Source organism: Antechinus flavipes, chromosome 2 (genome assembly GCF_016432865.1).
Source record: "Antechinus flavipes isolate AdamAnt ecotype Samford, QLD, Australia chromosome 2, AdamAnt_v2, whole genome shotgun sequence".
NCBI lineage: Eukaryota > Metazoa > Chordata > Mammalia > Dasyuromorphia > Dasyuridae > Antechinus > Antechinus flavipes.
Window position 1 is genome coordinate 587,779,744 of NC_067399.1, and position 288,358 is coordinate 588,068,101.

General features: G+C 35.1%; 1 protein-coding gene across 6 annotated transcripts; it reads left to right on the forward strand.

The window, feature by feature from the left end:
- The first annotated feature begins 57,997 nt into the window (after positions 1-57,997).
- ADD3 (adducin 3) lies at positions 57,998-219,226 on the forward strand. Of its 6 annotated transcripts, none has more exons than XM_051981373.1 (16): positions 57,998-58,123; positions 121,601-121,674; positions 188,234-188,457; positions 201,357-201,495; positions 204,018-204,169; positions 205,121-205,201; positions 206,863-207,012; positions 207,543-207,686; positions 207,795-207,893; positions 209,583-209,765; positions 210,444-210,701; positions 211,802-211,921; positions 212,499-212,585; positions 214,386-214,509; positions 216,194-216,289; positions 216,933-219,226. In XM_051981373.1, the coding sequence occupies exons 3-16, from the start codon at positions 188,263-188,265 to the stop codon at positions 217,223-217,225; spliced, it is 2,121 nt and encodes a 706-aa protein (XP_051837333.1). In that variant the 5' UTR covers positions 57,998-58,123; positions 121,601-121,674; positions 188,234-188,262; the 3' UTR covers positions 217,226-219,226. The 6 variants fall into 6 exon arrangements, with proteins under 6 accessions (XP_051837333.1, XP_051837332.1, XP_051837337.1 ...); XM_051981372.1 differs by lacking the exon at positions 57,998-58,123 and adding an exon at positions 59,836-60,271; XM_051981374.1 differs by lacking the exon at positions 57,998-58,123 and adding an exon at positions 60,455-60,475.
- Positions 219,227-288,358: the final 69,132 nt, after the last annotated feature.

Genomic DNA, 288,358 nt, shown 5'->3' on the forward strand with positions numbered 1-288,358 from the left:
AGTTATAAAAATAAATGATTCTCAGATCTCTATAGTAAGACCTAGTCATCATTTGAAGATTTGATCTTGCATCATCAGCTGCCTGTTCCCCACATATATCACTAAGTTGTTCTGTAAGATGACTCCCTACTACATTAAGATTTAAAAAAATAAGATTTTAATATCAAGAACTGTTTTCTACTTCTTTCTCTCTCACCATGCTCACTTTTTGTTATTTTTGTCATGTTCAGTCATGTCTAACTCTTTATGACTCCTTTTGGGGTTTTCTTGGTAAAGATACTAAGAGTTGTTCGCTATTTTCTTCTCTAGTTCTTTTACAGATAAGGAAACTGAGGCAAACAGGTTTAAGTGTCTTGCCCGATATTACATAGTTAGTAAGTGTCTGAGGCCAGATTTGAACTCAGTTTTTCCTGATTCTGAGCCCAGTGCTCTATCCACTGTGCTAGCTAACTGCCCATTGTGCTTAATTAGTACAGAATTAAGCTCAGACTAGATACTCAATAAAAGATTCTATAGTCCTTAGTATAGTGAATGAAACACTAGTCAGAATAGAAACATGGGTTTTTAACAATAGCTTTTTATTTTCAAAACACATGTAAAAATAATTTTCAATATTCACCCAAATCTTGTATTCCAAATTCTTCTTCTGCCTTTCCCTCATCCCCTCCCCTAAACAGCAAACAATCCAATATATGTTAAACATGTGCAATTCTTCTATGCATAGTTCCACAATTATCATGCTGCATAAGAAAAATCAGATCAAAAAGGAAAAATGAGAAAAAAAAATCAAGAAAACAACAACAAAAAGGTGAAAATACTAGTTGTGATCCATAGTCAATCTCCATAATCCTCTTTCTTTTATTTTTTTATGAAATTTATTTTCAAAACACATGCATAGATAGTTTTCAACCTTTACCCTTACAAACCTTGTGAAACCTGAGTTTTAATCTTTCTGAGGTCCTTTAGTTGTATGATACTATGACCTTATAAGCAAAATACACAAAATGATCAGTGTTGAAAGGTTCACTGTCAAGTCTTTATAGCTGAGAAGATATTGCTGAGGGCTGAGCAGAAAATATGTAGTTCAATGAATAAAATAATCCCTATTAGATCTATAATCTATCTCTTTAGGACCCACAAGGTCAACAACTTTAAATCCTTCTCCAGCAAATGTTTCAGCTCTCCAAGGCATTTCAGATTCTAGGGTTGTTTTCTCAACTTGAAATAGTATTATGATTATAAAAAGCACTCAACATGTAAGGAAAGGAAAGGGAACAATTTTCAATGCTACAGATCAGCAGATAATTTCAAATACTGAATCAGAACCTCAGCTGCAGTTTTCCAGACTGCTGATTCTTCTATCCCCCTTCTCCAGGCTCTCCATGACTCATGATGAAACCTTCGGCAGGCACATGGGCCCAGATTCCATTTCAGCAAACTCCCATCCTGGGGAATTGCTATGCACCTAAGGGCTCATTTGATTCTTGCAATATACAATCTGTTATAGGTCATAATTGCATTCTAACAGGCAGTCCAGTATTTTTTTCGATGGTTCTTTGTCTTTGATCTTGAGAGCGAAAGGACCTGAGTGCAAAAAAATACATATAGTACAATCTCTCTCTGTTAGTCTAACCTTCTGTGTGATAGTGAAAGAGAAACAGTGTTTGGAGGAGAGGGGAAGGGACAAGGATAGGAAGTTAGGATAAATTATGATAAGAAAGAAGACCACTGAATTAGGAATCAGTCACAGCCCTACCACTGAGTCACTTCATGACTTTGAATTAAGCACTTAATCTTTGTGGGCCTCAGTTTCCACAACTGTAAAATACACTAAGTGGATTAAATTAGCTGATCAATAAAGTCTATTTCAATTCTGCAATATACATTCCTGTTTTGAATAACATGCCTGTTAGGATAAAATAGTTTGAAAATAATTAAGGCTATAAATACAAAGTTTATATTTTTATTTTTTTTGTCACAAACATAATAACCATAAGCTAAAAGCAAGTATAATTTTACTTTGTGATGACATTATGATAATCTTCAAAAATAGAAATATTAAATACCTGGTCTGTTTATATACCTATCTGCTTTATCTAGTACCAAAGGGAAAAAAAAAACTCTTGGACTTTTCTCCAAGTCCAATAGGACTGATTTTACCATTTTACCCTGCTCTAAAGATAATTTTGCCTAAGAGAATTAGGTCAGTACTCAGCAGGAGGAGAAGAAAAAAGCATGGCATTCCATCCATTCAGCTCAGACAGTGTGTACAACCCGAGTGGGCCCATATGTCATAGGTTAACAATGTTATTGTCAGAATTCATGGTTGACAGACCATGGACAAGTGTGACAATTTGTTGGAGAAAGCATATTGTTATGTATAAGATAATATAGCATCAAATAAAATACCCAGACAACATTGCAGACTAGGGTCAGAGAGGCAGAGAAACAGGAGTCTGTTATTTTGAAAGCACAGTGTTATGACATTTTAAATATACTGATGTGTGTGTTCAGCAGATGTGAAGGAGAATTTGCTGCTGAAATGAGTACCAATCAGTATTCTAGAGCATCATCCATTTTGCATTGTAAAATACATTCTTCAACTTCCTTTCCCATAACACGATGCTGTATGTAACAGCTGTTCATTCTAAATATGTTCAATGAATGGAATAATCTCATGGTGGGAGGGAAAATCTCAGAACTAGTTTTCTAAATAAGTGCTGGAATTCTTAAAATACTAAAAATGGGGGAAACAATATTATTTCTTCTTGACAATTGTTAAGAATGTCTTCTCTTCACTAAAATGGTCCCTCAAAAAATTAAAAAGAGATAAAATCCAATGTTGGTGGGGTTGTGAAGAAACAGGTATTCTAATCCCTATAGACCAATTTTAGAGAGTAATGAGTCAGGATACTTTTTGCTCTAATAGTTTCATTCTTAAGATTCTATCCTAAAAATATCATAAAAAGGAAAAACTATCTAGCTGCTCTATTTGTCCATTAGTCAGCAAATATTTATTTAACACCTTCTATGTGTCAGACCCTAAGCTAAGTTCTAGGGAAACAAGGAAAGAGGAAAAATATGGTATCTGTTCTGAAGGAAAGCAGATTTTAATGGAAGAAACAATATGTAAAAAATAGTATAGAACAATATAATATGCAATGTAAATGTATATTTTCCTCAGAGGGAAGGAACCAGAAATAGGGGGATAGGGATTTAGATGGGAGGGGAAAACCTAGAAATGACTCCTGAAGAAGATTGGATTTGAACTAAGTTTTGTTTTTTTTTTTTTCCCCCTGAGGCAATTGGAGTTAAATGACTTGCCCAGGGTCACACAGTTAGGAAGTATTAAGTGTCTAAGATCACATTTGAACTCAGGTCCTTCTGACTTCAGGGCTGGTGCTCTATCCATTGTGCCACCTAGCTATCCCTGAACTAAGTTCTTTTAAAGGAAGCCGGAAAATAATAAAGTGGAGGTAAGAAGGAAGAGCATTTCACATATGGCAGCCAGCCAGTGAAAAGACACAAAGACATGAGATGTTGGGTCAAGTGTATAAAGAACAACAGGAAAGCTAGATTCACTGAGGCATATGGAGAGGAGTAAAGTATAACAAGATTATAAAGGTAGGAAAGGCTGGTTTGTAAAAAGGCTTAGATGTCTAAAGATTTTGTTTGATCTTAGAGGTAAGAGGAAGCTACTAGACTTTACCAAGTAGGAGTAGGAAAATCATGGTCAGACTTATCTGTGCTTTAAAAATATCATGTTAGCTGCTGGAGGATGGATTAGACAGGAAGAGACCTGTGGCAAGGAGAGAAATTAGAAAACTGCTGCATTAGTTAAGGCAAGAGATAAAGAGAGACAACAATAGAATGTTAGCTGTATGTTGTTAAGGTAGAAATGACAAGACGGCAATAGCTTGAATATGTAGGGTGTGAATGAGATATCAGTCATTAAGGTTGTAAGATTTGGCCTCTGAGAGGATATTGGTCCCTTCCATAGTATGAGGGAAGCTACAAAGAGCGAAGAGATTAAAAGGCAAAGATAATGAGTTCTATTTTGGACATGTTGGAGATGTCTATAGGACATCAGGTTGGAAATTCCAAAAGTAACTGTTAATGCAAGACTAGATCTCAGGAGTGAGTTAAAGAATGTATATATGGATTTGTCTACATAGAAATGACCATTGAAAAAACTATGACAGCAGTTCAATGATCCAAGGCAATTCCAAGAAATTTTCAATGGAAAATGCCATCTACATTCAGAGAAAGATTTAGGGAAACTGAATGTAAATCAACACAAAGCTAAATAGGCTTTTTCCTATTTCTTCTGGTTTTTTTTTTTTTTCCTCTCTTGATTCTTCCCTTTTGTTCTGATTTTTCTTTCCCAACATGATTCATAAGGAAATCTTTTTTTTTTTAATGAATAGACATAGATAATAATAAATGTTTTTTGTATAACTGGAAAAAATAAAAATAAAATAAATTATCTTTGAATCCAATGGGACTGATAAGATCACAAGTTGTATAATATTTTGTTGCATTCATACATTATAATTTGGACACATCTTGTTTCCAGTTCTTTGATACTTAAAAAAAAGGGGTGTTGTTATGAATATAAAGAGCATGTACATAGAATGTACATAGGATCCTTTCCATTTGTCTTTCACCTCTTTTGCATGGAGATCCAGTAATGTATAATTTAGTGTCTATGAGAATGTAGTTCTGAATTGCTTTCCCCAATGGATGGACTAATTCACAGATTACAGATCCACTAACAGGGCATTAGTGTTTTTTTCCTTCCCATAGCTCCTTAAAAAAAAAAAGAAGCCATTTCCCCCCTTTTGTCTTCTTTGCCAATTTGATCAATATGATGTAGAAAGAATGTATTAATTTGCATTTCTCAAATTATTAGTAATTTAAAGCATCTTTCCTGATTGTTGATAGCTTGTATCTCTTCATTTGAAAACTGTCAAAAAGTGTGCCCTCTCCATCTCTAGCTGCTACCATCATTAATTATACCAGGCAAGAATTTGCTTTCATTTATGGAAAGAGAGTGAGGGGACTGATTCATTCAGCAATTAATTGGGAGGCAAATCATCCTTAAGGGAATAGTTGCATAAACTGCCTGTAATTATGAACAATATCAGTTTCTCTCTGAAAATTCTGTCCTTTTCCCTAAGGGGGAAAGAATTAGAAGAAATTCTAGAACAGTTTGTGGGATATGAGCTGGGGGTTAAGCCCCCTTTAATAATCTGTAAGGGATAGAGCAAATGAAACTTCCTATTTGTCATGCAACAGTCTTACCAAGCATACTTCATAAATATCTATATCTGGGTTATTCCTCAGTTTCCTAACAGCATTATCTGCCACCCAACTCCCTATCCTCCTGGAGGAAAGAGAAGGGATGGCAGGGGAATCAGATGAACCAAGCTGATTGCTCACTAACCTTTTTCCACACAATACACCAAGATGAATGTTCTTCCTCTTTCATCTTTCTCCCACAATTCTCTCTAAGAACAAGTTCCACATTACTGAAACTGATAAATTCATAGAAAGAATCTGTTTAGCTTGGCTATCACAATTTCTGGCAATGTTTACAAGGAAATCCCAGCAGGTGTTTAGATATATACACTCTCTGATGTCTCTCGCCTGGGACTTCTCTACTTCTCATACAGAAAGAGGAATGTCTCCTGTCTTTTCAAAGGCAAAATTCCTTCTAAATTTATTCTGATCACTTTTGGGATTTCTAGGCACCAACTTTTGCTCATTAAATCATACACGGTAATTTAAAGGATTATGGTCAAAGTAACAAGTGTGAGCACTGGTACTTTTAGCTGGTATCTGAGGAGGGGAAAATTGACTTCTCTGCCTTAATTCCTCCCTATGCTATAATGGAGAAGATATACCATCTGGATAGGTTGGACTTTTAACAGAGGATTACTCCTCTGCCAGTGATGTAGAAGGGGAAAAGAAAAGTGTCTGGGACAGGTGTATTCAAGGCAAGGCTCAAAAACAATATCTGTAACTCTTGAGAACTGTATCTGTCACTGGGGAAGACAGAGGAGAGCATCACATGGACAAATGGATTCCGATGTGATGACATCAAAGAAAAAGATGTTAAAGAATGGAAAAAGGTCTGTACTGGAAAAAGAGGAAAGGGGAGGTATAATGAGACAATTAGTTCACATGAAGAGATGCAATAGACCTATTACAACCGAGGGAAAGAAGGAAGGGATCCGGATGAGCATTGTCTGAAGCTTGATCTCATCAATTTAGGCTCTAAGAGGGAATAATTTAATTATATATATATATAAAAGGCAAGGTTCACCAGCCTGTTCTTTGATTGGTTGCTTCAGATGACACTTCTCAAAATTCCTATCAGCTCTTGTAAAGGAGTTGATCCTTAGATTCATGTGCCAGGAGCAAGATGGGAGAAGGGTACCCCGAGGCAGATATGTCCATCTAACATCTCACATGATACTTTCATGAAGGTGAATTCTATTTGTCAGTATTCTCTTCTAATACCAGTTTCAAACACTGCAGTCCATGTGAACTCTGGGTAAAAATTTCTGTTCAGCAACAAAGAAACTTTCTTAAATCTTACACTTCCATAGCAAGGTCTTCATCAAGCAAAGAGATACATTTTTATATATTTTATCAATTCTTATATGTCTTGAACATCCAACTTTTATTAGTAATATTTGCTATAAATATTCCCAACACAAAACACACACACACACACACTGAGCTCCTTCACTTCTAATTCTAGTTGTATTGATTTTTCTTTCTTATTCAAAAGCCCTTCTATCCATGGATCTTTTGATTAAATCATTCTGCAACCTTTTCTTTTCTTTTCTTTCTTCCTCCCTTCCTTGCTTTCTTTTTTCTTCCTTCCTTCCTTTCTTTTTAGTAGGAAGAGTATCACAATTACTGCTGAAAGAAGAAACACTTCCTAGGCAATGGTTAAAAAAAAAATTAATACCCCCTCCAAAAAAAGAGGCAATGTTAGCATTTTAATTGATATAAAGAGGAATCTCTTAGCAATTGAAGCAATCCAAAGATGCAATAGATTGTCTCTGAATATTGTCTTCAAACTGAAGTTAAATGACCATCTGAAGGATGATGAAGAAATTGCTGCATAGGTTAGGGGGCTAGCTAAATGACATTTAAGGTTTGTTCCTAATACTCTGTTATTTGCTAACTATGAGAGATACTGCTCAAACCTTGCCAGATATGATTTTGTTAATTCCCTGTTCTCCACCCTACAGGAACCACAAGAAACTTATAAAACTATTTCACTGGTTAAATCTCATTGACTTTGGCTTGTATTCCTCCCTATGTGCCAATTACCTTCTATTCCTATTGACTTCCCAATCTCTGAGCTCTCTTGTCTTTTTCCCTAGGTCATGGATAGTCTTTGTATCTGACCCAGTGCAGTGTGCTCAGACCTTTTCTGGTTTCTTATAACAGATATGTATGGGAAAATATTTAACAACAGGCTGGAGGAGGGGAGAGAGTTACACTCAATACACTTTACATTTTTTATTTATTATATTTTTAATTGATGAAGTAAAACAAGCATTTCCATAATAGTATAATTTTTAAAAGGATGACTGCACAAGAAACTGTAAATCTATTATGTACAACTTGCTATTTCTTTTAAATATATCATCAATATAAATATAAATAAATTTCTTCCCCCCTTTCTTTCCCCACCAATACTTCTATTTAATCTGCATTAGAAACATTTTCTGCAGAACTTTATTAAGTCTAGGTAATAAAAAAATAAAACCAAGCCCTAATTTGTAGTGTTTGCCAATTTCCCAAAGGCTCAAGGTGAAAATTTAACAATGGATCTTACAATCCAGGTCCAGCAGATTCCAGAACCCTCTGGCTTATTCTGGCCTGTTCTTAATGTTGGCATTCATGCTTATCTAACTTATGGCTTGTGTTTTGGATCTCACACTGCTTTTACAACCTCCCAACCTTGTGCTATTAGTAAAGATTTAAGCAAAGGCTGGATAAATATTCATCCATAATTCAAGGAGTGGGATTGGGTAAAAGTGCTGTGGATTATTCTTCAGGAAATGGTTGACCTTTAAGGTTCCTTCAAATTCTTATATTCTCTATAAATCTTATTAAACATTGAATATGCTGTATAGACTAACAAATGGAAAGAGAGCACTATCTCTGGAGTCAGAGGTTCTAAGTTCAAATCTTGTTTCTGACACTTTTATGTGATCACAGGCAAGTTGTTTAATCTCTCAACTTCATATTACCCATTTTATAATCTTATAGCCATTATTCTTAGTTCATAAATGAGGAGTTTGAACTAGATGGCCTCTGAAGTTCCCTTCAGCAGTAAATATATGTTCATATGTCCAATTAAAAGTAAATAGGATATTAAATAAAATAAAATTTAAAAAAATAAATAAATAAATAAAATAAAAAGTATATAGGAGTGGACTGCTTGCCATCTAAGGGAGGGGGTAGAGGGAGGGAGGGGACAAATCGGAACAGAAGAGAGTGCAAGGGATAATGTTGTAAAAAAAATTATCCTGGCATGGATTCTGTCAATATAAAGTTATTATAAAATAAAATTAAATTAAAAAAAGTAAATAGGAATTATCAGTTACAAGGTTTAAAAAAAACACAACAAAAATATGAAAATAAAATATATTTTTGTCCATTGAAAACATAAAATTATTTTAAAAGAAAATGAGAATGGATGGATAAAGAATGAGATAGTAACAGGAGTTCCTTTATTTTTTTTATAATGGCTTTTTTATTTTTCCAAGTACATGCAAAGATATTTTTCAACATTAACCTTTGCAAAACCTTATGATTCAAATTTTTCTCTTCCTCTCCTCCCTATCACTTCCCTCTAGACAGCAAGCAATGCACTATAGGTTAAAAACGTGCAATTTTTCTAAGTATATTTCCATATAGGTCATGCTATATGAGAAAAATCAAATCAAAAGTGAAAGAGAAAAAACTACAAGGAAAAAAAGTAAGCAAATAAACAATACTAAGAAAAGGTGAAAAGTCTATTAAAATTGCTTTGAAACACCTCATTGATGAAAAGAGTCAAGCCCATCACAGTTGATCATCAAATAATCTTGTTGTTACTGCATGCAGTGTTCTCTTGGTTCTACTCACTTTATTTAGCAACAGGTCTTACAAGTCTTTCCAGCACAGCAGGAGTTCTTAACCTTTTTGTGTGTCATGGACCTCTTTGGCAGTCTAATGAAGTCTATGAAACCCTTCTCAGAATAATGTTTTAATTGCATAAGATAAAATAATTAGAATTACATAGGAAACCAACTACATTGAAATAGAGCACTTTAAATTTACCACAATAGTTTAAGAACTTCTGAACTAAGAATAATGGCTACAAGATTATTGTGATACTTTTTTGCATTAAAACTAATTTATTACAAAAGTCTATGTTGACTTTCAAATGAAATAGTTTAAAAATAATTCACTCTGACTTTGCCAAGAAATATCTTGGACAAGTGCTTTTGAGGTACAATCGACTTCAGGAATCTCTCCTAATTTAACCCTAAGCAGTCCCAGGACAACAATTTTTAGGAGCAGTGATGAATAGTTCATGTCCCTGTTGGAGTTGATCAAATTTCTCAAAGCAGGTGAAAGTGAAAGGCAGAGGTTCAGAGGTACAGTTGGTGAACAATTCCCCAGAACTGAAAGTCTTTGGATTAAATCTGGAGAAGGAACAAAGGAAGGAATTTTTTTCAGTTCTGTCTGTCCTGGAAAGCTTCTCTGACATCTTACACAATGGGACATAATGAGCACTCTTGCTTTTGCAGGCTGCCTTCAGAGCTCTCTGCAGGTGCATTGGCAGAGACTTGGAGAGGCTGGCAAAGGCCTGGTTGTATTGTCTTCTCCCTAACCTTATCATAGAAGTTGTTCATTATGAAGGAAGGTGGTGGTGTTATATAACACGTGTCCTAACTTGCTCTACCATCTTACAAGAAAAAGCAAAACATTAAGATGTCTTCAGCAGTATGTAGGATAAATTGCACATGAATAGGACCCTGCAGATCTTGACAGATGGGCAATGTGCTGAGATAATAATAGTACATTGGCTTTCTGTACAGCGTGGCTGTTAATGGTAGATACTTGTTATCTGATAAGCATGTCCTAGCACAGGGCCAACAGTAGCAAACTCTGGATTCTCATAATTCTTGGCATTGGCAGATTTTCTGCATAGATCTTAGAGGGTTTTGCAAATGTTTAGTGGAAAATCACTTTTTAAGATTAAAAAACCTACTTTTAATCATCCCTAAGAACTAGGAGGCAATTATGAGCACTTTTATTAACTAAAAAGCATTTACTCTTAGAACTACAAGCTCTGCTATCCTTTAAGGGACAAAAGCATGCTTTCCTCTTTAAAAATAACTTTTAAAAAGGTATTTATGTTTTCTTCTAAAAGGAAAAAAACTTAAGATCATTAAAAGAGCTTTGCAATTTTCTAAAAGCAATTCAGTCATGTCTTTTTTCTTGCTTAATTCTCAATCCATCTGGTTGTCCATTTGTGTTCTTGTCTCATAAATACATAGAATTGGGAAAACTCTATCTTGTCCATCTAACTACATATCATAATTTGGTAAATAGATACATATGGAAAATCATTATTGGAGAAACATTCCAGGATGAGCTGTGACTGAGATGGTAGGCTTTTCCAAGCTTTGGTTTTTCTTTGGGGGATATCAGACCAAACTCTTTTTGAGAAATTAGAGGTCTCTTTTACGAGATATGATGCAAAAAGTACAATGTGCTCTGCAAGCAGGTGCACTTGGAGGACCTCATTATCCACAGTCTCCCTCTTCAGCTTTGAATCTGCATTATTCTAAAGGACATCATTTGGAAAAAAAAAAAATCATCAGGAATGAGATCCAAAAGGAAGAATAAAGAACCTAGATGTTATAAGTTCTGGGTGCACAAAAAAAAAAATCCCAAATTGTCATCATAATTTTCACTGTAGCAGCCATAAACCATGAAATCAGAATGCATACCTTAAGTTTCTCAAGTGTTAAGTGTTATAATTGGAAGGGATCTTAGAAATCATCACATGTCAGTATATATTTTAGACATCAACTTCAGTTGAACAGAAAGTCAAAGACAGTATTTTATAAATGAGAAAATTGAGACTTAGGGAGGCCAACGTGACTTGCCCAAAGTCTGCCCGGCTTATTAGTAGAGGAGCCAGGACTGGGATACACATACACACACACACACACATATATTTTTCAATTGTCTTTCAATCATGGCTGACTCATTAATACTCCATTTGAAGGTTTCTTGTGAAATAAAAAATACAGGAGTAGATTGCTGTTTCCTTCTTCAGCTCATTTTACAGATGAGGAAACTCATCTGTAAGTTAAGTTAGGGTTAAGTGTTGACCACTTGACCAGGGTCACATAGCTATTAAGTGTCTTGAGGCCAGATTTTAACTCATTTGAAAATGTCTTCCTGACTCCAGGCTCAGTGCTCTATTCTCTATACCATCTATCTACTCCAAATACACACATAAGCACTAGTATTTCTTTTTTTCCTTTGATCTGATTTAAAAAAAAAAATTAACATCCAAATCCCTTTTAAGTCAGTGCCAACTAAGAAAGTCTGGCCTATATTCAAATCATTCTGCAAATACTTTTTCAATGATCCTGGGAGAAAGTTAGTGAAACCTAGCTAAGAATATGACCAAAATGTAGGGTTAAAAGGAAGGGATTGGAAACCAGATGTGGACTTTGCTCCAACTAGTGATATCAAGTGAGCTGGGGCAGATGACTGAGCCTCAAGCTTCTGGATTCACTTTAGGAATATAATCAGCAACAACTTCAGAAAAATCTTTTGTACCTGTGTTGGCCCATTTGTTAAGCAGGTTTGCAATTAGTCCTGCCTATCTTATAGGACTATTTCTAGTTCGTTTTTCCCTTAGGCATACTTTGCCCAAAATACAGAAGTTCCTGAGAGTTTATGAATGAGCTAAAAATATTTATTATGGGAAATCATACCAGCTTCACATAGACTGTACAATTTGGATTTTTTTTATCAATCACTTCCTTCTTCTGATCCCATCAAGTTAGGATGGCCTTAGGTGATATTCAGAACAATCTAAGATTTTGCAAAAATAATTCAAAAGTGCATTCTGACCACCAAAGCTCTTTCCACAATGAAACTATCACCAAACACACTAACATTTTAAATAGAAAACCAATGTGTGTATGAAGAAATTTCAAAAAAGAGGCCCAGTGAGTGGGATACAATCTTTTACTGTCAACCTACCCCCCTATTCCCAATTTAAGCTGATTTTATTTTTCCCTAGTCACCATTTATAATGTATGTGGGTGCCAACACTCCTCTCCCCTCTGCTAAAACATCACTATAGATGCCAACAGCTCAGGGCTCACGAATATCTCCTGATTCAGTTCAGCAAATGTTTTTCAGTTCATGAAAAATCCCTCCCAAAATGCTATGTATCCAGCACTCTGCTGAGCATGATAAAGATTATGCAACTATCTTAGGAGAAGGAAGCCTTAGCAACCAAAAGCAAAGAAAGAAAATGGTATTCTATTTCAACAGCGAAGTAACAAAATACATTCAGAAAATCAAGATTTCAAAGGACCACACACACACTTTACCACAACCTGAAGATGAGGACACAAAACCAGGTTTTTGCTGACTTGTTTGTAAGAGAGGAAAAAAAGCAAAAGCAACCTAAGCTACTCCTTAAGAAGGTCTGTGTTCCAAGTACTTGTTCCTTTGCAAAAATGGGAAAGAATGTTGGACCTCAAATAAGATCTAGCTTGGAATTCTGGCTTTGTCACTTACTATCTGTATAGCCTAAGACATTTAACCTTTCTAAGCCTGTTTTCTTATCTTCAAAATGAGAGTTTTGGATGGATGGATAGATAGAGGCAATTTAAGTGTTAAGTCCGTTCATTTAGTAACAGATAAGAAGAACGATATCATTTGCTGCATAATTTCTTTTAGACAAACTGATGTTAACTAAGGTCCAACTATTTAATATATCTAAACTCTTTGGTTTTTTGATTTTGGTTTTGATGTGTTTTGTTTTTGTTTTGTTTTTGATAAGAAGCAAGAGCTAGCATTTTTGCTTTTCTATGAAATGGCCCAGTGAAAAAAGTCTTATATTTATATTTACATAAAAGTCAGAGGACCTAGGTTTGAAGCTTAACTCTGTTACTTACTATGTCTATGACAGTCACATAATTTCTGTGAGCCTCAATTTCCTTATTGTCATATGAGGGGATTAGAATGCATGATTCTATGATTATTTCCCAGAACCAAAATAGTGTTATTTTTCTTTTGTAGTAACATCTACCTAACACTGAAGCCTTTTTTTAAAAAATGGATTTTGGATTTGGCTCAATGAGAGAAATTGAGAGTTTTACATATTGAATTAAAAAAAAATCCTGAAGAAAATTACTTTCTCTCTCAGGTGTTTGTTTCTTCAGTCATTAGTAGATTCCACCAATCCAGAGGATGTGTGGACATTTCTGAAAAAAAAAAAAAGTCTTGCCTCAATTAAAATATCAAGGTCATACAACACTATTCCGGACTCTTTGTTTTCCTAAGGAACAAAGACCATTGCTCTATATTCACCTGAGTATGGGGTCTGAAACATGAGCTGATATTCATTTCTAGGACTACTCTGGTTTCCTTGCTGTAAACCGTATGTTAAGTTACAACAGGGAAAATCCTATATTTACAGTTTGGGAAGGCAGAAAGGAAGGATGAGGTCACAGAGCTCTGCAGGAGGTAATCACGGGTTCTAAATAAAAGCTGCTAGAAAAAACATTTTCTGATACATTAAATAGATTGTTTTCTTAGCCCTTAAACCTAAGCAGTTTGTTCCTCATGATCAGGGGCCTTGCTATCTGTTCTGTCTCATTCTAAAGCAATTGAACAAGTCAATGTTTAGCCTGCCAGTTCTGTAACCTGCCTGGGTTTTGTCCTCTGCACCAGGAAATCACTTTTAATTAGATGAATTTTTCTTTGGTCATGTTCCTACTTTTCCTTTCTTTGATGGAGGAGTTACCTGATGGGAGGTGGCTCATTTTACCTGAGCTGTTTGTAATGAAACTCTGAGGTCATTGGGGATGTTTCTACATCTGACCCACTGTTTTTAATCCAGTCTTTTTAGACAAGTAAGGCAGGTAGGTACTAAAGGGCAACCTCAGGCTTTGCCAGGTGATCCTCTGGTAGTGAGGTCTTGAGAAAGAACTAGGAGAGCTTGCCTTCCTGGAAGTAGGGTGAGAGGCAACCAAAACATTTAGTCCAGCTAGAAAACTGCAAGGGCTGAGCTGTGAAAGGTGTCATAAGATCAAATTTAAAGATGCAAGGAACCTAGAGCTGAACTAGTCCAACATCTTAATTGTACAAAGGACATTGAGACCCAGAATCTAAATGACTTACTCAAGATCACAGTTACATTTGTCCAAGATAGTAAATAATAGAACTACTAAGTGGATACTTGAATTAAACAGAGCTCCCTCTTCCAGCCAGAAAACTCATGGTGTCCAAGAATGAAAAATGTCATTCTTGCCTCAGGAAGAAGACACTTTAGATATTTCATAGGTTCCTGTGGGTAAAGGCTATTCCTTTTCATCCCAAAATTATGACATCCAAATTTTATGGCTTCCTGATTCAATAGATCCTTGACCTAGCCTACATGGGACTGTAGGGGATCCTACTTTTAGTCCTGAGGAATTGAAGAAATCCTATTGCTACTTCCTCTTCACTTAGCCTGCAAACTTCTTTTCTCAACATATCACAATGGACTTTTTTCTCCCTGAGGGACTTAAAGGTCTAAGAAGCTGGCTGTAAATAAGGCACCACTTCTGTACATTCTATGCTCATCATCTCCCTCCCTTTGTCTAAATAAATCCCAGGAAGGTAAATGGAATTTACCTTGCATTTGGGGAGTGTAGGTATGGCTAGTTATCATAATTTAATATCTTGTGTTTCTTAAATTTTTTTTTTCTTTTACAGCTGTCCCAAAAGCCTCATTTCTGCCACCTGTAGAACTTAAAGGATACATATCCTATCACTATTTTTAGTAATTCAAGTTAAAAAGCACTTTTAATTGTCTTTTATGTGAAAAATCCTACATGCCAAGAATACTAAGGAAAAAGAAATAGTTCATGCCCTCAGGGAGGTTATATTTGCCCAAATTATCTCCTGAAAGCACTTGAAATCAAGACAATGCTAGATGTGGCTGATATTCTAACTCCTCTAAATACTTCAGAAACTCTAGTCCTTAGAGACCAATCTCTTCATTAACTGAACTCTCATTGAAGTTAATTGGATCACATATTTAGAGCTGGGCCCAGGTCCTCTAACTGTGAATCCAGTGTCATTTTTATTGCCAATGCTAATGACACCTAGTTGTCCTGAGTGATTTGGGGATATTAGTTTTATCTCCCTAGCTAAACCTTTCCTCAAACAAGAAACTCCATCCCCCAATTCTGGGTATTTTTCACTGGCTTTCCTCCATGCATGGAATGTTTTTCCTGTTCATCTCTTCTTCTGAACACCCCTGGTTTCCTTCAGGTCTTAGTTTAAAATCCCACCTTCCATAAGAAGTCTTTCCCAATCCATCTTAATTCTCATGTCTTCTCTCTGTTGATAATTTCTGATTTATCCCGTATACAATTTATTTTGTAACATAGTTATTTATATGTTGATTTCCCTATTACACTGTAAACTTCTAAGAGCAAACATTCACTCTCTTTTGCCTTTCGTTGTATTCTCAGCACTTGACACAGTGTCTGACCCATAATTGGCTCTTAATAAACTGTAAATACATATTGACTGACTGAATTATAAACAACCTGAAGACTAGAATAATATTTCCTCTTTCTTTGGAAAGTTTAAGGTTTGGTGTGTGCAAATATACCCAAATGACTTTTTTTCCAACCAATGTAATTTCAGATGAACAGCCAATACATTATTTTTTAAAAGCACCATAATGCTGATTGTCCATTTGTAACATAAATAACATTATTCTTGTGGAGCTAGATCTTTCTATAATATTGTTTCTTCCAATGCCAAGTTTGTTTTAGAATCAATAAGTGTAGGCAACTACATCTTATGGAAATTCAATAAATACATGAAAATACATATAATTGATATCATGTTACCTTTTCAATGGGTAATGGAAGAATTGGAGGGAGGGAGGGAATTGGAAACTTAAATTTTTAAAATGAATGTTTAAAGTCAATCAATAATGAATTCAAAGAATTCATTAACAGGTGAAAAAATGGGAAATGCTGGCCTTCTGAGCCATTTTTGAATTGGTTATTGCTATCTACTACAACTAAAAACAACCATCATTGTCAGTATAGTTCACAAGTATCTAGTTCTTATTCATTTCTATACCATTTTTCCTTAGAACAGATCTATGAGGGAGACTGAACAATCATTCCAAAAATGATGAAAATGAAGTAAAGAGTCAATGAGTAACTGACTCTGTCAAGCCTACTAAGGATTCTACCTGGGTCTTCTCAACCAGTAACATTTTCAACAAAACATTTGTATTAAAATTTAATTATCCCAATTAGTACTAATCAGTAGCTCGCATTTACACAGTACTATCAACTTTACAAAGCATAATCTTCATAACAACTCTGTGAGATAGATATATGGTTATTAGTATACTAATTTTATAGATGAAATTAAATCTGAAACACTGTGCCTTTCCAATGAGCATACAATGAGTAATTATCTGAGTGGACAAGTCTCCTAATATCAAATCCAACACATTTTTTACCATGCCAGTCTTCTTCTGAAATGTGGATGTGAACAAGAAAGAACCTGAATCAATTAACTGAGTATCACAAAAGTCTTGATTCATTTTACAGCACTTAATACTCTACTTAAAGTTCTGGGATACCCTGTCTTATAGTGTGATAAACATGGTTTTAAGAAGCTTAGGACTCATCTAGTCCAATCCAATCACTTTACATCCTCCAGTACTGACACTTACCTTTGGCCTTGTTCTACCCAAGCAGAGTCAGGAATGGGACTAGAGAGTTTGATAGAAGGGACACTGGATGCACATTAGCAGTACAGAAAGTCACAGATAAAAACTGACAGTGTTTGAAATTTTATTGTTGCTTTTTTTCTGGTTTACTAGATTACTAAGTCCCTCTTAAAATCTAGAAATTTGAAAATACTGATCCCATTCCTTTTCTCCCTGTATCCTGCAGCTCCCTTTTGTCTTTTTCCTTTTCTTTAGTTCCCAGTCCCTGGAGGGGATATAGTATGTGAGATTTGAAATCATAGGATCCAGGTTCCAAACTCAGCTTCATTATTTACTAGTTATATGATTTTGCTATGATATGAGGAGATTGGACTAAATTGCCTCTAGAAGGTCTTTTCCAAACTTAAAACTTGTGATTCTTGGGATTGCAAGAACTATTATTCTGAGGCTCTGAAAAACATTATGGGTCATGATGAACAATTTTTAGAGTTGATAAATCATGGCCTGGATCCAGAGCAAGAGGATATACAGAGCATAAGATTATTTGATGCCTTTAATCTTAGACTTCAAGGTGGACAACATAGGCTAAATCTGTCCCCATTTAAAGTAACAGAAAATAGAAGAGCAGAGATGCAAGGCAGGTATTACAGAATGTTGGCAACCACGAGCAATTCTCTTTATTTAATTTGATGGCACTCTGCCACATTTTGAAATTGGAGAATACACCTCCCCCATCCATTTAAAGAGCTGCAAGTATATTATTACAGGTGGCAGCATTTCATGGTTCTGGTGCTCCCCGCTATTAGATGCATAATTCTTGTGATAACACAAACTATAATAATGATAAGTGTTGAAGGATTGGTGAGGCATCTTTTAGGCTCACAGGTATACCTATAAGATTATGCTCACTAGGAATTCATAGATCCTAGGCTACCATATTAGGAAGGGAAAACCAATAGTTCAAGAAGAAAATCTGGAGGTTCAATTAGTAATGGCATCCAGAGACAGAAAGAAAGTCAAAGAGACAGGCACAAAAACAGGCAGAGACAGAGACAGAGAGAGAGGCTGAGATGGAGACAGAGGCAGAGAGACAGTCAAAGAGACAGATGGGCAGAGACAGAGACAGAATCAGAGGTAAAGAAATGATGAAAGTGTGCAGAGTATCTACAATACTTATAGCACTGATCAGAATGGGGAATGAAAACTATATAGCCTCTGTTTTCAAAGAGCTTAGAATCTAAATGTAGAGACAAAGTCACACAGATATGAAAAGACACAGTAGGAAGAGGTTTGGGCTTAAAATCAGTATATTGAGGTTTAAATCTCAATTTAGTTGTTTATTAAGTATTTGGCTTTAGATAAAATGCTTCTCTCAGGGTCAATCTTTTCGTTTATAAAATGACTGGGTGATCTCGAGTTTCCTTCTAGTTCTAAATCTATGAACTTCTAATAATCAACAGTTTAAGGCAAAATAAAATAAAAAGCAAATAATTATTCTTTTTAGTTCAAGGAAGAGAAAAATCATTGTGGATTGGGGTAGTAAGGGAATGTTTAAAAAAAAAAGAGATGAAATGAATTTTAAAAGTACAAGGAATTAAAAGTTAGATAAGCAAACTCCAAATAATCTGAGAGGTAGAAGACATCATAGGTGCATATAAAGGTAGAAGGGTGATAATTCACAAAGTACATTCAAGGAACAATGAATAGGGCAAGTCTGGCTGAAGGTCAATTATTTGTTTGGGACCTAGATAACACAATGATTCATTTAAATCTCCTTTAACTATTTTAAAATATATATATTCTGGAAAACTAAGTAAATTGTAACCTAAAACAGATGAAACTGTACCAACCCTGAATTTCCTTAGAAAGGTCTGTAAGTTTGATGGATGACAGAAGATGTTGGGTAATAACCTAGAAAAGAAGAAAGCACTAATTAAATGATTTCATTTCTGAAAATTTAAGCTCATCCACAAAGATCAGAGTTCATGCTGTGTTTCTAATGAATCTGAAAAGTTATCTCTAATAAAGAGTCCACTTAAAGACTGTCTTTGCTACACACACACCTGGGCACAAGAACTCAGGAGGCCAACTCTGGGTCTTGGAGCAGATCAACTTCCTCTGAGATTTTTCCTCATGACTAGCCTGTGGGAATGAAACCAGAGAGGGTGCCAGATGGCAGGGTGTAGGAAGTCTCTGGCTGCAAGAGGTTGGCCAAAATAAACAAACGACTAGAGATCTGAAAAAATGAATGGATAAACATTCGGACCAAAGTCAGCAGTGCTAGAGAATCAAAATCCCAGAGCCTAGGAGTTTTTGACAGAAGAGTTCAAATTCAAAACTTTGAAATAACTTTTCTACAACTGATTCACAATATCTTATTTTTATAGAGCAACACAGGAGTTGTGATTTCTCTTAAAGACTTTCTATAATGTTTCTACTTATAATTAAAATAATCATGAATTTTTTTTTTTTTTATCATGAAATACCCAGTGTCAAATATCTACCTCCTTTTTTGTTAGGGGAGAGAGAATTTAGTCAAAAGCTGGATTCCCTTGAGCCACTTCTACATTCCAGCATGTAGAATTCAAATCATTATTCCATTAGTGTATTTATTTAAGATGAATATGTGATCTTGTCGATGTGGGTGTTCCCTCCAATAGTGCATATCACAATGCATTCATGCTTGTCCATTCTGTGCAACTTCAAGTCCCTATCTCTGCCCCCTTAAGAAAACTTTCAAAGGAGTCCCACATAATAAGCTCAGGGTCTCCCTTTAAATTCATGATAATTTCCATGAATGTGTACGGAGCACATGGTCAATCTATTGGGTAACTCTTACTCTCCTTATGTGAGTGAAACAACTTTTTTTTTTTTTTTTGCTGGACATACATACATAGTCTGATATTACTCTTTATGATGATAGTTCTCTATTGACAATGTATTGCAGCCTGAGTACATTCACTATGTACTTACTCTTTGTCCTTTGAGTAACCTTCTACTTTAATATTTCTGAGGCTGTGATTGCCCACGCATAGCAAACAGACAGTATCACCAAAAAAATTATGTTATTAAAAAGATGGGTCTTTGATCCAGGGAGAATCCTGGGGTCATTAAAAGCACAGCACAATTTCCAAAAGCAATCCAGTATGTTCTCCTTACCCAATTAGATTCTGAGCACAGTTCATAGTCCATTTTCAGCGTCTGTTTAAGATATATGTCCTGATGGACTAGATGAAGACCTGAATAGCTTACATATAAATGTTCACTTACTTGTCAATTCATAGATTTATACAGTTCAAGCACATTTTACAATCTAAATTATCTAGATAGATAATTGGGTTGTATAGACCTAGCCTTAGGAGGAAATTAACTTTGAGACTCAGAATTTATGACCTAGATCTAAGAGATGCTTCAGTGTAGCATTTATTGCTGGGTTGGCTGGTTGCCTATTTGAAGTTCTATAGGGTCTTGACTCAAACCAGTGTGAGAGAGGAAATTCCTCCTCCAAAATGTTACAGGTCTAATGCTGCTGACAAACAGGCCGTTGCTGCACTTTTTCTTTCTCTAACCCATTTCCAACTTTGTGTGTGTGTGTGTGTGTGTGTGTGTGTGTGTGTGTGTGTGTGTTTACTCTTGATAAATTTGAATTATAATCATTCTGTGATGAGTGCACCAGGAAAAAAAAAACTGTTTAGAATGCTTGTTTAAATTGGAATAACTATTTCCTCTTTGAAAGTAATATGCAGTTCTCTCTTGACCAACAAATGACTCCAAATCTTGTGTGACTAGATAAGCAATATTTATGTAACTGAAATAATTCAACTGAATTTGCCACAGGGCAGGATTAGAAAGAAATTTAATTTCTTTCTTCCTTTTTTTTTTTTTTTTTTGGATAGTAATACTGATATCACCGAGCATTCTCTAATGAAAGGTGAAACAGTGTAATGGATAAAAGATAAAAAAAAATCCCACCTCGAAAACTTACTAGCTGTTATGATACAGACAAGTTACTTAATATCTCTTGGTCTAGATTTCCTTAACAATAAAATGGAAATAGGGACATAAAAATTGCTTCAGGAGTTATCCTACAGGATTGTTGTAAGTTATTACAGGTTGTTGTTGTTAATAGAAAAAATTGTAAATCACTTTACAAAACTTAAGACACAAAAGTCAGGAAAAAGTTTTTCTAGAGGCAGTATGCATAGAGACTAGAATGCTAGGGCTTGGATCCAGAAAACTCCCAATTCAGATCCCTTCTCCAGCATTCATTAATTATTCAACCTTTAATCAAGTCACTTAAATCCCTTTTAGCCCCAATTTTCTCATCTGTAAAATGGGGTAATGATATCTTTTGTACATGTCTCACAGGGTTGTTGTGAAGTTCAAATGAGATCATGTCAGTCTGATGCTTTGCAAGCACTTAAGTGCTCCATAAATGCCAGTTGTTATCATTATTTAACATTCATACCCTTATTTTATAAATGTTTTACAAATACCAGTAACCATCTTTTTTTTTTTTTTAATCTTCTATTAAATAAAAATGGAAACAAAATTTGTTGTTGACTGGCAACTAAGGCAATGGGTAGGTCTGTCTGAATGTGTTTTCCTTCTAGTCTAGATCAATTATGTCCAATTGGAGCTGTTTCTGTTCAGGTGGAACTTGAGCTGTATAAGGGAAAGGCAAAATTGCTGCTTTTGTCCAGTTCCTGCTTGCATTAGCATTCTCCATTTGAGACACATATTGCTAGACTTCTGGTCCTGTAAAGGGGGGGAATAGAGTGACAAATCTATTTCCATTCTTTGACTTTTGACTCTCCAACTATTATTGTAGGAAGATGGGAATAGTATTAAGACATATTTATCACCTTTGGGCAGTGAGGGGAATTCTTTATGTAAGAGTTGAAATGTTACTTCTTTCTTAGCTTCAGGATGATGTTCTAATGGATGTCAAACACTTCTAGGAATATCATAACACCACTCCAGTACAAGGATCCTTATGGAAATCAGAGTGAGATGACCTAAAATATGCCAATCTTTGCCATTTAGTTTCTACAGCTGGGAAAATTGTCTTGACTTTTGGACACCTGAATATAAAAAACTGTCAATCCTGCTCAGGTCTACAAGTTTGCTTTAAGATAGAATGCTAATATATTCTCAAGGGCTCATTAAGAGACATGACTTCACATTGTTCCTGAGGAATATTGATATTCAGGGCTTACACTGGGTGACAATGTGATATCAGTGAACGTTGTATCCCTATATTCCTATGTCTCCAAGTCAAATTCTTGCTCCTTCCGGGAAATGTCCACCTCTAGTTCAACCCAAGATGTTCAGTGCCCTCTTATAGCCCAATGATATAACTATTTTGACTCATATTTATCCTATCTTGATCAAATAATGCTCTAAATGTGCCCTACACACAAACACATCACCTCTGGAATTTATATAATCACTGTCCATTCTCTAAGATGGCCTTACAAAAATCTCCTAATTGATTTCTGTGCTTCACCTTTCCCTTTCTAATCTATGCTCCACAAAGCTACCAAAGTAATATTCCAGTTTATTTTTCAAAATTTATTACATTTTACTTTCCACTACAAAGTCTGTGTTCTAGTCAAATTAGCCTGCCTGCTCTACTCTATAGATAATATTCCATTTCTTATCTCTATGCCTTTTGGAATTCATTCCATCTTTAATCCCACCTCCTAGAAAAATCCCTAGCTCCCTTCAAAACTCAGCTCAAGCACAATCTCCTGCAAGAGACTTTTTCTGATTCTTCCCATCCCTGCTAGTGATCTCCCCCCAAAAAAATTTACTTTGTACATATTTTGCATTTATTTATCTGTAAACATGCTATTTCTCCTTTTAGAATGTAGCTTCCTGAGGGCCGGGACTAATATGTTTTTGAATCATCTTGCACAGTGCCTGGAGCAAAATAATTCCTAAATAAATGTTTGTTGATTACTAATGAGTTGATTTAATCTTTTGGAATTACAAAGAAATTTAATAAAGATCATATATTCAAAGCTTCAAGGGATCTTACAAGTCATCTGTTTTGCCTTTTGATGCCCAGAACTTGCAAAATGTCTGCCAAAAAAGTACATAATAGATCTTTAATGAATGGTTTTTAACTGATAGGAACCTTTTTTGGTCTCAAATAGAACCATGTAGACAATAATTTATAACAAATCTGAAGCTGGCTGGCCCTCTAAAAAATCCTAAATATAAAGAATGTAAATGAGTATTCAACAATACTTCCAAGGACACTTCCAAGATAGACTCTCTTGTGCTATTAGAATGTATAATTCATGGCCAAATCTGATACCGGAAGTACTAGATGAATACAAGGCACTGAGCTTAGCATGCTGAAGTGAGCACATGATGGCAGAAATACCAAGTAACAAGGAGAGGAGAATAGTCACAGAATTATGACACAGTCTCAAGCACTTGGCCAGCTGGTCCTTAAAGTAACAGCAATATCAATCAGTCACTGTCTTCCCCCTCCTCAAAGAATAACTTCCTCGGCAACTCATAAAAAAGTTGACTGAGTTATAATAAAACAATAGAATTGAGAGTCAAGAATGTCTTAGAAATCAACCAGTTCAAATCCTTCATTTTACAAATAAGTCAAAAATACGAGCCAGAGAGATCATAGAATCAAAAGGTCATATGTTTAGAGTTAGAAGGAATCTTAAAGATCTTTATTGTCAAATTCTCTTATTTTACAAATAAAGTAACCAAGGCCCAGAAAAACTAAATGACTTGCTCAAGATCACAAAGACAAAGTTACTGAAAGAGTTAATTCTACATACTCCTACATCCCAAACTTTTTCTATAAGTGTGTGTTTGCATGCCTGTGCATGTGTATGTGTGTATGTGCACATAGCTGTGTGTATAAATTCATTTATAGATGCCAGCTTAAATTACTAAAGAGTCTGAACTATAAGATGCTTTATTAAACTACTTTCCATGATGAAATTCAAACTAAATTAATAGATCAAAAGTTCTGGTAGAGCAGAAGTTCCATTTAACGAAAGGGTAAAGTAGCTAATAATCAACATAAAATTCATAATAAATTTGTCAGTCATCAGAATTCAAATAGAAGGGTTTAAAATATTTGGATTTCATCACACACACAGTCTCTTATCTTTAAAGATCTCGATGCTGAGCATAGGCAAGACTGTTTATAATTTATGAGAATGTTGACATTGGCTCAGTTTGTATTTGTTGTTATGTATTGTCTTGATTTATCTCCTTACTTTTGAATATGGAACCTGTTCTTATAAGACCATACATCTGGAATCTAATCTAGTAAGACTCATTGGCAGAGAATAATTCAGTTTGGATGAAAATTTCTTTTATCTTTGAACTAGTAGGGCAGAGGTAAAATGAACTGAGGTGATAGAATCAAGGAATGTATGCAATTTATACAATTACTGATCTTGATTTTAGGAGAAAAAAATATACTTTTCATTACACACACACACACACACACACACACACACACACACCCCTCACACAGAACTTTATCTCTTATATACTTAAAATATATTATTTAGTATATATCCCTTGAGGACAAGGTCTATTTTTTTTCATTGTTTTTATTTTTCTAGCAACTAGTGCTTGTCTTCTGTATAGTGGACATTTCTCTGAAGTTTTTTTTTCCTTTTTTATGTACCATTCATTAGTATTTCATGAAGAAGCATTTCACAAAATGCTGAAGTCATTTAAGTTTGTATTTCCATAATCCTTTCTGCATTCTTCCCTCTACCCTCCATTGCCTCACCCCAAATCCCAGAATCCATTTGTTCTTTCATTTCTCTAATATCACAATCTTATCTAGTAATGTTTTTATGATCAGTCATTTTATACCTAAAGTGACTTCAAGTCAATGTTCTCTGTGTATGTGTGTGTGTCTGTCTATCTATCTCTTACATTCGCACCTTAAACTTGATTTCTAAACTTAGAAGAAAGGCTCTGTCTCTCTTAAAGGAATCTAAGGCATTAGGGGAATAGAATGGAAGGCATTTTGGAGTGCTCAAATCATACTACCAATTACTGTGTACCTGTGAGGTCCTATCATTTTTTTTAAACCTTTCTAATATCCCAATTATTTTAGATGTTCCTTCTTAATTTTCCCATATATGTAATTTTTAGTTTTGGCTCATTTCATTTCCAATTTTGGCTTCCCAAACTCTCTTCATCCATGAAACTCTATGATCCTATCTATGAAATGTGAAAGCTCCTAGCTTTAATGGTATATATACCTTTCTTTTCTGTGGTAATCAATGGGACTGTCTTTCTGCTGCATGCTTTTTGAGTTTAAATATGTTGCTCGGAGTATTCTGGGAGGTTTCTCTAACATTGCCTGCCTCTTCAATTATCAGGTTAATGGTTTCATTTTGCTACCTGAATGTCTTCATGTATCTTTGTTGTAAGATCCAAGATAGCAGAGTCAGTAATCTATGTAACTCTTTGTATGGAATTTAGTGTGGGACGAAAGTTAGAGACATAGAATAAATGTCTTTTATATGTGATAATAGTTTCTTTTCTGTCCAACAATAACAAAAAAAGATAACAATGGGTTTACAAAGTGGTTCTGAGTCTGAATCTCTGGGTGACACTATGCAGAGCCTCCAAAACTCTTATATCATCCTTTAACAAATAAAATAAATACTTATTGGATACTTGGCTATGTACAAGGCATTGTGCAAGATGTTGGAGAGCAGCGGTATCAAAGTTAAATAGAAAGGGGCCCTCTAAACCATACACAAAGGATCCCTGTGGGCCACATATTGCCTTAGTCTTAAAATGTAATGTTATCTATGTTTTATTGTATTTTTATTTGTTTTGTTAAATATTTCCCAGTTACATTTTAATCTAGCTTAAATAACACTTAGGAGTGATGCAGACCACATTTCTCTTTAAAAAAAATTTTTATTTTTATTTTTAAAGCTGTTCATTTTCAAAACATAATAATTTGTCATTGAACCTTGCATAGCCTTGTGTTTCAGATTTTCTCCTCCTTCCCCCATCCCTTCCCCTAGATGGCAAGCAATCCAATCTATGTTAGATATGTTAAAATATATGTTGAATCCAATATATATAATATATATATATATATATATTTATACAATTGTCTCACTGCACAAGAAAAATCAGATCAAAAAAAGAAAGAAAATGAATAAGAAAACAAAATGCAAGTGAATAACAACAAAAAGAGAATGTTATGTTGTGATCCACATTCAGTTCCCACAGTCCTCTCTGGGTGTAGATGGCTCTCTTCATTACAAGATCAGTGGAATTGCATCAATCATCTCATTGTTGGAAAGAGTCATGTTCATCAGAATTGATCATTGTATAATATTGATGTTGCCGTGTTCAATGATCTGGTTCTGCTCATTTTACTTAGCATCAGTCCATGTAACTCTCTCCAGGCCTCTCTAAAATTATCCTGCTGATCGTTTCTTATAGAATAATAATATTCCATAACTTTCATATAACATATCTTATTCAGCTATTCTCCAACTGATGGGCATCCACTCAGTTTCCAGTTTCTAACTACTACAAAGAGGGCGGTCATAAACATATTTGCACATGTGGGTGCCTTTCCTTCCTTTAAGATCTTTTTAGGATATAGGCCCAATGGAAACACTCCTAAAGGGTATTCACAGTTTGATAATTTTTTGAACATAGTTCCAGATTGCTCTCCAGAATGCTTAGGTCTGTTCACAGTTCCAACAACAACATACTAATGTATTAGTTTTCCCATATCCCCTCCAACATTCGTCATTGTCTTTTCCTGTCATATTAGCCAATCTGAGAAGTGTACAGTGGTATTTCAGAGCTGTTTTCATTTGCATTTCTCTGATCAATAGTGCTTTAGAGCACCTTCTCATATGATTAGAAATGGTTTTAATTTCTTCACCTGAAAATTGTCTGTTCATATCCTTTGACCATTATCAATTGGAGAATGGCTTGAATTCTTATAAATCTGAGTCAATTCTCTATATATTTTAGATATGAGGCCTTTATCAGAACCCTTAAATATAAGAATGATTTCCCAATTTATTGCTTCCTTTCTGATCTTGTCCAGACCACATTTCATAACTCTACTAAGAAGGATACATTGACATATAAGGCATAATTGCTCTTTCAGGGAAGTCAATCAAGTCAGCCCTCCCTTCATGAAAATTTGCTCAGCAATTTCTCTGAAATGATAAATTCTCATTATCAGTCAGTGGGCAGAGATTTTGGGATATCTCAGAGCTGCTATTAGGGAGACTACTACTATCTGGAAAGAGCAGAGCCAGGTGGGACAGGTGGAGAGGAATTTGCTTAAGATTCTGCCATTGGCAAGAGGTAGAGAGTGAAATAAAAAAAGAGAATAACACTGAACAACTACTAGCTATATGACTCTGGACAAGTCCTTTAATCCCAGTTGCCATAGCATATTTACCTATTAGCTTCCTACTTTAATGACTTATTTTTGCTAACCAGATTTTATACTCAGTTGTTTCTAGGCTGAAGAAGGACTACAAGGACTATTGATGCCCTCTAAATTTTAGTATCTGGAGAAAAGCTTAAATCACCCTGCTCTAATTACTACTTCAATCTCTGATCACAAAGAATCTATTTCTCCTACAAAATAAACTTTTAATTTTTATGTTTTTTTAAATCTTTTCTTTGCTCATCCATTTTATGTTCTCTTTAGTTAGAAAGCTTTCTAGACTCTCATCCTACAAAGCCCTATACTAGGCTTTGAATAATGTATTTAAACTTCTTAGCTCATAGATCAAAACTACTTTGCCCTGGTTACAAGGATATTTTTACTTCAATGAATGTCTCTTTCATTTGAGGACCTCTAGTACTTACCATCTAATCTGTACAATTTAGCATTTACATATTACCTTGTATTAGTTTTCTTCAATCATTTTTTTTCTATTGTCTTCTTTATTAAACTCAGAGCTTTATAAAGGCAGAAATCAGAATTGATACTTTTCTTAACTGCCTTCACACTCCATCTCCTGCCACTGAGCAGAGTGCCTTAGGATTGTAGATACTCAATAAATATTTGATTAAATGTTTGATTTAACATCTGGTTTTGCCTCATCTATTGAATTACTTCATAAATAAGATCATGTTTTCTAAATGGATTTTAATGATCTGCTCTTGTTTCTGTAAATATAGTCATATGCAGCACCTCCCTGGAAAGAATACAAAGGATACTTCAAAATCTGCTTTTGTAGGCAGGATTTTATCTGCTCTGTGTAGGTTCTATCCATGTTTGTTTCTACCTCCCCTTACTTCTATATTCTCAAATTCTCATTTTTCTTCTAGTTTTTGACACATCACTGTCTGTTCTATTATATTATAGTGAAAGTCAAGACTTTGTCTTTTTTTGTCTGTTCAGTTACAAGCTAGCTGTGCTTTATTTGGAAACCACCCCCCTCTCTAAATCTTTTTATCTTTTTTTTCCTTTCCACTATATATTTCTTGATATATCCTTATCGCCTGAATTATTCTAATATACCCAACTCAGATCCTCCAGTCTCATTCCCTGGTTGCTAATTTAAAAAAAATTGTTTTACCATATTAAGAAATGAGAAAGACACAGAGAAAGACAGAGAGACAGGCAGAAAAAGAGAATTTGAGAGGGGTAAGAAACTTAAGTGGAACTTTAGTGATTTAGAGGGAAAAAATACTGAATGAATGAATGAATGAAAAATAATTTGTTAAGTATTTACTATGTACCAAGCACTAAGCACTAGGACACAAAATACAAAAGTGAAATGCCCCTTCTGCCAAGTAGTTTGCATTCTTATAAAGGAAGACTAACACATATAAAGAAGCAATGGCCAGCAAATGTTATTTTGGTCAGGAAAGACAGGGATAGTGAATGAAGCTCTTAGGAGAAACTACACCTTATTTTAAAAATGGTAGTCTTGATTTGATTTTTATATCCAAACTTGAAGCAAAGAAATCAAAGAAGGCCAAGCACATAATAATATACATTAAGATGGGCAGAGAGAATTTAGCTCAGGTCTGAGTCACTCTAGATATTAAAAAACTTTTACCAGTCAGAATCTCCAGGTAGGGAAAGAACGTGGAGTCAGGAGATATGGCATAAAGGTACCTGGAGAACTACATGCTGGTGTATCATATAAAGATAGTGTGATTTTTTTTTTTAATGTTCAGGTTCTATGTCAAGAGCTATCAAATAATTCTAAATATCTATTTGCAGTATATGGACACATGAATTTAAAATTCATTGTACAGCTATGTTCTTAGAAACTAGGCACATATATTACAGGGCAGGAATTGGTTTCCAGGACTTAGTTATCTTTTGCTATTATTCTAAAATTGGAGCATCCATTGTAAACTCAGCACATTTTCTTTGCTTTTCATTGAACTTTTGACCCAAATTTCATTTCTAGACCCTTGCCAGTTCTTTTGTCATCTATTTACAGGTTATTAGTCATTGTTAAAAAACACACACCCATATGCACATTCAAGTAATACATGCATTCAGGCCAATTGGATTATATACGAAACATTTTCTAAGTTATTGAATTAAAGCTAGAGAAGGGAGAGAAATGGGTTTCATTGTTAGCAGTTGGCATGACAACTTGATTTGCTAGAGAATAAAAAGAGCTGAGTTCACATTGTCAGAGACTCTGACAAGTTCAAGGCCAGTGCTTTGCCTGTAAATCTAGTTGCCAGGGTAATACAACATAAGGCCAAAGCCTCCTAAAATGCATACCACTGACAGTTCATGCTAGCAAGCCCAATCTGATTAAAAGAAATCTTTTAAAAAGAAACAGTATGATGCTGAGTGAAGTGAGCAGAACCAGGAGAACATTGTACACAGTAACAACAACATTGTGTAGTGATCAATTGTGATTTACTAACCTCTTCTCAGCGATACAATAATCCCAGACAATTCCAAGGGACTCATGATGGAAAATAATATCTACATCCAGAGAAAGAATTTGGAGATAGAAACATACTATTTTCACTTTTTTGTTTGTTTTTGTTTGTTGTGGTTTTTCCTTTTGTTCTATTTCTTCTTTTATAACATAACTAATGTGGAAATATGTTTACATGATTGCACATGTATAATCTATCTCAGATGGCTTGCCATCTTAGGCAGAGGGAGAAAAAAATTGAAACACAAAATCTTATTAAAAATGAATGTTGAACAAGGTTTTGCAAGGGTCAATGGTGAAAAACTATCCTTGCATATATTTTGAAAATAAAAAGCTTCAGTTAAAAAAATGAATGTTGAAAACTATGTAATTGGAAAAAGAAAGAAAATGCTGTTTAATGAAAAAAAAAAGGAAAACAAAAACAAAAACAACATTTAAAAGAAAGCAGGATTTTGAAATATCGGCAATAGAAAATCAGAAGGGAAATACAGAGAAAGGTGCCAGGAAGTAGCAAAAGGAAAAGGATGGTTTTGTTAGCAAGTATTTAATAGTAGCTAGAATTCTGTGAGCATAGATTTAACTTTCCTATTTCATTCTATAGGTAAAGGACTGTGTCCTACTTTTCAATACTTTCTCAGGTTCATACATATTGGTTCTTCCTCTTTTTTTTTTTTTAATTAAACATTTATATCAGTGTAGATTCTTTTGATGCTAACTTTTACTTGTCCACAACTCTGAACATGTCATTCCTCTCCTTAAAATCCTTTAATGTATTCCTATCCCATATCAAATAAAATCCAGATTTCATAGCCTGTTATGCAAGGTTCCTTCCCCTATCATTTCATGTTCTCTAGCTTCTATATCTTTCCTTGCATTATTCCCTATACCGGAAATGACATTGTTCCACCCCACTCCCACTACCTCCAACTGACATCCTGCCTATTGTTTAAGGCCCAATTTTAAATGTCTCCTTTCCTTATTTTCTTCGATTCACCTCTCCCAATCCAGTCATTAATGATCTTTCTCCATCCCACATTCTTGCCACTACCACATTTACAATTATGTATTAATGTATTAATTAATCAAATATTTTTTCTTATAATTATTTGCATCGGCATTATATCTTCCCATGAGATTATAAACCCTGTAAGGGTAGGAACCATATCTTATCCATCTTCACATCTTCTCAGGATGTAAGATTTTGACAACATGACTCAGCTTTACTTTGAATTTTTACCAAAACCTGAAGTCTCCTTACCTTGTACCATACATCTATTCCACATAGCCTTCTCACACTGGACAATCCCGCTGCCATGTCAGTTCCTTTCTCCCATTTACTAGTTCCTTATTTGGAGGAGGGGGTGTAGACTAACCAGTTCTTATTTCCCTCCAGCTCTATTTCTGACTTACTGGACTTTGACAACATACCCTTATATATACCATTCCTTCCTCTCTCCTTTCCTCCCCTTTTTTTGTAAGTTGTCTTTCTAGCAGGATTCCAGGGTACACTTCCTAGCAGGATAAATGAATCCTACAAAATCTGTTACAAATTGATGTTATTGTTTTAATGCACTTAAAAAAAAAAAAAACTTGTTGAATATATGTGCTATTGTATTGGATCACTATGACATTTTTGATTTATGATTTATAGACTAGTACCATGATGACACTAATAACTCACTTAACCCTATAAGGTAGGTGTGATGAGTATTATTATTGCCATTCTATAGGTAATGAAAATCTGGAGTTCAAAGAAATCAAACAACTTCTTTAAGATCATTGTGCCACTAATAGAATCAAATCAATTTGCATATATGTCATTTCTCTTGAATTAACTATGATCCAATAGGGATTCTGGACAGTTCTTCTACTATAAAAATAAGGAAGAAACCATTTTGAGGTTTCTTTATGCAATCATATTTTCCAGAGGATTCTGTTCTCCAGGGGCAGCAGTATTAGGACCTTTAACTGGTTATTTTAGTATTGAGTAACTCATAATTCATAGTCTGACAACATTCTGTGTTTATACCAATAGGTTTCAATATTAGTAGTTTGGTTCTTTTTTTATAATTTGCATCCTCCACTCTGTTTTCCTTGTGAACATCAGAAGTTGGTTCATTTTGACTACACCTAATATCCCCCCTGGAATCTTGCTCTATCAAAAGATAGTATATTCCAAATCAATTTCTATAATACTAACAGAATCTTTTCTCTTGTCCAACAATGTACCCCTCATTTAGACAAGTTTTTTGGAACTTTTCTTGGGGAGAGGGGGAAATCTTAGTCATAACTCTAGCACCTAGAAATGCATCTGTCAATCAATTCAAATTTATTAAGTACCTGTTATATTTCAGGCACTGTGTTTGGTTTGAGCCATTCAAAGATAAAACAATCTCTGCTTTCAAGGTACTTACATTCTGGGGTTGGAGGGTGAGGAAGGAATGAGCACAGAATACAACCACACACACACACACACACACACACACACACACACACACCACACCACATCACACCGTGCCAGACCACACACACTCTTTTATAAATAAAGACAAAATATATGTAGCCCTCTGGACTGCCTCAGTACTTACACGTTTTCAGGTTTATTACAAAAGGGAACAGGTGACTACTCTCACATGTGGGTCTGCACTTCTAAAATTTTAGCTCATGAGCCCCCATTGTTATACACAATTAACTCAGAAAAAAGGTATTAGTAAGAACAAAAGCTACATAACATCCTCCTAAAACATCTGTCTCACCCTCACCCACAAACACACAGAGCAGTGGGAGAAGTGAGCACAGTATGCCAAGGTGATGAGACACATGTAAAAAATGCATAGTTAAGACAACTCATGTCTCTAATAATTCAGGGTCCTGAAAGTCCTTTCTTTTTTTTACTGAATCCTTTCTATATCTGTCCTACCCACCCGCCTCCTTTGGTGCAATGTCTCTGCTGGGCAAGTTGCCCAGCTGGGTTCCCTGAGTCTGCTATTCTTTATAGCTCACAGAGCCAGAGCTTGTTTTCTCCCCAATACATAGTTAGCTCTCTCTCTCTCTCTCTTTTTTTTTTACTGCTAGAAGTACTGTTCCTTGAAGTTGTCTCCTGCAATGAATACAGCCTTTTTGTATCTATATCTGTTTGTCTGTATAGACAGACATGTATTAAGAAAAATGTGCATTTCTATTTCCTAGCTCAAACTACTTCACTCCCAGCACAGGACTGGTTTCTGGTATTTTCTATTTGATGGGTATTTCTATAGTGAGTAACAACTGATGGGGAGAGAAAAATCTTTCCACCATACCCCTGTTGCATTCTAGTAGACATGTAGGGGGTCACACTCCACAAAGCTGTTGTTTGCCTTTAATGCTTCAAACTATAAAATTGTTCAAATGACTAGCTTCTTTTTAAAAGACACCTTGGGTATAGTGTGTCTGCCTAGTCAATGGCCAGGCTCCCTACTCTGATTCAAAAAGAGTCTTTTCACATTTCATAAAGGAATAGCAGGATATTTTCCCCATTGTTAGCATATTAATACCTTCTTATACCTGTTATCACTTTCTGTGATTATATCAACTGAACTGTAAGGGAAACTAAATCCCCTTCATTACATACACAAAAAGTAAATATTAGGCAATTGATGGGAAAGGGAGTTGAAGCACTAGTAGCTGATGGCATCCAGAATGGATTCCTGGGAGCTGAGTTGAGATTTGAAGGAATTTTGAAATTATAAGAAGCAGAGTTGAGAATTCATAAAGGACAGCCCATGCAAAGATGTAAAGGTGGGATATGGAATGTTTGAACTAGGTCCTGGGGATACAAAAGAATCCAAAAACAAAAGAATCCCTCATAAAGAGGATCTCAACAAATTTACGTTTGACTAGAAGAAAACAGTGTGTATACAGGTAGGTAAATAAAAATTGTACAAAGTAAATACAAACTAATATGAGCTAGAACACAAATTAGGAATGGGGGGAAGAGAGAAATCAATATAATCTTCTAGTAGGAGATGAGCCTTAAAGTGAGCTAGGGATTCACCTTATTATCATCATGAACCTAATTGTTCCAGGTTTCATGTAAAGGTATGGTTTTTGTGGGATTCACTGTTAAGAACAGTATTATCAAATTGAAAGAACCAGGATTATAGGATCACAGACTCAAAGGAAGAAGCCACTAGAGCTCTAGAGTTTAGAGGATCCTCAGAAGTGATTAAATTCAATCCCTTTAGTTTATAAAAGAGGAAACCAGGAGTGGAGGTATCCTTCCTAGGGGCAGTAAGTGGCAGAGCCAGGATTGTAAACCAGATGTTCTAGCTCCACATAAAGAAACTTAGCAAAGTATATTATTCAAATGTTTTTCTGTATTGTTTAAAATATTTGAAGAAATTCAAGTCATAAAGGAAATTATATCTCAACAACTTAAAAATTATACTTTTAAAAATTCTAAGTATATCCTCATTTTCATTTACATGGACAGTATGTCATATTTTCCTGTAGATAAATTGCTTCCAAGTATTATATAAAAGACAAAATAAGCCAGAAAAAAAATTTCTTTATCATACCAAAGGTCAGATGCATTTGCTGAACATTGGACTTGAATCATGTCTAACAAACTGTTAAGCCTAACAGATTCCTTGGAGAACAGGATCTGAGGCCCTTCTCCAAAACCAATTCTAGATACTATTAGAAACAAGATATTCCAAGGGATTGAAAAGATCATGAAAGGTAAAACAGATCCTCTTGATAATATGAAATTTGTAATGGGCTGAAGCTCGAGTTGATGCTCTGAGGTCCCAAGCACGTGAGGCTAAATAGTAATTGGACCATACTTTATTAATATATATGCTTGGAGAAAGAATGGCCCCTATCCACTCTTTGTGCAAGTCCTGATGTGCTATATAGGAAATGACGATTTTGGTGGGTGGAGGCAGAGGGGCAGAGAGAGAAACGGAAAGAGACTGCTGGCTGGCGTCTTGTTGCAGCTGCTCACATTGCTAATCCCCCTTCACCTCAAAAAGAATAAAGATTGAAGATTTTCCCTTAACCTGAATTCCTGACTCGAGCTGATTTTAAAATATGCGGTCATCACAGAAATTGAAAAGCTTTTTCAGGAACAAAAATAATGCAAGTAGGATGATAAGGAAAGTGTTTGAGAAAAAAAAATGTTTTATGTCAAACATATGTCAAACAGCTATATCTGTGTGCTGTGAAATGACAAAGAGCTTGACTCTCCAAAAGAGAGATGACAAGATATTTTCCTCTTCCTTCCCAATCCCCAACTTCTTTACAGAAATGAGAGCCTGGAGGTATGGAACACTATAGATAATGTCAAATTTCAATTTTTGGCTAATTTTGCTGAATATTTTTCTCCTCTTTTTTTATTCTTTATTTAAAAGGATGTTTTTCTGGCAAGCAGAGGGAGAAGGAGACATTGGGATATAAAATCAAAAGACATCAGCAAAAATTAAATTAATTTGAAAAAGCAAGAAATTCAACAAAGTAGCTAACAGAGTGTCTGCATAGAGTGGAACCTGTGCTCAGGAATAAGATTTGTTGTGCCTGTGAATTGGTAGAACAATAAGGATGAAATTTTCTTTACGGCCTAGATGTTATCTTTCCTTTTCCTGATAGTTAAAAGAGGTTCATAACACAAATAGCATTGAGTATGAACTTTGGTTCATTTTTTATAGTTTTGTTTTTTCCCCCAGGAAATAGAGTGGGTCCTCATTCAGGGGATGATTTTTTTTTTTTTTTTTTTAGGTATAATATCATCAGATTTCATGTATAATCACTTTGGGAAGGAGTTAGAAAGGCAGGTAAAATTTCAGAAGGTACAGGGAAATAAAGCATTTATTGTAGCTAAGCAAACAAAATATTAAAGCACAACTCATAATCGAAGGTTTTAGGTGGAAGTAGTGGGGACATTATTTAATCAATACTTCCCACACTTAAAGTAACTAGCAAAAAATTCTAGCCCTGATACCTTTATCAGGTGAGAACATTTCTATGAAATCAAGAAATCAATTAAAGATATTAATTGAATTAATGTATTCTATGCTTGGTTGGACCTTTGTCAGAAGTGTTCTCAGCTTGATCCACTTCCCCCATGACAATGTATATACTGGGGAGAGGGGAGAAGAGAGACTTTTGCAAGAGTATTTTAATATTTGTTTTTACTATACATTCTTAGGGGGAAAAATGTCCCCTTCTAAGATAGAATTAAATCGGGCTAGCAAATTGACATAAATTAATCATGAAAGAAAAAAGAACACTGATGGTTTCTTGTGAGCTACAGTATTCAAACTGACCTGCCTTCTTCAATCTAGAACCTTAAGAAGGGATGTAATAACCACCTAATGGGAGGTAGAGTTGCCATTGTCAGTTGAAGTTGAGAGAAAAGCTCTAGTACATGTGCTACAATCCCTATTTCTTCAGGTTTTTGTAACTATAACATGCCATCTGCCTCTACTTAAAGATGGCAATTTCCTTTGAGAGCAAGTAGAGGAGTTATCCAACTTGAACTAATTTAAACAAAACTGGGAGGTAATATTGTCCTTTGATGGGACTTAAAAATATAATTGAATCCACATACATAACTTGAGTGCTAAAAATCTTATAAAGTCAGCTATCTTTTACCTCTTCAGAGTGGCCTCCTGCACTTCCTGACTCTTGATTGGCTTTTCAGACATCTGATCCTGTGCCCAACCTCTGATTCTGGTCTGGCCTGTGAGCTTACATACCTGGGAACTTTCTTGATCAATACTAGACTTTTGTCATGGTCATATAACTCCTCTTTGTGTGAGAAAATTTAGGACACAGCCTTTCCTGGCCCAGGAGGTTTCAGTCTACACTATGGAAGGTCCTCAACTTCATTACTGCTCAGGATGGGAGAAATAATCAATATTCCTAGCACTATGCTTAGGAGCATCTTTTGTCTTTATTGATAATCATAATAAATCATTATAATATATACATGGAGACCTTTACTTTGATGTTTTCTTCTTCATCTACACTTATACCACATTGTTTAGGCTTTCTTACTATACTTTATTATCTAACTGGAACTAATTATCTTCATAATCATGATGATGATGATAAATTTCATTTCTCTAGTTCTCAGTTTTACAAAGCTTTGCATTGTCCTGTGAGACTATAAGCCATTGAAAGGTAACAGCTTGGTCTAATTTAATTTTTTATTTTCCTCAGTATCTACTTAATAAACATTTGCTGAGTACATGAATGATCTGACTATACTATATGTATTGATTGAAGCCAATATGAAGAAAAAGGCATTCTCATCACTAATTCTGCTGATGCTGAATTTAAAAGCAATAATATGTCTTTTAAAGGGCTTAGTATGGTATTGTCATAAAGAAACATAACAAAGTACTCTAACCCTCAGCTTCTTTAACTGAAGTTCATGACCCCATATATGATCTCAAAACTGAATATGGGGGTCACAAAATTATGATTTATTATCAGTAAATGTTTGATTTTTATACCAATTTTATATATTTGTATACCTGGGATCATGTGAAAATTTCTTGGCTAAAAAAAGGTTGGGAGTGGAAAACTTTAAGAAGGCTTGCTCTGACCAACAAATAGGAAAAGAATAGCATCACCCTCCCAATTCCTCAGGTTTGCAAACTAAGAGTCATCCTTGAATCCTCCTTACTATTTCACTCCATGTCCATTCAATCATTGAAAGCTGTGGATTTCACCTTTGCAACATCTCTCTAAGACATTCCTTTCTTTTCTGTTAATGCTTCCATAATCCTGTTTCAGATCCTTATCATCTCACATCTGAACTGTTGCAATAGTTTGCTGGTGGGTCTGCCTGCCTCAAGCCTTTCCCAGTTTTAGTGTATCTTCCAGTCAGTCACCAAAGGGATTTTTCTAAAGACAACCATCACACACACACACACACACACACATAAATATACACATCCAATAAATTCCAGTGGTTCCCTTTTGCCTCCAGGATCAAATACAAAAATCCTCTTTTGACACTCAAAGCCCTTCACAACCTTCATCATCCCTCCCATCTTTCTAGTTTTCTGCACCTTACTCCCAGATACGTATTCTTTGATTCAGTGACAGTGGTCTCCTTGCTGGTCCCTGAACAAGACACCCCATTTCTTGACTGGGAATTTCCTCTCATTCCCATGCTTGAAATATTCTCCTTCCTCAACTCGGAGCATTGATTTCCCTGGCTTTCTCTAGGTCTCAATTAAAATGCTGTCATTTTCAGAACCTTTCCCAATCCTTCTTAATTCTAGTATCCTCCTTCTTGATTATTTCTTGTTTATTATATACATAACTTGTTTGTATAATGTATAAAAATTTTGCATGTTATCTCCCCAATTATATTGTGAGTCCCTCAAAGGCAGGGACTCCCATTTGTCTTTTGTATGCTTAGCACAGTTCCTGGCTCCTAGCAAGGTACTTTATAAATATTGATTGATTGACTGATTAATAGAGAAGACCTATTTTCATAGAAATAAAAGGCTTACTGTTTTGTTTTATTTTTATTTACTGTAGGCTCAAAACATTTGTGTTGAAGAGAGCAGTAGTAAAGTGTGCTTCCTGCCCAAGTTAGATACCCTTACGTGACTAATAATTTTGGTAAAATGCCTATCTTGCATCTGTCTCTGATATGGATGTCATCATCACTGGCAAGAAGCATAGAAGTTACCTCATTGTACAAGAAAGAATACTGGACTTAAGGGTCTGGAGGCCTAAGTCTGATTACCTCCCAAATCTGTCATTTACTAGTTAAGTGATCGGCCAAATTACTTCCTTCTTCATTCATTTTCTCTATTTGCAAAGTGAAGGTGATTAAATGATTTCTCAGGACCCTTTAAGTTCTAAGATTCTGTTCTATTCTAAATACCATTTGAAATGTGCAGAATTTCACAAACTATACCTTATGCTAGTGGGGAATTTTCTCTCTCCTCACCTCCAGTCTCTCTGACTCCCCTGGTTTCCTTCAAGTCACTTCTAAAATCTCACCGCAAAGAAGCTATTCCCAACTTTCCTTAATATTAGTGTCTTCCCACTAAGATTATCCCCAATTATCATCCCGTGTAGATTTTATATGTAAATTATTGTTTGCTTGTTACTTCCCCTCCCTCTTTAGATTGTGAGCTCCTTGAAGACAGAGTTGGTTTTTGCTTTTTTATCCTTTCTATTTAAGAGGTGGTTGTTGCCACAGGAGATAGAATACTAGGCTTGGAGTTAAAATTCCATTTCAAATCTGGCTTCAGACAACTACAGCTTGTGTGACTTTAGGCAAATCACTTAAGCCTTGTTTTCCTCAAGTTTCTAGCTGTAAAATGGGGATAATAGCTCCTACCCTGAAGAGTTATTGTGAGAATCAAATGATATTATATTTATAAAAACTACTCAGCATAGTGCCTGGGTCATAATAGCTACTGTGTTTAAAAAAAAAAAAAGTTTATTTCCTTTCTTTCCCTTTCCTCATCTTCAGCATTTAGCATAGTGCCTAGTACATGGTAAGTGCTTAATAAATGCTTATTGATATATTCTATAAGAAAAGTACAAAAGGGGGGTAGTAGGTCAAATAGTAAATAGAGCACCAGCCCTGAAAGCAGGAGGACCTGAGTTCAAATCCAGTATCAGAAATTTAACACTTACTAGCTGAATGACTCTGACTTAACCCCAACTGCCTGGCCAAAAAAAAAAGAAAAGAAAAGAAAAGAAAAGAAAAGAAAAGGTAGAAAATGCTATGACATTCTAAATGTGAAGTTAGAATATTTGAAAAAAAAAAAGAAGTTAGAATATTTGGGCTCAAATTCCAGCTTTCCTACTTACTACCTTTATGATTTTGGTCAAAGTAATTAACTTCATTCATTTTCAATTTCTTCATCTATAAAATGAAGGCACTGAGCTGATTATTTTGCTTGGATCTGTTCTGGCTAAAGATCCTATGATCCTCCAAGACCCTAAGATCCTCTGAGAAGATAGAGAAATGTCTATCTGGGAACAGAATGCCTGAGGGGAAGCTTGGAAAGAAGGAGGAGAATTGGGGAGGCTCCCCTCTCTCAGTCAAGAATAATTTTATAGGGACACTCTAGTGCATTCTCCAAACTAAGATCCAAGGAAAACTCTCAAAAACTCACTTTAAATTAGAGCTAGTCACAAATCACCAAGAGAACTGGGTTGTCAAGAATCTCCCTTTCCCTTCCCTCCATTATTGTTTTCTAAGGCCTGTGGAATGTAGCAAACAAGTGCTAGATAATAACTTTGCCTGGCAACTCTTTAGCAAAGGCTTACTAGCTAGTGGCCCCCTCAGCCACAGTAAGACTTCTCAAGAACAACAAACCCGGATGTCAGTCGTTCATTCTTGTCAAAAGAACTCAGATTGATTGAGTTGAAAGCTCTCTTTAAAGCAAAGCAGCTGGGAGGAGGTATGGGTTAGTGGTTTTTGGCTTCTGACTTGCTGTTTAAAAAAAAAAAAAAGGACCTCTGGATACATTTAGAATTTTAGAAAATCAATCACATAGCCAAGTGCAAAATAAAAGGTACTTCATAAAAATTGTATTATAGGACCCCGATGTAATTTTAAATGGATTTAGTGTTGGCTGGAGATGTCAGATTGATAGAATAGAAAAGGAAATATTCTCTACCTCACAAAACAGTTGGGAGAAGCAGCACACACTTTTCAAAGGACAGAAACTCTGATGATCGTTTTTCTCTTTAAAAAAGAGGGATTCTCTGCATCTTTACCTTACAGCACTCTAGACTCCATAGCTCTTTCTGGATTGAACATGACAAAACAGAGAAAACAAATTTAGAAATGACATAATTTATACAGTTATATTTATATTCCCAAGCTACCCCATTATCTACTTTGTAAAGAGGGTAGCTAACTCCTTGCCCTCAATTTGGTAAGGTAAACAAAAACATCGGTTTCTTATAATCAGAAGAAAAGACAGTAAATGTTGATAATAGCTGGTATTTCTACAGCGTTCCACATCTATCATCCCACTGATCCTCCTGAAAATCTTGTAACTTCAAGTACTATTGTTATTATCTTTTTATAGATGAGACTGAGAGTCAGCAAGACTGACTGACTTGTGACTGACTTGGCAGAGTACATGTAAGAGTTAGGTCCTTCTGTTAAGGTTCAAAAACACTCTAAGGCCAGGGGACCTCATCACTGTTATGTTTCCCCTAGAAGCTGTACCCATCACCTCCTTACTCCAATCCGGCAGTCCTTATACTTCACCATGTTAAGGATACAAGTTAGCTTGTCTTATTATGATTGCTTATTAAGAGCCTATCCACTGGCAGATGAATTCATATGGCTTGCCAAATAGCAATCACTTCAGCTAACCAGCAATCCAAGACGGTTTTGCCTTTGCCTTAAAGATGACTGACATGCTCTTGTTACAAAGGGAGCTCTTTTCAATTAATTTATGTAAAAATATAAAATAAAGTAGGACATTATTTATCAAGGAGTATCTTGTTACCAGTGAGCCACATAAAAAGAAGCTCAAAGGCCAATAGAAAGGATTTTTTGCTGTTTTGCTGCTGTGAGGAAGATTCTGTTTTATAGTCTTCTATTTATGCACAAAGCAAGCAAGAAGGCTTCTTGCAAATTGAAATTATGCTTTCAGGTTTTTCGAGAGAATATAAACTCAAAGAAAATTAAATACAAAGTAGCAAAAATCCCCTCTTATTTGGGGGTGTTTTGGGGTCAAATGTCTCTAGTGATAAAGTCCTATGAAAGAGAAATATAGAAATATTATATAAAATTTAATTGTCAGATTTTTTTTTTTTTTACATTTTTCTTGGGGGAAGAACTCCTTTGCTTTCTGCAGACAACTTATTGTCATCTGAAACAGTTACATTAAAAGAAAAATAATCAGGGAATAAGTGAATTTAGATGGGGGGAGGGAATCACATGTGTGTTTCAGCATAATTAGTTTCCTTTGTAATTCTGCATATCTTATATTGTGAATTTAGGAGCATTATTCTGAGAAGAGATACAAAAGGTTTCACTTAGTTTCCAAAAAGGCTATATCACACACAAAAAAAGATTAAGAACCTCCCTCACCCCAATTTAAGAGCAGAAGGTCTCTGGGGGGTTATGGGAGAATTCAACTGATAAATATTGGTTGGGCTTTATCAATGGATGCTAAGTAAGAAAGGTGAGAGTGATGTCAGAAATATGGGGTTTTGATTGAGGAAATTCATAATAATAATAACAGTAATCTTTTATATGTAGCACAGTTTTCAAGCTATTTTCATTTAAACCTTGGAGTATATCCAACTTTCTGTATTTCTCTAGATTAAATTCTAAAATGAGAGTCTTGAAGACATGTTGGGTCTTGATCATTACTTCCTTTTCTAAATCATCAATAACTATGCTTTTAACAATATATTCTAGAATTTCCCCAAAATATCAAAATTAAACTCACCAATCAATAGATTTTACATTACAACTCTTTTTTTCTTCTTTTTTAAAATCTGAATGATATTTGCCCTTCTGCTATGAAGTCTGCAGTTCTTTGTTGATTTTTACTACTTATGAGATCTTAGGAGAGTTACTCAAGTTCTTTGGCTTCAATATCATCATATGGGTAGAAATCAATAGAAGTAAAAATAGGAGCTTGATTGTCATGAGAGTATACTGGAGGCAATCTAGGAAATAAGTGAGGAATTAGATTATAAGCATGGCAGAGAGAATGAAGCAAGGACAAGAAACAGATGATGTATCATAGAGTGTAGTATGGTCTCATAAGAATCCTGTCAGAAACACTAAAGCTCAGAATGAGTTAACGTGTGTGTGTGTGTGTGTGTGTGTGAAACTCTATTAGAGAAAAAGGAGCTTCATTCAATAAAAGCAAAGATCTAAAAAGATCTTGATATTCTTAACAGGGTCCTCAAACTTTTTAAATAGAGGGCCAGTTCACTGTCCCTCAGATTGTTGGAGGGCTGGACTATAGTAAAAACAAAAACTTTGTTTTGTGGGTCTTTAAATAAAGAAACTTCATAGCCCTGGGTGAGGGAGATAATCGTCCTCAGCTGCCGCATTTGGCCCGCGGGCGGTAGTTTGAGGACCCCCTGTGTCTAGAACTTTGGGTTCAATCTAAGAAGATGGAATTTAACAGGAATAAATGTAAAGTTTTACAACTGGGTTAAAAAGAAAAACCACAATAACTTCACAGATTTAAATGATATCTAAATGGCAGTTTGAACAACATCTATAGGATTTAATGAACTTCAAGCTCAATAGTATGATGTAGCAACTTTAAAAGTTAGTGATATCTTAAGCTCTAACCTGAGGCACTGGGTCTAAGACCAGGGAAGTGATAGTTCTTTTGTATTCTTTTCTATTTAGACTCCAACTGATTATAGTTTCTAACTCTAAAAGCCACTTTTAGAGTTACCCAAAAGCAGAATGAATTGCCTCAGGAGGTAGTAGAGAGCTCCTCAAAGGTCTCAAGTAAAAGCTAGATAACATACAGAAAGTCTAAAACATGTTCATATGTTGATCGGGATATATGGTTTCCAATACCTGTTCTAAATCTAAGGTCATAGGTATGTATAGACTACAGGCCAGTCCATGCTCCATGCATGCCCATGTTCAAAGTTCTGGAGTCCTATGATTATGAGCTCATTTGACATCTTTTTTTATGCTCAACCTCATAGCTCTTACCACTAGAAAATTGTTTGTTTTTTCAGTCACAACTTCGAAAGACTAGATGCGATGCTTCAGACAGATTGTAATCTATGTTGGTGGCAGGAAGATTGACCCTTAGAAAATCACAGAGACTTTTAAATTTGAAGCATGAAAATGAATAAAGGAACATAGAAAACAAGTAGAAAATTTTCTCTAAGAGATAAGAAATCTGTTAAAACTCAACCTTTAAATAGGTCACTATGTGCATCACCATGGTGATTTTTCCAAAGTTTTCCTGGAAACAATAGCTGGTTTTTAAAAGGTGGATTCACCAAAATTTGAAATTCCACAAACAGATAAATATTTTCCAAAGAAAATATTTAACTCTTCAGGGAGTTTGGTCAGCAATTCATCTTCATTCTCTCTTTCATAAGAAAATAGATTTAAAATGTTCCATAATTGTTTTGGATGTTATTCAATTCTTAGTTCTCTGCCTGAATCCAACAAGGAATGTGGGTGCCTCCCTGCTTTCTGAGTGAACTTTTTATATACTGATATATCAACTGCCATCATGATTACTTTTCGGCAGAAAGAAGATATTCAATCACCCTGACTAAACCATCAGTTTTATAAGCTTGCAAGAGAGGCCCTGCTATGAAACCAGCTGACAACATCATTCCCACTGTCCTGATCATTTTGCTTTACCCACTTCTCATCTTTTCCTTTATTACAGTATTTCTTTTTTTTTTTTTAATAACCTTTTATTGATGGAACCCATGCTAGAGTAATTTTTTACAGCATTATCCCTTGCATTCACTTCTGTTCCGATTTTTTCCCCTCCCTCCCTCCACCCCCTCCCCCAGAAGGCAAGCAGTCCTTTACATGTTGAATAGGTTACAGTATATCCTAGATACAATATATGTGTGCAGAACTGAACAGTTTTCTTGTTGCACAGGGAGAATTGAATTCAGAAGGTATAAATAACCCGGGAAGAAAAACAAAAATGCAAGCAGTTTATATTCATTTCCCAGTGTTCTTTCTCTGGGTGTAGCTGCTTCTGTCCATCTTTGATCAATTAAGGTTCTCTTTATCGAAGAGATCCACTTTCAACAGAATACATCCTCAAACAGTATCGTTGTTGAGGTATATAACGATCTCCTGGTTCTGCTCATTTCACTCAGCATCAGTTCATGTAAGTCTCTCCAGTCCTCTCTGTATTCATCCTGCTGGTCATTCTTTACAGAACAACAATATTCCTTAACATTCATATACCACAATTTACTCAACCATTCTCCAATTGATGGGCATCCTTTCATTTTCCAGCTTCTAGTCACTACAAACAGGCTGCCACAAACATTTTGGCACATACAGGTCCCTTTCCCTTCTTTAGTATCTCTTTGGGGTATAAGCCCAGTAGAAACACTGCTGGATTAAAGGGTATGCACAGTTTGATAACTTTTTGAGCATAGTTTCAAATTGCTCTCCAGAATGGCTGGATGTGTTCACAATTCCACCAACAATGTATCAGTGTCCCTGTTTTCCCACATCCCCTCCAACATTCCACATTATCTTTCCCTGTCATTCTAGCCAATCTGACAGGTGTGTAGTGGTATCTTAGAGTTGTCTTAATTTGTATTTCTCTGATTAATAATGATTTGGAGCATATTTTCATATTATTACAGTTTTTCTTTGTTCTTTTCATTTCCTACCTTTTCTTCTCCCCAATTTTTACCTCCTTTTTCCATCTCTCTACTTTTTCCTATATAGTGCTATGAAAAAAAAACCTAAGAAAGGGATAACTAAAAAAATTATACCTTCTCTCACCCCAAATTTTCCCACATTTTATTTCTTCTTCCACATTCTCACTCCATCATCAAAAAGTCTCATCCCAATTTTTCACTAACATGTTCTCTTTTCTCATTTATTTCAATATTGCTTTCCTAAAAGCCTACATTTTAAACTAAAACTCCCCTATAAACCCCTCAAAAAAAAAAAAAACCACACACACAGCCTACAAATTCCATGAAGCAATGTTAGTACTCATATAAATATGTTTGAGCCAGAAGATAGGTCTTTTCATCCCATTTTATAACTTTTTTGAAGGGAGAGAGAGAGAGAGAAGGAGGAGGAGGAAGAGAAAAAGAAAGAAAAGGATGAAAAGAAAAAGAAAAGAAGAGGAGGAAATAAGAAGAGGAAGAGGAAGAATATGAGGATGAAGATAGAGAAGGAGAAAAAAGTAGGAAAAGAAAAGAGGCATGCTTGTGGACCTAGGGATATACAGCAACAAGTATGGTGGTAAAAACTACCATTTCCCAGTTATGGGATAAAAACACATGATCAAAGGGGATATTCTTGCATTAGAATATTCCTGGGGGAGGAAGAATCAGGAGCATAGAGAAAAAGACATATGCAAAGATAGAGTAATGTCTCTAATTTATGGCAACTAATAATGGGATTGGGGGTCAGTTGGACAAGGTCAACCAACTGGTGGTCAAATGATAAGAAGTACTTGAACTAGAATGCAGATGTTATAAAACTTTCAATGGCATACTGGACCCTATTTCTTGTTGTTCTTCATTTTTGAAGAGGACCAAAATCAAGTTACAGTTGTGTCCAACTATGGCTAATCAGACCAATATGAGATCAGAATGCTCTGCCACAGGTCGGATACAAATAGTCCATCTGAACATCTGGGATAGCTTTTCTAATTTTGTATATTTCTTGTTTCCTTTGGACTAATACAATTCTGCTTTGCTCATAAAGTATAGCACCTTCTCTGGGTCCCCCCGAGAGGGCACATCATGCTGAGTGGTCCTGTGCCAGTGTCTCCCATGTCATACAATCATTTCTAAAGTTCTTAAGAAATACCTTGAGAGTGTCCCTGTATCATCTTGTGAGTGCTTGCCCTGTCTGAGTTCTCCCACTTATTGGGAGTTGTCCTGAGCCAATTTTTAGCTCAATAGAAACATCAGGTTCAGATCTCCAGCTAAATGAGACCACTTAAGTTTGAGCTAAGTAGGGAGTGGTACTGGGCTAATCTTAATGAACTACTTAACTAATCTGAAGGGTGAGTCCCTGTCAGAGGAGAGTTTCATGGCTCACCCCAAAAGTCAAGAAGATCAATTTCAGGATCCCCTCTCCCCTGTCAATTCCTTGTTACTCTAAACTCATGACTCTATAACCTATCAAATCTTTATCTAGGTTATATAGAGGGCAGAAATAAGAGCATGTGAAAACATTACTGGAAGTTGTTTTTTGCATATAAAAAAGCAGTCAGAGTTAATCCATAATGGCAGTGATTGCCTTGATAAAATGGTCACTTCTCTGTCATTCTGTCCAAGAGAAGTCAAACACCAAGAATTAGATGGGATTCATCCATTGAAGAACAAGTAACTGATCAATGAATGTCCATTAATGTCTCTTCAAACTTGAAGATTGATAATTCTTTTCTGATCTTCAATTATATTGATAAGGAAGAGGAGACCTAGAGATTTTAAGGGGCTTGTTCAACATTCCATAGCAGGAAAATGGCAGAACTAAAAATTTGAAACTTGGTATCCTGAAATTTTATCCAATACTCTTTTCATTGCATGAAAAGGATTTCTCCAATACCTTCTACATCCCCTATTATGCATTTTTAAAAGTATTTGGTCCTCATTTCAAAAAGAAAACCCTCTATGGTTTCAACTTGTTTTCCAAGCAAGAACAGTGACAAAGTATAATCTAATCTAATGCATTTGCTATCACCCTAATTCACATATTTTGGCATCAGTCTCCCAACTCAGTAACAGAAAAATTAATGTGAAAAGACATTAAAAACCTCAGTATTAGCAAAACCCAGGTTATGATAATAGATTCTGTTATCACTGTGTCCTTTCTCTCTATTTAATTCTTCTTCCTCCATATACCTGTTTTAAGAAACAAACACCCATATATAGTTGCAAACCAAAAATTCAGAATTCACCAGTCCTTCTAAGGGTACACAATATTCCAACTCAGAGGTTAGTGTATATCATGTTGAAGCTTAGTTTTCAATGGGCTAATGTAGAAACTCAAAATAATATTTGGTTGTTATAAAAATATTTGGGGATAGTTTTCCTTCTGAGGGTGGCATTCTATCTTACAGACATATTCTTATAACCTTGTTGTGTGGAGAGAGAGGAGGCTGCCATATTTGACTTTAATATTCAAAACATAAACTTGATCTTTTTTTTTCTACTCTCCAAAACTTACTTGAAATTGTTTCTCAGAAAGAATAGGTTCCTCATTTAAAATAAAATACTGATCAACACTTTTTCATTAATTTTCAGAGAACAATTGTGTATTTGAAGACTCACTTTGAACTAAGTTCTTCAAACTCTCAATTTTTGAAACTGCTTATTCTGAACCATATTGTTAAATTCTTTAAGAGCTTTTTCCAAATTTGTTAACAATTAACTTCCAATTGTTCAATGGCTTGCTTTTATAAAATATGTTTAACATATTATGGGGTATCAATACCAGATAATTTTAAAGATATAGTCTTAAACAATTGATCAGGGAATCTATATAAGTACAAGATTCAGGAACGATCAAGAGACTCTAGATTAATCACAATTTACATTATTGAATTTCTTGTCCATGAGAATTACTAATACTTTTTAAAAGGTCCTAAAACATAACAATAATTCAACAAATATGACAAACATGTATTCAACATCTACCTAGTCCAAATACCTGCATAAGTAAAAACTATCAACACCATATCCCCAAATGAGATCAAGAGGATATATATATATATATTTTAACATTGTTTCCTCTTTGGTGTTATATTCCCCTTATTCGTAAAACAGAAACTGTCTTTGATCCAGATCTTTATTTATAAAATTTATTAAGCATTAGTTTCTGTTTGCCTTCTACTAAAAAAAAGTACATCATAAGTCAAAGTTATTGGTCTTCATTTTTTATTGCTTTGGTGAAAATATAACATATTCTTCTTATCTCCTCATGAGTGTGACCCACACTCTTCCTGACCAAAAGCTTTGTTCATTCAGTATGATATCTCCTAATTCTTCTCCACTATCATGGCTACAAATGAAGTTGTGAAAAACTTGTCTGATTTAGTAGATAGAAGCTTATAAAAAAGGACATGAAGTGAAGTTAGGAGATTTATTTCCAAGAAAGACATGAATAAGAATTATGGGATAGTTGGGTGTTTGGGGGAGGGAACATAAAAAGGATAACTAGTATTTTGCTCAAGTTATTGAAGGAACAGGATGTTCTTTTTTCCCCTGGGGACAGCTAAAGGAAATGAGAACTAAATTTAATGTTCTCATGTTATTAAATTGGTGCCTTGAGTTTGCTTGTTTTTGTCACCATGCCATCTACTAGGAAGACTTAGATTTTGTGTTCTGATCTATTAGCTTGATAATCACTAACATTTTGTAACACTTAATGCTTTACAAAGCAGTTTCTTCATAACAACAATGGGAGGTAAATGGTGAAAGGGTTTTTAATCTTTTTATCGATAAGGAAACTGAATCAGAGATATTAGAAGATAGATATTTTTCTTTCCATTTACACCTAAGCCCTTAACTAGTAGAGGTATGTCCTCTGTTTCTCCCCATCTTTCAAAATCTATTATAAGGATTTGGTTATTTTCAATCATTTTCAGTCATATCTGACACTTTTTGACCTCCCATTTGAAGTTTTCTTGACAAAGATATTAGGGTTGTTTTCCATTTCATTCTTCAGCTCATTTTATCACTTATTTATATCTTAGCATAAGCTTCATTAATTGTGATAATGTCCCAAAATGTTATACTAATTTAAAACCTTACCTTTAAGTATGAAATGGCAGCTCCCCCACTCCTTGTTGGAGATATTTCTGGTATCAGATATCAGATGGGACAGATACTCTTTTTTTCTAGGCTTTACTTTATAGTACTTCTAAAAGGTAGTAGTCACCTATTCCTTGTGGAATAACTAAGCATTGGTGCACTTCCAAAAGAGCTTATTCTTGTACTCCAAAGACAGTTTAAATAGTATTCAACAGGGGCAAGTCCCAGGATTTTTCTAATATAGTTTTGGGAATTAAAAATATGGTGTCTTACTTGTCTGTAACCATTTCAAAGTTCAGTGGGGTAGAGTTTCCTAAGGAAATAATTTCCAATATTTTAGGTATACTAATTTAGCTTTAAGGTAATTGAAAAAAACAAACTACTATTATTAGCTAATGCTCCCTACATGAATTTCTCAGTCTGGCTAACCTAGAATCCTGGAATCCTGGATGTTGAAGGTAATATCTCATAAAATCTGAAACATGAAATTCTTCCAGAAGAATATCATAAGATCTAGAATTAGAAGGGATCTCAAAGATCATTTAACCCAACCTTTTCAATTTTTCAGTGAGGCAAAGGGAGATGAATTGAATGGTCCAAGAAAGATACTGCCCTTCAAGGTGACCAGTGACTTTTCTGTAAACTAGTTCTTTACTAATATTTACTTTACTCTCTGTCCCTTGAACATATTTGATGCTTTCCAAGTTCCAAGCCTTTACTGATTCCATTTCTCTGGGTTAGCCTATTCTCCTTCTATTTAAATCTTATCCATTTTTTAAGACCCAGTTCAACTTCTATCTTTTCCATGAATTCTTCCAAGACTATGTCAACTTAAAGAAATAGTTTACTCCTTGGAACTGATGAGGTTAGTGGCAGCGCAGAGAGTTGTGGAAACCCCTCTTTGGTTGGCACAGGTCCAATGTGAAAGAATTCATGAACCTGAAATATTAGACTGGCAAAAGGAAATTTATTGGCACTGAGGAGTCAGCTTTTGCTAGGAGACTGACTTCTTCAGTGGCAAGGTTCGGACAGAGAGATAAAGGTCCTAGCAGAGAAATCCTGGCAGAGAGATAAAGAGGGGTTAACGTTAAGAAGAGAATGTCTTCACAACAGGCAGGGGTCCTGGCAGACATCTATGCCACAGAGAGGTCCTTTGGCATGGCATGATTCCTGCTTTTAGGCTTCTGCAAAGAAATGAGGCCCCAAACTGCCCTTTAAATAGGAAATTTGAGACTGAAGTTTCAATTGAATACAATGTTGTCACTGCCCCCAGGCCTAGATGCCCTATTGAAAAAGACCACTTAAGTTCGAGCTAGGTAGGAAGTGGTCCTGGGCCAATCTTAATGAAACCACTAAACCACCCCAAGGGTGAGTCCCTGTCTGGAGAGTTTCAGAGCTCATCCCAACAGTCAAGGACAGTTTCAGGATTCTCCCATCAGAACTTTCCCCCCACCATGCCACCCCAGTATTAATTGCTTTACCTGTCATTTGATATTAACATACTTACTTGTACATATGTACAGTGTGTATTATCTCTCTAGTTAATATATAAGCACTTTGTGGACAGGTATTACATTGCAAACTTTGTATCCTCCATAAGCTTAATATGAGATCTTACTATCCTGGAATATAAATTGACCTGAAATTGAATCTATAAAAATTCCAATTTTGAGTTTTACTTTATCATGAAAATCTCCCCATCTTACAACGATGCTTCTATAAGCCATGGGAAGGGAATGCCCCAAACCTGTTGACCTTTTTTTTTTTTTTTTTTTTTTGATCTGTGATTTCATCTTTCCAGGGAACTCTCTCAGTCAATACAGATGGAAAATTGTTCTTCAGTTTATGGTCTTAGAAAGTTGGAAGGGGTATGTCGAGGTGATGGTGGGACTGAGGAGTTAAGGGACTTGCTTTGTATCAGAATGTGTAAGAAAAGTGATTTAAAATCCAGGTAGTGCTGCCTTAAACAATACTAGCCTCATATGACTCTCATTAACTTATTAAGAGCTGCTTAAGCTGCAAACTGGGGAAATCTCTACAAGCAATCAGTAACAACAGCTAAAAACTAGTTAGGTACCATATCTTAGCAGTCAGTAGAACCAGTTTGTGTGAAGACTCCCATTTAGGGAATAATTTTGTTCAGCCTAAAAGTTTGATTTATCTGCCACATATATACAATCAGTGATAAATAAAATAGGCATTCTAAAGATAAGTGTTTAGTTATCTTTCTCTCTTAATAAGACCTTGAAGAGTTGAATAAGAGAACTGCACTTTTTTTCTTTTTTTGCCAATAAGAAAAAATGTGTTTGGACTTCCTGTCACAAAATGAAAACAAAGTCATACACCTCATATCTCTGGAGTCCCTGGAGTTCAACACCCATAAAATTGTTGCTCTGGGGGCTAAAATTCTTTTGAAGTTGCTGTGCACAGAACCATCTGACTAGAGTACTTAATACTACTGAGTGATGCTACCACTGTATTATTAACACATGTAGGAAATATTTGAGTGGATTTCCATTCATGTGGCATGTACCAAAAATGTAGATGCAATTGTATTATAAAGTTCACATCTCAAAATCATTTCTTGAATAAACTTTATCCTTCAAACACTTGGAAATTGTGCATGTAATACATAAATATATCAGAGTATCTAATATCATATCTTTCAGAGAATTTTACTATTTTTCTTTTGTAAAAAGTTATTTGCAACAGTTTCTTTTAAAGAGAGTGATTTAAAGGGGAATAAAGAATAAGAAAGAATGAATAAAGCTAAATGCTCCTGGTTAAAACATGGGAATCCAGTGGTGATGCTTTATAAGTGTAAGAAACTTAACCAACCTGATTGCTAAAAGAGTTGTGTAAAACACTCTCAAACATTTGACTGAGGTAATTCTTTTAAAAAATAAACCATGTAGGTCACATAACGCTAATAAAATATGTTGATGAATCTTGGAGTAGTGCCCTGATTATCTCTCCATGGGGAATGAAGAACTCATTAACATGAGCTTCATGTCACTCCCCCCTGCTCTGTTCCTGAAGCATTCTTAAGACTGAGTTGGTATAAAAGGGAGGAAAGAAAATTTATATAGTTGGCCAAGTTTCTAATGAATAGTTCATCTTACCGGGAAGATTACCCTCACATGATATAAAGAAGTTTCCTTTGGAATCTGATATTCAGAGAAATGAAATTAGCTACTCAAGGTCATACAATTAGAAAGTGGCAGATTTAGGAATTAAACCAAATTTCTTGATTGCAAATCCAAAACACTTTCTATCATGTCGAACTCCTACTCCCTTTCCCTCACAAATTCCATCCTTATCCCCATCTTACTCAGGAAATTGAGACTGGTTAGGAATGGGAGGATAGAGGTAAAAAAAAAAAAGTTTTCAATGAAAAAATCTTTTTGGTTACTGATGTATAATAATGTATATTCTCTAAATGCATATATTTTTATGCTCTTTTAGAGGTGTAAACTCAAAGATTGACTCCTCCTCTGAGAGTGGGATTATGGGAGGTGTGAATTTGGGTATCTCATACTGAACCCTGAAATCTCCTAAACTGTGAACTAATATATGAGCTAATGTGTGAAATCTCAAAAGTGTTAACTTAACCATTGTTTCTATCAATATTAGTGACTCACCACCTTGTAAGAATCTGCTCTAATGTGTGAACCAATAAGCATTGTATCAATTCCATTGAGTTAACACTAGTATTCTAACACTCATCATTAGACTTGGAGCATGGAAAGCGTAAAACACGTTCAGGATAGAGTAAAGAAATTAAAAATAAATAAAAATCTAATCTACATCTAGTCTGCCAACTAGCATGATGACAATGTCAGCATTTTTTAAAAGTATATATAACTACTGAAAAAATTTGTTTTGCTTAAACATGAAATTTGTTACAAAAAATTTTTTAAAAGAAAGGCCTTAATTGGTGTATTTTATTTTATATTTTCTTAAATGAACAATTTAATGAATGCATCAGAAAATATATGACATTTTCTCTTTGTAGTATCCCCTAGATTTTTTTGTTTTTGCTAAGGCAATTGGGGTTAAGTGACTTGCCCAAGGTCACACAGCTTAAGTATCTAAGGGCAGATTTGAACTCAGGTCCTCCTGACTTCAAGGCTGGTGTTCTATCCACTGTACCACCTACTTGCCCCCTCTATTTTTTTTAAGAGAGTTCTATTTTTTCTCCCTCCCATATGTGACCTATCTTAAAAAGGAAAAGAAAAAAAAAAGGATGGAGGTACCATTATGTCATCCTAGGTGCCTCCCCCCCATTAGGTTATCCCCATCTAGGTACCTCCCCCATTATGTCATTGTTCTTGTTATCCTATAAAAATCTTGCTGTCCTGATACTCAGGGCTGGAGAACCCAGCCCTGGGACCAACCATGGATCCATTTGGTCCCAGTATATCTCTCCATTTAATAAACTATTAAACTGGTCTCTAATCTCTGTCTTGCTCAGTTTCTCCGGCATTACACTATGTGGATCTTTGTTGGCAAAGTAATGTCTCTGCTTTTTAGTATGCTTTACAAATTTGCCATAGCTTTCCTTTTAAGAAGCAAGTGTCTTTTAATTTCGTGACTACAGTTGCTATCTGCAGTGATCTTTGAGCCTAAGAAGAGAAAATCTGACACTGCTTCTTCCATTTCTTCTCTTTCTATTTGCCAGAGAATAGATCTTTGCCAAGATCTTCGGTGGTTTGTTTTTGTTTTTGTTTTAATAGTAAGTTGACATTTCTACACTTTCCTCTATTACACATCAAGAGGCTTCTATAATTATTCTTCACTTTCTGCCATCAGAGTGGTATCATTTATGTGTCTGAGATTGTTGCTATTTCTCCTGCCAATTTTAATTCTAATTTTTGATTCATCTAGCCTGGCATTATGTATAATGTATTCTGCATATAACTTAAATGAGGTAACAATATGCAGCCTTGTCATACTCCTTTTCATGTCTTAAACCAATCAATTGCTTTATGTTTAGTTCTAGCTGTTGTTTTTAAGCCTGCATATAGCTTCCTTAGGACACAAGTTAAGATGAGATGGTACTTCCATCTCTTTGAGGACTTGCCACATTCTGTTTGATCCACACAGTCAAAGGCTCTGGTATAGTCAATGAAGCAGAACTAGATGTTTTTCTGAAACTTCTTTGCTTTCTCCATAATCCAGCAAATGCTGGCAATTTGGTCTCTTGTTCATCTGCCTCTTCAAAAACCAGCTTGAAGCTTAGCTCCAGCAATCTTAAACATAACATTGATAGCATGTGAAATCAGTGTAATTGTTTAGTAAATTGAACATTCAGTAATTTTTGCTCTTTAGGATTGGGATGTAAACTGATCTTTCTAATTCAATGGCCACTATTGAGTTTTCCAGATTTGTTGGCATATTGAATATAGTCCTTTAACACCACCATCTTTTAGTATTTCAAACAGCTTAAGTGGGATTCTGTTTCTTCAACTAGTCTTATTATTAGTAATGTATCCTAATGTATCCAGTTGACTTCATTCTCCGGGATATCTGGCTCTAGATCAAAAACACATCATCATGGCTATCATTGATATTAAGATCTTTCTTGCATAGTTTTTCTATATGTTTTTACTGTTCCTTTTAATCTCTTCTACTTCTGCTAATTATTTGCCATCTTTGTCTTTTTTTGTACAGGGTATAGACATGTCTATTGGCACCTTGTTAGGAGGGCAAAAGAAAACTTCTAATCTGGTTTCATTGAATAAGACTGTCCATATAGGAAAAAAATGGTTGATTTGGAGCTATCCATTGGAGCTTGGGGGAAGGGATTTTATGATTGAGGCTAACCCCAAGAAAATGTTGGGACAACAGATTCTGTTAGAAGGACCTATAAAAGTGAAATGAAGGGTGTTCAATCATCTTTTATGTTGACCTTTAAAAATGAAATGAAGGGTGTTCAGTTCCTTTTTTACTTCTTCACCCAAGAATCATCAATGACTACCTCAGGGCAGAAATACATGGAAACAGAATTCCTGAAAGTGAATTTTCCTGACTTAAGATAGCATCAGCTTGGGTAATGTTAGAATATCATAGATCTACATATAGCCCTAAAGGGGAATTCATGGGCAATATCATTTTTGAAACTGTCTTCTTGTCAGGTAAGTAGGTTAATCCTATAATTTAGCCTTTTCAATAAAGAAGGAAGATTTCTTGGACAATAATGGCTTTGAGGGTCAAAAAAGAAAAGAGCTGAGAGAGCTGCCTTAACAATATATCTCTTGAAAAGATGAAGACCACCCTCTGGGGTGGGCATTGCAGGTATAGGTCTATGAAGGGGGAAAGTCATGATATGGAAGAGCAGAAAACCTTTCCTTCCTCTTACAGTATCCAGTTACTTGGGCAGAAAATGCGTTATGAGAAAGGTCCAACAGCCTGAAAATTTAATTGCTTTGGGGGTAAGAGTCCAGACTAAAGCGTGTCACTGAAACTTGAAAAGGGACTGAGAATGATGAAATTTGTCAAAATATCAGGACATTACTTTGTCATCAAACTCCTTTTGTGTCTTTCTGAGAAGAGTCTAAATCATGGCATAGAACTGAGTAAGAACTTCCCAGCACTGGTGGGGAAAAAAAAAAAAAAAAAACTATCAAAGAATGGAGAATTTGTTTGCTTGTGGGCTATTGTGAGCCTTCTAAATGTTTCCTAAATTTATTTATGGGCTCTTATGAACTCTATGCGTCTTCTGCATTTTTTGGTGGAGTGGAATTTTCCTGTAGTTAATGTGGATATTTCTGTAAAAGTTTAGGATGCTACTAGCCACATTTATGTAAATTAAAACATACATTATATTTGGAAATTTTCCCAGAAAAAATAAAAACCATGATCAGGTCAAATGAGCCAAAGGGATGTTTAAAATTTTAGTGTAGCCCCTAGGATAAAATCCAATCAATGTTAGCTCAGAGTTTGGATATCCATAAGTTATTAAAAAATGATAGATTTTTTTTTTTTGATCTGGAAGAGAAGGTAATCTATTGCAACCACTTCTTTTTATAGAGGAGGAACCTGAAGACTCATAAAAATAAAAATGGCTTATCCAAGGCACATAGCTCATTAACAATAGGTTGAATAATATATCAATAGTAGAAGATTAATAATCTGAAGTTCTACATTTAAATTTTAATCCTCTCTTCTTATCTTGTGCCATCTTCTTTATTTATCACTTGAAAGTAATATTAGAAGTTAAATAATAAACCTGTCTCAGTAGAGTGGTAAGGACAAATATTTTAAAAATTTATTTATTTATATTAAAGTTTTTTATTTTTGAAACATTTGCATGGTTAATTTTTTAACCAATACCCCTGAAAAACCTTGTGTTCCAAATTTTCTGCCCTTCCTTCTACCCCCTCTCCAATATGTTAAAACATGTTAAAAATGTATGTTTAATCGATATATGTATACATATTTATACAATTATCTTGCTAAACAAGAAAAATCAGATCAAAAAGAGAAAAAAAAAGAGAAAACAAAATGCAAGCAAACAACAACAAAAAGAGTGAAAATGCTATGTTGTGATCTATACTCCGTTCCCACAGCCCTCTCTCTGGATGTAGATGACTCTCTTCATTACAAGATCATTGGAACTGGCCTCAATCATCTTATTGTTGAAAAGAGCCATGAAGGACAAAAAATTTAAAACATAAAATATAGATTCTAAAGGACATCCTGGAAAAAAAATACACATTAAAGTTGTGTACATCATCAAATATACATTAACTGCCTAAATAGTAGCATCACCTTCATTAAAAGCAAGTTAATATAGTTATAAGATCTGGTCTTGTTTTATTTAACTTCGAATATATTTAGAATTGCTACAAAAATATAATCCTTCAGCAGATCATAACTATTTTTCTACATTGATATATATTTCTTTCTGTTGTTATTCTACATATCATTTTATGTTCCATAGTTATAAAAACACTGAGTAGAAATTGAATTATCAATATTTCCTAATATTGTCATTCACTCAATGCCTAGAATAATATTACAAATGTGTATTGATAGGACTTATATCCATTGCTGCCAAATGCAGGAATGGGAGTTTTATGACTCCATTCATCTATTTCATCTTATATAGGTTTATTTTATGCATACATCATTATAGAGTAATGATAGGAAATTAAATATTAGCCCAGAATACACAGCAATTGCAGAGCATATGTCTTTATTATCTCACACTGCCTCCTCAGTGTTTTAAATTAGCAGGACACTTAAAAACTAATGTTTCCAGTGTTTCTTTGAGTCATACTAAATTGTAGCCTCAATCACTCTGTTAATTTTAACCTTGACCTCCTACAGCTGTACTGCTTTTCCTCACTCCAAAAAAATTTGCAAATCCACCCTTTCCACATCTTATGAGGCAACATTGGAGGGAAAAAATAGTCATAGCTTTAAGACAGAACTCTTCTTTTCTCCAGTGAGCTCCAATGGTAATTGTAGAGTCTCTGCTAAGTAGCACTCTTTACTATAGGCAGTATTGGAGGAGTTGCTGCTGCTGCTGCTGCTGCTGCTCCTGCTGCTGCTGCGACTAGTGCTGGAGCTGCAGTGTGTTTCTGTGCAGCACTGCAGGATCCACACCTAAAGAAGGAAAGACATACATCCACATGAACCTACACAGTGGGCTACCTACACAGTGGACGTTTCAGCCTTGAACGGAGATTGGGTAAGCAGATCTTTCATTCCTTCCCTGGTAATTGTGTGAAGTGTGATGTTAATGGGAAAGACTGCTAAACAGACATTTTTAAAATGGATCATGCTAATCGGTCTTCCTTTTGGGGTTTATAATGTGTCTTGTAAATGAACCCTGTATTTTGAAAATTATTACATTGTAGCTGTACTAGAAATACTTTTTATGACATTCATCTTTTTTAAAAGGCCGACCCTGTAGCATGCAAAGCTTTTCATTTTTTGCTTTTTAAAAGCAAGAAAATTTCAAGCCCCTCCCAGTATTTCTCCCTTCTAACCACTGCACATCTAAAATAAAATGTGCATGTTCCAAATCTTTGTATTTTAGAACATACAGCACTCCTAATCATTTTAAGAGTATTTAAAATAATAATGGAGGCATGGTGTATATACAGTATGTTTTAAGCAGATGGAAAATTATGGCAGAGTTAAACTCTTAAAGTCCTAATTCAGGGAAGTCAGAAAATGAGAAGGATAAAATGAATCATTTCTTGTGCCGACAAGCTTCATTTTCCACACTTCAAATGTTGGAAAGAAGGTACTACATCTTAATTAGCACATTTTTAGGGAGGAGATGAAGTTGATGAGGGGGATGGTGTGAGATATACCGGGAGAGGAAGGAGGGGCACAGTTGAAGTGAGGAGGTTTTGCCAGAGAGGAGGGAAAGTGAATTGTCACCTTCCCTATAGGAACTAAGGGAGATGAGTGGGAATGAAGTTTGCATAGTATACGTTCCGTGGAGATGACCCAAGGAGGAATAAGAACAACCAGAAAGGAGCTAGGGAGGGGCGTGCCTCTTGGTGGGCGTGGGAGACATCTATTTGTGCTTGTGGAAGACATGTGCTTGTGAGGGACGTGCAAGTCTGGGGGTGTGCGAGACATGTTGTGCATCGATGGGAATTCTGCAGCAAGGACAGGATTATGAGGAAAACGTGCCTTGTCTGAGATGGATGACCGAGTGTCACGTTCGGAGTAACACCTCTGAAATTACTGTTTGGGACCACTACGAGGTTATAAAGTTTGGCTGACCCAAGGTGTGTTTTCAAAGGTAGCACTGCTGTCTCAGTTCGCTTCCTTCTATGGGGAGCTTTTATAACTTGCCCGGGAGAGGAAAAGAGGGCATCTCCGTGGCTGACATATACCCCAGATGCTCCGTGTCAGGCAGAGAAATGGGCAGATTCGAGAATGGGGAGGTCCTCTGTCTCCGCCTCTATTGCCCATCTATCTCTCCTGCGTGTGCTGACGCCCCTATCCTCAGATCCTCGGGGAAGGACTGCAGTGACTGCCACCACTGCGTGACTCCACGCGCGTGGCCAGAACCAGGGACCGATGCCTGCTCACGTTTGGCGGGCAGCAGAGCCAGAGGGAGGAGGCGCGTGAGGGCCCGGATGGGAGGGCTTTCGGTGTCCCCGTCCCCCCGCATTCAGTTTGCCCCTGCGGTGGCCCTCCCAGAGGGGATGTGATGGCAGAGCATGCATCCCGGCTCTCTGGACGGGAGGGGGCGCCCAGGGCTGCCGCAGCCTCTCCGGCCAGGCTTGTCCCCGCCCCAGCCCCCATCCCAGAGGCCGCCTCCGCTCTAAGTACAAACAGGCGGACGCACGCCCGACGAACGGGGAGGGGAGGGAAGAGAGGGGGATAGGAAGGAAGAGAGAAGGAAGAGGAGGGGGCTCCGCCGCCGCACACCCCCCTCCCTGCCCCGAGTGCAGATGCAGAAAGGGGCGGGGCATGGGCGGGCCGAGGGAGGCGGGGCCAGGCCGAGGGGGCCGGTCCCGCCAGTGAGCTGTCCTCAACGGTCGCCTAGAAAAGGGGGTGAGAGGAGAGGAAGGAGGACTTTAAAAAAAACAAACCATCACAAGAAGAAGGAGGGGGGGAAGAGGCGGCCGCGGCGACCCAGGTGTCGCCGCTTCCTGCTGAAGAAGGCTTTGCTCTCCCCGCGCGCGCGCGCTCGTTCGCTCCTCTAACCCCTCCCCTCTTCTCCTTCCCTCCCTCCCTCTTCTCCCCTCCCCGGGGGAGGGGCGGCGGCGGCGGCGGCGGCAGCAGCAGCAGCAGATCAGGCGGCTGCAGCCTCAGCAGCCCGGACCTAAGGCGCTGGGAGGGAAGCACAAAGCCGGCTGTGCACCCCGAGGTAATGCGGTGAGGAGCGCTGGAGGAGGAGGCGCCCTAGCCCTGCTTCCCGCGCCGCGGTTGGCTAGGGTGGGAGAGTGGCGGGGAAAGGGTGAGGGTGAATCTCTGCCAGGGGGTCGGGCCGCGAGCGAGGGGAGGGGGCAGTGTAGATTGGGGTGAGCGCCCCAGCGCTGGCTTCCTATTGGTTGCCCCCTTACGGCCTCAGGTAAGTTACCCCCTCCTCGCGGGGGGATTGAGGGGAGGTGCAGATCCGGGGGAGAGGAAAAGTCTGCTGGGTCTGGCGCAAGAACCCGAGTACCTGAACTGGGGAGGGAGGAGGTCCCGGTTGGGGGGCAGCGTGGGAAGGGGATACCCGGTTGGCTCGTGCGTACTTCTGGTGCCCCCCACGGTGGGGTGATCTTCCAAAGCTGATCTGCAGCTTTGGTGACAAATACTTCTTCCTCCTCCCTCGGAGAGGCTGGGGGGGGGGGGGCGAAGCTTTCTACTTGCAGGGCCTGGAAAAGACTCGAACCCTATTAGTCCGTGTGGGAGGGGGGCGAGGTTTTAGGTGAAAGGATCAATTCCTGGCAAAAGTTGCTTTTCGAAAAGAAAACGAACCGGGGTAGGTGTGCAGGGAGAACGTTGACGTTTTTCTCCTTTTTAATTTTCTCCAGAGGCATTTAAAATGAGAAAAAGGCCTTTTTCCCTCAGACGCCCAAAGTTAGGCTGTGCTTTCTGCCCGGGATGACATGGTCTTAAGAGGTCTCAGCAGTTTTGGTTTACTTGTATTCCTGAGGGTGGGCAATCTCTTTGAAATTAAGAGGTTTATAATCGCAAGCATGGCTATGGACAACTAGGGCAAATTGGGCTTCCCTAATTAAAATGTCTGAAATGACCTCAGGTGAGATATATTGGTGCAGAGATTTGTTTTTAAGTAGGTCACCTTTGAAAAATGTGTAAGTAAAATTACTAATTTCTGGTCGAATTTTGAAGTCTTCCGGGGTTAATAATTCTCAGGATTGATGAAATTGAAAGGATTTGGCAAAATTTCGCCACCTGTGAGCTTGCGAGGTCCGTTCCAATGGGTGTAGTTGTTATGCTCTGTAATCATTTAAAATTAGCTGCATTTATTGCTAGGTTCTTTAATGTTGCCATGAGATTTTCCCTACTCAATTTCGAACTCCATTTGACTTGAGCTTCTTGTGTGGCATTCTGAATTATGGAAAAAATAAATCTTTTGAAATGTTTTCTCACTCGGAGTAGAGTACGCTTTTGAAGATTAGATGATAGCCTGAGAACCCATATCAATTTATTCTTATTTGAGATCCAGTTTACTTTCATAACTTTAGTAGAAACGTTTGGAACAAGGTTTTGAAGTGATAGAAAATTCACTTTTTTCTTTGTTAAAGCTAGCGAATGTTAAAGTGTGTAGTAATCAGAGAGATCGGTTAATTTAAAAAAAAATGTTTTCAGCTTTCCGAAGACTTGATTCTGTTAACTTCTAAGCAAAGCATCTTATAGAATAGAATGCGCTGGACTGTAGTTGAGCAAATTTGAGTTGGGGTCTCTCATTTGCTAGCTTTGTGATTAAGAGAAGTTCAATAATTTGTTAAATTGAGGATAGTGACACTTCTACTATCTCATGGTGTTGTGTGACGTATACATGGGATAATACATTTAAATTATTTTCCAAATATTAAAAATGTGTTATTTATTAAGCACAGCCCCTCATATAAAGGGCTTTCTTCATTTTGATTTTTTTTTTTCAGTTTTTATTTTGAATGGAGGGGGGAAGGATCTCTTATTTCATCTGTGTGGAAACTCCCTCTTGCACGTCAGATTGGCTGCTAACCTAACTCGGAATCTTAGAGAGTTGCCTGGGGCATTGATAGGTTAAGTAACTTTCTCTGCAGCATTACAACTTGAACTCTGGTCTTCCTGACTCTAAATCTGGCCTGTTATATTTTACATTTATATTCCTGTTGGAGAGGGCTTTTGTTATCTAATGTACTCAATTATCTAATGATGTTAAATAATTTGTTGGAGGATTTTTTAGTAAGATAATTTTGTAAAAAAAAAAAAAAAAACTGAACCAGCCAGCTTTGAAAGGTGGTTTTTATTGTGTTCTTGAATATAAATTAGGGACATATTACTAAGAAAATGTAATACATGTAAAAATATTTACTGCCATGAGTATCTTGATAGTATGTATGTTTTAAACAGAAATGATTGACTTGCTAAAGAAAATTGGGGGGGGGGGTTCCCTGTTGTCTACCTAGTTGCTAATTTTAACTACTTGTTCCTACAAAATTTAGCTCTGAAGAATATGAGGTGTGGATGAGTGCCAGTACACTGGATTATATTATCAAATAATAGTTAATCAAAACCATAGTGTCTTTTGTGACATTAATAGACTATGACATGCATTTAACAATGTCCCTGACTAAACTAAAGCTCTCTAACAAGTGACCACCCAGCTTTTGTGTTTTGCTAACTGTGGTAAGTTTCATATCTGGCACAATTGGTTTTGAGAGTCAAAAAGACAAACAAGACTGAATAGAAAAGTAGAACATAGATTTCAAAATGTAGCCAGGCTACTGTTCTCAAAGCCATTTGTTACTTGCCATTTTTCTTCTACCTTAAGAGGGACTGTTGGGCTCTGAGCACTCCCAAGGGGCAGTGAAAGGTAGTGTAAGCAGAAGAAAAGTCTTTAGATCACACTGAAATGACTTGAAGTGATAGAGAATGGGTGTGGAATTCTGGGAAACAATAGTATCAACCTATCAGTTTGATGTATAGTAATCAATGATAGCATGTCTTTTAAAGGAAAGGTGTCATGCTACCTATGAGATAAAGAGGCTATATCCCAACTATACATAGGCATCATAGAAAGTACTAAAAATCAAAGAAAAGCTTTTTTTTTTTTTTTTTTGTCATAGGCAAAAGACTCCTGTCCTCTACTCAGAGGACTTGGATTCTTAGAGTTTATGTAATCCAACCCTGAATAAAGGTAGGAATTCCCTGTACAACATATAAGTGATTTCTGTGGTCAGGCATTTTTTATATTAGGTGGAAACTAAATCTCTGATTTATGTTACTTTGATTTAGGGAAATGTTTTGATAGAGCCAACCTCTGTGTAGATAGAATAATGGAAGGGAGAGTTTAATTTTGAGCATGTTCAACATTTTAATGATGATGATATTAAAGCATCCAGAACTATGCTATATCCAGACCCAATGGATAGTGTCCTCAGGACATCTTTTTTTTTTTTTTTTTTTTTTAAGGTCAATGGTGGCATTGTCTTGCCCAGAGTCACACAGGTAGTAAGTATCTGAAACTGGACTTGAATTCAGGTCCTTCTGATTCTAGGTTCAGTGTTCCACCCACTTAATCAAGACATTTTAAAGCACATACTAATATCATGTTGTTGCTTTATTTCTTCATCGATTAGGTGTATGAAACTTCCAGTTGCTAGTGACCCATTAGCAAAAGATTTCATTTTCTTAAAATTTTTTATATCACATTACTTGCCTCCTATTCTTTTTTTAATATTTTAGCACGAAAACAAAGCAATGTACTTTAATGCTTGCTTCCTAAACCATTTAAATTCTTTGGAATAATTGATAATAGTACAAATTTCAATATGTTGCTGTCTCAACAGAATAATTTGCATATAGAACAAATTAATTGTAAACTAAATTAAGCATAGTTAGACATTTTTATTGTAAATTTAATTATCAACAAAATAAACATAAAATAATGAGTGAAATCTTGCACAAGTCCCTTAGCATCTAACAGGAGAATCAATGAATTAACAAATTCCCTCTTCCTCCCTCCCTCCCCTTTTTCCCGCCCCTCCCCCCCCAGTCTCCATCTGTGTGTGGCTGATATTCAACTACCTTTGACTTGGTTTTGATTTTTTTGGTTTTAGTTGTTGTTACCATCACTTCATATAGGTATTATAGGTTTAAATATTTTTATCAAACCATTAATATATACTGTTAAACACATAAGATGTTTCATGTTTTTTTTTTCCTATTACAAACAGAACAGCCATGCAATGAATATTTTTTGGAGATAAGTACTTGTTCTCCTTTTATAGTATTTATTATTCTTAAGTTATATCTGAATGGAATAAAGTGCTAGACTCAGGCATCAAAAAGATCTGAATTTACCTTCTGCCCCTTCCACTAACAGTGTGACTCTGAATAAGTCATATAATCTCTTACTTCTTTAGTCAAATAACTCCCTATTTTATATAAAGTCATAACCTGGTTTTGATATGAAACCAGTTAAAGGAGTTCCTATAGATTCCCCAGTTTGATTGAAAGGTTTGCTAAAGTTTTTGATCTTTGTTGCAAATTGTCATATAGTTTTCCAAAATGACTGAACTAATCCACAATCCAGACTACAATGTGTCTAGTAAGGCACTACTGATGTTGAATTATAATATCATTGAAATTAAGTAAAATGTTCAGGTTACTGTACTGCAAATATATAACACATAGCTGAGAGGATCTTTTAGTGCAATTTAGTCCTTCCAAAGTTATTCAAATAAAGAACTTTTGGTTAAAGTCTGAATCCAGAGAAAACGTAATAGTCATAGATTGTGCACATCATGCTCCATAAATACAAAATATTAACTATAGAACTTAATGTAAAAATTATACTTTTTTATTATATGCCTATCAGTCTATAATATCCACAACAATTATAACTGTTAAAAATGCAACTAAATGTCATAATGTATTTTATCTTCATGGACTTATAGAGTGCTAGAAATGGAAAGAACCTTAGAGGTCAGCTCTTCTAGCCCTACTATTTTTTTTTTAATAATAGTGTTTTTTTCAAAATATACAAAGATATACAAAAATAGTTTTTAACATTCACCCTTTCAAAACCTTATGTTCCAAATTTTTTTCTCTCCTTCCTGTCACACTCTCATCCCCTCCCCTAGATAGCAAATAATCCAATATATGCTAAATATGTGCAGTTCTTCTATGCATATTTCTACAATTATCATGCTACACAAGAAAAATAAGATCAAAAAGGAAAAAAATGAGAAAGAAAGCAAAAATCAAGCAAACAGCAATAAAAAAGGTGAAAATACTATGTTGTTATCCACATTCAGTCCCTGTAATCTTCACTCTGGGAGCAGATGGCTCTCTCCATCACAAATCTATTGGAATTGACCTTACTAATCCCTCATTGTTGAGAATAGCCATGTCCATGAGAGAACTGATCATCATATAATCTTGTTGTTGCTGTATATGATGTTCTCTTGGTTCTATTTACCTCATGAGCGTCAGTTCATGAAACTCTCTCCAGGCTTTTCTGAAATCATCCTGCAGATCATTTCTTAGAGAACAATAATATTCCACAACGTTCACATACTATAACTTATTCAGCCATTCTTCAACTGATGAGTATCTACTTATTTTCCAGTTCCTTGCTGCTACAAAAAGGTGCATGTGTGTGACACTATTATTTTGGAAAGAAAAAAATTCAGGTCCACAGAATAAGTGACTTATCCAAGGACAAACAGTGGTAATTAACTCAAAATTTGAACTCAGATTCTCTGATAGCCAATTCAAATAATATCAGTGATTTAAAGCCTTTCTATATTGTTAGGATCTGGCAGATTTTGTACTCCTGATATAATGATGGTCACCAGGAAATGAATTTTTTTTCAGGCATAAAAATTCATGAAGAGACCATTTATTTACTAAGGCATGAAAAAGCCTTGCAAGCTTCATTGTTGAAAAGAGTATTTCCACTTTAATGAAATAGTGAATGAATCCTTGAAGTTTGGCAGAAGAGGAAGATTGGCATTTAAGTATAAAAAGTTCTCTAGGAAGTAAATTCACTTAATACTTTTGAGAAATGAGGTTGAAAAAAAAAATGAGATGAATGCCAAATAGGAAAATTTCATTGAGGAATTTGATGGAGTTCAAAGCTGTTTTTGACTGGTTAAAAAGTACTTCAAATCTTGTAAACTACTTAACAGATTCTCCTAATAACTGTTCTTCCATTCTAGGAAATCAGCAAACATTTAAGTGACTATTATATGTTAGACACCATATACTAAGTGATGTGGGATTCAGGAAAGGATAAAAACAGCTCCTGCTCTCTCAGAATTCATAAACTAATGATGAATTTGTAAATTTGGAAAATTCTGAATTCTACATTAACTCTTTTTTTCCACTCTAGGTATAGTCAGAAATGGTGATAGGCACCAGTTTTTGGAACAATGAGATGTGAGGCAAAGAAGAAGAGATACTGAGTTTTTGTTTTATGGATATATATACTTTTAAATGCCAGATTTATTTTCTCTGGCAAGTGTTTATTTTGTGATAAATAAAATCATATGTAATATAGTGAAAACTTAAAGCCCATAATATACAGTAACACAGGGTACAGTTTTCAGGCCTTGCTAAGAGTACTCAAATGCTACTATGATATTTACTTTAGTGTATTGTAGTTTTTTTTTTTTTTTTTTTAGCACGTTACAAGACATGGTTTGAAATATTTGGATAAGTCTGCTGCTTACTAGTGATCATGGGCATAGAGCTGAGAAGGGAGAGTGATATTATTTCTAAATTGTCTCATTTTTTAAATGGGGATGGGTAATACAGATGTTTTTATCTGACAGGGCTGTTGTGAGATGTGTTTTATAAACCTTAAAGCATGATAAAAATGAGATTTGCATATAAATTTGATATGTCCATTGCATTCAAGCAGTAACTTACTGAAAAGAGGATTTGAAGCAGAAGAATTTAACTTCCAAAATTGTCTAACAAGTAGAATGTACTAGAAGTACCCAGCTGAACACTTTCACAGTGTTGTTTGTTTTTTGATGTTTGCTTAATAGGAAATGATTTTGTCTACTTTCTAATTGTGCTAGGATAACTTTTGTTTCATATTTAATACACATTTTTAGTAAATAGAGGAATTTGAATTGAGCCCAAACATGAAGTTAAATTTAGGGTTATTCATTTAAATTCATTTTCTCAGAATAGAATTATATGAAAGTAAGAGATATTGTTCAAATATATTGTTCCTGATGTTTGTTGGTTGCCCTACTAAAGGAGCTGGAATTTCAACAATGTTGAAGCAGTAAGTTTGTAAAATTGCTGGAGTTTTCAGTAGCATAGGGGCATGGTGTATACCTTTAAATCTCTCACTGTCTGCAGTGTTTCTATGAAGTTCCTTGACGAGAGCCATACCTATAAGTATATAATGAAAGTATTTATTTTTCCTATTTAATATAATATTATTGACATGCTTTCCACTTCTGATCTTCTAAAATGCCTAAAGCCTACAGAAAGATGGTATTGATGTAATATTCTGATCAAAAATATTCTCAAAGTTATTTGATTCAACTGAGGAAATATGTGTTAGAATCAGGATCTTCCAAGACTCCCTTTAAGAGCTTAATACTTTTAATCCTCCATAAGTCAGAGCTAGTAAGTGTTAAGTTGCAGTGCTTCTTTTGACCTCAGATGTCATATTAATGCATATAGAAGGAACATTCATAAGATTAGGGTTTTTAATATCAGAAGTTTGTGTGCATGTGGGGGTGATAGCATGAAACAGAGAAGAAACTTACATGGGCTTCCGAATGCAATACTTTAATTACTGCTCTGGAAGAACTCTTAGATTAGGAGGAAAGAAAGTCATTTAGGAAATTGTGCTTATGTTCTTCCATTAAATTATTATTCAGTTTAACTTTTCTTTTCTTTATGATTTGTGTTCTTTAGCAGTCCATCTTCTTGGGGGCCAGATTGTCTTTGAGAAGACTTAAAGAAACAAGGGAGTCATATTTAAGTAGTCTGATTGCTTGAGATTATATTAGTTGACAGATCATAGGATAGCTGTGAAAATCAAGTAAGGATGATAGAGAACTCCCCCCAAGGCAATATAAAATGCAGTTTTAAGAAACAGTAGTAACGGCTATAGCAGAAATATACTAAAAACTGATTTCGGAAACCGGGAGTATGATAATTCATTTTGTAGTCTTTGTGTAGTTGACTTTTAGATCTGGTTTTCCTCATCTATAAAATGAGAAGGTTGGATTAGATCATCTTTAATTGTCTGGGTACTTTAATTTTCTCTCCCATATTAGTAGCTAATCATATATATTATATTTTGTTAATGTAAACATTCCTTTTTGAAAATGATCTTCTAGACATGAAAATTATCCATGGGAAATTTCCTCTACTCACAAAATATTTAATAAGCACATACTTTGTACTCAGTCTATAAGAGCTTTATCTTTATTTCATAAAAGGGGCCCTTAGAGGTCATTTTGACCAATAATAGGAATTCCTTCTACAAAATCCTCTAAAAATAATTATTCAGCTTTTTATGAAGACTTCTAATGAGGCAGAAAACCACTGCCACTTTATTTGAAGAATTTCTATCTAACTGATATAAATGAAAGAGCAAAACCTCAGGGAAAAGGGTAGAAAATTTAAGAGAAAAGAGGAATAAGAAAAAGCAAAGATCTCTCAAACTCTGTGAATATTGTCCTTGCAAACTATAATTGAGTAAGCAAAACATAATATTTGAAAGAGATTCACTAAGTTTTTAAATCTTGGGAATGTGGATTAAACACCAAACAAACATTGGCTGTTAGTTACAAAACTAGACTTTCAACGTAAAAGTAGAAGAATTTGTTTGCGCTCTTTTTGGGGTTATAAGTACAATATAAAGTGGGTTCATTACTACATTTCTTGAACCTTGCTTAAAGTATGCAAGTTTTTAGACAGTAGTGAATGTTGAAGAAATAGTCTTAGTTTTCTGTAAATGAAGCCCATCAATAGTAAAAGGAGTGTTGCTCTCAAAACCAGGATACTTGGATTTGTGTATCTGCCATTAACTGTCTGTGTGCTAAGTGACTGGGCAAATCACTTAACCTTCTTGAGGGTTGATTCCTACACCCAGAGGACTTTTAGTTACTGGATAATACTTTGTCCTTTAATCCATTCTCTCTTATTCCTTTCTTTTTTCTGCTTTCATTCAGTTGGCTTTTGCAGTGAAATGTAATCCTGTACCCTTTTTCCTTATTTATATAGACTTTTCCTTAGGTATCTCAATTATTATTATTTGGTCTTATGGATTGTTAGCTTCCATTTGGGCAATTCTAATCTTCAAGGAGTTATTTTCTAGGGTAACATTTTTGCCTTCTTGTTCCAATGTGTTAATTCATTTTCTAAATTTCTTTTTCATAGCTCTCATTTGTCTTCCATTCTTTTCCTCTAGCACTCTCATTTGGATTTTAAAATCTTTTTTAAAAGCTCTTTTTAAACGCTGTTTTTATTGTATCCAATACAATTTTTTTGTTTTGATTATAGGTGTTTTGCAGATATTTGATTTTTCAGAATTTGAGTTATTTCCCTATCAACATAACTCTTTATGGTGTGATTCTTTTTTAGTTCGGTCATTCTCCCAAGTCAGCTTTCTGTCTTTGGATTTAATGTTAGCTTTGTACATTTCTAGGGAAATGGCTGAAAGGTCAGCTCTAAATTGGGTAGCACCTGAATTTTCTGGTAGAGCTGTTAGCCAAATATTGGATAGACCAGACCCTACTTCATTTTTAGGATCTAATTTAGTCATAGTGCCAAATGGAATTGTTGTCTGCTTAATTTTAATTTGTATTTACCAGCATGAGTTCTAGACATATGACTAGAACTAAGAGTACTTGTACTTGTTGAAATGTTTGGTAAAGTGAAGAGTTAAGTTGTGAATTGCACAAAAAGCAACAACTTAGCAAATATGAAATCATCATTAAAAGGGCTTGAATATTATGCATTTGTTGATGATTATTACAGCTATTTACATTTACGAAGATGGCATAAATGTAGCTCTTAAGAATTTCTGGAGAAAAAGGTGTAAAATGAAACTTTTTTTTTCTCTGTTTCACTTAAAAAAAAAATAAACTATTCTTTATTGTTTCTTTGACCGTATTGTTAAGTTGTTATCTTTTTTAAAATTCAAGGAAAGATACTTATTGAAACATTACAATGAATTGTATCTAACTGGAGCATTGTGATAAAATACTGTTTCATTATTTTTGGTTTTTGTCACTTCTCTTATTGACTTTCTGGGTTAGTAGGTATTTGCCTTCCCATTTCTCTAGTATCAACTAGATGATTTTGCAAGTCTGTTTACAGTATACTCCTATTAATAAGTTTAGTTGACGTAAAGATTTAAGGAGTCAATAAATGCCTTGAATCTTATATCTGCTTCTTTCTTTCTTGATACAAACAGATATACTATCAATCTTTAAGTACAGAGTGACTTTTTGGAATTGGCAATGGACCACCTATTATATTCTGGTAAACATTATTGGTACAGATTTCTAACTAACTGACTTGATATAGTCAGGATTCACAAACTGGATAGACTGAGAAACATTTATTACCCATATAGTACGAGGATTTTGCTCAAAAAGCACACAGTAAATTTGCTTGCTTTATTACAGGTTTTAAATAATGGGACAGAAGGGAGGGTTATGTATTTAACATTAGGAGAGCTAAACATTTCATTTTAAATGGTGCTATGAGATACTATTATTTACTTGGAGATGCCAGCAGTAGAGGAATTATATTGTTGTTTGTTTGTTTGCTTATTTGTTTTTATAGACGATTGAGTGTACTTTCTGGGCTACAGAATAGTAAAGAAATTCTGAGAAAGAATCCTGTTTAATTAAGAAGTGCTAATTTTGGTTACTGGTCCTTGCGTCTTATGAATTTCTAGTAGGTAGACCCCAGCTCATAAAAGCTAACTTATTAATGTGAGATTAAGAGATAGGGAATATAAATTCCCATTTTTAGAAAGTAATTCAATGTTCTAATTTTCTTGATTATAGGTCAATAACTTTATCGTTACATGTGAAGAATAGCATATTATTCTGAAGTTTTCAATTATTGTGAAGTGTAGTTCCTTGGCATGGGCAAGCCTTTGTGAATGGAGCACATGTATCTTTTGCAGAATAACACAAAGGAATAGTAAATTGAAAAGATATTAGAATAATTTTTCAACCTGAATTTGCCCACTCTATTTTAGGGGCTAACTTGCATTTTTATCTTTTCTATTTTTCCATATAAAAATGATGTTTGTTTAATGTCATATGCTCCTCACTAAGATTCAGATGATTAGCAAGTGGGCTTCCCTCCCCAGATATACTATGTAAATTTCATAATTGAATTGGCACAGAACTTCCTATAACATGTGCTGAGATGTTTTCAGAGTACTATATATATATAATGTATATATATATTGACCATAGCAACATTCTTCTGTAGCAAGTTGCAAATAAACATTCTTACACTGAATCATTTAGTATAGCTATTTTCTCCATTTGGTCCAAGTGCTTCTTTTCTTGTTTAGTACAGGTTGTAGTAAGTTAATGTCCTTCAGAAACAGTTCCATCTTTGGGATAATTCTTTGCAATCAAAACAACTTCAAAATTCTACTATTTTCAAGAGAATTACAATTGTGCTAGGTGGTAGTTAAACCTTATGACACAGATTTTAAGCTATCTTTGTATTTGTAGTTGTATTTACCATTGTAGCATGAGGATTTGCTCAAGATAAAAGCATAGTAAACTTGGCTATTTCTTTTAAAGATTCTAAATTTTTCCTTAGCTGTCTAGCCATCTCTCCTCTTACTTCCATCTCCCCTTCCTTAGTGAACTACACTATTCCCCTCTCTTGAAACCCTATTTCCTTATCATATATAAATTTGTACCTTGTAAGATCAGTTCCACCTCATACCCTCAAATGGGCCCTCAATCCTGTTAGTAGTAAGTAGTAAGATAGTAGTAAGACTTACTATACCTTCCTTTAACATCCCTCTCCCACTCTCCATAGTGACTCTTACAAAATTTCTCATCCGTTCTCAACTTTGTATGATTCCCTTTATTACTTTCTTGGTTGAGAATTCTGCCTCGTAGTTTACAAGAAAAAGAGTTGAGGTCATTTTCTGTAAACTCTCTTTTCTCCCCTCTTCGTTATCTGCTGTTATTCAGGTACTTTCAGCCACTTTTTCCTCCTTTACCTCTGTCTTGAATGATGAAGCCATTAATAGCTTCCTTATGCATGGCTCATTTGTTTTTCTGTTCTCAAAACAATCCCACCATTTTCTTCCTAAAATGAAGAATACTACAACTAGGATTAGGAAAATAATGACAACCTGGGATCATAGAATAGTAGCACTGGAAAAAAAACAAAACATCATTTTAGTCCAAATCCCTTATAGGTATAGAAAAGAAGGCCTTAGTGGCATAAGTTGACTTATCCAAGGTCATAGGATGTTAAATCACAAGATGACCAACTTAGCACTAGAATGGATCTCAGAATTCATCTGATCCCTAATTTAACAAATGAGAAAAATGATATCCATAGAAGTTATTTATTGATGGTCACTAGTGAATTAATGGCAGAAGCAGGATTAGAACTCAGGTTTTCTGACTCCAAATCTAGGGCTTTGTACTGAATTATGGCTATTTCTTTTTTCCTTCAGATAGATTGTGATTTTTTTCTGCTTTTCTTGTCATTCTATATTACCACCAGATTATTCATTAACTATTTGCTGGATGTGTGATAATTGTTTTAAGCAGCAAAGATATTTAACAAAATCATGACTTCAAATTGTGTAATAATAATGAAAATGATAATAACATAAAACATTTATATAGTGCTTTATGGTTTGCAGATTATTTTACATGTTCTAACTCATTTGAACCATATAACAACTATGCAAGATAAGCATATTATTGTGCCCATTACTGTGTCTCAGTTTCCTCATGAGACAAGCAGAGATCGAGTGATTTGTCTCCAGTCATTCAGGTTGTAAGCATCTGAGTCAGAATTCAAACTCTGTACTACTCTGATTCCAGGTTTTCTATGTATAGTGTCACCTGCCTTAGATTACCTCTCCCCTCTGGACATCAGTTCCTTCATTTCTAAATAGAGAGGTGAACTAAAGAATTTCTAAGGTCCTTTTCAGCTCCAAGATACTAAGAATCTATTGCAGAACAAGGCTAGTACACATTATAGTGATTTACAACTGGAACACTGCCAATGTGCCCTATGAAAATGAGGTTTTATTGTCTAAAATCCTGTGAATGGACTAATAAAAGGCAAAATCAAGAAAGTTCTTCCTCTGTGAATATACGGTAATTGAGAAGAGGGCCTCATGACTCCAGGAAGTTGTCAACTGTTGGAGTACAATGTTTTAATTCTGTTAGAAGCAATGGGCTCTTGGCAGTAGATAGAGCCTTTCCAAAAACAATGGGATGATCAACGATAGCAAAAATCTCCTTAGAGCAGTTTAAAGAAATGTTTTGGCAATTTCTCCCCCTTTTTTTCTTTGCTTCATTATATGTAGTATCAATTCACTGTAAATGTTTCTCTGAACTCTTTTTTTCCCCCTTGTCTTCTTTCCTTTATAGAACAGCAGGAGCCTGCCTTTTCTCTTCACTATTTCCAGATGTAAATTTGCTCCTAAAATGACAAGGATAAACATTACTTCAATGAGACTTGGATCTGTAACTATACATTATATGCTTCTGATAAGTGCTAAAAATCTGTCTAATATTTATTTGCATTCCTAATGCAGTCTCTTGGTCCTAAGACAAGGACCACGGTGTCTTGTCTATGAAAAGAGAAGGTGGTTTGCCTTTATATCTAAAGCATAAATATACTATCTGTTGGGACTCTTTTCAGAGCACACATTGAAACACAGAAGCAAAGAAACCTGTTAAGGTAACTTGGCTAGAATTTATTTTTAGAGTGTTACTCTTCTCCAATTTGAAAGCTGATGAAAGAATGACCACTTCATACTTGATCTTGGTCTAGTTTGGTTTTCCTGAAGAGACAGTTAAATAATTTAACTTTACCTAGGCAGAAGTGATAATGAGATTTATCTTTCTATCAATGAGAAGTCATAGAAGACCATGTATATTTATCCTGTGTGTAGATGGTTTGTATATAGTTGTTTACAGGTTGTCTTCCTTCTCATATTATGAACTCCTTGACAGCACAAATTATAGTTGTTCACCTTTCTTTTTATCCCCAGTGTTTATCATAGTGTTGGCACATATTAGGTGATTAATAAATGTTGGTTGATGCTAAACAAGTAAAAATTTTTTCCCTCTCCTTCTCTGGTTGCCTATTATTAAAAATATAAAGGATTCATTTTTACTTTCCCTCTACCATTTAACAACTTTTAGCCTTCTTCATACTTTGTCATCATTACAGAATATTCTGTGTCCAAAGACATTTTAAAAAAAGGTTATGATACTGAACCTTAACTTACTTTCCCTCAGCTGCATTATTTCAGCTATGAGAGATTTTGGTATAACAGAGCTCTCAATTGAGAATCAGAAGAGTTGAATTCAAATCCTAGTTCTATCATATGCTGTCTGTGTGACCCCCACCAAGTCACTCCAGTCTCTGTAGTTCAGTTTCCTCTTTGTACAATTACAAAGCAGTATGTAAAGGATTATAAAACTCATTGATATTACTTGTATTAATAATAAATGCTAGGTGGGGCGATTAGATGGAACAATGGATAGAGTACCAGTCCTGGAGTCAGGAGGACCTGAGTTCAAACTTGGGTTCAAACACTTGATACTTATTAACTGTGAGATCCTGGGCAAGTCATTTAACCCCCCAACTGCCCTTATTAAAAATAATAATAATACATATTGTGGTCTTACAGGAGTTCACTCATATTAAAAGATTTCAACATAATGTACTCTCAAATACCTTAGCCTCCTAATTCATCAATCTGTTATATTCCCAACACCTGTCACCCAGCCACACAGGATTGCTCAGACCATTTGATTTTGCCATCACCTAATGTTCCACCACTGCAACTCAAGAACTTCAAAATTCACTTATGTGATCATAATTTTCTATAATTCCACTGGTCTCAATGTCTACTCTTTTTCATAAAATACTCCTTTACTTGTCTATCACACAATACAAGTTCTTTTAATTTGTCTTCATGTATACATTTAGCATTGGTTTAAAAGTCACTGTTTTTGGCTAAAAAATAGATTTTTTGTTTCCAAATATAGATTTGCCCTTGGAAAAGTTAAAATCAAATGGCACAAATCCATGTAAGTTAGTTATTGGAAGAGCCAATAGAATCAAAACTTGTTTTAGTTACTTGACAAAGTAAATTTTCTAGAAAATCTAAAGTGATAATAATTTATATATATTTAGGCGAGAGAAGAACATTGTATTAGATTTGGCTTCACTAGATTCCAACAACTAGAACTTCCAGGAACTTACATATAGGTAATGGTACTATGCTTGTTTTATTTGACCAAAGTTCCTGGTTTCAAATATGCCTTACTGGGGCAGCTAAATGGAGCAGTGGATAGAGCACTGGCCTTGAAGTCAGGAGGACCTGAGTTCAAATATGACCTTAGATACTTAACATTTAACACTTATTAGCTCTGGAACCCTGTGCAAGTCTCAATCCCAAATAATAATAATATTTAAATATGGCTTATTAACAAATATGACATAAGGCTGAGTCACAATATTTTGTAACTGGTGGAATTAATGTTAGAATTCATGGTGGGAGTGATAATAGTAGTAATGATCAACTTTTATATAGTGCTTTAAGACTTGTAAAAGATAGTAGTAGTGGTAGTAAGGATACTTATATTGTGCTTTTTAAAAGATTTGCAATATGCTTTCCAAATATTGCTTCACAATAACTTTGGGAGGTTGCTGCAATAATTATTCTATTTTATAGATGAGAAAACTGAAGCAACACAGTTTAGTGACTTCCCCAGGGTCACAGAGCTATTAATTATCTAAGGTCTTTCTGGTCCAGCACCATGGCAACCAAGCTGCCTAGGAATTTTGCAATAATGTGTTTTCAGCAGACATACTGTGATACAGTATATTATTTGAGGTTTAAAATGTGCTCCTTTTTTTTTTTTTTTCCAATTGAGTTTCTGTTTTCCAAACAGAAAAGTTTCATGACTTTAGCTAGAATAATTTTGAAAAAAAAAATCCTCCAACATTCTCTTAATTCCCCCCTCCTTCCTTTGTGCATATTCCCAACAAGTTTCTCACCCCCTTTGTGGCCAGAGTTCTGTCTCCCAAGGGCAATTATAACTGAGTTATACTACCCCATGTCTGGACACTCATAGAAGAAGCTTTGCAGGTGCTATTAAGAAAATCTTATATTTTTCTTTTTATGGATGGATCAAATAATTCCTAAAACAATATTTCCAGAATTTTATTAACCTAAGATATTAGTTGATTCATCTAGAACTGTCAGAAGAGTTCTGTTGTGATAAAAGTTTGATAATGTTGAACCCAAACCTAAAAACCTTGAGTATTTTCATTTAATCTTAAAAAGCTATATATATATATGCATATCTTTCATTAGGATAAAAACAAATCTTTTTGGAGAATTTGGGGCTCTGTGTGAAGTTTAATTTATGGGTCATAAATAGACTTAAGAGAGTTTCATTTGTAAATATATTCATATGCTTTCCCCCCTTGCATCTATGATATAATTTGAATAAGAAGTAGTGATATGCATAGGACTGTGTTCTATAATTTATAATTTTACTGTTGCTCAGGTCACTAAGAGAAAGTGATCATTGCCAGATGGTGGTGTCTGGGGGAGATTAGAACCTGGATTTTCCTGACTGGCCCTCAAGCCACACTATATAGATAGGGGAATCCAGAATGGGTCCAGGATCTCTGGGTGACCATGTTTTGACTTGAAAGGGTGTGTGATCAATCCAGAGATTGGGAAGGGCAAGGGATCATATCCTACCATTCCCATGATATCTGATCTTGAACTTGTTTCCAAATAAATCATATCCATCCTATCTTCCAGCATTCTTTTTATCCCTCTCTCTCCCCCCTTCCCCCCCCCCCCTTCCTTTCTGCACATTCCCAATCAGTTCCTCAGCCTCTTTGTGGCCAGAGCTGTCTCTCAAGGACAATTATAATCCAGTTATACTACCCCCTATCTGGACACTCAGAAGCAGCTTTGCAGATGCCATTAAGAAAATCTTTCCCCAGAACTCCCTGCCTCTGCAAAAACAAAATAAAACAAAAACAACCATTTCCTTCACTTGCATTACTTCTTTTTTTCCAGTTTTTTAAAATGTCTTAATTATAACTTTTTATTGACAGAGCCCATGCCTAGGTAATCTTTTACAACATTATCCCTTGCACTCACTTCTGTTCTGACTTTTTCCCTTCCTCCCTCCACCCCTTCCCCCAGATGGCAAACAGTCCTATACATGTTAAATATGTCACAGTATATCCTAGATACAATATATGTGTGCAGAACCAAACAGTTCTCTTGTTGCACAGGAAGAATTGGATTCAGAAGGTAAAAATAACCTGGGAAGAAAAATCAAAATGCAAACAGTTTACATTCATTTCCCAGTGTTCTTTCTTTGGGTGTAGCACTTGCATTACTTCTGTTTATAGTAAGTATTCCTTGAATTTTTTTTTTTAAAGGTAGTGATCAATTAATAATAGCCATGCTTCTCCCCTTTTAATTTTAGATGAAACAAAGTGAATTTCATAGAATGGCAAGGATGGATTGCAAATCTGCACTCCAGATTTGCAGATTTCATTATATAATCTTTGTCATTAAAGCCACCTTGTGTACTTATTTCTAATTAGGGCAACATCATCTTTCTATTCTGTTTTTCTTACTTTTATGTCCATTCAGTTGCCAAACCTTATTATTTGTCTTCACAACCACTCTGTCATTATCTCTATTCACATAACCACCACTCTAGTTTATTTCCTCGTCATCTCTTACCTTGATTTTTGCTCTAGCCTTCTAATTTTTCTTCTTTTTTTGCTTCTAATCCAATTCCTATTCAATTGCTAAAGTGCTTTAAGCATAGGTCTAATTATTCAGTAAACTACAGTGATTTCTTTTGATCAAATAATTATGTTTATTTCATCCTTTTAAAAACATCTATTTTGATAACATTTAACTTTTAGAATAGTACGCATATACAACATAAGTAAATATGTACTCATTGGGGTATGTGTTCAATTTTTTTTTTTAAACTGAGAATCATTCCCATCAAAAAAAGTTTAGAGACTACTGTAATCACATGGTACTCAGGCTCTTAGTAAAGTGCTTATATTTTTTTCCCATGTGCAAAAACAGTGAGTCATCTCTATACCTATAAAGAAAATAGTGATATACAGCTTTTAAAACTTCATAATTCAGGAAAGAAACTACTAATAGCTTAAAATAAATATATAGAGTTAAGATGAAGTTAACAATGTTAAGGTTAAATTAAAATCATACCATCTTTCATTAAGTAAAAAAAAAAACAGCAAGATAAATTTTTTAACTTGTTTTTAGCTTTATTTGTTTTTGAGTCACAACTTAACTTTTTAAAAAAAGTAATAATAGCAAGTTTTTGAATCTCTGAATATTCATTTAGACAGATTTCCCCTGCTAATAGACCTACCATTCTCTTCATGTGTAACTTGAATCTGTTAGTTCAGAGTAACCTGAGAGGAAAACCAGCAAGCCTATGTTCACATCATGTCTTTTGCAACAGCCAAATTTAGCCCCCACATTTCCTGCCATATAGATTTTTCAAAATGGGTTTTGCTAAGTTTCCCCAAGTAATATCTGAATAAATTAATTGTACTTTTTACCTAGAAAAATTGTAATAATTTTTTTTTTTTTTTTTTTTTTTTTTTGCTTATTCTCTTCCCTTAGGAATCTGTAAAGTCATCAGAATCGATATTGTAACCCTTTGTTCCTCTCCATCTTTCTCAGTCTAACTTTTGGCCGTATCTTTTCATGCGTTTTTCACAAACAACTTTTTCTGGTATTTAAAATACATCTGTACAGTACCAATATTGCATTTGAGTTTCTCATTCTTGAGTGACTGGTCTTTTTCTCTAATTCTCTATGTCTAATTTAATTTACATCAAATAGACATGGTTCATTTCCGTTAGTAATCTGTCAACTTAATGGTCACTGGACAAAATTTTCCCTTGAGTACCACTGGATACATTGATGCTACAATCAAAGAAATATTTGACTCAGTACTCTCTGCCTTCTTTTTTCACCACTTCCCCACCATTACAGTAAAAATGAGATGAAATCAGGCTTGAGAACTCCTCTGTAATTTTGTCTTGGTAGGTTGCCTTCAGCAAAATCACCCCCTGATAACCATCTTTTAGTGATGAACTTCATCAGAGTTAGATTCTTTCTCAATTGGCAAATAGAAATCCATCTCTTAGGTTTGTGCTTGAAACCTTTCCATTTTGATAGAATTTGTTAAAACTTACAAATATCTGGCATAACGTTAAAAAATTCAGAATAATTTTTTTGATTCAGCTGGGTATTGAATTATATTAGGAACTTAGGAAAAATTCTGCCCTCTTTAGAACCTTCTGAGGCTTATTATTATTGTGTGTGTGGTAATTGTGGTAATGTTTAGTAATTGTGTTAACGTTTATCTTCCTTACAGAATTGAAGCTTTTATTTTTTTTTTTTAAATATTTTATTTTATTTTATTTAATAATAACTTTATATTGACAGAATCCATGCCAGGGTAATTTTTTTACAACATTATCCCTTGCGCTCGTTTCTGTTCTGGTTTTTCCCCTCCTTCCCTCCACCCCCTCCCCTAGATGGCAAGCAGTCCTATATATGTTAGATATGTTGCAGTATATCCTAGATACAATATATGTTTGCAGAACCGAACAGTTTTCTTGTTGCACAGGGAGAATTGGATTCAGAAGGTAAAAATAATCCGGGAAGAAAAACAAAAATGCAGATAGTTCACATTCGTTTCCCAGTGTTCTTTCTTTGGGTGTAGCTGCTTCTGTCCATCATTTATCAATTGAAATTCAGTTAGGTCTCTTTGTCAAAGAAATCCACTTCCATCAGAATACATCCTCATACAATATCGTTGTTGAGGTTCTGCTCATTTCACTTAGCATCAGTTCATGTAAGCCTCTCCAAGCCTCTCTGTATTCATCCTGCTGGTCATTTCTTACAGAACAATAATAGAATTGAAGCTCTTAATTTTAGTGCTTTCCCTCGATTGATTATCACCACTTTATCCTGTATGCAGATCGTTTGTACCTAGTTCTTTGCATAGTCTCCCCCATTAGACTGGGAGTCCTTGAGAGCAAGTGCTGCTTGCCTATATTTATATCTATATATCTATAGGAAGCATGAAATTACCAAGCAAGGTTGTCCAGATGAGAACAATGGAGGGCCCAGAACAGAGACTTGGATCTGTGGTCATAACCTGGAGAAAGATACAGCAAAGGAAACGTTTTTTTTTTTTTTTTAATTATAGCTTTTTATTGACATAACATATGCATGGGTAATTTTTACAACATTATCCCTGCACTCACTTCTGTTCCAACTTTTCCCTTCCCTCCCTCCACACCCTCCCTTAGATGGCAGGCAGTCTCATACATGTTAAACATATTAAAGTATATCTTAGATACAATATATGTGTGCAGATCCGTACAATTCTCTTGTTGCATAAGAAAAATTGGATTCAGAAGGTAAAAATAACCTAGGAAGAAAAACAAAAATGCAAGTAGTCCACTTACATTTCCCTGTTCTTTCTCTGGGTGTAGCTGATTTTGTCCATTATTGATCAGTTGGAACTGAATTGGATCTTCTCTTTGTCAAAGAAATCCACTTCCATCAGAATACATCCTCATACAGTCTTGTTGTTGAAGTGTATAATGATCTCCTGGTTCTGCTCATTTCTTTTCTTCTTATTTTTATTTTATTTTATTTTTTATAGCTTTTTATTTACAAGTTATATGCATGGGTAGGTTCTGCTCATTTCACTCAGCATCAGTTCATGTAAGTCTCTCCAAACCTGTCTGTATTCATCCTGCTGGTCATTTCTTACAGAACAATAATATTCCATAACATTCATATACCACAATTTACCCAACCATTTTCCACTTGATAGGCATCCATTCAATTTCCAGTTTCTAGCTACTACAAACAGGGCTGCCACAAACGTTTTTGTACATACAGGTCCCTTTCCCTTCTTTAGTATCTCTTTGGGATACAAGCCCAGTAGTAACATTGCTGGATCAAAGGTATGCACAGTTTGATAACTTTTTGAGCATAATTCCAAATTGCTCTCTAGAATGGTTGGATACGTTCACAATTCCACCAACAACAGCAAAGGAAACTTAGAAGCAATTGTAAGACAAGAGAGTCAGGAGATTGTGTTACAAAAACCTAGAGAGACGAGATTATTAAGGGGGGAGAGAGTAAATACTGAATAATTCTAATATACTAAATTGCTTGTAATTCTAAGATATGCTCTAGAGACAAAAACTTCTGCCACCTTCACTCATACTTTGAAAAGCATAAGATTGAGCCACCAGAATCATAGCCTTTGGATCTGGAAGGGATCTATAGAGCCTGTAATCATCTAGTCTCTGCACTTTAGAAGGAGGAAAATGAAGCTTGGATAATCACAGTGACTGAGTAGAGCTGAATGAGGTTCAGATGGATATCCTCAAATTGGAGTCTCACTCTGTTTCCAATATCCTACTGTGTTACAGAACTTAATGTTTGTCCCTTAATCTTCAGTGCTGTTAACTAAATTCTTTCTGTTACTTGTCTCTTGTCCATTTAGTTAACAAAGATTTTGTAAAGTCACAAAAATACATCATGAACTTGTTATCCTTATGCAGAGCCAGGATAATCTATTAAATATTATTCCAGTTTTAGTATGGCTGCTTTGAAGCAAGTCATGTACAAGGTAAATATTTTTGACATGGTTAGCAATATAATTTTGAAATTTTAAGCTGAACATATTTGGCTGATGGATTTTTTTTCAGCAAAGAACATATTTAAACAGTAAAAGAGTTCCTGTTGACAATAATCAGAAGCAGGAAGGTTATGATAACTACTTGAAAAGCTTATAGAACTCAAGACCTAATTTTCCATTTTTCTCATGTTACATTTAACTTATGCAAATTTTGCATGAGTTACAATAGAGAAGAAAAGAAAAAAATCATTGCATAATTTAGGAGTAATAGTGTCTTGCTCTGTGTGTGTGTATGTGTGTGTGTGTGTGTGTGTGTGTGTGTGTGAGAGAGAGAGAGAGAGAGAGAGAGAGATTAAATTTTACTTATCAGCATAGACAGTACAATGTATTCCATCAATCCCTTTTATTCATTTTAATTTTCAATTAAAAACCTTTGTACTGATTTGGTCTGATGCTTTAGAAGAAAATGTTCTGCTGTGATATTTTGTCTTTACAGCAATTTTAGAAGGCAATTTTCAAGATAATTTCAACAATATGGCCTTTCTGAGAAGCTGAAAAAATTCATTACTATGGTGAGAGACCAAATAAAATATAATTGCTTTTCATTTAACTATTAAATTAAGTAATGTCTTTAGAACTATTTATTACTTTAATAATTTTAAAAGAAATAGATAAAAGACCAAGATACTTCCTTTAGGACTAAGAGGACTTTGAGTCCAATTCTTATTAAAATGGCTTAACATATTTGGGAATTATCTGGGTTTCATAATAAAAGTTTTGATGTTAAATTCCTTGTAAGTTAACTTAGATGAAAGCTATATAATCACTTTTTAGCTAATTGATTTTATTCTGTTCATTATTTTTTAAAGTTTTATTCTATAGGGAATATGTAAAACTAAAATTAAGGGAAATTCTTTTTTTTTTTTATTAAAGCTTTTTATTTACAAAGCATACACATGGGTAATTTTTCCAACGTTGACCCTTGCATAAGTTTTGTTCCAAATTTTCTCCTCCTTCCCCCCACCACCTCCCTTAGCTGGCAGGTAGTCTAATACATGTTAAATATGCTGAAATATATGTTAGATCCAATATATGCATTTATATTTATACAGTTATCTTGTTGCACAAGAAAAATCCGATCAAGAAGGAAGAAAAAGAAACTGAGAAAGAAAACAAAACGCAAGCAAATAACAACAGAGAGAGTGAGAATGCTATGCTGTGTTCCACACTCTGTTCCCATGAGTGTAGATGGCTCTCTTCATCACTGAACTAGTGGAACTGGTTTAAATCATCTCAATGTTGAAGACCAGAATTGATTGTTGTATAGTCTTGTTGTTGCCATGTATTATGATCTCTTGGTTCTGCTCATTTCATTTAACATCAGTTCATGTAAGTCTCTCCAAGCCTCTCTGAAATCATCCTGCTGGTCGTTTCTTACAGAACAATAGTATTCCATAACATTCATATACCATAATTTATTCAGCCATTCTCTAATTGATGGGCATCCACTCAGTTTCCAGTTTCTTGCCACTACAAAGAGGGCTGCCACAAACATCTTTACACATGTGGGTCCCTTTCCCTCCTTTAAGATTTCTTTGGGATATAATCCCAGTAGAAACACTGCTGGATCAAAGGGTATGCAGTTTGATAACTTTTTGAGCATAGTTCTAAATTGTTCTCCAGAATGGTTGGATTCATTCACAGGTCCACCAACAATGTATCAGTGTCCCAGTTTTCCCACATCCTTAAGGGAAATTCTTAATGAAAAATTTTCTATTTTTTCAAATTTAATTCAAGTAGAATATACATATATATGTATATATATGTTTACATAGTTATTATATATAATGTATATTATACATTTATTTATTTATTTATACATATGTTTTTTTTTTTTTTTTTTTTTGGCAAAGCACTTGGGCTTAAGTAACTTGTCCAGGGTCACTCAGCTAATAAATGCCAAGTGTCTGAGGTCGGATAGAAACTCAGTTCTTCCTGACTCCAAGGATGATATTCTATTTGGAATAAATGATTTTCAAAAAGTTCTGTCAGATTTTTCTTGTGCAGCCTGATAATTGTGGAGATACGTAAAGAAGAATTGTACATGTTTAACCCATGTTGGATTTCTTGCTGTCTAGGAGAGGGAGTGGGGAAAAGGGAGGAAGAAAAAATTGAAACACAAGGTTTTTCAGAGTGAATGTTGAAAACAATCTTTGCATGTATTTTGAAAATAAAAAGTTGGGGAACTGGGTAGTGCAGTGGATAGAGCATCAGCCCTGAAATCAGGAGGACCTGAGTTCAAATCTGGAATCAGACACTTAATACTTCCTAGCTGTGTGACTCTGGGCAAGTCACTTAATCCCAATTGCCTCAGCAAAAAAAAAGAGAAAGAGAGAGAGAGAGAGAGAGAGAGAGAAGAAAAAGCTATTTTTTTAAAAAAAGAAAAATAACAAAACAAAAAATTTCTATCGGATATTCTAACAAGTAGCTTATAAATAGGATCTGAAATTTACTCAATTCAATCTTATATATACATTCAGAGAATTTAGGTCTTGAATGAATTAGAGATCATTCATTCTGATGAAGTCATTTTATAAATAAGGAAACTGAGGCCCAGAACAGTGCAATGACTTGTCTAAAGTCAGTTTGTGATTCTCTCTTCAGTGACTTTTTTTATGATGAGACTTGATCAGAAGAGAACTATCCATCCCCTGTAGCTTTCCTAACTGCAGGGAAAGATAATTAGGATAGTACTCAGATAGAACATTTTTCTATCATAGATTTATAGTGCAAGAAGTTTTCTCTTTATTTTTCCTATTCTTATATAAATAGCAACATTCGATAGCACAATGGTGTTAAACTGAAATTGAAAAGAGGGCCACTAATCTGTATATTGGGACAGCTGGATGGTGCATTGTATATAATTTAGAGTCTGGAGCCAGGAAAACCTGAGCTCAAATCCAGCCTCAGGTATTCACTAGCCATATGACCCTGGTCAAGTCAGTTAATCCTATTTGTCAGTTTCCTCTTCTGCAAAATGAGTTGAAGAAGGAAATCAAAACCATTGCCAAGAAAACCCCAAATGGAGTCAAAAAGTCATATACAACTGAGATGACTAAATAGCACTGTCCATAAGGATCCCTATGGGCTGCATATTGACTTAATTTAAAAATACACTGTTGTCTATTTTATTGCATTTTTAGTAAATGTTTCCCAATTATAGTTCAGTCTGGTTCTAACTGTGTTGAGAATGTTGTCAGTATAAGATTATGTTGTCTGGGGACAATGTACTTGACACCTCTGTTATAGAATATAATTTGAGAATTGTCAGGGGTATCCCATTCCTTTCTAGGAAGAGAGAAGGTGAAAAAGAGAGGGTGGAGGGGAAGAAAGTGTGAAAGGGGGAGAAGAAAGGGAGAAGAAGAGAGGGGGAGAAGAAAAAAAAGGAAAGAGAGGTAGGGGAAAGTGAGAATGAAAGAAGAGGGCGAAAAGAAAGAAAAGAACATATAAAGGAAGAAGAGAAAAGAAGGAGGTTCTGAGGGAGGAAATGGAAAGAAAGGATTGATGAAAGAAATAAACTTACTTCTTTACTGGTTTGTCACTTACATGTAACTCTAACAATAGTTTCTTTACTTTGGAATAAGATATTTCTTTTTCACTATTAAAATAAAAATGCCCCTGGAGAGGGGCAAGAATTTAAGCATTTATCCTAATCCATTAAAATTTGAGTGTGATGTATAGTTCTTTCTTTTGGGACATTTAGTGGAAAAGCATATCTTAGATGGAATGAAAGTTTAGGAAGGATTACAAGGAAAGTGATTATTTTAGAAGGATGGGTGAAGTAGGAATATGCCATAGAGGTAAATTTTACTTCATGATTTCACCTAGAGCCAATGATATTTTTATCAAACTAGAAAATGCTGCTAAGCCCATTATTTGGGCTTACTTAGTTAATTTAGGTTTATTGTAACACATCTATTGTGTAAGTGGTTGAAGAATTTTGGGAAACAATTCATGCAGTTCTTTGCTCAGCTACTTAATGGGATATTGTTTTTGTTATATTAATTTAATTTTCACATAGATGTCTAATTTATCAAGTAAAATAGCATTTCTAAGTATTTTTAAATGTCATAATTGCTTAATAAGTAAAAGATCAACTAGGCATCGACTGCCTATTGGACTTTTAAGACTGAATATCGTGTAATACATCCCAAATCAATCATATCCAAAACAGAAAACCCTTCCCTGTTCTGAAATTCACTGTGCTTGTCCATAGCATCACTGTTCTTCTAATCACCCAGGTTTTCAATTTCAGGATCAATATCTGCTGAACTCTTTTCTCATTCACCCAACACATGTCAATATTTGCTAAATCTTGTCATTCCTATTTCTACAACATCTCTCATATACTTTGCTTTACTCTCTTAGTTTACCTCCATAGTTTATATCTTGGATTACCTCTTACTTGGACTATTATGGCAAACTCCCCTTTGGTGTCCCTGCCTCAAGTTTCTCCCCATTCCAGTTCAACCATATGATTTTTCTAAAATGTAGGTCAAAACCTGGCAATTCTCCTCCATCTCCATTCAATAAACTCTCTATTGTCAAATGTCAACTACTCTGACTATTAAGGCTTTTCACAATCTATCCTTGCCTAGCACGCCAGTCTTCATATAAAGTACTCTATTCCGTGTACTTTGTAGTTCAGCTGTATTAGTTTATTTGATATTCCTCATACACAACACACTATTTCCTGACTTTGAGTATCCTGAAGATATCTTAGACTTAATATATCCAAATCTAGTGCTCAATCCTCCAACTTTCCAAACATCTCTGTTTCTGTCAAAGAAACCATTATCCTTCCAGGTTTATAATTTCAGAATTGGCTTCCTTTCCCCACAATCCTTTATTTCACATACCTAATAAGTTGCCAAATTTTGCTAGTTTTACCTTCATAATATCTCTTGATTCTGGCCCTTTTCCTTCACTTAAACAACCACTATCCTAGTTCAGGGACTAGATTATGTAGATTAATGCAACAGCCTACCGTAATTCTCCCCATTGTATTCCATATTATACAGTACTGTCAACATCATTTTCCTTAAACATGATCTGACCCTGGGACTCCTATTTTTTCAGCTCCCGTGTCTCCTTATTGCCTCTAGCATAAAATATAAACTCTTTTGGTCAACTCTTAAAGCCCAAGCTTACTGTTCTTCTTGGAAGTTACTCTCTCTTTTGCACTTTTCAGTCTAGTCTAATTGACCTTCTCTTTGTTCCTTACACACCATATTCTTATCTTTACTCTCTTGCCTTTGCACTAGCCATCCCATATGGCTGGTTTTTATTCCTCTTTTACTTCACCTCAGAGAGGCCCTCTCTTTGTTTAAAGATGCAATTCAAGCACCATCTTAAGGCATGAAGCCTTTCCTGCTTCTACCAAATAATAGTACTCTTCCTCTTTACCATATATTTAATTGCTTTGTTTGCATGAGTATTTATTAATTTTAAATTTTTGCTTAATATTTTATATATCCCTACCCCACCCTACTGCCAACCATTAGAAGGTAAACTCCTTTTAAGTAAGCATTGTTTCCTTGTATTTGTATTTGGTCTAAAGCTCTGTTTATACTAAGTGCTTTATATCTCAGATGAGGAATGAGTACTTGGCAAATAACAGTTTAATTATTTGTGGCTACTAAAAAATTAGAACTGCAAAAGTCAATTATTTAGAAATACAAATACAGTGTGAGAAATTACAATCGTTATGTTGACTAGGAGAAGAGAAGGGAAGAAAGCAAAGGCAATAAATGCATTTATATAGTGTTTGCTAGTACCAAGTGTACCAAGTGCTTTTACAGATATCTCATTTGAGTCTCACAACTATCCTGTAAATCAAGGGTTTTTTTTTTTTTCAGTTGTAGAAAGCAAAACAAACAAAGGCTAAGTGATTTGTCCACAGTCATACCACTAATAAGTGTCTCAGACTGCATTTGAACTCAAATCTCCCTGACTCCAAGCTAGCACTTTAACCATTGCACCACCAGCTTCCTGTTTCAGATAAGCAAGCACACTGACCACCTTTCAGTGCTGGCAAAGATTTTACATATCTAATTCCATTAGGCAAGAAGCAGTAATATTTCTCACTAAGTATTTCTACCCTGGTCTGGAATCAAATAATTGGTTTAGTAGTATGACAAGTCTATAAAATATAAGCTGGGAAATAAATATTCATGGAATCACCCCTAAAATTTCACCTCCCAAAGTTAGATTAAGTTCTGATCTATGAAGTAAGAATGTTTTAACGTGTATCTTTCTTTATAACATATATAGAAATGACACATGTTATTATGACATACATAGGAAAAAAGTATCCACAAAATACATTGAAAAGATATCGGTACTACTTTCCAAAATTAATCACTCCTTTCTTATGCTAATGGTAGTTTAAGAATAACTTGTTTAGGAAAAAACTAATAATTGCAAAACACAATAATAGGCTTAAAGCAGAATCTATTGTAATAAGCTTTTGGCTTTAGGTCTCAAATTTGAGAAATAAAAATAACCTAAAGTCACATGGGTAAGTGACAGAGGCAGAGCCAATGTTTACCTTCCTTTTTATAGTACTGAACAAAGTATGACTGAATATATAAAATTGCTGCTGTAATAAATTAAAACATACAGAATTAATCTGACAGATTATTTAATGATGCACATAATCATTATCGCATTGCATGGTAATGAGACATGACTATAATCAATCTTACATAGTTAAAGCAAGTTTATAGTTTCTCTACACCATCTACAATAAAAAATCAATATTGGCAACTTTCTTGGATACCTTGTAATGTTTCATATCTTTAATATAAACACACTCAGACACTAATTAAAAAATAAAAGCTTTTTCATCCTACTCCTCAACATCTGGGGTTCTCTTGATGTAACCACCCAGTGTTTTGTTGTAGTTGTTTATTTCAGTCATGTACTATTCTTTATGATCCCATTTGGGGTTTTCTTGGCAAAGGTACTACAATGGTTTGCCATTTCCTTTTCCAGCTGTCTTTAGAGATGAAACTAAGAGAAATAGGGATATAAACATAGTAAGTGTCTAAGGCTGAATTTGAACTCAGCTCTTCCTGATGCTAGGCCTGATCCTCTGTCCCCAGTGTAAAGTGAGGTATTGAAAGGTTGGACTAAATGATCTCTAAGATTTTATCTAATACTAAAAATCCTCCTGCTTCCTTTTAACCTCTGGGAAACACTGTCAAGCCAGAGGGATTCAAGGGTATGATCTTTGGTAAGAAAAAACTCTTCCTTCTTGATCGGCTTCTTCCACATCCCTTGATGGCCCAAAGAAGGAAACTTAAATCATTAAGTAGAAGGGCTTGGGTATAGGACCCCATTTCATCATACTACTTATATTTATATATACTTAATACTTCTGAGGTTCATAATTCTTAATATGTGGAGACTACACAATCATCTCAAGCTACCTATGTGTTGGTGACACTATGAACCTATTATTTTAAACAAAAGCAGTTATGAGAAGATTTAGTTTCATTATGAATTGCTCTACAAAATAAAAGAAACCCAAAATGTTTTATTTAAGATTTAAAGTTCTTGTTTATTTAGCATTAGAAATGCTATTTTCATTAATATGGCAAATGATTAATCAGAACCAATATTTAGATGTTCTTCAAAACAAAAGAGATTTTTAAAAAATACCTCATAATTGAGTTTGCTGGTTTATAGAAATAGAAATCTTATATATTTAAAGGTTGGATTTATATTTCAAAAATCCCCAACCTGGATCACAGTGGTTGGTTAGAAAAATAGCTTAATTTATCCACTGGCTCATATTTAGCAGTTTGTCTATATTTAGTAAGCTTTCTGTGTCACATAAACACAACTTTCAATTTTCCACCCTGGTGATGATCAGGAGCCACATTTGGCTCTGATACATGCACGCATGTGTGCACACTCTCTCTATATATGTATATTCACTTTCCCCTTAACTCAATTATAGAAAGCTAAAACAATTTTTAAAAATCATTGTTGCATATTAAGGAACACAAATGTTAGGTGATTGATATAAGTATTTTAAAATGCTTATATGTTGTAAGCATATGGTAAGCATCTTTTACAAATATTATCTCATTTGATGATAGCTGAATAGTCTTCCTCATTCCTCTATCCCCATTGGACTTTGAGTTAAAAAGATTCTATTTAAGTCCTTTCTCTAATATTTACTAACCAAATAGCATTAGGCAAGTAGTAACATTATTTGAGCCTCAGTTTTCTAATCTATAAACATAGATAAATAAAGTCTACCAGTACTTCTAAAGCATATGCTAAGGACTGTCACTGTCCTTATCTTAAGGATATAAAGAAAGTAAAAAACGAATGTATAGTCTAATACAGAGGTAGGGAACATCTAGCTTGCTGGCCATATATGGTTGGCAAAATCATTTGATAAGGCAACCACAGGTAATAATGAGCTGAAAGCTAGATACAACAACCTCCCACTGTTTGAATTCTCTAATTTGATAATTTTGTATGGTTCAGGAATGATATTATAAATATCCATAGGGCCCATGGCAGAAAAACGGTTCCCTATTCTTGGTAATGGGAAAGACTATGCAAATAACTATGTACAGACAAGATATACATGGTGGGAAATGGAGATAATTAACAGGGAACAAACCAGCATTAAGCCAGATTAGGAAAGGCTTTTTGTAGAAGATAGAATTTTAGCTGGGTTTTGAAGCCCAGAGTTAAAGATGAGGATATAATTCTTGCTTTGCCTGTCTCTTTGTTTTCTTTTCTTTTTTTAAAAGATCATCTACAATTACAACTATAATTATAAAAGGACAATATAAGTCATCATTCTCCACTGTCTAGGTAGTCAGATTTAAAAGTTTACCTACCTAAGTGCCCCCCCCAACTTATTTAAATAATTATAGCCTAATTGAAATGCTATTATTTTCCTATTGGTTTTTTATTTAACTGCCAGTTAACCTAATATGTTTATTTGATTCTTAAGCAAAAAAATGATCTTTTTTTATTAGAAAAGAGTTCACTGAAGAAAGTCTCTGATCCTATAAATTAGGGGTTCTCAATCTGAGATCCATGAACTTGCTTTTTTCATATTTTGTTAACTGTGTTTTAACATAATTGATTTTCCTGATAATCCTGTATATTTTACATTATGCATCTAAAAACATTTTTCAGAGCAGTGCGTAGATTTCCCTTTCAAGGGGTTTATAACACAAAAACAGTTCAAAACTCCTATAAATGAGTATTTTAAGAATAAAAGAAGCAGAACAAATTAATTTTCTAAAAAAGCAGCGTGAAGATAGCATAAGAAAAATATAAAATACAAAACCCTATGAAAATAACGAACACTTTTTCCTTATGTAAATTTACTTTATATTATTTTTATTAAAGCCCTTTATTAATCTAATATATGTTAAATATGTGCAATTCTTCTATACATATTTCCACAATTATCATACTACATGAGAAAAATCAGATCAAAAAGGAAAAAAATGAGAAAAAAAACAAAATGAAAGTATGCAACAATAAAAAAGAGAAAATACTATGTTGTGATCCACACTCAGTCCCTATAGTCTGGGTACAGATGGCTCTCTTCTTCACAAGATTGTTGACACTGGCCTAATCACTTTGCAGTTGAAAAGAGCCACATCCATTAGAATGGATCATCACTTTATACTGTTCTTAAAAAATAAAACTTTAAAAAGAAAAATAGTGAAAAGCTGATACAAAAAAAGGGAAAACTGTCACAAATTTTCCTCAGCAAAATATCAAGCCATAGATAACTGAATAGGAATAATTGTCAGAAGAAGAATGACAAACTATAAATGTCCTCATGAAAATATGATCCTAAGCATTATTAGGAGGATAATGTGATCATAGATCTAAAGCGGAAGAAATAGTAGAGGCCACATAGTTCAATCTCATTATGTAAAAGAAATCCAAGATAAATAATTGACTCTGAATTTTGATCTTACCCTAATCACATTGACAAAGATAACAAAAATGAGAACAGTTAATGTTGAAGGACTCTGACACTGCAGGCATTATTAATAAAATACCAGTAGAATTATGAATTCATCCACCTATTCTGGATATCAATTTGGAATTCCTTTGATTTAATTATCTCAATCCTAGGTTTGTATCCTAAGGAAATCAAAGGCAGAAAAAAAGATCCACTATTTATATACCAAGGTAGCCACTGAAGCACATTTTTTGATAGCAAAGAATTGGAAATAAAGTTAGTGCCCCTTGGCTTGGGAATGGCTAAAAAAAACAAACCAAAAAAAAAAAACCTAGTGGTATAAGAATGTAATGGAATATCATTTTTGTGTACAGTAGTAAGAAATAATGAATATGAGGACTTTATTGTGAAATAGAAGCTGTGTGATGAACTCAATAGAGGCAGTTAGGTGGCATAGTGGATAGAATTCCTTGCTAGAGTCAAGGAAGACTCATCATCCTAAGTTCAAATATTGTCCCAGATGCTTATTAGCTATGTGATCCTAGAAAAATCACTTACCTATTTGCCTCAGTTTTCCTTATCTGTAAAAAGATTTGGAAAAGGAAATGGCAAACCACACCAATATTTTTTATCAAGAAAACTCCAAATGAGATCATGAAGACTTGAGCAGGACTAAAAAATGACTCAACAATATGAATTCAGGATGAATGAAATAAACAGAACCAAGAGAAGAGCACATATAATAATTAGGAAAAATCATATCCAAAGAAGTATTAGAATGTGTAGAATCCCTAACTGTTTGATCTTGGGAAATAAACTTCATTTGCCAAACCAGGAGTTTTAACTAGATCATTTTTAAAGCTCTAATATTCTATATGCTTCTATAATAATGACATTTAAAACATTAAAATTATAATTCCTTGGTTTTAATGACATAATGCTCAAGTACAAAAGTACAAAATGCTCAATTTGTAGGCTGCTGCCACAAAACTCCAAAGAGAGACGTAAACTCAGATAAGTCAATATGTGGTCCACAGGGATCCATCCATTCCTATCTGTGTTTGAAACCATTAATCCAGAACATTAGATTTCTTGTCAAAAACACAAAATCCTTCATATCCATCCTGTCTATTTGTAAATTAATAAACGACTGATTACTACTGTGTTTGCAGTTTATAATCTTGTATGTTTTAATATCTTGTTTGTTCCTAAAGATCAACTTGAGAAAGTATCTCAGTGTCCATAAGTTAAGAGAGAGCTCTCTTGGGTGTCTCATTAACTCCTATGCATTCCAGCATACTATATACATGACTATATACATGACTGCCAGATCTATAAATTCAGCCATAATCTCTTTAGTTTTTTGTCATAACTGCCTACTGAATATCACTTCAACATTCCAGTTTCAAATCTTTTCTCAACTAGTTTGTTTATTAACTTGGGCTCTTCTCAGCAATGTAATGATCTGAGACAATTCCAAAAGACTCAAGACAGAAAATTCTTTCCACCTCCAGAGAAAGAATTGATGGACTCTGAATAAAGATCAGAGTGTGTGCTTTTTACTTTATTTTTTTCCCATGTTTTTTTCCTTTTGTTCTGTTTTTTCTTTCACAACATGACTAAAATGGAAATGTGTTATGTTAACACATATATTGTGTGTTATTTCCTATTTGAGCCAGTCTTTATGAGAATAAAATCCCCTCACTCACACTCTCCTCTTCCCCTCCACTATAAAAGCTTTTTCTTGTCTTTTTTTTTTTTTCTTTTTGCTTAGGCAATTGGGATTAAATGACTTGCCCAGGATCACACAGCTAGGAGATGTTAAGATCTGAGGTCATATTTGAACTTAGGTTCTCCTGACTTAAGGTTTGGTGCGCTATATCCACTGTGCCATCTAGCTGCCCCTTGCCTCTTTTTTTTTAAATGGCAGACATTTTGCACCATTTCACTTTAACCCTTCCCTTTCAGTTTTTCCTTCTCTGACCCCTTAATTTCATCATTTTTGAAAAAAGATATTATCCCTTCAACTCACTCCTGTGCTTTCTGTCTATATATATTTCTTCTGCCATAATAAGAGAACATTCTAATGCATTTCAAGAATTATCTTCCCATAAACGAATGTGAACTATCTGCATTTTTGTTTTTCTTCCCGGGTTATTTATACCTTCTGAATCCAATTCTCCCTATGCAACAAGAGAACTGTTCGGTTCTGCAAACATATATTGTATCTAGGATATACTGCAACATATCCAACATATAAAGGACTGCTTGCCATCTAGGGGAGGGGGTGGAGGGAGGGAGGAGAAAAAAAATCGGAAAAGAAACGAGTGCAAGGGATAATGTTGTCAATATAAAGTAATCATTAAATAAAAATTAAAAAAAAAAAGAATTATCTTTCCATGTAAGATTATAAACAGATAAACCTTATTAAGTCCATTATGATATCATTTTCCTAATTACCTCCTTATACTTCTAAAGTGCTATATTTAAAAATCAGACTTTCCATTCAGCTCTGGTCTTTTCATTCCAAACACTTGAAAATTCTCTATTTCACTGAAATGACCACCTTTGCCTCTGAAGTATTATACTCACTTTTGCTGGGTAGATGATTCTTGGTTGCAATCCTAGCTCCATTGCTCTCCAGAATATCATATTCCAAGCCCTACAATCTTTTAATGTAAAAGCTGCTAAATCTTGTTATACCAACTATAGCACCACTATACTTGATTTGTTTCTTTCTAGATGCTTGCAATATTTTCTCCTTATCCTGGGATTTGGCTGTAATATTCCTGGGAGTTTTTATTTTGAGATCTCTTTCAGGTGGTGATCAGTGGATTCTTTCAATTTGACCCTCTAGTTCTAGAATATCACAACAGTTTTCCTTTATAATGTCTTGAAAGATGATGTCCAGACTTTTTTTTGATCATGACTTTCAGGTAGACCAATAATTTTTCATTTATTTCTGCTGGATCTATTTTCCAGGTCAGTTGTTTTTCCAATGAGATATTTCACAAATTTTGTTTTGTTTTGCTTTATTGTATCTTGATTTCTCAAGTCATTAGCTTCTGTTTGCGCAATTTTATTTTTTAAGGAATTATTTTCCTCAGCGAACTTTTGTATCTCCTTTCCCATTTGGTCATTTTTTTTTTTAAGTCACTCTTCTCCTCATTAGCTTTTTGTATTTCCTTTTGCACCTCTTGCAGTTCTTTCCCCAATTTTTCCTCTATCTCACTTACTTGATTTTTCAAGTTCCCTTCAGCCTGAGCTCAATTCTTATTTTTCTTGGAAGCTTTGGATGTAAGAGCTTCAGTTTCATTATAATCTTCTGAGTGTGTGTTCTGATCCTCATTTTCCTAGCTTATTACTCTGCTTTTAATTCTTTATTAAAGTAGGACTCTGTTTCCAGGGTGAAGGATGCACTGTCCCAAGCTTCAGGGTTTTTGTGCAGCTGTTTTGAGAAATCCTTCTAGAAATCTGACCACTAGAACTCTTTTCTGCCCTGGAACTATTAGGTGTTTCCCCATCCCATGTAGCTGTAAGATCTTGTATGCTGGCCAAGGCTGGGGCTCCATTGACCCCCACCACCAGATACCACACCAGACCCATACCCCATTGCTACAGACCCTCTCTGCTGATCTTCAGAGCTCTACCTGGTGTCCCCAGTCTGAGAAGTCCAGAAACCTCCAACACTGCTACTGATTTAGAGGTCCTGCCTCGCTGATGCTGAGGTAGGGAGCAGGCCTGCACTGGAATTGACTGTTCTCCCACTCTGGTTCCAGAGGGCTTTTCTACTAATCTCCCAGCTCTTCTTTGATGTCTTTTGGCTGAGAGGTCTGGAAGCCACCACACCAGTATTGCTGTTAATTGGCTTAGGCTGGACTGGAGCTGGGTCCAAGGCTGCACCAGCAAGCCCTGCACTGGGACTGCATACTGGACTCCCATCCTAGTCACAGACCTTTTCTGCTGAGTTTCTAAGTTGCTGTTGGCTGGAAAATGTTCTACTCCATCTTTTGAGATGTTCTGACACTTTAAAATTTGTCAAGTCATTATTTAAAGGAATTTGGAGCAGTTTGCGGGAGAGGTTGGGCAAATCTGCTTTTACTCTGCCATCTTCACCTCCTTTGGTTGAATTCTAAAGAATATTTTGTAGAGTAGAAATTTGCACCCACTTCTGATTTATAATTCTCGACAATAAGTCATGACTTATTGACTTAAATACTTCGTAGATATTTTGTTTTTTCCATCCTTCAATGAGGGCAATTTTAGTATTTCCTTGCATGATTTGAATTGATTGCTAAGTTTAGGCTTTTTAGGGATAACCTTGCTAAAATGATGGTAATGACCTAGTCCTGAATTGGTATCATAAATCTTGTATTTTTCTAAACATATCTACATTTCTCAGCCATTTGTTCAGTGCTTCTTTGTAACATTAGTTAGCTAAGTACATGCAGTACAAGTACAACAGCCCATAGGAGGCCATTTGATTACATTTATAAATTGGAGCCATTTCATTGGCTCTACCCAAAGGTAAAACACTTTTTGTTATAGTTGATAAAGCCAGTGGCATGTACTTGTCATTTTATTTCACTGTTATTTGTTGAAGTGATATATATTTATTAGAAAAATATCTTCGTAGGATTGACCCTATCAGGTTCTCTAAAAATTTCTTTTCCCTACTTTTTGGTGAGAAAGTATTTATCTTTTCACTGTCTTTGAATGATAGACCTTTTCATTCATTAATATTGTGTAGATTTTGTTAGAACACTTTTCTAAATCTGAAAACATAAATGGAATTATGTAGATAGATGGTAATTGCTTAAAATGTGCTTGTTTTGAGTTTTGTTTTTAGGATTCCAGTAAGTCTTTTAACATTCAATCACACCTTTTCTCTTGATAGCCTTAGTATTTTATGCCTTGCCTGGGAGAGACCCAAGTATTACAATCGCCTTAAATCATTAATTAGTTTGACCTACACATTTAAGCTCAAAGCCTTTGGTTTATGCTAATAATTTTATATTTATCAAGTTGAAATGACACTTAGATAAAATGGAGAGTTGTAGGAATTGCTTAGTATGTTTCATTAGTGTGAAGCTCAATGTAATCTATGTACATCAAGCAATTGGTAAGATAGTTTGGTTTTACTGGCACTGTAATTTGGAAGTGTGCCTTTATTTTAAGGAGAGACAGTCATGGATTTCAGGTTAGCAAAACTAATGGGCTGTATTAATGAAAAAAAAATCAAATGAAGGTGGCCTTCCTGTACCAGATCTAAAATTATATTATAAAGCAGCAGTTACTAAAACCATCTGGTATTGGCTAAGAAATAGACTAGTTGATCAATGGAATAGGTTAGGTTCAAAGGACAAAACAGCCAGTAACTTTAATAATATAGTGTTTGACAAACCCAAAGACCCCAGTTTTTGGGATAAGAACACATTATTTGACAAAAATTGCTGGGAAAATTGGAAATTAGTATGGTAGAAACTAGGCATTGACCGACATTTAACACCGTACACCAGGATAAGGTCAAAATGGGTTCATGACCTAGGCATAAAGAATGAGATGATAAATAAATTGGAAGAGCATAGGATAGTTTACCTCTCAGACCTGTGGAAGAGGGAGGAATTTATGACCAAAGAAAAACTAGAGATCACTATTGACCACAAAATAGAAAATTTTGATTATATCAAATTGAAAAGTTTTTATACAAACAAAACAAATGCAGACAAGATTAGAAGGGAAACAATAAACTGGGAAAACATTTTTACAGTCAAAGGTTCTGATAAAGGCCTCATTTCCAAAATATATAAAGAATTGACTCTAATTTATAAGAAATCAAACCATTCTCCAATTGATAAATGGTCAGAGGATATGAACAGACAATTCTTAGACGAAGAAATTGAAACTATTTATAGACATATATGAAAATATGCTCCAAATCATTATTAATCAGAGAAATGCAAATTGAGATATCACTACACACCTGTCATATTGGCTAGAGTGACAGGGAAAGATAATGTGGAATGTTGGAGGGGATGTGGGAAAATAGGGACACTGATACATTGTTGGTGGAATCCAGCCATTCTGGAGAGGAATTTGGAACTATGCTCAAAAAGTTATCAAACTGTGTATACCCTTTGATCCATCAGTGTTTCTACTAGGCTTATACCCCAAAGAGATACTAAAAAAGGGAAAGGGACCTGTATGTGCCAAAATGTTTGTGGCAGCCCTGTTTGTAATGGCTAGAAGCTGGAAAATGAATGGATGCCCATCAATTGGAGAATGGTTGAGTAAACTGTGGTATATGAATGTTATGGAATATTATTGTTCTGTAAGGAATGACCAGCAGGGTGAATACAGAGAGGACTGGCAAGACTTACATGAACTGATGCTAAGTGAAATGAGCAGAACCAGGAGATCATTATGTACCTCAACAACGATACTGTTTGAGGATGTATTCTGATGGAAGGGGATCTCTTCGATAAAAAGAGCTAATTCAGTTTCAATTGATCAAGGATGGACAGAAGCAGCTACACCCAAAGAAAGAACACTGGGAAATGAATATAAATTATTTGCATTTTTGTTTTTCTTCCCCGGGTTATTTATACCTTCTGAATCCAATTCTCCCTGTGCAACAAGAAAACTTCGGTTCTGCACACATATATTATATCTAGGATATATTGTAACCTATTCAACATGTAAAGGATTGCTTGCCATCTGGGGGAGGGGGTAGAGGGAGGGAGGGGAAAAATCGGAACAGAAGTGAATGCAAGGGATAATGCTGTAAAAAAATTACCCTGGTATGGGTTCTGTCAATAAAAAGTCATTTAAATAAATAAATAAATGAATGAAGTATTTCCCTGTGCCATACTAAGTATACAGTAATTTAAAAGCTACTAAAGCTTAAAACTGCACTAAGGCTTTTGGCATAGCTTGTATTGGTTGATTTCTTTTTGTCCTCCAAGAGTACTGAAATGATATCATTATGTTGGGGCCAAGGTATATAATATGTCTTGACTATGGCTGATAAGACTGATAATGAGCTTGGGAGGCTGTATCACAGGTCAGGCACAAATAGTCTGTATGAACATTTGGAGTGGAGATCTTTCTAAATTTGTGCATCTCACGTTTCTTTTGAGCTACTACAATTCTGCTCTGCTTATAGAGCACAGTACCTCTTTTATGTGAACATGCCATGCTGGACAATCTTATGCTAGAGGGCATGCCATGCTGGAGAGTCTCCCATGTCTCACAATTGATTCCAATGTTCTTGGGAGTGTCTTTCTATGGAACTACATTGTCATTAGTTACTGCTGATGATCTCCTTGCCTTAGAGATCTTCAAGGGTCAATAAAAAAGAAAATCAGTAATCTAACTAAAGAATAGGGATGGTAACTCTAAGATCATTTTGAAAAATAAGAATATATATAATAACAATAATAAAAATATAATAATAATAGTTTATTGTAATGTTTGGATTAGGTTACCTGGGAGAGACCCAAGGATCTCTCTGAAGGATCTTGGTACCAGCCTGAGTCCTTGACTTTATGAGAGAAGTTAAGAGGCAGGACCTACATGGATGATCAAACATAGAGTCCGTTTGTTTCAAGTTCTCTCAGCTTTCAATACTTGAGCACACTTACAGCGCTACAGCACACTGCACATGTGCTAACTATACTAGGCATGCACCAACTATAGGATGCTGCCCATGCAGGGACTCCATAAGCAATTTGGTATTATTATGTAGATGTCTCCTTGCTGCAAGTATCTCTGTTTCTACTTAGTTCTGCTTAGAACACAGGTTGTCATGCCCCCACCCTGACTTCTCAGGAAGGCTGACATCCCTAAGAGGAGATGAAAGTTGAACCAGACACTGTTAGCAGTTTCTCTCTGGGCTGAAGGGTCTTATACCTCACCCAGAGTTCCCCTACTATTTGCAGCCCTCTACAGCTTATGTATTTTTTTTAATTTTTATTATAGCTTTTTATTTACAAGATATGTGCATGGGTAATTTTTCAGCATTGACAGTTGCAAAACCTTTTGTTCCAATTTTTCCCTTCTTGCCCCCACCTCCTTCCCCCCATCCTCTCCTCCAGATGGCAGGTAGACTAAAACATGTTAAACATGTTAAAAATAAGTTAAATACAATATATGTATACCTTTTGTTCCAATTTTTCCCTTCTTGCCCCCACCTCCTTCCCCCCATCCCCTCCTCCAGATGGCAGGTAGACTAAAACATGTTAAACATGTTAAAAATAAGTTAAATACAATATATGTATACATGTCCATACAGTTATTTTGCTGCACAAAAAGAATTGGACTTTGAAATAGTGTACAGTTAATCTGTGAAGGAAATCAAAAATGCAGGCGGACAAAAAGAGAGAGATTGGGAATTCTATGAAGTGGTTCATACTCATTTCCCAGAGTTCTTTCGCTAGGTGTAGCTGGTTCTATTCATTACTGCTCTATTGGAATGGATTTGGTTTATCTCATTGTTGAAGAGAACCACGTCTATCAGAATTGATCATCATACAGTATTATTGCTGAAGTATATAATGATCGCTCCAGCTTATGTATTAACATGCCATTTGATTTTCTCTCAGCAACCCTATGAGCTGTTGTATATAGTGTTATGCAATATTCTAGGTGACACAGAAAGTTAAATAACTTATTCAGGGTCAAACTACTAGTATATATAACTATCTAATGAATCATACTAAGTTTTTGAGAGCTTGTCGATGGGAAGAGAGCCCACACCATGGTTTCAAATCATGGATGCTTTGGAGGTATTAAAGTAGCGAAATTAAAAAGAAAAAACCCAACCCAACAACAGTACCATGTGATTCCAATTTAAAATATATTCTATTGAAAGTCATGATATACAGTTATGTGACATGGTCTCTAATATAGTAATTAACTTGCCTTACAGAGTAAGCTTTTTATTGTTAAATTTTATTTAAAACGGCAAACACCAACAAAAACATTCAAGTAAACAGAAGGAAATGCACAATACCATAAACTACTAATTATTTAAAATTTGTTTTCAAAATATGAATTTTGATTTAAACAAAGTAACAATAACATCCTGTTTATTTCTCCTTTTATTTTTTAACTTTTGTTTCTGTGGTGGATTATTGTTGTTTGTTTTGATGGAAGGAAAGGACTTTTGGTGATCTTTTCTTAGTAATTATTAATAATCATTATTTGATAAAACTGCAAGAGACCTTAGAAAACACATGTTCAGCTCTCTGATTTTACAAATGAACATATAAAAGCCCAATGAAGTGAGGCACTTGCCCCAAATCCCATAGCTAATTAGTGGGGTTTGAATGGAGGTCTCCTAAATCCCAATCTAGTAGTCTATCCATTACATTATTTTGCCTCATTTGATTATATAGTATTCTGGATACATATTTAAATTTGTATTACATATACATAATTATGTACATATTTTATTCTATTGAGTAGGATATTAATTCCTTTTTTTTGTCTTTTTTTTTTAATTTTTATTTAATAATTACTTTATATTGACACTCGTTTCTGTTCCAATTTTTTTTTCTCCTCCCTCCCTCCACCCCCTCCCCTAAATGGCAAGCAGTCCTTTATATGTTGGATATGTTGCAGTATATCCTAGATACAATATATTTTTGCAGAACCAAACAGTTCTCTTGTTGCATAGGGAGAATTGGATTCAGAAGGTATACATAACCCGGGAAGAAAAACAAAAATGCAGATAGTTCACATTCGTTTCCCAGTGTTCTTTCTTTGGGTGTAGCTGCTTTTGTCCGTCATTTATCAATTGAAACTCAGGTCTCTTTGTCAAAGAAATCCACTTCCATCAAAATATGTCCTCATACAATATCGTTGTCGAAGTGTATAATGATCTCCTGGTTCTGCTCATTTCACTTAGCATCAATTCATGTAAGTCTCGCCAGTCCTCTCTGTATTCATCCTACTGGTCATTTCTTACAGAACAATAATATTCCATAACATTCATATACCACAATTTACCCAGCCATTTTCCAATCGATGGGCATCCATTCATTTTGAGTTTCTAGCCACTACAAATAGGGCTGCTACAAACATTTTGGCACATACAGGTCCCTTTCCCTTCTTTAGTATTTCTTTGGGATATAAGCCCAATAGAAACACTGCTGGATCAAAGGGTATGCACAATTTGATAATTTTTTGGGCATAATTCCAGATTGCTCTCCAGAATGGTTGGATTCGTTCACAACTCCACCAACAATGCATTAGTGTCCCAGTTTTCTCGCATCCCCTCCAACATTCATCATTATTTTTTCCTGTCATCTTAGCCAATCTGACAGGTGTGTAGTGGTATCTCAGAGTTGTCTTAATTTGCATTTCTCTGATCAATAATGATTTGGAACACTCTTTCATATGAGTGGTAATAGTTTCAATTTCATCCTCTGAAAATTGTCTGTTCAGGATATTAATTCCTTGAAGCTGGGATTACATCTTATGTATGTTAGCACAGTGAATTGTACATTGTGGATGCTCAGTAAATGTTTACATCCTTATTGGAAGGGAAAGAGGTTCAACTTGTACACTTGGTAGTTGTGTGTAAATCTCATACTAGAACATTTAGCTCTTTAGTATTAAAGCCTTCAAGACAGGATTCCAACTATCTTTCCATAAGTGATTACTCCTTCTGGACTCTGTTCCTGATAAACTCTCCCACTTGCTTTCCCAATATGCAATATACCTTCTATATAGTTGGGAAAATCACTGATTTTGGTGTCAAAGTATCTGGGTTCAAATACTCTCTCATTTGCTACCAGTTTGAGCCTATGCAATTCATTTAACTGTTCTTGGCCTCTTCATCTGTAAAATGATGAAGCTGGATTAGCTGGTCTCTGAGGTGCTATAATCTTATTTCCATGGCTTTGCAGAAGTAGTCTCTCATTCCTGGAATGCTGCTTTCTTCACTTCTTCCTCTTCTTAGAACTCCTAATACTCTTCAAGGTGCTCATTTTGAAGGACACCTATTCTTCCTAATGTCCCTAGTTGTATATGCCCTGTCAAACTCCAATTTATATTTATATTAATTATATTGTCTGCATGTGTGTTGTTTCTCTGTGAAAAATGTAAAGATACTTGATCATGGGGACAGTGTGTTTTTGTCTTTTCTTCTCTCAACACATAGCATAGTATCTAGCACATTGTAGGTGTTACTTAATTGAAGAAAAACAGGAATTGTTATTTTTATGTTCATAGGCCAAATGGAGATTGATCTTTCCCCCACATGCAGCCTCATCGACTCTTGTTTCACCATTACAATTTAATTCCTTTATGTTGGAAAGAATTTTTATTTTCAAGAGACATGATTGTTTAAAAGTCAATTCTTCTGGTCTCTCCAGAAGGTTAGCATTAAGCCCTATTATTTTATATCTGAGTTACAGGGCTCCCATCTTAGCAGAAATTATCTAACAGCCCCTAAAAAGTAAAAGTATGGCAGAGACAAGCTACAATTAGGAAGGGGGCATTAATAAAAAAGAAAATAGATACCAAGGACAAACCCTGTGTTCCCTCAATTTGGAGGGAAGGGATAGTCTTTGCAAAGGTGTTGGCTCCAAGGTTAAAAAGAGTCATAAATTATGAGAAGTCTTGCAAAACTCACTCCTTATTCTGGTATTTCAAAATGGTATGGGGGGAAAAGAACATTGCAGTTGAGTCTGACCATCTAGGCTTCAAATCTTGGTTCTGCCAGATGGTCCCTGTGTTACTTTAAGCAAGTTCCTTTTCCTCTCTGAGCCTCAGTTCTTTCATCTGTAAATTGAGAATTATAATATTTGTATTTTCTCCTGCATAAGATCTTGGGTGGCAGGGAAGAAAGGCAGAGTTCTTTCAAGTGCTATAGAACTACGAGCTACTATTATGCTCTCTCAGAGGAGAACCTTATAGTGGAGAATGAATCTTTAAGAACTTTAGAAATAGGACATGTCTATACTATTATTCTTTGTTTTTATTGTTGTTGTTTTTCCCTTTCCAGAGTCTTTGCAGTACTTCATTGTAAGATTTGAATTAAGTACATGGTCATAGTTGAAGTGGCTAGAAACTGGAAATTGAATGGATGCCCATCAATTGGGGAATGGCTGAATAAATTGTGGTATATGAATGTTATGGAATATTATTGTTCTGTAAGAAATGACCAGCAGCATGATTTCAGAGAGGCCTGCAGAAACTTACATGAATTGATGCTAAGTGAAATGATCAGAACCAGGAGATCATTATATACTTCAACAATGATACTATATGATGATCAATTCTGATGGCCGTGGCTCTCTTCAACAATGAGATAATTCAAGTCAGTTTCAATTGTTCTTTTAATGAAGAGAATCAGCTACACCCAGCAAAAGAACTATGAGAAATAAGTGTGGACCACAACATAGCATTTCCACTCTTTCTGTTATTATCTGCTTGCATTCTTCTTTTCCTTCCCAGGTTATTTTTACCTTCTTTCTAAATCCGATTTTTCTTGTGCAGCAAGATAACTGTATAAATATATATACCTATGTTGTATTTAACATATACTTTAACATATTTAACATGTATTGGACTACCTGCCACCTAGGGAAGGGGATGGGGAGAAAGAAGGGAAAAGTTGGAACAGAAGGTTTGCAAGGGTCAATGTTGAAAAATTACCCATGCATATGTTTTGCAAATAAAAAGCTATAATTAAAAAAAAAAAGTATCTGGTCATAGGCTCCATACTATCTGCTGGCCTTTGCATGCCTTCTGCAGCTTCCACAAAACTACTCAAAAATTCCCATTTATTTTCTTATGCCTAACGATGGGGAAAGTTGTGATGTTGAAGGAATTACTGTATACACAAACATATATGAACTAACACTATGAGATAGGCAGGTATTGTTAGATTTGTTTTTCAGGTAGGAAAACTGAAGAATAGTGGTTTGCTATTGAGAGTCAGAGGATCTGAATTCAAATTATGCCTCTGGCACTTACTGTCCATTATCTACAATAAATTCTTGAAATGAGTATCTCTATTTAATCTCTAACTGAAGTTAAAATAGAAAGAAAAAAGAAAGTAATGTTCACTTCTGCTAAATCAGGTTGGTATACAAAAACCTTTTTTTAGCAGGCAATTTGATCCTCTTTTTCAGATTTTTGAAGTCAATAACAAAAGAATGGTTACATTAATTTATGAACAAAGGGACACATTAATTGTTGGCATTAATTACCAGTCTTCTAATTGTTCTGGATAGTTTTTAGGATTAATGAGGGGGAATCACTAATTTAGTAGTTTTCTGTTATACTCTTAAACGTGACCATTCCAAAAAAAGTGATGGAAAAAGTCGACATTTTAATCTCTGAAAAGTTGTATTAATTTTACTTTAAGAATGAAAAGTCGGGAGGCAGCTAGGTGTGGTGTTTTTCTTCTTTAAAATATAATGGTTCTCTCTAGGGGCAGGTTTCTCGGGGAGCTTTTCTGGAGGCAGCTTTACTTGCAGTTGAAAGTAATAATCCCCTCAAAACGCAGCCAGGTGACAAAATGCAAATGTTTATTTTCTCCTTCCAAAATAGCCGGGTTACTTTTTCTTAGTGGCCTATCTTTCTGTGTGGTTCCAAGGGCTCCCTCCAAATGTCTCCAAATCCAAAGGTTTGTCCTTCAGTCTCCAGCCAGCAAGGTGGAAAGTGGAATGAATCTCTCTTGCCTCCTTCAGTTGGGCCTCGGCTAGTTTTCTGGAAAGCCTTTCAGACCAGCTTGGTCTCAGTGGGGGAAGTGCAGGAGCCCAGCCACCACGGTGGTGTGAGATGAAGTGAATCTGGTTGCGCCTCTGAGAGAGGGCTTGTGGGCTTCTCTATCTCCCAGAGTGCTCCTCTCTGGCCTCTGACAATGTTCCCAAGTAACTGAATTGAAGCTCTAAGAACTTCAATATATATGACCTCCCAAAGGTTGACTCCTCCCGAGGGAGGGATTAAGGAAGGTGTGAATTTGGATATCTCCTACTAAATCCTGAAATCTCCCAAAAGTGTGAACTCCAATGAGTACTTAAATACTTCTTGCTTATATGAGCTCTCTAAAGATGTGAACACAAGCATTGTATTAATTCTATTGAGTTAACACTAGGATTCAACATCTCCCTTGAGTTATTATGTTGTTTCAAGTTGAGTTAATGCTAGAATTCCATCAGCTAGGTGATGCAATGGATAGAGTACCAGCCTTGAAGTCTGGAGGACCTGAGTTCAAATCTAGTCTCAGACACTTAACACTAGCTGTGTGACCCTGGGCAAATCACTTAACTCCAACTGCCTCCTCCAAGAAAAAAAAAAGAAAAAGAATGAAAATCTGGGGTAGAGAGGAGATGGTGAATCTAAATGGACCTGAAATAGAAGTAGTAGTGTCTATACTTTCAACTAAGTGATGCCCCTGATAAGTGACTGGAGTTTGGATTCATTTATTTGAAAGTTTTGGAAATCAGATAGTCTATATGTGAGAAACTTACAGAACAGTGGAGTTAATATGTTTTTAAAACCTGCCAGTTACTTAGCTCAGTTTCTCCATTATCTTTAATTATAGACATATAGTCTGCGGTGCCTCTTAAACATTACTTTGCTTTAAAACAAGCATAGTTGGGGTTGTCTTAAGTACTGAGCAGTTTTGAGCAGACTGGACCAAAGAAAAGAATAAAAAGTCACATCTGGTAAGATTGCTTCTTGTTGTTGCTGTTTGGTCTGAGGTTCAAAGTCATTAATGAAAATTTGGTTTACCCATTTGTTCAAAGATTTTGGGGTCTTCTTCCCTTTCTTCTTTCCCATCTTCCCTCTTTCCCTTCTTTGCTCCTTAGTTTCCTGCTTTTTCCCCTTCCTTTCTTTCCTAGCTCCCTTTCTTAGTTTCTCCCCTTTTCTTTCCTTCCTTCCTTCTTTCCTCCTTTCTCTCCCCTTTCTTCTGTTTCCCTTTCCTCAGTTCTCTCCATCCTAGAGATAGCAAAAGGCCCTGAATGTTCAGATGAAATAAATTATGTTATAGAGTTTGAATCAACTAGATGGCCTAGTTTCTAACACTCCACTATCCATGTATCCTTTGCCAAGTCATTTTACCTCTCTGATTTTGTTTCCTCATCTGTAAAGTGAGTATATTCGAAGCCTAAAGCCAAGAATATGGTCAATTTTTTTTGTTGCTGTTAATTTGTTTCTTTTGCCCAAACTCAAAAGACATAGATTGTTAGGTCTAGAAGGAATGTTAAAAGATCATCTATCTCCTTCTTATTTTATAGATTACTAGATGATTATTTTATGAAGTTATGAGACTTAATTGCCCATGATCATTTACCTAAATAGTGACAAAACTAAGATTAGAATCTAGGCACCCAAATTCTTAGTTGACTGTTTTTCCACTTTATTAAACCTCCTTCACTAATAATCATATTGCTGAAACCAAAATAATGTATGTAAAAATCTGCATTACTATACAGTATGATCTCAGCTTTTCTTTTAAAAATAAATTGTTATTGATACCATTTGTTTTTATAGCATCAGTCTCAGGCCTTCGTAAAATGTCTTTCTTTTCCAGAAAACCAATCCTTATAGGAAAGAATAAAGCAAAAGCAAAAAAAAAAAAAAAAAAATCAGCAGAGCTACTAACAACATCAAAAAAGTCTTCTATCTCTCCCCCACCCCCACCGCACCCCAGTATCACACTTCTGCAAAGAAGGTGGAAAGTGTTTTTTCATATATGTCCTTTAGGACCAAACTTCAACTTGATAATTTTCATAGTACTTGATTTTGACTTCTAATAAAAACTTAATATTTTCCTTGGACAGCAAATTTTATTAACATTTAAGGGTGAACCGAAAGGCCTATGATGTTAGCTTTCTTAATGTAATGAGATAATAATAGCAAAAATAAAGACTGTATTATAAAACTATACTAACCATTGTGAAATCTTTTGGTTGAGATTTGTATTCCAATATATTGACTGTGATAGCTTGTATATCTTCTGATGACAGTGAAGTTCTTGAATTGCTAAAAATATTTTTATTATTCATCCAGCATAAAGCTTTAAATTCATATTGCAGTTCCAAAATTTGTAAATGGGATGGCATTCCCCCAAAGTTTTGACTTCAATGAGCCTAATGTTTTTACCAAATATTATTTGAAGAGATTTCTACTGTTCTGCAAGTATGCCTATCACTTTGTGTCAATATATATATTACCTGTTAGGGCTATTTATTGGATTTCTCTTTTATGATATTAAATCTTGGATTGAGGTGACATTTTCTTTTGTAGTCAGTTGATTATTTCTCTGACCCTTTTTCAATATCAAAAGTATTTCTGTGAAAGGCAGAGAAAATTGTGAGTGAAACCTAGAAATAAGAAAGGGGTAAGTTTTGGTTTTATTGTTTCTTGGGAATTGGGCATATTTATAGAATGGTAGTCCAGCTAGTTGTAGCTAACAGTGGTTAGAAATACTGTGTTTTTAATCCATTTATTTAGTGCTATACTAATCAGACTTCCAAGAAAATATTTTAATGATCTAGAAAAAATAACAACAAAATTCATATGGAACAATAAAAAGTCGAGAATCTCAAGGGAATTAATGAAAAAAAAAATCAAATGAAGGTGGCCTAGCTGTACCTGATCTAAAATTATATTATAAAGCAGCAGTCACCAAAACTATTTGGTATTGGCTAAGAAATAGATTAGTTGATCAGTGGAAAAGGATAGGTTCACAAGACAGAATAGTCAACTATAGCAATCTAGTGTTTGACAAATCCAAAGATCCTAACTTTTGGGATAAGAATTCATTATTTGATAAAAACTACTGGGATAATTGGAAATTAGTATGGCAGAAATTAGGCATGGACCCACACTTAACACCATATACTAAGATAAGATCAAAATGGGTCTATGACCTAGGCATAAATAATGAGATTATAAATAAATTAGAGGAACATAGGATAGTTTATCTCTCAGACTTGTGGAGGAGAAAGAAATTTGTGACCAAAGATGAACTAGAGACCATTACTGATCACAAAATAGAAAATTTTGATTATATCAAATTAAAAAGCCTATGTACAAACAAAACTAATGCAAACAAGATTAGAAGGGAAGCAACAAACTGGGAAAACATCTTTACAGTTAAAGGTTCTGATAAAGGCCTCATTTCCAAAATATATAGAGAACTGACTCTAATTTATAAGAAATCAAGCCATTCTCCAATTGATCCAAATGGTCAAAGGATATGAACAGACAATTTTCAGATGATGAAATTGAAACTATTACCACTCATATGAAAGAGTGTTCCAAACCATTATTGATCAGAGAAATGCAAATTAAGACAACTCTGAGATACCACTACACACCTGTCAGATTGGCTAAGATGACAGGAAAAAAATAATGACGAATGTTGGAGAGGATGCCGGAAAACTGGGACACCGATGCATTGTTGGTGGAGTTGTGAATGAATCCAACCATTCTGGAGAGCAATCTGGAATTATGCCCCAAAATTTATGAAACTGTGCATACCCTTTGATCCAGCAGTGCTACTACTGGGCTTATACCCCAAAGAGATACTAAAGAAGGGAAAGGGACCTTGTATGTGCCAAAATGTTTGTGGCAGCCCTGTTTGTAGTGGCTAGAAACTGGAAATTGAATGGATGCCCATCATTTGGAGAATGGCTGGATAAATTGTGGTATATGAATGTTATGGAATATTATTGTTCTGTAAGAAATGACCAGCAGGATGGATACAGAGAGATGGATAACTGATGCTAAGTGAAATGAGCAGAACCAGGAGATCATTATACACTTCAGCAATGATATTGTATGAGGATGTATTCTGATGGAAGTGGATTTTTTTGACAAAGAGACCTAACTGAGTTTCAGTTGATAAATGATGGACAGAAGCAGCTACACCCAAAGAAAGAACACTGGGAAACGAATGTGAACTATTTGCATTTTTGTTTTTCTTCCCGGGTTATTTTTACCTTCTGAATCCAATTCTCCCTGTGCAACAAGAGAACTGTTCAGTTCTGCAAACATATACTGTATCTAGGATATACTGCAACATGTCTAACATATATAGGACTGCTTGCCATCTAGGGGAGAGGGTGGAAGGAGGGAGGGGAAAAATCGGAACAGAAATGAGTGCAAGGGATAATGTTGTAAAAAAAAATTACCCTGCTATGGATTCTGTCAATATAAAGTTATTATAAAATCAAATCAAATCAAATCAAATATTAAAAAAAAAAAGAAATACTTTGTTTTGAAAGTTTGGGAAAGTCTGTTGGTTATTTGAAATTCTTTTCCTACAAATTCCAGAGCTTTAAGATAAAAAGTAGCAAATTCACCTTTGTGTTATTGCAAATATTATGTTGTAATTACCAAGCATTAAGAGAATGAAAGAAGAAATGGGCAAATGGAACTGGGAATTATTAATGCCAAATACTTGAATACTTTACCTGCTGGTCCTAGATAATGCCAGCTCAACTTCTCATTCTTTAACTGATAGGAGAAAAGTTGCATTGCTGTAGTGTGACTCCTTACTCTGCCCAGGTTCATCATGCTATGATTTGTACCTATATTGTTCCAAATCATAGCTTTATCCAAAATGGTAAACCCTGGCCAAGAAACTAATATTTTAAAATCTATGTCTAATATTATATAATTTAACTCAAAGAAAATGTCACACTGCTGATGTATATTAGATATTGGAAAAATACATACTTTTGATGAATCCTCCACTGATAGTCTTATTAGAGGTAGATGTGTTATAGATGATTTAGCTTATCTGTTCTCATTTTATGATATGGAGATTCAGGCCTAGAGAAATGAATTAATTTGCTTGTGGTCATACAACTAACTAGTGTTAATAGCAGTTTATAATCTGGCATGGTACATTTTGTAGACATGCCAGTACTGTGTCAATATAGAGGAATTCTTAATTGGAAATGTTTTTATGTTTGTTTTTCATCACCCATACAGATTGCCCTATCTAATGTCAGTTGGTTCTTCAAAAATATTAGATGAAAAACATTACAAGGAACAATGTAATTATTCTAAAAAGAGATGACAAGTTAAATGATATAATATGGTTTAATATATTAATGACAATATTGCAAAAATGTCTTTTGTCAAAGGATCTCATGTTAGAGGAGAAGGAATCTTTACAAATTTTCTGGTCCAAACCATTCATTTTAGGATCATAGGATCATAGATTGAGAAATGAAGAGACCTTAGTGATAATTTGATGCAGAGATTGGCAGACAATATACAGCTCATGGATCAACTTTGGCCTACCATCTGGTTTTGTAAAGCCTATGAGCTAATAATGGTTTTTACATTATTGAAAATTAGAATTTTTAAACCCTACAGAATTTTGCTTGTGAGGCATAAATTGCTAACCTCTAATTTACTTCAGATTTTGAATTGGAGGCTTATAGTGATTAAATGGCTTGCCTAAGCTAACACCAGTAGTAAGTAGCAGAATCACTTTTTGAACCTATGTTCTCTGACTCCAAATCCTGTGATCTTCCCCGCCTCCCCCTTTTTCCCATAAGTGAGATTTAGAAAATTAATTGTCAATAAATTAGAGTAATATCTGAAAAACAAAATTTGGATATTCCCAACCTTAAAATATAAGAATGATGACATAATTTAACTTTTATTTTCTTTTAGTTTTCTGCCAAGAAAACATTATCTTTGGACTGAATAGTACAGAATAAAAAAATCACTGATAAGAAGTTGAACACTGAATTGTATAATATAGTATAAGTAAGTATCAAGATGTCCTTGTTGAGTTCACATTACCAGATAATATGATAGGCTAGGACACATAGCTCTTTCAGTGATCTTTGAAGATTACTGGGCTTATACCCCAAAGAGATATTAAAGGAGGGAAAGGGACCCACATGTGCATAAATATTTGTGACAACTGTTTTTGTAGTGACAAAAAACTGGAAACTGAGTGGATGCCCATCAGTTGTAGAATGGCTGAATAAGTTATGGTATATGAATGTTATGGAATATTATTGTTCTGTAAGAAACAATCAGCAAGATGATTTCAGAGAGGCCTAGAGAGACTTATGTGAATTGATGCTGAGTGAAATGAGCAGAACCAGGAGATCATTGTATATGGCAACAAGATTATACAGTGATCAGTTCTGATGGACTTGGGTCTTTCCAATAATGAGATGATTCAGGCCAGTTCCAATTCCAATGATCTTGTGATGAGAACCATCTACATCCAGAAAGAAAACTGTAGGAACTGAGGGTGAATCACAACATGGTATTTTCACTCTTTTTGTTGTGGTTTGCTTGAACTTCATTTTCTTTCTTTTTTTTTTTTTTTAACTATTTGATCTGATTTTTCATGTCAGCAAGATAATTGTATACATATATATGTCTATATTGTATTTAACATATATTTTTGCCATATTTAACATAGATTGGGTTACATGCCATCTAGAGGAGCATGTGGGGGGAAGAGAGGGAAAATTGGAACACAAGGTTTTTATAGGGTCATTATTGAAGAATTATCCTTGCATATGTTTTGAAAATAAAAAATACCAAAAAAAACCTTTGGAGATTATGGATAATAGAAAACATGGCACACGTTTAAATAAGGGTGAATGTTGTCCCATTTCCAAAGAAAGGGAAAATTGTAGAGTCTGAAGTATGTTCCAAAGAGCTTTGCTTTCTGGCAATATTGTATAATATAGTAATATAGGAATTGCTAATGAATCTAGAAAAGGAAGCACTGATCACAGAGTCAACATGGCTTCATCACCAAAAGGTCATGCCAGACTAACCTCCTTTCCTTTTTTGACATGCTTACTAATTGGTAGAATAGGGGAATGCTTTTAGTTACCCAAATTTCAGCAAAACATTTGATAAGTCTCTTTTGTTCTTGTGAACAAACTGGAAAGAATAGACTAACAGTAGTACAATAATTAGCAAAGGATGCAGAACTAGTTGAATGGACAAACCTCAAAAGTTGTCATTAATAAATTGATGTCAATTTTTGACAAAAATCCCCAGCAGAATGCCTCAAGGATGTTTTTCACTTTGTCCTAGTCAACATTTATGACTTGGATGAAGGCATAGATATCAGACGTATGAAATTTGCAGATGGCACCAAGTTAGAAGGGTATTAGGTAATAAATAGTAATAAGTTAGACAACAGAACAAGCATTCCAAAAGATTTCAGTAGACTAGTACGATCACCCAGCTCTAATAAGATGAATAATTAGTGTGTTTAAATGTTAAATCCTACTTAGGATTTAATGCAAGATATAAAAGGCAAGACAGAGAGAGAGAGAAAGAGAGAGACAACTCACAAGAGCATTTATTGCATACTTACATTTGCCATTCTATAGATTGCTGACAGTCCCTGTCTGCAATGAACTTATTACTTTTTTTTTTTTGAGGAAAACATTATATAAAGGGGAACTAGGAAGGAAGGAAGGAGTGGTATACGAGCAGTAACATAGTATAGAAATGCTTGTGAAGTGTTGTGGGCAAGGCAAAAAAAAAAAAAAAAAAAAACCTATCTGAGCATGGTGTTCCAGAAACAGAATCAACATTCTAATAAGAGAGGTTAAAAATGATCACTGATCAAACAGCTGAAGGGAAAAGAAGGGAAAGGAATCAGGAAATAACTGTTCATGTGAAAAAGATTTGGAGAGTTTTGGTGCACCGCTAGTTCCATATCAATTAACTGGATGATAAGAAAATTAGTAGGATCTTATGCTGCTTTGAGAGGCATAGAATTTAGAACATAGGAGGTAATCATTCCTTCTTAGTCAGATCATATCTGAAATACTGTATTCGTTAGCAAGTACAAAAGTTCTTTATCCAGAAGAAAGTAATATGGATATTAAAAGAATTGAAAACCATACCTTGTCAATACTAATTGAAGGACTTAGGAATGCATATTCATCCTAAAGAAGAGACTTAGAAGTGAGAAAAATGATTTTCAAATATTTGAATGGATTAAAGTTGTGCTAATGTTTAGAAGCAAAATCAAGACCAATGAAATAAGTTGTATCAGAGGCAAATTTAGACTTTGATATAAAGGGAAAAAAAAACTTTCCTAATAATTGGAATTGTCAGAAAGTGGGGAAAACTGCCTTGGAAAGTAGTGGGTTCCTCCTTACTAGAAGTTCCTTTAATGAATTCTAGATGACCATAGAATTTTGGAATTCTGTTTGGATTTTTTTGGAATTTTGTTCCTGTTTGGAATTTTGTAGAAGGAATTCTTGGTCTAATAAAAGGTGACATGATTGTAATATTCTCTCTAAAAGGTAATGTTCTCTTGTTGAAATTTTTTGGGGGTTTTGAAGGCAGCCTTCATTTCAGTTCAATAATCACCAGAAATGCAGCCAGGTGTTAAAGTCCAAATCCTTTATTGTCTCCTTCAAAGTCCTATCTCCTTCACTTGGGGCTCGGCTAGTTTTCTAGAGGTCTTCCGGATCTTGGTTTCAGTGGAGAAGAGAAGGAGAGCCTTCCACTACTTCTCTGTCTTCTCTTGTTCTGATTCTGGCTGAGTTTGTCTGAGCTTATATGCATATCAAAGGTGTGAATCTTGTAGAACTATAGTAAGTACTACTAAGTACATATACTGAACTAGAGAACTGTTAAGCACCATGCTAAATTAGGTAACTATTGTCTCTATCGATTCCACTGATTTAGTACTTTGTAAGAATCCTTTGTTTCAAGTTCAGAGTTCTGGCCCATAACACATGACCTCCGAGTTTTGTGCTGAAATCTTATTGATCTCTTTGCTTCTAGTTTCCTTTTTCCAAATTATCCTCCACACAAGCTGCCAAATTGATATTTCTAAAGTATCAAATATGATTATGGCATTCTTTTGTTCAAGAAACTTTAATGGCTTCTAATTACTTCTAAAAAAAAAAAAAACTACAAACCAGCTTATTTAGTATTTAAATCTATCTTACTGTACTGATTTCACACCTTTCCCCCTCATATATGCTGTTTGTGCCAAATTGGCCCATTCTTCCCTTTATATGGCATTTCATCTTCTATCTTCATGTTTCTTCCACCTTAATTCTGTTGAGTTTCCTAGTCCCTTCAAGGATCAGTTCAAGTATAATGAGGCCTTTTCTGATGTCTCTTTTTAGTGTTGTTTATCCCCTGCTTCTTGAAATTACTTAATATTTTATGTTGCCTTATTTGTAGACATGCAATTTCCCAATTAAGATATTCGAGGAGAATTTTTTGCCTTTGTATTTCCCTCACCTGGAAAGAATATAGTGAATTGTAAATGGTTACTATGTGTTTTTTAATATATTTGAATTCTGAATCTGCAAACTGAGGCTTAAGTGAAGTGATTTCCCTAATAATTTAAAGCTTGTGAGTGGCAAAGACTGAACTCATTATTGGTGCAGTGTTCTTTGAGAAATTTTTTAACAGGTTTGCTTCAGTTATTTATTTCTAATTCCTAACTCCTAATTAAGTCAATATTATTTTAGCAGACTTGACATTAAACAACTTTATTAGTTTTCCCATTCATATCAACTCTACTGAAATAGTCCCGGTTGTATGGAACCAATTATAAAATTTTTTAAGTATTTGTTACACTTGAAATTACAAAATATATACTTTAATAAAAGTACATCTTCAAAATAGTATATTAATGGAATTCTTAAGACTAATCTGCTTTGAACGTATTAAGGAAAGGATCTAGTTTGAGACAATGGCAAAAATTCCAGCCCAATGAAGAGAGGGGGAATCTCACTATACTTAAAGATCCTTGCCAGTTCCCCCTCCCCCTGCCACTCTTCCTTTTATAGATTCCCAAGCACCACAGGGAATGTTTGGATGTTAGCTACAACCATAGAGAGGATGGAATTTTAATTAAGTTATTGTTGGTTCTTTCCAGACCTGTATCTTTGTTAGAAAGTTGTTTGCATTCCTGTGGTCCAAAGTATAAGGAAATGATCCGTATTAACAATTTCCAATTATTTCCTCAAGGGTTCCTTTATTGGCAAACTCCTTTAATGTCTTTGTTCATAAGAGAGAGAAAAATGACTCAGAGCATTACTTGAGATCTCCATGGATTGATCTGATATATTTTCTTCCAGTTTTCTTATTCAGCTATAACCCAAGGTGATAAGCTATGTTCTATGACAATTTTATCCTTTCTCGCTATTTTCTCAGTTCTTTTTCAACAATAATTGCCCAAGATCTGGTTTGTTTCTCAAGAGTATTTCTCTGAGGTTCTCTTATCCTGTTTAGAATACTAGAACTGGACAGGATTTTGATTAACTCAGGTATCCCTTAATTCTTTCATGATATAAGTAGAAGGAGTCACTTGAAACCTTTGAAGTAATGCTATATGAAATGGATTGGTTTGAGTAAAAAAGATATAATAATCATTATACTAATAGCAATGTTCAATTAGTAAGCAGGGAGGAATGATGAGTGATTCCTTTAAGGTCTGTATCTCTGATAGTAAAGATGACCCCATGATTCAGATATCCAAACATTATAGAAATAAAAGAGAGAGGAAAAAGCAATCTTTATCATGCCTAAAGAATTCCCATTGGACTATAGATGGTGGGAAAAATTGTTATAAGGAATTTTATGAACATAAATATAGTAAATGATAGCCCTCAAATGTATCTTCTAAGATCACCTTTAAATACTAACTGGAAAATCTGGCTACAGAATAGACCCTCTTCAGTTTTAATGAATCAAAAATTTTTTTAATTAAAAAAACCCACCTACAAAACAAATGCAGCAAGAAATATTCTTAAATCCTCTCTGTTCAGTAAAGTATTTATTTATGAAGCAATTAAACAATCAGCAAGTAACAGCAAAGCAGAATAGCATTTTATGAAAAAATTCTATGTACAGAAATATCATTAACAACAAAAATTTGATTTTTTAAAAGAACATTGCTATTAGTATAAGTATTTTCTTTAAAAAATGTATAGATACATTTTAGGTTTATATTATTTTCATTTCTGAATATCTCTCTCTTCTTTTATCCCAAAAGTAGTCCCCTATAATAAAGAATAAAAAAGGAAGGAATAAAGCAATTTAAAAAAATCTAACCAGTAAATCACTGGAGGCTGATTGTATGAACGTACTGATAGTATATTCAATGCTTCATGTATAATCTTCTGCTTATACTAAAAGAAAATGTCTTTCCTCTTTAAAAAATATTTTCATTAATAGGCATTTATTTTCTCTCTTTCCTTCTTGTTCCCTTCATTGAAAAAAAAAAAAAGAAAAGAAAAACACAACTCTTGTATGCAGTCAAGCAAAGCAAATTCTGCCTTGGCCAGGCCCCCAAAATGTATGTTTCATTCTGCATTTTGAATGCAATACTTTTCTGTCAGGAAGAAGATAGTGGTATGATTCTTTATTGGTCCTCAGGAATTGTGACTGGTCATTGCATTGATTGGAGAGAGTTAAATCTTTCAGTGTTGTTTGTCTTAATATTATTGCAAAAAAAAAAAAATCATCTCTTCATTCTATATCAGCTCATCCAAGAATTTCTACATTTTTCTGAAATTATCCTTTTTGTTGTTTCTTATACCACAATAGTATTTCATTACATTCATATATTATGATTTGTATAGCCATGGTTAAATACTTCCTTAATTCCTAATTCTTTGCCACTACAAAAGGGCTTACTACTTCTTTTCTAATTTTGTCTTCATTGGCATAGTTTGTGCAAAAACTTTTAAAATTGTACATGATAATAATTATTTATTCATGTTATCTTTTGTGATAATTTTTATCCTTCCTTTAGTCAAGAGATGCCTTTTTTACAACTCTTTTCCAACACCAACATTGTTCATTATAATTGCTATAATTATATTTATCATATAATTATTTATATATTACTTATATAATTATATATTAATTACAAATATAATTATACTTACATATAATTATATTTATATCTACTTTCATTTTTTTGTCCTTGTTTTCCCTTTTTTTTTTTGGCTGAGGCAATTGAGGTTAAATAACTTGTCCAGAATCACACACCTAGAAAGTGTTACATGTCTGAGATCAAAATTGAACTCAGGTCCTCCTCACTTCAGGGCTAGTGCTCTACCCACTGTGCCACTTAGCTGCCCCTTGTTTTCCTTTTCTTTACATTGTTGTAGTTATTGAGCTACTAAATGGCATAGAATGAAGAATTTGGAGTCAGGAAGACATGAGTTCAAATCCCTACTTGTCTGACCCTGATTAAATCATTTAACCTCTCTGTGCCTCAGTTTCATCATCTATAAAAATGGGAATAATCATAGCATCTACCTCTCAGGGTTATTGTGAGAATGAAAAGAGATGGCATATATAAATTACTTAAGATGCTTTATAAATGCTAGCTATTATTTTCTTTCTTAGTTTTGTTTATTTCACTTTATATTGGTTCAGATAAGGCTTCTTTGAACTCTTTCTATTCATTCTCTTAAGGCCACTCACAGACCTAATTGCGGTACTGATTAACATGGAAATTTAACTTTTCTGATTTTGCCTGATTTTCTCCTCCTTTGGCAACCTGATGGCCCTTAGCTCCCAGGGCTCCTCAAGAACTGCCTCAGAAGAAGAAATTATTTGTGTGCTTCCTCTTCCCTTTCTTCCATATCCAAATATAGTCATCATTCTTAGCTATAGTAGTATTTACTATATTTTTTGATGATTGTTAATCACCTCTTTGCATTTAGAAGCATAATATTTTTATTTTTTGAGTAATTAATATCCTTTTCAGGGATGTCCTAAATAATTGGACAGCAAAGTCATTTTATGTGAAACTTTGCAAAACTGAAGCACTTAAAAACTACTAAAATGATTATCTATTTTTTTAAAAAATGGAATCCATCTATAATAATAATTATCATACTATGGAAACAGCCTTTTTTCTCTTTTAAGTTTGGTAGGATTCTTCCCTTTTCCCTTCCCTGTACTCCATCCCAAGTGCCACTTGCAATCTTGAGATAGGTCTAGAAAATATCAGTTGGGGTATTGTCTAGATGACTTTATCAGTTGGTAAAAATCATGTGGGAAGAAATAGCTGAGCCTGGAACTGTCTTTTTGTTTACCCCTTACCTGCCAAAAATCCCTTTGTCTCTCTAAAAATCTAATTTTCTTTCTGAAAATATTTCAAATTTTTCTTTATACTTGAATGTCTATCTTTTTCATTTTGAGTTAAGCTCAGAATTTTTAGAATAGGTCACCTGGACCTCATTCTAGTTTCCATTGATCTTTGGAAGATACTCCATTCCCTTCTATGTTTTCCGATGGGTACAGAATAGTCTTACATTATTTGAATTCCCTTCCTTTGTATTTGAGGGTTTTTCTTCTGATCAAATGCAGAACATATTTCTGAATTTATTTATTTATTTGGTGAGGTAATCAGGGTAAGGGACTTGCGCAGGGTCACACAGATAGTAAATGTCAAATATCTAGGACAGATTTAAATTCAGATTCTCTTGAGTCCTTAGCCAGTCCTCTACCCTAGAACTGCTTAAATTAGAGGCATTACCTCTAGCTGCCCCTGAATTGAATTTGCAGCCTTAGGTTTTTGTTTTTTGTTTTTTTCCTGAAAGTGATCTGTGAATACATTCAGTTAGTATTTCATTTACTATTTTAAGAAGTTCTGGATAGTTCTCTTATTTCCTGCCATGGTTTTAAAGCATTTTTCCTATTATATTTTTCTGGGAGATCTGTGGCACCTAGGTTATCTCTTAAATAACTTATCTTCAAGATCAAAATGTTTTGCTTGTATAGTGAACTTATTTTCTTTTAATGTTATTGCTTTACTCTCTTCTTTGATTGCTCTTCATTCTGTATGTCTGCATTCTTTTGTTCTCTCCTTTTGTTTTTTTGGTGCGACTTATTATCTCAGATTCCCATTTTCCTTTTCTACCCATTACTTATGCTGTGTAGGACATAAATTACCCTTTCATAATTATAATTTCTCTTTTGAACCACTCAGAAATAGCATGTGTTAGTCATGTTCTCAAATTCCACAGGGTCTTCAAGTTCATCAAATATTTCATTATTTTCCTTTGTTTCCTTTGCTATATTTATAGATATTTGAACTCATTGTCTAGATCTGGAAGCTACATTTTTTGCTGTTAGTGATTTCCCTGTTGACTTAGCTGCTAATGTTCAAGGTCTTTTGAATTTTCTTCTTCCTGAGCTTGATTATTTCAGTTTTTTTTCTTTCCTTATTTTTCGATACCAATCATTTTCTACATCTTTCACTTACTGTTTTGTTTAGGGGCCATATCTCAAAACAGCTTAACCTTCTCTCATACTAGGCACTTCATGTTACACCACCCTCAATTCCTGCCATTAAGTGCCTTTTGGGTGAACAGAATTGACTCCATCTGCGTTCTGAGTACTTTCTCTCAAGCTTAGTGGAGTGGCACATGGTGCATCCCCAACTTCTACTCCCTACCTACAGTCTTGCCACATATAAACTGTGATCTGTTGAGGTGTCCCATCCTGTTCCCTCTGTTCCTCCACTCTCTGACATGTCATGTTTGGTTTTAGGAAGTTGATTGTTGTAGTTTAGGTCTCTGAGGATCTGGGAAGAGGGGGGATAGGATACAATGTTTCTAGTTCAGAAACATCCTGCCACTTTCCCTCTGTTTCTAGCTCTCCCATAGAGAACTTTTGTAGCACAGAAAGCTATCTGCTATTGTTCTGGCTGTGTGGTCTCTACTTTCAGTAGTCTAGAGCCCACTTTCTTAGACTCTAGATCAGGGGTCCTCAAACTACGGCCCGCGAGCCAGATGTGGCAGCTGAGGATGATTATCCCCCTCATCCAGGGCTATGAAGTTTCTTTATTTAAAGGCCAACAAAACACAGTTTTTGTTTTTACTATAGTCTGGCCCTCCAGCAGTCTGAGGGACAGTGAACTGGCCCCCTATTTAAAAAGTTTGAGGACCCCTGTGATTTTATATGGGGTCTTATAAGTAAATGTGCGATCTTATAACTGAATATGGGAGTTATAAATTTATGATTTATTATTAGTAGATGTTTGATTTGTGTACCTATTTCATATATCTATATGTAAAATTCTCAGGCAAAAAGGAGTTGCAAGTGGAAAAAAATTAAGAAACCCTAGTCCAGAGTACTGCAGAAGTATGCTGACTATCTCTCCTAGCCTGAGTAAATGTGCTTAGCCTTTCCCGAAAAAGGGAAAGGAGACTAGGGTTTGGGTTTTAAGTTTGTTGCAAGTCAATGTGGATCACCTAATACAGCCTTATTGCTGATAGTGTGAAGTGACAGGGAAGGCTACTGAATTGAGCTCAGTATAGATATTAGTTCTTAGCTTTGTTTTTCAACTCTTTTTGGATTCCATGGATGTTAAATCATGGAAACAGCTATTTTTTTTAAATCTTCAGCTCATAATTCCTATTTTGAAGGGTTGAGAGAATCAGAGAAATTCTTAAGCTTCCATCTTGTCTAATCATATAACCCAGAAGCTATATCTCTTGTTAGGTGATTGGGAAATGGATTTTTTAATTCTTTCTCTATCTTGTTTTAGGTCTTCAGTGACCCAAAGTTGGGTTCCAGAATAAAGCTAAGAATTCATGTCCTGGGTGAAAAAACAAGAGCCAGGTAAAGTAAATAAACAATATATTCCTTTGAGTGTCTATATCATGATATAGCTGTTTGATATTTAGTATAAGAGTGAATTATTTCTTCATTTGGGAAAAATTAGCTTAATAAATAGAGGAAAATATAAACCTCCAATTTTAAATGTGAATGTATTAAAACTTAGTAAAATTAAAAAGAATGGCAATTTGAAAAAGAAAATAAGAACCTGCAATATCTTGCTATAAAAAAAATTTAAAAAGTCATACACAGAATAAAAATGAGAACATCAAATGAATCCAAAAAACCAGAAGATGCAATGTGTTCAATCATTTCAGTTGTCTATGACTCTTCATAACTTCATTTAGAGTTTTATTGGAAGACAGTGGTGAGGTTTGCCATTTTCTTCTCCAGTTCATTTTATAGATGAGCAAACTGAGGCAAACAGGATTAAGTGACTTGACCAGGGTCACATAGCCAGTGTCAGAGGACATATTTGAACTCTGGTCTTCCTTCCTCCAAGCCTGATACTCTACCTCAATATCATTCAGCTGCCTAGTCATGCTATCAGGCAAATCAAAAATAAACTTTCAAAACATTAAAAAAATGATAAATAAGGAAGCTACTTTATTATGAAAGGAATTGTAGACAACAAATCAATATTGATATTATATTTAGTTGTTTAAGATGCCCAGGAACCAAAATTCATAAAGGAACACTAGTAGTACAGTAGTAACAGATTTCAGTGTCCCTCTTCTAGTTTTGGAAGCCTAACAGAAAGATGAAGGGAAACATATGGAACTGAAAAAATTGCAAGTGAAACTAGAGTTAAGAACATGACGTCTTCTAAAGGGACTACTAAAACACACACACACACATATATACATATTTATATATATATTTTTTTCATTCCATGTAGAATTTTTAAAAAATTATCCATGTATTTGGGGATGGAGATATTACAAATAAAGAGAAAAGATAGAAATAGTAAGTAAATACTTTATAAATACCATACTACAATAAAAATAGCCATTAATTCAGGTACTCCAAACAAAAGATAAACATGGAAATGGAGACTTAACAATGAAATCCTAAATTACAAGGGGATCAAAAAACATATCATTAAAAAAACAAAATATTAAAATTTCTGGGAAGCTCACAGGGAAGTTAGAAATCATATATCTACAAACATATATTTAAAAAATAGAAAAAAGAGAGAATTAACTAACTGATTATAAATTTTAAAAATTAGAAAATCAACAAAATGAAAACAAAAGAGAAGATATTCAAGTAGAAAAATACAAAAATGAAGAATAAAACTAAAAAAGGGGTTCTTTGAAGGGACTAATACCATTTATAAACTTTTAGCCAATGTAATTGGCAGGAAATGAACAAAATAGCAAATAAATAAGGTAAAATCACAATAAAATCAGAAGAACTAAAAAAAATGAATAATGAGAACCTATTATATATACTTACATACTGTAAAACTGAGAACACAAAAGAAATTGAAACACCTCAAAAATATATAACCTAGACTAACAGAAGGCCAAATATAGTCCAAATACTTAAACCAGTGGATCAAAGCATAAAAGTAGAACTTCAGACCAATATCATTAATGAATATCAGTTCAGAATTTTTAAATAAAGTCCTGTCAAATAGAGTATAGTGATTTACCCAAGAAATCCTTCTTCTGGATCACATTTAATTTATTTTAGGGATTTGAGAATGGCTCACTAAAAGGAAAACTATCAAAATAATCAAATTAAAAATAAAAACATGCAAAACTACATTATCACACGAAATGTGAGAAAAGCCTTTGACAACATTCAATACTAATTTATGATAAAACCTGTAAAAACTATGAGTAGAACGGGACCTTTTAAAAAATATCTATTTAACATCAAAAGCATGTATCATATGCAATGGAGATACACTAAAACTTTCCCATATAAATTCAACAGATTAAAAAAATGCCTACTCCTCATTTTCACTTGATATAGTCTTAGAAAGGCTAGGGATAGTAATAAGAGAAGAGAAAATAATTAAAGATATTAGTCAGTCATTGCAGTCATGTCTGACTCTGTGACCCTATTTGAGATTTTTTGTCAAAGATACTAGAGTAGTTTGCCATTCCTTCTCCAACTCATTTTACATATTTATAAACTGAGGCAAACAAGGTTAAGTAACTTCCCCAAAGTCACATAGCTACTTAATTAAGTGTCTGAGGCCAGATTTAAAGTCAGGAAGATTAGTGTTCCTCATTCCAGGCCCAGAATCTTATCTCCTGTATCACTTAGCTGTTTTAGGTAAAAAAAAGGGCTGGATTAAAAAAAAAAAAAAACTATCCCTATTTGCTGATGATGTGATGGTTCACTGGGAAAATCGCTAGGAAAATTCTAGAGAATATGCAAAGTACTAATTGAGACACTAGCTTTAACAAAATTTGAGGCTTCAAAATAAACCCTCAAAAATCAGTTTAGTTGATAATGTAATAATAATTTTAAAAGCCAATAGACAATAATAGAGATCTCATTCGAAATAACTATAAATTCATAAAGTATCTGAGGAATAAGATGATAAAACATTTAGATTCAATGACAAAATGCTCTTTTAAAACATGAATATTTTAAATAGTTGAAGGAATATTCAGTGCTCATGACTGGGCTATGTTAATAAAATAAAATGACAATACTACCAATATTAATTTGTACTTTCAGTGTCATAAAATTAAATTATCAAAATAATACCTTATAAGACTTTGATAAAGGATAACATGCTTCCTTTTGAAAAATAGATTATCGAGGGAATTGAAAAGACATAAGGGAAGAAGAGTAATAGCACTTTCAGACTTCAAACTGTATTCTAAAGTAATAATTATCAAATCCATCTGGTATTGCTTAAAAAGTAAAAGTGGATCAATGTTATATCCTAGCAAGGGAAAATCAAAAACAGTAGAACTCAATAACTTATTGTTTGATGAACTGGAAAATATAAATAAGTTGAGAAAAGGCTTCTTCTTTGATAAAAAACAGTTGGAAATATTCGAAGGCAGTCTGGCAGAAATTACTCACTGTATTCCAAATTAATATGTGATCTTTAATCTTAAGGTAGTATACCTTAAGGTAATATACTAATATTAATAGTATCAAAAATTAGAAGCAGATAATATCCATCTCATAATTATGGCTATGAATAGTCAGAGCAGCAATTAAAAAGGAAATAGAAGCAACTATAAGGATAAAATTAATAACTGTAATTACTTGAAACTGAAAAGCTTCTGGTTAGACCAAATTAATGTATCTAGATTGAGAAGAAAACAGTTCAATAGGAAAAAATCTCTTAACAAATTTCTCTCATAAGGGCTTATTATCTAAAATATAATCGGGAAATAGCTATATATGCTTACATGTAGGAACACATGCGTATGTGACCAGAACCTCAAATCCCTCAATAAATAAGCTTTCAAAGAAAAAATAAGCAATTCTCAAAAGATTTTAAACTGTTAGTTAACCCGTGAGAGAATGTTCCAAATAACTAATAATAATAGGAATGCAAATCAAACAACTCTGAGATTTCACTTCACAACCTAAAAATTGGCAAAGATGACAAAGTATCGTAATTATATTGGACAGGAGTAATAATTGGGAACAGCTAGGCATTTGGTATATTCATTGTGGAGCTGTGAATCTATATACCTATTTTGGAAAGCCATTGGGAACATTTTTAATTTTATAAATAAAATGGCTAAAATGTCCATATCCTTTGACCCAGAAATTTTTTTTAAAGTTGGATTTATGCCCCAAGGAAGATATACATCAAAATATTGATAACAAAATTATGAAATAGCAAAGAATTGGAAAGAAAGTAGATGCTCATTCATTAGTTTATGGCTACTTAAATTATGATATGTTAATATAATGGAAATTTAATGTGTAAGAAATAATGACTATGATGCATGGAGAAAAACATGGAAAAATCTGCTTAACTGATGGAATAAAGCAGATTCGAGAAAACAGTACACACAGTAATCACAACATAAGTGAATATTATAAAATTATAAAGAATAAACATAACTCAGAAAGAGATATGAGAAAACATTCTGTGCAGAGTGGGAGATCCACAGGTGTCATGTTCCCCATATTTCAGTTTTGTCTACTGTATTGATTAGCTATGCAAATTTTGTCCTCTTTTTTCTTCTCTCTCTTTTTTTTTTTGGGGGGGGGTCTTACTGTTTATTATATGGAATGGCTCTTAAAAAGGGAGAGAAGGAGTGGTACTGGGAAAAAACTGATGATGCAAAGAAAAACATCAATTAAAATCTTACTTTTAAAATAAATTATTAAAGTATTAGTTATTTGAAATATTGAGAGGTTTTTCTTTTCTTTCTTTTTTTTTTTTTTTAAAGACCCAGCAAGTTTCATGCTGAGGTTGGGATCCTTAATCCATTTGGAAAATGCTGAAGTTAAAAATGAATCTGTAAAGCTTGAAGATTGAAGTCCCATAGTATTCTTAAATGAAAACATATATTTTTGTACCTCCTTTGGTGTATATTATGGTATAAACTTGTTTTTTACAATTTAATGCTTTGGTATTGCTTAATCTATCCTTCGGAAGCTTATTTTTTGCCTTGAAAATTTTGTTTTAGTCTAGAGAGGGTTTTTTTTTTTTTTGTTTCCTCCAAAAGGATTATTTTTTGTTTGTTTGTTTTGGGTTTTTTCCCCCCTCAAACAATGTAATGTCTCCTTTCTTCAGGAAACACCTTTTTGCTGGATGATGCATTTCTTTTTGTCATTTCCACTTCTGTGTGAAGTATGAAGTCATCCTTTTCCTGTGAAAAGGAAATTTCCCAGCTGTTCATAAAATGTGGAAGCTGCTTGGAAAGAGCAAAAAAACACAGAAAGTGCTCTTCTCTCTACTCTATGTTATCAAATTGTTTTTTTCTGTAGAGCTGATTTTTTTTCTATTCAAATGTATATCATCCTACAGTAAGGGTAATAGTGTTTCCTGCTTGTTACTTTTGTTTTTTTTTTTTTTAAACTTGTATCTGAGAAAGAATATATTAATTAACTGGCATAAAATTCTTACTTTCTCTAAACTGATTAAAAAAGAAAGGCTAGGAATTAGGAAAGATGGAAAGTTTGATATTGCTTTAACTACCATTTGAAGATAAATCTTGTGTCTCTTGGTTAAAAATACCACTTCCTCTTACTCTAGACACACCCATTTAAATTTACCAACTATCATTTCCTTTGTTTTTTAATCTATCTTGTTTATGTAGTAGGAAAGTAGAGCTATTGTTTAGGCTGGAATCGGTTTATCTGAGTTATATTGGGAATTTGTATTCCTATTTTAAGATAGATAACAAGTAGTTTGATAGTGTTTACAAAGTCATATTTTCATATAGAAATGTATACTAGGGTTTTTTTTTTTTATTGCTATTGAGTTACAGTGGATGAAAAGATGTCAGTTTCTGCTTTTACTTCTCAAAAATGGGGAAGTTGGTAAGGGGGATTGTACCTGAGATGTCACATATGTATTCAGTATGGGCAGTGCCTCATTCAACATTAAACAAACAGTAGTTTTATGTGTCAGAATACCATGATCTGTCCAGTGTATGAGAGATTCAAATTTTTTAATCCAGTGACTTAGGTTCCTGAATTCAATTTCATCTTCTCATTCTCATTTCATATATCAAATTAATTACCTAGCATTTCTGTCTTCATGGTCTCTCTCAAATAAGTTCCCACCTCTTTGGTCACAGAATTACTACCCTAGTTCAGTCCCTCAGCAGCTCTCATGGAGATTATTGCAATAACCTTCCATTAGTTCATTCTATCTCAGGCCTCTCCTCTGCTCAATCCTCCATATAACCAAAGTAATTTTCTTAAAGTGCAGGTCTTATCATACCACACTCTACTTAACAAACATCAGTAACTCCCTGATACCTTTGGAGTCTAATATAAATTCTTCTATTGGCATTCAAAGCTTTTCATGGCCTCTTTTTACAAGTCCAGTTTTCTTGAAGATTGCACCTTGTTCTGTAGATCTAGCCATGTTGCCGGAGTTCACCCTTCTCATCTCTGCTTTTTTGAATCTCTGGCTTTTTTAAAGTTCAAGTGCTATCTTTTATATGAAACTTATCTTATGCTCCTGGATGTTACTGTCCTCCCTTTTATGAGCAACTTGGATTCATTTTGCATATGTTATGGATGTAAGTATATGAATACATGCTGTCTCCCTCATTAGGTTCTAAGCAACTTGAGGACAAGGATTGTTTTATTTTGTCTCTGTATCCCAGAATTTAGTGTAGAACCTGGTATACCTTAGTAAAGATTTCATGAATGTTTAGTGATGGATTAATCCCTGCCCTGTTGGGGCTACAGTAGAAGCAAGAACCAAATACAGTTAATCATAAGATATAGTCTTATGTGATGAGTACATTAGAGATATTTGGTATAGTGTGGTGTAAAGTCTGAGTGGGAAGATTATTATTACAACTATGCAATCAGGAAGAGGAGGGATTTAGCACTTGTGTTGGACAGTAAGGAAGAGGAGAGATATTCAATAATCAAAGACAGAAGAAGAAATTTTGAATCATAGCATGAACAAAGTCATGAAGTCAGGAAAGTTCAGGGTATGATGAGAAGAGTCTGTTTAGAGCAAAATATATAGAAGGAAACACACTGAGATGAACTGAAAAGAGTCAAGTTGTGCCCAATTGTTGGACTCAGGAGAGACAAAGGAATCTGAATTTAACTTGGTAGGTAGTAGGGCACCATTAGAGATTTTTAGCAGAAGACCAGTTGGACCATATCTATGCATAAGAAGATTAGTTTGGCAGCAATATAAAAATGGTTTGGAGGAGAGAAAATGAAGACAGTAAGACTTGTTTGAAGAGCCTCAAATAGGTTGGGGGCATCCGGAATAAAGCCAATAGAAGAATGCAACAGATATGGGAAGAGAATCCACAGAATTTAGTAATTGATTGAATAGGAGAAGTCATGGAAAAAAAGCTTCAGAAGTAATATCAAATTTTACAAAATATCAAACTCAGAAGTCAGGGCAGATTTAGAGAGATGAACTAACTGATTGGAGATACTTTCTGAATCATCTACAACATGGTGAAGAAATTTGTTGCTAGGTTGTGAAGATTGCAAAATGCCTTTAAAAAAAAGAAAACACAGTTCTACTTTGGTAATATTTTGATGCTATGGAAACAAACTCCAGGAATTGAATGTTAAAGCTCATTTATATTGTGTTCCAAAAACTGGTTTTGTCATTGTTGCTACAACCTGTTTTTCTAGAGGAATGAAATCAATATATCAGTTGTACCCTATTATTTCTTCTTAGTCAAAAATTTAATCTATAATTACTCTCTCAAAATTCTTCCTGCTCTACTAATGTTTTTGGTAAAATGTGAGTTTTTTTGTGTTAAAAACTATAATAAGTAGCTATGTGTATGTTAGAGTGGAATGGGAATGGGTGGGAGAAAAAGAAGTATAGGTTAGGAATCACTTTTAGATTACTACTTCCTGTTCAGTTAAGGGGATGAGTCTGTAACTTTGTCTGAATCAGCTTGACTGGTCCCAGCTGTGTCCTGTGCTGTGCATGATAATGATTTATTTTCCCACACATCCACTTGATTGTCTTTTTACTTTCCAAATACATTGACTATTACTACAATATTTAGTAAAGTATGTGGCAAAGGACTGGATGTTTTTCCAGATATTAATGTGAACAATAGTTAAATTTAGGGTTGTAGGCAGAGATAATTATATAGGGAGGTGTACTTTTTTCAAAAACTGAATGACATAAGGAACCTACTTTCTTTAAAAAGGGAAGGGACTGAAAAAATCATTAGAGGTTTTACTTAGCATTATGTTAAATTAAAGTCTTCCAGTGATGAAAGTTAGCATGGTAGAGTAGAAAGACTGCTGGAGTTGGAGTAAGAAAATCTTTCATTCGTATCCTACCTGACAGCAGTAATATGTGACCATAAGCAAGTCATTTGATATCTTTAAGCCTGTTTCCTAACTAGGCTGTGACTAGAAAAATGCAAGATACAGCTCAAAGATTGATATACAAAATTTGAAAGTGGTATGTAATGCTGAGTAACTAAATTGAGACTTGGTGCTAGCTATGTATGCTACTGGGGAATGTGATTCAGTCTTAATTATATAGCTAATTTTTTGTTTCCAGTTAAAATTCCTTTATTCAGTCTTAGGTTGCCTTAGCTCAACTTTTTTCCCTTGCTTCTGTTTTTGATTCCATATTCATCTACACACATCACTCTTCTACTGATATTTCCTTATCTTACTTTACTCTCTCTTTACATTGTCTCCACGGAATTGTGTTTCATTGTTAAATTTCTCCCATTAATGAATGCTCCCTTGGAACAAAGATGAACAATTATGTCAGAATAGTAGGCATAGTGACCACGTCTGACAAGATATGGGAAAGAATGCTACATTTTGTCTTTTGTCAAGAATTAAGACTGGTACTTAGAATTATTCAATTTCATTTTATTGGGTTTTTCCCCTTTTTATTATTGCTGCTGATTTCATTCTGCATTGGTTCATACAAGTTTTCTATATGCATCTATGGAGAGAAAGTGTTTATTTTCCCTCTCAAGAATGTAACTACCATGAATTAAAGAGAATGTTTCATTTTTGTCTTTGTATCCCAAATACCTGGCATAATTCCTGGTATAAAGTGCTCACATGCTAATTTATTCATTGATTGATTAACAGCTTTCCTTAGGACTAAATATTTTCTTTAAATTCTCTTTCCATCAGCTTTTTACTGCTTAGTCATTTTCTTGGTACTTATCCTTTTTGAATTTCTACATTTTTGACCATTTTTCAAGATATTTTGAATTTTTAGGTCATTATCTCAACTCTCTCTGTACCTGTCTATCTGATGATCCTCATTCTCCTTTACAGAATCTCCATCCATCTCTTCGACTCCATGTGTAGGTATATCCTAGAGTTCTGTCCTGGGCCCTCCTTTTTTTTCTTCTCTCTCAATATTCTTTTTTTGTGACCTCAAAAGCTCCCATGAATTCCATTGTCATCTCTGTAGATGATTCCCAAAGTTACATATCCAGTCCTCATTTTCCTCTTCAGCTCTAATTTCATGTCTCTAACTGCCTGTTGGACATTTTTACCTGAATGATCATTAATATCTCAAACTCATCCAAAATACAATGTATTCTTTAAAAAAAAAAATTATCTGTATCTTTTTTAAACTTTTTTTTCTTTTTTCTTTTTCCTTTTTTTCATGAGGCAATTGGGGTTAAGTGACTTATCCAGGATCCCACAGCTAGGAGGTGTTAAATGTCTGAGGCCAAATTTAAACTCCGGTTCTCCTGACCACCAGGCTGGTGCTCTAACCATTACGCTACCTAGCTGCCCCTTAATTTTTTATTTTCAAAATATATGCATAGTTTTCAACAGTTTTCCCTTGCAAAACCCTGTATTCCAAATTTTTCTCCCTCCCTTAGACAGCAAATAATCCAGTACATGTTGAATATGTGCAGTTCTTCTATATATGTTTCCACATTTATCATGCTTCACAAGAAAAATTAGATCAAAAAGAAAATAAAATGAGAAAGAAGACAAAAAGCAAGCAAATAACAATGAAAAAAGCGAAAGTATTATATTGTGATCCATATTCAGTCCCCATAGTCCTCTTTCTGGATGCAGAAATGGCTCTCTCTCCATCACAGGTCTATTGGAATTATATAATATATTCTAAGGCTGCCTGAACTCACCCTTTCTCACAGCTTCCTTATTTCTGTCAAGGACATCCCCATTCTTCTAGTGATCCAAGTTCACAACCTGGTAATCTTTCCCCAATTTCTTTCCTCAATTTTCCATATCCAATTACTTGCTGCGTCCACAGCATCTTTTGCATCCATCATGTTGTCTATATTCACTTAATTACCTCTGACCTGGACTATTAAAATAGCCATTTATTTGGTCTCTGTCCTGTAGTTATTCCCTTCCATCCATCATTCCCACAGTGTCTGTTTGATATTCCAGAAATATAGATCCATTAGTCCTCTATTTAAGAAAGTTTTGTGGATCTCATTTGCTTCTAGGACAATGGACAAACTGCTCTGTTAATTAAAGCTTTTCACAGTTTACTTCCAGCTTGTCTTTGTAGTTTGACCATATATTGCTCCCTTTCGAAGTTCTAGACATATTAGGTGATAATGGAGGACGTGCTCACATTTGTAGGGATAAAGATAGCCTGGGGAATAGTTTCTTCTTTACTGATATGTAGTACTTATTTGATGAGTCTAAATAAGAATACTTTTAGGAGCCAAATTTTGTTATTTTCAGTAAACATAATCTCTGAAGATTATTTTGGGGAAAGGTAAAGTCAGGCATGTTCCATCTTGTGTTGTGTTAGAGGCAGCTAGGTGGTACAGTGGATAGAGTACTAGGCCTGGAATTAGGAATATCTGAGTTCAAATATATCCTCAGATACTAGCCATCTGATTCTGGGCACATCATTTCACCTCTGTCTTCCTCAAAGACTTCCTTTAACTGCAAAATGGAGATAATAGTAGCATCTACTTCACAGGGTTGTTGTGAAGATTAAATTAGATAATATTCATAAAGTGCCAAGCATTACACTGAAGGCTATACAAATATAATCTCATTTCATCCCCAAAACAACCTCATAAAGGAATCATTACTGTGCATCATACAAAGCAGGCATATAAACCGAGCACTTGAGGCTTACTACCAATTGGACAATACTCTATGGGTATGTGCTTGGAAAATTGCCCTTCCCACTATCCTGTGCTGGCTCAATGATTGGTGTCTACAGAGAATTGTAGGAGGGGCTAGAGGGTGGAGTAAGACTAGCCAGGGTCACTTTGGAGGTAGACAGTGTGAAGGAAGGTCCAGAGATTCTGCTTTCATCCAATTCAATCTTCTTTGCTTATCCTGACTCCGGCTGATTCTAAGGTATCCAGAGTGCTAACGCAGTCATCACAAATAATAATAATTAACATTTGATAAAAGTCATATAGGCTAGGTATTGTGCTAATCACTTTATAAATATAATCTAATTTGATCTTTATAATAACATTGTCATTATCCCCATTTTACAGATGAGAAAACTGAGGTTGAGTGACTTGCTCAGGAATATACAGCTAGTAAGTGTCTGAGTTAAATTTGAATTTAGATCTTCCTGACTCCATCCTCAATGCTTTATCCCACTGTCCCTCCTTATACCAACTAATAAATGTTCTTTTCTGTTGTACTCTCCCTTGTATTTCTAGATAGTATCTTCTCAATACAGTGCAATAATCATTTGAGAAATAGACATTTTCAGAAATAAACTCAATTGACTTAGATTCAGCAGATTGACTGATTCCTGCAGAATTAAGATTTAATTTTTCTTTTGCCACCTCAATTTATTAGACTTTATAGGATAATTTCCCATTTAGGTTCCATTATGATACATATATAATTTTTTTTAAAAATCATATTAATATCAATTTATATTTGTTTTTATACAGTTTTAGAGGGTTATAGGTTTTTAAAATATTTTTAAGTCTTTCCCAATTTCATGTGAAAAATTTAATATTCGTTTTAATAATTTTTATTTTAAAATAGTATTTTATTTTTCCAAATACATGCAAAGATAGTTTTCAACATTCAACTTTGCAAAATTTTGTTCCAAATTTTTCTCTCTCTCTCCCTCCCATACTCCTTGTCAAGGCAGCAGGCAATCCAATATGGGTTAAACATATGCGATTCTTCTAAATATATTTCCATACTTGTCATGCTGTACAAGAAAAATCTAATCGAAAGGCGGGGGAAAAAAACCCAAGCAAACAAACAACAGCAACAAACAGATGAAAATACTATACTTTGATCCACATTCAGTTCCCATAATTCTCTCTTATCAATCAATGTAAATAGATACTTTTCCATCACAAATCTATTGGAATTTTAACATTAATTTAAAAAATTTCTGAGGTCCAAATTCTCCCCCTCCTTCCCTTCTCTTCCCCTTTGAGAAGACAAGTAATTTGATATCAGTTATTTGTATGCGGTCATGTAAAACACAGTTTTATTAGCTATCTTGTAAAAAGGAAAAAAAAGTAAAACAAGAAAAATAAAGCTTAGAAGTATGCTTCATTCTGCATTCACAGTTCACTAAATCTCTCTAGAAGCAGACACCATTTTTTCATCATGGGTCCTTTGGAATTGTCTTGGATCATTGTCTTGATTAGAGTTGCTGAAATTTTTCACAGTTAAGCACCATTACAGTATTACTATTATTATATATAATGTTCTCCTGGTTCTCCTCATTTCACTTTGGTTGATTTCATATGAATTCCTAGATTTTCATGTCTTAGAGCACAATAGTATTCCATCACAAACATGTTCAGCCATTTCTCAATTGATGTGCATTCTTTCAATTTCCCATTCTTCACAATCACGAAAAAAGCTGCTATATTTTTTGTATAAATAGGTCTTTTATGATATCTTTGTGATGTTGCTGGGATAAAGGGTATGTACGAATATATAGCCCTTTTCAAATATATAGCCAGTAGTTCCAAATTGTTCTCCAGAACAGTTGAACTAGTTCACAATTCCATTGACAGAGCATTAGTATTCCTATTTTTCCACAGTTCTTCCAACATTTGTCATTTTCTTTCTCTGTCATATTAATCAATCTGATAGGTATGAGGCAGTATCTCAGGGTTGTTTTAATTTGCATTTCTCTAATCAGTAATGATTTAGAGTATTTTTTCATTATTGGATTATTGGTAACATTTTCTTCGTGTTCTTTGACTATTTAAACTGGGAAATGGCTCTTATTTTTATAAATTTGACTCAATTTCATATGTATTTGAGAAGTGAAAGCCTTTTTTCAGAGAAACTTGCTGTAAAATTTTCCCATTTCCTGTTTTCTTTTTAATTTTGACTGCATTACTTTTGTTTCTGCAAAAGCTTTTTAATTTCATGTAATCAAAATTAGTAATTTTACTTCCTGTGATCCCCTTTAACTTCTGTTTGTAGTTAGGGTTATTCATGTATGTATTCATACAATCCATAGCTCTTACAGGTACGTTTTTTTTCCTACTCCCCTAATTATAATATCACACATTATGTCTAAATCATTTGTCTATTTTGACATGATTTTGGTATGTGATATGAAATGTTGGTTATTGTCTAGTTTCTGTTAAACTGCTTTCCAGTTTTCCCAGGAATTTTTTTTCAAATTTTCAATTTTTTTATTCAAATAGGAATACTAATTCTTCAAATCTTACTCCCAAAATTTGGATCTTTGGGTTTATCAAATACTTTCTTATTGTGGTCCATTTAGTACTATGTTTGGTATGTATAATCTATTCCACTGATCTACCACTTTATTTTTCAGTAACTGCCAGATTGATTTGATCATTACTGCTCTGTAATATAGTCTGGTGTTGGCTTGGCTACTTTCCTTCAATTTTGGAGGGTTGATTTCCTTGATATTCTTTACCCTCTGTTTTTCCAGAAGAATTACTTTTTTCCCCCCTAGTGCAAAATGTAGTTTGATTGGTGTGGCGCTAAGTAAGTAAATTAATTTAGGTAGAATTGTCATTTTTATAATTTTGACTCATTCAAAATGCTTTCACATTGAATATTTTATTTGATCCTTCTAGTTTATGAAGTGAGCACAATAAAAGCACAATAAAATTCTCATTTTACAAATAAGAAGACTAAGATTTATCAAGTGAACTAACTTGGTTAAGATCAAATTTAAAGGAAATGGAAGAGAAAATTTTAAAAATGGAGTTTTCTGATCCTGTTTTGAGAGGCACTCAATATAGTTGTAAAGGTGTTAGATTTGGAGACAGAAATATCCGACAGGTAAATTGAAATCCTACCTTAAATATATATTAGCTGTGGTAAGATGGCAAACCGCTTGACCTGTCAATTTCTTCATTTGTAAAATGAAGATAATAGTACTTATACTACTTACTTTATAGAGTCATCATGAGAGTCAAAAGAGCTCTTTAAATCTTAAGAGCACTACAGATATGTTAGCTATTATTAAGAATGCAAATATGTACTTTAAAATATTTTATTTGAAATGGGAAATGTCAAAATAGAAATAATAATATCATTTATTAATTTTACTGTACTAAGATCAAAACTATCAATATCTTTTTTTAAAAATTTATGTGTATGAACACTTCATAGTAATAAAAAAAAGTAAAAAGCAAATTTCTTCTCCTATTTCCTGGGGAGTGGTGATGGATAGTATTCTCTCTTCCCTTTTGCCTTTCTTTTTCCCTCACCCCTTTTGCTCTTCAAAAACATATGATGAAAACAGCATTCTGCTGGCAGATAAGTTTCCATATCACATTTACTGTCAGATTCCTGGGCTATGAGATAAAACAGTGGTAGGGCAAAAGGAGGATAACTTGAATGTAAAGCTTCTGACTACAGTAAGAACCAGAACAACTTTTCATCTATTATGTTAAGGCACAATTTCACAACACGGAGATGTGCTGGCTGGAATAGAAAATTTGCTTCTCTTAAGCCATCAGAGAAGGACAACTGAATTTCCAAAAAACCAAATAAACCAAAAAGACAAAACAAATCTTGGTCATTTGTTTTCAGAAGGTTAGTGATTCCATGTTTTTTACTTTTTTTACTTTAATTTTAGAAATTTTTAAAAATTTACAAATGACTTAAAGCAGAATTTCATTTTGTAAGCGAATTGTTTTAAATTTTTTTTTTTTAATACTAGATGAATCTTTATGGAATCTATGCTAGAGCACCATCTTGGAGTGGTGAAACTAATTCAGACAGATGGAATGTATTAAAATTTTAACACTGCTGATAAAGCAGCTAGTTGGGAGTGGGAAAGTAGGGAAAGCAGAAAATATATACATAATATTTTGTAGCTAAAAACATGTTTGGCATAGACTAAGTGGTTTTTGTTAACATACTAATGATAGTATATTATAGTATTATATTGTATATTTAAAGTAATAATAGAGTATTAGGATTTGTTTTGGCTTGTTCAGGAAATGAACAATTTAACATATGACATTTGAGTGTTGAGATATTACTTTTCTTTTAATAGTTCCCATTATGTAACTTTTTCAGTTTTATGAGAGTTATAGCTAACTGTTTTGTGTAGGTGCTAATGACTTCATAAAGTCAAAAGTGGTTCAAAGGATAAGGTAGCATTTATATGTTTGAATACTAGCTACAGAAGATTGTGGGTCTACTATTAAGTTCCCTATTTTTCTAAATTCTTGACTTTGTATAGTAATAAAACCAAATGTTTCTTAGAACCTATATGTCATTTATGCCAATGATAGTCTCTGAAGTCCTGTTATAAATTCATCCTTAAGAGAAGGAGCTGGCTCTGTTCACTTACTAGATTGGTTTGTGAATAAATATAGATTGTATCTCATTTCAAGGGGTCAACAATGAATAGGAAAGAAGGGAGTGGGGTACAGTAGAGAAATTAATTGTTGTCTCTAAATATAAGAAAACAGTTGTATGTGTGACTGATTCTGGCTCAAGCTTTGTAAATACATTTTCTCTAACCATTAGTTACATTATTATGAAAAATTAAAGTAGCAAATCTGTCTTACCTAACTTTCTCCCATCTCTATTTTTTATTAACGTCAAAAGCAACTTCAAATGTTACATTGGTTTTTGTTAGTACTATATCATTTCTTATGTTGAGTTAGCAGCAGGAGAAGGGATATATTCATATATATATGAATATATTTGTAAGTGTTAGAGAACTGTCTTGCCATTTGTAAATGGTATATGTTGTATTGTGTGCTGAAATACCAAGCCTTCTGTATATCGTGGGATTCCTTTTGCTATTTAAGCTTCTTTAACCTTCAACTAGAATATAAAAAACCTCTTAAACATCATCCCTTATTACCAAGCAACTATTCCTACTCGCCTAAAAATGTCCCAATGCCTACTAGGTTTGGGGGATATTGAATAGAGAATTGGATATGTCACTACTAAGTGGCAGGGACTATACTTTATTCATTTTTTAGTCTCCTGTACAGTGCTCTCTGCCCATTGTAGGTTATTAATAAATGCTAGATTTGTTCAGTTGAATACCATAACGAAAAAGAATTATATCTATTGATCAGCAAGTACTACAGCTTTACATTTTCAAACAATTTATGGTGTCTCACCTCAAAGTTCTTATTTCTCTGCATAAAAGAATCAATAACAAAAGTGACTTTTTACTTTTTGTAGACATTTTTTATGTTTACACACATACATATATACATATACGTATTCACGATTTTGTTAAAGTATATTTTAATAGAACAATAGTTGTACTTTGTATTATACTTAACTTTGTACATATAATATTATTTCCAGTATAATTTGAGCACTTTATGAGCAGAAACTATTTATGGTGGCTGTTTTGGTCTTCAAATCTCCAGTGGCTGGCAGCATACAGAATAGACACTCACTATTTTGTAATTTGAATTAAGTTTCATGTTGGAAAGAACCCCAAAGATCATTTTACTTCATTTTTTATAGAATAGGAAACTGAAGTAAGGAAAGGTTAAACAAGCAATTTGCCCCAGGTCACCCAGATCAGTGGCACCCAGATTTGAAACTAGTCAGCTCTCCGACTCCAAATCTAACACTTGTTTCATTGTTTCATGCTATGGTATTTATTTTTTTTCCCCAAATAAAATTGCCAATGTTTTTGTTCATTTCTGAAATAAGGTATTTTGCAACTAAATTTGAATTTATCTTGTCCAGTTCAATCTTCTTAGCATTTATTATGCACCTGATAAATATTGAGTACCATACTGTGCTAGGCAACAAGAATACAAAACAGAAATAAAGCTCCCTGATTTTAAGGTATTTACATTTATTAGAAGGATACAGTGTCACTAAAAAGATTAACATAATTTTTTGGGGGGTGCACGAGTGAGCATACAAATGATTTGAAGAGATCAGGAAAGATTTCAGATAGCATTTGAGTTGAACCTAGAAGGAGGTTGGGGATTCTGAGAAGCAGAGGCATATTCCTTCTGGACACAAGAAGACAAGACGCATGACCTATGCAAACATACTGAGCCAGGATGGCATAATGAATTAGGGAAACAACCAGTGAATTCCAGTCTGATTGAATTGTAGAATGTATGAAAGGAAATCATATGTAATAAACCTGGAGATACACAAACACAAGATGATTAAAAAAGCACTAAAGAAAGAATGTCTCTTTTAGAAAATGAAATGCTTCTAAAATAATAATTATCGCAATAAAGAAACAACTTACCCTCTCTAGAATTATATCACTTAATCTTCTTCCTCAACTTTTCCCTGAGCCTTATTTGGAATTTAGAACTAAACTATGTAAAAGGCTTTAAATGCCAAGCTGAGAAGCTAGTGTTTCATACTAGATATAATAGAAAATTATCAAAAATTCTTAAGCATGAGAATATGTTTAGATGGCACCTTAATTATTATGTAACCCTCCCCAACTTAACCCACCCCCTCCAAAAAAACAGTGCTTTTTTTGCCAGCTGTTGTTTTAACTTAAATGATATTATGGGTTTGATTTTTTTTTTTTTTAACCATTATTGTATTTCACTTTGTTCTAAACAAAAGCTACTTATTCCACTCAAGTTTATCCCCATTGTAAAAATACCTTTTTTTTTTTTCTTCTTTCTTCATATAGAGGATAGTAAGACTTTCCAGTTAAACAAAACCAAAGTTATTCACTCACTATCTTTCTGTGGGTGTGACTCTTACTGCCACTGTGGTTACTTGCTCTTTCTTATCTCTGATCACTTCTAGTTTTGCCTGTTCTCTGCTTTCTTGACTGTGTATGTGTTTGTGTATGTGTGCGCTGGGGGGAGAAAGAAAGGGAAAGGGGTATCGTGTGTGTATATCTTTTAATGACCTCCGTTTTTTATGACTTAAGCAAGTTGTATTCTGATGTACTTCCCTGAGATTCCTCAAAGAAATGTTTCTTTGAAGAATTTAACTATCCAAAGTTCAAAACTTCTAGTTTTAGAAGACAGACAGCTTTTTCAGCCTGTTTCCCTCTAGCACAGTTTAAAGTATTAGATATGCATACTCAGAAAGTACAAGAAGGCCTTGCCTTATATTATAAACTTGTCTTTTTAAATGTACCAAGGCAATTCATTATTGATTTGTTTTTAAATTTTAATTAATTTTTTTTAACATTACAGTAATTTCGCTACCCACCTTCACCCCCACTTTGAACCTTCCTTTTAACAAAGACAAACATTTAAACAAAACTGACATTGCATTCAACATTTCATACCAGTAATAAACCATTGTCGTTGTCATTATCTGTTTTCTTGGATCAGGATTGGTCATTACGATTATTGTTCTTGTTTTTATTGTTATATGAATGTGTTTATATATATTTAAAATAATTATCCTGATAATGATGGTGATGATGATAATTACCACTTACATAGTGATTTAAGATTTTTTTAAAATGACTTACATATTTTATCTCATTTGAGTCTAGCTATTTTTTAGTAGGAACTTTGGCAAATTCAGATATTTCTTGCAGTTATCCAGTTTTGGAAGTTCTCAGTCAGGGAACCAAAAATATGGTTGAGGTCATCTAGTTTTTGTAATTCTCTTTCAGGGAACCAAAAATATGATGAGTTTAGGTTTTGGGGTTCCCTTTCATAGAGAACTAAATGATAAGACCTAGATTTAGGGAACCAAAATGAGATTAGGGTTTCTGGTGGTTAGGGAGTTAAATGATAAGGTCTAGTGGCAGGTTTAGGGTTCAGGAAACCAAATGGAGAGGTTTGGCTCCCCTGCACCCCTTGGAATTTGGCATAAGAGTAGGGAGTTTTGGGGAACCTGCTTTGGTGGCACAAAGATTCTCTGTAAAGGAATTTACAAATTCGAAAACCTAGATTGATAAAAGAAGTTTATTGTAGGGTTTGGGAAGTAAGATTAGAAATTCTGACAGAGAGGCATACAGTCTCCCTAGGGAAATAGGTGAGGGTAAAGAGAGGGTAGCACTGAAAAAGAATATTATTCCAGTGGGCAGAGGCCTCCTTAGCAAGTATGGCATAGCATGGCATGTTTAAAACCTCTGCAAAGAGAATATTTTAGATTGTCTCTTTTATAATAGGAGTTTTGGCAACAATCCAAATAGGATTGGATTTGAATCCTGAATAGGATTGGAATTCTTTTGCCCAGGACTGAACCAACCCCATCTAGATAACAGAATGAAGCTGTTTATCTTGTTTCTCCTGGGCGGGGTCCTCACGGAGGCAGAGTCCAAGGAGATTTTTGAGTTTCGGGGTCCCTTCTTCATTTTTAACTTTTTTTTTCACTGATCCCTTTGGCAATCTGGTGAGGCCAATTTACTTTTCAGAACAATGCTTTTAAATTAAAAAATAAGTAGAATTACAAAGTAAAACAATCAATGAAATACTTACCAAAATTTTTTTTTAAAACAAATTCATGGATTCCAAGTTAGGAACCATAATTTAAAGCATCTGCTTGTGAATCAAATGACTGACATTTGTATCAATGTATTATCACTAGTGCACCAGTTATGATTATAGTATTCATAAACAAGATGTGGCTCACTTAGTAAACACAAAGCATCCATGATGTGCCTGTGTGCTACTGTCTGAGGGAGGGACAATCATAATGGAGACTCAAAACTAAACAGGGTGGGCACTTCAGAAACTTCCATTCTATTGTGGGAAACTGAAGGAATATATGGTATGTGAAATTTCAGGTGGGGGATAGGGAGGGTCAGGAAAGGCCTCATATAAGAAAGGAGACAAATTGTTTTAGAGCAACTCCCTAGGATTCCTTTTTTAAAAATAGATTTTTACTTATACATTTTGTTTTATATCTCCTAGATTCCTATATTTTCCCTTTAACTCCTCTAAGAGAGATATCCCTTATGACAAAGAATTTTTTCAAAAGGAGAGAAAGAAGAGGGGGGAAAAATCATCAAAATTAATCTATATTTTAAAAACTCTGATGTTATTATGTACAATGTTCCATACTTCTGGACTCTGAACTCTGCAAAAGAGCAGGCAGAGTTGTTGTCTCATAACTCTTTTGGGGGATTGAGTTTATTTTTATAATTTCACAATATTCAGTTTCCATTTTTGAGAGTAGGTGTTGTTTGTTCCATTTCCATTGTTATAAATCATTGAGTATATTGTTTCATAGCCTTGCTTCAATGCGCATCAATTCATATTTCCATGATGCTTTGTTTTTGTTATGCTTGTTATTTCTTAGATAACAATAATTTTTTTTATCTTTATGTTGTACACTTTCTTTAGCTATACCCCAATCAATAGGCATCTGCTTTGTTTCCAATTATTTACTACCACAAAAATGATTGTTATAAATGTTTTGGTTCTTGTAAAGCCCTTCTTTTTGTCATTGAGTTCCTTGGGGTATATATCTAGTAATGAATCTCTGGTTCAAAGTGACATTTTAGTTATTTTCTTCTCATAATGCTAGATTGTGTCCAGGATGCGTGGAACAATTCATAGTTCCACCAACAATGTTTTGCAACACTTGTCTCCTTACAATCTTTTAGAGTGAACAATTCACATCTTTTGTCATCATTGCCAGTTTGTTAAATGTAAGGTGAATCAAACTCTTCACTGTTTTGATTTGCACTTTTTAAATTAGTTATTTGAAACATGTTTTCAGATAACTGTTAATTGGTTACATATCTTTTTTTGTTTCTTCATATCCTTTTCCTCCTAGATTTTTAAAGAATTTTTTGGCTCTTCTTTTTCTTAGCTCCAAAATGATAATTCTCAGCATTTAAAAGTGATTTCTGGAGTAGGCTTCCAGCAACCCTTATTTCTTCTGCTTTGATTTGCTTTTCATTAGTCCTCTGACTTTTTTCCCCATAATAATTTGTTTCACTGATTACTTTCACTGATTACTGCCCTTTTTTGTCCCTTGCATCACCCAACCACTCCCATCAGTTTTAACCTATCTTTAACTAGAACTTCTTCATTATAGGTAACATTATCTTGGAGCTATTTTATACCTATTTTAAAAGCAACCTTTCCACTTTCCCCAAAGATTTTACCAGATTTTTCATCTACAAATTTAGTTTTGGAATTTTTTTTTCTTCAGATAAGTTGCATAGTTTAATTCTCAAATATCCTCAAAAACCAATAGGGACTACTTGTTAATATGAATAGTAACATTGGGAATATTGTTCATACATTTTTGTTTGTCTTTGTTTCCTTTGATCTCATCATCTTGGTGAGAAAGACAGGGGTATTGATATTCTTTTTTATATTTAGACAGGTGAGTTAAAGTCCAGAGAAGAATCGGTGTTCTGTCCAAGACCATAGTCAGCTACTAACCTAATAGGCTCTGCTTCCATATTCCTGCCAAGAGAAATATAAAAGAATTGGAAGTCAGTCAGAAGGAAGAATTATTCCAATTAATTAGGGAGTCTTGAATCTTAGTATTAGGTCAGATTACCCAGTGTGGTAGATTCAAAATAATTATTTTATTTATTGTACTCAGATATCCTCCCTTTCCTCTCCACTATTTTTCTGGTCCCATCCACTTCCATTGAAGTTTGTATACCAGGGTTTTAATCCTTGATTTCTTTGAGTCTACCTAGATAGCTACCATTCATACAGTCTCTCCAGTATCAGGTTAATCCTGTTCTCCTCACTTTTTATCACATTAAGATAACTATAAGAAAAGAGGCGAGTCTGATGTGGTCTTTCAACAATTGTCACACTTGTACCTGTCTTAGCATGCCATGATACTGTCAATCCCTGTTTTTCTTTGAAGATTTAAAATAAAAATCAAAAGGCAGGGAGGGTAGCAAAAGAGAAATTAGTAGAAATGTGTTAGTTTGAGAGACATCCAATGCCCTTTTAAAATGAAGACTTAAATAGATCACTAGAAGTATGCGGTTCATTCTTCCCAACTAATTTACACATTCTTTGCCTTTAAGAGGCAGTTTTATATGGTGAGAAGAGCAGAGAATTGGGAGGCTCTCTTAAATGTTATTTGACTATGGGCCATCCATTTTATCTCTTTGGACTCTACTTTTCTTATCTATAAAAAAGGTAGGAAGGGAGATGGATTAGGCATTCTCTGGAAGCATTTTTGGCTGGAGTATGACTGACATTCATGACTTCCAGACTTCCAGATATCATTTTTTCTGTAACTGTAGGAAATTTTTAGAATCCCAGAGGAGATTCTAGTTTAGTGGTTAGCAAACTCATGACTATGTATGCATAAAAACATTTTTTGGTTAATGTGCTAATTTTTGGTAAAAGCTTCTGGTCATTGCTGCCCACCTGCCAAACTCTGCCCTGCTGTTATATTCTCAGGCAGTCTTAAAGATTAGCTCAACTCTCTTGGGTCATTTCACACTAAGCTGCACATCTCAATGAATTAAGATTTGCCAAGTAAAGATCATCCCTGATATTACTTAAGTCCTTGATGATATCAGACTTGTAGAGAAGTATGTGTATCTATCAATCAAAGACTAATCAATCAGCTCCTCCCTCAAATGTTCCCTTGACTAGATATTTGTTTAAGGTGGGAAACACCTCTTTTCAAATCTCTTGCTTTATTTTCATTTTGGCACATGTTCCAGAGTCCCACTCCCTGCCCGAATATTTTGACTCTTTAGCCTCTGATAACTTCAAAATTAGGTAGGAATACAGATTTGGAGGGAACTAAAAGGTAATTCAAAGGCTCAACCCCCCACATTTTACAGGAAAATTAATTGTATTGGTCTGAATCCCAGTAGCAAGAATTGTTAGCTATTCATTGATCTTAAAATAAGATAACATCGTTATTCAGAATATTGTACTAGGTGGAATGGGAAAAAATGAAAAAAAATTATAGTTTCTCTGCCATCAAGAATCTTGAAATTAATGTGATGGATGTGGCTCTTTTCAACAGTGAGGTGATTCAGGGCTTTTCCAACAGACTTCTAATAGAGAGACATCTGTATTCAAAGTGAGGACCACGGGAATTAAATGTAGATCACAACATAGTATTTTCACCTTTTTGTTGTTGTTTGCTTGTTTGTTTGTTTTTTTCTTTCTTATTGTTTCCCTTTTTGATCTTATTTTTCTTGTGCAGCATTATAAATGTGGAAATGTTTAGAAAGAATTGCATGTTTGACCTATATTGGATTACTTGCTGTCTAGGGGAAGGGGTAAAGGGGGAAGAAGGGAGAAAAATTTAGAACAAAAGGTTTTGCAGGGGTGCATGTTGAAAACTATCTTTGCATATATATACATCTACATACATATATACACACACACACATATATATACACACACATATATATGCTTTTGCATGTATTTTTTAAAATAAAAAGCAATTATTTAAAAAAGGGAAAAAAGCATCTTGAAGTTGAAAAGGGGAAATAGATCATGTACATAAGTAATCATGGAATATGTACATAATATGAGAGATCAAAAAAGAGATGAGAGATTCATTGAGGAGAGGAATTGCTTTTAGCTCTGGAAATGAGGGAAGATTTCATGGCATCTAACCTATACATTGTAGGAAGTAAAATAATTCAATATGCAAAATAGCGGAGTTTCTTCCAGGAATAGGAGCTAGGTCTATGCAAATGCATATAAGAAGACCAAATCAGGACAAAATGGACAATGACGAATAACCCAATTTCTTTATAATGGAAAGTATGTGAGGAAGATTAGGTGAGAGAGAAGACTGTAGATGAGTGGTAGTCAGATTGCTTATGGTTTGCTTGGAAATCTCTGCCAATTCTAATTTGTCTTCTTTTTATTAGCTACTAACATCCTTTGGTATTTATATAGCTCTTTAAAGTTTGCAAAACAATTTACCAGTATTATTTCATTTGATCTTCTTAACAACCCTTTGAGTTACGTGATATTATCTCCCGTTTTACTGATGAAGAAACTGAAGTAGAGTGATTAAGTGACTTTTTCGGAGTCACACAGATGGTGAGCCCCTATCCACTGTGCCACTTGAATGTCCCTATTTCTTAGGTAGCACCATAACATTTAGCATAACTGTATCAGTCTGAACAGATTGGACGCTCAAGGTAACTGACTAGTTCTGTTGGATCCCTTAGAAGAATTTCATTTTGGTGTGCCTTTGCACCAGAGAATTGTTAAATTAGTTATTTTCCATAGAGAATTAAAATGTTTTAAAAGTAGAGAAATCTTGATTACTTAAAACTTGTCAGACTGACTATTTGTACCACGTATACAGGGTGATTCCTCCCCACTTCTGCCTCTGTTTTAGCATCCCTTCCTAGCTCAATTCAAGTGTCATCTTCTATATGACTTTTCTTGATATCCAAATCCCTCTTTGCCCAGGTGATAATATCTTTTCCCTCTCAATTTTTTGCTTTGCATTTATTTCATAAGTTCTGCTTTGCCCGTTAGAATGTAAGAAGTTAGAGACTATTTCATCTTTGTCTTCATGTCCTGAACTTGACACAGAGTAAGCATACAATAGACTTACTTATTAAAGGTACCTAAATTCCTAAAAATGGCTGTTACTTGCTTGTGTCAGAAAAATGATTCTGCTAATAGAGGAACCTGCTTTTCATTTTATTCATGGGCAAAAAAGTTAAATCCTAATAATTAGAAGTTATTTGTTATATATGGATAAAGGGGTCACATTTCTATAGAAGCAACATTTATAAGGAGGTTTTAAAAATATATATTGCACAAGCAGTTGTATAATCTAAAAGGGCTTATTGAATTCAATATTTTTTGGTTATATGGATTCCTGAGAATGTTACACCTTCTCTGTGCTGATAAATAGATGTCTATTCTGGATGATGACTCTGATCTAGTTGGCAAATTTTCCTTCTTATCAGAGGGGAAGTATTTTTCAGTGAGTTTTTATTTTTTAATATGTGTGTGTACTCATATGCAAAAATATAGGTATATATATTTTTCAGATATAAAATTACACTAGTTAGTAAGTCTAAGGAGAATTAGATCTGGATTTCATTTTATTCTCTTCAACTTTTTGTGATCTTACGCACATTCCTGACATGTTACAAACAGCTTGTGTCTCTGAATGTGCAGTATCAATTTTCAGTGGTGAAAATCCCAAAAGGAATCTGGCTGATTCTTTCATGCACAAACAGCTGGGTAGTTGTGGATGGAATTAATTGTTGATATCTATTGGCTATGTTTTTCTTCTCTTGTCATTTCCTCTGCAGCTGGGAAAGTCAAGTTTGACTTAAAAACAGGCATTTCCAGCAAAATGCAAATCCAAGAGTACTAAAATGAGATTCTGCTGAAGAAAAACTGCAACAATAGCTGTTGGGTCAGTGAATTTAAGGCAATGAGCTGCCTTTTGGTTATTTATCCATATAGTTATAAAAAAAAAAATCAATCAGAAGCATATAGCTCTATAATCTTAGTCAGAAGCATATAGCTCTATAATTCTAGAATCTCAGAAACATTCTGGGTAACTGAAACTCTCCCCCTTCCCATTAATATCTGCCTATTAAAATCCAACCCATCCTTTAAAAAGACTTAATTCAAAGGTTCCTTTAATCTCCTCAGGCACTAATAGTATACTCTTTCCTTTAGACTTCAAAAAAGCATTTTGTTTGTTAGACTCTTATGTAGTTATATCTTATTTCATATTAATTAGTTATGTATATATTGTGTGTAATTCAGTTGTGTCTGATTCTTGGGATCCTATGGACCATAGCAAGTCAATATTGACCATTGGGTTTCTTGACAAAGATAGTAAAAGGATTTGCCATTTTGATGGTGGTGGTGTTGTTGTTGTTCAGCAGATTAAGACAACAGCTTAAGTCATTTACCCAGGATCATACAACTAGTAAGTATCTGAGACTAGATTTGAACTCAAGTCTTTCTGCCTTTAGGCCCAGTGCTGCTGAACCACCCAGTTGCCTATGTCGTACTCACAAAATAAATCATGAACTCTGAGAGAATAGCAACTACATTTTTGTTTAATCTTTGTCATTTCCCTTCTGGAATGCCATACCAGGACAAGGTGGGGATTAAGGGTGAGGAATAAATGGTAGATTGTTTGTAGTCTCCTGAAGTAAAAGTGAATGGAACAACCAACCCTCTCAACTCCACCTTAACCCAATGTTGCAGAAGTCCTACCAAGACATTTCCTTTTTCCACAGCCTACAAGGACTCTGTTATACTGAGATCCTCCTCATAAGGACAACCTTAGAGGACAAATGGGAATTCGAATAACTTGCAGTCTTTAAACTGGTCTTTGTAGATGAACTGGAGGAGGGGGAGGAGAAGAAGAAGAGCTTGAGGTGTCCTGCCTCTAACCACTAATGTTTGGAGTGAGACCACTCAAGCATTAGCTGTTATCCTTCCACACTTTCAAGCCCTAGCGGAGGGTTATGGCTCCTGACCACACCCAAACTGGGCCTGGCCCACACTCAGTTCAACATGAATTTATTGTGTGTCAGATGCTGTGCTAGCCTTTGGGGATAGAAAGACAACAATAAAACAGTAACTGCCCTCTAGAAGCATAAAGTCTAATGACTCAGCTTGAATAAAGAGAGACTGATATCTACAGTACACACACACACACACACACACACACACACACACACCCCTTAGGCCACAAGATACTAGTGGCCTAGATGATGCCTTACTGGTAATAATTGTTTTAAAATAGTAAGCTGTCTTCCTGTATCTTTCTGGGGCAACTGCGAGGCACAGGGAATAGAGTACTGGATTTGGAGTCAGAAAGACTCAGTTCAAATACAAATTTAGACATGCTATAGCTATGTAATCCAGAGCCAATCATTTAACTTCAAGTAAACTATTTGCCTCAGTTTCTCAACTGGAAAAAAAAAAAAAAGAGAGAGAGGCTTATAAGCATCTACCTCATAAGGTTGTTGGCAGGATCAAATGAAACTATTGAAACAAATGAAAAAGCACTTATGCAGTGTCTGGCACATTATTCCCTTCCCCATTTTTCCTTTCACAATCAAATTTCCATAGAAAGCTTTCTATAGTCCTTGCCTTTGCTCACTTTTCTCTCGTTACCACTATCTCTCTCAGTTTTCCTCATTCTCTTTTGCCATATCATTATCTGTGTCTCAAACCCTAAATGTGTCACAGGGCTTTATTCTAGGTTTCTTTTCCCCCCTACTTTTTTTTTTTTCTTTTCTCTAACACTTTTTTCTTTGACTCCCAACTCATTCCTTCTTTCCTCTCTTCTTATCAGCTTTCATGGGTTCAGTGCTTATCTCTTTGCAGATAGCTCCTACATCTGTGTTTCCAATCCTAAATTCTCTCTGGAACTCTAGTTCCTTATAGTTTCATGAATTAGAACTAAAAAAGACCTTATAGACTAATCTAACCCCTTACTTTACAGATGAGGAAACTGAGGCCACATATTGTTCATTGATTTGTCCAAAATCATCCAAAAAGTAGGAGGCAGAACTGGGATTCAGACTCTAGTATCCTGAATACAATCATATAGATGAGTCAAGACCAACGTGTTCAAAATGTAACCTGTTTTTCTCCTTTAAACCTATGTCTTCTCCAAACTTCGCTATTTTTGCTTTTAGCACCACAGACTTTTCCAATACCCACTTTTGCAACTTCAAGTGTCATCCTCACTTCTTCCTTTTACCTTACTTGCACTCATCAGTAGCCAAACTTTATAGATTCAATCTTGACAACATCTTCTCTACTTCCAAGATCATCATTCCAGTCTGGTCCTTCATCAGTTCTCTCTCTACACAATTATAATAAACTCCTTATTGTGTTCCTAACTTCCCATCTCTCCTTATTCTAATACACTCCCCACATAGTAATCAGATTGAATTTTCCTAAAAAAGGAATAAGGTTGTTCATATTATTTCTTGCCTCAGGTAACTATTGTGACTCTCTAGTGACTCTAAAATGAACTAGAAACTCCTTAAGTTGGCATTTAAAACGCTTCACAATAAGACTTCAGTCTACCTTTCCAGGCTAATTTCACCACATTCCCCTCCACCCACTCTCAATTCCAGCCTATTTATCCTTATTATTCTTCCCTGAATTTGGCATTCATATCTCCCCTGGCTTTGCCTTTAGACTTCCTTGCCTCCTCATGTGTTAAAATCCCTAGCTTCCTTTGGAGTTCAGATCATAGGTTATTGCCCACACAGGTCTTCCCTAATTCTCTGTTCCCCATGGCTGTTCGATGCTCTCCCCTCCTCAAATTATTCTGTATATACTTTTCTGGTTATATGATACATATTCCACCTATCTCATCTCTGTGGAATGTAAATTCTTTGATGGTAGGAACAGTTTTGCTTTGTTTTTGTATCATTAGCACCTAGTTTAGATAGTATTTAATATTTTTTGATTGAATTATCCAGAAAACTACTAAATGATCCCTTGTGGTGAATTCTCCTCTTCTCCCTCTTCTAGCCCTTCTACTAATGTTCCAAGGTTTCTGTCTTTGCTGCTATCCACAACTAAGGGCGACTTTCTTGCCTAATATGCCAGTGGAGGAAAAAATTCCTCCATTAGAAAAATATTATAGTATTAAAGAAACATCACTGGACTCAAACGAGTTGGATTAAATTGTGGCTTTCTTGCTACCTGTGACATCAGTCAGGACATTTCATCTCTCTGGCTCTCTATCTGTGAGGTTTAGATTAAATGATCACTAAATTCTTCCTTGCTGAAAATCTATAAACCTATATTCTGATACAACCCCTGATTGTATTAAAATGCAGAGAATTGAAGTGATTTCCTCAGCTGATTATATAGCCAGGACTAGAACCCACTTCTTATGATTCCCACATCAATAGTTCTTTCCATGCTGCTTGAAACAAAATATGGTTTATTTCATTACATGCTAAGAACAGTATGTTGCTGACAAGGTTTGGCAATATCAAGGAAAACTAGGTCTGTTAGATCTCCCTTCAAATATCCTTAGAGATGGCTGCTTCTGGGGTGCCGCCCAAAATGCTGATGAAGCCTAATGAATTAGGATGATTTATGGTATTGGGGGGGAAGGGTAGAGAAAGAAATGTGGTTTATATGATTTCTTCATTGTTTTGTCAGGGTTTATTTTTTGGTCTCAATAGTTTTGTGGCTTGTTTGTGGATATTTGACTTTCATTCTGTGGTATGTTGCAAACTATTGAGAATTTAATGATGAGTATATTGGGGGGGTGATGATAAAAGACAATTATATTATTTAGGTAAGCACTTAGAAAAACAAGCATGGGAATAAAAAAACTTCATTTTTGAATACTTCCTTAAAAAAAAAAATCATAGTTTTTAAAAGGTGTTCCTTGTGTGTTCCCTGCATAGAATTAAGGTCTTGTTGGCAGGTAGAAAGTCATGGAAACAATTAAAATTCCTATGGAACATTGAATCACTTGTTTGGAGAAGTGGGTGGCGGTTGTGAAATAAAAAGACAGAGCCTTTGGTATAAACAAAAATGGTTTGCTTTGGAAGAACATGTACTCACCATTTTCTCCACTGATAATTTTCTTCATTTTTACCTCAAATGAGTTCAAATCATAATTCAACCAAAACAGTGTTAGAAATGAAGCGCTGATAATAATTCTCCATTAAACTTCAACTGTTAATAACCAGTATTCTCTTAGCACTTTGTTGTTGTATGTGGTCAGATTACCTGGAGGATTTTAAGTAATTTCTCCATGTCCATAGATGTTGAAATTCTGAAAAACAAACCAAGGTGAACTACCACACCTAACTTTTGTCATGCCTGGGGATGTGTAAAATCTGTTATTTCTAAACTTGGAAGCTGGCATGGTCTGACTTCCTTTTTCACAGCTCTCTTCTGTTTAGTGTTCTGTTGCTCTGCCTACTCTACCTTTCATTTTTTATTTACAATAGGTACCTGAGAAAATCTGTCCCTAATTCTAAGATTAAGAGGTTGATAGGGGGAATATAAACGTTTCTGTCTATTTCTCTGAGAATTCATAAACAAATGTGGCTGCTAAGTCCAGGAAAACCTAGAAAACTTTGTGTTACTAACATGCAAAACTTGGTTTAGCTAAAGCTAGCAGGGGTGTGTTATTTCCCCCAGAGTGTACTCCACCCTTGCTCTAACCACATTTACTGGGGATATCTTGCTGTTTATAACAAAGTTCATTTTTAGGGCAGCATTGCATCAGAATTGCCACACACTAACCAGCTTAAGAAATTGTTCAGCAATCTCATTTCTTTTTTTTCTCTAAGAATTAATTTTCTGTTGCAATGACTATCAGTAGATAAAGAGACATATATGTCTATATAGATGGATAATTCTGTATCAGCTGCTCTTAGATTGCCAAATTATTCTGGTTAGGAAGAACAAGTAGGCCTTGCCATTTAGCTATTCCTGTAGATTTTTGTTTTCCAAGTATTAAAAAGTTTCATAGAAATTTTTTACCCAATCACTTCTCAGTACTGGACAGTAACTAAATATAGGGTTTGTTTTTTAAACCAAAAATTTTAGATGACATAAACAATTAAAACAAAGCAAACAGTAACATTTCTATAAGGATGTGCAATATTTTATAGATTTATACAGTACTTAATGCTAAAAAATACTTGGATTTTGCATTATATACTTATCCGACTCATTTTTAGCATACCCTGGCAATACTGTGTTCCGAGACATCGTGGCATGAACTTTGTGTGTAAGAGTGGGTTCATTGAATAAAAAAAGGCAGCATCTAAAGAGCCTTTTATTCCTTCTATAATGATGCTTTGTCCCTGTTACTGCTGTGTATTTGATAGAAGAGTTGCAGGGGGGAGGGGGAAGCCCAAAATTCTATTCGTTGTTTTGTCTTTTTTATGCCTCTATGCCCTCTAGAGTTAGTGACGTGAGTGGTAAATTGTATTACAGCTGAATTATTGTGGTTCAATGCAGCTCATGTTAAGCTTTTTTTTTTTTTTAATAGGGACTAGCCCTTTTTCTTTATGTATTGCAATTTTATTTTGTTATGAGCTTAAAATTCACATTAATTGCTTTATTATATGTTGACTTAATAAAGTTCTGGTTAGACAAACTGCTGTTGTGATCTACACGGACTGTTGTCTCCTTGCACATTTTCATTTGAAAGGAAATGATGGTACAATCACCATTTGTAGTAGAGAATTTGTGCAACCTGCTTCTACTTACAAGAGTAGTATTATAATTCCGAAAGTAAGGTAAGTCTGATGGCTAAAGCAGTGGATATGAAGTAATGAAAGATAGCTTTTATCTGGAGCTCCAGTTTATTAACTTTGAGTCAGACTTTACTTACATTTCAGTTCTATTATCTGCAAATTGGTAGTTATTCTCTTTGACTACCTGCTTCTCACCATAGAAGAATGTGAAGGAAAATGAATATGAAGCATGGTATGGCAGAGGAAACACTAGCATAGCTGTTGGACAAAAGGTTCTCAGGTTTTAGTTTTGCCATTGATGCCATATAACCTTGGGTTACTCATTTATCAAATGACAAGTTTGCACCAGGTGTTTACAGTGCTTGACATATAATAGGTATTCAAAAGACCTGACTGAATAACGAAGTCTGTAAGTAAGGTTCTTAACTATTTTTGTGTGTTATGTATACACACATATCCTTTGGCACTTTGGTGAAGCCCCACCAGAATATTTCTTCTCAGAATATTTCTTTCCTACATTCATAATTGAAGAAAATGCAAATTTCACTTAGGGATTCCTGAAAAGAAAGTAGTAGTTTTTCCAATCCAAAATCACCGACCCACTTTGAAATCTATTCCTTTTGGCGTCTGTGGACTCCAATTTAAGAACTACTGCTATAAATTCTTTCACATTATTTCTGATTTATAAAGATGCCTGAGGTTTCCTAAAAATGTTCTTATTTGGATTGTCTTTTTTAATTGTTTTAGAAAATAGTACATAAGATTATCTGTACACCATCAAATTATCAATGTTAAATTCTTGATATATGCACCATAAGATTGATTCTGTAATTACCTCAAAGCATCTCTGACTGTAATAGAGCTTTATCTACCTTTTCTCTTAACCTGCAGTTTTTCAATTCAAGCTTCACAATCAAGAGAAGAGTGAGGGCAATAATAGGAACATGGTAAAAGATCTCCCTACTCCATCTCCATCCTCTTATTGGAATTGCCTCTCATAGTAAAAGAAACCATGATAGCCCTCAGTATCCCCCTACTACATACTGTTCAAGGGCAACTCAAGGGAGATTTGTCTAGGAAGACAATTAATTTCCCGGTTTGGAAAGATGCCTTCATTTTTTTCTGGTAGGTAGATACTGTATAGTAAATTACTTCTTCATTGACCCAGATGATTCCTAATGAGCTGGAAAAAAATTACTTTAATCACCTCAAAAGGGAACAGTTCATGTGTTTTTCAACACTATATCAGTTCCAATTTTATCTGCTTAATTTAAATTATGTGGAAAAACACACAGCAAATGTTTTTTACTGTAACCCTAATTGCACCTACCTTTATATATTTCTTTTATACATCCAACGTTATCCCGAAAAAATGTGATCACTGTTCTACCACATTTAAAACTGATTATCTCATACTTTCCATTTTCACATATAATAAAATCCATCAAGGCTACACAAATTTGTGAAACTCTTGAAGATAGAAGTGGCATTGGTTAGAAAATTAGCTTCAGAGCCAGGGATAGCCGGGTAAATGTTCTGCCTTTCACATATACTGCCATGGCATCCTACAACTAATTCTCTTATACCTTAAGTTCCAGAGAATGATCCTACATTGGTAAAGAATGTTCCTTCATGGGAGAGTTTCCTGTAAAGTTACAGGTCAAGGTCCTGTCCCCAACACAAAACCTTTTTTCAAAGCTTGCATACAGAAAAGGGGGAATATGAGTGAGAGCAAGTGTGTGTGTAAGTGTGAGTGTGAGCATGTGTTTAAAGGGATCCTTGTAATTTTCAGTGAAGCCAGCCGTACCCAGTTGAGCCAAGAGCTTTGGTACTTGGCTTTAGTCTCCCGGTTTAATATTGTTTTTGTATTCTAGCTCTCTAATCCATTTCCTTGCTTCATTGAATACCAAAACTGACATCAATGGAATTAACTAGAGCTTTCTGATTTGGTGCTGAGGAAGCAACCTGAGTGCCGAACTTTAACCCACCATCCTGCCTGCTAAGTTACAGAGTTATAGAAGCAAGAATTCATGCTGCTCTTCAAAAAGGATGTTTAGCATTCTGTATTTTTAGTCATATCTTCAAATGACAGCTGATTTAAAAGCAAGACAATTAAAGCTTGGGTTCCATTTGTTTAATTACAACAAGAGGACAACTAACTAAAGGTAGGAAGACTTTTTTTAATGCCATTTAGGGAGACTTCTGTTACAGATTAAACCATAAAACCAGAGATTATAAAATGTTAGTAGGAAATGACTTTCAAGTTGATCTAATCCCAGACTCCTAATTTTGTTGATAATCAAACTGAGGCCCATAAAAAGGCAGTGTCTTTCCCTGGGTCAGACACTGAGAAGAAGAGCCGAAATTCTAATCCAGGCTTCTTAGTTCCTTTGCCAATGCTCTTTCTGCTGGGCCATCGTGCCGCCTTACTCCAGCTTTTTAGAGAGGTCAGATGGTACAATAACAAAACCACTGATCATATGCCAGATGGCCTGGTTTCTAGAATTTTCTCTTCCTCTTACTGGAACAAGTTGAGTTAATTTCTGCAAACCCCAATTTGTGCATCTATAAAACAAGGGTAATAATGTTTATACTACCTTCCTCACAGAATTGTGAGAGAAACAGTTTAATAAACCATAAAGTGCAATTTCCGTGGGAGCTGTTATCAGTGGGAGGCTTATTTTAAAGAGCGTATGCTTTTCAGAATCCCCAAATATTAGGGTATAACATAACATCCAGTACTAGGTTCTCTGCCACAAATTCCTTATGCCAGCTACTAAAATAACATTCTTTTGTTTCTTTCAATGTGGTAATTTTCCAGGTCTCCTTTGGGCAGTAGTACTCAATAGAAAGATCTCCCTCTAAGCATTGGTTTAAGAAAACAATAAAAAAAAAATTCAATGAAAATTTTATTATGAATTGGCATAGTTAATAATTCTGGTGTCCTTTTAGGGCAATTTCAATTACCCTGGAGATTCATCCTTGATTTCAACATTTTTATATCTTAGTGACATTATTTTCTCTCAGCTCCACTTTTTAAAAAGAAATAAACAATTAAGTGAAGCTTGGGTCCACTTATTTGAATATCATCTGCTAAAATACATTTATGAGATTAAAAATCTTGTTGGAACAGCTGTGCCTAGTATGTTCGATTAATTTTAAAAACTATTATTCTCCCTAAATGGTAGCTTGCCAATGGTTGTTCTAGGCTTTGATGACCCAACCCGATAGTGCCTTTGTTGTCATTCTAGCCTTTGTGGTATTATTACTACAGCTGAGGAAATTCCCATAGCTTGCTTAAGATATACAGGATGCTGCTGTCTGCAGGATGTTGAACAAACTTTCTCTAAAACATTTGAAGCTGTTTTAACAAAACACTTCAGCAAAATCAAAGTCTTCCAAACAGACAATAGTTTTAATTGAAGCAAAAGAAAGAAAACTTTAAATAAAAGAGAGAAGAAAAGAATCACATCACTCCTATTATGCAATCTCAGAAGAGGACTATTATTTCTCCTATGGTGAACAGCTCTTGGCCAGGAACCTGTGACACATAGTGGGAATTCACTTCCTCCCAGGAAATGCTTTTTTTTCCCCCCAATGTATTATCTCGCTGAGGCAACTGCTGTGAACAATAGGTTATTAAAGTATTGGAACAAGTGTCATAACTAAGCCAATATTTACTTTGTTTTAAGTAGTATCCCAAAAGAAAGTTTTGAGTCGGCTTCAGAATCAGTTTAAACATTAGTAACTGCTAAGCAAAAAGTCCTTGACAATTTTTTTTTAGAGGAAAGGGGAAAAAAGTGCTTAAGTTAATGATGAACTTTGAGAGGCTTACTGTAATCATTTCCTAAACTTTTCTATAAAATTAAGTCATTTCAAGTTCTTCTTATAAGCATAACTTGTGTGTACTTAAAAATAAGAAGCCTCAGAAGTTTGAATAGTAGTAGCCCCTATCAAAATTTCTTGTGAGAGCAAAATGCCTTAATTACAGTACTCTGATACACTTATGGCCTCTATTTAAATTTAATTTGAGACACCTAATTATAGCAAGAATTGTTGGGTTTTTTTCCCTTAAAAAAATCTACTTTCTCTTCAACTTGTCAACAACACTTTGAGGGAAATATATCAGACATTATTATTATTCCCATTCCCATTTCAGGAATAGGGAAACTGAAGTTGAGGGAACTCGAGTGACTTACTTGAGGTCACACAGCTAACAAATGTCCCAACTTCTTCCTGCTCTGATGTTGGAATCTTTACAAACTGCTAACTCATTAGAATTGATAGATTATTGATCTGATCTTACAAGAAGATGTTTTAGGCCAGAACCTGAAACAAGGTACTAAGTAGAACAAGCTCTCTGCCACGCTGTCTGTCTTCCGAGAAATTAGTATTTAATGCTGGCTCTCTGAGGCTATAGAAACACAAATTTTCACCTGTCTCTTTTAAGCGTGTTTGTTTGTTTGTTTGTTTGCTTCATAGCTTTGTAAGATAATTCAACTCTTAATTTGTGGTCATTTATCATTTTAATAATATATAATAACTTCATATATGTAGTTCTTGCATTTCTTTTTAGCATCCCTAATTAATTACCCATCTTTCAAATGTGTTGACCAGAGAACTATATGAGATTATGTAGATTGATTAATTGAAAGAATTCACCACCTTTGCCCCTAAATTAGTCCATACTTATTTTATTGATTTTGGATTCTTCAAGGTACAATTGAGATGCCATTTCTGTGTTCCCTTTCCTGATTAACACTTCTCAAAGTGATCTCTTTATCTCCTGTCTTTATTTGGTTTATTTGGCACTTTGCATATATTAGCCAGCATTGTTAACTTTTTATATATTGGAACTAAAGTTATTCTTATACAACTTTACACAGAGTAGTGATCAGATGTTTGTAGATTGATCTAATAGTTTCATTTTTTTCACATGGCAGCATTATTTTTATATGATTCATCACAGATTATTAGTTTGAAAGAATATAGGAGTCCATCAAGTCTAATTCATACCTAAACAGCAATCTCTTCTATAATGTGTCCAATAAGTAATTTTGCATCTTCCACTTGAAGACTACACATTCCACTTCTGGCTAGTTCTAAGTGTTAGGAATTTGTTTTCCTTGTATCAAGCTGAAATCTCCATTTTTGTACTTTTTTCATACTGCTCTTCATTTTGTCCTGACTCCTCCCCTTCCCCCCCCAAAAAGTCTAATCTTTGCTTCTATATGACAGTCCTTTAAAATTGAAGATTATTATCATGTTCTTTCCTTTCTTCCCCTCTTCCCTCCCCCCCCCCAAAAAAAAAAAATCCAGGCTAAACATACCTAATTCCTCCAGCTGATCATCATTTGGCAAATTCTTTACCTCTTACTCTTAGTCATCCTACTCTGAATGTACTTCAGTTTTTCATTATCCTTAAAATGTGGTGCCCTAAATTGTACACAGTACTCCAGATATATTCTGATTAGAGCCAAATGCAGCAGGATTTCTTACTGTACATTGCCCTTTGTAAATGTAGCCTAAGATTTCTTTAGCTTTTTCAATGCCATGCCATACTGTTGACTTATTTTAAACTTACTCCTATTTTTTTTCCACTAAACTTTTTAGCTATGACCTCCTCCATGCTGTATTTATCAATTATATATGGAATATATATATGGAATTTTCCATTAAGTTCTATCTTATTAGATTTGACCTACTATACTAGCCTTTCAAGATCTTTTTGTATTTTAGTCTGTCATTCAACTTGTGTCCTACACATATTTGATAAGCATAACATCCATATTTCCATCCCAATTACTGATAAACATATTGAATAATACTGGGCCAAAGGCAGAACCCTGAAACATTCACTAGTAACTTCTTTCTGTGTTGACATTAATCCATTTCCCATCATTCTTTGGATTTAGTCATTCTACTAGTTTTAACTACATCCAGTTACATCTAGTCTCAATTATTTGTCTTATATTTCTAATACATCTAGTCTAAATTGTTGGCCTCAAGGCTACTATACAAAAATTATTAACAGTTTGTTATGACAGTTCCCAGATATACATGTTTGGTTAAAAAAATGCTCATGATCTCATCTTCAAAGAAAAAAAAAAAGATATGACAATAATTTTTTGTCTGTCATGCCACAATTTGAAAACAAAAAGATTTTTGTACTTTCGATGACCTTACATTTTTGTGGTCTTTTCCTGTCCTCTTTAACCAATTTGAAATGTCATAGTTTTGATTGCCTTGTCTACCTTGAATAACTGGCCAAGCTGGTTAAATAATGATTAACCCAGTTTCTAGGATTTGCTCCTGATTCTTTGCCCCAGTTTACCCTATTTATTCACAGAGTCAGTTTTCCCACTCAGTATATTCTCAGGAATAGTTTGATTCAAAACTTTCTAATTTTTTTACTGGCTCTATGTAAATTATGCAGAAAATTTTTGGTCTTCTTTATCCCTTCTTTTCAGGAAGTAAAATTTGGAAAATTGATAATGGAATTAGAATCCTGTTCTTGAATTCTGATATGAGAATGCAAGATGCTATGCTATTTATAAGAATTCTTTCTTTGGATGATCTGGCCTTTTATTTCTAAAATGTAGGGAAACCATTGATTATAATATTAGAAATGCTATCACTAAGATTCTTAATCAGTATTATAGCACTTCCCTATTACAAAGTACTCTACAATAAAATTCAAAAGTAGGATGGAAATATTTAACAATAACCTATCAATTAGAAAACATTTATTAAGCACTTACTATATGCCAGGCACTGTTCTAAGTGCTAGAGATATAAAAAGAGGCAAAAGACAGTCTTGCCCCAAAGACTTACTATTGAATGCCGAGGGTGGGGACGGGGGCGGGAGGGCAATGGCTCAGAGATGTCATCATATGCAAACAAATATACAAAACAAAGTATGTGAATAAATAGAATTTGGATGAATAAAAAATAATTAACAGAAGGGAGGCACTAAAATTAAGAGGGTTGGAAAAGTACTGCCAAAACAAACAAACAAAAAGGATAATAGTAGAGGCTTAAAGGAAAGTGGGAAAATAAGTAGACAGAGGAATGTTCACCTTGCAGGCATAGGAGACACACAGCAAAAAATGTCCAGAAATGAGAGTTCATGGAGAATCCAAGAGGGTCAATGTCAGTGAATTGAAAGGTATCTGTGGGGGAATAAGGAATAAGATTAAAAAAGAAGAAAGAGGGTAGGCTATAAAGAGCTTTGAATGCCAAATAGAATATTTTGTATTTGATCCTAGACATTATAAGAAGCCACTAAAGTTTATTGAATAGGGGAATGATTGTTAGGCCTATATTTTAAGAAAATCCAGTTTTAGGGACTTGGAAAATAGTTTTACCTTCTATAATAGTAAATGGGGGTAGGGATTAAGGATTAATGAATTTTGTTTTAGACATCTCTAGTTTAATGTCTACTGAACATCCATTCATTTATACTAGTAAGCTCTCCATTTTGTTTTTCTTGGAGGCTTAGGATGTAGGAGCTTTGACTTTATTTTCTGAATGTGTGTTTTGATCTTCCTTGTCACCATAGTAACTTTCTATGGTCAGAATCTTTCTCTATTGTCTCATTTTCCTAGCCTATTACTTGACTTCTAATTCTTTGTTTAAAGTAGGACTCTGTTTCTAGGGTGGAGGGTAGCTCAGCTTCAGGCATTTTGTGCAGCTGTTTTCAGGGCTCCTTCTAGGGACTTGATCACAAACCCTTGTCTGCCCTGGAATTGTGAGGAGTGTCCCCACCCCCAGTGGGGTGAGCTATGAGATCTAATGTGCTAAAGCCCAAGTCCTTCTCAGCTGATTTGCTGAGACCTCTGGAAGCTGTTACAATCACCACTGCTCAGGCCCATTATGGTTTGCTAGCTCCCCAAGGCCTTCTTACCCTACTGATAAACCATTCCTGCCAACCTTCCAAGGCTTCTTTGGTGTCTCTGGGCTGAAAAGTCTAGAAACTGCCAGTGCTGCTGATGATTTAAAGGTTCCTAGGCCCGTTCCTGCTCCATCTTGTTTGTTAGCAAAATATTTTATTTGAGCTTGGAGATCAGCTAAACAGGTACTGTAGTGATTTCCTTGTAATTTTTAGTTTTAGGAAGCCTCAAAAAAAGTCAGAATCCAAGTTCACATCTATTTAAGACAATCAGATGAACTGTAGGACTGTGTGAGTGGATGTAAATAAGTAGCTGAGTCGCAGTATATTGTCTCAAATAGATGACCAGAAAAGCCTGAAAGAAAAGCATTCATATTATAAAAAATATCCTAAGAATTAGTCTAAAATTTTGGAATCTATAACCATACTTATTGAAGAACATCCATGTGATAATCTAAGTTGTTAGCCATGAATATGCATCTATAAAACTCCTAAAAATAGGAGAATGTAGTCATTTAAGTAAAGATATAAGCTATATTCTTTCAAAAATATTATTTCTGGAGAACAATTTGGAAATTTGCCCAACAGGCTATAAAGCCATGTATACCTTTTGATCCAACAATACCACTGCTTGATCTATATCCCAAAGATATTTAAAAATGAGGAAAGCACCTTTTGTACCCCCCAGAAAAATTTTTAGCAGCTCTTTTGTGGTGGCTAAAAATTGGCAATCGAAGAGAAACTCCCTTAGTTGGGGAACGGCTAAATAAGCTATGGTATATGATTGTAGTGGAATATTATTGTGCTATCAGAAATGACAAGCAGGATAATTTCAGAAAAATCTGGAAAGACTTACACGAACTGATGCATTATGAAGTGAACAGAACCAGGAGAATGTTATATAACATTCAATGAAGAATTGTGAATGACTTAGCTATTCTCCACAAAACAATGATCCAGGACAATCACAAAGGATTGGTGATGCATACTATTTGCTTCCAGAAAAAGAACTTATATTGTTTGAATATAAATTGAAGTATGCTATTATTCTTTTTCTTTTTATTTTTTTAAGTCTTCTTGTACAAAATGAGTAATGTGGAATTGTTTTACATGAGGTGCACATGCATAACCTATATCTGATTGCTTACCATATCTGGGAAGAATGAAGAGAGTGATAGAATTTGGAACTCAAAACTTAAAAAAAAGTTTAAAAATTGTTTTAACATATAATTGGGAAGAAATAAAATATATACTATAAATTAAAAAAGAATGATAGTAACTCAATATTAATAAAGGAATTATAAAAAGGAAATTTATTCATGTGCCAGGCAGAACTTTTCATGGTTAGCTTATTTTTCTTGACATTGCTAGAGAGCATTTACTCGATTACTACAGAGTTAAGTGAGGAGGAGTTAAGTAAGAACAAGGGTGGCTAGGTGTCTCAGTGGGTAGTACTGAGCCAAGAGTTTAAGTCCAGCCACACACACTTAATAGCTATATGACCTTGGGCAAGTCATTTCACTGTGTTACCTTAGTTTCCTCATCTACAAAATGAACTGGAGAAGCAAATAGCAAATCAGTATAGTATCTTTGCCAACAAAACCTCAAATGGGATCACAGAGTCCGACATCACTGAAAGTGACTAAACAGCAACAAAAAAGGAACAGACCCTAAAATCTAGAAGACTTCCTCCTACTCAGTCTATTTTCCTAATGTCTAGAATTTTAGAATGTAGATTCTTCAGCAAATTTTAATTTTATAATGGATTTCTCATTTTAAGTGGGCTTTCCCTTAAAAAAAAAAAAATTGCCAAAGTCTCACCTTTACCAGGCTCCAGAATTACAAAACATATTTTGTTTCAAAACTTTAAAAAGAAGGTAAATGATGGGTAGCTTTTGACTTTGTAAAAATATCCTTTGTTTTACAAAAGTATCGATCACACATTCCTTAAAGAGTTTCCTAACTATGAATCAAAGTACAACATTTTGGATTTAACTGTTAAACACATTTTGTGTTTATATCCTAAACTGTCTTTATGTCCTCAGTATGAGTGTAGGACCTTGTACAGCATGGGTTATTAATAACTTGTTGAATTGAATTCTATTAAAGAAATTGTTATGTGCTAAGACCTTTCTTCCAGGTTATTATGAGATTTTACTCCATAGACTTCATATCTCATATGAAACTCTTATTTACATAGCACTCTAACTTTACAAAATGTTTTTGCAGATATCATTTAATCCTCACAGCAACTCTGTAGAATAGGAAATGTGAATGTTCTTATATCCATCATATGGATGAGGAAACCAAAGCTCATGGAGCTTGTGACTTGAGCAAACCCTAGGCTTTCTGATACTTGGCACATTGTCTTTTCTGCTGTGCTGTACCTCTTCTTCCTGCGTGGAGTAAACATTTTTAGGAAATCTTCCTGCAGAGTGTCACTCTTTGTCCTGATCTATTCACCTTTCTGTATTCATTCTTGAAAGTGGATTAGACAATTTTTAATCCTTGTAGCATTTCACTTCATTTTGATTTTCAATGAAGCTTTAGGAGAGCCTAGATATTTTTGTCCCTTGTAGTGCCTAGCATCTGCTGCTTCAAAATTGTCAAATAGTATTTTAATTTTTAAATCTTAATAATAGATTGGTGATTAAATCCATTGCTTTAGCCTTTCATGTTTCCACTCTCTTGGGCCTCCCAAGCTGCCTTAGATGGGTATTTTTGTTAGTCAGGAAACATTTATTAATTATTTACTCTGTGTCCAGCATCATGTAAGTGCTAGAAGTGCAATGAAAGACAATAATTCAGTCCCTACCTTCAAGGTGTTCACATTCTAAGTTTGAAGCTTGAAAATAATTATGCTCATTTCAGATATGTATGTGTGAATAGAAAGCTACCTCAGAAAGAAGGCACCAGCATGAAGAATCAGAGATAGTCGCTAGGAAAAGTATGACAAAAGGTGGGATTTAAGTGGAACCTGGAAGGAGACCAGAAAAGAGTCCAAGAGTTGAGAAAGGCACTGAGTCAGGAGATAGAATACATGTGCAAGAAGGAACAAAACAGCAGGCCAGGGTAGCTGGATCCTGGAGTACATGAAAGGAGGAAATTTGCAGCAAAAAGACTGGAGAAGTAGAAAAGGGACCAGTTTACAAAGGGATTTAAACACCAAACACAGCATTTTATATTTGATCCTGGAGACAATAGGAAGATTTTCTGAGTAGGGGATGACATGATCAGACCTGTTCTTTAGAAAATCACTTTGGCAGCTGAGTGTAGGATGGATTAGTGTAGAGAGAAAGGCTTCAGTCAGGGAGACCAGAAAGTTATTGCCTATAGTAAAGAGCACCTGCACTGGGTTAGGAGAAGAGGTCTTACACAAGAGATATTTTTTGTGAAAGTTTACCAAAAAAAAAAAAAAAAAAAAAACAGTGCTTGAAGAGAATGAAAAGATAAGTGTGATGCTGAAGTTGCAAGTTGTCATGTACTCTTCTACAGATATTTTGCTGACATCCAAGAGAAGCCCCTATTATACTTTAAACACAGGCAACTTCAAACATCTGAAGGAGTGATTTGTCAGAGTTAAATTATACCAGAAATTAAATGAAAGATGGTAACAAATTTACTTTCAATTTTGATTAATAATGTAAGATAACTCTAAAAACGATCTCATGTTTGCATAATTTTATAAAGTTTTCAACGTATTTTCTTCAAAACATGTGAGATAGCTAGTGTGCCTATTATTGTAATATCCACTTTAAAATAATGAAACTAAAAAAGAAAATTGAAGTGACTTACCTATAGTCATTCACTTAGGAAATGGGGACATGTTAATTAAAATGTATAATGTTGTACTGTTTGAGGTTGTATTTTCTTCATATATTTATTCATTAAACATTCACTTTTGTTTATACTTAACATACAGAACAATGGCATTAGTCTAACGTGTACTGTTGCATCTACTTAAAATAGCAATGCATTGTATTAATCAGAACACATTCCTTTAATATTGTGATATCTATGTACTTTGTAATGATTTTAGGTTCATAACCAACCTTGCATATTCCAAAATCAAGAGAAATATTTCCAACATGATATAGATGGAAGAGGCCATCCATCACAACTTGGGTATGTGGTTGGCTTTCACAGTAGATTATCATAAATTTTCACAAAGAAATTTCTGTTTGAAATCTGATGTGACAAGAACATTCATATTTATTTCAGATTTCCATGGAAACCTGCTTCTCAGTCTAACACTGTAGTTTGCAAAGGTCATGCCATTGTAGAAGCTATCCATGTTTCATTGCTGCTAAACATATCAGATATTTAATCTGTAATTCATTTCTTTATCATTTCTGAAAAGTTGATTTTGAAAATATCTGCAAATGCATACTTTGTATGCATTGAATGAATTTTATATAGTTATTCAATAGTAGAAGATGCTGATATTAGAATGGACATCCTTTTGATATAACTAAAAAAATTTAGAGTTTTAAACCAAATTGGTCATTCATGTACAAAAATAGTATTATCATATGTGATGATGACTCAGAGGATCTCTGAAACTGGAAGACATTTCTTTCAGTGAACTTGTTATAACCATTATGACATTCCTATAATACATTATTACACATGTGATTTTTGTTGTTGTTTTTGGTGGTTAAGAAATTCTACTATCATATGTTTTGTAACAAGGATCATTATTGTATTGAATTAATAGTTTGAATCTTCAGGGCTTAGGGCCAGAAAGATGGACTTGAAGCCAATAAAAATCTGACCACTGGGATTCTTTTTTAAATTAAATTGATTTAGTGTATTGAAATGTTTAGCTACTAACAATTTTGTATTTGATTCTTTCAACTGGATTTTTTAGAACAGAGTTGTTAAAACTAAATTCTTTAGCTAGGAAATCTGAAACAAGAGATTAGGTAGACACTTGGCATTTAATCATATTTTTTTTCACTTGTTTTAATAATATTTCAATTCATTCAAAGAAAAAGCCTCTTGGAGACAAAGATAAATCCCATACCCTTCTTCTTTTTTCTCTACTATTCTCTGTACATAGTAGGAGTTACTCAGTAATTACTTGTTTAGTTGAATATTTACAGTGGCAGGCCTGAAATCAAGAAGACTATCTTCCTCAGTTCAAATTTGGCCTTAGATACTTATTAGTTGGGTGATCCTGAGCAAATCACGATTTGCCTCAGTTTCTTCCTTTGTAAAATGAGTTGTAGAAGGAAATGGCAAATCATTTTGCCAACTCCAAATGGATCATGAACAGGCAGAAGTGACTGAAGAACAACTGAATAAAAAAAAACTTCCAGACTGAAGAGATAGTATTCACAGTGTAAGATTGGTTCTCTGTATTCTCAGGCTATATTGCTTTATTTTATAAAATGATTTCACTCTTAGTATTCAGCTTTCCTTGGAATTGATTTACATATGATTCCTGCCACCCCACCCCAAATGGCAAAAGAATTCCCACTTGAATCAAGGGGTAGAGTGTTAGAATCATCAAATAATCCTTGTATCAAGAATTTTGAGAAACACATTTTTCATATTTTTTTTCTAATTACTCACTTTGGCACATTTTTCTTGAAAGCTTATAGGACATTTAGTTTAAGTATAAATGTTGTTCAAGAAAATTTAATGAATGAATTTTTTGGTTAAAATTGGAACTTCTGAATGTTCAAAGTATAGTATTAAATGATGAAATGGATTTGTTTATAAAATATGTAAAGGTTTGTTGCTTTCTAGTAAAGAATAGCTTTTTGCCCTTAAGGTCTATCAAATAGTAAAGAAGTCAAGATTTAAGATAGCTTCAGAAATTGAAGGCAATGAATCTATCTTTAAAAGTCATAATCCATAGTGAGTCACTTTTTATAACCTCTCATTTATCATGAGCTGTCAAGTTCTGGATCGTTTCCTGGATCTCAGTTTTAAAGACTTCACTTGATACCAGGGGATTCAATAAGAAAAATTAAATGTCTGGAAGGCACATTTGAGTAATCAATCCATTATTCTCCATAAACTTTCCCTTTTTTTTTCCTTTATATTTCTAGAGGATCAATGTTCTAGATAATTGAGAGTTGAGGGGTATAAGCAGCACACAATATTTAGGAGGAAAGGAGGCAAAAGAGCACTATGTTCATATGTTTTTGGAAACTGCAGCAGACTTCAGGGATTTGACTCTGTGGTCAATTATTTTTGCCCATTATTTTACAAGACTATTTTTCGATGTTCAGTTCATATTTGTTTATCCAATAATTCATATTAGGAATAATTGAAGAAAATTCTAGATCATTCTGTAATTTAGATGACTAGAAAACATACTTCTTTGGAAAATATTCTTCTGTTTTAATATTTCTAGTTATTTAAACCCCTTAAGTGCCTACCAATTCATTTTTACCATTTTATACTATGTAAAAGTTTTTGAAAAAGTTAATAAAAGATATTACTTCCAGATGTGCAAATATTTCCTTTAACATTTTAAGCAAGTCATGATTTCTTTGTTTTGTTGTGTCACTTCCCAAGTAGAGAAGACAATTATTGCTTCTTTTGTCCATGTCGAAATAATGAAATACTCTTTAGGTCTACTAATACGTTAAGAAAAAAAGGAGATGAATAAATCCAAGACATTAATCAGAAGCCAATATTCTTTTGCCTCTGAATCAGATGGCCATGTGATTTGTCAGCCTAACAAGTACCTACTTAACATTTTTATACCTTGTTATATAAACAATCTTTTTATATTTTGTGTCATATACACAAAGTATATGACTAGCTGAACTTTTTCATTTCTTCTGACATATTTGCTGTCAAGTAGTCAGTATTTTTCCTATTTTTGAAAATATATGTTAACTTAGAATCTTTTAATGTTGACAGTCATGTCTATTTTCCTGTAAATTCTGAATGAGTCGTCAATATCAGTTTTTACAAGATGATTAACAATTTAATATTTTATGAGAATTTTTTGGCCTACAAGTCCAGCTCGAGGGTTTAATATTTGCCAAAAATTCTACGTGCAATAATGAAACATCCTTCTTAAATATGTTAATGCATTAAGAAAAAGAGATTGGCTAAGTCTGTACCATTCAGATGCCAGTGTCCTTTTGGAGGGATGATGAATTTTATCATGGAATTAATATTAGAATCTAGATTTTGCTATAAAATATGAACATGTACATATACTGTTCAACAAAGACAAGAGTTTTTTTAAAAGCACTGATGTAGAAGAGGTAATAAAAAGGTAAAAGGAGCTTGACTTCAGTATTTGTAACAATTTTATAGCTGTGCCATATTATATGTAATTGTTATTATTTTAGTTTGAAAATATCATTTTAAAAAATTAACTTTAGGGATATGAATCGGATGGCATATGCCTAGTATCTACTACATTGAACCATGATTATTAGAAATCCAAATGTAACCTAGCTGTGCTTGTTCAATGAGGTATATACCATTTCTAGAAATTGAGAGTCAGGAGAGATCTTCAAGTTCATCTTGCCTTCCCTATGTATACTTGAAAAGGAACTATCTCTTTAGCATTCCTAACTGATGGCTATCTGTTTGTCACTTAAGGACCTGCATAAATGAGGTTTTTATTCACTGCCTGCTAAGGCAAACTCTTCTGGATAGTCCTAATAGGATTTTTTTTTAAAACAAAATTTACCTCTCTACATGCAACTTCTACCTATATTGTTCCCCTGAGCCTAAGCAGAACAAGTCTAAACTTTCTTCCATGTGACAGCCTTTCAGATATTTGAAGAGACTTCACCTATTGTTGCCTGGGAGTCTTCCTTTCTCTAAGCTTTGTCTAAGAACTTCCTCAAGTTCTTCAGTTGATAATTATATGATATAGTTTTGAGTCCTCTCACAATCCTTTTCTTGTCAGCATTCCCTTGACAAAGCCTAACTTGTCCACATTTTCCCAGAAAATGTAGTACCCAGACCCCATAGAATGAATTGAATAAATGAATTTATGAATATTTATTAAGTACTTACTCTGCACCCAATACTACACTAAAAGTGCTGGGGATAAAGAGAGAAAAGGCAATAGCTCCTGTTTTCAGATTTGCATTCTAATTGGGGAAAACAACACATAAAAGAAAAGAAAGGTACAAGTCAGAAATTTGGCAAGGCCAGAGGTATTTAAGTCCACCTCGACAGAAAGTAAGGAGGATAGAAATGGTGATTTCCAACTCCTCCAAGTCCTGTGAGCAGTCAGGATGCCCAAATGGGAGAAATCTCCAACCAGGGAAGAAAACTCAGTGAGGAAAAGGCATTTGGGCATTAAATAAATGTATTTAGGAATAGGGGCAAGGACTGAACTTTAATTCAACAACAACTCTGTGAGGTAAAGAGAACCAAGTGGATAAAAAATGTCTAATATGATATCAAAGTGAAGTAGTTAAAATACTGAACTGAGACACTTGATTTGTCTGAAACTAAGTTAGCATTGTCATTTTGCCTCACTTTTCTCATCTGGAAGATAAAGATTTGAATTAGAAGTTTCTAAAGTCACTGCTAATCTGACATTTCCTGAAATTTCAACTTAATTTTCCTAAAATAAAATTTGAATTTGTTAAAGTCTTGGAAAAACATATATGTATATCTTAAAGAATTAGAGTAAAATAAAAGATTTAATTTTTGTGGTGATAACATTTCAGATATTTCTTAGAAACAAAGAGAGAGAGAGAGAGAGAAATTATATTAGAAGAGTTAATGATTATGATAGAAAATAACCTAGCATTTAGCATAGTGGTATCTAAAGGGAGAACCAAGGTTTGACCCCAAAAAAGGTGGAGTGAGATAGATCATATCCCACATTTCCCTACACAGCTAATTGTAGGTTCATCTTCAATGGAACTACATCACCACTATCCCTTTAATACTCTCTTATTCAGTCCTTTCTCATAACCTGAGGATGTAACTTAGCCTGACTCCTAGCAGCTTTCTTCAACCTAATACTATGTCCTCCATTACTGGGGTTGGGTTCTGCTATCTGTGGAAGTGGTGAGTGAGTAATTCTTCCTTTACATTCACTCAGCTACACATACAAACACACATACACACACAGTTTTTTGATGAGAAAGAGTGAGTAAGCACAGGTTAAGCAGTCATAGATAAGTAGCAATACATTATCTTCTCCCCAAATTTCTTCCAGACTTTTCATTTCTATGGAGGAAACCATCATCCTTCTAGTCTACTAGGTTTCCACTTTCTTCCTTATCAAGATATCTCACTCAAATGAAATTGCCCTCTTCAAAATTACTAATGATTTCTTAATTGTTACCTGATTTTTTTTTCCTACTTATTTTTCAGCAGCTTTGACACTTAATCACTGTCTTTTGGATACCTACTCTCTCTCCTCTGAGCTCTTCCAACATTGCTCACTTTTTGTTCTCCTACTTATAAGATTGCTTCTCACTCTCTTGCTAGACTATCAAGTATATTCATATTTCTAATTGTAGGTGTACTCAAAGTTTTTCTTCTGGGCTTTTCTTTTTCTATATTTTCTTACTTAATAACTTCGAATTATCATGGATCTTAATTATAATTTCTAAACAGATGACTCAGATCTAAAAATTCAGTCTTTTTCCTGAGCTTCAGTTTCACATCATAAATTGCTTATTTGACATTTCTAATTAGATGTCCCATAAACCTTTAACACTCAATATGTCCAAAACAAAAAGCATTATCTTTTTCATCAAATATATCCATTTTCTGAACTTATTTTTCTTGAGGATCTCACCATACTTTATATCACTCAGATTCTCAATATTAGTATTCTCTTTTTTCTCACCCCATATATTTGACTAGTTGCCAAATCTTGTAATTTCTACCTCAGCAATATCTTTGATATCTGCCTCCATTTTTCTATTCACATAGCCACCTTTTCACATTTATTATTTCTCACCTAAACTAGGATGATAGCTTCCTGACTGGTCTCCCTGAGTCAAGTATCTCTCTACTCAGATCTGCACAATCGCCAAAGAAATCTTCCTAAAGTATATCTCTTTCCATGTCACAGCCCTACTCAATAAAGTCCAGTGTCTCCCTTTATCTTAACCTTTTTACTTTTAGTTTTTGTGTGAGTTTTATAATGTGCATAATTATCAATATGACAGTACATGTAAATTACATATATACACATATGTGTGTGTGCATGAATTGAGGTATTTGAGAAAAAAATTATTAGGTGTACATAACCAACAAAATTTGGAGACCACTGAAATAGATGATGAATGCTGTTTGGTCTTGGAGAAAGTGTGTTGCTTACCAGTAATCTCTTCTATATCTAAAGTCTATTGATATTTCCCTTAGCAATAGTTACTCCTTTGCATATATAGTTGTTATATAGTTGCATAGATATTTCATGTAACTTGCATTAATGACACAATAGTAGGACAATGCACATGAACAAAATTAAAATTGTGTTAAAATTCAATGTTAGACTGTATTTATGTACTGGTCATAGTCTCAAATACTTCCAATGAATGTTACTTATTAATCATTTAGGATTGTTTTCTATATATCATAATATTTTATCCATTTTATCTTAATTACAATCTAATGGACTTTTCTTAGATTTCATCCTTTTTAACATTTCTTCAGTGTTTTAACACTGTTGCCCTTTTTTTCCCCTGAATTCTCTAGACTTTGTAAAACTTGTACTCTTTATTCTTCTTTTTGGCTTATTCCATTTCATTCTCCTTTACTAGATCTTCAGTCACATTAAACTCTTTAGGCCCTGTTCTGTGCCTTCCTCTTCATTTTAATAAATACTCTCACCTGAGGACCTCCTCACCCTCTGTAGATTTAGTCATCACCTCTAAAAAAATGATTCTCAGATTGATTATACTTATCCTTAATCTCTCTCCTAAACTCTAATTCCATATTGCCTCTTGGATGTTTTGAAATGGATGTCTTTGTAGGTAGCTTAAACTCAGGATATCCAAAAAGGCCTTCCCCAGGGCCCATCCTTCTTTTAGATTTCCCTATTTCTCTTAAGGGCATCACCGTCACTCATTCCATTCACTTAACCTTGTTGTTAGACCCAACTCTTCATTCTCACCCACCTTATATGTTGAATTATTTGCCACATATTATCATTTCTACCTTCATAACATCTCTCATAATTAGCCTCTTCTCTATACTTATAATTACCAATTCTTTTTGAACTTTGAACTTTTGAACTTATCTTTTGAATAATTGCAATAGTCTCCTAATTGATGTTCCTGCCTCAGAGACTCTTCACTCAATCTCTTCACACAGAAACCAAAAAAAAAAAAAAAAAAAAAAAAAGTAAAGAAAATATCCTTATACCTTATAGGAGTAAATAATGGCTGTTCTGTTATTCAAGCTCTAAATCTTTTAGTTTTAACCATTTCAGCTTTTAGTGATCTCCTTGTTAACCTCATTATCCTACACTCTCAGTGGCATTTAAAAACAGTGATCAGCAATTGAAAGTAGCTTATCCTAACTAATCCTGGAGATGGGACTTCTCAGCTAGTACAGGGAATTTGAGGTAATTTTCAATGGCTTAATTATTTCACAATTTTATTTGAGGAGTAATTACTCAATAAATCAAAATTTGTGTTTTTTAAGTTAAAGTATGCTGCTGTTACATCTTGACATTATTTTATATATTGTTTTATATGTAAAACAATGGCCTGGTAATTGAAAGACTGGATATTTCATTGCTTATATCCTAGCTCAAATCTAGCAAGAATTTTAAATTGGGAAAGACATTTCATAAGGAGTAACTTTTCATAAGAAAATTTAACATTTACATTCTTAACACAGAAATAATGCTTATCATATTCATTTTAAAGAAGTTTTACAATAACAAAAGTTAGGATAGTGACTAGTGGTCACATAGTCCCTCCAAGATGTATTGCTACTCTAATCTCAAAAATGGCCACTGAGGAAAAGGATCTCACCATTGCTTTGGATAAGAGAGAAGAAACAAATTTCTGGTGCTAATGCTTGGAGAGATGAAAATATTCACACACTCTTTTTTCTTGAAATTCATCCTTATTAATTGAGATGGCAGGCAAGTATGTCCTTTTAAAACTTACTGCTAAAAAAAACAAACCAAAACTATTGCCACATTTTAAACCATTTTCTGATTTTACTCAAGTGCTATCTTCTCCTCCTCCTCAAATCACCTTCTGTTTACTGATCTCTATATAATATTCTTCCTTCTCCCAGTAAAATATAAACTCTTTGGGAGCCAATCATTGCTTTGTTTTTGTCACTTCAGTACTTAATGTGCTTTGTACATTGATTAGACTTCCTCAGAGGCAGTTTTGAATAAACAAAAATGTTCAAAGTTCACTTGAACAAATGAACAAATATCAATTTTTATGATATGTGGAAAAATAGTAGCTTTGAAGTCTGAAAACCTGGAACCAAATCTGAGCTCTATTACTTTTGTCCTAGGTGTACTTGGAACATTACTTGCTCTTCTCTAGGTCTCCGTTTCCTCATCTGTAACATGAAAGGATTAGGAGACATAATGTCCCCTTCAGTTTTAGATCCTATTAACAAGAGTTTCTGGATCATTAGCTTCACTGTTTACGGAAGAGAAATAATAGTATTGATTTAGAAATAGTAAAGGCCCTTACGTTTACTGTCATCTAGAAGATAGAAAGAAAACTGACATGAACATGCTTATCTAAACATTTATCTAATAAGAACTTCCCAAATCTGGAATATATAGAATGATTGGATCAATGACAAAATAACTGAGAAAGTGGTCAGAAACCTCTCAGAAAGACAAATCCCAAAGGTATGTTCATTGAATCATAACATTTCATTAGTTGGAAAGGACCTCAAGAAAAAATTTAATCCAAAAATGTCCAACCAGTCAACAGTGCAAAGTCAATTTTTAAAGCAAGTAATTTTGGAGCTAGCAACCATCAATATGGCACAGCCTTTTCCCTGTCACATTCAGGGTAAATCAGGAAATGCCTCCCAATAGTTGGCAAAGACAGTCTATCTGACTGACTTATGAATATCATCAACATGGAAGGGACTGATACTAACAATTTCTAATTTCCTATCCTCCTTTGTCAAAGATTGATGTTCATTTTAATAATTGTTCTATACATGCAAAGAGTTAATAGAGCTAGAATTTGGTGTGTAAGTGTTGAAACCTTACATGGTAATATAAAACACAGGCTTTTGACAAAATACAATATCTATTATTAAAAACATTAGAAAGCATAGAAATAAATGGAGCTTTTCTTTAAATCATAAGTAGTATTTAAAATGAGGAGCAATCCATTATCTGAATTAATTATAAACTAGAAGCATTTTCAATAAGAAGAGGAGTGAAACAAAGATGTCCATTATTATTATTATTATTCAATATTGTACTAAAATTCTGCCTATAGCAGTAAGACAGTAAAAAAAAAATGGATAGAAGTATAATCAGTGAGGATACTGAACTATCACTTTTTGCAGATGAAATGAAAGTTTACTTAAAGAACTCTAAAAGGTCAATATAAAGAAGCAAATAAGCTCAATACACTAGTGTTTGATAAACCCAAAGATCTAGTTATTAGGACAAAAACTTGCTATTTGAGAAAAAGTGTTGGGAAAATGTTATGTGGTAGAAATTAGAGTAGACTCATCTCACGTTATATGTCAAAATAAGCTCAAAATGGATACATAAAAGGTAATAACAAGCAGAATAGGGGAGCATAGAAGAAATTACTAACCTATCAGCTCTGTGAATAGGACCAAGCAAGGGAGGTTCACAGGAGCAAAAATGGATAATTTCGGTTACATAAAATTAAAAAAGGTTTTGTGCAAATAAAGGCAATGAAGCTAAAAATAGAAGAAAAGTAGAAAACTGGGGGAAATTTGCAGCAAGTTCCTATGATAAAGGTTGTATATCTCAAATATTAAAGAACTAAGCCACAATTCCCCAAAACTCATAATGTAAAATTCTGTCCAACTCTAGACTAATGGAATCAAAGGACAGATTGAAGCATACTTTTTCCCCCCTTTTTAAAAGTTTTCTTGATTTGAGGTGAAAGAAGGGAGATTGTTTTTTCTTTAAAAAGAATAGAATAAGTCATTTCAGGCAAGAGGATAAACTATGTTTTTCTATTTAATGGTATATTTAAAGCATCTTTCAGTACTTGAACTTAACTTTACATTAAATGAAAGAATGAAAAAAACATATTTAGCACTTAAGTATGTATTAAGCACTGGATGTACAAATATAAAAGTTGAGGCAGCTAGGTGTTGCAGTGGATAGAGTAGAAGCCCTAAAGTCAGGAAAACCCAAGTTCAAATCTGGCCTCAGACATTTAACACTTCCTTGCAGCATACTAAACTTCGAACATCTCATTATGAAATAAAAATAATATCTAATTCTATGATATGGGCATGCATTAAATAATATCTGATTGATTCTACCAAAAAATATTGTTTAGTCAAAACAGGTTTATGGGACAATTTTGGCGTCCAACATGGAAAACCAATTAACTTTAACTCAGCCTGTATTTATAAATTAATACTTTTATGCAGAAGCACAAGAAACATTTGCCAATTACCAACACTGTGGAACTTTATAAAGCTTAGATAAGGTGAACCATGGATGTAATATATGAACAGATGACAGTAATTTATATTGGTGCATTAGAACAGTTGAGAGCAAAGTACTTCCTGAAGTTTTAGAGAAAATATCTTGAGACAACCAAAGAAGCCTTCCTGGTATTTCAGTAGTACTTAATTAAAGGGAGGCCAGGAAAAGGGAGAGGAAACATTTTTTTAGGCATAGGGAATAGCTTGAATAAAGCCACCAAAGCAAAAAAATTATTCAATATTTTCAAAGAACATAAAGTAGTGCAGTTTAATTTGAACATAAAATGATTAGGGGAGGAGGAATAAGAAATAGACAAAGCTAGGCAAATGGCACCCCATTTGATGTTTGACTTTGACTCAGGATACTACTGGGGTACAAAAGGCTGAGCCAGAGTAGCAAGGAGAATCAGTAAATGAAGCTTTTATTAAGTGTTTATGTGCAGTGTGGTAGAGATAAAAAAAAAAAATTAAGAAAGTCCCTTCTCTGAAGGAGCCCATGTTCTAATTGGGGGAAAGTTTAACTTCAAGTCAGATAAAAAAAAATTCCATGATCCTTAGTCTGCAATGGCAAAACAGATGCTAATGCTACTTCTTTAATGTCATTTCCCTTGGTAGAAATGGAATTGGTTTATAATGTTGAATTTTTTGATAGTTCTCAGGACTTAAGTGGCAAGAATTTTCTTTATCAGGATTTAAGTAGCTGTGGTATCTATTGAAGTAGTTGCGGGGCTGCATATCCACAGGGGTTTCTGAGGGCTCTGGACTAAAAGTATTGTAATTCCATCAGGGTCTGGGGAGATAACATAATCAAAGTAGTTGTGATGCTGGTTTGACTTGCCTCCCTATCTTGCCTCTTATCTCTCCTCAGGGGGTCTTGCTGCCTCAGCCAGGGTATCCTGCCTGCTTTGTTGGTAGGGATAGCTGAACCCTTCTTCAAGGAGTTGCTTCACCAAATGAATGTTTGTGAGGATGGCCTGAAAGCAGGACAGATGATCTGGTTGCAGGGCCAGGATAGTGGGTGCTGCTACTGCCACAGCACTTATGCTTATCTGCCTTTTGGTGGTTGTTGGTCAGCAATTATTTCTGATTATAATGAAGAAGGTGGGCCCTTTTCTTCAGTGATTTCTCCTCTTAGTAATGGCTGTGGAGACTGGGCTTTGGAAGCAGCTTGGGGGTGGGGTGCACTGCTGTTTCCAGGGCTTTTGAGTTGAGAATCCTGGATTATCTCTATCAGAGTCTGAGGGAGAGTTGGTGATTAAGTTAGTTGAGGTCATCAACAATCAGAACTATCCAAATTGGAGAGAGTTTCAATACTTCAATTCTTAATATGGAAGCAATAGTAAAGCTATCCAGGCATGGTAGAATTCCAGGCATTATAATAGAGATAGATGATATCTCTTAATGTTACTGTGTGACAACATTGATCGGGGCAGTATTAGACACGCTATACCAGTATCCAATACAAAACATTTATGAACGGGAAACAAATCAATGCATAGCCTATTTTTAAAATTTTATAAAATCAAGAACGAGATTATAAATAAATTAGAGGAACATAGGATAGTTTATCTCTCAGACTTGTGGAGGAGAAAGAAATTTGTGACCAAAGATGAACTAGAGACCATTACTGATCACAAAATAGAAAATTTTGATTATATCAAATTAAAAAGCCTTTGTACAAACAGAACGAATGCAAACAAGATTAGTAGGGAAGCAACAAACTGGGAAAACATCTTTACAGTGAAAGGTTCTGATAAAGGCCTCATTTCCAAAATATATAGAGAACTGACTCAAATTTATAAAAAATCAAGCCATTCTCCAATTGATAAATGGTCAAAGGATATGAACAGACAATTTTCAGATGATGAAATTGAAACTATTACCACTCACATGAAAGAGTGTTCCAAATCACTATTGATCAGAGAAATGCAAATTTAAGACAACTCTGAGATATCACTACACACCTGTCAGATTGGCTAAGATGATAGGAAAAAATAATGATGAATGTTGGAGGGGATGCAGGAAAACGGGGACACTGATGCATTGTTGGTGGAGTTGTGAACGAATCCAACCATTCTGGAGAGCAATCTGGAATTATGCCCAAAAAGTTATCAAACTCTGCATACCCTTTGATCCAGCAGTGTTTCTATTGGGCTTATACCCCAAAGAGATACTAAAAAAGGGAAAGGGACCTGTATGTGCCAAAATGTTGGTAGCAGCCCTATATATAGTGGCTAGAAACTGGAAAATGAATGGATGCCCATCAATGGGAGAATGGCTGGGTAAATTATGAATGTTATGGAATATTATTGTTCTGTAAGAAATGACCAACAGGATGAATACAGAGAGGCTTGGAGAGACCTACGTGGACTGATGCTAAGTGAGATGAGCAGAACCAGGAGATCATTATACGCTTTGACAACGATATTGTATGAGGATGTATTCTGATGGAAGTGGATTTCTATGACAAAGAGACCTAACTGAGTTTCAGTGGATAAATGATGGACAGAAACAGCTACACCCAAAGAAGGAACACTGGGAAACGAATGTGAACTATTTGCATTTTTGATTTTCTTCCCGAGTTATTTTTACTTTCTGAATCCAATTCTCCCTGTGCAACAGGAGAACTGTTTGGTTCTGCAAATATGTATTATATCTAGGATATACTGCAACATATTTAATATATATAGGACTGCTTGCCATCTTGGGGGGGGGGGGGGTGAAGGGAGGGAGGGGAAAAAACGAAACATAAGCGAGTGCAAGGGATAATGTTGTAAAAAATTACCCTGGCATGGATTAAAATTTAAAAAAAAATTATAAAATCAACCTAGACCGTAGACTTATTAGGGATTTAATTTTCTGAAATTACTAGGCTCTTTATATATTACCTTTGAAAAACTTTTAAACAAACTTTTAAGGAAACAAACTTTTTTATTTTGAAGATGCATTTTAAAATTCATTTTTACAAATACTATCTACCAAAAATGTCTTGGGAGTGAGAAAGGTGCTAGCAGCTGGGAGGGGGGAATCACGAAGTACTTGTAGAAGGTGATTCTTGAGATAAATTTTAAAGAAACTTGATATTTTTGAGACAGAGGCAGAGAATACAATATAGGTATATAGTTAGAGAGAGTCATTTGTACCAACAATAAGAGGAAGACAAGTTTGACCAGTCTGAAGAACATGTAGAGAATAATGAATACTAAAGTCAGAAGCTTCCAGTATTATTTATCATCTACATTTGGAAGGACATTTTGGGTGTTTCTAAATGTCACTGGAGTTAGATTTTTTTTTTTTCATTGATTTCCTAGCCAGGGGAGTTATGGTGTAAAAGTTTAACCTTGTGAAGTTTTAGCCTTGCAATTCTAATGATATTGCTTGTGAATATTCCTACTATGGACATATTCAGTAACATTCCTTAATTTCAAATATTTTTTAAAATATAAAAGCTAGGTATGACTAAAAAGAAAAATCCATCATAATCTCATTTGAAATTGTTTCTATTATTATATTAAGATATCTAAAAATAATGTATTTCAATAAATAATCAGCTTACATTCACATTTCTAATGTTGATTAAATTTACCCACACTTTGGCTGGGAAAATGAGCTTATTTTTGAATGATATTCATTTCTTAGGAAGGGAAAGAAATTTAAGACTAAATGTGTTCTTAAGTTTTAGAATTTAAATGCCCTGTTAGAGGGTATTATAGATGTTTTTATTTTCATCAGTCAAAAAAAAGAACATTGTGCTTTCCCAGATGTACAGTATATAGATACATAAAAGCTATGACCTACATGATACCCTCAAAAAGCTTGAGAATGCTTTCATCATTCTTTAAAGCTGACATCGGTATGTGTTCTATAAGACCTCTAACACTAGTCTGTCATCAAAGCCTCTCCTTCTGGAAAGTAGGATATAAATATAACATTTATCTAGGATTAACTACTTAGATTTCTCTTAACATTCAAGCTTTAATAGATTCTTAGTTTAATGTAATAGTGACTACAACTCCCCTCATTTGCATGCATTTTATCCATATTAACTGGCATGGGACTAATTTATATTTGTGTTCACTGATTCTAATGATTTTACAGTTAAAGTGGTATAGATAACTTTTTGAGACTAGCATACTAACTGAATCCTATTTTACTAATATGATAATGTCTTTAACAAAGTGATAATATGAACATATTAAATAAAATTTTGTATGGAATAGATTCATTTAGTGTTGCATAGTAATACTAATAGTATATTCTTATATTATCTTAAGGATAAAAAGATTTATATTCATTTTAATTAGTTTACTTTCATTTGTACTCATTCTTCTATTTTATAACTATCTTATTTGATTTTTCAACAACTTTATATAGTACAGAGGAAAGCAAGAGCAAGATCTCAGGGAATAAATTGCCTTGCTTAGAATCATAAAACTGGTAGGTGATGAAAAAAGTCTTGAATCCATAGCTTCTGATTCCAAGTCGAGTATAGTTTATATTAGACAGCTTCTTTATCAGAGAAATCGAAATATACAGTGAACATCTGTGAAATATTCCTTCTAATTTCTATTTTTGTCCATTACCCTTTCTTTTTTTCTTTCTCTTTCTTTTCACTCCCTCTTTATCTCCTTTTCACTTTCTAAATGACTTTTGTCATAATTTTGAATTTCTGGGCTATTTCATCCATTTGTATCATAAACTTATGGTTATTTAAACATATTCTTAAAATAGGTATAAAAACATCTGGACAAGATCTTTAAAAATAAATTTCATTTATGCTTTAAATCTTTTTGTAAAATATCTTCTTTAGGAAGAAATTCATAGCATCAACAAAAATATTTTCTGTTATTAATGATGAAGACTTAAAAAAAACTTTTAAAAGAAAATCTTAAAAGGATTAAAAAAAACAAAAACAAATAGAATGATAGTCATAGTTGGTTCTTTAGGCACAATGAAATTATAAGGAGCATCAAATCCAGAATTTAGGCCATTTTAAGTATCAGCTAGAAATGGATATGTTTGGGAACAGTTGTTTCAGGTAAGATCCATTGAATCTCACAATCACTTCTTTTTCAGACCATGTCAACAATCCCATCTCAAACTCCTATCCTTTATCCAAAACAAGTTCAACTATTATTGTTAGAATATTTCCAGAGGCAACAAATACAACTGCAGATCAGAATTGCAAATGCTATACTTCTTTTTATATGTGTGTCTTAGAGAATATATTCATAGGATCATTGAATTTCAGAGTTTGAAGGACCTTTTGTTATATAGTCGTAACTCCATTGTATAGATGGATAAAGTAAGGCTTAAAGAAGAAAATTACACAGTTATACAGCTAGTCAGCAGAAAACGTGGGTCTAGAACCCAATTCAGCTTCATCAGAAAGCAGTATGATATTATGAAAAGGTATTACAACAAAGACATGATAAATTAATGATTTAAAGAGTATAGGTATTTCAGGACAACTCTATTCTTCTAATCCTGTGGGCTCCTATTCATATTTTCCCATAAATCTTCCAGAGAGAATGCTTACTCAGCGTTCTATAAGGATTTCTCTTGTTCTTATAATATATTTGAGATACCAAGGTACCAATAGATCTGTCCATCCTTATCCCTTGTTCCCACTTAACTAATGCCTCATATCATTTTCTGCTCTCACATATATATTATTTACAAATCATTGTTGGTAACTTGCTGTCTTGAATGCCTACCATTCATAGTTCCATTGTTCTTTAAATACTACTAAAACGATGCTATCCAATAATTCAGAGCCATATGGTGTCAAAGAGAGTATATTCGTGTTATTAAAAAGTATTTGTATAATAGATTCTATGGGTTAAGATGACAGGAAAAAACACTGAAGAGCAATTTCAAACTATGCCCAAAGGGCTATAAAATTATGTATACTTTTTGATCCAGTAGTGTCTCTACTGGGTCTGTATTCCAAAGAGATCATAAAAGAGAGAAAAGGATCCACATGTGCAAAAAATGTTTGTAGCAGCTCTTTTTGTAGTGGCAAAGCACTGGGAACTGAGTAGTGGATGTCCATCAGCTGGGGAATGGCTGAATAAGTTATAGTATATGAAGGTAATGGAATATTGTAAAAAATGATGAGCAGACTGATTTCAGGAAAGCCTGGAAAAACTTATATGAACTGATGCTGAGTGAGCAGAACCAAAAAAAAATTGCACACAGCAACAAGATTATGTGATGATCAACTGTGGATTCAGCTTTTTTTAACAGTGAAGTGATTTAAGGCAATTCCAATAGACTTGTGATAGAAAGTGCCATTTGCATCCAGAGAAAGAATTATGGAGACTGAATGTGGATCAAAGCATAATATCTTCACCTTTTTTATTGTTCTTTGTGTGCTTGGTTTTTTCTTTTCCTTTCTCATGGTTTTTATTTCCCTTTTATTTATTCATGTGCAGCATGATGAATATGAAAATATATTTAAAAGAATTGTACATGTTTAACATATATCAGATTGCTTGCTGTCTAAGGGAGGTGGAGCTAGAGGGAGAAAAATTCAGAACACAGGATTTTGCATAGATTAATATTGAAAATTATCTTTGCATGTATTTGGAAAAATAAAATACTATTTTAAAAAATATAAGTACTTCATGGTCTTCCAAGTACAGTACTTACTACTTGATCTCTTCCTGCTCCTCATCCTTATATTACACTTATCAACAGTGTACATGTAGATGTACACTTTCCTTTTTAAAATAATTGAACAATTAAGTCATGCACAATTTGAATTTTCTAAAATGATAATAATAACTTAATCTCTGTTTTCCCAACTCTTCATTTTCCTGGCTGATCCCCAAGCCTGGCATGTGATGATCTTCCGCATCTCTACCTCCTGGCTTCCCTAGTTTCTTTCAAATCTCAGCTAAAAATCCCATCTTCTGCAAGAAACCTTTTTCAAGTGCCCCATAATGCTAATACCTTCACTCTGAGATTTTCTCCAATTCATTCTGTACATATTTTGTTTGTACATAGTTGTTTGTTTATATGTGTCTCCCCCATTAAAATGTCAGCATCTTGAGGGCAGAGACTATTTTCTCCTTAATTAATTGGCTGACTGACTCAATTGTTCCTGTTTTTGTTCAACTTTAACCTGGATTCAGCAAGAAATTTTCTAAAGGAAAAGTTTCTCAGTAAATATAAAACTGAGTTAAATAGTTCTCTTTGTAAAGATTAGTACTCTACTTATGACCAAATGCCCATTAAAATTGTTTTTGTAAAGTTTATTCATGTCTCCCAGGACAACTTCCCATTTTACTGTCCTTGAGTTGAAAAAATTGTTACATAAGCCCATTTTGTGTTCCATAACTATTCCCAGATTGTTCACCATGAAAAATGTTTTGCACTTACCAGTTGGCACTAACAGAAACCATGCTTTTTCCTTCAGAGACAATCTAGTGATTTCAGATAAACTACTTAACATAATTCCTCCTCTAGAAGCCAGGTTTCACTGTGTTAGAAAAGATAACTAGAGCAGAAACTATGCATATTTTATTATTGTTTTCTTTATATGTTTTATACCAACTTCAATCAACAGCTTTCTCATTTCTGTTGCAGCAGAGCTTGAGGGACAGGAGCTATGTTAAATAATGTCAAAGACCTGGGAGGAGAGGGGAAGGTGTGGATTTATTAGACTATCTATATGTAAAAGATTTGAAAAAATGATTAATTTTATACTATTTATGAAGAATTGGTAGTAGAAAGTCAAAAAAATTATTAGACTTCATTAGAAATGTGAACTCTTACAAAGTATAGGATTGTCATCAATATTAATAGCAATTGTTTTATCTTTGTGAAAGCTAGAAATGAACAAAAAGTAAAAGGATAATATTACTTTAGGCTCATCTATATATGTGAACAGGCTATGGGCCCAAATATACACTTATTGACCTATTTCCTTAAAAAAAAAATTCAGAAAAGTTCACTTCTGAGAAAAGAGTTAAAACAATCTTTGTTTTGAAATCTTATTTTTATTTTGAATATAAATACAAATAAAATGGGCATTTCCACATATATATAGTAAAACAGAAAAAGAAGATTGTACTTGAAACTACAGGTCTCTATTATGTGCAGCTTGCTTTTTTTAAAGTATTTTTTCAAATGTCAGAAAATCAAGACACTACTGTATTCTTGGTGTTGTGAGTATTGTGAAGAACAATTTGGAACTATGCCCAAATAACAATAAAACTGTGCATCCTTTGATCTAGTGATTCCAATACTAGATCTGTATCCCAAAGAGATTTAAAAAAAGGAAGGGGGACATGTTTGTACAATAATATTTATAACATTTTGTGTGTTTAAGGTGGCAAAGAAATGAAAACTGAGGGAATACCTATCAATTGGGGAATGGCTGAACTAATTGTGATATATGATTATAATGGAATACTATTGTACTATAAGAAATGATGAGCAGAATGGTTTAGAAAAACCTGGAAAGACTTATATGAATTGATGCCAAAAAGTGAGCAAAGCCAGGAGAACATTGTACATAGTAACAGTAATATTGTACAATAATCAACTGTGAATGACTTAACTATCTTCAGTCATTTGGACTCTTACTGGTCCAAATGCAAACTGACACATATTATTTTTTTTGTTTGTTTTTTTCAAGTTAAGTTTTCTTCTACAAAATAGCTAATATGGAAATCATGTAAGATTACATATGTATAATCTATATTAGATAGCTTACTTAGTCTGGAGAAGAAGGGAGAGAAGAGAGTTCCAGGAAGAAAATTTGGAATTTACAACTTAAAAAAAAAACCCAAATGTTAAAAAATTGTTTTTACAATGTAATTGGGGGGAAGGATTTTTTAAAGTATATAAGAAATTCAAACAATAGCTTTCAAAGCTGTCCTACTTTCCTCTGTTTCCTTCTGGCTTCCTGTCTGGTCTTTGTTTCTTTTCTTTTCTTTTCTTTTTTTTCTTTTTAACCCCTGGCCTTCTCACCCCTTTCTTTTCTGGACCTCTCAAAAAATAAAAATAAAAACAAAGAATTTGTAACATATTCATAGCAAAACCAAACAAATTCTCATGTTGACTGTAACTAAAATTGTTTTGTAAAACTACCTACTGAAAAGCAGTTTTGAATTTTTTGGTTCAATTTATTCAAGCTAGCTTGGAACTTACTGGGAGAGCTATTACTAGGAATATAGTTTGGAAACAAAGACTTTCTTTGAGAAAGTTGTAACTTAACAACTGAGGTTTTATCTGTTCCTATAATGTTCCACAATTCAATTTCCTATGTCCTGCTTTAATATTCTGTGTCTTTTTGACACTGTGGTGATTTTTCTGATGGGGGAAAATCTTTGTTTATGAAGTAAAGTATATTTATTTTAACATCATTATGGGACAAAGATGATATATCCCTCTCTAACACATACTAAAATACAAAATCTTTTAGAGAAAAAAGCCTCCAATATTGAAACACCAAAAAGTTGCTAAAGTTCAACAAGAAAACTCATAATTCTTCATACCCCATTCATGATAGATATCTGAAACTTTACTTTTATGATACACATAGTTGCTATTCAGTATTATAGAAAATTTCCATTTTATTACCAAAGTCAATAAAGAAGATTAAACTTGCTAAGAAATTACTATATTTGGTTGTTTTTTGCACATACTAGACACACACACACACACACACACACACACACACACACACACACAGCCATTTCTAAATACAAATTCTAAATGGGCACAACTGAAAGCTGACACATAATCAGCCCAAAATAGCTCACTTGAAAGGGCCCTTTTAGTAGCTCTGTATTTGTGACAACTACATATCCCAGATTTCCTTATACAGTCACAACTTCATGCTATTCTATTGTCCTTATATTTTAGCATTCCAGAAATTATAATATTTTGACATATATGGTATTCATCCATGCAAGATAGTGACAGGAACTTGCACAGAGTGATGGAAGGCCACAGGCTGCTACAAATAAAATCCTTGACAATTCCAGTAAATTTGTGATGGACAGTGCCGACAACATCCAGAAAGAGAACTATGGAGACGGAATGTGGATCAAAGCATAGTATTTTAAACTTTTTTGTTGTTGTTGTTTGTTTGCTGGGGATTTTCCCCTTTTGATGTGATTTTTCTCGTGTAGCATAACAAATATAGAAATGTTTAGAACATTTGCACATGTTTAATCTATATCTGCTAACTTGCTATTTAGGGGAGACAAGGTTTTGCAGGGTGAATGTTGAAAACTGTCTTTGCATATATTTGGAGGAGTAAAATAGTAATGGAAAAAATATAAAATTCTCAAGTGGGCAACCTTACTATACTTGGAAGGGACTTGTTGAACTTAAACATTGTCTCCTAGATTTGATCTGGATTCTGTGTTGACCTGTTCAGTCTTTTGAGTTGAAAACTAAGCACAAATTTTTCAAAACTTAAGGCCAAAAGTCTTAGATTGAAATCTGACTCTGCTATTTATATAATTTTGTTTTGATTTTTATTTTTTAATTCAATTTTATTTCAGTTTCAATTTCAAATTGTCTCCCTCTATCTTTCCTCATCTACTGAGAAGACAAAAGAAACAAGACTCAATACTGGTGGATAGAGTCATGTAAAACAAATTCTTACATTAGTCATGTCCACCAAAAAACAACTAATAAAGGAAAATATGCTTCAGTTTGTATTCTGTCATTTCTCTGTCAGTGGAGAGTGTATATGTTTCATTAGAAATCCTTTGGGGGCAGCTAGGTGGCGTAGTGGGTAGAGTACCAGCCCTGAAGTCAGGAAGATCTGAGTTCAAATCTAGCCTCAGACACTTAACACTTCCTAGCTGTATGACCCTGGGCAAGTCACTTAACCCCAATTGCCTTAGCAAAAAAAAAAAAAATACTTTGGAACTGTGGTTGGTCATTATATTGATTAAGTCTTTCAAAATTCATTTTCTTTACAATATTTTTTTTATTGTATAACTTAATTCTGATTCCATTCCTCTCACTTTACAAACCATCTTCCCAAGTTTTTCTGAAACTACCCCCTTTATCATTTCTTACATAGTAATAGTATCCCATCATATTCATGCATCATAATTTATTCAATCATTCCCTAATTGATGGGCATCTCATCAGTTTCCAGTACTTGTCACTACAAAAAAAGATGGCTCCTTTTCTTTATTCTTTGATCTCTTAGGGAGTATAGACTTAGTTCAGCTATGTAACCTTAGACAAGTCATTTAAGTACTGTTGACCTTTTTGTTCTCATCTGTAAAGGAGGAATAATAAAAGCATAAATCAGGGGATTAGGATTTGAATTTTATCTTTCAATCTTACTACTTTCCACTAGAACAAAATCTATTGGGGGAAGAAGAGCCATAATAGGTCATGATTTTTTTTTTTTTTTTTTTGTAAAATGGGGGCAACATGGCACTTCCAGCTCTTCTGTGCTGCTATGACCCTATTATCTGAACTGCCTATTTTACAAGGTTAGTAAGTTGATCAAATGAAATAATCCTTTTAGAGTACATTGTAAACAACAAAGCATTATATAAGCATCGGTTTTTATTATTAAGAATAACTAGTTCATATCTTGCTTCCTCCTAACATTTCCCTTCATCAGCCTACCCCACCACTACCCAAATCCTTTTGTCCGTTGTACAATGGTGTTAATCCCAGACTTGTACATGGAAACTTTCTACTACAAGCACATCTCAGTACATGACTCAGGGAAATGCCGGGCTACAAGGGCAGGTAAGGGGATACTGAGGGAGCAGCACATGTCCTAGAGAGCACTGCCCATGGTCAACTTTTTAAGTCTTTCTGAGAAATTTACAGTCTGATAAACTGAACATCTTCCTAGCACAGTTGGGTATTTACTTAGGGCCAGACCAGGGCAGTGTTGTTGTTTTACTGTATCTGAGACCCCGCATTTATTGTTCAGTCCTATCTAACTCTCTATGACCCCATTTGGGATTTCCTTATAGAAAACAATGGAATATTTGCCATTCCTTTTTTCAGCTCATTTTACAGATGAGGAAACTGACACAAACCACTGTAGTATCTTTTCCAAGAAAACCCCAAATGGGGTCATGAAGAGTCGGATGGGACTGAAACAATTCAACAATACCAATAACTGTACCCTGTGTTAGCCCAGGAGGCTACTCATGATAGCTAATAGCTCCCATTTATATAGCACATATTATGTGCTATTATATATTTTCTTTCCCTCTCAACACCCCACACCCCACTGAAAGAAAGGGAGAAAAGAAAAACATTTCTTGTAACAAATACGCATAGTCAAGCAAAACATATCACTTCATTGCCTATAGCAAACACATACACATACATACACAAACATACACTCACGTTCCCTTTAATCTGCCCAATTTCCATTTTCCAAGGAATTTGCTGAATCATTTGAAAATCCTGAAACTATGTGTTATTCTAGTGTGCTGGCAAATTGACACTGAAATAAAGTGAACCTGCTAAATAAAGGTAAGGTTCAATCTATCAAGAAATCAAAAAAATATTACTGTGGTTCATAATACAGTTATGGTTTTGTTCAGATGAAAAAATGTTCATAGAATGATAGACATTACAAGTTATCTGCACATGCAACAAGAAACATGGTCTTTTATGATCTGAATCATATCTTAATTTTCCATTTTGTAATCACTGTTCTCTTTCACAGTTTTATTTGGCAATTAGTTGATTCCATTATCATAATTTAGCTGCTTGTTTTCATCAGCTTCCAAAACATATTTTACAATTTAGTATTATTACCTAGGAGATCTTCACAAAGATAGAACTTGATCTGCTTTCATTTGAGAAACTACTAAGGATGTTGCCATCATTACTGGAAAAACAAGAACTTTTTAATGCTTACACTCTGTTAGATTTTATAATGATATTAATTTCTTCCATTTCTCTTTTTCTTGATACAGGTGACAAGAAGAATTGACAGCCTTGAAGCATGAGTTCAGATGCTAATCCAGGAGTGATCACTACTCCTCCCCCTCCCAGCATGCCTCACAAAGAGAGGTATTTTGATCGCATCAATGAAAATGACCCCGAATACATTAGGGAAAGGAATATGTCTCCAGACCTAAGACAAGACTTCAATATGATGGAGCAAAGAAAGAGAGTCACTCAGATCCTGCAAAGTCCTGTAAGTCAACACAATTTAAGGAAATTTAAGTTTTTCCTCCTATCTAGGAACATTGAGTATAGAGGTGGAAAACTCAGGAAGCCCCATCAAAAATGGAGATCAGATGAGGATGGGCGTGGAGGAAGTTTCCGTTGCCCCCAATCCTTTCAGAGAAGCAGACAGCTAATTTATATGTTTGGCTTGTAAAGACTTAAGAACAAACTAGCATTCACTAGGGTTACTTTTTCTTGTGAATTTTCTGGGTGCTATGCTTCATTAGAGAAGTACAAAAGCAACTAGTGAGCTCAAGGACATTGAGCTCAGGCTGAGAAATCACTGGAGTGCAGAAAGGCATGACTGATCTAGGAGGAATCAAGACCTTGGTGAGAAGCCGCTTACACACAAATGTCATCCTGCAGTTACCTGGAAGTTCAGAATGGGGTTGAAGGAAAGCTTGAGAAAAGAGGAAAGAAAAGATGATTTTGTCATCTGAAACCTATTTTTATAAAATAAAATCTCCTCCCTTCTTGCCGGAATTGATTTTAAAGCATACTAAGCTATAGTGAGACAGGATAGAGGTTGATAGAGATCTGGGCTTAGTCAGGAAGACTTGGGTTCAAATGTTGCTTTGGATGCATATTAGATGTGTAAACCTTGGATTAGTGCCCTGAGCAGTTCCCTAAAATTAAAAATTGCAGAGAAAATGAGGACCTGCCTTATATTCTCTTTCTAAATAACACTATACCCACGAAATCAAAGATCCAGCTCCTCTCACTAACAGGCTGCAATTCTATTTTTAAGACAACATCCAGATTCTCTGAATGAACTCTAAAAGAATTATTACTGTTGTTCTAACCTCAGAGTAAAATCACAAAGGCCATGTGTTGGTTGTGGAGGATGAGAGAGCAACCTAATTGAACATGATTGAAAAACCACAGTGGTGCTGAGAATGCACATACTTTCTCCACAGGTGATAGAGAGATCATGGAATCTCAGCATGTTTTCACTACAGGCTCCAACTCAGCTCAGGTGGCTCTTGGATGAACCTTTTTTGTTTGTAACTCAGTTTTCTGGATAAGGATGATATTCTTTAGTCTTTAAACTTTCAAGTATTGTATTATAAAGGATTGGTCGAATTTATTAATGCAGACTGGCTTATTATATGCACAATGAACTCAAAGCAGCATTTGTAATGAAATTAGCATGGCCCTGAGGCATCATTCATTGCTCATGATCATGTGAAGCTCAGTTTGGGAATATTAGATTTCTACCTATTAAAAATGAGTGTGCAGGCATTGAGATGTTCAAGGTGACTGTAGCAAATTATTTTTTTAATTTCCTTTGGGCAAAATTGCAAAATTTGAATCAAAATTCTCCCCTCAAGCAACTTGTACTTGAAAGTGACTCAGACAATAATCATGAGGCCTTGATTAGGGAGTAGCAAGTACAAGATTCTAGAGATGAAACACTTCAGGGAAAAGATGAAGTTTTCAGTTTGAATGTTACCTCTTCTAGCCTCTGATAAATAGAAAAGGACTTAGACAAACACAATTTCTAGAGTAAAAGAAGAAAGACAAAAAGAAAATTGAGGAATGAACAAATATTTGTATGTCTTTAAAATAAGTTGTAGTAAATATTACACTGGTTTATTAACTTTGCTGATCATTATCAACTGAATTAAAATAGTCTAAATAGCAAGAAGAGTAAATTGTATTAACCAATCTATAGTGGCAAAAATAGTAACACTGTAATTTAAAGAAAATAAAATTGAGATGAGTCTATATTATATATTGAGGTTATTTATGAAATACACTTAGATTATTGACCCCTAGTTATAGCTAAAAAAATAAAATTGTGTTAGGAAATTTGTGCCTTTGGATCCATTGCTTTGCCCTGCAGTTTGCTGAATGCAGAATTAAGTAAGATTTCCCACCTTATTTCTGACTTTTCCTTACTAAGCTACCTAGGCTCTGATTTGGGTATTTTGTTTTTGTTTTTGTTTTCTTCATTTGCAAACTGGAGGTTCCTTTTTCTAGAGAGCTGAGCCAGCCTCAGATCTAAGAAGAGGTTCAGGTCTCACCTCTGAAACATAGTGGCTTTGTAACTGGGCAAGTCACCTAACCTTTTAGTATCCTAGGCAACTCTGTAAGACTATAAATTGCAGAGAAAGAGCAGCCAATTTGTATTGGTAGGAAGATTCTCTTCATGATAGAATTCCCCATGCTAAGGAAATCACAGGTACATTCTCTATCCCCTCTCATTGTTTGCAAATTGACTTAATAATACTGGTTATCTTTGCATCTAATAAAGATGAATAAATAGAGGTTTAGAGAATAATTAAATAATTAGATAATGATTAAAATAATGATTTTATGGACCTTCTTTTTCCAGCTGGCCTCATGAAATGCCCAGTAATTAGTAAAGAATAAAAGGTTACCTCTGTTTTGCTACTATCAAAGAGAAGAAAGTAGGCAGTGATTTAATTTTTAAAAATAAATTATAGGCAGATTATTCTAAATTTGACCAGGGAGTCTAAAATGTTGTGCATGAGACCTTTGAGAGAATGTCTGCAATTTTTTCAGATTTCCACCTTAATATTATGATAATATTAACAACTAGCATTTATGAAGTACATTAAGGTTTGCAGAGTATTTTATAAAATATGTTATTTCATTTAATTCTCACAACATCCTTGTGATTCAGATGCTTTTATTATCCCTATCTTACAAATGAGAAAGAGAGAGGTTAAGTCACACCACTATTAAAGAATGAAAAAGAATTTGAACACAGGTCTTCCTGACATCAGGCCCCAAGCTCCATCCACTATACCTGCCCCTAAGTGTACTAATGTAGAATCTTAAGTCAGAATAATCTTGAGTCCAATGAGCTGTCTTCTCTTTAATAATCTTAAGTGATGAGTGCACTTTCAGCTCTGGAGCCTGAATTCAAATCTTTTTGAGAACTACACTGATTTGGTTGATATAATTCTGTCCCTAAAGAAACTTGTTTTCCAAATATTTTCTATTTCATCATTCTGAAGGGACAATTGATTATTGTTGATTTTTTGTTTTGTTTTTTGCCAGATGGAGGAGGATTTAGTAGAGATTTTTTAATGAATCATGATATTGAATGAAGTCAAATATAGAACCAAGGAATTAGGATTCAGAGGCCAAAGAGAAGACAATAGAAACTTCTAATAGACCAAACAAGAAAATGTGACTTCTTAAACCAGAAAACACAAGAAAAGGCTATTTGGACAGTACAACAATTTTCTTCTCATCTTACAGCAGAGATTCTTAACTTTTCTCTATGTCATGAACTCCAGTTGTAGTCAGTGAAGATTAAGGACTTTTTCTCAGAAAAATACTTTTATATGCATAAAATTATATCCATAGGATTACAAAGGAAACCAATTACACTGAAATCCTTTTATCAATTTTTTTTTTTTAAATCAAGTTTATGGACCCTAAATTAAGAACTCCTGTTTTTCTATGGAAATGGTAGAGATGGTAATTGTAAATCATTAACTATGTATTATCAAAGCCTCATGTAGGAAAGAAAAACTGCTAACATGGCAATGTGGATTTCTAACATATGCACGAGTTAGCAAAAACTTATTATTCTTTTCTTATTTTCCACATGGGGCCTACCCCCATGAGGTCCACTTTTTACCACTTCTTCAATTTTTTTCATAGATCATTTGACTCAGTAATACTTAATAAGGACTTATATACTTCCCTTCTCATACGTACTTATTTTTTCATTTGTGAGCGAAATACAAAAAAGGAAAATATAAAAGACTTCATTTTAGACAGTCAGGATTTTATGTTACGTTGAGTGTTCTACTTTAAGATGGCCTATGATTTCATTCTCCCCAAAGGAAAAACCTTTTTATAACATTGATTAGAGATTCTGAGAGTCTCTCATAATCAAGAAAAGTCAAGGATGGAAGCTTATGGTACTTAGAAATAATATATTTAATTGTATTAAAATCATTCATATTGTTTTCTATACCCATCTAATATGAGAATCTCATGAAGATAAAAAATTCATTTATCTCTCCTTCACATTCCCTTGCCCCCAATAAGTCAACCAAACTCAAAAAGAATTACCAGTTTTATAAATGTTTTGAAAAGCCAAAATTTTGCCACAATGTCCATCTTAGTTCAGGCCTTCATCACCCCTTACTCATATTATGACAATTTCCCTGCCTCAAGTACATTTTAATGTATCTTCCAAACCTTTGCCAAAGTGATTTCCTTTAAGCACATATCTGACCATGTCATTTCCCCTACTCATTAAATTCCAATGGTTCCCTATTGCCTCTAAGATGAAATGTAAGTCCTTCCATTTCACTTTTAATGCCTTTTGCAACCTGATTCTATCCTATTTTTCTAGCCTCATTGTACATAACTCTTCTTCCTACACTCTGTGATGTAGGCAAGCTGAATCCTTCTCTGTTGTTCACACACATTCCATTTTCCATGAGCCATCCTGAATACCTCCCCCTTATGGAATCCTTCTCTTCTTTTAACATACAGATCAAGTATTACTTTTTACATGAATGAAGCTTTCCTGATTCCAATTGCTAGTACCCTCCTGCCCCAAATACTTTACTTTTATTTGTATTTATTCTCTTTATAATTATTCTCTATATACTTACATGCATACATTATATATGTAATCCTCCCCATTCGAATTTAAGCTTCTTGAGATTAAAGATTTTTTCATCCTTTGAATTTGTTTTCCCCAACACATAGTGGGTACTTATAAAATATTTATTGATTGATAGTTATCTGCCACCATTTGATTTCAAGGCCTTGGACAAGTAATTTTGCTTGTTCTTGTTTTCAATGTGTAAAATTGCTAGCTTAGATTAGGTTATATTTAGTCCCTTCCATCAGTAATATTCTGTGATCCTAAGTATGAGTGACAGAAACATAAGCAGTATACATCTTACCACATGAGCCAAGAAATTAGGGGTGGAGCACAATCTTCCCTTACCCTTTGCCATCTAATATTGCTCCTCTCCAAGGACTTATGGCTTCAAATCCACTTTTCTTCAGATACTTCCTTAGCTGTTTCTTGACTGCAACATGACACCTTATAATCTTTTTTTTTTAACAGAAGAATGTTTTTATAATGAACTTCATAATTACTAGTCTTCACTATCAGACAAAAATAGGTTTGTAGACCTACTTGTCTCTTGTTTTAATTACGTGGCATAGCAAAAATAAGATATTCTTAAATAGAAAACTGCTTTGATAAAGTTTAATGAGAAAATGAGTAAATAGAAATCAAATAGCAGTCATAAGGCTAGTTTTTCTACAAATTTCTTTTTTTTAATAGTTTTTTTTTATTTATAAGTTATATGTATGGGTAATTTTACAGCATTGACAATCGCCAAACCTTTTGTTCCAGTTTTTCCCCTCCTTCCCCCCACCTCCTCCCCTAGATGGCAGGATGACCAGTAGATGTAAAATTTATTAAAGTATAAATTAGATACACAATAAGTATACACAAACAAACCGTTATTTTGCTGTACAAAAAGCATTGACTCTGAAATATTGTACAGTTAGCCTGTGAAGGAAATACAAAATGCAGGCAGGCGAAAATATAGGGATTGGAAATTCAATGTAATGGTTCTTGGTCATCTCCCAGAGTTCTTTCGCTGAGCGTAGCTGGTTCAGTTCATTACTGCTCCATTGGAACTGATTTGGTTCATCTCATTGCTGATGATGGCCAGGTCCATCAGAATTGATCTACAAATTTCTTTAAGGCAATAGGAAAAAAAAAAAAAAAAACCTAAGTTCTCTTTGGCTTGTAAAAACTCTACACAGTGTCTATGGAAACACTAAATTGGAATGTATAGACTCTCTGTAGACAAATAGTGAAGTGACCATGACAGATCACAGAAATCAGGTATAGTCTTATTCCCTTGCTTATCAAGTCTTAATGAGGGAAAATCTCAACCCAAAAACTACTAAAAAACTGGGTGGTCCTTGAGTTAGTAAAAACTGAAAGTTTCTCCACAGGCCCCAACTAAACCTGACTGTTTAAAATGGAAAACAGCTGGTGGACTTGAGGAGGAAAAAAAATTTAAGCTTCTGGACCTTCCCTCCATGAGAGACAGTTTAGACTGATGATAAAAGAAATGTTCAATGGCATTTGCAAAATAGGACAACAAGAATGTAGGTGGTGATAACTTGGGCATTTTGGGTACCCTGAAAATTTTTCAAACCAAAACAGTGTCAAATGTTATAAACATTTCTAAGTTAGGTGGAAATTCAAAGTCACATATAATTCCATTATGAGTATCTGTATAACCAAAGTCTAAAAATGCTAACAATAGTTAGGGGGAGGTTTAAGTTATAGAAACTCTTTATTATGTTTGTGTGTTTTTCCCATATATTCTCTTCTTGAAAAGATATCATAATAACTTATTAACTTCATATTAAGATATTGTCATAAAAGACAGCTTATCTAAAAAACATATCTTTATGTTTTTCTTCCTTTCAACAGGCAGTGATAATCTATTTTCCAAATGGATACATTACTTTATGTAGGAATTCTGAATTTATTTATAATGCTTCTAATCCCCTTTCAGAGGAGATCTAATAACATAATTTCAGGTTGCCTTGGGCACAGCTAGTCTATAATCTTTTTCTTTTTCCTTCTTAGTTTTCCTCCCAACAGTAATTATCTATTATGAGGTTATCCATCCAGATGTATTTTTAAAAACCACCTCTGACATATTCCTGATATCCATCAGTATTCTGTTAAGTGATCCTCCATTGTAATGGAGTTGGATAAACCTGATAAATTAATCTTAATTTAATTTTGTTTAAAATTCACTGAAATATATCCTTCTGTTTCTTTTTTTTTTTTAATTAATCCTCATCTATATTGTTTTCTATCTCTTGCTACTTCTTTCTCCTGAAAGTTCTGTCTTGTTAAGAATTTTTTTAAACTCAAAAACATTTCAAAATTCTTTTATCAAGAAAGTCTTTTTAAACATCTCTGAATGTGAATACACTGAGCACCAAAGGGTAGCCTCAACTTTTGTAAACTTCATACTCAGAAATCTTATGCATTTAAACACACACATCTTTTTTGGGGAAAAAAATCATTCTCTCTCTAGTTTAAAACTTTCATTTTTCACCTGGTAGCTTTAGTAATGCTTTTCTGAGTTTTTTCCTGAAATCTCTACAATCATTTCAGCATACTGGGAATGAACTAAAGTAACTGTTCATTTATGTATAGTGTTATAGAATGTGATGACTGTTTTCTTGCCATCATCACAAAGTAAAGGCCCCATTCTCCCCAATAGATGATGGACAGGCTAAATTACTTTTGTGAGAATTTCTCATTAGTGACTTTTAGATAATAAAGCTTTTTAAGAAAAAGCTGCTTATATTTTGTGAAATGAATCATTGCTATTGTGGATTCACCATCCAGATTAAAGTTGAAATTTCTTTCAAATTCTTGAATCTGAAAGTTATTGATATGGGGGAAAATAAAGTCTAAGCAGCTGAATTTATTCAATAGGTATTTGGTTATTCGATAGGCATATACTAACATATATATGTTAAGATAAAGATGTGTAAAACATACAAGAATCTAACAGAATGGGAGAGTGATCATATAAAAAACAGTATGAATAGTGTCCTCTACTGAAGTTCAGTTTTTATTACTCCTTGGTAAGGAGATATGATTCTCATAGATTTTGCTAGTAGAAGGCAAACTCTTTAACAGGTCCTACTGACATAGAAAAGCTTTGAATACAAAACCAAACCATATATTGTATATCATCTAAGGACTTCACTGGCTAGGTTTCAAGAGGCTTACTGCTGGAAGGTTAGTCACAAAGAGGTAAGATGTGAAGGGTTTGTTATCACCATGGAGGGAAGAAAGGATTACAAGAAAGAAATCACAGAGCTCTGGGGCCTAAGTGCCAGATAAAGGGTTTAGGCATCAATAATTGCTACTCTTTACATTGTAGTGATTAGGATTAGGCAAAGCTTTTTTGGAGCAGGTATTTGAGTTTGGTCTTGAAGGATAGCTAATTAAGATGCTTAAAGGTGAGACCAGCCAAGACTTAGACCTACATCTTCTGACTCTAAGTCTAAGAGTCTTTCTTAATCTCCACAATAGGGAAATGAGGCTGGAAATAAAGATAGGGGCCCAATTTTTTAAGAATTTGAACCAAGAATCCTACACAACTTCCCTACACAATTTCCCACCTTAATTGCTAATCCCAAACCTGTTATGTTTGTTGCAATTTGAAGCTCTTAATCATAATCTTTAACTATATATTACTATCTAGGATCAAAAACTTAGAGGTAAAGCTAAACTGAAAATTCATCTAGCTTCACTCTTTCATTTTACAAATCAAGAAAATGAGGCCCATAGAGAATAAGTAGCTTGCCCAAGGAAGAGGTGAATATGAATTGAAAGCCCAACACCCTCTTGCCAGAGAGACCTAAAAGGGCCTAGTTGCATGTTTAGCTCTACTCTACAGCAGAAGCTTTCTTTGTTTAAACAAAACTAATATATAGCCTCTATACTAAAGGAAGGAAGCATTTATTTGACCTCCAGATATACGATTAGAATCATTTAATTTGTTAAGCAACTTATATGCAAAACTGAATAAGTCCTTATGTTGTCTGTCTCTTGGAGCAAGATATATTGTTTGAATTACCTTAGTATCCTCTCCATCATTCCTAGAATCAAGAACTTTATGTCTTTTATTCTATTAGGAAAAGAATCAAGGTCTGTATTTTGTCCACCTTTCCATACTTTAAAGGGCTTGAAGTCCATTCAGATTGTGTCTTTTGGAATGTCTTCAAAACAAAGGCTGCAAAAAAGGAAATGTCTGATTAAAGCTCAGAGAGCAAAACTACAGCAAAACGTTTATACTGTCACATGGTTCATCATTGAGTATGAATTCTCTCAGTACCTTACAGAGGGATCCAATTATACTTAGAGCATTATTCTCAATTTTTTGATCTCAGGAGCCCTTCATATTCTTAAAAGTTGTTGAGGCTCTTATAAAGCAGCAGTTACTAAAACCATCTGGTATTGGCAAAGAAATAGACTAGTTGATCAATGGAATAGGTTAGGTTCAAAGGACAAAACAGCCAATAACTTTCATAATATAGTGTTTGACAAACCCAAAGACCCCAGTTTTCGGGATAAGAACGCATTATTTGACAAAAATTGCTGGGAAAATTGGAAATTAGTATGGCAGAAACTAGGCATTGACCCACACTTAACACAGTACACTAAGATAAGGTCAAAATGGGTTCATGACCTAGGCATAAAGAATGAGATGATAAATAAATTGGAAGAGCATAGGATAGTTTACCTCTCAGACCTGTGGAAGGGGGAGGAATTTATGACCAAAGAAGAGCTAGAGATCACTATTAACCACAAAATAGAAAATTTTGATTATATCAAATTGAAAAGTTTTTGTACAAACAAAACAAATGCAGACAAGATTAGAAGGAAACAATAAACTGGGAAAACATTTTTACAGTCAAAGATTCTGATAAAGGCCTCATTTCTAAAATATATAGAGAATTGACTCTAATTTCTAAGAAATCAAGCCATTCTCCAATTGATAAATGGTCAAAGGATATGAACAGACAATTCTCAGACAAAGAAATTTAAACTATTTAAAGGCATATGAAAATATGCTCCAAGTCATTATCAATCAGAGAAATGCAAATTAAGACAACTCTGAGATACCACTACATACCTGTCAGATTGGCTAGAATGACAGGGAAAGATAATGCGGAATGTTGGAGGGGATGTGAGAAAACAGGGACACTGATACATTGTTGGTGGAATTGTGAACACATCCAGCCATTCTGGAGGGCAATTTGGAACTATGCTCAAAAAGTTATCAAACTCTGTATACCCTTTGATCCAGCAATGTTACTACTGGGCTTATACCCCAAAGAGATACTAAAGAAGGGAAAGGGACCTGTATATGCCAAAATGTTTGTGGCAGCCCTGTTGGTAGTGGCTAGAAGCTGGAAAATGAATGGATGCCCATCAATTGGAGAATGGTTGGGTAAATTGTGGTATATGAATGTTATGGAATATTATTGTTCTGTAAGAAATAACCAGCAGGATGAATACAGAGAGGACTGGCGAGACTTACATGAACTGATGCTAAGTGAAATGAGCAGAACCAAGAGATCATTATATACCTCAACAACAATACTGTTTGAGGATGTATTCTGATGGAAGTGGATCGCTTCGATAGAGAGAGCTAATTCAGTTTCAATTGATCAAGGATGGACAGAAGCAGCTACACCCAAAGAAAGAACACTGGGAAATGAATATAAACTGCTTGCATTTTTGTTTTTCTTCCCGGGTTATTTACACCTTCTGAATCCAATTCTCCCTGTGCAACAAGAGAACTGTTCGGTTCTGCACACGTATATTGTATCTAGGATATACTGTAACCTATTTAACATGTAAAGGACTGCTTGCCATCTGGGGGAGGGGGTGGATGGAGGGAGGAGAAAAATCAGAACAGAAGTGAGTGCAAGGGATAATGCTGTAAAAAATTACTCTGGCATGGGTTCTGTCAATAAAAAGTTATTTAAAAAATAAATAAATAAAATAAAATAAAAAAGACCAAAAAAAAATTATTGAGGCTCCCCCCCCCCAAAAAAAAAGCTTCTGTAAATACGGATTAATTCTGTATTTATTATATTAGAGACTAAAACATTTTAACAATATTATGAAAATAATTTTGACTTCATAGACCTATTAAGTTCTAGGAACCCCCTGAAATCTCTGTATGATACTTTGAGAACTTTTCACTTGAAGTTTAGAAAAGTAAAGAACAAGGTTTTCTAATGTGTATAAAAGTTAATCTTAATATACCAGATTAAGAATCGGCAAAAAAAGAATTGGCAAGAAAGTTATTCCAATTTGAATCTAATGAAATTAACCAAACATTTCATATGGACATTTTAAAAACTGGCAATGTATTGCATTAATTTTCTCTGATTGTATTATTAATTTACACTCACAAACTCTAGATTTTTTTTAAAAAAAATTTTTAACACATTTTTTTTTATTGTGAATTCCAAATTGTTTCCCTTCAGTCCTTCCCCCAAATCCACTAAGAAGGCTAATACCCATTAGACATATGAAGTCATGCAAAACATATTTCCATATTAATCATATTGGGGAGTGAGGGGGAACAAGAAAAATAAAGTGAAAAAAGCATGCTTCAATTTATACTTTAGAGTTCATCAGTTCTCCTGATAGTTCATAACATTTTTCATCATGAGTTCTTCGGAAATTGCATTGGTTTATTGTATTGACCAAAACAGCTAAGTCTTTCACAGTTGATCATTATTACAATATTGCTGATACTGTATATAATGCTATTCTGGTTCTGCTCACTTTATTTTGTATCAGTTTAAATGTCTACCCAGTTTTTCGGAAACCTTCCCCTTCATCCTTTACAAAACAATAGAATCACAATGCAATCTAAACTATCGCAGCTTGTTCAGCTGTTTCCTAATTGAACAGACATCCCTTCAATTTCACTTGATTCCTAAAAGAAAAATTAAGTAAACCATCCTAAGTGGGAGAACCAAGTTTACCTGATCTGCACATTGAAGGCTTTGGGCCTAATTACACTGGGCATATACGAGAAGACTTTTTGAGTCTTGAGGTACATGGAGGTGATTTGTTCCTGGGGAATATGGCAGGAAGTGTTAGTACTATATTTGTTAGATAAATTGTTTTCACGTTGTTGAGAGAATTCAAACAAGACAGGCTGTATGAATCAAATAAAGCTCTCATTTGTGAGGGTACTAATGAAAGAGAAAAAAAAAAGTGAGAGGACACATTGTGATTTAACAAGATTAGTTTGGGGAGAAGGTAAAATAAACTGTTTAGACTGATAGGGTGACCTGAAAGAACTTAAATGGCTGATAAGATTTTTTCCTAGTTAGCAGAGTGATATTTTTTTCCTCTTAGGTACATGCATTTTGATTTACATAAAGAGCACTCCAGGGAATATCTTTTTTTTTTTTTTTTCTGTCTCTAAAAGTGAAACAAATCTCTTCCATGGGCCTGTGGCCAAAATGGAAACATCTGGAACTCAAAGTTAGGGAGAATTATATTGCTTCAGCACCTGGTGGCCCTTGCAAAGTGCTGCTGTTGGAAAGTAGCCAGTACCAGCTCATTTTCATAGTTCTTCAAGCTGCTAAAGAGCTGCCATGGAAATCACAAAGTAGAAATTCATGATTAACTAGACATGAAGAAGTAAGGGTATCATAGAGTAAAGAGAGTACCTGACTTTGAATCAGGAAGAACATCCTTTGAATCCTATGTGTGGTGTTAGTTATGTGACAGTCTTCAAGTAACTTAACTTTTGCTTAGTCTCAGTTTCTATATTTGTAAAATGGGGATGATTATTAATTTTAAAATACTATAGAAATATCAGCCTGCAAATATCAGCCTGCATGTAAAACTATTAGGCTTTGTAAAATGCTGTAAAGTCAAAGAATCAATCCTGATTTAGATTATGACACTCTTAGTCAAGGAATGGATATTCAGAAGACCTTATATTCTGTGCTTATGAAAAGTATTACTAACATTAAATGCTAGAGACTGTGAACTTTAAAAGGCCTCACTTACTTTATTGATGTCCAAATCATTATTTCTTTCTCAAAGACAGGACCTCAGTGTTTTGTTGTTGTTTGTATTTCCATGTTATTTAGCCTCTTGTATATGGTTTTAAATTGGTTCAAATTTTTAAATTAAAATTTATTTAAAAGGGGAAAAATTAAAATTGCATCTTAGTCAATAGAATGTTTAGTCGTATCAGATATTTAATTTTTTGAGAGTTGACTGTGCTCACTGAGGAGCCTTCTTTGTTGCAGGCCTTTCGAGAAGACCTGGAATGCCTTATTCAAGAGCAGATGAAGAAGGGTCACAATCCAACTGGACTGCTGGCATTGCAACAAATCGCAGATTATGTCATGGCCAGCTCTTTCTCAGGTTTTGCTTCAACTCCCCTCAGTAAGTTAGTTGGGAAATTAAATTTTTGTCATCTGTGCCTTTTTTTAAAAAAGATTCTCTCATTCTTCCAGCTAGCTCTTACTTGTCTTTTTTTTTTTTTTTTAAACTTTGGGTCTCCTAAGTGGAAATTTGGGGGAAGGACATTCAATCCTTAGAATAAGATAACAATTTTTTTTGTGTAGTTTTGTTTCATTGCATACTGATTTTTTTTTTCCAGACCCAATAGTGAGGCTGCTGGATCAAAGGGCTTGTGCAATTTCATAGCCTTTGGGCATAGTTCCAAATTGCTCTCCAGAATCATTTAATCTTTTCACAATTCCACCAACAATGCATTAGTGTTTCAGTTTTCTTATATCCCCTCCAACATTTATTATCTTTTTCTGTCAGTCAATTTGAGAAATGTGAGGTGCATACTAATTTTTTTTGTAGTAGAAACTGGAAGTGTAAGGGAGAGAAAAGAGTCAAAGATAAATATTTCAAACTTGAGTGATTAGGAGAAAGGAAGCACCATCAGTATAAATAAGGAAGTTGGGAGAAAGGGCAAGTATGTGAGAGGAAAAATGTAGAAAAACAAAAAAATTCAAGAGAGTCCCTTGAGGGACACTCACACCCAGGATGCAAGAGCAGATGAATCATCAAAAGAAATCAACCTGGAGTCATCAGACAAGCTATAGGAAAAAGAGCAGTGCTTCAGAAAGAAGGATGACTAACAGTGTCAGCTGCTACAAAAGAATGAAATGTTAAAATTGAGACTATGCCATCAAAATTTGAGGTTAGTAATCTATTTGTGACCTTGGAGCAGTCTATGTATAGTCCTAGAGATGCTAGTTAGATGTCAAGCACTAAGGAGATTTGAAAGTAAGTGGAAGGGCAGTTAGGTGGTGCAGTAGATAAGAGCACCAGCCCTGAAGTCAGGAGGATCTGAGTCTGGTCTCAGACACTTTAACCCTTCCTAGCTGTGTGACCCTGGACAAGTCGTTTAACCCCAGTTGCCTCAGGAAAAAAAGAGAGAGAGAGACAGACAGACAGACAACTCTTTCTAGAATTTTAGCAGTGAATGGGATTAAAACTGTAGGACAAGAAATTGAGGAAACTACAGCTTGAGATAGAGTAAATGGAAAAATGGTTGGTTTGTTTTTAGAATACATAGAGCTAGAGTAAGGTTGTGAGCAAAAAGAAAGGAACCAGTAGAAATAAGGAGACAGACTTCCCACAGGGGATGGGGAAAGGCAAGGAACAGTAAAAAGAAAGATGAACAATAGAATTATGTTCCAGAGGAAATGTGAAGTGATAACTAGAAATGTTGGAGCTTAGGCAAATACCACCCACCATGCCTAAGGTATCTTCAGTTAAATAAGACAGAAGGCTTAGATACAGCCCCATGAGGGGGATGGGGAGAGATCTGGGACATCAGCATGAAGTCACTATTGGAGAAGTTTGGTGGAGGTGGAAGTGGAGTTCACTCCAGCATGCCATCTGGTGGTTTCCTAATTTTTTATAATTCTTGCTAACTAGATGTTAAACTCAGTTATTTCTCTATATTTGCAAAGGATTTAAGAAACATCAGTACCTTTTGCAGTTCAATTTATTGGAATAAAGTTTTCTAATTATGACTGGCTGACAGAATCAAGTTCATTAAAAAATCATTGGCCTTGGCAAGGAGAAATGATAGCCCGAATTCTTAGGCTGAAAGAAATTAAAGAATGGGTCAAAACAGGGTTTGAGGTGGGGAGGAGTAGAAATGAAAGCACTTGTGACACAGATGGTCTCAATTTTTACAACAAAGTAGAAGAGGATGCAAGGTCAATCTGTTGAAGAAAGAGAGGAGTCAGGGTCATATGGGGTTTGAAAAGGTTTAGCTGTGTAGTTATTAGGGGTCAAGAGAAGGAAGAAGAGTCAGTTAAAGAGATGGACAAGATCAGTCAGTCAGAAAAAAAAATCTGGAGAATGGAATATAGAAAATAGGGAATGACAATAGTATCAAATGTTGTTGAGATGTCGGAAGTGGATGAAAACTGAAGAGAATGCCATTGGATTTGGTAATTAGGTTACTGATGGCTGCTGAGAGAGCATTTTCTGTCATATAGTGAGGGCAGAAACCAGATTATTTAACTCCATTCTAACTTAAGTTCCTTCTGTCTTCGTAGAAAAAGTTGGGTTTGGGTTTTTGTGTGTATTTTTTAAATTAGAAGTGTGACTATTATGTTTTTCCTTCCTAGCAAAATTAGCGGTCTTGGTGTTTAAATAGTCACTTAATCTTTCTTTTCAAAGGCTAGATTGGATCTTGCACCTAGTCAAGTCTGAGAAATGGTTGCTTCCTGACATGCTAAATAAGTAATAGCTTTTACCAGGCAAGAAGAAAAAATTGCTGATATTAATTTAACTTTGTAGCCTGTCTGAGGAAACACTGTGTGAGCTAGGATTATCCCAAACCTAGACTGCTTCCTAGAGGAGATATGAACTGAACCAAATTACAGGGAATTGAGTCTATTTCTTTCTCTTTCTTTTTCTCTCTCTCTCAGGCCTTGGAATGGTTACACCCATCAATGACCTTCCTGGTGCAGATACCACCTCATATGTGAAGGGGGAAAAACTCATTCGTTGTAAACTAGCCAGTTTATATAGACTTGCTGACTTGTTTGGGTGGGCACACTTGGCAAATTCCTATATCACCGTGAGTTTTTAACCATTTTTTATAATCAACTCTTGCTTAAAAGATATCATTGTTTGCTTTCTCTTTTCTCCAGGGGAAAGGTAGAAGAGAAGGGAAAAGGGAATGCATTAGGGAATCAGTTTTCAACTTATGTCTTCTAATTGCAGAATAGCTAATATTTTTTTGAACTTTCCCATCCTTGAGGAAGAGACTACAACTCTCCCAAAATTATTCAGCTCAATTCACTGACTATCATGCTTTTCATCCTGGTCAGGAAATCTATAAATGAGAAAATCACTCCAAGAGATTATTAAGTATCTCTCCACCATTAACTCTTAATAACTTAGTATGTCACATTTTCCACATGGCAACAGAAACCATTCTTACTTACTTTTTGAGTTTTTGTGGCATTAAAGAAGCAATGTAGAGAGAGAGAGATAGGGATGTACATAGAATATTTCTGAAGGTTTTTTGGTTATTTGATTATTTCACTGTTCACTTTGACCTGATTTTACACACACACACACACACACACACACACACACACACACATATATATATAGTCTACTTGAGAAGAGAAGCAGAGCAATTAAAACTTTTAAGATAGTTTTGGTGTGACTAGTATACCATTTCACTAGTATACACCATACATAAGTTTGGTAAACAAAATATTCCCCCCCATCATAGTCTGATTCTTGCCTCCTGAAAGATAACCATTAAGTCCAAATTCAAACACAGACTTAGGTTTAAGTCTTGTATCTGCCATTACAAGTCTTAACTTACTTTTCTCATATAAAATTGAAATAATATGCTGAAATAATATATAGTCTCCTACTTCTGCAAAAATCAAATGATCCTGTGAATCTCTAGTAAAGCACTGAATATTTGTACATAACAAATTGTACTTGTTTTTTACTATATGTAAAATGTGATGCTAAACTAACTTTTTGTGGGTTTTTTCCTCATTTTCAGGTAAGAATAAGCAAGGAACAAGATCACATTATCATTATTCCTAAGGGTCTATCTTTTTCTGAAGCCACAGCCTCCAACTTGGTATAATTTTCATTATTATTATGTTAACTAAATCTAGAATCTGTTACCTTTCTTAACACATCTCATAGTTTTCAATCTGGGAGGAAATGAGTAAACATAGTTGTAAAAAAAAAAAAAACTGAATAAAAACTGTTAAGTGGTATTGGTTGGAGGCATGGAGTTTAAATGTAAGACAAGTGTCCTGATAAATAAGCTGGGTTTGATTAGTTCATCTCTTCATATGTTGAAGGTGATCTTTTTTACTTGTCTGTTCTGGGCCGCCATATTAAAGAAAAAGAGAAAGCACTTCACAGACATTCATAAATGATATTTCTCATAGCATCATAGCCTTATATTTATCTTTTTATGTTCTGGTATTCATTCAACAAACATTTCTTATATGCAGTTCATTGTGCATTGTAGGTAATAGGTGCTGAGAAAGATAAAATAAAAAACATAGTACTTTCCTTCACTATAGTGAGGGTGGTAAGACTTGTACATATATTTATATAATATAATGTGATAGTTTTGGAAGAAGAATACAAAAGTTTCCTGAGTTGTGGGAAGGTAAGGGATATATTATTTTTATCTAGAGGAAGAGAGAATCTAGAAAGAATTCATTGAGGAGGTAGCATTTCAACTAAGCCTAGAAGGATTTTTTTTTAACTTAATAGTATTTTATTTTTTCAGTTAAATATAAAGATATTTTTCAAATTCATTTTTGTGAGATTTTGAATTCCAAAGTTTTTTCTCTTTCCTTTTCCCCTCCTTCCCAAGATAGCAAGCAGTCTTATATAAGCTATACAAACACACTCAATTTCCATATTAGTCATGTTGTGAAAGAAAAATCAGAACAAAAGGGGAAAACCACAAAAAAAAAAAAATGAAAATAGTATGCTTCAATCCACATTCAATCTCCATAGTTCCTTTTCTGTATACAAATTGTATTTTCCATCTCAAGTCTATTGGAACTGTCTTGGATCACTGTATGGCTGAAAAAAGCTAAGTTTATCATAGTTGATCATCACTTAATCTTGCTGTTACTGTGTACAATGTTCAAGGAAGATTTCTTTCGAGTAAAAGAGGAGAAGTTGAGAGCAAAAAGGCTATTCCAGGCAAAGGGAAAAGCATTAACAATGTACAAATAAGAAAACACAGAGTGTGTTTGAGAGACAACAAGTAGTTCAATTTCCCTGGAGTACGTGGGAAAGTTGCATGAGATAAACCATGCAGGTGAGGTAGAATCATATTGTGGAGTGTTTGAGTGCCAGATTTTAAGTTTAGGCTTTTTGGGGTAAAGTGATAGGGAACAATTGAAGATTTGGGTGGTGGTTATTATTTAATCTATGCATTGATAGTCAAAGCTATGCATTAAGAAGAATTGGTATCAAAGAGGTTGAAGATAGATTTCTTAAGAAAGCTTCAAGAATGGCAGGATTTAACATTAGTCTCAGATGCTGCTGTGTTGTAAAATGGAAATGTTCCAGCTAGTTTAGTAAAAAACAGATTTCCCCAGACCACCTGATTTTCCCAATTAAAAAAGCTTGAGTTACTAGGAGGCTTCTCAAGGACTGTACTTTCTTAGTGGGATTAAGTTTCATTGCAAATACTACCATAATTTTTCCCATGTTTGACTCATAGGACAAAAGCACAGCCTCATGCATTTCTTTCTTATTTCACAGGTAAAAGTCAATATAATAGGAGAAGTAGTTGATCAGGGAAGTACAAATTTGAGAATCGACCATACTGGATTCAGTCCTCATGCTGCTATCTACTCCACACGCCCTGATGTTAAATGTGTGATACACATCCATACTCCTGCAACAGCAGCAGTAAGTTGCAGGGTGGGGAGTAAAAGGGTTCCTACAGTGACTTGAAGGAAATTAATTAGTTAATTCCCTGTACTGTACATTCTTTCACTGTTCTACATTAATACATTTTCACAGACACCCCTCTTAAGTCATCAACTGTAAAAACCCTCTTTCCAGTGATTTCTTTTTGTACGTAGAATGTAAAAATAAGATACTTTGGACCAGAGATTTCAGTTCTTCCATTTATAACAATTTGTGGGAGGAACGGTAGCATCAGGAATATGGATTTTTTTTAATTGAGCCATTTAATAAAAGTTATGTTAGTAATCTAGATGCGTACAAGACATTTAATATTCTCTATAAAAACAAATTAGCACACCATTTAAATTGGTGGTGCCCTGCAGATTCCAGGATCTCATATCTAGTATTTTGCAGAAGATTGCAGGGAAAAGGAGTAGCCGAGTACTTCATCAGCTGTCTGAAGGGTATCTAGTCCCTGTAGAAGTTCACTACTGTTTGGGCTTCAACATCATGTTGATACAACTAAATAGGTATCCTCAATGAAGTGTGGGATCCTTCCAATCTCTCAAGAATCACTGATCCTGGGAGAAGTTGCATATTATGATTACCAAGGATCTCTGGATGAACAAGAAGAGAGAATTCAGCTACAGAAAGTTCTGGGGCCGAGCTGTAAGGTATGTGACAAGTTTCTGGCTATTGTGACTATTTTGTTGCTGCTACTGTTCATTCAACAGTGGGAGCTATGGCGATTATTTCAAGTAGTTCTGGGGCTTCTATTTTAGGTGCTGGTGCTAAGGAACCATGGTGTGGTAGCACTTGGAGAAACATTAGAGGAAGCCTTTCATTATATTTTTAATGTGCAATTAGCCTGTGAGATACAGGTAAGATATATGCTCTTATTTTCATTAATGTCTAAAATTCTACTTGATCCAAGATCCCTCAATAACAATTATTATTTTTATTCATTAGGACCAATACTTATCTGTTGAACTGAAAATGGGGGTGGCATTGCAAGTGGCAGATAATCTAACTGTATAATCTTTAGTGTCAGTCTTCCCCAGGCCACTTCCCAAAACTTTTTTGTCAAATCTTTAAATAGTGACTTTAAGAGCAGATTCTTTTTATTTCTGTTCCTTTCTTAGGAAAAACAAGAACCACAACCTGATTTATTAGCTCTTTAAAAATCGTGTATTGCAATGATCAATTCTGATAGGCACGGCTTTTTTCAACAGCAAAGTAATTCAGGGCAGTTCCAAAGTTATTGTGATGAAGAGAGCCATCTGCATCTATAGAGAGGACTGTGGGGACTGAGTGTGGATCACAATACATAGTATTTTCACTTTTTTATTATTGTTTGCTTACATTTTATTTTCTTTCTCATTAATTTTTTTATCTGATTTTTCTTGGGCAGCATGATATTTGTAGAAATATATATAGTAGAATTGCACATGTTTAACATATATTGGAATACTTGCTATCTATGCATATGTTTTTTTGTTTTTTTTTTAGGCAATTGGGGTTAAGTGACTTGCCCAGGGTCACACAGCTAGACAGTGTCTGAGACCAGATTTGAACTCAGGTCCTCCTGACTTCAGGGCTGGTGCTCTATCCACTGCGCCACCTAGCTGCCCTCTATCTATGCATATGTTTTTAAAATAAAGCTTTAATTTAAAAAAGAAAAAAATTTGTGTATTGATTGTAACTACTTTTATTAAAACCAAAGGAATAATGTGAATGTGTGGGCTTTTCTTTCCTGTTCTCGTCTTAATATATCATATTTTTTTGTTTGCTATTCTTTAAAGTAGAGATATTACCTACCCCTCACAAGGTTGTTTTAAGGAAAGCACTTGGTAAATCTGAAGGTACTATGTAAATTAATTTTTTTTATTAAAGCTTATTATTTTCAAAACATACACATGGATAATTTTTCAACATTGACCCTTGCAAATCCTTATGTTCCAATTTCCCTTTCCCTTTCCCCCATTCCCTCCCCTGGATGGCAAGTAATCCAATATATGTTAAACATGGTAAAAATATGTTAAATCCAATAGATACATACATATTTATAAAATTATCTTGCTGCACAAGAAAAATAAGATCAAAAGGGGGAAAAAATATGAGAAAGAAAATAATGAAAGGAAATAACAACAAAAAGAGAGAAAATACTATGTTGTGATCCACACTCAGTTCCCACATTCCTCTCTCTGGGTGTAGATTGCTTTCTTCATCACACTTAATTTTTTAAATTTTCATTATTATTTGAATGAGTTTAAGACATTTTATACATAAGTTTTCCTATTATGTATCATGTAAGAAGCATGTAGTATTGATTTGATGAGAATTTTTTTTACAAGCTCTTTAAATTGAACTTAAATTTTTTAATGTGCTTTTCTTTTGGTCTATAATATCTCTAGCTGTGAATTTCTACAAAGATATTACCTTTTCCTTTGAGTTTAGCAACCTGTCCCAGACTCACATAATTTTACTGATCAAGAATTTTGTTCTTTTATACAAATTATAGTCCACTCATTATCACCTTATCTGGCTGTTAACTTTTCCACTATTTACAGGTCCGGGCATTAGCAGGAGCAGGAGGAGTAGACAATCTCCTCATATTAGACCTGCAGAAATATAAGGCTTTCACTCATTCTGTAGCAGCAACAGGAGGAGGAGGTGTGAACATGAGTTCCCAACAGAAGTGGAAAGTTGGGGAGATTGAGTTTGAAGGTCTAATGAGGACACTGGATAACCTGGTAGGTGGACAATCCAAAATGACCATCAATTTTGTGTCAGCCCCAGAAGGATTCCCTGGATCTCTTTGGTGTGGGGGTGTACTTTTGACCCTCTCTAAGAGAAAAATTACTTTGAAAGGATTTTTGGTTTATTTCTTTTTATGTAAGCATGAAAATAGAAAATATAGATGTTATTTTATCTTTGATTTCCTCTCTTTTACACAAATGTCCTAGAACAGAATGCCCTGAAATATAAGAAAAGGAACCTTCAAAGCCTTAAGGAATATTTAGCAGTAAAAAAATTTGAAATATCTATATCAAATATGAGTATGTAGCAAAATTTTTTCAATGTTTCATTATTTTGGTAGGGAAATCTGGTTTTTAGCCAAGAATCATGAAAAATAGCATTGTCTAAAGCAAGATTAGCCAGGTAATGGTATTAACTGGAATGAGTTTTGGCCAGAAAATTAAATTTGCCTAATTAATTTTAGTGCTAAGTAGGAAGGTTGGAGGAGTTTTATTTTGCTGGATGACCTTCTTTAAGAGTTTTTTTGTTGAGAAGCAGTCTGGCTTGAGAGAGAGTTTCACAACAAAAAAACATTTGGATTCACCTTTTTAAAGGTATTAACAGCAACATGCTCTAATATGTTGAAATTAGGGTGTTGTGATTTTCCAAGTGCTATTTTCTCCCTCCTTTAGGGGTACAGAACTGGCTATGCTTATAGACATCCTTTGATCCGAGAGAAACCCAGACACAAAAGTGATGTGGAGATTCCTGCAACTGTGACTGCCTTTTCTTTTGAAGATGACATGGTGCCCCTTTCACCTCTCAAATTCTTAGCACAGAGACAGCAACGTGAAAAGACAAGATGGCTGAACTCGCCAAATACTTATATGAGAGTGAATGTACCTGAGGAGTCTTGGAATGGGGAGACTAGTCCCAGAACAAAAATCACAGTATGCCATTATTTTATTTCTTCTGCCTGTCTTTCCTCACTATTCTCTTGAATCACTCAGGCATCGAATAGCTTCATACTAGCAAATCTATAGCAATATAGTATAGTTGCTCTCAATGCTATTGCAGTGAATCAGACCCTACTGAATTGTATTCAGAGATTAGCAAAATTTACTTCAAATAATGCCTGAGAGAGTTAGGGGAAATTTCCCAAAGCAATTATTATGCCCAAGGGGACACTTAAGGTATGTTATATGGCATTAGAGAATGAGTTAATCCATCTTCCTCATCAAAGGTTCTACTTCAGACTTTTTTTCTTTTAATTTTCTTTTCCCTTGATATTTCACTTGAAAACTCTTGAGTATCTAAAAATTTTCAGCTCCATTGTGTAAATTAAGAATATTAAAATGCTGAAATTCTTAGTATTCACTTATCATCTCAGGTTTGTAACTATTTCTCACTTTACCTATTAAATTGTCTATCAGCCTCTAAAGCTGTAGGTGGTGAGATAAGCCTTCTAGTCAGCTTCTACCTTTGTGAATTTCTCTTGTCAATCTTATTGGCAACTGGTGTTATAGCAGGGATCATTGTCACCAAAAATCTTTAAACTTAATCATGGTCACCTTCCTTTAAGGATTAGGATGAGGGGCTGCCAAGAGTGCTTCCTTTTCCAAAATGGTGATTCATTGCATAACCTTGTTTTTCTACCAACTGTTTATGGAAAGTGGAGGTGCAGAAACCACATACATTGAACCTCATGAAGTTGCTCCCTGTCCCTGAACCATAGATGCTACATCCATTTCTGAATTTCTGAAAACCAGAAGGCAGTTCTGATTGTCTCCTGCATTTTTACTTTAAGTGAAGTATTTGCAGAAAGTTTGTTACCCTGAGGAGAAAGTGAAATTTGAATCTGTAATTCAATGTTTATTAATCAAGAGACATATCTTTTAGGACATTGGTAAAACTGATAGATGCTACAAGATTGACTAGCTTAATATTATTAGTGAAATTCTTTACAAGACTAGTCCTTTGCATCATCTTACTCACAGTGTTTTAGTTGTGACTTCTTTGCTATTCAATATGTTTTTACCCTTTCTTAAAGTGGATGAAGGCAGAAGATTCCTCTAAAGTTAGTGGTGGAACACCTATCAAAATTGAAGATCCAAACCAGTTTGTTCCTCTGAATACAAACCCAAGTGAGGTCCTGGAAAAGAGAAATAAGGTAATAATTATTATTGAATAGTCAACAGATTAGTTTGCATTCTATATATGCTGCTAAATATTTTCACAGTTCAATAAATCTTAATGGAACATTAAAATCATGTGCAACTGCTAAAATTCCAAAATGAAATGGGGAGGGGGAGAAGAAAGGAATGAGGCCTAGAGAACGCTATAGTATTTGAATTGAATTCAGCATTTCAAATTGGGAGATTTACCATCTACCTTGTGTCCAGATCTGTGCTGCTTACTGGAATGTTTAAAGCAAGGTCTTTACTTTCAAGGAACTGTTAATATCTATTTGCAAAACACCACAGACATGCAAAGCATTTTCTCATACACCCCCATGTGGTGGACTCGAGTGACAAATCAAGTAGGACAAATCATAAGTGCTCTTGGTAATCAATGAGGCTTCAGGAAGAAGGCTAAAGATATGAAGGGGTAATAAAGAAATTCTTAGTTCTTAATATGTATTTACTCTCTGTCAAATTTAGCTAACTGGTTAGCTAAGAAAAAAGTAAAAGGCATCTATGTAGTTGATAACAAAGACTTGTTTTTCTTTTCTTGTATTTTCATTGTAGATTCGGGAACAAAACAGGTATGACTTGAAGACTGCAGGACCACAATCTCAGTTGCTTGCTGGCATTGTTGTTGATAAGCCTTCTTCAGTAAGTCAACAGAACCAAGTGATTTCACTTAAGCTAACACATTAATTGGCATTAATTGGTAACTCTAGGAGAAATATCTTAAGGCTATCTTCATAATAAGTGTATATAAATTCTTTGGGTATATAGTTTTATAGTTTTACTTTTTATCTTTTTTACTTATAATTACTATTTTGTAAAAGAAAAATAATTTTTTTAGTTTACTTGTATATTTCCTAATTAATATCTACCAGAACTTGGCTCAGTTTATGAATCTATTTCCTAAAATTGACTTACCAGGACATTTATTGGGATGAATGGGAAATTGTAAAATTCTATCAGCCATCATAATATTTCAGATTCTGTTAATGGAATGATGCTTTAATTTCCCCCTGAGCTTTAGGGCATCACAAAAGGTATATTGTTTCTTCTATTCTATTATTATTGATAGCCTGCTGGTGAGACACTGTCTCATGTCTCTACCTCTCCGATCCATTCTCCATTCAACCACTAAAATGGTTTTCTTAAATCCTAGTCAATTTCTCTTTCTGTCTGTCTGTCTCTGTCTATCTGTCTCTTTGTCTGTCTGTCTGTCTCTCTCTCTCTCTCTCTCTCTCTCACACACACACACACACACACACACACACACATTTACTCATTTACACATACATACACCTTCAACAAAAATCCCTGGGTCAGTGGTTCCAAACCATTTGCCTCTAAAACCAAATACAAAATTCTTTGGCATTCAAAGACCTTCTTAACCTAGTCCCCTCCTACCTTTCAGTCTTCTTAAACCTCACTCTCTGACTTTTCAATCAAGGGTCACAAAACACCATATCTCATTTCTAGGCATTTTTGCTGACCTCCCCCACTCCCAGCCTGAAATGCTTCCCACTAACTTCCCCAGGCTTCCTTTCAATCCCAACTAAAATCCCATTTTTTTTTTTCCTATAATCTTTTTTTTTTTTTTTTTTGAAAATTTAATTTTATTTAATAATAACTTTGTATTGACAGAATCCATGCCAGGATAATTTTTACACAGCATTATCCCTTGCAATCACTTAAGTTTCGTTTTTTCCCCTCCTTCCCTCCCCCCCCCCAAGATGGCAAGCAGTCCTTTATATGTTAAATATGTTGCAGTATATCCTAGATACAATACATATTTGCAGAACCGAACAGTTCTCCCGCTACACAGGGAGAATTGGATTCAGAAGGTAAAAATAACTCAGGAAGAAAATAAAAAATCAAATAGTTCACATTCATTTCCCAGTGTTCCTTCTTTGGGTGTAGCTGTTTCTGTCCATCATTTATCCAATGAAACTCAGTTAAGTCTCTTTGTCAGAGAAATCCACTTCCATCAGAATACATCCTCATACAATATCGTTGTCGAAGTGTATAATGATCTTCTGGTTCTGCTCATCTCACTTAGCATCAGTCCGTGTAGGTCTCTCCAAGCCTCTCTGTATTCATCCTGCTGGTCATTCCTTACAGAGCAATAATATTCCATAACATTCATATACCACAATTTACCCAGCCATTCTCCAATTGATGGGCATCCATTCATAAAATCCCATTTTTTACTGGAAGGTTTCCTCAGTACCCACTCCCCTAATTCTAGTGCCTTCCCTCTGCTAATTATTTCCTATTTATCCTGAAAATAATGTGATTTGTATACACATATGGACTCCTACTTTAATTTTCATCTCTTTGAGGGCAAGGAATGTCTTTTGCTTCTTTTTGTATTCTGTGCCTGGAACAAAGGAGGCACTTAATAAATGTTGTTTGATGATTACACTTTAGGAATGTTTTCTTCTCTTCCAGACCATGCATTTTGAAGAAGATGAACATGCTCCACCAGCTCCACCTAACCCCTTCAGTGATCTGACAGAACGGGAACTTGAAGAGTATAAGAAGACAATCGAACGCAAACAGCAAGGTCTGGAAGGTCAGTGGTTTAACGGTAAATTAGGCCTGGACAGCCAAACTCTGAATTCCTCATTATCTTTGCAAGATCTAAGAGTCATGAATAGAAGGCAGAAGAAAGTATTTAGATTTAAAAAATAAAAAAAGACACTCTCTCTTTTCCTGGTCTTCTTCCTTTTTCTACTTATTACTAATGCATCAATGGAAAGGAGCGATAGAAAGAGTTACCACAGACTGTGCCTTCTAGGTATCCTGAGTATACTTGCAGATTGCAACTTTGGAATGTTAGGGAGTCTTTTTTTGTTTAAGACAAAGTATTCTGAGAAGGCATTGTACTGTAGTGGGAAGTGGAATCACATGGCCTGGGTTCAAATCTTGGTTTTTACCATTCAGAATTTGTGTTTCTTTTGGCAAATCACATTACCTCCCTGTACTTCTGTTTCCTCAAATGTAAAGTGGAAGGCTTAAGCTGGATGACCTATGAGGTCTCTAGCTATGATTTGCCATCATAGAAACTAAAATTAAACTGAATAGGTGTATACTAAAGCTAAAGTGAAGGCAATAATACCTTTCCTTCAAATTTGTGGTGCATTCTTTTAAGATACATGCCTTTCCTTGATTCTGTTTGGTGTGTGATTGTGTAATACAATAATTGATTAAAAAAAATCAATGGCAAAAGCCAAACTCTAAGAATACTGAGGTATTTGAAGATAGCCTTCAGTGGAATTCGGCAGCAAATCCTAGCAAAGGACCAGAATGCCAACTGAGGATCCTGGCTGCACAATTCTGCTTTGGGATTAGATCTTGGAAATATATTAACAAAAGCATCCCAGCCAATTCTTTTTTCTAAAGAGACTCTTATTAGCCCGCACAATGCCTCTCAGTACTCACATCATTGCTTAGGGGGAAAAAAAAGATAATTATTTTTATTCTTTACCAAGAAGCCCTACAGGAGGAATTAAGGATATTTGGTATTTTGGAGAAGCAGTTTTTGTCAGTAGATCATTAAAGAAGAGAACCATCTTGACTCATTAATATAATAAATATTCTAGGAATATTTTTGAAGTTGCTATATTAACATAAAGTTGGCAGCTATTTCTGGTTCCTACATTTATAAAATGTCTCTCTTTAATTTCTTATTTTTGAAAGCCTAAAGATACCAGGTAACAAATAATTACATTTTAGAGACTTAACTGTACTATATGTACCTTTAAAGTTTGTCCACTTTCATCATAATATTCTGAAATAGCCCACTAATAGTTCTATGGCAGGAGTTAGCATTGGATATTGTTCAACTGGACCACAAGGCATTGTCCTGCACTAATAGCACAATGAGCAATGTTTCATAACTGTTTTAAGATCATAAAATGCATTTTTTATTTTCTAGATAATATTATAACTAAGAGTTATACATGTAGACTGCTTGCTTGGGTGGCCAACAGCTCTATATAGGACCTTACTTCCTTTTTAATCCTGGCTTTAAACTAGCTAATTTATTGATGCTTCCCATTATCAGCCAAAACTTTAACACATTAACATCCCAAAATGAATACTAACTAATCTTATGATAAGTATTAGCATGACAAATTCATTGATAAAGGTTGAATTGCTTTGCCCTAAATAGACCCTGTAATGTACGCACTAACTTGAACTGAAATCTCAATCTTTTGTTTTGCATGGCTTTTAACTAAACTCTTATCCTACAGATGCTGAGCAGGAAATAGTCTCAGATGACGGTTCATCTGTCTCACAAATTCAATCTCAAACTCAGTCACCGCAAACTGTCCCTGAAAAATTAGAAGGTATTCAATGTAGTTTCCCATAATCATCCCCAAGATGGTCTTAGAGATTGCCTCATCATTTGTGTTATTGCATGTAAAGAAATTAAATCCTAAGTGATACTAAGTTTGCTTTAGAAGTTATTGAACTCTCCATTGAGTGAGATTTCTTCATAAAAGAAGATGAGTTTATTCAGTTTATGAAAAGAATGATAATTTTAAAAACAAATCATATACTGAACTTTCAGCTATAAGCAGTTATTAAGTTCTCTGAGGGATTGTTTTCCCTCTTGTCTTTGTATACCCAACTCAAATATATTGCCTTAGTAATATATAAGGCAATATAGCAATACTTTGGTACATAGTAGACATTTCATAAGTGCTTATTGGATTGAATAGTATCAAGTATCAAGGAGCATATAATTGTTCTGAGATTGATGTTGGATTGTCTCCAAAAACCATCATGTTTTGTGGGCTCATATAATTGTGATATGAATTACTCAGAAACTGGCATTTAATGAAACTTCAGAAACTATATTCCATTAACGTTTTTTTTCTTCAATGTGGTAAAAAAAAAAAAATTGTTGCACATTGTTTTTCATAAAATTCAAATGTTTGAACCAGGATATTAAGCTTAGAAAGTAATAATAAAACTTCCCTTTTATAGAAAACCACGAGATATTTTCCAAGAGCATTATCTCCATGGAAGTGCCCGTTGTGGTAGTGAATGGCAAAGATGATATGCATGATGTTGAGGATGATCTTGCCAAGCGTGTGAGTCGATTAACCACGAGCACAACTCTAGAGAGTGTTGAAATTACCATTAGGCCTTCTGAAAAAATTGAAGAAGTCCTGTCCCCTGAAGGTTCTCCTTCAAAATCACCATCGAAGAAAAAGAAGAAATTTCGCACTCCATCTTTTCTGAAAAAGAACAAGAAAAAGGAGAAAGTTGAAGCCTAAGTACCTCCTTTTTATTATAATGTGACATTGCACATTCAAAAGCCACATTTAAGTCAACCATTAATATACATTAGTAGATCAGAGTTTAGGGATTGACAGCAAACTGGACTTTAAAAACTGAACTGGAAAAGAATTGGATTAAAAAGAAAAGATGTAAAATCTGAATTCATCTCTCACTTTTTAGGTCCAAAAGTTGCTCTGAGTTTTCAAACATTTTGCAGTTTAAATGAGATCTGCGGTAGCAGGTGTTCTTGCAGTGCCCCATAGTCTGAGGTCTTCCTGAAGTGCTTCAGGCCTTCCTTCACCGTTGTGTCTGTCTAGGAACATTACCAGTGAGGAAGCAAGAGAAGTTTTTTATTTTTCAACTGCTATGCCTCACTTGGTAATAAGATTATACTTTTTTATTATTTTTGACCACATCTCTTCTGTTTCTATATCCACTGTTTCAGTGGATGGACAATAACAGAATATATAAATCTTTTTAGACTAGATCCTACAGAACAGGTATACACTGGCACCTAAAAAAAAAAAAAAAAACTTTAAGCAAATGTTGGTTTGGAATCTTTTGCATTGTGTAAAATGGCCTCATCTGAAGTAATTTTGTTTGCCAAATATTTCATTTTAGTGAAATATAATTTTTGAAAACTTCCTTTTTTATTAGTTAGAAAACCCCTTATTTTTCAATAAAGGGGATTTTGTACACATAACATGGATAACTTAGTTTAACTCTGGCAAAACAATTTTTGTATGTTGAGATGTTTGTATACCATTCAGTATAAAAGTGTTATAAGCATATAAGCCAATCATTTAACAGTAGACCTTATTTGAAAATACTTTGGACTGAGTGTACTTAAATAGAATTCAAAAATCCAGGGGCTCAGGATCAAAATGATCATAGCACATAAAAAGGAAACTGGATTAATGCTTAAAATCCTAGTAGATGTTTTCTCTTGATATTGCTAATGAATGAAAAGTTAATTTCAATAATGAAATGAAAGGGGGAAATTGTTCAACAGAAAGTGAAATATCAAGAATAAAATGAGATGTTGGGTGAGAAAAGTACCCATTTGGGAATGCTTGGTGTTCACTATGCAGTATAGATTGTGATTTTGTAAATTGGCATGGAAAATGTGCATTAAAACTTTGAAAATTCACGTCTCTGCCAAAAACAACTCTTTACTTGGTTGCATTTATATTTTTAAAAAAGTCAGATTCTTCTGACTTATGTCCCATTGGACAGCACTAGAATAGGTGAGCATGGTTTATGCCACCAGGGGAAACTACCACTTCTTCATCTTTATGGATCGTCTCAACTTCTCTGTTTTCTTCCTTTCTATTGTAAATAGAAATCTAAACCTAAACTTAACCATAGCAGTTTTTTTTCCTTCTTTGAAAATTTGACTTCATGAATCCACCACAAATTAGTGATTGATCATTGTGAACCCCCTCCTCTCCCCAATGGTCAGTGGGCAAAAATAATCCAAAGTATTTTTGGAGAGTGAGTTGGCATGCAAAAAAATCATGTTGATTATGGTGTGTTATGGGGCTGGTTGTGTTTTGACTGTATATGTGTGATGACGCCAAGTTAAAATGAATCCTGGAAACCATATTCTAGATATCACTAACTACTGGAATCAGTGTTTTTAATCTCTTAATGAAAATTTTCAGTTTTGCTTAACTTTGTTTTTGAGAATTTTATGTTCTACATCATTTGTGTTGTATTACAACATATGTAGAAACAGTAATCTGTGAACTATGCTTTTCATAACTTTTTTTAAACAAAGAATCTATCTAAATGAATACAATGTGCATAAGTATTTTTTAAATGCAACAGTGAGCTCTTTGCACCTTCTGCTAATGCCTCTATTGACTTGCTTTGGCATAAAGAATGAGCCAACCAACTCTGTGTCCTGTGGAAAAATATATAAATGTTACCTGAGATTGCTCCTAGATGTAATGCTAATTAATGTTAAATCACAAATAAACAGTATTTTAAATAGACCTTTCCAGTATCAGATGCCTTTAATTCTAAAAGTGGTCACCTCACAAACTGAGTTTGTTGTCTTTTGGCTTTTATAAAAACTTCAGTTAAGTGGGATAAATATTTCTAGAAATTAGTTTTTGATTATCTTTAAATTAAACCCAAACTCCTTTTTCTTTGAGTTTTTATTGGTGAAAGTGTTTCTAAGTTTTCTGGTCCTCTTTCCATATCTAGATAGATCTTAGTTATTAAGCATCATTGAAAGCCTAAGGCTCTCTCTCAAAGGTCTTAAAAAATTATTTCTTATTTTCTAGGACCATTGGCAAAGGAAATAGTGTTGATTGGTATAAGAAAGAGGATCTGGAATTGAGGACACAATTTCGGCAAATTTAAAGAATAAATTCCTTAAATGGGATTACTTTCTTGTGATTTCCTGGGGGAGAGGAGGAAACATAATCAATTGAGGGTTCTGATTACCTGAGGTTTTAAATATATTTTATAAAAATTAAAGGTATGGGAAAACGAATGTACTCTTTTTTAAAACATAGCCAATCATTCCCTTGGCATCTAAATAACACTGCAGTGAAAAGCAGTAGTTTTGGTAAGCTACTCATTTCTAAACTTGCCTTTCCTTCAGCAGCAAAGATAGTTCCTCAGTCCTTACCCTCAACTGCTTCTGCTTTGAAGCCATTCTGTTTTAAAATGTTTTTCCTAGAACATTTGAAATGAAGCTTATTTCCATTATGTGGAATTGGGGGGGGGGGGGGAGACTTTTTTTATTATTATTTATTGTCCATAAAACTCAAAAGACAATTTTCTTCAAGAAACCAATGAAAGTCATTTAGCCTATTGGCTACAACAGGCAAGGTAATTTTTTTATTTTTTTTTTACCAGTTATGTCATATATAAGTCAAAGAGAAGGTTTCATGAGGAAAACTAAGGCCAGGTGAGTAGTGAAAGAAATGTCTGCTTATTAGCCACTAGAGGGTGCAATAAGTCTTGTCTCTTGGTTTCCTAGTCTTCACACAATAGGAAACACTAACCCCAGAGCCTCCATGAATCCTCTTGGTTTGTGGTTAGATCATGCGTATTTATTACCAAACAGAATATTTCCAGGTACTTGTGAGGAGAGGGATTCTCATTTGCAGTTCAGCATTCTCTTCATAGGATATTTCCTTTGACTTTTTCTCTGTTTCTCCAACATGTTGCCACCAAATCCAGTTAATGTAGATGCCTCGTTCTAGCTACACAGTTGCTACTGGAAAAGTAGTCACATATGGAAAGTGGTGAGAAGGCTTTCATGAAACAGACTTTCCATGTTTCTCAACTAAGCAGCACTTCCATTTCTATGCTTCAAAGATCCCCAAATGTCAGTGGGGTGGGTGCTGTTCGACACTTGGGTATATGGTCTTTGAGAACTTCTAGGAATGAAAAAAAAAAAAAAGGTATCACACCTATCACCAACACAAAAGACACTTATCAAGACTTTGGACGTGAGGAAAGTACTTCTGGGTGAAGTTTTGGATCTCACCCAATATTATCTGCAGAATAAGGTAAGCGCATATTTAAGGTTTAGATAACACTAGATTGAATTGAAATGTAGTAACAAAAGCTTGTTTGTGACCAGAGGATCTCAAGAGACAGAGGAGGTAAGGAAAGTAAGCTAATAATAATATATTATTCTTCTTTTCTCTAAGACTTCTGATTTATTTTTAAAATAAAATCATTCTGAGTATCTGTGTGTATCTAAACTCTTAAGCGCTTTAGGGAAGGCAGTATATGATCTAAGAACTAATGTTAAAGTTCCCATTCAACCCAGAAGTCCTTTCATTTGAGGAGGGATGTTGGCACCCAACAGTTACCCTTGACTCAGAGGGAGGCATTTTTTAAGTAAGGTGACATTATGAGGAAACCAGAGAACTACCAATACCAAGTCTAACTGATCTGTGGTGATAAGAACCTTGCTTCTCTTAGAATCCATATCACCTTATGTAGAAGTCAAAGACACTCTCTCTCCTTGTTGTCCAGCTGCAGATCACCTGTACCTGTGCACTTAAAATAACATGTCACATAAGACGATTTCCACCTCTCTATTGTGGGTCTGGGGTTGTAGACCAAAATAAAAGTAAACTTTAACCAAAAAGGCCACACTAGTGCTAAAGCTCTCTACCTACATCCTTATTGAAAGATATTTTCTTAAACAGCCTGTACATCCTCCTGAGAAATGATGGAAATTAAGAGACCCAAGAGCATTTGAAACTTTTACTTAAAGAATTAAAAACTAGTGTTTTTGTACTGAAAGATGGCCATTAGGTGGCATTGGTGGGTTTGATTTGTAACTAGCAAACGACTTTAAGTCTATGCCTTGGCAAATGGCTTGACAGCTATATTCCAGTTCTGTGTGGTTCCATGCCCAGAGCTTAGCATAGTGCCTGATACATAGTAGGTATTTAATAAATACTTGTTGGAAGTATTTGGCTGGCTGAAAGAAATTGTTTAGATGCCAACCCTAACTTTACTAATAATAAAAGTTTTTAGGAGATATGACAAATAAATTATTATAAGTGCTTATTATGGTGAGTGCTAGGGTACAAATAGATAGAAGTTGTCTTGTACCACCCATTAATAGAAGTGATCAAAATAATTTTAAAAAAAAAGATTCTTGAGCAGACTTCAAAGTTTATTTAGCTCTTAACTTATAAAAAACAACTAATTTCCTGTTATTTAGCCACCCCTTTCTGCCCTTTAATTTACCTGCTATAATTCTGAAATAGACATATTCATAGACATACTGCCCTGAATTCAATAGGATTTGATCATCATGTCTATTGTTTTGAGATGGAATTATGCTAAAATTTACCTAAACATTTATCAGCCTGGATAAGAATATTGCTTTGTTTTCTTGGGACTAGAGGGCTACCAAGAAACAGGACTAAAAGGTTTAGTGACTTCAGGCTATCTATAAATTAGATGTACTGAAAAGAACACAGATTAAAGAATAAGATACTATAGAAAGATTTTAAGATCAAAATAATACCAAACAATTAATAAATGAAATGTTAATCAGCAGGATTTTATGATAGGTAGTAAAAGTGAAAAGAAGACTTAATCAGATGATATTCCCAAATTGTAGGAGGTAATCCCTTATTCAGATGTATGTCAATGATTATGTGAGGGTCCCTTGGACACTTGCTTGAGTGACTGGAGATGTTGATCTGTTTATTGTTTGAAATACCATTTATACCGCTCATGACCAACAGCTGGCTTTTGATGATTGGATCACAATGATGTAAATTTTCTTTGCCCTCTAGCAGAAAGGTGATATAGGAAGATGGATGAATATCCAGTCCTTTTTTTTTTTTTTAAACTGTGTCATTTCAGAAGGGTTAAGTCTTTGTCCCAGAGCAACAGTGCAGATTACTGATTAAACTACTCCTTTGTCTTCAGATTTGAACAAGATTTATTCCTGCATAAACTACCTTTGGGTTTGTCATTCTCTCAGTCCAGTCGTGATGCTGCGTGATTCTAAAGCCCACCTTCTTTGTCCCAGATAACTACTATCAGAGATCCAAATATCAGCTCTGTCAATGCCATTGATTTTATGAAGATACTTTAGTTGGGTACTGAAGAATATCAGATTGCTTAATGAACCCTTCTTCAATATTTAAATTGTGCTTTTGAAATGAATAAACAAAGGCTAAGTTACTATAATTTATTGGTCATGCCAATATATAGTAAACACTAGATGAGATACCAAGGAAATGCAAAAAAGGAAATACAAAACTCAACTAGACCATGAACCACCTATTTATCAACACTCAGCTTAATCTATGACCCCTAGAGAAAAATGAATAATTTTATCTGATTTCACAAACCAATAAGTCAAATCAGGTCAAAATATGGATCAGAAATTTCTGAGTATTCTCCTATGTTGCTAAAAGCAATAATTCCTTAGTAGATGTTAATTGTGGTAAAGAGAGAGGTATGATTATGAATTTCCAGAAGTGAGACAGCCTGTTCTAGGAACTTCCTTTAGGGTACTATTTACTTCAGTTGTTTTTCTGGGTAAGATATATAATTGCTATACCACCTTGGACCTAGAGCAACAGAGTTGGGTGAATTTGTAAACTAAATATTTTAACTGTTTAAAAGTATGCTTCCTTCTCACATGAACAGTTATTATCAAATCTCTAGGCACCTATTCATAATTGATGGGTCCTTAAGATTCCTATTGTGAAGGAGTTGACAGGAAGTAGTGTTTATCTCTACTGTTTGCTCCCTTCCTATTGGATAATATGGCATTTTACTTGTGGGCAACTTACTCAAAGCTGCTTGGTGTTAATTGAAGAAATAGTGATTATGGAAATAGTATATGGTATATATTGTCAAACTCTTCCAAAAATCTTTATTGTGTGAACATATTGAACTTAAATGTTATTTTCTAGCTAATGCATTTTTTCATTACTGGCTTAAATCATTTGGGCAAAAATAAATCTTTCACTTACTAGCTGTATAACATGGAACAAATCATTTACCTTTCAGAGTCTTGGTATTTTCATTTGTAAAATGAGAGAAGTAATCTCTGTCTTGCTTGCTATCCTGGTTTGTTTTGAACATCATATAAGATGATGGCAGCTAGATGGTATAATGGATAGAGTGCTGAAACTGAAGTCAGGAAGATTTGAGTTCAAAACCAACCTGACTCCCAGGCCAGAATTCTAACTAATCCATTATTATTGTTGTTAGTCATGTGCTATACTCCATTACACCATTTGGAGTTTTCTTGACCAAGGTACTAGAGTGGTTTGCCATTTCCTTCTCCAGCTTATTTTACAGATGAGGCAAACAGGGTTAAGTGATTTACTGAGTTCCCTAGTGTCACACACCTAGTAATTGTCTGAGACTAGATTTGAACTCAGATCTTCCTGAAGCTTGACCTAGGATTCTTCATTTTGCCACCTAGCACTTCTACAAATTCCCTCATGAATATATACAAAAGTACTTTGTAATCATAAATTGCTATATAAATGCCAACTGTTTTCCATGTTCTTAAAAAATGCTGTAATTTAAAAAAAATAAATAAAAAAATTTCCCTCACTAAAATTATTCTGTATAGATGGATGACCTAATATTGTGTGTGTTTTTTTTAGCCTTTCAGCTAATGTATGTTGTATATTGTACATATTGTATATAATTTTTTAACCTTTCAGGTAATGTATATTATATAATGTATATTGTAATGTACATTGTATAATGTATATCAGCTAATAATGTAAGTATGTGCTTACGTATTTCATAAAGTTAGGCTTGAACATTTCAAGGTGCTCTGGATAGTGTATAAACAGAAACACATATCTTGATTCTTAAGTCACTGTGAACTGACACCTCTTGCCTGAAAAGAGTCCAATAGAGTTATTGAATTGATAAATAGAGAAGGAAGAAAGGACAGGGAGAAGGAAGGAAGGGCAGGGAGAGGGAAAGAAGAAAGGAAGGGAAAAAAAGAAGGAATTTTCTTCCATCTCTACAAGACCAAATGTATCTATTTCTTTATACTAGCATATCACAACAACTGCTTACACATGATGTGATTTGAGATACAAAATAGTAATATAAGAAATTAGGAAACTTAAAAATAATGACTTACCTGTCTGGACGTGTGTGTGTGTGTGTGTGTGTGTGTGTGTATAGTATTTAACATATACTTTAACATATTTAACATGTATCAAACTATGCAAAGAGATACTAAAGAAGAGAAAGGGACCTGTATGTGTCAAAATGTTTGTGGCAGCCCTGTTTGTAGTGGCTAGAAGCTGGAAAATGAATGGATGCCCATCAATTGGAGAATGGTTGGGTAAATTGTGGTATATGAATGTTATGGAATATTGTTGTTCTGTAAGAAATGACCAGCAGGATGAATACAGAGAGGCTTGGAGAGACTTGCATGATGCTGAGTGAAATGAGCAGAACCAGGAAATCATTATATACTTCAACAACGATACGGTATGAGGATGTATTCTGATGGAAGTGGATTTCTTCGACAAAGAGAAGATCTAACTCAGTTTCAATTGATCAGTGACGGACTGAAGCAGTTATACCCAAAGAAAGAACACTGGGAAATGAATGTAAACTGTTTGCATTTTTGATTTTCTTCCCAGGTTATTTTTACCTTCTGAATCCAATTCTTCCTGTGCAACAAGAGAACTGTTCAGTTCTGCACACATATATTGTACCTAGGATATACTGTGACATATTTAACATGCTTGACATCTGGGGGAGGAGATGGAGGGAGGGAGGGGAAAAGTCGGAACAGAAGTGAGTGCAAGGGATAATATTGTAAAAAATTATCCAGGCATGGGTTCTGTCAATAAAAAGTTATAATTATTTAAAAATATATATTTAACATGTATTGGTCAACTGCCATCTGGGGGAGAGGATGGAGGCAAGGAGGGGAAAAATGGGAACAAAAGATTTTGCAATTGTCAATGCTGAAAAATTACCCATGCATATATCTTGTAAATAAAAAGCTATAGCAAAAAATAGAAATTAATTAAGTATAATAAAAAAATACAAAAAATAATAATGACTTCACTAAATTCCCCTGCCTGCTTAAAGATGCTTACCTTCTATTGTGAACTCTCTAAAGCTTGCCAGCAAGTTGGGCAACAAAAACCTTGTACTTGGAACCAAGTAAGTTAATCACCAAATCCCCAAAGCCCATAATTGGCCCTAAACCAATAGTTATTTCCCTCTAATACTACCTTTCAATAAATAAAAGCTTCTCCCTGCTATTCTGTTTCCTCTTCCATGGTGTGTAAGTTATCAGACCTTCCGTTCTATCAAACACTTCTCTGAAGTATCTTTCCCCATACCACCACTTCCTCATATTTTTCTATCCCATTCTACATCATAATGTATCTGGAACAATGACAGTAAATGTCAAAGAAAAGCAGGATTTTCAGGATAATTTCAAGCAAAATTTAACTTTGAAATTTGTCAGATAATATCAAAGTTATTGATTATTTCTAAGTTACCAAATCCAGTGGCCTTTTCTCGGTTTTCTTAATCTCTGTAGCTTTTGACACAACTAAGTGTCTTCTTCTCTTTGATATAGTCTTTTCTCTAGGTTTTTGGAACATCATTTTCTCTTTCTCCTATCTTTCTAACCAATCATTCTCGGTCTCCTTTGCTGGATCCTCATCCAGATCACTCCTTCTAACTCTGGGTGATACTCAGGTTTCTGTCCTGGCCATCTTCTCTTTTCCTTCTATCCTAATTTACTTGGTGAGCTCCTCATTGTCCATGGATTTAATTACCATCTCTATGCTGACAAGATTCTCAAATGTACCTGTCCTACCTCAACCTCTCTACTGACTTCTAATCTCACATCTCCAATTTCTTTTCAGAAATCTTAAACTGAATGTCCAGTAAATATCTTGAACTCAACATGTCCAAAATCAAACTCATTGTCTTTCCCCTAAGACCTCCCCCTATCTAACTTCAATGTTACTGTTGAATACCATCTTCCCAATCCCTCAGACTCATAGCATAGCCTAGATATTATCCTCAAGTTTTCACTGTATTTCCAGTCTTTCACCCCCTATATCCAATCTGTTCCCAAGGCTTGTTGATTTCGCCTTTGGCCTCATCTTTTGAATATGTGCCTCCTTCTCTTCTCTGGTATTTGTCACTACCAGTGCGGTGCAGGCCTTAATCATGTCTCGCTTGGAAGATTGCAATAGCCTACTATGTAGTCAAATCTTCCTGCCTCAAGTCTCTGCTCATTGCTGTCATTCAGACACTAAAGTGATTTTCTTAAAGTATTCATCTATCATATATAATCCTACTCAATAAATTTCCCAATCACCTCAATGTTCAAATACAAAATCTTCTGTTTGGCATTCAAAGCCTTTCATAACTTAATCCCATCCTACCTACCTAATCTTCTGACTCCTTTCCATGTACTCTTTTATCCAGTTACATGGGCCTCCTTGATGGTCCCCAAATAAGACATTTCATCTCTCAGTTCCAGGCATTTTCTCTAGCTGCCTTTCATGCCTGGAATGTTCTTCCTCCTCATCTCCACCTATTGTCTACTTTAAGGCCCAACAAAAATCCTATCTTCTACAAGAAGCTTTTCTCAACCATTTTTAATTCTTGTGCCTTCTTCCTCTTAATTATTTCCTATTTGTCCTACATATAGCTTGTTTGTACATATTTGTTTCCTTCTTGTTTCTACCCACACTAGAGTGTGAGCTACATGAGGGCAAAAACTGTCTTATTCTTTTTACATCCCTAATGCTTACCTGGAACACAGCAGGGGCTTAATAAATATTTCTTGGCTGGCTGGCTGGCTCTTTGTGTACATGTCTCATCTCTTCAATGAGATTTTTAAGATTCTAGAAAATAACTTGTACTTCTCCTTATTCCCTACAGCATCCACTATGTAGTGCCTTAAATTCTGTGAAAGTTCATATGATTATTGACAACAGATTTATACAGACTTTATGGATGTTATGCTATATATGTGTATATATATGTGTGTGTGTGTGTATGTATATGTATGTGTGTGTATATGTATATATGTGTGTGTAAGTGTTTTATGTATGTAATAGAAAGCAGACTCCTTTATGACCTAAATAGTTTGAATCAAAAAGTGTATCTGAAGGAAAGAATGGATGTAGCCAGTGGTCAAGGAAAGAATTAAGTGGAAAATAGATCCTGCAGTGATAATCTGGGCAATTATCCAGGAGAACCAAAGAACAAATATAACTGTTCTCCAGCCTTCTCTTTTAATGTCCTAATAACTGCTATTAAGAACAGCAGCTTTCAATTAAATAATTAGGTTGAACTTCTCAATATTACTGTGAATGTAGTTGTTTTCTTCTCATTAACATGATATCACAAATGTAGGGACTTCTCTTCCCCAAAATTGCATTTCCTTTAATGTAAAAATGACTTCCAGGTAAGGAAGTGTTTGGTCTGTATTGCTGACTGGCACATTTCAATGCTAGGTGAATTAACCTGATTCTGAAATAGAGATGTATTTTCTTCCTGGAAAAAGACACTGGACTGAAAAGTTCTGAGGCAATGTTGCAAATGATGGCAGATTCCAGGGCTGACATTGCAAACCCAAGGATAAGCCTTAAGAATATAGAAAAGACTATAATTCGGTGAACAGGATCCAACATTGAGATGGCAATATGGTAGGTTATGCCATCCGAATCTGACGGACTTGGTGGTGGTGGGTTTCCTGGCTAAAGTGTAAAAGTTTAACATTATCAGTCATATATAATCTGGATCTATTTGTCTAATTTAAGGTTGTTGCGTTTGGTAGAAGGTGTTAGCACATTAAAAGACTATGCTGGATTCCATTGTACATGGCTCTCTTCAACAATGAGATGATTCCAATGGTCTTGTGATCAAAAGACTGTAGGACTGTAGGAACTGAGTATCATTCATAACATAGCATTCTCACTCTTTTTGTTGTTGTTTGCATTTTTTTTTCATTTTATTTTCTGGTTTGATTTGATTTTTCTTGTACAAGATAATTGTATAGATATGTATGCATATATTGGATTTAACATATAATTTCTACGAGGTTTAACATATATTGAACTACTTGCCATCTAGGGGAGGGAGGAGGGATAAGGGGGGGATTGGAACACAAGGTTTTGCAAGGGCTAATGTTGCAGAATTATCTCTGCATATGTTTTTTTTAATTTAATTTTATTTAATAATAACTTTGTATTGACAGAATCCATGCCAGGATAATTTTTACACAGCATTATCCCTTGCAATCACCTATGTTTCGCTTTTTCCCCTCCCTCCCTCCTCCCCCCCCCCCCAAGACGGCAAGCAGTCCCACACATGCCAAACATGTTTTGCATATGTTTTGAAAAACAAAAAGCTTTAATTAAAAAATAAATCACACTGACATATTAAGTTTAAAAAAAAGAATATGCTGGGAAAACAGTAAATTTATCTTAAATTTGCTCTTTGATTCCCAAGTATAATCATCTTTAGAACCTTTTAGATTTGCTAACAGCCTTTGAGATACTGGTCATCAGCTAAATAAACGAGCCATTAGATTATGTAGTTTAGCCTTCTATACCCAGTTTATCATTGCTTTTATCACTAATGGATTTAGACCAGTCAAAACCTAAGCTATAGCATATATATGTCTGTATAACACAGAGCATGTAACAGATGAAATTTTCTATCTATGATACCCTGAAGCATCCACAATATAAAGTTGCACAGGATTAGATAGAGTTCTTAACCTATGTATATTAGCTTCTTTTCTATTTTTTCCCAGTGTTTCCTTGACCTAGTAGAATAGGAGGAGTTCATATTAAGGGAAAGATAAACTACAACAGACCTACCCCTTTCACCATTATCCATTGTCTTGTATCCATTTGAGAGATTCTCTCTCCTGTTCTTTCCAAACCTCTTTGCTTAACTGACAAGGCATCCAGTCTTTGTATTCCCTTGAAAGGGGAGGGCAGGAGACAAGGAGTGAACAGATGTCCTCTATGTAGATTGGCTTGAATAGGCATTGGCCAATAGGAAACTCTTTGAGGTGTGGTTTAGGATCTCACATGGCATGGAAGGATGATGGACAAAGAAACTGTTGTGTTGGTTTCACCCAACAGGCTGTTTAGAAGCTCCAGAGCCTTGAATGACCTTATACTAAATTCAGGAGGTCAATGAGAACATTTGGGTTTGAGCCACTTTCATTGGGATCCAGCTGAAAACACAAAGGACTGTGCATTTAAGGTGTGTTTCGGAGAACCACCTGGGTTGTTTCTGGAAAGGATGTCCTATCTTCCTGTTACTCCCAAGAGAAATCCCAAGCCCAACTCTGATCTGGGAAAGAAAACTGCCTGTTCCCCAGACTTTAGTCTTTTTTTGCCTCGGTGCAGTTGTTGCTGAATAAAACCTTCCCATAACTGGCTAGAATAAGCTTTTTTTTTTTTTTTTTTTTTAATAAAACTTACTAGGGTCCCCGGTGTTCTCTGTCTTGGGAATTTTCTGCAGCTAAATAGGATAAGGTTGAACCTCTCCTACTTATCAGTAGGAGTATACTCAGGAAATCACAAGAACTGCAGCAAGGCACGTTTAAAGAGTGCTTTAAGATTTACAAAGTGCTTCCCTTCCCACCCCACCCCCTTTACACAATCCTATGAGACAGACAATGCAAGCTGGCCTCTAGGTGTTAATTATACTCAATAAAGAATATTTCTTTAAAATTATTTATTCAGTTAACCCATTATTAACTTAAATAATTCAACTTAGGTAGTTTCTACTTTTATAATACAATGTACTCTTGAAAATCACACCACGAATTTCATCACCATCAAACAGGCTGCATGTGTACTACGCTATTGGTCTGTTGGTTTGTGTACATTCTGTACTTTTGTACAAATCAGCATCAAAAGAAGCTATCAAATGAATGGGTAGAGAGGAAGGATAAGTGAAATGAAGGTACTTATTGGGCAAACATCAAAGGTACAAAACAGTAAAGTTGAAATCATGAAAAGCATTCTACCTCTGCTCATTTGCACCAGCCATAATGGGGCTTCTTTTTATTACTGCTGATAGTTGAGATTAATATCACTCAAGTTGTTAAATAAATTCAAATATTAAGGCTGGTTAAGCTCTTTCTAGGTACTCAGATATCAGAGTAGTATTAATTGTCCCAAGCTCATGCCAGTCTATATCACCTACGGTATCTACTGTACCAGGACAGGAATAATGAGACTGCATTTGCACAACAGGATCCCTGGGCATGTAAAAAGCTAGAGTTCAGGCACTGCCATTCTCCCCCTCAGCCCTGATCTTGGAAGCCACCCAGCTTCTCTTTCATATGGGGCTGGCTGAGACTTGGGAATCAAATGAGGTCTCTGTGGTGGCCTAGCTCTGAGAATGGGGATTCTGGGTGAAGAACAGAAAAACCAGGCAGTATGGAGATATCAGGTCTTGTTTGCCCTGAGGAGGTAACTGCCAGATATACTGAGGCAGGTCTGTTTTGGAACTGATAACACAAGAGAGGAACCCGCCTTACTTTATTTACTCTTCCAAATATAGATGCCTCCCCACCCCACTAACCTCTCCTGGTCCCATTTGCAGATCAGTTGACTCAACTCCTAAAGGTAAATGGCAGGTAGGCTTCCTGGAGGTTATGAATTAACTGGTGCTATGAATGGCCCCATGGAGTAGCTGGACAATTGGAATATGACTCTAGCAGCCTGCACTTAGAGGCCCCCAATTCCCATTGGACCAAAGGTATTTGCTCTATTGGGCATCCAGGCAGCTTAAATATTCTTCTGGAAGACACTCTGGCCCGCATCGCCTGCCCCTCCCCCCGGCTAGAGGTCTTGCCGAAAAATGTACTGGATCCTGAGAAGGTCTACGGGGAGGGGGTAAGGGAGTATTGCTTTGTATTAAAGTTTGGCGATTTTGTTTCATTCTTGGTTAACAAGTGGAATTGTTTGGGGCAACATGGCGTTGCAAGTATATGCATTTCTAAGCTGTGGGGATTTCATTAGGTTAGGTTACCATAACCACTACTGATTAAATGTAGAAATGGAGCCAGAATTAGGATTGTAGGGGAAAGGAGATGGTAGAAAAAGACTGGACATGAAACTGAGTTATTAGACACTTTTCATCTCCCCTGTGAGTTTTTCCCAGTTGGAGGGGAATAAGGCTGATTTTTTTTTTTTTAGCTTCCTTCCCTTTGTGGGACTATTTTGCTCCAGAGGATACCTAGGATACCATTCAGTGTGAGACCCCAAGAATGTGTTATGCAAGTCCAAACTGATCTGAGACATAAAACAGAGCTTAGAAAACCTTTGAGGGAAGCCAGGGACCAGTTTTTTGTCTGTTCAAAAGTGTAGATTTTTTTTTCCTAGTGCCCACACCTGGCTCTGTGAATATTAATCTCACCCGGACCTTCCTGCTCCCAAACTTGTGCCTTCTGGCCTCAGCAAATGTGCTCAGGAGAATGTATATATGAAGGTACAGACTTTTTAGAGCCTCTCATGCGATGTCCTGAGAGACAGCATCTTACACAGAGCTGTGTCTCATGAAGGAGGGCAAGGAAACCTTGGTAGAGGCCCCAAGGGCTATAGTGTTGGCTGAACAATGATTAAATCTGAGGAGGGGTTAGGAGGGCAGATGTGTTGGCAGCCTGGGATGCTTCTTTCTGGTAAGGGTTACTGAGACAGACAGCAACTCCACACAACCAGGGAATATGTACCCTGACAAACAGAAGAAGGATATAGAGGGGTAAGTACAGTTGGGGGAGGGAGGACGTGCAAAGGGGGAGGATAAAGCTAGAAAGTAACCTCTTAAGTCAAGATCTATCAGCTTCCAGGCCAGACTCCTCCCTATACAAATGGAATCTTTTTTTTCCATTCTCCCTCCCCTCTCCCTATTGTCAAGAGTACCTAACCCTCCAACTCTCCCCCTATTCTCAGCTTCACAACAGGCCCTTTCACCCCTCACACTGGGGGTCAGCCAGGAGGGAGAAGCAGCCAAATATAAACAGGCCAACTCCCTCTCACTTTTGGGGATGAGGGGGAGGAGGGAGATCAGGTTTCAGAGCCTTCAGCCTGGTGACGGTACCTCCCTCTCTCACTATTGCTCTCTTTTCTTTGCCAGGAACAGGAGAAACAGTGATTGCTGCGGATGGCTGGCTTTCTATTTTCAGGGTATTGAGCCCAGCTAATTGACAGTTAGTAAACATGGATAAAGAAGTTTGGGGGCTGGGAGGGGCCGAGGAGTGACTGGTGAGGTGGGAGAGGAAGGGATGGGGGGGAGAGTGGAGGAGTTGGGGAAAGAACAGATGGCGGCCAGCCACGTTTCCTGTGAGGGGCTGTGTCTGGGCCTGGGGGTGCTGCTTTAACCTGAAGCCAAGTGCAGTTCTGGAGAGACAAAGCATGTGTGTGGGATGAAAGAGGAATGGGGAGGGCTATCAATAGGAATGGGGGTTTGGGAGGGAGGGAAAGAGGTTTCCCATTCCACACCAGTCGATAGGGTGAGAGATCTTTCATAATCCAACCCCCCACCCTCACTAATCTCTTTTCTTCTACCCTCAGAAGTTGCTTCTCATTTTCCCATCACTATTTCCCTGACCTGAACACCCATTTGGGATTCCGATCTTAGAACTGCCTGCAGCATGCTTGGTGCCCTCTATAGGCAGCATGAATGTTAATGTGGTCAGGTGGTCTTAGGGCCCTCTGCTGATTGCCAGGCACATGGAGAGATATAAATGATCTCCCTAGGGAGGCTTGGCTCAGGGAGCCTAGATCCTCAGCCTCTTACCTCATGGCCCCAGCATTGACTGATAATGCAAAGATGGAACAGTTTTCTTCTCAGAACCCAGATAAAGGCAATGAGCCTAGTTGTCCTAGGGCCAAGGGGAATGGTGAAGGTATCCACCCTCAGAATTGGCCTTCTGGGGAGGATGGTTTTCCCATCTTGGCCCCAACTCAATCGTCCCAGTTCCCTTCTGTTTACTGAGATAATATTGGCTTGGTCCATCAAAAATCTGGAAGGGAAGCGGAGTTCTCCCCCTTCACATTCTCTTTGCTCATTCTTTATATTTTTTCCTGTAAATGAATATAAACAACTATAATACATGATCCTTGTCCTGAAGGAGTGGGGGGTTTTATGTAGTTATGTTCACATAAAAAGATAACCAGTGATTATCATGCAATATATGATAAGTGCCAAGTAAGAGAAAGGGACAATTGTAGGAGTAGTAGTACAGTAAAGGAGCAAATGTGGGATAGGGAGAAAAGGATGCACAGGTCTCGTGGGAGAGGTGAGTCTTAAAGGATGAACAGGATATTTTGGATAAACAGATGAGAAAACATTCCTTCATTAAAAATGACCTAGAGTTTGGTCATCCAGAGCTCAGATGGGCCCTAAGCTCTAACAAGGTCTAATTCTAGAACAAATACTAGGACTCAGCAACTATGTGAACAAACGAATGAATAAATGGCTAGAATCTAGGCCAGGTAGGATGTGGACCAGCAAATATGAGATCACTTGGAGCACAGAACTTATCTAATAATTTAGGAAAGTAAGTATGCACATCCATGGCCTTATCACACCACTAAACCAGTGCAAGAAAAGGATTTCAAAAGTAATCCAAGGGAGGGATGCTGTTACTTTGGATACGGACTATTCTCTAAAGTTCCCACTCTAGGAAAAAGATTTCTTTCTAGCTCCATATGTACTTTGTCTTCCAAACCTGGACTGCTCTCTCTCCTCAGCTCTCACCACTGATTTTCCCCATCCCATCCCTCACCTGGCTTCCTTTAAGTCCTAACTAAAATCTTGGCTTCCACAGGAAGCCTTCCACCACCCCGCTAGACTCTAATGCTTTCCCTCTTTTAATTATTTCCTATTTATCCTGCACATAGTTTTGTCTATATTTTTGTGTTGTCTCCATCATTAAATTGTAAGCTCCTTAAGGGCAAGGTATTGTCTTCTGCCTCTTTCTGTTTCTCTAGCACTTAATATAGTGCCTGGCACATAGTAGGTGCTTAATAAATGTTTTCTGACTGAATGTTACTCTGTGTCTATCAAAAAGGATTCAGCAAGGATTTATTGAGCATCCTCTATGTGTCCCATCCTGTGCTAGTCTGTGAGGAATATAGAAGTACAAAATATAATCTGTCTTCAAGATCTAGCTGGAGAGAGAAAGCGAACAGTGAACCATATTAAAGAGCATATAATAAAGGGCTGTAGGAATTTGGAGAATATAAAGATAGGATGGAATAATCAGGAAAGGGCTTCACTGAGGAGACTGGGGTTAATCTGAGCCTGAAGAATAGATGGAGAGGGGATAGAAGAATCATTAGCAAAGGTATAAAGTTAGGAAGAAGAATACAAAGAAAAATAGAATAGCTATTGGAAGTGATTTAGGGAGAAGAAAGCAGAATTAGAGAAATTATACTCATATTGATCAACACTTTTTTAATATAATGGAATGTGGGGAGATTGGCCAATGAGCCCAGTTATCAGGAACACATGTAATGTGCTCTGCTAATGCATTCCCCAGATTTGAACATGAATCAGTCTGCTTACTGTATGAAGAAAAATGAAATTTTTTTGATTGGTTGCTAACTGGAACCAGGCATGCAATCAAAAGGCACTAACCCAGCAAAATGAGTATCTTTTTCTTTCCTGCCTGGCTGTGATAGATACAAGCTTCTAGAGATGGGGAAGCCATGGACCCTTCTCTATCTAGCGCTGACACATGACGTACAAACAGGCTTCTGTGCTTTGCCTCTTTGTCTCTGTTTTTTTTCTGCTTTTCAGTGAAAGTTTAGAGATATCGATGACCTTGTGAGCTCCCAAAAGTCAGAATAGCAAGCACCAGAAGTCTGAGAACTAGAGTCAATGTCAGGATTTGCCAGAAGCTAAGATGGTAAAACTGCATCATCCTCAACATCTGATCCAGTATAACTCAAGGAAAAAGCTACAATGTATCCATTGGTTGTGCTGGATTGGGAAATGAGTTTGATGGAGTGAATGCCCAAAGTATTGTGAGTTTGAGCCCACTCTGCCTAGGGATGGCCAGGTGTTGGGGGAGGAATGTTTTTACTTCTGTTCTTGCAAAATAGTATCTTTGTAAAAGAGCACTGGTTTTAACTGATGAAATGATACTAGAACTCATCCCTGGAAATTAACAATAATATAAAGGAGATACTAACTAACTATTAATTAATAGTGGGAAGAATGCACCAGGCAACAGAACTAGAGAATTACCTCTGATCCCAAGAAATCTGAGATTGGGAGAATTCAACTTGCTAGTGCTTGTGTGGATAAGTTCAGTGTTGCTATATTAAAAAGCAACAAGTCTTTATCAGTAACAGAAAGAAAGCCAGAAGAGAAACCAATGAGAATAGATTGTTACAATAGTTTGGTTAAAACTTTTTTCCCTTTTATGAAAATATAAATTAAGTTGGAGCTTAAGGTTTTATTGGGGATTTAATTTTTCATTTTGCTTATTTGTTGAGATTCACATTGAATTTGTAATCATTTTAATTGTATAAGGCTTTAAAAGTCAGCCAAAGAATTTTAGATTTGATTCAGTGGGAAATAGGGTCATAAACTAAGCTAGAAGGAAACATAAAAACCACCTAGTCTAATTTCTTTATTTTATAGCTAAAAAAAACTAAAGCCCAGAAATGAAAAATTATTTTCCCAAAGTCATGTAGGTAGTAAGCCTAAAAGGTGTGATTTGACCCCAAGGCCTCAAAATTGAGAAACATTCAGGGGATTGCTGACAAATGTTTAACAACCAGCTCATACACATGCATGAATATATACATATACATATGTGTATGTATATTTTAAATTTAATCTCAATTATTGGTATTTCTCCATTATTTCTTAAATGTATTCAATCAACAAAACACTCCTACCCCTATTGTAGTTTGCCAGTTTCTATGGTGCAAATGCTTACACTGAAAATTTTAATGAGTACACTTTTGGAGCCAGTGTCTTCTATTGTACCATCCTGAATGCTGAAAATGAATTGATAAGCCGTATTTCCTGGGTTTGCGCTTCATTAAGTCTTTTTCTACCTCCAGCTAATGGCTATGCTGAATGGTACCATGTTCTCTTCAGTTGGTGTGTTACAGTGCCCTTTCAGTAAGAGCAGTGGGACCCTTCTCTTTTGATTCCCACAGAGCCTGAAGGAAGCTTTGTCACTTTTCCTGATTTAAAAGCTCTTTCCCTCTTTCTTTAAAAGCACTCCACATTGTCTTAAAATGATCAGTCCCAATTGATCAATTACACTTCCCATAGCTCCTTAGGGATCTTATGCAGACATACTTCTGGGAACAAGGTTATTAATACCCTCTGTGCCTTTGAGTCAAGTCCATTGTCTCTCTAGCATCTTATACAATGAAGCTGGTCAAAACTTAGATCCTTGGGGATGGGGATGGGGGATGTTTATTTTGCACTTGAAGACTTTTCCTTTGCCTTTCAATTTCTCAATCTTTTCATGCAGACAGATCTTCAATTTTTGCTGAAGCCCTACTGTTACTTTCTTTCACCAATCATTTATTAAGTGCCTCTTATGTACTAAATACCAGAGATACAGAGACTATAGCAAATAGTCCCTTCTTTAAAGTGAGGAAACCACATGTATCCGTATAAGTAAATATATGTGTTTGTGTTTTGTATGTATACACACACACACACACACACACACACACACACACACACACACACACACACATAAACACAAATAAACTTTTAGGAAGGCTCTACCAAGGGGAGAAGAGATAAGAAAAGGCCTAATGTAGAAGAGGGTACTTTGAAGGAAGTGGGTTTCTTAAGGTGGAGTGGAGGAAGGTATGCATTCCAGGTATGGAAGACAGCCTGCTCAAAGGCATGTAGTTGGGAGATGACATGTTTTATATGAAGACCAACAAGTTGCTCAGTCTACCTAGAACCTAGATCAATCTGTAGTAAACCTAAAAAGGTGAGTCTGAGATCCCTAATAAAAGGAGTTTGGATTTTATCTTAGACCTACTGACAATAAAGAGCCTGGGCCACTTTTTGATCCGGAACTATCACTTGGATAGACCGATGCATTATGAAAAGTAATTCTGTAATATTAGAAGGTAATTTGCAGAGAAGAGACCAATTATTATATAAAACTATTTTAGTAATTCAGACAAGAGAGTATGCAGACTAGACTAAGGGTAGTGGTCATATGAATAGAGAGAAAAGGACAGATGTTGTAGGGATAAAATCAAGATTTGGCAACTGGGAAATGAAGGAAATGGAAGACTCAGGGATGATTCCTAGATTGCCAACATAAATAATGAGGAGGATGAAGATGTTCTCATCAAAAAAGAGTTCAGAGGAAGGATAAGGTTTTGTTTTATTTTTGAGGGGGAGGAAGATAATGAGTTCTTTTAGAATATGAGTTTGAGACAGGATATTCCAAAGAAGACTATCCAATGGAGAACCAAGTAGAAGGATCCAATAGATAGTTGCTGATATAGGTCAAAAGAGACACTAGGGATGGCTATAGCGAGTATGGAGTCATCTGCATAAAAATAATAATAGTAATAACCACTAGTATTTAGATAGTGTCTTAAGGTTTGCAAAGTATTTTACATTTTCTCCTTTTAGCTTCACCACAATTTTGGGAGATAGGTGCTGTTATATTCCCCCATTTTACAAATGAGGAAACTGAGGCAAAAGGAGTGAAGTGATTTGCCAAAGGTCATACAACTAGTAAGTGTCTGAAGCAAGAGTTAAATTTTGGTATTACTTTTTTTGGTATGTCTTTTTTATTTTTCTGTTTTTTTTTTCTATTTTCTATTTTAAGTTCTAAATAAATAAGTGCATTTAAAAATTAAAAAAATAAATTTTGGTATTTCTGAATCCAGGTGGAGCATTCTATTTACCATACTAACCAGTTGATAATAATAAAACCCATAAAAATTGATAAAATCACCAAGAAAGAAAACAGGGGAAAAGTCCAGGTCAGCGCCTAGAGGGACAACAATGATAAAGAAATAAAACATAGATGAAGCAGCAGCAGAGGTGGTTGAGGAGGAATGGTATGCTAGAAGTTGTTGCACTGTTGTGCTAATTGGAAATAACCTACAAATTTATACTATTCAATCTTAATTGGGCTCTCAGTGCAGGATGGTATCCTTTTGTGCTTTCCTAATTGACTATCATCCCTACAATAGCAGTACAAAAATCTCTTCTCTTTAAAAGTTTCCTACATTGCCTATCTCCCTCCCTCACAACAGAGGACACTCTGTTTTACTGAGAAAGTAGAGGCCATTTACCATGAGTTCCCTTTATACACTTCATTCTTTCTTTTGATCTAATCTCTAATGAAAAAAAAAATGTCCTTCCTGACACTAAAGCCAAGCTTGCTTCCACTTCATCTTTGATTTTATCCCTCCCAATCTCCCCTGGGATTTTGCCTCTTTGATCATATCTTCCTCGAGTTTATTCACATGGATATTTTATTTCTTCCAATGATACAGATTATAACATGTCTTTGCTTGCCCTTCACATGTGATTCTAATCCATTTTCTCTTGTAAACCTGCCATACATAATAGGGACCTTCCTCAAATTCCCTTGACATATGCTCAGAAAAATAAATAAGTAAAACTTCAAAATGATTAACCAAATTAGGTAGTCCCTCATAGGATCCAATGTATATTCTATGAATTAGACTTCTTTATCTCATTAAGCCTGAATTGAAACCCTTGGGGTCTTACCCATTATTCTACTTCAGGAATATATCTTAAATATATTATCAAAAACCAAAACCAAAAATAACTATCTGTTCAAAGATGACCATGGCAGTATCATTGCAATAGTAATGATGAACTGGAATTAAATTAAAGGGGATGTTTAAGTACTTGTGGTACACTAATGTAAAAATTGTGTAATTAAAACCAACAAATATTAGGAATATAGTTTACTCTAGAGAGACATTTATGAAATAATATAAAGTGAAAGAATCAAGGGAATGTATACCCCATGACCATATAATAGGAAAAAATTAATAACAATGTATGGATAAAGAATTCTGATGATATTTTAGAGGGAGTGACTAGAAAATCATTGAGGGACTTTAGGCATTAAATAGTTATTAGGCAAGTTTAGTTGGCTGAAGATGTTTAATAGTTATAGGAAATGGCTCTGTGATTTCATTGGTGTAGGGAACTCAAGATAAGAAAACTTCCTTTTGAAGCAGGTTCCCAATCAGTTCTGCAACTGATAGTCTTAATGAATGCCCTAGGGTCATGCTCCCATAGATCTCAAAGCAGAACTTGAACCCAAATCTCTCTGGATCTGAAGCCAATCTACAGTCAAGTTTTTTTGTTTGTTTGTTTTGTTTTTTAATAAAGCATATCAATTGTTATTAAAATGAGTAGGATGAGTCTTGATATTTCATTTGAACAAGAAAAGAGAAGAATCAAAGAAAAAAGTGAAATGGGAAAAAGAATAAGAAAGAGAAGGGAAAGAGAAAGGGAAGAGGGGAGGGGGAAGGAGGAAGGGCAAGGAGAAGGGTTCTATCTTTAATCCAAATCAGATGCATGTCTCATCTTCCTTAAGGCTTTGGATGATGATTTCAAATCTCATCTAGGGATGGGCTCTTGGGTCTCCTTGGAACCCTCAAACCTTGTCCCAATAGATCTAATAATTGCACCCAGAATTAGCCAAATATTTATTGAATATATACAAAATACAATGTCCCTTTCCTAGGAACTAAAAATAAGGATATCTGAGACATTGTCCCAGACTGTAGGAACCTCATAGTTTGGTTGCGGAGATTTTATATAAATAAATATGGAAACACACACATCTATACACATGTGAGTGTGGATACTGAAAGGCAATATAATACTAGACTTCTTATAGAAATAACAATCCCTTACATTTGTGATTCTTTCAGTACTCTTTAAACAGAGGCAAAGAGTCATATCCTCATTTGACAGATCAGGAAACTGAGGTCTAGCATGGACTTAGGAGATCTTGAACCAAGGTCATATGGCTGGTAAATGTTAAAGTTATATTAGAATTCCAAAATATTTCCTGTATACCAGTAATTAAGTGCTCTAGGATTTGAGATGGGGAAGTGATTATTGGAGGCTTTGGGAAGGCTTTGCAGAAGAAGTAAGCCTTGATCAGGGTTCTGAAGGACAGAAATGAGTGCATGAGAGGTGAATAGGTGGGGATCATATTATGAAGGCAGAAACAATCAATTTGCTAGAGGACTGAAAGAGGGGAGTAATGGGAAATGAGACTGGAGAGGTATCCTGGAGGCAAAACAAAGAGAGCAGGACCTGGGGTCTTAGCAGCTGACTCTGAGGGTCATCACATCCTCTTCTTAGTCCTGTCCCACTAAATGATGACTTCTTCCCCACTCCCAGAGACATTAAAGGTGAGTAAAGATAATATCAGATTCAGGTTGGAGGCCTTTCCCAGGATTCTCACTAATCTCACATCTCACATCTTCTGCCCTTCAGTTTTCTATACTACTCTGAGGGTAAGGGGATAAAAGAGGTGCAGGTGTCCCATCTCAATTATGCTTGATTGAGTTCCCTGAAATCCTCAGGAGAGAAGGAACCAACTGCTCATCATAGCCAAGCCCTACTTTAACATTTTCATTTTTTCAGAAGAAATGCCCTCTTCATCAAGAAGCAAAGTAGCAACATGGAGTGGAATTACTTTCTAAATGAATAGGAATAGAAAACAGGAAGAAAATACATGTTGAGAGGAATATTCAGGAGAAGACTGTGTGGTTTGGTCTCTGTTTAGTTGAAGAGGGGATAAGATAAGAAAAATTGGGGCTGGAAACTGGAAATCACACTTCCAGGACAACTGTGAAGAATTCACTTTTGCTAGTCTTGTAGCCAAAGCTCTAAAGTCAAGTTTAAAGATCCCTTCATTGCTAAGGGATTTTAGAGAGTCAGCTTCTCCTCGGGAGCTTTTAAATATTCTGATGAAGATGCTGCCCTCAATAATATTTTTCTCTCCACCCCCCTCACTCCACAAAAAACCCCCAACAACCCTCCTCCCTCTCAGCAATGAGTATCTGGGAGAAAAGGGAAGGAAGGGGGGCAACATTTTGAAGGGTGAAAAGTACATATGATAATTAACACCCAAGATGGCTAAAGAAATCTGATTCAGCCCAATGAAAATCAGGCTTTGGGTGAGACAGTGTTAGGATAAAAGAGAGAAAATGGAATATAACCCCCCAGCATGTGCTCAGAGTCTAGCACTCCCTAGGAAAAGTGTGTTTGTGGGCTGACTGCAGACAGATTATTATAAGAAAATGTTAAAAGTCAGACGGCATCTAAATCTCTCACCTTGCTTTAAGACCTCTCAGCCCTGTCTACCTCTATGGGCACTTTTCATATTCTTTAATGATATGTGCTCTTAGTCTTCACCCCTGTGAACTCTTTGAGGGCAGGGATCATGTCATTCTATTTGTATAAAATAATTGCATGTTTGATACTCCTAATCCTGACCAAATGTGAACCATTAACCAGATTGAGGATCAGTTTAAAGAGCAAGGATGGCTTAAGGACCCAAGCTCACCATCAGAAAACCTGTATACACTGTACATCATGGAGTGAGGAGAGAACAAAACTTTTTTTTTTCACTCTAAGGAACATTTTGTGAGGAAACTGTACCAACGCCATTAATACCCACTCCACATATTGTAGTCTTAGGAAGTTTCCTGACCTGACCCCTCCTTTTTATTATTTTATCTGAAGGAGGGTCCTCAGTACTTTGAGCAGTTCTCTAAGTCTGAAAAATCTGTGTTCAGATCCTGCCTCTGACACATGCTTGGCTATGTGATGCTGGGTACTTATGAATGATAATCATCATGACTCAGTCATATTTCAGTTGTACCTGACTTTTCATGAGTCCATTTGGGGTTTTCTTGGCAAAGACAGTAGAACATTTTGCAATTTCCTTCTCCAGCTCATTTTACAGATGAGGAAACTGAGACAAACAGGGTGAAGTGACTCACCCAGGGTCACATAGCAAGTTCTTGAGGCCAGATTTAAATTCAAGAAGTTGAGTTGTTTTGACTCTAGACCCAGCACTCTATCCATTGAGCCACACTCAAAGATTTGGAAACCACTTTACAGATTTCTCACAACCCTGAGAAGTAGGTTTTGTTGTTATCCTCTTTTTTATGGATGAGGAGATTGAGGCAAATTTAAGTATTTTCTCACATAAGGGTCTGAAAACTGAATTTGAACTCAGGACTTCCTAACTCCAGGTCCAGTATTTTAGCCTCTTCTAAACCTAGCTACTTCAACATTTAATCTTAGCAACTTGTCATAAAATCATAAGTGTTAGAGCTGCAAGGGACATTAGGGAGATAGGATTCTAGATTTGCAGCTGAGAGGAAACTCTGAGGTCAAATAATTCCAACACCCACATTTTGCAATTAAGGAAGCTAAACTCAAGGGAGCTTGTGATGTTGCCAAAAATACAAATGTTATAAGGAATAGAATCAGGATATAAACAGAGGCCCTTCCATGCCAGTGATTTGTCCAATGCATCATAAAATCCAAACTTTCCTAGATAAGGACAGAGACAGCTCAGAAAGATGAACTCATTTGATCAAGTTGAGCAAGAAGTTAGCTGCACAGCTAAGACTAAAAAAAAACCTGAAATTCTTGAATTTGACAGATGAGAAAACTGGATAACCCACCCAACATCAAATAGGTAGTAAGCTTCTAAATGGGGATTTGAACCCATATTGTCTTAATTTCACATCTTGTGCTCTCTTTACTTGGCAATGTACCTGCTATATAGTTACACCATTTAAATCGTTAACTTTACCCCTGAATATCTGGGAAAGATAGAATTGGATTGAAGAATATCTAACACCTGGATCATGGTTTACCTAGGGTAGAAAATTAGAAGATCAAGAGAAAGAAAAAATAAGAGTGGGAATGGATTGAGGGTTAGATCCTGGGTCCCAGGAGATTAATACCAAGAGATTTCTTGAACTTCCTAATTCCCAACTCTCTCCCTCCTTCCTCCTCCCCCAGCAGAAAGAATACTCTGTATCAAAGGAAAATTCTTTTGGGAATTTGCCTAAGATTGTGGAAAGACCCTGAAACATTGCTTATTATCGTTTTCTCTTTCTCTGCTTGGGATTCATTCTTGAGGTCATTTCTTGATAACCCCTTTACCTGTCCTTGCTTCTACTAGTCCAGGTTTCTTATCTCCTTCTGCCTATCCTTAGTACCTGTGTATTTAGAACTGCCCACACTTAGCAGAGAGAATTAAAAAAAAAAAAAAAAAAGGCAAAACAGCCAGTCTCTTAAGAGAGAGAGGCCACTTCAGTATCCTAATCATTATTCTAGGTGACCTTATCTGGAAGCATTTATTCCCTCTTCCAATGCTTCTGACCCTTTCTTCAATGTTTTAGTTCATTTCTTAGAACTCTGAATTATAGAATGTTAGAGCCCAAAGTGATGTACCCAAGCTTACTGAGCTTGGAGAGATTAGGATATGAATAAGTGTCAAAGCTAGAACTCAGTCTTCTGGCTTCTAATTCTATGTTCTTTCTCCACATCCCCAGCCTTTCCTCTGCTGCTAACTCAGTTCTTAACATTGTCCTATCATAGCAGCTAATATAACCAGATTATGGGACTTGTCCCTCTTTTTTCCCCTTCATCTCAACTAGCTAGGTTCCATTGCTGCTTATAGCATGGCATGGCCATCCACTTTGACCAGACCTTGTTCTCCCATTATAAGGGGAGGAGTGAAGAAATTAAAAGATGTACTTACAACCTTTTGGTCTTTTCCTCTATGAATTGTGAGGTTTTATTGGGGATGAGTCTCTACCTTTACTCACAGAAATGACTAGGCTAGCCTTCTAACTAGGTTTATCTGCTCATGTTTCTCTCTCTTCTGATCCACTCTGCCAAAGTGAGTTTCCAAAAGATAGGTCTAAGTATAATATTTCTCCACAGTAAGCTTACCTTTATCTACTCCATATATACCCTGTTAGGAAAGATTGAAGGCAAAAAGAAAAGAAGCTAGCAGAGGATGAGATATATAAAAAAGTATTGTGGAACCAATGAAGATAAACTTGGACAGACTTCATGAAAGTAGAGATCAGAAGGGTCTGATCTGCTATGATCCATGGGGTCATAAAGATTTGGACATAACTAGACAAGAACAGCACATACCCTGTATGTTCCCAGTTATTTGCATGTTATCTCTAGAATATGATGGTCAAGGATTGTTGGGGTTGGGGATTGTGTTTTGGTTTTGGTTTTATATCCTCAGCAATTACTTGTGGCTACTTTACAGTTTAGTGGCTAAATGTTAGGGAACTGCCTGCAGCACAAGAAGATTAAATGATCTGCTCAGCATCACAGCCCTAATAAGTGTCAGAAGCAGGATTTGAATTTGGGCCTTCTGGATTTGAAGCCTAGTACTAGAATTTACACACCAAATGATCTCTGGGATTGAAGGTCATTAAGCACCTCCTATGCATCCAGTCCTGTGCTTGGCATTGAAGAGAATTCAAAGATGAGTAGCCATGACCCCTGACCCAAAGGAGTTTTTAATCTAGTACAGGATATAATTTAGGGACACCAAAAAGGAATATAAAGCTAAATGTGATAAGTGTAGAAGAAGGATATGAATAGAGTATGATGGGAGTTCATATAAAAGAAAGTGATTCCTTCTAGCTGGAATTCATGTAGAAAACATTTGAGTTGGTCTTGGAAAAGAAGTAGAATTTCTATAGGTAGAAATTTAGGGATGATAGGAGAACAGATGAGGCATAGGAAAATGCATAGGCAAAGGAATAAAGGCTGGAAAATGTGAAGCATAGATTCATTTATTTGGTTAATTAATAGTGGTTAATTGAGACCTAAAGAGGATATATGACTTTATGAAGTAGTTTATGAAGTAAATTAGTAGAAAAGCCAGGACTAGAAATGAAGTCTCTTGATTCCTAGGTTAGCTATCTCTTTATATGGATTATGGTGTTTGGTTGAAATTCATCAGGGAAGTAGCGGGAGATAGGTCTAGAAAAGTGGTTTAGACCAGATTGTAGAAGACCTTGAATACCAGAATATGAGAAAACTGAATCCTGGGGCCAGTAGAAATGAGGCAAGAAAGTGCTGGGAAAGAATTCTCAGTGGCTTGAGATGGAGTGGCCTATGCCAGTTTCCCAAAAAGCTTCCTTCCATTTCACCAAAACTATCTAAAAAAGGATGTTCCCAGAGAGCATGGAAGGAAGGGAAGGAGGAAGAAAGGAGGAAGGAAGGAAAGAGGAAAGGAAGAAAGGAAGGAAAGATGGAAGAAAGGAAGGAAGGAAAGATGGAAGGAGAAAAGAAAGGAAAGAAAGATGGAAGGATGGAAAATACAAAGAAAAGAAAAGAAAGAAGAGAGGGAAGAAGGGAAAAATGAGAGAAAGAAGAAAGGAATGATCTAGCAGGTTTATATCAACAGAAATGGGGTAATCCCTTTCTCAAAAGCACTAGCAAAAACAATTATTTTTGCCCTATCTTCCAGAATTTCTGGATAGAGAGATCTCTCCCTGCCCCCATCCTCTACTATTTGTTTTTTTTTTTTTCTCTTAGAAGGGAAAACATGTGTTTCCCTCTCCTTTTGATTTCCTTGCATTTGGCAATAACTTATTCTCTATGTTCTTATGAGTTTTCTGAGAGATCAGTAGTCTGCCCTAAATGTGCTCTTTATCTCCACTGGTATCATTGAACTTGGAAGCAGGGTCAGAGTCCTGACAGGGTGCTGAAGTCTAAAACACCAATTTGAAACATGCCTTAACTAAATGTGATGACTTTGAGAATTCTTCAGTCTGACCCCTTAGATATGATTTGGGCATTGACTCTTTGCCATGATTTGTGAAGTGCTGAAAGGCCCTCTTCCTCCCCAAGGAACCTAATTTAACTATCCCATTAACCAATAGCAAATAGGGACTGAAATTTCTAACATCATCCTCCTTTGGATTAGCCAAAGTTCTCAAAGAGGGGTCTGTGAGATAGGTATTATTATCCATATTTTACAGATGAGCAAATAGAAGCAGACAGAAGTAAAACACCTTGCCCTAAGTCAAACAGCTTAGTAAGTGACTGAGTCTGGCTCCAAACTCAAGTCCTTCTGATTCCAGGCCCAGAATCCTATCCACTATACCACTTAGCTGCCCTTTTACCTAAGATCTTTATTAGGTAAATATGTAGACAGAGAATGTACTAGATACAGAATAACCTTTAAGAATGCACAGAGAAGAAAGGGCAGAGTAGTTTGAGGAACAACTAGAAGTTTGGTCTTTCTGCATTTGCAGAGTTTATAAACAGGAGCTGAGTTAAATAAAATTTACAAGGTTGGTCAGGCTGAATTTTGTGGAGGGACTTAATGCCAAAGATAGTTTGCCTTTAATAAACACTTGTTTACTGTTGGTTGAATGTAATTAATTCTTGAAGCGATGGAGAACCATTGAATCTTTTTGAATAGTAGAGGGAGTGATCTCATCAGAACAGTGCATTAGGAAGATTACTTGGTCAGCAATATGAAGGATGAATTGAAAGGGGAGTGATCAGAAGGCAGGCCAATTCCACCTCTAAAAACTTCGAAGAGATCATCCCAGGTGTGCAGAAGAAAGATTATAAGGGTCTGAACAAGGCTGATCAAAGATAGGAAAATGATGAATGTAAGATATATTGCTAAGATAGAATTGACAGGAATGGCAACTGAATGGGAAAAGGGAAGAGAAGGAAGGATCAAAGATACTAAGATTTCAAGCCTAAAAGCTTGGAAGGATGGTAGTGCTTTCATGAGGAAGAGTTTGGATTTTTGTTTGTTTGTTTGTTTTTGTTTTTATTTTTGCTAAGGCAATTTGGGGTTAAATGACTTGCTAGGAAATATTAAGGAATATTTTTTGTTAATGAGGCAATCAGAGTTATCATCTGTGTCCTTTTTTGAATGATCTAGGCCAAGATTTACTCCCATACACTTTAGAGCCAACGGCTTTCAGTTGGGTTTGGGGAGCATTTATGCAACTATTTGAATTAGGACAATTCCTGATCTGGAGTCAGGAAAATCTGAATTCAAACCCAGCATCAGTAAAGAAGGAAAGAAGAAAGGGAGGGAGGGAGGAAAGAAGGAAGGAAGGAAGGAAGGAAGGAAGGAAGGAAGGAAGGAAGGAAGGAAGGAAGAAGGAAGGAAGGAAGAAGGAAGGAAGGAAGGAAGGAAGGAAGGAAGGAAGGAAGGAAGAGAGGGAGGGAGGAAGGAAGGGAGGGAGGGAGGAAAGAAGGGAAGGAGGGAGGAAAGAAGGGAGGGAGGGAGAGAGAAAGGGCAGGGAAGGGAAAGGTAGGGAAGGGAAGGGAAGGAGGGAGGAAGGGAGGAAGGAGAAAAGGGAGAGAGGGAGGGGAAAAAGGAGGGAGACTTAAGCAAGTCATTTAACCTCCATTTGCCTTACATTTCTTATAAAATGAGAGTCATAACAGGACCTACCTCACAGGAGTGTAAAAGCCAAATGAAATATTTACAAAGCACTGAACACAGTGCTTGGCCACAATAAGTGCCTAATAGGTGTTTATTCCCTCCATCTCTTCCCTCATTGTCCATATCAAGTTCTGATCACTTCAACCCTCCACTGTCATGCTACAATACCATCTCCAGCCCAGTCTCATAGATCATTGCATTTTATTGTTGTCTAGTCATTTTTCAATTGTGACTGACCTTCCATGACTCCAGTTGGGGTTTTTTTGGCAGATATTAGAATGATTTGCTATTTCCTTCTCCAACTAATTTAACAGATGAGGAAACCAAGGCAGACAGGTTTAAATGACTGAGGCCCAGGATCACATAGCTGGTAAGTGTCTGAGGTCTAATTTGAACGCAGATCTTCCTGACTCCAGGCCTGGCACCGCCTTACTGTTCAGAGATTATTGTATATATTTCATATATACATTATATATAAGTAACAGATATACATTGTCTTCCCTAGAGAATGTAAGGGCCAAGGACTGCTTAACTTTAAGAATTTTTAACTGCAGCAATTTATTTTAAATGCAGCAGATAATATCTGCATTATCTGATCCATAATAGACAATTAATACTTGTTGATTCAGTAAAGGAGACTGTAAGGATAGAGAACCTAGAGAGAGCAGTTCTAATGTTGTTACTAGTACTTCTCCAATACTAACACTTCTCTAATGAAGCTAGAAATGATTGTAATACTGTGAAAATCCCATTTCATTCAACCAGGAGTATCCAGGAGAATAGGGTGGTCAATAGTATCCAGATCTTCAGAGAAGTCTGAGAAAAGGTCATCAATTTTTTTTGGTGAAAAGATTGTAGAGAACTATTTCAGCAGAGTAATAGGGTGAGACATTTGGTAGTGAAGGATCCAGAAGACAGTGTATGATAAAGAAATGGAACTGACAAGGGTAGATGATTTATTTGGAAGAGTTTGGCAGAGAAAGGGAATAAAAAACATAAGAGAATAGCTTAATTGGATAGCAAGGTCAAGTAAAGCTTTTTAAAGGATGAGATTGTAATGTTCTTCTCTAAAATGTAATCTTTTCTGGGAGCAGGTTTCTTGGGGGGGCTTCTGGAGGCAGCCTTTGTTTCAGTTCAGTGTAATCACCCCAAATGCAGCCAGGAGTCCAAATCCTTTATTTTCTCTTTTCAAGTCCTCTCTTTTCCTGGGACCCGATTAGCTTTAATAGAAGCCTATCTCTCTCCTTGGTTCCAGAGCTTAAGCTACCTTCTCTGGCTTGTGAATCTCCTCGACTGAATCCTGGCTTCTGAATCTTCCAGAGTCCAAAGGTTTCTGCTTCAGTCTCCAGCCAGCACAAAGGTGGAAGATGGAATGAATCTGTCTCTTCCTCCCAAACCTTCTAGTGGGCTTGTCCTTTAGTGGGCTTGTCCTCTTTGGCTCTGAGAGCTCCTCCTTATATATGCTCTTAAAGGTGTGAATTTTGTGGAATTATAGTAAGTACTAAGTACATGTAAATTAGAGAATCATCATCTCATCAGTTCCACTGACTTAGTACCTTCCAAGAATCCTAACATGAGATTGTTATAATTCTTTTTTAAGAAGATCTGGACATTTTTGTAACCATCTGGAGGGAGCTGATAGATAGGGAAGGCTGATGATTAGAGAGGAAAGTGGTTGAAAGAATAAGATCTCAAAAGAAAAGGGAAGGACAATCATTGGGAGAGAGGTTTGTATTTCTAGACTCGTTGAGTATTTTGTATATAGTATTAACTAAGTGGTGCTATGAATAGAACATTGAACCTCAAGTCAGGAAGATCTGAGACCCTTACAACTTTCTGACACTTACTAGCTGTGTGACCCAAAGCAAGCTACTTAATCTCTGTGTGCCTCAATTTTCTCATCTGTAAAGTGGAGATAACAATAGCACATGCTTCTCTGGGTTGTCATGAGGATCAAATGAGGAAATATTTAGACTTGAGAATTTCTACAATCTAAAAGATAAATCATAAGTCCAAAGGACTGAAAATGAAACCCTCTGCTCACTTCCTGCCACAGAAATGATGGACTCAAAATGCAGAGTGAAGCATATGTAGCCAATGTCAGGGTTTGTTTTGTTGTCCTATGCATATTTGTTATTAGTTGTGCTTTTCTTTTATTATAATGTTTAATCAATGGGGAGAGGGAGGAGGACAGTGGAAAAGAGAAATGATAATGCTTGTTAAAAAAAATAGCAAATAGATTTATTAATGTTTCACCCCTTTTTTTTCCTATTTTGAAAAGGACTATGATCTGGGAATAAGACTACTTAGCTACTTTGTTACTGACTTGCTAGCTGTGTAACTTGGGCAGGTATCAATTTATCTAGGTCTGAAATGTTGAGACCTATTCTGCCAAGAGTGTTCTCACTAAAGTGAGATCATATCTCCAGAAGGGCTTATTATGCTGTAGAAATCCCATTCTATTCAACCTTTGGCAAGTGTCTACAATGGAGAATCAAATGATTTATTATATTTAAAGCACTTTGCAATCTTAAAGCGCTATATAAATGCTTGCTATTACTATTATATAGGGACACTAGGCTAAGTTCTAAAGAGACAAAGAAAAATAGTCAAAACCAACAATCTTGATTGTGTAAATATTCAAATTTTTCACTCAAATGAGATAAATACAACTAGAATCAAAAGAAAACATATGGAATGGAGAAAAAGCTTTGCGTTAAAACTGATATATGTCTGATATCCAAAATCTACAAGTAATTGACACAAATCTACATGATTAGAAGTCATCCCCATTAGAAAGGTGAGGAAAAAATTCTTCAGATCACTAATAATAAAAAAGAACAAATTAAAATAACTCTAAGATATTGCTTCACACCCTTGAAATTAACCATCATGATGAAAGATGGGAGAACTTAAAAATGTAGGGACTATGTATAGGCAATTCCACTAATTCACTGCTAGTGAAATTGTAAATATGTTCAGCAGTTCTGGAAACCAAATTGAAATCATGTAAGAAATTTGCAGAATTATTCAAACTCTTTAAGCCATCGATTCCACTATAAGAACCATGTCATAAGGTTACTAAAAACAAGAAAAGACCCATATATAGAAAAATATTCATAGTATCACTGTATGTCATATCAACAAGTTGGAAACCAAATATATGTCCAGTAATGGGGAATGACTAGATAAACTATGGCATACAGATAGAATGGAATGTCACTATGCCATGTGGTGTGACAGAAATGAACAATTCAGAGAGATGTTTGGGGAAATTGTATAAAATGAAAGTGTAAGGAAAGAAGAGTCAAACATAATATACACAATGACTATACCAATATAAATAAAGGCAATACTAAGAGCTACAAAGCTGGCGCCAAATATACTACCAAAATTAAATAACTATCCTTTCTGTTTATGTCTTCAGAGTGACTTAACCACTTATTGCAATTAGGTGGTTTTGTTGAGGCAATTGGGGTTAAGTGACTTGCCCAGGGTCACACAGCTAGGAAGTGTTAAGTGTCTGAGACTAGATTTGAACTCAGGTCCTCCTGACTTTAGGGCTGATACTCTATCCAATGGCCACCTGGCTGCCCCTGTTAAATTATCTTCAAGGGACATACTTTATAAAGGATTAGGGTGTGTGCTGATCTGTATCTGTTATGTCAAAACAAAATGCATATATCAAGAAACAAAATAATTTTAAAAGAAATATGATATAAAAGAAAACTTAATAAGTACAAATAACATTTTCAGTAAAAGGACTTTGTGTAATTTGAAAGAGAGCTGTAATTTTCAAAACTGGAGGTAGTGGGATAGTCAGGAAGGGCTACAGGAAAAGATTATCACTTAGATGAAACTTAAGGGAAAAGATTTCAACAGGTCATGATAGAAAAGTGGGGCTTTGGGTGGCAAGGTCTTGTTTCACCACCTCTATCTCTAGGAGAATAAGTTGTGATGCCCCCAGTATATTCTTCCTCCTTGGATGGAACCCAAGCCCCAGTTTCAAATGGCAATTCCCCCAGTACTTTCTCTTTGTTCTCCCAATCCCCTTGAGGGAAAGTAAGAGACCCAAAACAATAATAATTTCCTCTCGTCTAACACTCAGGTCATGCAAGAGTTCATTTAATCTCTCTTGTCCCCATCTTCCCACTCAAAACATCTTCCTCTATGTGTCCCTACCTCACAAAATGTCAATCCCTAACAAAAGAACAGGGGTTCTGGTGAAAAAAAAAATTATGCAATTTCCCCCTCTTCCTTCCTCCTTCAAAGTTTCTTTGAAACCTTTTGAAGTTTGTGCATAGTTATCTTCTCTTTCATCTATCAATAACCCTTAAACAGGATAAAAGATTTAAAAAAAAAATACACATACAGTAGCTTCACATAGTCCTAAAAGTATATAAGCATAACTTTTCTTATAGTCTATGTTTGGATTACATTCTTAAGTGAATTATCCTACTTGCTTCAGACTTGTATTGAAAAAAAAAATGACTCACTTTTTAAAATCTTTTTGCACAATTCCACTCTTTCCCGTTGATTATTTAGATTTATTTTTCAAGATGTGCTATGTTGGGCTTGCAAATGGATTACCAATGCTTTTATGGGCTATCCTATTAAAGTTTTCTCTTGACTTCTCATAAACAAGAAATAGTCTTGGATGATGTGAGCTATTTTCCTTGTGAAGAACTTCCTCCTGGCTGCTCTTAAAATTTGGTGTATAATCTTAAAGTTCTGAAGCTTGATTGTGATGCTTCTTTGTGCATCAAACTTGGATCTTCCTTTTGTCAGTAAGGATTAAATATAGGGTGTGCCAAAAGTCTTAGTGCAGTGTTAAACTTCAGGGACAGTTTAATATTAAATACGTGGTAGATTTAAACTATGTTAAGACTTATCCCTCTTTATCTGGAGATCTATAGCAATCTGTGCTTTCCTCTCTATTTCCAACACTTCTTACTAATAATTGTGCATGATTTCCTGAAATAATGGGATTCAGACATTTTGTTTAATGTCATAGTTTGGTTTGGGTTTTTGGGTTTTTTTGCTTTGTTTTGTTTTGTGGAACAACCATAATCTTTAGAGTGTTTCTACAAATTCTAAATATAAAGTCAGGAAGGAATTTGGAACAGCAGAAAATATGTTGGATTTAGAATTTAAAGGATCTAGGTTCAAACACTGAGCCTACCACTTTGCCTATGTTACTTTGGTCAAGTCATTTATCCTCCCTGGGCTCCACTTTCCTGGATTCTAAAATGAATGGATTGAAGAAGATGATTTCAAAGGTCCTTTCCATCTCTAAATCAATGGCCCTCTGATACTATATGTCTTGACTTGAAGAAGTTTTAAGTACTCAATATATTTTCTTTTGTTCAGTCTGTTTTCTTTTATCTCTTCACTTCAGAATCTCAAATTTGCCATTCCCTTTTTCAGAGCATCAGTTGTTTCAGAGAAGTTCCGTATGTTCTCAATTCTATCGCTCATTCTTTTTAAGTTCATTTTTGAGAGTTTGTTTTTTTATCTTTAATTCCACCTTTATATTTTATTTTAATTATTGTATTGCTCCTCTAAAGTATTTGGGGTATTCTAGGAGTGGTTGAAATATGATTTCTATAAGTTTGATTGAAATTGTAGTAATACTTTCCTTTTCATCAAACTTTATTTCTTTCATTTTAATCAATCAATTAATAAACATTTATTAATTGTCTACTCTGCAGTGAGCACAGAAAAATTGACACAGAATAATATTCATTCAATAAACATTTATTAATCAGTTATCATTATGTCCCACTTTATTAAGTGCTAGGGATACAAAAAAACAGGCCCTGCTCTCAAGGAGCTTACAATCTAATAAAGGGAAAAAAAAACATATTATACAAATTCCTATATTTATTCATTGTTTAAGATCTTTTCTTGTTTACTTATTTTTTATCATTTTTTCTGTAATACTTTTACCATGTGTTCTTCTTTCCTCTGTTATTCATTGTCTTGTGCTCTAGTTGCTGTGCCACCTGGTTGTCTCATAGCTAGGATTTATATAGCATTTTAAGATTTATAAAATATTTACATGTGTTAATTCACTTGATCCCAACAACAACCTTGTACAATAGATAGTAATATTATCATCATTTTACAGATAAAGAAACTGAGGCTGAGAGAGGTTGAACGACTTACCTAGAGGCTCACAGCTACTAAACGTTTGAGGCAGAATTTCAATTCAGATCTCTCTGACTCCAAATCCTGTCTTCTATCCACTAAGCCATTATAGAAATATCAGGTATCAGTGTTGCTGTACAATGGGCTAGAGTAATAGGGGCAGATCTACAAAATCAAAACATAATATTAACAAGTCAAAAATTAGCCACCAATTCAAAAAATTAACCAGAAATGCAAGTTAAGGAAAGCATAGCTAGACAATAGTGTGAAAAAATATCTAAAGAGTTTAGTAGACTGAGAGTTCCTTATGAGTCAACATTGGTACAAAGCCAACAAAGTTAATGCTTTTCTAGGCTGCACTAGAAAAAGAAAGTGTCTAGAATATAGATTAGTTACTTATTGTACTTTTTCCTGGCAATTTGGTGAATTACATTCAGTTCTGTACACCATACTTTAGGAGAGACATTATCAGCAAGCTAAAGAGCATCCATAAGGCCACAAGGATAATGAAGAGCCTTAAATTCACATCATATTTAGATAGCTGAAAGAAATTGTTTAGTCAGGAGGAGGAACGTGATATTTGTCTTCAAGTATTTAAAGGGATGTTACCAAAAGGAGGAAAAGAACTTTTTCTGCTTGATCCCAGAAGGCAAATCTAGGAGCAAATGGGTCAAAGTTGACAGGAAACAAATTTAAGTTTCATGGAAGGAAAAATTTGCTAACCATTCAAGCCATTCAAAGGTAGAATAGGCTGTTTCTGTAGGTATGGATTCTCTCTCATGGGAAGTTTTCAAGCAAGGTTTAATTAGCACTTTTTTAGGATAATGGAGAAGAGATTCTTGCTCAAATATTTTTTGATAAATAGTCTCCAAGACACCTTGAATGGAAAGAAAAAAGATGAAACTGAAGAGGAAGATGTATGCCTCTGTTAATACAACAATCAAATTAAAATAGATTGCCTAATTGGAAAATATTTAACAAAATACATAAAAATACAATAAAACAGGGCAGTTAGGTGGTTCAGTGGATAGTGCACCAGCCCTGAAGTCAGGAGTTCAATTCTGGTCTCAGGAACTTAACATTTCCTAACTGTGTGACCCTGGGCAAGTCATTTAACACCAATTGTCTCAGCAAAAAACAAAACAAAACAAAACAACAAAACAGAAATAATGTTAATATGTGGTTTGTTAAGTTAACATGTTGGCAGCTGGGATGCTTATATATGGTTTAGTGGTCCATGATTTTATTTGAGTTTGATTTCACTACATTACAGCTCTTTGAGCTTAGACTTATTTCAGAATCTACAAAAATGAGCTGAAACATGTATGATTTGTACACCACCATAATGGGGAATTATAGTGTCATCAGTCTAAAGGTGAAAGGGAAGCAATCTTGTCCATATACCCCCCATTTTTCATTTGAGGAAACAAGGACTCAGGGAGGCTAAGTAATTTGCCCACTGTTAAATGTAGTAAACAGAAAAACTGGGAAATGAAACCAGGTTTTCTGACTCTAAATGCACCATTCTCTTCACTTTTCCCATTATACTCTGCTTCTTCTTCATGGGGATCAACTACAATTGGAAGAGAAACTTCATAAAAATACAGGTGGAAAGGGTGAGATTTGGCTTCAGAACATCTGGGTTGTAATTCTGCCTAAGATGTTTATTAGTTGTGTAACCATAGACAAGTCAAATAATTTCTCAGAGCATGAGTTTCCTCATTTATAAAATGGGGATACTACTTATATTCTCTATCTACATGCTTCAAACCTGAAATAATGGACTGAAATTCCCATAAGATCTTGGATCTAGAGTTAGAAGGATACTTAGAAGTCATTAACTCTAACGATCATTTTCTAGATGAGAAAACTGAGACCAATGGATTTAAGTTATTTGTCAAAGGTCACATAAGAAGCAAGAGAGAAAGCTAAATGAATCCCAGGTTCTCTGGCTCTGCCCATACCTATTATAAGGAAAGTAATGTACAAATCTTAAAATGATAAAATGAGTTTCCACGGATGTTTTTGTTGCTTAATCTGAAATTTTACTGACATAGCAACTTTCTTCTACCAATGCATATCAACAACCATTATGGTACGCAGAGAAATAAAGGCTCACATATCCAAAACAAAGGACAGAATAGTTTTTGCAGTATAGTCCAGTCAACAAGCATTTATTAAGCACCTATTTTGTACTACTCATTGTGTATAGTGTTTTCAGAGAAGGTCTTTGAGTCAGGAAAAGCAGGATTAAAGTTCTGCATCTGACTTGTGGTTGTTGCTACTGCTGCTGCTGCTGTTGTTATTGTTGGAGGTGGGGGCGCATGGCAAATAGGTTGTTCTTTTTAGTTTGTTTTACTACCAAAGTCAGGGAAGGACTCTCCAGATTTCTTGACCAGAAACAGCTGTAGTATATATTCTTGTATATAGTATATATCCTTACACAATGCATTATTCATTATCTTTGAACAACCTCCAGTGACTCCTTGTCACCTCCAGGATCAAATATAAAATCTTCTATTTGGCATTCAAAGTTTTTCATTAAAAATAGCTAGCATTATTTTTGTTTTTCTTCCCGGTTTATTTTTGCTTTCTGAATCCAATTCTTCCTGTGCAACAAGAGAACTGTTCGGTTCTGCACAGATATATTGTATCTAGGATATACTGTGACATATTTACCATCCAGGAGCGGGGTAGAGGGAGGGAGGGGAAAAGTCGGAACAGAAGTAAATGCAAGGGATAATGTAAAAAATTACCCAGGCATGGGTTCTGTCAATAAAAAGTTATAATTGTGGGGGAAAAAATAGCTAGCATTTATATCATGCTTTAAGAAGAAAGTTGCAAAGTTGAAAATGCTTTCTATATGTGAACCTCATTTGATCCTCACAACAATCCTGGGAAGTAAGTGCTATTATTATCTTCAGTTTGCAGATAAGGAAACTGAGATTGACTTAATTGATTTGCCAAAGGTCACACAACTATTAAGTATCTGAGGCTGGATTTGAACTCAGATCTTCTGCTTCCTGTCTATTGCTTTTTCCATGGCACCCTCTAACTGGTCCCCTCCTACCTTTTCTACCTAATTAATTCATCCCTGTGTAGTTTGTGATCTTGTTACATTGGATTCCTTATTGTTCCTTGAACAAGCATTTATGCAGGCCGTTCCCCAAGCCTTTCCCTTCTTATCTTTGTCTCTTGGTTTCAAGTCCCTACTAAAATCTCACTTTGTACAAGAAGTCTTTTCCAAGCTCCCTTAATGTTAACGACTTCCCTATGTTTATTATCTTCAATTGATCCTTTTACATCTTGTTTATACACAAATGCTTGCATATTGTCTCAATGCACCCATCCCCAATCAGACTGGGAGCTTTTTGAGAGCAGGAACTGAATTTTGCCTGATTTTTTTTTGTATCCCAGTGCTTAGCACAGTGTCTGGTACATGATAGATGTTTGAAAATTAAATGCTGTTGACTAACCCAAATGTGAAAGAAAGAATGCCCAAGGAGAGCTTGAAGAACTCTCACATGGTAACTTTCCTGCTCCATTCTTGAGCACCAAGTCTCTTGATGCTTCTTCTTGATTTTTTTGTATAAGCTTCCTGAAACAGAGAACCATGTTGTAAGGAGTCTGTATCTGCAACTAGTCCTATTCTGTTCTCCAGAGTCATGGGCCCTCCCTTTAACTGTGTCACTGGGCCAACGGTCAGGTCAGCTACCAGGGTCTGGAAGAGGATCAAGGCACCACCAGCAATAACAGTAGCTTCCATGATTTCTCAGCCCTTATTTTCTACTTTCCTCAGGACATGGAAGTTAGATGCTCCCCTTGTTTGTTCCACATTCTAAAATAGAAGAAGTAGTGTCCCAAGAACCAAAATAAATGTGCTACTTAAGCAGGAATAGTTGGAGCTCTTGGTCAGTGCTTCCTTCCTCCTAATTGATTTTAGTCACTGGGCTTCAATACCTCACACTTAACTTCTCTACTTCTTATACAGTCATGTCCAACTCTTCATGACTCCATGGATGTTGGCAAAGATACTAGAGTAGTTTACTATTTCCTTCTCCAGTGGATTAAGGCAAACACAAACTAATTGACTTGCCTAGGGTCACACAGCTAGTAAGTGTCAGAGGCTAAATTTTAACTCAGATTTTTCTGACTCCAGACCCAGAGCTCTATTCATTGAGCCACCTAGATGACTTCTTTACTACTTGGTCATTAGTGATCATTTAGCCAAGTAGGACTCTGTGGAACTTCAGCTAAACGTAGTTTTCAGTCTGGTCTGGTTTCATCAGAGTCTGCTTGCTTCCCCTTTTCTTGGGAACTGGATACTTTTAGTTCAGAAGCTGAACCCACTTCTAGCTGTTTGTGACTGACTTTTGTGTAGGTTTAAATTGTTTCACTGGTGCTATCTCTGGTGCTAGCTATCTATCAAACCATAAAGCTGCCTTCCAACTGATTCAATTCATTGAATTGGATGCCATTTGAGAAGAAAAAGACCTTCCTTAAAAAACATGTGAAAAAACACAGTAGAGTTTTATCTCCTATTTTGGGGACTTTATCCAGAAGTCTTGGAAACAATCAATCAACTAATCATCAAGCATTTTTAAGCACCTAATATGTTCCAGGCTGTAGAGATAAAAGACAAAAATGAAACAGTCTTCATAGGGTCTATAAGGGAAGGGTGGGAGGGTGAGAGGCAGTTGGATCACATATACATTTATATTTATATACAAAATGGATTTGAAAATAAATATAAAGGGAAGGAAAAGAACTACAGACTAATTAACATTAATGAATATTAATTCAAAAATTTTAAATAAAATCCTGTCAAACTACAGTTATTTATCCAGAAAATCATTCTTTATAATCAAGTTACATTTATACTATTAATACAAAGAAAGTTGGAGATGAGGAAAACAATCAACATAATTAATCAAATTAGAAACAAAAACATTCCCAATCATGTGATTATCTCAAGAGTTTCAGAAAAAGCATAATGCCCATTTATGCTAAAAGTAATGATTAGGGTTAGGATTCAGTAAAGCAAAAAAGGCTTTATGTAGATGGTGTCACTTGTGAGTCTAAAAAAACCCTCATAATTCTAGAAGGCAGAGGGAAGGGCATTCAAGACATGGGAAGATAGCTATTTCAAAGAGGCAGAAAGAGAAAGTACAGTAAAGATAATGTCACAGAACCAAACTTCTGTGAAGGTATTTTAAGTTGGAGCCCATTCTTCTCCTAAACTGAGATCATATAGGGAAATGTATACAGTTAAGTATGGTGGTAGAGAGGGGAAAAGGATGCTGTGTAATTTCTGTTCTTGCTATCTCTTCTCAGTCAAAATCCCTTTGTAAAATTCAATTGATGATAATTGGTTAAATGATAAACTAATCACTGGCAACTGATATTGGGGAAAATAAACCAGAATGGTGGCTTGATGATAGCATCAGGGCAAAAAAACCACCACTATATTCATAGGTACCCCTAGGATCCTGAGAGGAAGATAGAGTCGGCTGGGCCCTGGTGATCCAATTCATCAATGCATGTGGTAAAGTAAGATCAGAATCAGATTATATCACCTACATCGCTATCCTTAGACAACTCTTTAACACAACTTTTCATTGTTTTGTTTTGTTTTGTTTTGATAAAGCTTTTTATTTTCAAAACACACGCAGTTTTCAATATTCATCCTTGCAAAACTTTGTGTTCCAAATTTTTCCCCCCTTTTTCCCCTTATCTCCTCCCCTAGATGTCTAGTAATCCAATATATCTTAAATATTTGAAATTCTTCTATACAGATCTCCACAATTATGCTGCACAAGAAAAATCAAATAAAAAATAAAAAAAAATGAGAAAAAATACAAGCAAACAATAAAAAAAGTGAAAATGCTATGTTGTGCTCCACACTTAGTCCCCACAGTCCTGTCTGTGGAAGCAGATGGCTTTCTCCATCACAAAACCATTGGAATTGTCTGAATCATCTCACTGTTAAAAAGAGCCATGTCAGATCATCACTTACATAGTCTTGTTACAACTTCTCATTATTGCAGATCATTCTTTAAGACTATGAGATTTTGATGTACACTGGCAGGGGAATTTCCATACTCTTCCCTGCAATGATGAATTCTAGATAAATTTATTTTAGATAAATAGATTTTATTTATTTAAATAAATCTAGATAAAACTATTGTTTTGATTTTTCTTCAATATAATATAGTGTTTTGACTATTTCACTGGAAGCTTTTCCTTTTGAGGTCTGGGGATTAAGAATTGGGTGGGGAAAAGAAAGAAGAAGAGAGAAGGAAAGAAAATGTTTGAAATTTGTGGGGACAAGTTCGTCCTTCTATTGGTGCCAAAAGTACACATGTTTTGCTTGGGTGAGTGAGGTTAGAGATCTTTTCTTTTTAATGGCTTCTATGATAGTCACTTGGGATGCAAAAGTTGACTTCCTTTCTACTTTACTTTTGACTTTGAAAGTTGAGCCCAATGTATGGTCCTTCTGGGGACTCAGGAGAGATGGATTCCTCATTCCCAACTATTCATTCATTCATTCATTAACTTGTCTATTGTGTGTCTTACAAAACCTTCTGCAGGCTTGGGTCTTTCATTGGTGATTAGAAACATTTTCTTTGTAATAAAAGCAAATCATCCTTGCTGTACCTCCCATGGAGGAGTCAGAGATGTATTTTCAAGGGAGAGAGTGGTATACCTCTGAGATATAATTATGGGTTTCCCCTGGCTAACTGAGTTTTCTTACCTTTCCCAGAAATATTTAACGTCATGTGCTTAAAGTCTGCTCAATTCTGGGAGTCAAGAGCTATAAAGGCCTCTGAGAAAATAAGAAAACAAGCAAACAAACAAATAAAAGAGGCTTTGGTGACATTTTCCTTTTGAAAACCATCAGCCCTTCCTTCTACCCCACAGTTCCCCCCAGTTCTGCCCCACTCCCCAAACCTTGCCCCCACACAAAAAACACTTGTTTTCTCTTTTCTTAGGCTTAAAGGTTCCACGAATCATATGTGAAATGTTTTCCTTCACAAGTTTTTTATCTTAAGTTCAAATGTGACCTGTAACTCTAAGGGCTCTCCTTCCTGTAAGAGACTTCAGCTTTGGATTCACAGAGAACCAAGTTCATCCTGGAGTAATTGGACCTCTCATTAAAGAGAGATGGAGGATCTCTCACTCTCCGCTCTCTTTCTCTCTGTGTGTGTTTCTCTGTAAATTTCCCATTGCTTAAGGTCTCTCCAAAATGTGTATAGCAAGGTCTTCCCCACCCCCCTTCCCTCCCCCCCTCCACTGAGGCAATTGATGTTAAGTGACTTGCCCAGGCTCATACAGCTACTAAGTATTAATCTCAGGCTGAATTTGAACTTGAGTTCTCCTGATTCCAGGACTGCTGCTTTATCTACTGCTCCATCTAGCTGTCCCACAAGGTCTCTCTCTCTCTTTTTTAAGGCAATTGGGATTAAGTGATTTGCCCAGGGTCATACAGCTAAGAAGTGTCAAGTGTCTGAAGTCACATTTGAACTCAGATCCTCCTGACTTTAGGGCTGGTGCTCTATTCACTGTACCATCTAACTGCCCCTAACAAGGTCTCTTTTAAGAAAAGAAACTCAGGATATTCTGTGGATATCACAAGTACAAAAAATACTTAAGATGAAAATGATTCAAAGAACAAAAGTACATGTTAATCTATTATTTCCATGATATTCTGCTGGCAACACACAGAGTTCTGATAAACTTTTGCCACAAAAACATCTCAGAAAAAATATTTTAGTATTTCTAAAAGGAGTAGAAGAAATCAATTCAATTCAGCAAGTATTTATTAAGCACTTTCTCTCTCTCTCTCTCTCTCTCTCTCTCTCTCTCTCTCTCTCTCTCTCTCTCTCTTTTTAGGTAAACAGTTGTTCAGCTCTTTTTAAAAATTTCTTTGCAGACTTTAATAAGATAAAATTTTGATTAACAATTACATATCTATATATACACATATATATAATTATAAATTTAGTTATCGATCATCATCACCACTACTACCCTGACCCTCAAAAGTACTGTCATTTCTTGGCTTTCAGAATTAATGCAATTTACTTTCTTTTTTTATTTATAATAGCCTCATTTATCCAGAAGACTGGAAGTAGCAATTGTATTTATTTTTTTTTTTTAAATATACATTGCTTTATGAATCAAGTTGGGAGAGAATAATCAGAGCAAAAGGGAAAAATTATGGGAGAGATTAAAAAAAAAACAGAAAAAAAGAAGTGAACATAGCATGTGGAACTACAATTCAATCTCCTTAGTTCTTTTTCAGGATGCAGATGGAATTTTTTTGTCCAATGTCTCTTGGAATTGCTTTGCATCATTGAACCACTGATAAGAAACAAGTCTTTCATAGTTGATCATCACACATTTTTGCTTGTATTCTTGGTTCTGCTTGTTTCACTTCAGCATTAGTTCATGTAAATCTTTCCAGGACTTTTTAAAGTCAGCTTGTTCATCATTTTTTAATAAATGATATTCCATTTCCTTCACATACTACAACTTATTTAGCCACTCCCCAATTGGTGACCATACAACTCATTTTCCAATTCTTTGCAACCACAAAAAGAGCTGCTACAAACATTTTTGCACATGTGGGTCTTTTTCTTTCCTTTGTGCTTTCCTTGGGATACAAACCAAGTAGTAGCACTGCTGGATCAAAGGATGTGCACAGTTTTGTAGCTTTTTGAGCAAGTTCCAAATTGCTCTCCAGAATAGTTGGATCATTTCACAATTCCACCAACAATGCATTAGTGTCCCAGTTTTCCCACATCCCCTCCAATATTTATCATTATTTTTTCCTGTCATCTTAGTCAATCTGAGAGATATGAAGCAATACTTGAGAATTATTTTAACTTGTATTTTTCTAATCAATAGTGCTTAGAGTATTTTTTCATATAACTATAACTATAGATGGCTTTAATTTAATCATCTGAAAATTGTCTGTTCATATCCTTTGACTACTTATCAATTGGGGAATGACTTGCATTCTTATAAATTTGAATCAATTCTTTACATATTTTAGAAATGAAACCTTTATCAGAAACACCGACTGTAAGGATTTTTTTTTCACAGCTTTGTACTTCCTTTTTAATGTTGGTTCTTTAAAGTTTTGTTTATGCAAAACCTTTTTAATTTAATGTAATAAAAGTTGTCCAGTTTGCCTTTCATAATATTCTTTAGTTCTTCTTTGATTATAAATTCCTCCCTTCTCCAAAGATCTGCTAGGCAAATTATTCCTTGCTCTCCTAATTTGTTGATGGTATCATTTTTTTAAGCTTTTTATTTATAAAACATATGCATGGTAATTTTTCCAACATTAACCTTTGCAAAACCTTTTGCTCCAATTTTCCCCTCCTTCCCCCACCCCCTCCCATAGATGGCAAGTAGTCCAATACATGTTAAATATGTTAAAATATATATTAAATCCAATATATGTATACATATTTATACAGTTATCTTGCTGCACAAGAAAAATCAGATCAAGAAGGAAGAAAAAGAAAAATTGAGAAAGAAAACAAAATGCAAGCAAATAACAGAGAGAGTGAGAATGTTATATTGTGCTCCAACTCTGCTACCGTGGTTCTCTCTCTAAATGTAAATAGCTCTCTTCATCATTGAACAAGTTGAACTGGTTTGAATCATCTCATTGTTGAAGAGAGCCATGTCCATTGGAATTGATCATCTTATAGTCTTGTGATTGCTGTGATCATTTCACTTAGCATCAGTTCATGTAGGTCTCTCCAAGCCTCTCTGAAATCATCCTGCAGGTCATTTCTTACAGAACAATAATATTCCATAGCATTCATATAACATATTCATATGCCATAACATTTATTCAGCCATTCCCCAACTGATGGGCATCCAGTCAGTTTCCAGTTTCTTGCCACTACAAAAAGGGCTGCCACAAACATTTTTGCACATGTGGGTCTTCTTCCCTCCTTTAAGATCTCTTTGAGATATAATCCCAGTAAAAACACTGCTGGATCAAAGGATATGCAGTTTGATAACTTTTTGAGCATAGTTCCAAATTGCTCTCCTGAATGGTTGGACCCATTCACAGTTCCACCAACAATGTATTAGTGTCCAATTTTCCCATATCCCCTCAAACATTTGTCATTATCGTTTCCTGTCATCTTAGCCAATCTGACAGGTTTGTAGTGGTATCTCAGAGTTGTCTTAATTTGTATTTCTCTGATCAATAGTGATTTAAAGCAGATGGTATCATCCTTTATGCCCAAATAATGTACTTATTTTGATCTTATTTTGGTATACAGTGTGAGATGTAAATCTGTGCCAAGTCTCTAACATATTATTTTCCACTTTTCCCAGCAATTTTTGTCAAATAGCGAGTTTTTATTCCAGAAGCCAGGGTTTGAGTGTTTATCAAATACTAGATTGCTCTAGTCCTTGATTATTATGTTGTGTTTATCTAATCTATTCCATTGATCTACCCCTCTATTTTTTATCTAGTACTACATGGTTTTCATGACTGCTGCTTTATAATATAGTTTTATGTTTGATACTACTAAACCACCATCCTTTGTGTTTTTTCATTAATTCCCTTGATATTCTTAACCTTTTGTTCTTCCAGATTAATGTTGTTAATGTTAGTTCTATAAAATAATTTTTTGGCACTTTGCTATTATAAAATACTTTTTACATTCAAGGAACTTTGATAGACATTGAATCTACAAAGATAAATGCTACCTTCCAGGAGCTCACTTTCTACTGAGTAAGACTTCTAATTAGTTGGCAAATATTTATTAAGTTCCTTTGACATTGTGTTAAATTCCTTGGATACAGATACAGAAATGAAATAATCGCTACTTGCAAAGACTTTAAGAGATGAGTAGATTATCTATCTATCTATTGCTACCTCTCTGTCTAGACATAGACATGTATATTTTTATAGATATAGATATTTATGAATGCATGGATATATATATAGAAAGAGAGAGAGAGAGAGAAGAGAGAGAGAGAGAGAGAGAGAGAGAGAGAGAGAGAATAGATATAAAGAGAACAACTACAAAGAAAATCTGGAATGAGAGAACTAGGAATTGAGGAGATAAGGAAAGGAAATAAGGTGTTTAACTTGCAGAAGAAAGAACAGAATTTTGTGAGGTAGAGGTAGAAAGGGAATACATTCCAAGTATGGAAGAAACTAGTACAAAGGTATCAAGATGGGAGATGATGGCACATTACATAGAGTGTTGAACTTGGATTCGATTAAACATAGGTTAAAATCCTGATCCTGATGTTCACCAGTGCTGTAACCATTGGTAAGTTATTTAGCTGTTCCAAGTCCCAATTTTCTTATTCATAAAACAGGGGTGATAAAAACCCTTTGTAGCTACTACTCAGGGCTATCTCACATGAGATGAGTTACATAAAACTGCATTTATATGTCAGCTAGCATTATTGTCATTGACTTAGGCTTCTTGAACCAAAGACATGAAGGTCCAATATTCCAATAAAGTAGCAAGCATTTATTAAGTGCCTATTCAATGCCAAGTACTGGTGACCCAGAAACAAATGAAAAAAATGGAATAATGGCTACTCTCAAGGAGTTCACATCCTATTGTACCTTAGATGGATTCTATCCATCCATGGAGATTTGGCCAAATAATTCTTAGACTAATTTTTTTGAACAATGAAGACTGAACGATACTTTGCTATCAAACCATAATGGAGCTGAAAGTGGTCATTATGTACAAAGTGACATGATAGCCAGAAACTACAGAGACATTGCTTACCTATCTAACTGATCAGCAAGAAGAAAGGTCCAGAGTGATGAGTATTGAATATTTGTTTCAATCCATGATGCCACATTTTGGAAAGTGCATTAAGAAGCTAGTGCAGCTCTAGAACAAAACAAATAAGGTGGAGAAGGAACTCTATTTGAAGTCTTAAAGCATCAAATGAAGGAACTGGGAATGTTCCTGTCTGGAGATGGGAATATTTAGGGGGAATAATAGTGCAAATATCTGAAGGCAGATTAAACAATCTGTTTGGCCCCAGAGGGCCAAACTAGGAGCCATGACTAGAAGTTCTAGATAAATTGATTCAGGCTCCACATAAAGAAAAATTTCCAAACAAGTAGAACATTACCAGTGTAGAATGTACTCCTCAGGAGGAAATAATTTCCTCTTCACCAGAGGTCTTCAAGCAGAGGACAGATAATTCCTTGAGGGACATATTGTGGAAAGAATTCTTATTTGGCATGAGTTGGACTTGGAGGTCTTGAAGATGAAGACCTGTGATGCAATAGTTCTGAAAGTACAAGGTGGTAGGAAATGTTTAGAAAGTGTGTTCACTTAGTCCTAGCAATTATCACTCAGTTGCATGTGTTGCTATACACTTAATATCCACCTACTACATGCAAGAATTCTGTGCTGTATACCTACAAGCAACAGTGTACCGATAAATGTCTCATAATAAGCTCCCCTGAATTTGGGGTTCAGAAGGGACATTAATTTGTATCATTAACATTTTTTCTATCACCTTCTTAAAACTAGACAATTAAAAAAATAAAACCCTAATTTGTAGCATCAGATTGCCAATGTATAAATGATACATTGAAAATTTAGCTCTTCTGAGCAACAATACAAAAGCCATTGAGACTTGGTCCTTGCCATGAGGCAATGTCCAATGCTACTTCTCTTTTCACTGAATCCCTCATTCACAAATGCCCACCACAGAGTCTTGAATGGAGCTGATAAATAGCAGGTATTAATAAAGGCTTGATAGTGGACTGAGCCAATTGCTGGTGAGAGGGAGACCTAAGGAGATCTAACCCAGTACCAGGCAGAGGCCCAGGCCATGTTTCCAATGATCTAAGTCTTCTGCCGTATCACTAAGATGATAGGTTGGAATGATAAATAGCAAATGAGATTGTACCTCTTTTCCTTTGTATTAATCCTCACAAGTCTTAAACCAGCCTCCCCAGGGATATGTCTGCCAATAAGGTCTACATTTAGTGACTATTCTTGGGGAGTTGAGGAGAGGGAGGGAAAGGTTTAGTAGTTTGGGTCTTAGGCTGGGAAGGTCTGGGAAGGGAATGGTGGACTGAGATTGTCTTTTATCTTCTCATCTCAAAGTATATAACGATATGACATGCTGCAGACATGATATGATGTGATATGGTGTAGATATAACAGCATTAGGTCAATTATCTCTGATAATCATTGATGGATTTTTTTGGAGAGCTTCAACCTCCCCATTCTGTACTTTTCCCTTCAGAGTAGTATAGCACCAGAGCCCCTCTCCAACCTTGGTACTCACTCAAACAACACTGAAATCCATACTATAGGGATAATCTTCTATTTGAACTATACCTCAATAACCTCCATCTTTGCTGAATTTGCCAGACTAAGCCTGATGACTATGAATTCAAAACAAAGACCTTTAATGAAACAGAATAACAATGCAGAAGCAGATAATTGAGTTAGCTATTAAATGCTATTGCACTAGAGAATCACAAACAGAACCTCATCAGTCATTTAATGTAATCCATACCTGAAAAAGTGTCCATTTTAACATACTTGCTAAGTGATCATTTAACCACGGTTGAAACACCTTTAGTGAGGGAGAACCTACTAGGCTTTGAGGACTTTTCCACTTTTAGATAGCTCTAATTATTTGGAAGTAGGATTTTGGAACTTCTCTCTAATTCTAAACCTCTATTCTAAGTCTCTATCCTACTATAAACCCTAAATCTCTATCACTTGAAATCCTTCTTTTTCTTTTAGGCTCAGCTCTCACCACCATTTCTTTGCAACTTTCTCTCTAGAAAGTTGCCCCTCCCAAAAAACTGCCCTCATTGCTCCAGCTTAAAGGTTCTTTTCCCTTTCACAAATTTTCATACCCTACTTTGCCTATATCTTTCTTATTCATCAAATCCTGCTTTGTATTAGACTTCTTTGTGATTCCCTTATCCATAGCCCAATAAAATGCAAGATCTTTTAAGGTTCAGGATGTTAATTTTTTTATCCTTATATACTCAGGACTAGAATAGTATCTTGCATACAAAAGTATTTTATAAAATGCCCTAAAAAAGTATTTTATAAATGGCCTTCCTTCCCAGAAGATAGATGGTATACTCTTGTCTAAGCAAATCATATCCCATAAAGATCCTGCTGAGAAAATCTGATCCTCAATATGTGATATAAAGGTATCAAGTGGCCTGGTAAGATTCTCCAGGTGGACAATAGCTGCTTTTTCATAATTTCAAGGAAACCATTTAGGAAAGCAGTATATTTCACTGGAAAGAATTTGGAGCCCAAGGACCTGGGTTCAAATCTTCTTAATGCTTTATTCAAACTGTACAACCTTTCTAAGCCTCGGTTTCCTCAGTTGTAAAATCAGGAGAATGAATAGACTAAATGAACTTTAAGGTTTCTAATGGATCTATAGATATAAATATATGCTCCTACTGTCACAATAAATGATCTTAGAAATAACAAAAAATAAGAAAAGAAAGAGAAAGAGAGGGAGGGAGGGAGAGAGAAAGAGAGAGAGAGAAAGAGAGAGAGAGAGAGAGAGAGAGAGAGAGAGAGAGAGAGAGAGAGAGAGAGAGAGAGAAGAGAGAGAGAGAAAGAGAGAGAGAGAAGAGAGAGAGAGAGAGAGAGAGGAGAGAGAGAGAGAGAGAGAAGAAAGAAGGAAGGAAGAAAAAACAACGAAATAAAGAAAAAAGGTAGGGGAGAGGGAAGAAGGGAGAAAGGAAGGAAGGAGGGAAGGAATGAAAGAAGGAGGGAAGGAAAGGAGGGAGGGAAGGAAGGAAAGAAGGAGGGAAGGAAGGAGGGAAGGAAGGAAGGAAAGAAGGAAGGAAGGAAGGAAGGAAGCAAGCCACATCCAGATCCAGGGTTTACATAAGTTGAGGTACAAGTGTTCTGGAAGAGAAGTAATCCAGTTTGGCTGGATCAAAGAATGGAGAGTCTTCTCTGAATTCAAGAGGCTTACAGTTAGAAAGATAAAACCAATATGTAAATATATACAATACCAGGCATCTGGTACAATATAAGATCCTTTAGGGCAAAGCTAATTTTCATTTTTTATTTCAGGGCCCTCTTGCCTAGAATATAGTAGGCATTTAACAAATGCTTAATGTTGAGGCACACAATATTTGATTGATACCTGCCAAATGGTTGGTACAAACAATAATTGGTTGGTGAAAAGAAGAGTGAAAAAGTTAAACTTCTAGGAAGGAAGCTAGAATTGAACTAGTCTCAAGAGACCCAATAAGGTTCAGATGGATGGAGAGCAAGAGCAAGGGTATTCCAGGCAACAAGATCATAAATCATAGAGTCTTGGGACAATAGTGAATAGGCCAGTTCAGTTACCTATGGAAAACTCATAAAGTGGGATCAGTTAATCAATTGTGCAATTATTAAATTCCAAATGTATGCTAGGCACTGTGATAAATTGCTGGAGATAAAATAAAAGCAAAACAATTCCTGTCTTCAAGGAGGTTAAAAATATCATGCTACTATGTTACTATGTCTGTTCTTGCTATATGTTCTCTGTAAACATCCCTTTGTAAAAGCTAATTGATGTGAACTAGTTAAATGATCCTGAAGCACTGATCCTTAGTAATTGATGTTGAAGAGAAAATACTGGAATCAGAGCTTAAGGCAGAGGTGGGGAATATCTGGCCCTCAGGCCAAATAAGGACTGAGAAATCTTTTGCTAAAGTAGCAAAACGTTGAAAGCTAAGTACAACAGTCTCCCACAGTTTAAGTTCTATAAGTTGGTAATTTTATATGACCGTGAATGTGGTTTTTTCCTCCCTTCCTTTCCCCTAACCTCTCCCCCAGATGACAAGTAAGCCAATATATGTTAAACCTGTGCAATTCTTCTACACATATTTCCACAATTAGAACGATATTCTAAATAGGCAAATGGCAGAAAAAAGCTTCCCCACCTCTGATTTAAGGCAATAAACATAGAAAAAATATATTCTGTCTCCAGATCTTTCAGCAGCAACTATGAAGAGATGCATCTGTAAGTTCTCTCGGGAAAACTACCTGCTAGTGTGGATATGGATTGAGAGAATAAATCTGGAGTTTCAGCTACACTAAATTTAGGAAAGCCCTAAATGTCAGACTAAGGATTTAGAAATTACCCATTTCTGTCACATAGCAATTATATATGGGATGTTTAGGGAGGACTAGCACTTCTGGTGTGAGGGCTTGCCCAGCCATCTTCGGTGTCTACCTGTCACCCACATCCCACTTGGGGCTCCAAGAAGATGTAGTATGTGCAGCAGCCACACCCCAGTAAAACCATGTTGGCAGAGGGGCTAAACCTGGCTGGACAGGCCTCCAACCTATTGGTGGATTAGGGGATGTCTATCCTGAGCAGATGAAGGCCTCCCCAGTGTAATAAGCGGATGAGAAAAGTTGTTTCCAACAGACATAAAGAGGGTGGAAGCAGTTGCTATGGAGTGTTTAGAACTTAGATCCAAGATGCCAAGGACATTTACTGCATCCCTGGCTATCTCCAGTCACCCTGACTTATTCAGCCCCAGTATTTTGATGAGCCTGAAAAAGTGAGACTGACAACTTTGTGTAACTCTACCTGTCTTCAATTCAATTGCAAGTCAAAACATTACTTTTGTGATGCCATTGGTCCTCTTTAAAAAGGACAAATCAAAACTACACACACAGATATTGATATAGATATACATATACATATATGTGTGTGTATTGTGTATGTATATACATATGTGTGTACACATATATAAGTATGTGTATATATATATATATGTGTGTGTATATATATATATATATACACATATATATATTCACAGATTCTATAATGATTGGTGGCAATCTCAGAGGGAAGATAGCAATATCTATTTCTCTCTCTCCATAGATAAATGGATATAACTAGACAGATGTGGATGTATATGTACATGTGTGTAATGTATGTGTATGTGTGTGTGCATATCTTAGATATACTTAATTGTTTATAAGTCGCCTCATCCATTAGTTGGGAGGTCCTAGAAGGAGGACATTGTTTTTTGCTTTTTTCTTGAATCCCCACTGTTTAGTATAAGAAGGCACTTAATACATGCCTATTGACTTGACTAAGAATTCTCTTATTCTGAGACTATGATATTAGTAAAATGGATGACAATTCTGGATAATTGAAAACTGGCATGGAAACATTGAGCCCATTCTCTCCAGGGACAGAGGTTGTAAAAAAAGAGTGTTGATATTGTTATTAGGAATGGTGGTGTCCATGATAGTGGTGCGTGTGTGTGTGTGTGTGTGTGTGTGTGTGTGTGTGTGTATGTAATGGATTGTGTCTTCCTAGAACTCTGCCAGCACACTCTTAATCTGTTGCTGGGAGTCACTTTGAAAGCTGTGGTCTAAGGGGTGCGGCCTCTGTGCAGTATTGTCACCAAAATAGAAACTCTCAGAGAAGGCAGGTACTTCCTTTGGCTTCCTTTCCCTTCTCCACCCGCCCTTCCCCACTACCTCCCCCACCAGATACATTACATACACACAGGGCTGGGCTCACTAGGGATCGGGACAACAAGGGTGAACAGGCTTTATAGAGCAGGACAAAATAACAAAGGCAGAGATGAATATGCAGTATTAGTAATTATACTGTACAGCTTCCAATTTGTATTTCAATATGTCATTTCCATAATAAAACTGCAGAAGCAGGGGTAACTAATGACAGGGACTTATGTCTGAGAGTTGGGGTGGGGGGAAGGGTCTTTTTTGCTTAATAACAAAACTGCTTTTGGTGAGAATCCCCTTTGAGTCAGATGGGCTCTTTATAGGGTGCCTTAATTTCAAGAGACTGAGCCTATTGGTAAAACCCCATTAAAACACTGGATCTATAGACTAGGCAGATTTCCTTGCTGTGAGTTAACCAAATTGTATCAGGCATTTATTGTATAGAATTATAAGCCATGTGATTTAAAGTATCTCCTAGCCCTGGACAAATAGCATATCTGCAATATAACCAAATTTAGATAATGGAGAACCATATAATAACATGAGAGTCCTTTGAATTTTGAGGACCAAGATCCAGAAATCCCCACCATTTTGGCTTCCTAAATGGAATCCAGGAAATAGCTCTATTCTAGAGACTAATGAATACTCATCTAAGTAGCATCTACATTGTAGACTAAATGTCAAAGATAATCCTGAGAATTCAATTTTTGGTGGGTTCAGGGCTCTAACTAGGTCTGGGACTCCCAGAATCCAACTTAGTGGGCTGAAATCTATGCCACAATCCATCCATTCTCTTCCCCTCACAGCTTTCTTGATAAAACATGGCAACTATCTTTTCTGATGAATAGATCTGAATTTTATTATTTTTGTCCAGAAAAAGCTGCCAAGGCTTACAGATCAAGGAGTAGGCATAGCAAAATCTCTAGAATATAGTTCAAAATTAGAAGACTTTGTCAAGCATGAAAATACGTAATGCTTCAGATGATATGTCATCAAATGAATCATCTGGCTAAAATAGCATTATTTTCATTTATTTATATAATACCTAGGAGAGAAAGAGATCATCATATCCAACCCTCTCATTTTATAGATGAGGAGACTAAGATCCACTAAAGTGAAAATCATGATCACACCGGTAGTGCAATCCAGTCAGAAGGAAGCGCCAGCTCCTCTGACACTACCATGCTGAAGCACCAGATGAATAAACTTTACTTGATTCTTGAAGTTATCAATGTAAAGAAAAAACACTCTAAAAATTACATGCTCATTTATGTTAGTAAATAGTATACCTTTTCTGATACAAATGTGAAACATTTGTGACTTGTCTCAAACAAGTAATACATTGGAATTAATTGTGAACGCTAGTTAAAATTGTCCCCCAAGGAACATTTGGCAAAGATCCAGATACCCAGGGAGGAGCAAGAGAAGATGTGATCTCCCCTAGTCTTAAAAAAAAAAAAATTCCTCATTCCCATTACTCCTTAAACTATAGTTCCATCAGAAGTGAGTGCAAGGGACAATGTTGTAAAAATTATCCATGCATATGTTCTGTCAATAAAAAGCTATAATTTTAAAAGCAAACCAAAAAACTATAGTTCCATTTCTTTCCTTTCACTGCCAAATTCCTTGAATGAATGTTGCCTCCATTTTCTCATCCTCTACTCACACTTCAGCCTTTTGGAATCTGGAATCTGACTTTCTGTCATTTTCATTATCATTGTCACTTTCACTGAAACCACTCCAACTACTGACCTAGGATCCAAATGGATTTCCTCATCCTCTCTGCTATTTAGAATTGATGACTATCCTCTCCCTTTTCAAATTCTCTTCCCCTGGGATTATACTATCATGGTTTTTCTCATCTCTAGTTTCTTTGCATATTTCTCTCTTTTCTTTGTTAATTGTGGATTTCATCTCCCCCCCGTCCCCTCTCTCTCTGTCTCTGTCTCCCTCTCTCTTTCTGTCTCTCCCCCCTCCCTCCTTTTCAATCTCTATACATATACACATATATGTATATATTATGTATTACAAGTAGAATACAATCCTCAAGATAGATAGATACCACAATTATTTCATCTGTAAAATGGGGATAATTATACCTATAGTACCTCCTTACAAGGTTTTTTTTTTTTAATCTCTCTAAACTTTTTTCATTTTATTTCAATTCAAAATCATTTCCCCCTCCTTTCCACAGTTCTTCCCCATGGAAGGGGGGGGGGGGGAACAATAACCATAATCATGGAAAACAACTTCCTACATCAATCATGTCCAAAAAAATTAGGTCTCTTTCTGTACCCTGAATCCATTACCTCTCTGTCAGAAAATAGAAAGCAAGCTTCTTTATGGGCTCTTTGGAATAATAGTTGATCACTACATAAAATCAGAGCTTCTAAGTCTTTCAAAATTGCTTGTCTTTACAATAATGTTGCTATTATATAAATTCCTCCCCTTGGATATGTTCACTTTACTCTGAATCAGTTTGTGTAAGCCTTTCCAGGTTTCTCTAAAATCATCCTTTTTTTCAATTTTTATAGCACAATGATATTCCATTCTATTCATATACCACAATTTGTTCAGGTTTTTTCTAATTGATAGGTACCCTCTTAGTTTCCCACTTTTTCCCATTATAAGACAAAACAAAACTAGGTGGTTTTTGTTGTTGTTGTTGTTGTTTGTTTTTGTTTGTTTGTTTTGTCATTCCCTGTCTTCTCTTGATCTCTTTGGGACATTAACCTAGGAGAGATAGCAACTAGGACAGAGGATATGAATAATTTAATGACTTCGGGGGCATAATTCCAAATTGCTTTCCATAACTGGACAAATTCATAGCTCTAACGTGTATTAATGTGCCAGTTTTCCCAAAGTTCATCCAATAGTTGTCATTTTCCTTTTTTTTTTTTTTTTTTTTGCCACCAGTTCAATGGACTTGGAATCAAGAAGACTCATCTTCCTGATGAGAAGAAGGAAATGGGTAAACCACTCCAGTATTTTTGCCAAGAAAACCCCAAATGAGATCACAAAGAGTAAGATATGACTGAAATGACTCAACAAAACCAAACAGCTTCTCTATAATCTCTCCTTTGCCTCTAGTTCTGTCCTCTGGGATCAAGCAAAATCTCTCTAATCCCTCTTTCGCATGGCAACTATTAAAATATCTGAAAGGGGGAGGATTCTGGGAAGATGGCAGAGTAGGTTGGTAAATTTCAAGCTCTCCCAATATCACCCACAAATAGAACAAATTTGTGCCTCAGGGTGAACATAGACTGGTGAAAAATCAAAAAGACTTGGGATAGAACAGGAGTCCTCTGAATACACTTCAAGGAGATCTGAAGAAAGACCTCAGGCTAGGGATTAGTCCATCTGAACTGCAAACACCTGGCTAGCTGCACAGAAAGAAAGCACCTCTCAGGCTAGACAGGTATGGCTGGTGCCTTAGCAAGAACCACAGACGCTTTCACCTCCAGACTGTTTGTTGAGTTGGGGTTTGGGTCGGGAAGACTGAGCGAACCTTAACTGATTAGGAACTTCAAGCCCAGCAATGCTGCTGAGAGGTAACTCTGGGTAAGAAGGAACCTGTAGTAGGTGAATGCAGAAACGTTGGGGCAGGGATGCTGCTGGCTATGGGCACTTGCAGGAGGATGCAGTTCTTGGTTTGGAGTTCCTGGTCAGAGTGGTGAGCTAAAGGGAAGCTTGAGGTATCATACCCAACCACCCCGCCCATGATAAGAGGTACTTATACTAATACCTCTTATTAAAAATAATAATAAATTGGCCCAGAAGAAAGAACCCAACTATTGAAACATATTACAGAACAGGGAAGACCAGGATTCATCTTCAGAGGGGGACACTTTTAGTTAAAAAAAAAAAATTCTACCCCAAAGAGTAACATGAAATGGCTCACTGCCCAGAGAGACACTGAAGAAAAACTAAAAAATACAAAATAAAAACCATACAAGAAAAACAAAAAGATTGTGTGTGTGTGGGGGGGAAGTTAACCAACTAGAAAAGGAGGTACAGAGTCTCAAAGATGAAAGTAATTCTTTGAAAATTAGGATTGGGCAATGTGAAGCCAGTGTAGCTATAAGAGACCAAAAAAATGACAAAATAGATTATAAAAAAATGAGAAAGTGGAGCAGAATGTGAAACATAAGAAAAATGGCATCTCTAAAGAAAAGATCAAGAAGAGAAAATATAAGAATAATTGGGCTGCCTGAAACTTGTGACCCAAAGAGAACCTTGACATAATAATGTGTGAAATAATCCAAGAAAATTGTCCTGGAGTAATGGAACTGAGGTGGGGAAGGGGGGAGGGAGAGAAGAGAGTAGAAATAGAAAAATATCTGCCCATCACCACCTAAAAGAGATCCTTTGTGGAAAACACTCAGGAATATTATTGTCAAATTTTGAAGCCCCCAGATCAAAGAGAAATTTTTGCAAGAAACAATAAAAAATCAATTCACATACACTGGAGCTACAATTAGAATTGCACAAGACTTCTCAGCAGTTACAATAAAAGACCACAGGTCCTGGAATCATTTCTACTGACAACCAAAAGAAGCAGGCCTGCAGCCCAAAATAGCATATCCAGCAAGATTATTTATATTTTTGAATGAGAAATAATAGATCTTCAACAAACTTGTAGACTTTCAGGACTTTCTATTCACCAAACTCAAACTTAACAGAAAATTTAACATACAAAAGTCAATATCAAAGATCAATTTTAAGGAACTCAACATGGACAAACTGTTTAAACATGTTCAAATTGCTTATGGTTTTTTTTTTTAATATGGGAAGTGTATACTATATATTTAAGATTCACATCAACAATAGGGTGGTAGCTCAAAAGAAAGTTTGGCAGAATTAAGGTAAAAATAGTAATCATATTATAGAAATGAGATGCAGAGGAAGAATAAACACAAAGGCATTAGAGTGGGGAAGAGGGCTTGTAGTTCTGAAAACCTACTCACATTGGGAATGGCTTCAATAGGCAACACCACATGAAGGGTATAGAACCTTCCAAATTTTATTAAAAAATAAGTGGGGAAGAATGGGCCAATGGGGAAGCAAAAGATGAGAGAAGAAAACAAGTTAGGCATCCTTGGTTGAAAGGAAGTTAAGTAATAGCAGGGCAAGTTATGGAGCAGAATTTAATTAAAGAGGCAGCAGCAGGGATAGGAAAGACCTGTGTGTATTAGAGGTGGGGGGGGGTAGCTTGCTTTGGGGTGTTGGGGAAAAGTGGGGGAAAAGTGGGGGGGAAAGTGGGGGAAAAGAATAAAATAAATAAAGTGTGAAGCAGAGAACCAAAGAACAAGTTATAAGGAAGCAAAGAAAACATGGACATTCATGAAGATAATTTCTTCTAGTGATATACAGATACATATAGATATATACTTTCTTGATCTGGTAATTTTTTTGGTATATATTTTGAATCTTCCCTGATGTTCTGGGCACATTACAATGTTCTCCTTTGTTTTGTATTCCTTTTCTGCTTTTCTTTTTTTCTTACTCTGTTTTTTCAAATAAAACAATTTTTTTAAAAGCTAAAGACAGCCATATTTACATCTTTTCATCTCCATATTAAATATCCCAAATTTCTTTCAATGCTCCTCCTCCTTCTAAAATGGCAATAGATATGCCCTCATAATAGGCTGGGGGGAGGGGAGGCTTCTTTATGCTTCCTCACACATGTTTCATCTACAGTGTCATCTACAATCCACACCTGGAAGGCTGTGTCTCTTTCACCTCCACCTCTTAAATTTCCTAACTTTCTTCGAGATTTCATTTCAAATACCACCTTCAGCAAGAAATCTGTTCATATCCACGAAACACCTTTCTTCTCCCCCTTCTAACATTACTTTTCATAGTAGATGAACATATTTTGGATATATTTTATATGAACCTACTTCTATAAATGTTGTTTCCACCATTAAGAGTAAAGTCTGTGACATCAGGGAGCATTTGTGCTTTTCTTTGTATATGTAGAATTTAGCACAATATCTAGAATATGGTAGGTGCAGAATAAAAGTTTGTTGATTGATTGATTTAAGTAGAGAAATCTACTGTGATCACTTTGATGATATGATCAAGTATGCCAGATGGAAAAAATATTAGACAATCATTTGGATCAAAGATCTGGTCATGGAAATTGGAACTAGCTATAGAAATAAATTGTTGGTCTTCAGAAGTAGAATAAATGATATAGTCATCCCATAGCCTGCCAGTAATTCCTAGAAGTTCAATGATCATGGTGTCATTCAATAACTTGGCATTACAGTAATTTGCTCAGGCTGCTGGGCAGAAGATTCTAACCCTAGAAGACAGTCAAGGGTGAAAAAAGAAACAATTGCATTTAAATCACAGCATTTTAAGGAAATATTAACTCAAAAGGCAGGAGTTAGACTCTACAACCCTATATAAGCTTGTTTTCGCCTGCTGAATTTCCCCAAATCAAGCCCAATATTAAAAATTACTCGCGTTTATATACTATTACAATATTTACAAAATGCTTTCTTCACCTCTGTAGTAGTAGAAGCGTCCTGAAAGCCAGTGCCTCTTATTTTCTCTCTTTACTATTTCACTTAGTGATCTTATCAGCTTCTAGGGATTCAATTATCATTTTTGTGCTGATGATTCTCAAATCTACCTATCCTGATTTGCCCTCTCTTTTGACTTCCAGTCTTGCATTTCCAATTCCCTATTAGATATCTCAAACTGAATGTCCTGTAAAACATCTTAAATTCAACATGTCTAAAAGTGAACTCATCATCTTTTCCCCAAAACCTTCCCCTTTTCCAAACTTTCCTACTGTCTTTAAGGACACAACCACCCTCTTAATCCTTCCATGCTCACAATCTAAATACTATCCTTGACTCATTCCTCTCTCTTACTTCTTGTATCCAATCTATTTCCAAGGACTGTTGATTTTTACCTTCATAACATATCTCAAATGATACCTTTTCCCACCTCCTCCTCTGATATTGTCACTATCATGGTACAATCTTATTTCCCCATGCTTAGAGTATTCCAATAATCTGCTAGTTGATCTGCTTGCCACAAGTTTCTCTCCACTGCAGTCTCCAGGGTCATATAGCAAATTTGCTTCAGAAGTGCAACTTGAATACAGGTCTTCCTGACTTTGAAACCTTCTCTCCAGACAGAGTCCTTAAGATTCTCCTTACAGTGGAAAGGGCCTACGAGAGGAGGAAACATACATTCTCCCAAAAGTAAACTTCTACTTGCTTTAAATTACATTTAAATCTATTGCCTCTAGAACCAAACATAAATCTTCCTTTTGTTTTTAAAATCCTTTATTGGTCCCAAGCTATCTCTCCAGCATCATTATACATTACTCCCCTTCTACATTTCAGTTAAATGAGCTTTCTTTCTGCTGCTCAGGCAAGACACTCCATCATCCATCTTTGTGCTCTTGTGCTGGCTGTCCCTTATACATGGAATGCCTTCTGTAAATTGCTAGAGCAACAGGCTCGAGACTTTCATGCTTTACCTTAAGATGGTCTAAAACCTTTAATGACTAGAAAAAAGGAGAAGGGATCCCTGAAATGCAGATAAGCTGTAATGTCAGTGATTTCCTTTAGGCTACTGCCCAGAGAAACTACAATGAAGAGATATTGGCAAATCTAACAAGGAGGAAATTGCTTTTCTCTGTGGGAAAGGGAAGGTCTGTTCTGATAACAACAACAAAAAATTCACCACACTTGTCCTGACATAATGACTAATTAGAGAGTAAATCAGGGAGAGGTGGAAGGTTGTATCCAAGGTTATGTGGAGTTCTTCAAGTTCTCTAATCACTGGGTTTATTTTTTTTTTTAAATAACAACTGAGACCAATAAGCCAATGAAACAAACATGGAATAGCAAAGGGATATGAATGCCATATTCCCAGAATTCTTTCAAGATAGAATCATAGACTTAATATCGAAAAGATCCTTCTTAGCTATCCAGTTCAACCCTTTCACTTTATAGATAAGAAAACTGTGGACTTTCAAAGAGGTAATACTTTGCCCAAAAGTTTGTAAGCAAACATAATGACAAATCAAGATTTGAATCCAGGTCCTCTTGACTCTAAATCTAGCCCTTTTCCCATTGCATCATACTGCTTTTTATTCTAGGATGAGCTAAAAAAGCCCATGGACTGGAATAAATAGAAAGAGTCTTGGTCCAAGTTTTATGCCAGCATTGCTGGATTAGAAATTAGAAATTCTTGGTTTAAATTTCAACTCTGGTATTTGTTTCCTGTCACTTTGGAATTCACCTTAATCCTTTGAACTTCCATCTCTTCGTTTATAAAATCCCCAAGAACCCTTTCCCCTTTAAAAATATGATTCAATGACCCAATGTATAAAGGCACTCAGCTGGTCAATTAAGAGATGAGATCTGGGGTGATCCACATTCCACAGTGAGTAGACCACATTCCCAACTCAAGAAGTTGAAGTGAGAGATGTATGTCAGTTGGCATACATAGTGATCTCATTTAATGTGGAGCCTTAGAACAGCTTGTCAGACTCAAAGAAAAACAGGGACTCTGTGAGCTGCATGTTGATTTAGAGAATCCTACAATGATATTACCTGTTTTATTGTATTTTTATTTATTTTGTTAAATATTTCCCAAGCACATTTTATTCTACTTCAGGTGCATTCAGGGATATTGAGGGCTACTTCAGGTGCATTCAGGGATATTGAGGGCCATATGTTTCCTAGCCACATGTTTGACACCTCTGCAATAGAGTGTAAAGAAAAAGCACTTGTATTTATAGCATCTTTTTGTGTGTGTGTGTGGTAGCAAAGAACCGGAGGAGATGCGCATCAATTGGGGGATGCTGAACAAGTTATGATATATGATTGTGATAGAATAGTATTTGGCTTTAAGAAATGACAAGCAGGATGCTTTCAGAAAAACCTAGAAAGCCAAGTAAAGTGAGCAAACCCAGGAGATCATTGTGTACAGCAAGAACAATATTGTATGATAATCAGTTATCCTCAGCAACACAATGATCCAAGACAGTCCCAAACAATTTATGCTGAAAAAAAATGCTATCCACCTTTCCTCCAAAAAGTGCTAAAGTCAATACTGACCAAAGCATGCTTTTTTTAAAAAAATTATTTTTCTTGGGTCTTTTTTGGTCTGTTTTTCATAACTAGTATGGAAATATGTTTTGTGTCACTGTACATGAATGAACTAGATCAAATTGCTTGCCTTCTCAAGGAGAGGTAAGAGAAAGGAGGGAAAGGATTTGAAACTTGAAGTTTTAAAAAACAAATGTTAAAATTGTTTTTACATGTAACTGAAACAAATATATAAATTTTCACATTATAAAAAAGGCCTTACACTGTGATTCCAGAGATCTAATTATTGTTCTATCAATAACTCTGTGTGAGTTGGGGCAAATTTCTTCCCAAATTTGAGTCTTGAATATCCTCATTTGTAAAATAACAATAGTAATTGCATTTATATAGCATTTAAGGCATAAAAAGTTCTTTGTAAATATTATCCCATTTTATCCTCAGAAAATCCATGGGATATAGATAATATTATTATGTCCATTTACAGATGAGGTAACTGTGATAGTGGTGAAGCAATTTACTCACACAACTAGTAAGTATCTGAGGATAGAGGCTTTGAATTCAGGTCTTCATGACCCTAGGTCCAGTGCTTAAACACCAGGCTACATAGCTTCCCTAAAAGGGATGGAGGAAGAAGGATTGGATATAGTGATTCTAAGGTTCCTTGCTTCTTTAACATCTTACAATTCCATATTAGTGGTATTTATTCAATGGTGAATCAAATGTGTTTTATACATTGTAATATAGTAGATGCTCAATAAATGTTTCTTTTTTTTGTTTGAAACTAAGTGTCCCTATTTGGCTGAAGGTTGCAGCAGCCTTTTTGGTAGTGTCTTTTGTCTTTTGATTTGTTAAGTGAGGCAAAATTGCATGAAGTAATCAGCCTCACTCTCTCTTCCAGAGTCATTACTATTCAGTGACAGGACAGAGTCAAGACCACTGGTGATGTTTGGCGATGCAATGAATGACCTTGGTGTTTAACCAAGCTCTAAGCTCTCCACAGCATCTCCTTCATCTTCAAAGGCCTTCATGGCCTTTGGAACAAGTTATTCTCATCAGCCCATTCCACCAGAGGAAGTCTTCACATGCTTGGAGCAGACACCCCTCCCCTCCCAACTCACCATAGAGTTTGAGGCTCCTTGATTACCCTTAACCTGGTTCAGCCCATTTGCTGACATGGTTTATTGGGGTGGGCCACTCTGCAGGCTACAGCTTCTTGGAGCCACAGGTAAGGTGGATCAGGCGGACAACAAAGATAGAAAACTTCCCTGTAAAGGATTTCCATCTTTGGTGCAGTAGCTACTGTATGCCTAATTTCAATATTTACTGTACTGGAAGCTCATTTCCAGAGTGGTTTGGTTCACCCTCTTTATAAAACTTAATTCTCTCCTTCTCCCAACCTCCCACCTCTCTCCTCATCCCCCCACTTTGGGGCCAGACATTGTTGCTATTCCATCATCTTTTGTCAGTCTGCAGCTTAGAACTCCCAAACTCAATCAATGCACCAATTTCAACCTCCCCAACCAGCAGGAATTTTAAACAAATATCACTACACCTAACTTTAATAAAAGTTTGTTAAATAGGATTGAATTGGATTGGGCAGAATTTGGACTTAGAGATGGTATTATACCTGGACCTTAAACCTTTGAACCTTAATGGCACAATGTAAATGTGAATTGTTGTTAGTCTTACTAAGGTTACTTACTAAGTTATTTACTAAGAGATTGTTTAAAAGGAAGTACAACAGTATAAGACTTCCCCTTTTTAAAATGCAAGTATCTCTTGGCTTGGGCAATAACTTAAGCATGGCCTAAAAGATTGCTATGATGATGATATTCTAAATTTTCAATGGCTCCCCATTGCCCACCAAATATAATTTAATTCTTGAGTAAACATTCATAAACCTCTACAATCTCACTCCAATTCAGCCTCATCTCTCACCTTTCCAGTACTTTCTAGATAAATCAGACTATACTCCATTTCCCATTCACAATTTATTTCCCCACCTCTGAGTCTTTGTTGACATAATCTCTTAAGGCTTGGAATACAGTCTTCTTCTCTTTTCCCATCTCCTTAAAAGCCCTCCCTCCTAAGAAAGTCCAATTCAGATACTGCTTCCTCCCTGGTATCTTCTCTGCACCTCAGCCCCTACTAGGTGAAGAAGGGTCTCTTCTTCCTCAGATTTGTCATTGCTCTTTTTCTGAATCTCATTTATCTGTAACATTCTTACTTGTTTCATAGTTTTTATACCCACCTCATTAGACTACAAACTTCCTGAAATCATTTTCCCCCTAATACAAGGATTTGACAAAATAGATGTGAAATAAATATTAGATAAATCCAATTTATTTCACTTATACCTTAGTAGATGTTAATTGGCAGCCAGTTGAAAGTAAGAATGGGACATAAAACAGGTGGGGGAAAAGAAGATAAGAAGATATGAGAGATGTGAAGATGTGAAGAGAAGAGATGAAGATGTGAAGAAACAAATAAGCAAAAATCAAATCTTGCTGATTTCTTGCCTTCCCCTACCCAAACCCAGAATATTGCCATCATTCACCATTTTTTTTCTCCAGCTAATATTGCTGGAGAAAGTCACATGACAATGCTGAATGGATCCACTCCAAACATATGTTCTCTATTTTCGCCTGGGTTATCACTGCTGTACACCAATCCCTTTTCTCCATCCTGATGAAATCTCTATAGCACTACCCAAAACAGCTGTTCCAAACCTTCTCTTCTATTTTCAAGCAATCAACTTCACCACTTCCCCTTTCCTCTTTAGTAAAGGACTTCATAGAAAAACTGGAAACCATTCACTGTAAGCTCTCTCCTCCCAATTCCACACTTCTAATCACCTCAACATCATCCTCTATTTTCTCTTTTATTACAATATCAGAAAATGAAGGTGCTCTTTTCCCCAATGCCAGCCCCTCTACTTGTGTCCTGATTTCATTTCTTCCATTTTCCTTTGGCAATTTGCCCCTATAATAATCCTGTCTTTCTTCCTAATTTTCAACCTATCATTATTAATTGACTCCTTCTTTGCTGCCTTCAAATACGATCCAATCTCACCTATTCTTTAAAACCACCACTACCACGAAAAAAAATCCTTTACTTGACCCTATCTTCTCCTCATGCTGTCTTCTTATATTTCCCCTCCCTACAGGGGAAACTGAGCTCCTAGAGCTAGCTTGTCTACATTTGTTGCCTGTTTCCTCACTTTCCCCTTACAACTTGGGTTTCTGTCTCAATTGAAACTGCTCCTTCCATTCCTTCCAATGTGACCAATGAGGTCTTTATTGTTCTATACAATGGTCCTTTCTCAGTTCTGACTCTTCTTGGCCTCTCCAGCATTTGACACCACTGAATAGCTCCTCTCCCTGGATTTTCATGACATTCTTCTCTTATGGCTCTTTTCCTACCGTTGATCCTATCCTTCTCAATTTCCTTTCTATGGTAATCATCTATGTCCCTCACTCTGGCATGAATGAACCTCTTCTTCTTGCTCCACACTCTCATTCTTTTTTTTTTTTTTTAATAACTTTTTATTGATAGAACCCATGCCAGGGTAATTTTTTACAGCATTATCCCTTGCATTCACTTCTGTTCCGATTTTTCCCCTTCCTCCCTCCACCCCTTCCCCCAGATGGCAAGCAGTCCTTTACATGTGGAATAGGTTATAGTATATCCTAGATATAATATATGTGTGTAGAACTGAACAGTTTTCTTGTTGCACAGGGAGAATTGAATTCAGAAGGTATAAATAACCCAGGAAGAAAAACAAAAATGCAAGCAGTTTATATTCATTTCCCAGTGTTCTTTCTTTGGGTGTAGCTGCTGCTTTGTCCATCTTTGATCAATTGAAACTGAATTAGCTCTCTTTATCGAAGAGATCCACTTCCATCAGAATACATCCTCAAACAGTATCGTTGTTGAGGTATATAATGATCTCCTGGTTCTGCTCATTTCACTTAGCATCAGTTCATGTAAGTCTCCCCAGTCCTCTCTGTATTCATCCTGCTGGTCATTCCTTACAGAACAATAATATTCCATAACATTCACATACCACAATTTACCCAGCCATTCTCCAATTGATGGGCATCCATTCATTTTCCAGCTTCTAGCCACTACAAACAGGGCTGCCACAAACATTTTGGCACATACAGGTCCCTTTCCCTTCTTTAATATCTCTTTGGAGTATAAGCCCAGTAGTAGCACTGCTGGATCAAAGGGTATGCACAGTTTGATAACTTTTTGAGCATAATTCCAGATTGCTCTCCAGAATGGCTGGATGTGTTCACAATTCCACCAACAATGCATCAGTGTCCCTGTTTTCCCACATCCCCTCCAACATTCCACATTATCTTTCCCTGTCACTCTAGCCAATCTGACAGTCCACACTCTCATTCTTCAACAGCTGTCATAGATTCAACTCTGTGGAAATGATTCCAAAATCTATATGTCCATCCTTTTTCTTTTAACCTCCAAACTCTAATATCTTCACCCAGATTTTCTACAAGCATATGTCTAAAACAGATTTTTCCCTCACCCACCCCTCTTCTTACATTCCCTATGTCTGTGCATGGCACCCGCCAACTTTGCACTCAAATTGGCAAATCCAGAGACATCCACAATTCTTCATTCTTCCTCATGACCTATCTTTAATAAGTTACTGAGTCTTATTGATTCTACCTTGTCAGGGCCTCACACATCTGTCCCTTTCTCTTTACTCACACTTCAAGTACTCTTGTCTAGCCTTTGAAATAACTTCTTAATTAGTTTCTCTACAGTCTCTCCCTTCTCCAACCCATTCTTTATACAGCTGCCACCTTGAAATTTCTAAAGTACATATCTGACACTATCACTTCCCAGATCAAGAAGCACCAGTGGATCTTCATTTAATTTTGGGGAAAAAAATATAAACTTCTCTATTTATCATTTAAAGCTCTTATGGTCTGGCTCTAACTTATCTTTTTAGGTTGATTACCATTATTCCTCATCATGCACCCTATACACTAACCAAATTAGAATACTTGCTGTTCCCCATATATAATATAACAGGTTCCATCTCCTTGTCTTTGCCCAGGTTTATAATGTTTATAATGCTCTCTCTTTTCAGTTCCACTTTTTGAAACCCCCAGCCCATTTTTAGGCTCACTTCAAATATCAGAGGCCTTTTCAGATTTGCCCCAATTGTTAATGCCTTATCCAAATCACTGTGTATTTATTTTGTATGGATCTTTTATTTACTTCTCTGTAAATGTGTTGTATATACCCAAGAGAATCTAAGTTCCTTTAAGTAGTCACTGTTTCATTTTTGTATTTGTATCTTAATTCCTTAGAATAGTGCCTGGTCCATAATATATATTTATTATATATATAAATATATATTTAGTAAGTGCATATGTACACAAATATATGTTGAATTCATTTTAGGGGCAAATTCACAGTCAGCTCCCCTGGATCTGTATCCCCCAAGCCTTTCCAGTGTCAGTGCAGAGAAGTTGTGAAAAAGGTACCAAAAATGTCATCGCTGTTAATAAGCCTAATAGGAAAAAAGGAGCTGGAACTGGAAAAAATGTGTGAATAATACCCAGAAAAGAAAACTCACACCCATATTCAGGATTGATCCGTTCTTAGAATTCTCAGGAAGGGGCATGAGGAAGGGGAGAAAAACCTGCTGGTATTTTAATATTATTGCAGAATTTAACATACATCATTAACACTGAATGATCAAATTTCTTTGCTAACTGAATATCTACAAGTAGCCAGCCCCATTTAAAAAAAGAGAAAATCCTACATTATCCAGGTCTTCTTTCTGGGATTCATTTGGCTTTGCTGTTCAAACCACAAATCTAGCTAACATAGAAACAATCAAAAATGTTCAACTCATTGTAAGTTAAAGAGTTAGATTTTTCACTAAAAGAAGGAACTGTACAGACACCATGGGAACAGTTAAACAGAAATTAAATTTTCATCAACCCAAAAATTATTTGGTTGTTTGACCGACCAGTTTCATTATAGATTTCCTTAAAATGCTTGATTTTCTCTCCATTATAGTGATTGGTGTTTGGGGCTGATTTAAATGGAATTTCAATTGTGTTTCTATGGAAGGATATAGTTTAATCTGGATGATGGGATATCTGGAGAATTTCCCATTTTAAAAAATGTAATTGAAGGAACTGGGAGCAAGAGGTAATGTTTAACCTAAAAAAGAGAAGATTTGAGGGACACATTATCGCTTTCTTCATATATTTCAAAGTCTGTCATGTGGAGGAGAGATTAGATTCAATGTTTTAGCCCTAAGGGATAGAATTGGCAGCAATGGATGAAAGGTGTTAAAAGGAAAATTTACATTTGACCTCAGGAAAGACATCCTAATAATTAGAGATATACCAAACCTGAATGGAAGTAGTGGGCTCACCTTCATTGAAGGTGTTCAAATAGAGTCTAGATGGTCACTTAGGGGTGTTATGGAAGGGATTCTTGTCAACTACAAATTGAAACAGAAAATCTCTGAGGAAGCAGAATATCTCTGTTGTAGCAGATAGAATGCTAGACATGAATTTAGGAATGTCTAAGTTCATGAAAACCGAATGGATGCCCATCAGTTGGGGAGTAACTGAATAAGTTGTAGTATATAAATGTAATGGAATATTATTGTTCTATAAGAAATGATGAACAGGCTGATTTCAGAAAAGCCTGGAAAGACTTACATGAACTGATGTTGAATGAGCAGAACCAAAAGAATATTGTATACAGTAACAAGATTATGCGATGATTAACTGTTATTGACGTGTCTCTTTTCAACAATTCAGTGATTCAAGGCAATTCTAATATACTTGGGATGAGAAGATGCATTTGTTTGAGAAGGAGAATTATGGAGATTGAATGGGGATCAAAGTATAGTATTTTCACCTTTTTGCTGTTGTTTTTGTTTGCTTTTTTTTCCTTGTTTTTTTTTTTTTTTTTTTTTTTACTTTTGATCTGATTTTTCTTGCACAACAAGACAATTATGGAAATAAGTTTAATAGAGTTACACATATTTAACCTATATTGTATTGTTTGCTGTCTTAGGGAGGGAGAGACAGAAAAAAAAATTTGGAACACAAAGTTTTCCAAAAATGAATATTGAAAACTATTTTACATGTATTTGGGAAAATAAAACATTATCAAAAGAAAAAAAAAGAAATCTCTAATTTCAGATCTAGCTTCCAATACTTAATAGTTGTGTTACTCTGTGCAAATCACTTAACCACCATCACCTTTAGTTTCCTCAATTGTAAAAAGGAGATAAAAGTAGGACTTACCTATCAGGGTTGTTATGAGGATTGCAACTGAATTGTAAAATGCTTATCACTGTGTTTGGCACATTATACTCACTTTTAA

What these genes read in the sequence shown, in the direction of transcription:
- ADD3 (XM_051981373.1), top strand. Translation starts at nt 188,263, where the DNA reads ATGAGTTCAGATGCTAATCCAGGAGTGATCACTACTCCTCCCCCTCCC. An exon ending in TGGCAAATTCCTATATCACC is followed by an intron (nt 204,170 to 205,120) that starts GTGAGTTTTTAA and finishes CCTCATTTTCAG; the next exon opens with GTAAGAATAAGCAAGGAACA. An exon ending in TTGTTGATAAGCCTTCTTCA is followed by an intron (nt 212,586 to 214,385) that starts GTAAGTCAACAG and finishes CTTCTCTTCCAG; the next exon opens with ACCATGCATTTTGAAGAAGA.